The sequence below is a fragment of the Marmota monax genome, unplaced genomic scaffold, assembly GCF_021218885.2.
Source record: "Marmota monax isolate L192 unplaced genomic scaffold, Marmota_monax_Labrador192_F-V1.1 WCK01_AAM20220418_F8-fsc00344, whole genome shotgun sequence".
Classification (NCBI taxonomy): Eukaryota; Metazoa; Chordata; class Mammalia; order Rodentia; family Sciuridae; genus Marmota; species Marmota monax.
Genome location: NW_026692430.1, coordinates 577123 through 807478, shown reverse-complemented (window position 1 = coordinate 807478; position 230356 = coordinate 577123). Strand labels below are relative to the sequence as shown.

Sequence of the window (230356 nt, the reverse complement as noted above, 5' to 3'; positions counted from 1 at the left end):
AGGTTTTGTAAAATTCTGCTGTATACCCATCCGGTCCTGGGCTTTTCTTAGTTGGTAGTCTTTTTATGGTTTCTTCTATTTCCTCAATTGATATTGGTCTGTTTAGGTTGTCTATATCCTCCTGACTCAATCTGGGCAGATCATATGACTTAAGAAATTTATCTATGCCTTCACTATCTTCTAATTTATTGAAGTATAAGGATTCAAAATAATTTTTGATTATCTTCTGTATTTCTGAAGTGTCTGTTGTGATATTGCCTTTTTCATCCCGTATGCTAGTAATTTGAGTTCTCTCTCTTCTTCTCTTTGCTAGCATGGCTAAGGGTCTGTCGATTTTGTTTATTTTTTCAAAGAACCAACTTTTAGTTTTGTCAATTTTTTCAATTGTTTCTTTTGTTTCGATTTCATTAATTTCAGCTCTGATTTTAATTATTTCTTACCTTCTACTTCTTTTGCTGTTGTTTTGCTCTTCTTTTTCTAGGATTTTGAGATGAAGTATGAGATCATTTATTTGTTGGTTTTTTCTTTTTTTAAAGAATGAACTCCAAGCAATGAATTTTCCTCTTAGAACTACTTTCAATGTGTCCCATAGATTCCGATATGTTGTGTCTGTGTTTTCATTTATCTCTAAGAATTTATAAATTTCCTCCTTGATGTCTTCTATAACCCATTGATCATTCAGTAACCTATTGTTCATTCTCCAAGTGATGTATGCTTTTTCCTTCCTTCTTTTATCGTTGATTTTCAGTTTCATTCCATTATGATCAGATAAGATGCATGGTATTATCTCTACTCCTTTATATTGTCTAAGAGTTGCCCTGTGACATAATATATGATCTATTTTTGAGAAGGATCCATGTGCTGCTGAGAAAAAAGTGTAACTGCTTGATGTTGGGTGGTATATTCTATATATGTCAATTAAGTCTAGGTTATTAATTGTGTTATTGAGTTCTATAGTTTCCTTATTCAACTTTTGTTTGGAAGATCTGTCCAGTGGCGAGAGAGGTGTGTTGAAGTCTCCCATGATTATTGTATGGTGGTCTATTAGACTCTTGAACTTGAGAAGAGTTTGTTTGATGAACATAGCTGCACCATTGTTTGGGGCATATATATTTATGATTATTATGTCTTGTTGGTGTATGGTTCCCTTAAGCAGTATGTAGTGTCCCTCTTTATCCCTTTTGATTAACTTTGGCTTGAAATCTATTTTATTTGATATGAGTATGGACACTCCTGCTTGTTTCCGAAGTCCATATGAGTGATATGATTTTTCCCAACCTTTCACCTTCAGCCTATGTATGTCTTTTCCTATCAAATGCGTCTCCTGTAGGCAGCATGTTGTTGGGTCTTGTTTTGTGATCCATTCTACTAGCCTGTGTCTCTTAATTGGTGAGTTTAAGCCATTAACATTTAGGGTTATTATTGAGATATGGGTTGTTCTTCCAGCCATATTTGTTTATTTCTGTTACTAAACATGGTTTGTTTTCCTCTTTGATTATTTTCGCCCCCTTTACTGTCCTACCTCCCACTGTTGGTTTTCACTGTTATTTTCCATTTCCTCTTCCTGTAATGTTTTGCCGAGGATGTTTTGAAGAGATGGTTTTCTATCTGCGAATTCTTTTAACTTTTGTTTATCGTGGAAGGTTTTAATTTCATCTTCCATCCTGAAGCTTAATTTCGCTGGATACACAATTCTTGGTTGGAACCCATTTTCTTTCAGTGTTTGAAATATGTTATTCCAGGATCTTCTAGCTTTCAGAGTCTGTGTTGAAAGATCAGCTGTTATCCTGATTGGCTTACCCCTAAATGTAATCTGCTTCCTTTCTCTTGTAGCTTTTAAAATTCTCTCCTTATTCTGTATGTTGGGCATCTTCATTATAATGTGTCTAGGTGTGGATCTCTTATGATTTTGCACATTCGGCGTCCTGTAGGCTTCTAGGATTTGGGATTCTGTCTCATTCTTCAAGTCTGGGAAGTTTTCTCCTATTATTTCATTGAATAGATTGCTCATTCCTTTGGTTTGGAGTTCTGTACCTTCCTGTATCCCAATGACTCTTAAGTTTGGTCTCTTAATGTTATCCCATATTTCTTGGATGTTCTGCTCATGGTTTCTTAACAGTCTTGCTGAGCTGTCTATGTTCTTTTCAAGTTGAAATACTTTGTCTCCATTGTCTGATGTTCTATCTTCTAAGTGTTCTACTCTGCTGGTAGTATTCTCCATTGAGTTTTTAAGTTGGTTTATTGCTTCCTGCATTTCTAGGATTTCTGTTTGTTTGTTTTTTATAACCTCTATCTCCCTGTATAGTTGATCCTTTGCTTCCTGGATTTGTTTGTGTAATTCATTGTCGAAGTGATCTTTCATTGTCTGATTTTGCTGTCTAATGTCTTCCTTGATACTCCAGATCATCTGAAGCATGTATATCCTGAATTCTTTATCTGACATTCCATCTGCTGCAGCTGTTACCTCTTCTAAAGTTGAGTTGACCTGCATTGCTTGTGGTCCTTTCTTTCCTTGTCTTTTCATACTGCTTGCGTTTCTTTCTGCTTGGTGAAACTGTTGTGTTTTTGAAATGTTTTTTTTCTCCTGTATATTTATATTGCTCTTGTATAGTTGGAAAGTCTCCCTTGCAGGGTCAGGCGGCGGTCTGCCTACCTTGCAGGCGCGGGCGGCGGCTCTGCTCTCTCCTTACTCCAATTGGGGGTGTCGTGACTACCACGCCGGCAGGTCACTGGGCCTGTTCCGGGCGTGGGCGGCGGCTCTGTTCTGCCCCTACTCCAATTGGGGTGACGAGTGTACCACGCTGGCAGGCCACCGGGCCTTATCCGCCGGTCGGTTGCAGGTTTGCCTACCCTGCAGGCGCGGGCGGCGGCTCTGCTCTGCCCCTACTCCAAATGGGGTGACGTGTCTGTCGCACCGGCAGGCCACTGGGCCTGTCCCGCTGGTCGGTCGCAGGTCTGCCCACCTTTCGGGCACGGGTGGCGGCTCTGCTCTGCCCCTACTCCAATTGGGGTGTCGTGACTACCATGCCGGCAGGTCGCTGGGCCTGTTCCTGGCACGGGCGGCGACTCTGCTCTGCCCCTACTCCAATTGGGGTGACGTGTGTACCACGCCGGCAGGCTCCTGGGCCTGATCCGACGGTCTGTCGCAGGTCTGCCTACCTTGCAGGCGCGGGCGGTGGCTCTGCCCTGCCCCTCCTACCACTCCCGTGTACCACTGGGTCGCGGGTCTGCCCACCTTGTGGGCGCGGGTGGCGGCTCCGCTCCGCCCCCTCTCCAATTGGGGTCACGCGATCACCACGCTGGCGAGCCGCTGGGCCTGCTCCGGGCGCTGGCGGCGGCCCGGCTCCTCCCCTCTGGCTCGACGACAAATCGAGAGAGACTCGGGTGTCTGTGCCTCACCCCCCCTACCAGGAGACCAACTGTTTCTGTCGCCGCTGGTATTGATGAAGTTCTCTCCTCCGCCGCTTTCTGATGACATCAGATCTCTGCCATGTTGGTATCCTATGCGAATGGCAGCATTTCGTTCCCTTTGCCGGGTAACCAAAGCAACGGGTGATTCCTGACCGGTCCTCAGCAGGACCCGGACTGAGAAGCAGTTTCCGCAGGCTCCTTAGCCCTGGGCCAGGGCAGCTCCGGGAGCCGGAACTCAGCCGCTCCGTGCTCGGTGTATGCTCTGATAAGAGCAGGCTCCAAGCAGCACTCAGGCACTGAGCCTGAGTAATCTGTCTGCTAGCCGCAGGCGAATGGCAGCCTGAAATTACCTGTTCTATGGCTGAATGAGCTGCGGTCAGTCGAAAACAGGGATGGTGACATCAGCTCTCCAATATGGTGGCCGCTGGCCTCCTCTGTGGTCTGACCGGTGTGGAGAACCGAAATGGACCGCTTCCTTCCCCCGTCTCGAACCCAGAATTCAGCTGCACATTTTTCTTTGATTATATTTCCCTGCAGTGTTTAACACTGAGTGGATGGCCCCCCACTCAGCCAAAAATCAGCCTTTTCCCTTCCTACTATTACTGACAGTTGAGGCTTCTCAAGAGTTGCTTTTAGGGACTTGTGGGGGCCTTTTGGCTCCTTCAGTCTTTTCCCTCTATCAGTTGTGCCATCTTCTGGGATGGGTCAGGGTCTTGCTGATCTCGTGGCTTCCCTTGAAATCACTGGGGACATTCTCCTTCCAAATGACCCTCCTCTGCAGAATGTGCACTGGTTGGTTCCCAGTCTCTAGGGCCCTCCAATCCCCCTGATCAGGAAGTCACGTAACTCATTGGGGTTGCAGGGCCCTTTGTCAGGCCCATTGTCTCCCGGGTTCTGGCTCACCTTGGAGGGCAAAGGTCAAAATATTGGCTGTCCTCTTAGCCCTTGGTCCTCGAGTTCTCCCTGGCTTTGGCCTCCGAGTTGAACACCTGGAAGGCTGGGTCCACCAGTCTAGAGCCCCTGGTTAAGTTCAATCGTATCTGTCCTGTAGGCATCTCAAAACATTTGGACCACACGATTTTGTTAGGAGTTGTACTTCTGCAGAAATATGAGAGGCAGAAGTTAAATAAAACCATGAGTGTCAAGGGCTTAGAACTGTCATGTTAAGAATTTTGGAGAGAGCTTAACAATTGACAAAGAAATTCAGTGATTTCCATCGTATACAGCATTTCAAGAAAACAAGTATGACTGACAGCAATATGACAGGACCCTCAGATTTTATCAAGTTTCTAAAATCTAGAATATTTATAGAGCACATCACTATCATTGTGAAATAATAGTTGTTTACTTAACCAGAGTTATAACCACCATTTAAAAGACTTTAATGCAGGTGCTTAAACAGATCCTTACCCTTTGAAGACTTGATTTCCTTTTGTAATGAAAAAACCTAACAAAGACAGTCGAAAACACAGGAAATTATCTTGGTAAGATAGAACATCTTTGTTCCTTAAGTCTGTTCTTTGTACACTTTACTCAGAGCAGATGAATATTTTAAGAAAACCTATTGTTTAAAACATAAATAGCTAGGCACTGGCTTTACACCAGTGTGTTAAATTTTAATTCTAGAAAATCTCTTAACTGCACACAAGTTTCCTTTTATTCCAGGGTCCTTCCCAACCTCTGGCAAGTTGCTACCGCTCTCCGCCCGCAGACTGACTTACACTTTTAGCTTTTGTCCTATCTTTTTGTTTCCCTCTTGGAACAATCCAGACATTTACTTAAGATAAAAATCTTCTTTTACTGGGCATAATCCTTCCCATCCAAAAACATCTTCTTTCTTTTAACCTTTCTCACCCCAAATATATCCTCCCCCTCCTCACTTTCTTATCGCTGTATCTTGCCTGCTGTTTCTTCTTGTTTCTTTCTTAAATTTGTATTTTACATCAATCCTTGCTAGGTTTTGAATTTAGACAAACTAATCCTTTTCAAGTGAGAAAATCCTTTATGATTTTCTTGTTGGAACACAGCTTCCGATCCTTTTTGTGCTTTTTTCACATAGAATTTACATATGTTAATTAGAACGTTAATTCTTGGTAATCTCACTGTTTGGTAAATAGCCAGAGGAGAGCACTCTTAGGTTGTTTCTCTCCATGCCAACAATTTATGATAGTGACTTCAGTACGTCCACGTACACACTTACCAGTGACTCAGATGTTTTATCTTTACCGTTTACATTCATAAACATTTATCCCATTGCTCTTTGCCTCATGTATCCATTTTAAACAGTTCTTTCTACACTACCCATGAGAACTAAGATATCAGGCAAGCACAGGCACTACTTGAAATTGTTTTTCTGTCAAAGAAAACCTCAGAGAACTTGAAACGTAGACTGTGACCTGCCATGTCAAGGTTACCTGAGGCTCCGCTGACGTGATGGTGATGTTTCCCGGGTGCAGAAGCCTCAAGGATCCTCGGGTCTCTTCAGGGCACGTGCTGACTTCCCCTCTGGGCCCCATGTCTGGGCCTGCTGCTGGGCGGCCCTCTCTGCCACCGCTGGGCCCTCCTCCCGTGCCCTTCCTTTCAGCAGTCGGTACACTGGTGCTGACCGAGGCATCATGGGTCGATTTCCGGGGGCCTTGAGGGTTTCCCTGAAGAGGCAGTTGCTTCAGTGTCGCTGGGAGCCGCACCCTTTTCTCCAATCTCCTGTCCTTGTTGGCCTCCTCTGCCCGCTCTCTGCTGCTAGGTACCTTGAAGGCCTCGTTCACCAAGTGCGACACTGGGTTCTGGGGTTCTGCCCAAGCTTTGGTGATTCTCTTTGCATGTCTGGGGTCACCTGAGTCATAAAATGCATGTTCTTAAGGCCCTTCCTTCTGCCAACTCTGGGGTGGTGCTGGTGTGTTTTGGGGAGGCCTCTGGAAGTGCCTTAAGAACCCTGCAGGGTTTTCTGACTTTTCCTGGGTTACCTCCTTAACTAGTCACAACAGACAAGCTTACCTAGACATCTTTTCATGCCTTCAGAGACACGGGTTATAGGCTGCTCCTCCTTATCCCTAGGGATGGGTCCTGGTCAGTAAGCAGACCCCTGAGGGGGAAGCCTTTGGAATGCTGGGAGCATTTCCCGTACCTGTAGAGTCAAGGGCCAATCGCTGAAAGTCCTGGGAGAAGGGTAAGCCTCAAGAACGGGTGGCTGCTGCTTTTGCCTCTGTAGCCAGGCTTGTCCCCCACTTTCCTAAGCATGTGGGAGAAGGTGGCTGCTCACGGCTTCTGGGTTTACTTCTCCTCCGTTTGAATGGCCAACCCTGAGCGTTTTGCGTTTCTGAAGCCAATTGCAAATTCCCAGACAAAGATGAGGAGCAAGTGTCTGCACTCTTACAAAGTTGATAGGACAATAAGCCTTGTGTCAGACACCTCAGGGGTTCAGGTCCAGACCTGTGCACGTGCTCTTCACCCCCAGTGGGACACATCCCCACACCTCTCCATTGAGTTCTTCAGCATGCGTCACCTAAGATAAACAGTTTTCTCCCCAACCACTATATGTCCATCATATTTAAGAAAATTAGTCATAATCCAGCATTTAATATCCAGTGTTTTCAATTTTTCCTTTATAACTGTTTTTTTTTTAAATCAAGAATTCAATCAAAGCTGATATGTTGTATGTTTTGGGTCATTCATTTAATCATGTAAAATTTGGAATGGTCTCCCTGTCCTGTGTTTCTTGACACTAACTTTGGACACTTACTGGCCAGTTGCCTTAAGGAATGTGCGTCCTCCTGGATTTGCCTGGTAAAGCAATTCGGCAAGTGCTCTCGGTGCTTTGTGAGTCATCACATCATGAGGAACTGCTGGTGGTGTAAGGAGATATCACAACTGTTGGATCTTTCCCCTGAGACGATGGCGAATATTCTCTTTCCCCACACCTTTTGACCCAGTATTTTTTTGGCCTCTTTACCTGAATCAACAATTATGTTGTGAGTTGAAAGTGGTGATTTTCTACACTCCTTCCTAGTTTCTTATTGGCCTTAGTAAAGAAGAACTCTCCCTCACTTGCCTTCCCTTTGCCTCTTCCTCTCTGTAGGAGCACCGTAGGCACACAGATCTTAAAACAGTAGCTCTGTGGTATGGTGCTTGCCCAGCATGCTGGAGGCCCCGGGGTTCCACTGAACACTGGAGAAAAACAAGACCCAAACCCTTAGTGAGTCATAAACACTTACAGTAATCATCACTTTTTTGATGTTCAAATTGCCCCAGATTTGGCCAGTGGCTCCCGATCTGACCCTACTCGTCTTCAAACACTGTGTTTTCTGGCACAGTATTTTCCAGAATTATCTTGAACATTCCTCGCCCGAGATATAGAATCAACTGTAAAAGAGAATTTGAGTGACCCAATTTGAACTTGATCCCCTTCACTCTCTACCCCCAATGGCCACGGAGAAAGGTAAGTGTCCCACAGAACAAATATCCGCCCCCCACACTCACACACACGTATAGGAGGGGGGAGTCCCTTGGGTGCCAGAAAGATCTGGAAGGTCTAATGGCCCAGGACACCATGAGAGGGACCACGTGCCTAGCCCAGCACTGTCCCCTGTTATTCACTGTGACATCTCACCTTTCCACTTTGCCTCTGCTGTTCATCTGGGCCCAGGTCTACCTGTACGAACACGCTGGTGGGAGCACAGCAGTGTTGTTTATTTTGACCCCTGACCTCCCTAGAGATGTATACTCAGATAAGGTCTCATAAATTTGGCAAATTTGCTGATCTTCTACTACGTGCCAGGATAGGTGATTGCACAGATATTATTTAGGTTTCAAAGCAACTGTGCAAAATGGGTGCTATTACTCTCGATTTACACATGAAGAAAGGAGTTGCGGGTGAAGTGACATGCTCAGGGTCACACACTGGTAAGTAGCAGAGGCCTCAGTTAAATCCTATTCGTCAGACCCGAAATGTGGCACGCGCTCTCCCGTGTCTTACGAGTCTGTATGTGAAAACAACCTGGTACCCAGATAGAGTCAATCACCAGCTACGTCTCGAGTCCTGACTTCGTGTCCAGTTCATATCCCTGGGGAAGCGCTGACCGTGGGCAAGCACGGAGCTCATCACTGCAGCAAATGAATGAAAGACCCGATTCCCCTGGTCCGGCCTTCATGCTCTCTTTTGCCAGTGAGGGAAAACACGAGGAAAGACTCAAAGAAATAGGTAGAGTTCTCTTGAAGAAGGTAAAAAGATGTCACAAAAATATCAGGGAATGGATTCTGTTCTCTCATCTTGTTCAAAGAATTCTGCAAGAAAGGTATTGGCCTGGGTGTCAAGAGACGTTAATGGTAAATAGATGCTTTTAGATCGAGTGTCTGTGGTGTGCTAGGGACGTTATCTAAGGAATATGCTCTAATCCTCATAGGCCCCTCTCAAGACTGAATTCACACGTTGAAGCCCTAGCCCCTGTATTTGGGGACAGGACCCTAAAGAGGTGATTAAGGTAAGAAGAAGGCACACAGTGCACCCTACCACAATACGACTGGAGTCCTAATAAGAAGAGGAAAGGGCACATACAGAGGAGAGGCCATGAGAGGTCATGAAAGTGACGACCTGCAAGCCAAAAAGAGCTCGGAGAAACCAAACTTGGTGTCCTCTCAATGTTGGACGTTCACCCTCTAGAACCGTGAAGAAGTGAAAGTCCACTGTTGTAGTACCTGGGCCGCAGTGTTGTTATGGCACCCAAGCAAACTAATGCACGCCCCCCCCCCCCCAAGAAAGAAAACAGACCTCCATTTCTCAGAGGAAGAACACTCTTCAGAGAGCTGACGTTTTCCTTGGGTCCTGCAGATGGAAGAACTCATCAAACCCAGGTCTGTCCATACCAGCTCTGAGTCTTTTCATGGAGGCTTCCTGTGATCTGGTTCTGGCATGGCCATGACCCAGGTTCTGGATAAATGCCACCAGGGGAAGGGCGATGCCTATTGGCCTGCCATTGTGTCTCTATGACTGGTTACAGTCCCAGCCACAGCTTTCAGAGGTTTGTTGGACAAATATCTTTGCCCTAGAGATCTTTGTGATTTGGTTTAGGCAAGAGACCTAGCAAATACATAGCCTGCATTAAGTCATTGTTGTGGAGGTTCTTGGAAGAGTAACTCCGAGTGAGGGCAAGTTCCAGGTGGACTAGAACAGCAAGAGAAGGTTCTAGAAGGTAGACATGACTATCTGTACCTCATCTGAGCCCCAGGACACCAGGGCAAATGGTCAACACCATTAACCGTCAGGGTCCAATGGATTACTTATTTACGCTTATGTTTCAAGTTATTCTATAATATTTTATAGAAGTGAGGAAAGGGGATAGTGAAAAACAACTTTATTAGAAATTTTAATAAGAATTCAAATGTAGCAAAGTTCTTTGCATCAAGGGAATTCTGATGCATGAACATCATCCAAAATGAAATAATGCTGTCACATGGCCTTTTAACAAAGTGGGGTGCTCCAGGTTCCTGTCACAAATTATGGCATAATAAAGTCCTCCCTGCTGACTAACAGGATGAAAATCCTGTATTCCCTTTTTGTCCTTCAAGATGCATTGTTAGACACTGATCCTAGGTTTGAGAAAATTCACTCCAGCTAGTGCCATCTGAGGACTCAGTCTGAGATTTCACGTATTGGATACATTTTGCCATCATTAGAATCCTGAGAGCTGCTCTCATTTCATCTTCTGGTTGGTCTAATAGTTTGAGATGTCTTTCTTTGTTCATTTACTTTTCTTTGCCTTTAAGAGAGGAAAATGAATTGTCGATTGTGTTCCGTGAAGACTGAAATCGGACTATAGAAGTGGTATCTGTGCCTTCTTTCATACCTCCCTGAAACATGAGGCCATTCTTTGGCAATGAGAAAACAACACATGATGCTCGGCATTACCACTACCATATCCTTCTGGGTCATTCCGTTACTCTTCCATTTAAAAATTATTTTTGCCTCTGAGTGTGGCGGGGCACACCTGTAATTCTAGCAACTCAGGAGACTGAGGCAGGAGGATGGAAAGTTTGAGACCAACCTGAGAAACTCATTTAGACCTTGACTCAAAATACAATGAAAAGGGCTGGAGATGTATCTCAGGGGTGGAGTACTTCTGGGTTCAATTCCCAGTACGAAATTATGTATATCATATATTTCAGTACATATATATAAGACATATATATTTTGTCTTTTTTAGTATGGTTGGAAACAATTGATGAGTAATGGTGAGTAATAGCAATTCCTAAGATAATGAAATAGTGAACTATCTCACGATATAGGAAAGGGATGATCACCAGGGTCCTGCAGTGTGTCTTAGATACATTGTCCTTAGATAAAATGGGTCCCAATGGACTTTAAGGTAATGGCAAAATAGAATAAGTTTTAATATAAAAGATGTAAATTATTTCTTTGTTCTTTGAAAGAACTCTAAGAAGAAAAGTCATAGGTATCAATCTTATGAAGAGTTAGAACTCGAAACTAAGTAACTTGCCACAGTGGGAAGACAGACAGGCTGGTCTGGAGAAGACTGGCAATGGGTACCGCAGGTGCGGCCATAAGGGAGCCAGTGTATAATACACCTCAAAGTCGGTGTGTTATTGGGGAGCAGGGACAAGGGTCGGGGTCGGGTGGCCGCCTGTTCATCTGAGCAACGTGGCCTCTGCTTTTACTTCTGGCGGGATGGGGACAGGGGCATGACGCCCTGATGTGTACAGACATTTTCCTGGATGCTTCCTACTGTGATCGTGGAGTTTCATTTGCAAGGGAAAAATTTAGGTTTTAAAGAGTAATAATAATCATACTTTCAATTCAGAGCATTACGCATTTATTTTGAAGTACTTCAGTAGGCGCTAATTCATTAACACAAATTAAACCCCACGCTGCCTTCAAAGCCGATTAAAACCAGCCTCCTATTAGCAACCAGTTGTTTGGTTACCCCCGTTTCTCTGGGGTTTGCACTGATTGCGAGGGCCTTGGTGGTTTGAGGTGCCACCCTGGTTTGCCATAGGGGTGATGAAAAATAGATCCCGCTGGACGGGGAAGCTGGCAGCACCTGCCATCGGCCTTTAACCCACAGTGCGGTGTGCCTGGTGAGCGTGCAGCTGTTTTTTTCTTAGTGCAGAAGTTTATGGACCATTATCTCAAGAGGTGGTAGTGCCTGAAAAACTAATTTCAAAGATTAAGGTAAAGGTGGGGATGACAGTTATAATTGGCTATTAAAGAAAACCCAGTGCTGTGGGCGGCCGCCCCTGGGCTGCAGTCAGGGCCTTCAGCTCCAGCTGCTGGGCCTCCTGCCGCCCTTCCTGTGCTCTTGGGAGGCACTTGCTCCAGGAGGAGCCTCTTGCTTTCAGAACATATCCACACCCACTTTTCCCCTCCTCACAAGGCAGTCACTCACTGTTGACTGAGCTGGGGAGAAGCCCCTCCCTGGGGTCTCTCAGGAGGCTGCAAACAGATGGCAATGGGAGCTGCCGTCATCTTGAAGGCCGTGTGCTGATGTTGTTTGCTAGGACCATGCTTGGGGCTGGGGACCAGGACACCCACACTTGGCTTCTCCATTGACACATGGGCTTCCTCCCAGCATGGCGGCTAGGAAGAGAAAGACAGGCATCCCAGAGAGAGCAGCAGGCTAACCCTGCCTTGGAAGTCAGGGGCTGTGTCACTTGTGCTACATTCTATGTCACTTGTGCTATATTCTGTGTCACTTGTGCTACATTCTCATTAGAACCAGGTCCCTAATCCAGCCCATATTCAGAGGCAGGAGAATTATACTCTACATATTGATTTTTTAAAAAAAGAATACTGGTCGTTATAGCCACATATTGGTAATAATTACAGCGAACATCTTCCCATGTCATTCCTTTGATAAGTCATTCATTCATTCATTCAGCAAATATGTATTGTTAGGCTTCAGATCCTCACAATACATGACTTTCTCTGAGTAGGGCTTTCTAGTTTTCAGATCGCCTTCATAGCTATGCTTTATTGATATTCCCAACAACTCTGCATGAAAGACTGGCTATGTTTCCTCATTTCCATTCTTCAGAAAAAGCAATAAGGGGCTAAGAACCTTGTCCACACTTCCTGAGCTGGTGTCTGGCCTGGAGCTTATTCACACCCAGGCTGTCCTGGGACCGTGATCTTTCCACTTTTCCAGCTTGGTCCCCATGCATTTGGTGAAAAAGCTCAAGACACTTTGGTTTTGGGCCAGTTTGACTGTGTGTAGGCAGAGTGACCCATGTCAGATGTACCTGGAACAGTCCTGATGGGTGCCTGTCACCCCAGGTAACAACTAAGAATGCTGCCTTCCCTCTCAAGAGCCTTTGCTGTGGGCACCCAGGGCACAGGCCACCTTTCCTCAGAGCCACCCTGGCACTGGCTGTCCATCCTCCCTCTCCATCTTGCAGATGCTGAGAGCAGGGTGTTGCTCTGGGTGACACACCTCCTGTGCACCTAGGCTTTTGTAAAAGAAAATAGGAAGAGGGGCTGGGCTGTGGCTCAGCAGTAGAGCGCTCACCTAGCAAGTGCGAGGCCCTGGGTTCGATCCTTAGCACCACATAAAAATAAGTAAATAAAATAAAGGCACTGTGTCCCACTACACCTAAAAATAAGTATTAAAAAAAAAGAAAAGAAAAAAAAAATAGGAAGAAAATGAGGTGTGATATGCAATTTAAGAGACATTCAATCCCAGTGTGGATTCTGCTACTAATTCATAAGTGTGACTGTGGGCCTCTCTTTCCTGCCTCCCAGGACTCCCTGTTCTTATCTGCATAGGTGAGAAAACTGAGTTAGACTTGGAGCCAGCCTGGATCCTGGTGCCAGTCACAAAGTGACCTGGGCTGGGCAGACTTCTCTATCTGTGAGAGTAGGTTGACTGGAGCATTTCTGCTCTTAGTTGGGATATTTGCTGTGGGCTACTCAAAGTCAACTAGAATATCCCTGGGGAACAGTGTTTTCAATGGAACTGCAAAAAAAAAAAAATTAATTGTGACTGTTAAGTGGCTGAAGAACAGAGAATCCCTAAGGAGTGATCAGATGCCACTTGTCACTGTTGTTAAAGATGTAGCCTTTCCATTAATGGGAGACAGTGTGTACAGAGATGTGGTTGATCACTGTCTTGTACATACACAGCCTTTATGGAGACGGTATTGTGTCTTTTCTTTGGATTTTACTTCCTTCCTGAAAACTCTTCACTGGTCTCCTTTGTATTTTATAAGCATCAACTTACAATAGCACATCGGATGGACTGAGTTTTATTTATTTATTTTTTTGAAACTAAGGGATTATCTGTCGCTTTCCATTCCTCTTATCTCCTGTTGCCAAGGTCATTTAATGATGGCTCTGCCTCTGAGTAATCTCCAGCATTTCATCTAGTTATCTCCAGTAGTTATCTTTCTCTGAGCTGCCAATCATCCTATTCTCTTCTACTTGTTGAAATCTCAGAGGTTTACTCTTTCTGGCAGGTTGCTACACTAGGGGTAGAAGGTCACCTTGGGACCCATCTTCGAGTCCCCTGGGCAGTTGGGCTTTAATAAGGTTGAGGTAGGAGCCTTAGTGACAGGTGGGCATCTTAGGACCTTCCACCGGGCTTCTCAGAGGACAGTGGAGATAAGGGAACCAGGGACCTTGAAGGTGGTGTCTTCCTGTTTCTGGGGGTGACATCCAGGAGCCATGGCCCCACAGGTGGAGGACAGTGGAAGAGCTGGAGTGCACAGGAGCCCATGACAGGTTTGTGAAACTGTGGGAAAATGCATTTGGAGCCTTTAGGGAATGGCTCCCAGTGGGGAAAAGACTGGGTGGTCAGGGGCACTCAGAGGGAGACTTGGAGCCCAGGCACGAGAGGAGGGAAGGAGAGTGGTGTGGAAACTCTAAAGCCCTGTACGAATATGACTTTTCTCATTTAATGTCATCAACACCTTCCAGAAACCTGGACCTTTGACTGGGATATAACCTGGTAATGCCCAAACAGCTGCACATGCACCGTTTCCAGTTTCCCTGCCCGCCCCTAACTGATCCCAAATAATGTAACTCAGACTATCATAAGAGCTTCCTCTTGGGTTCCTGCCTCCGTCTCCTCTCCTGTTTCTAGCTCTTAGTTGCTTTTGGAACCACCTTACTAAACGCAGCCATGATCTTCTCTGGATGAAATGCCCCTCAGTCCCGATAAGTGAGGTGGAAATCACTTAGCAAGCACCAAGCCCGTCAGCTCACTTTTCCATTCGGATCTCCTGTACCCCCTCCCCCCCTACAGAAAGTCACTTTTAATTTTGCTGCTTCTGTGTCTTTATTTATAACTTGTCCTCCTGAGTAAAGTCTCCTCCTTTTCCTCCTTCCCCTGTGTCCTCATTGATGAAGTCTCACTCCGTGAAGGCCTGGACCAAATGCCACTCTTTTCAGAAAATCTACTAAGATTTCCAAGACCACACCCCATCTCTTCTTAGCATTATTATTGCATTTAACCCTTTTTGCTTTGTTTGTTGTTGTTGTTTCCCGTCTTTCCCATCGACTGCTGGTATTAGAAAGGTGGGGTGGTGTCTGATGGATCTACTTGGGCCACATGGTACCTGGACATCAGACACAAGTTGCTATACCCCTTGCCGCTGTCCCTCGAATCCTTGAGCATCTGTTACTTCTTCTTTCTACATACGATTCCTCTTGGTGACCACTGTTTCTTCCTCAGATGTCCTGGGTGTGATTCTCCTTGGGCCAATGCCACTCTGCCTCCACACGTCCCCCTAATGGTAGCAAGAACACTCAAGGTCCCCAGTCCTTCTGCAACCCAAGCTGGAACTGCACAAGGGCTGTTGCTGGCTCGGCAGGAGGCCCCCCAGTGTCAGCAGGGTGGAGCACTGGGTAAGTCCCGTAGCCCCATTTTGTAGATGCTAAAACTGGGGGTCCATAACTACTTTTCTGGGGTGTTAAGGATAAAAAACAAAACTGTTGGTGAGTGAGGACTTTGTAAAGTTTAAAGCTCAGGATGAAATGTTTAAATGATCCTTAGTTCATTATCTGAATTTTGGATGTTGTTGAAATACGAGTTCCCCTCCACTTATCATCAGTGATTAGAACCAGGGTCCTTAGACACGATCTAGCCCCTGGAGAGTGCAAGGGGTGAACTGAGTCACTGTCCCTAGGCCACACAGCTAGAAGTGCCACAGGGTACATCTGACCCACCCATAACCCAAATACAGAGAGAGGAGGAGGTTCTGCTGGAGCCCGGGGTGAGCAGGTTTCCTTCCTGAACAGACTTGGCATCTTCTCAGCACGTCACCTGGTGGCTTGCCAGGACCACGGCTATTGACTAAATTGGCCACCTGACTCCATCACCCATACCTCTTTCCAAATCAACGCAAGTGTCTCAGGCTCACCCTTTGCAATGTCATGCTGCAGCCAGCTGACAAGAACTGCCACTGTAGATCAGAGCAGTGGGGAAAGGCCTGGCCAGCTCTGACGCTCCTGTTGGGCCGACCAGAGGAGTGGGTGGGAGGATTGAAAGAGGTCATGGCTGTGGAGGGTACCTATGGCTCAGAGTAAGCACTGCATTGACAATTATCACTCAGAACTGTCATATAGACTCCTTCCATAGAATCTCAGAATTTGCAACTGCACAAAAGTGTAGAAGATCTTTTAGTCTAATCTCTTCAACAAAGACTTCCTATCAGGTGGTCTGGACGAGAGCCTTGCTACTCAAAGCTTTGCCCGGCAGGCTCGGCCCAATGTGTGTACCTGGGAGCCCTTCGCATGACCTAGATGCGGCTTAGGCGTCTCTGGGGAAGGGAGGGGTACTAACGACTGTCTCGTCCCCAGCTTTGTTTCTTCTTCCTTATGCCAGGTGAAGTCTTTCTGTCGTGATTTGCACCCTTGGTTGGGATTTGGCCTTTTGGTACAGTGCAGAACAAGTCTTGGCTGTTCCTTTAAGGCCGATCCTTCAGTCTTTTGAAGATAACCATCGTTTCTCCCCTGAGTCGTCTTTGCCGAAAGGAGGAAAGGAGCCAGACTCCTTCAGCCGACTCCTTCAGTGGAACCTCAGGACCCATGACTGCCTGAGCCTTCACGTCACCGTCTTGCATTCCTGTCTTTGAGCCTCCTCCTCAAAGGATTAGAGTTGGCTTCTGACAACAACAGCAAAAATGTGTTGGGGCTTGATTCCCGCTGGAAAGGGGAAACAGAGACTAAGAAAAACAAAGAAGTGCTCTTGGCAACCCTAAGGGTTAGTGGAATTGACATCATCCAGTGTAGAAGTTGGCTCTGAGCAAAAGGGACGGGTATCTCTTGCTAAAGAGAAGGATGCATATAGGACTCTCTTGGGAGATGTGTTTTTTCTTGACTTTAAGTTTTTCTTTCTCACATAAATTTTTTTGAAAATCAAATTTTTATGTTGGAATAATTTAGATTTATAGAAAAATTGCAAAGGTAATAGAGTTCCCCTATATTTCTCATCCAATTTCCCCTCATGTTAACATTTTATATTTGCTCAAACTAAGAATTTAACATGGGCACATATTAACAAACTAAACTCCAAACTTTATTTGGATTTCACCAGTTTTCCCACTACTACTCCTGTCTGTTCCAAGATTTAATCCAGGACAATCGTTGAATTTAATTTTCTGGACTCTCGAGACTTTTGTTTGTTGAGTATTATGGTTTGGATAGGTGGTGTGCCCCAAAAGCTCATGTGAGACAATGCAAGAATTTTCAGAGGTGAAATGATTGGGCTATGTGAGCCTTAACCTAGCCAGGGGATTAATCCATTGATATGGATTAACTAGGTGGTAACTGTAGACTGGTAGGGTGGGATTGGAGGAGGTCAGTCACTGGGGGCGTGACTTTGGGGTTTATATTTTGTCCCTTGGCGAATGGAGGGCTCTCTCTTCCTGGTTGCATGTCCTGAGCTGCTTCCTCCACCACGCACTTCTGCCTCGGTGTTCTAACTCACTTGGTCCCACAGCTATGGAGTTGACTCACCATGGACTGAACCCCTGAAACCCCAAATGAACTTTTCTTTTTCTAATTGTTCTTGTCCGATCTTTTGGTCACAGAGACAGTGAGTTTCTCATGCTTTCCTTCTCATTGAAATTTATTGTTGTTATCAGAACCATTTCCTTAATAATAAGATTTATAACAAAAGCAGAATCACATTTTGTATACCATCTTTTGTAATGATGCTCAATACAAGTTGATGTTAAACAACCCAGTGCCTGCCTCGGGGAGATTGGGACTGGGGGTCCCATGTGTGTAGCTCCAGGTGGTTCAACCTGCACAACAGTAGGAAGGAAGCTAGAAGGGGGGACTTTAGGCCTCGTTCTTGAACGTCACTTCTCTTAGCGAGGCTTTCTAAGAGCACGGAGCAGGTGGCTCAAAGTCATATTCTCTGACAATGGCCTGAAGTGGTGGCATCTATATGGACAAAGAGGTATCTCTTGAAGGCAAATCCTCATCTTTTAGGAAACTGTGTGATCTTGGAAGCTTTTGTATCATGTGAACGGAAAATCCATCCTCCTTGTCAAGTTTAAAAATCTGCTCTCTGTAGGCTTCCCACCCCTGCCATTTTCTCTCCTTTCCTGCAAACGTAAGAAATAGGTGTTCACTTCAAAAGATGTTGTTCTCTTTTTCCCAAGCTGTTTTCATCTGAGAACAGCGCACCATGAAAACGGCTGCCAAGTGGGTAGTGGCAATTACATGGTGGCGATGCGACAGTTATTAATCAGGCCAGCCATACAGGGGTTGGAAAGGAACACGTCGTAATGGACTGGAAACTGTGGATCACTCCTAGACAAACGGAGGCTGTGGTCTGGTTGGAGGAGTCCTTCTGGCACAGCAGAGTCTCCTGTAATAGTGCACGTTGACCCTCATCACATGGTTTGCTAAAGAACTTTGCAACCTTGAGGATCAACCTTAAGAACTCAGTCCAAATAGTTTTTCTGGCCTAGATGAACAAGGGTTTAAAATATTAGACAAACTGTATAGTATTGTTCGGGCAAAAATATTAATATGCAGAATCCCAAGGCCAGATAATAGTCTAACCTCAAATAACTCTTGAAATCTAATATTGCATTGTCAAATAATGGAAAGCTCTTGATCATGTATATGGCACATTAAACACTTGGGTTTAATTTATTAAGTGCTCATAGAAAATTTGTCCAAGGGGGGGGGACTGTAAAAAGAGTAGGAATTTCATTCAAGTTGGAAATTGTGACATGGGTTCAATTTAACTCAATAAATGGATTTGTTGTGGACATGCCAAGTGGCTGGTACTATGCTGGGCATGGGGTGGGGGTAGATAAATAAATAAGTCATAGCCCCCAGCCTTGAGGTGCTAATAGTTTAGAAGAAGACAGTACCACCTGGGGTAGATGTTACGTGAAGTGGGCTGTGGGGACAGTGATGAGGGACATTTAGCTCAACCTGGGGGTTTAGGGAGAGTTTGCTGGAGGAAGTGATACGTGAGCTAAGTCCTGAGTCAGAAGAACATTGGAAGCAAGATACCAAGGCAGCATGTAAGAGCATCCAGGTGTGCAAAGACAATGTCTATGCAGACATAAATCGTGTGTCTCTGAGGGCCACAGTGAATCCAGGGGACCTGCTGAGAGCTGGTACTTTTTCTTTGGCTGGTGGAGACTCACAAAAGGGTTCTCATCAGGTCATGCCAGTTTTGTGCTTTAGAGAAATCTCTCTGGGGACCACTTGAAGTGTGGATCCCATAGATGCCAGCCTGGATGCACTGTGGGGGTCCCCTGTCTCCTTCTCTTTGCCAGGATCATGACCAGTATGGCAGTATGGTCCCTGCAGGTTTGCTGGGGGGCAGAGGGTTGCGTTGGGACACCAGTTTCTGTGCTTCTGAGGGAGAGCCCAAGGATCTGGGAGGAAGCCAGGTTTTCTGGACAAGCTTAAATAAGAGCCTGCTGAGCCCCAGGGATGGGCTCCTGACTCCACTGATCCTGGCTCCGGCAAGGGAAGCCTCCCTGTTGGGTTGACCTGCTCTCTTTCCCTCTGGGTGTGGGGAGGGGTGGGGACTAGTCCTCCCGGAGTCTCTGGGAACCTGGATGACTTCATAGGAGCTCAACAGTCCCTGCTGCAGGGGCACACAGCCCAGGGCCTACACAAGTCCAGCATCCTGCCTGAATTGAGTGATGTGGGGAGGCAGAGGCCATCCCTAAGTCATTTGATGGGCTCAGTAGCTTGGAAGAAAACCTAACCAGACCCAGAATAGGGAGCTATGATTTAGATTTAGGGCAAAGCCAGATTATACAAATGATAGAAATCTTAACATAGTTACTAGACTCTGAATTCCAAGGGAATGGTCAAAGAGGGGGGAAAGTGGTTCTGGAAACTTAAAAAGTTGTTTTTAAATTAAAAAAATGAAAACAACTACTTGGAAAAAAATAGAACAAGCATTACTGATTTAGTAACCTGGAAGATCAAGAGTGAGCGGATTTCCAATTACTGTGGTCTCCACCCAGCCATCAAGTGATTCACAGGTATTTTCAAAAGAAAAAAAAAAAAACAACCAATGGGGCCATAGTATTCATATCCATTTTCTGTATTTGTAAGGCTGATTATTGATTTTTAACAGAGTTCCCCCTACATTGTTCTGTCTGCTTAAAGGTGGTTGCGTACAAACAGCATTGTCACAATGTCATCTTCTGTCACATTTCAGTGAACAGAATTCAGTCTTCCAGGTCAATGTATTTACATGTCATTTGCAGGTTGATGTTTATGTACCTGGATGTTTATTTCCATCCATCATAATCACGTTTGCATTGTAACATCTGGAAAAACCAGTGAAATGGAGACCAGGAGAACACTCAGCATCAAAGTCTACAGGGAACATGAAAGCACAGGAATCTCTCTAGCTTGAAACGTGTCACAGGGCTTTCCCAGTTTACAAAGAGGGGTCGGTGGCTTAAAAGAGGTTCAGTGAAGCACAAAAATAACTATGAAAACAATGATGTGAACTCTGCAACACAGAAATGTGGAATGTGCTTCCGTGTGCCAGAACAAGTAAAACTGCACCGATTGTCCAAAGAAGAGTGCAGGTAAGCATGAGAACAAATTAGAAATTGGATCTTATTGGGAACGGTTCATTTTTCCCTGGTGCCTGATACACTGCCTACTGTGCAGCCTTGTCAAGTAGTGCTGTGGTGCTCTTGAAGTTCTTGTTTGCTTCTTCGTGGAGCCCAGGAACCTACTTAGTAATCTTCCAACTGATTAATTTTGACAGTAAAGTTAGAGGAGCAATTAGAACTCTAGAAGTGTCATTTGGAGTTGCAGTCATAGCAAAAAAAGGTACTGGTTACACTGGTGGTGGGAAACTTGGAGAATCAGCCATCACTGATTATAAATACACTTGGAGAGAAAGCAAAAAAAAAATGTTATGGAAAGATTTCATTTTAAATATGATGCTGTTAAAAATGATGCTGGTGGATATCACAGGCAATATGAAGGGCAGCTGTCACTGTGTATGGTTTGATGAAACCACTTATGGGTACAGGATGAATTAGCTCATGGGATACATGTGATCCATATATGAGGGAGTGGAATTTAGAGACTTGTTTGTCACTTAAAAAGCACATGATGCAAAAGTACTTTTCTATTTAGTTGTTCATTAGTTCATGAACTGTGGGGTAGACAGCAAGAATGTTCTGGGAGCTTCTCTGAGCATACCTACACCTGTGTGTATAGGGTGAGTGTTGATTGACTGAGTTTGCTCTGCTAATATCAATCCACAAGCTGATGTATTGTCAAGGACAATTAATAGCCAATGTTATGCAGCCTGATTTTGGTTCCAGCTTGGTGGACATAGTGAAAATTGTGAATATATCCAAATCATATCCGCTGATGACACATTTTTTAAATAGGCTAAGTCAAGAAATGAGCACCTAATCAGCACAAGAGCATCTGCATTGAAGTACCCGAGCCAGAGAGCAAGAAGCTCTCAAGAATTTTTGAATCAGGAATGAAATGAAAACATTTCTGCATGACACTGGCAATGTCTACACTCAGTTTTTGAGACAGCAAGCGTTAATGCACAACTTATGTGTTCGACACTATGTTTATTGTCTCTGCAGCCTGAACCTACTGCCTCAGAGCCGAATGATCGTGAGTTTTAATATTGAGGACAAGTTGCCAAAATTCTTCAGGGCACAAAGAGCTCGGTTATAGCAAGTTGGTCTTTTCTCTAGCACTTGATGACTTTCTTCTCAGGGAGAAAGAAATCATGATGTATTATTGGGCATATTTTCAAATTAGCTCCAAGGGCTGCAGTGGAGCATGAAATGCTACTTTCCAAAGAGTAGATTATGAGTCCATTCAGCACTGATTTCTGAGCGGAGAGTCCTTCCTCCAGCTTTGGAGTGTGATACGCTTGTTGACTTCGTATCTGACGAATGGCTGGAAGAGCTTCAGGAGTCATGCCTGATGCTTCTTGTGTCCCGTTCCAACCACAAGCCTAGCACTATCAAACAGAGCCAACCCTAGCTGCTAGGAGCTCAGTGACTTACCAGTGGGACTTCAAGTTTTATACTTAGGTAGGAATAGAAGAAACTGACCAGATATAGGTGCAGTAACACAGCGGTTATCAACCCAAGGAATGGAAGAGTTCAAATTATCTTCTCTTCCATTTATATAAATAAACAGTATTGATTTTATATGTCATCATTAATATTATGATGAAATTTTTAAAAAATGACCTAAAATTTGTGCTCCAAATGCCCATTAAGTGTCCTGTGGGCATGACCTGGTCAAGGCAGGTCATTTGCCAGGCTTCTTTCTCCAAAGTTACATTTCCCCCTTTTCCACACTTTGTTCTTTGGAAGCGAGTCATAAATCCTGTGCATACTTGGTGATAAAATGGTAACTAGATTAAACTTCACCTCCTGGCTAAGGAAGGGTGGATCACCTGCATAAATGATTTGAAATTCTTTTTGTAAGAAAGATTTGTTTCTCCTTCCCCATTCATTTGCTTACTAAATACTTTACTTGGATAATGCTTCCGTCCTGTGTTATTTATTTTGTTGCTCCAGTTGTTCTAGCTTTAGGCATGTGGAGCTCTCTCAGCTTGGCTCCTGGGTTGCTTGGACATGTGTTGTGGTTTGGATATGAGGTGTCCCCCAGAAGCTCATGTGTGAGACAATGGAAGAAAGTTTAGAGGTGAGCCAGGTGCACCGGCACACACCTGTAATCCTAGCTACTTGGGAGGCAGAGGCAGGAGGATTGCAAGTTCAAGGCCAGCCTTAACAACTTAGGGAGACCCTGTCTCAAAATAAAAAAGTAAAAAGAACTGGGGATGTAACTTAACAGTAAAGCACCCCTGGGCTCAATCCCCAGTACCCAAACCAAACCCAAACAGAAAGCTCGGAGATGAAATGATCGATTTATGACACGCTTAACTAACCAGTGCATTTATCCACTTGAATGGATTAACTGGGTGGTACCTGTAGGCAGGTAAGGTATGGCTGGAGGAGGTGGGTCCCTGGGGGTGTACCTTTGGGGTGAGATCTCCTCTACTTCCTGATGGGCATGTCCTGAGCTGCTTTCCTCCACGTGCCTTTCTGCTGTGATGTTCTGCCTTATCTTGTGTCCAGAGCAATGGGTTTGGTATCTGTGAATGGAGACCCTGCAACCAGGAGCACCAGATAAACTTCTCCTCCACTAAAATTGTTCTTGTCAGATCTTTTGGTCACAGAGATGAAAAAGCTGTCTTAAACAGCTTGACTTCAGTCTCTTACTTTTTTTTTTTATCCTTTTACTTTTTGAGCATGTGTTTTCTGGCGCTGAGACATATTCCAGACTCATCTTGTATTTGCCTCAACCCTAGAACCAGCCATTTCTCCAGGGAGTCTTGGACTCTGGGGGAGCTTAGTGTCATTGCTCCTCTTAGCTGACAGAAAAAGGAACTATATGTATGTATACTAACCCATGTACCTACACCTGCACCTGTATCTATCCATCTATATTGGTACTGAGCTAAATAAGAGCTCATAATGAGGATGTTTCCAATTCCAATTCAGTGTCTCAGGATTCATTCTAGTCCTCTTGCCTATCTGTAACTTCCCTTTTTTAATATTGAGAAACCTGGCTTTCATCATTCACCTTTCATTTACTTTTTTCCCCCCTTCAGTTTATTTGGGGCTCATGGAGATTAAACCCAGGGGCACTGGAGCACTGAGCTACATCTCCAGCTTTTTAAGAACTTGAAAACAATTTTTTTGAGACAGGATCTTACTAATTTGCCTAGGCTGGCCTTGAACTTGTGATCCTCCTGCCTCCGCTTACTAAAGCTGGGATTACAGGCAAGCGTCACTTCACCGGGATTCACTTGCTTTTTAATTTGATCCCAGTATATATGTAAATCAGTTTCAGATTTGCTACATCATACCTGTAAGACACAACTTTATTAACTAAAGTACAGTTAATATCTGTTTATATATGGTTCCTTTTTTTTTTTTAGTCTTTGAATTTTGTCGAAACATTTTCCAAAGTTACTCATGAGCTTCTTCCCTTCCCACCATTTTCAGTGAGTGTATCTATATACATATGGAATGTGTTAGATTCTTTGGTCATAGTCTGTGTTCTACCCTTAGATCCTCAAAACTACTACTACTACCCTCCTCCTCCTCCTGTTTCTTCTTCTTTAAAATACATTAGAATTATTAGAACTGGCTCTTTACTTTTTTTTTGGTATAAAACTCTATGAATTTCGACAAATGCACAGAGTCATGGACCCACCATCCCAGTACCATTCAAAGTAGTTCTATCGCCCTAAGAATTCCTCTGTGTATTTCTTTTGTAATAAACCACTTCCTTTTTCCAATCCCTGGAAACTGTTGATATGCTTTTTGCCCCTATAGTTTTACTTTTTCCCAAAACGAATATGAATAAAGATATGCAATATGTGGTCTTTTGGATTGGCTTCTTTTACGTGTGTGTGTGTGTATGTGTGTGTGTGTGTGTTACTTGGGTTTGATAAAGCTGCCATAAACATTCATGTAGAAGTTTTGTGTGATTATCATCACACAGTTGAAATTCAGAAACTGTAATGGTCAATTTTCAAATTACTTGGAAACACAGACCCCTATGAGTTTGATTGCTAGATTATAAGGCAAGTCTATGTTTAACTTCTTAAGAAACTGCCAGACCATCTTCCACGTGTCTGCATTAGATTGCATTCCCACCATCAGGAAAAAAATAAAAGAGCTCCAGTTGCTCTGCATCTTTGCCAACATTTAATATTGTCAGCTTTGTGGATGTTAGCCATTCTAATAGATGGGTAGTGGCATGTAATTATTGTTTTAATTTTCATTTCCAAATGATAAACGATATCGAGTATCTTTTCACAGTTTTATTTGCTGTCCATATATCTTCTTCGGTGAAGTATCTTTTCACATATTTTGCTCTGGTATTTATTGAGGTGTTTGTTTCCGTGTTGTTGAGTATTGAGAGATGGTATGTTGTACATACTGTCCATTATTAGGCATGAGATCTGAAAACACTTTCTCCCGGTTTTGGGTTATCTTTTTTTGGTGGTGGTGCTGCGGATTGAACCCAGGGCCTTGTGTATGCAAGGCAAGCACTCTACCCACTGAGCTATATCACCAGCCCCTTTTGGCTTATCTTTTCATTCTCTTAACAGTAAGCTATGGACTGAATTGTGTCCTCTCAAAATTCAAGTTCTAACCCTCCATGGAAATGTATTGGAGATAAAGCCTTCAGGAAGGGAAATGAAATGAGTTCATAGAGGATAAGTGTGGGGCTCTGATCCAATAGGATTTGTATCCTTATGGGAAGAGCTACCTGATCACCATGTGAGGGCAAAACATGGAATGTTCTAGGTTGTGTGGACACCATTTTTGATTAGTGTTACTTGCATGTAGAATTGATCATAAGCAAATACATTGAAATCTTTTTAAAAAATGTTTAGTTGTAGATGGACACAATACCTTTATTTTATTTATATATTTTTATGTGGTGCTCAGGATCGAACCCAGGGCCTCACAAGTGCTAGGCAAGCACTCTACCACTGAGCCACAACTCCAGCACCCCCCAGTTTTTCTTACTGGCTTTATTGAGATTTGATTCATACATTTAAAAAGTACAATTCAAAGGATTTTAGGATGGGCTTCCAAGATAAAAAAAAATTGTTACTGTTGTAAAATATGCATAAAATTGATAGTTTAATCACTGTTAGGCATGCAGTTCATCGGCATTAACTCCATTCCTGCTGTTGTGCAAACATCAACACCATCTTTCCCCAGAATTTTCTCCCTGTCCTCAACGGAAACTCCAGGTCCACCGAGCACCAACTCCCCACTGGCCCCAACGCCCAGCACCTGGTAACCACTGCTCTAGGTTCTGTCTGTGTGATTTGGACTCTAGGTACCTCACACGGGTGGAATTATCTGGTATTTGTCCTCCTGTGGCTGCTAATTTCACTTGGCACCATGTCGCCAAGTCCGTGTGTGTTGTAGCTTGTGTGGGAATTTCCTTTCTTTTTCTGGCTCAGTTCTATTTCATTATATGTACCTACCACATTTTTAAAATTTACTTTTTATGGTGATGGACACTGAACTCAGTGCCTCAAGCATGCCAGGCAAGCACTGTACCACTAAGTCACATCTCCAGCCCACATTTTGTTATTCACTCTTCTGTAGGTGAACATTTGGGTTGTGCCTGTCTTTTTGCTTTGTGCATAATGCTGTTATAAACATTGACCTACCAAGTTTTTAATTTAAAAATGTTAAATAGTTAATATTTTCAGTTGGTTTAAATACAAAAGAATGGGGACTCGGTGGAAAGTCTGGCTCCTCTTCATGCCCACAGCTGCCTGGTTGCCTTCCTCCCCCACAGCCTTCCTTATCCGTTTCTTCTGTGTGTCCTTCCAGAGGCATGTGACTTCCCTTTCTTGATTTCTTTCTTTTTTTCAGGGTACTGAATCCAGAGGTGCTCGCCTAGCCACTGAGCCAATCCCAGCCCATTTTTATATTTTACTTTTAGAGACAGGATTTCACTGAGTTGCTTGCTTAGGGCCTCCCTAAGTTGCTGAGGCTGGCTTTGAACTCTTGATCCTCCTGCCTCAGCCTCCCAAACCACTGGGATTCAGGCATGCACCATGATGTCCAGCTTTTCTTTCTTTTTGGCACAGACAACACTTACTACAACACTTAGAATGCTGTACACGTGGCTATGCACCTGTTTTCCATCTTTTAATTTAACGCTGTTTCTTGGAGCATTCTTGTTCTTCTTCACAGCTTCCTCAATTACCACTGTATGCACGTACCACACTTTCTTTAACTCTCCTTGTGGGTTGTCATTTAGGAGGTTTCCATTCTTGTGCTTTAGAAATACTGCAAAAATGAATGAATAAACTTGTGGAAACATCATTTTTTTAATGTGAATCCATTTGTATGACACATCCCTATTTCCTAGAAGTGGAATTAGTTAAAGATATTGCATGAGTAATGTGTATGTATTTAGCCCAATGTATATAGATAGATATCTATATATATATCTCAGAATTACTCCTATATATGTGTGTATATATAGGAGTAATATATTTAGCCAAATTGCTCTCCATGGAAGCAACTCCAATTTCTACTTCCATCAGCAATTCATGAGAGTGGCTGCCGGGGCCACCTTGCTAACAACTACATTATCAAAGTTTTTCATCTTTTCTGATCTGAAAGATGAAAAGTATCTGGTATCCACACAAAGACTTAGCCAAGAATGTCCAAAAGCGCTTTATTCATAACAGCTCAAGACATTTGTACCAATTAAAAAATAGGCTGTGAAGGTCACGCAGTCCTCAGCCTGTCACCCTCCTGTCACCTCAGAGGATCCATGGAGGACAACAGGCCAGGGAGCTCCTCCGGGAGCCACATGAGGCATCCTGAGGCCAGAGGGCAGAGAGGGTCATTCCCAGAGCAGAGCCAGGGATGGCCTGTGTGGCAGTGAGACACTTCCCCTCGTCTTTAGTGGGACGTGGTGTATGTTGTTAGGGGCCCGAGGCTTCCTTGGGTTTTCTGTTCTCATTCCTGAAAGACACATTGATTCACTGATTTTATTCCTATGTTACCCTTGATGATCGGGGGAATTCGATAATGCATTTTTAAAAACTCACCAGATGCTGAGAAGGCACATTTGACCTGAGCTGGATGTGTGACTAGAACAGATATCAGGGTCCGGCCGGCTCTCATGGGCGGACAGAGGCGGGTGCTGTTGGATTCCTGATGAACATTCACCTCACTGTCGTTAGCCCATGCTCTCTTGATGGGGAGCCCTGATCTTATTGGGGTGGTTAGAATTTGTCCAGCTACCAGTTCTGAATCACAGTGGATTTACCCCAGTCCAGAGGCCTTCAGGGAAGTGTCTTGTTTTTCTTATATAAAGAGCCAATGCTGTCATTTCTCTCCTCCCCCTGGATTGTCAACGCCATCCGGTGACAATGAAGTGGTGGAGGAGGACGGTGGGCAGATCACGAAAGGAACCAGGGCCTTTGGTCTCACTGGGCCAAATCCTGCAATCCTTATTTCCAGTGTTCTTTTTATATGATATAATGAAAGTCTTTATTGTTCCAGCCACTCTTCACAGGACCGTTTCATTACTTAGGAGTGAAAGCATTCCTTATAAATACATTCAGGTTCTGGTCTTACTCTTACATACTAGTGTGACTCTTTACTGTCCTGGACTCTGAGTAGATCAGATAACCCATCCTAGGGCCCTCTCCCAGTTTTTTCCTGAGGTCAGTCACCTAAACCACCCTACTTTCTATGTCCATTGTTGAGAACAATGAAGGGTCAGAAATTTTGTTCCTCTTGCTAAGAAGTTAGCTCACCAGGGTTTCATGGATGCAGGTCAGAGACAAAGGACCTAATTGCTTATTGCAGTGACCATAGCCAGAACATGAACATGTGTGCCAGTTCTCTGAGCCCCGGGGTAACAAGAAGCCCAGATGATATCTGCATATACAGTAGGTGCATTTCAAGCAAGGACCTCAAGCTTAAGGACCCCAAGTCTTTTCTAGTGGGTGTCCACCTATGACTTTTGCCTTGGAAGATTTTGCTTTTATTCAGTTGGAGGAGAGCAAAGCTGCTGGCTTGCTGCTTCCAGGGAAGACCCTGTCTCTCTTTTCCAAGGTTGTCAACTCTATAAACATACTTTGAAAAGAAAGTCTAGGACAAAGAATCTCTGCTGTAAGATGTGCAGAGTGGTGGAGACCCAGGGAAATTGTCCCCAACATCACTTTGCACTCTTTGTTCCAAACCATAGAAATGGACTTTTGGCTGCTTTAAGCAGAAGAAGGAACTTGCTAAAATAAGATGAAATATAGCCATTTTTGAGAACAAAATGTATGACAGTATCTAATCAACTTGGAAAGGCTCATGGGGTAGGACCCAAAGCTCTACAACTAGGAATGTCCCTCCTAGAAGCCAGAGACATTTGTAATAGGGTCTACAGTAGTGTTACTATTGTCTTTGAAATAGCTCACCTCTGCCCACAGGGGAAGGTACAAATTGCAGCACATTCCTTCAGTAGTCTTCAATAGAGCCGCCACAGTAAAAATGCAATAAATGGATCATCCCATAATTACAATGTTGAATAAGCAAAAGTCAGAAAGACACATATTGTACACCACCGATGACGTGAGTTTAAGAATATATAAAATGATTACCATTCAGTGCTTAGGATTATATACCTACGTAGTAAAGCATTAAAAATACATGGAAATGAAACTATTTAATTCAGAGCAGTGTGGCCTCTCTGGGGAGATGAAAGTGGGAATTATCCAATTTATCAAAGTTTTGCCTTTAAGCTTTACTGTCTGGGTGCCCTCTCTGCCTTCCACCTTGCTCGCTAGCCAGGCATTGCGTAATGGTATGCGCTAGCCGACTGGAGTGGTAGAGGCATGCAGGCCTGACTCCAAGGACCAAGGACCAAGGTGTAGAATTCCAGTACAGAGCTGGCCTGCAGAGGACACCACTGCCTGCTGGGCCACAGAGGGCCCAGGACATGGGCTGCTGTCCCTAGCACTGGCCTTCCCTTCCCCTAGGGTCTCAGTCTTGAGAAACTTGCAGGCAGAATGACCTATGGACCCTGCCTCTCTGCCTCACTGGCTCCCATTTTTAAGCTGAGGACAGGTGTGCTGGCTGCAGAGCTCGGCTGCTTGGTGGTGCTGCACTGCCCGGGAGCTGGGAAGGTGATTCACTGGTATGTCCTGTCCCTTAATGGGAGTGGACTCTGCCTCTCACTACAATAACTAAGGCTGGAAGCACCCCAGACATTGGAAGGAGGTTCAGATTCTGTGTGATCCAGAAAATAAAAATGTGTATGATAAGCTGGCCCGGTGGCCAGGCAGAGTTAGTGAGGAAGGCATCGGAGGGGGAAAGCAGGTATGAAAACATGGAAGGGATGTGTTTTTAGAATACAGGAGAAAACTAGTAGGAGATAAAATAAAATGGGCCAAGCTTTCCCAGGTTATAAGGAGTACTGAAATCTCCATCTCTGCTCAGGATTATTACCTAATTAGTTATTATTATTTTTTTTATAGACACAACCCAAAGTCTTTATTTTCTTCTTTTTTATGTGGTGCTGAGGATCGAACCCGGGTCCTGCCCGTGCTAGGCGAGCACTCTACCGCTGAGCCACAATCCCAGCCCTAGTTATTATTTTTTTATTAAGCCCAAATCACCTCCTTTATTAGACTATAAGCTCCTCAAAGTTAAGGACCAGTCCCTCCTTGGAGAGATGCCGTGTTTGCTAAGAGAAGTCACGCGTGCACATTTGGGGACAGAGGAATGAGTGGAATGAGTGGAATCCTGGGTCTACTACTGATCAGCTCAGCAGAGTGGACACACCAGGTGCCTTTCTGAGAAATGGAGCTTGCACCCACCTCTCTTGGTGGTGAAGGTGATGTGTGACTTGAATATGATGACAGCACAGATGTTCAGCAAACATGTCCTTTCTTCCCGTTCCCAGCCCCAGTGCTGGGCTTCGAAAGCTCTCCGCTGGGGTTTGCTGACTGAATGGACTTGGCCTCAGCACGGTATTTGCAGACGGGCTTCTGCCCCTTCTGGTTTGCAGCGGCCACGTGAGCGGCTCTGTAGCCGTTTTGGCAGCTTGGTGTAATTCTTCTTTTCATAGACAGCCTCTGGGTGAATTTTACGTGCCAGTATGACTTCACGGTCACTACTTCTCCTAATTCATGAAAAAAATCCATTGAACAAATGGAGCAGCAGATACACGCTCACCTCCAGGGGTCATCGACCTGGCTCTTGGCATCATGGTGCTGGCTGTGGCAACAGGAGGGATGGGCTTCTGAACCCAACCATCCCGGAAAGGCAAGCGCTGCAGTGGAGATAAACAGTCAACGGGCAGCCCTTCTGCCATCTGTCCCAAGAGTTGAACATCTGCCATCTTCTCCCTTTGTTATGCCGTATAATTCCCAGCGTTTCTCAAAAAAATGAATGTTCAGGTAATGATCGTTTAATTGTCCTATCAGAATATTTTGAGAAACTGACATCCCTACATATATTCCCCAACATGCCTGGACTACAGCTTTCACTTACCTCTCTTTACCTAGCCTGAGTAGTCTTTCCAGTTAGGAATCAGTCAGATCCCATTTCAAATTTCCTGCTTCACATTGTTTTGAAAGCTCTGTTCCCACTTTCAACTCCCTTTCTTCCTACTGAGAAGGATCATGACTAAAACAACTTCTGCTGAGAACTAATTATGAAGATGGCAGTGAAATTACTATATCAACAGTCTCATTAATCCAATCACTCGGGATAAACCCTGATGGAAATCAGTGAAGGCTGTAAGTAGTAGGAGACAGGCTCTCCAGAGCACAGGAGGGACCGTGGAACCCAGCTGGCTGCTAATTCCCATCCCCATCCTGAGGAAGGATGGAGAGAAGGGAAGTGGACTCCTGGCAAGGCTTTGGCTGTTGAAAAGAGGTGAGACTGTGGCATATGACACAGTTCAAATGAGAGAAGTGGAGCTGATGTATGGACCATGCTCAATGCCGAGCTCAACGCCAGTGTGGAAAGACCCAGAAAAAATAAAAAAAGCAAGTTGAAGAATAATATGAAATATTTTGAAATCTGCAAAACAACCATGATATTTTTGTACATGTTTTAGTGCTAAAATTAGTAAATCCAAATGGGCAAGACAAATTCTGAATTCAGGACTGTGGTTATCCCTGGGGAGGGAGGAGAGATGGAGGAATCCAGCCAGGATTCAAGCATTGTAGTGTTTCAGTTATAGCAGATCTGAAGGAAAAGGAGGGGCAGTGTGTGGGACAGAAGCTTTGCTGTGCCCTGGATGCAGCATGCGTGTTACAGTGGAAAGTGAAGGGAACCGGAGGGAGGAGCCTGAATCTGCTACTGTCTATCTGAGGCTGGATTCTGAGGACCTTGGATGTCTCTTCAGGCAACTGGGCTTCCTTTCATTGAAAGGTGAAAATCATGCTTGGCCCTACCTTGCTTCAGGTGTTTCTGAGAAAATCCTTTCCTTGAGGGGTGTGAATGAATCACTATGACAGGTGTTCTCCAAACAAGGGATCCTTTAGCGCAAGTGTGGTTGAGCTAGGAAAAGAAGATGAGCTACCAGCAGGGGACCTCTGTATTCATACATGACAGAGTTTAGGCAGAGAAAACAAAAATTGTTTTAAAAATGTGCAGAAATGCCTGGCAAACCTCAAGAAAAACAACCCTAAAGCTTTTCCCGAGTTCCCTATTCCCCAGCTTTAAGGCATCTCCATCCCCAAGAGCTTTTGTTGGGTCCTTCCAGAGGGTGCCATGCACAGGCTCCCTGGGTACAAGGGGAAGAGGGTGGGAAGGAAACAGCATCTGTGGTCATCTGCTGTGAAGTGGTCCAACGTCACTTGAGGGCAGAAATAAGTGTGCAAGGTTCACTTGGCTGGGGGCTCTCTATCCAGACTTTCCCACTGGGCACAGCTTGCTGGGGATGCAGGGTGGATGGAATTGTACCTGGGGACTCCCATCTTCAGTCTTCCCTCCAGAATTATAATCTGGAGAGAGAGGGAGAGGGAGGGGGAGGGGAGGGGGAGGGGGAGGGGAGGGAATGGGATGGTTGCACACACTTAAATTAATATTTCTTCCCTATTTTTTGGAAGGAATAAATCACATCTGGAGTAGAGTGCTAGGAGAAAGTCAATATGGGTGGGCATTTACTTTCTTCTGCATGCATCTTAGTTCTTCCAATCTCTGCAAGACGCCAGAGAGAGAGAGAGAGAGAGAGAGAGAGAGAGAGAGAGGCCATTACTATTTACGCTGGGCCATGGTTGAGAGAGTTGCTTTGGGGGAAGTAAATCCAGAGATGGAGTTACTGGGTGAGCAACCTGGCCTTGCTGGTCAGATATGATTACATTTTGGGAATTCAGAGAGCAGCTCAGTCGAGAGAAAAATCCTCATTTCAGGCAGTCATCACTTTTCACTGTAGCATGTCCCTGCCGATGGTATCAAAAAGAAAAATAAACAACAGAAAAAAAATGGTTTATTTTTTTTCTCAAGGTCTGTGTGGTCATTTTTCCATCCTGGACTTGCCACACTGGGATTGCGAAATGAGGATTGGATTTATTTAAGCTAGTGGAACCAATTGGCACCCCCACGCTGATCAGGGCATAAGTCAAAGCATTGAAGAGTGAAATAGAGGTGTCTTGAGGCAGCTTTAGTGAGCAGAGCTGGGGTGGGGGAGGGAGTGGGGGCTCAAGGTAGCAAGGAAGAGCTCTGCCTCCTATCTGGGTCCCTGAGCCTTGTGCTCAGAGACAGCAAGCAATGTGGACTTGGAACACTGAAGCTCTAGCTGCTGGCCTACAACTGGATGGGGTTCTCTGTTAGGTATGAACACAGGGGCTGCGTCTAAGGCACACTAACCATTATGTTGAGAACACTGAGCCAGAATTCACACAGGTGTGCATGTGCATGCACACAGACGCACACACACACAATATGCGCATCACACAGACAGAAGCACAGCCACGTCCAAGAAGGAGTGCAGAAGATTCTCCCTGAACTTTGGACGTGGCCTTGCCCTCATCCCTTGTCCTGTGGATCTGATTCAGTTTGCAGCTTCTTGCCAACAGGCCTCCTGCTGCCAGGCCATGGGTCCCCACCTCTGGAGCTGCCCTTCTGGGGTGCTGTAGTCATGGAGACCACGCAGCCCAGTGGGTCAGAGCACAGGCTGAGGCCAGACCTCAAGCATGAGTCCTGGATCTACAGGAAAACCCTGCAGACTCTCTGTGCTTCTGCCGCTTCCTTCAGAAGGTGATAGTCTCACCCCTGAGGGCTGTAGCCAAGACAGAGAAAGCCCTCAGCGTAGGACTGGAAACTCAAGGAAGAGCAGCCGACACCAAAAAGGCCCAACACCACATTGCTCCTCTTTACCTTCTCTCCCTTGGCCTCAGGAATCTGACAGAGCCAGCCTGGAGCTGGGTGGGGGTAGCCGCCTGGGTCAAGGCAGAGGCTCGCTAGATGGGTCCCTGTCCTCTTGCATCCCCAGACCATGGTGGGGCCTGTTCTCAGCTCCTGGTTCAGGAGCCCCTCTGTGTGCCAGGATCAGGGCTATTTGCTTAATCCAGAAAGCACAGGGTTTGACAGTGATATGCCAAGTTCCATCTTAGATCAGAGTGAAGGCCCCAATGAGTTCTTCTTTGATTTATGGACCCAAGAAGTATAATCTGGAGAGGGAGAAAGGGGGTGGGTGGGGAGGGGGAGAGAGAAAGAGAGAGAGAGAGAGAGAGAGAGAGAGAGAGAGAGAGGGGGAGAGAGAGATTTCACCTGGTCAAAAAATAAATTTCCAACAGAGCCACCCAAAGATCGAATGGCCACACCTGGGAGAGGCTAACGTCGTCAATGGATGAACGTTTACTGGGAATGTTGCTGGACAGACTCCAGGAATGGGCAAGAAATAGGGCAGGGGGCTTTAGGGCTCTGGGAGTCTGTAAAAGCATGTGGCCCACATGGCTTTCATTCACTTGTTTTGTAAATATACCACGGTTCTCTTTCCCCATCTTAAGAGCACATTTGAGTTCCACGGCAGCAGAGCCTCGTCAGGACACTGATTCCTGTCCCTTCCTCCGGCCCCACCCTTGCCACCCTTAGCCGTTCAGCTTGTCTTCTGAGTGACCTGTCATTCACCCAGTGAGTGCTGATGGCCGGCTGTGAGCAGGGAAGAGTCAGACTTGGGACTGGAAACAAGTTGGAGGAAATGCGATTCCTCCCTTCAAGGAACTTTCCTTCTGGGATTGGTGGATGAACATATAGGACAGGAAGAAGATCATTTCTTTTCTAAGAGAGATAATTTTTTTTTGGTCTGAATATATTATTTTCTTAATTGGTAAGCACTTGGACAATATTAAAAGTACATGATAATGGAGAAATTGCCTGAAATATCTGCCACCTTCATGCATTAATTTTATGTACGAAAAATATGTGAGTATAAAATGATGCTATAAACATGGAAAGCAGAAAACGCCCATTGCATATGGGCAGCTCAGCAACAGAACCTCCTCCAAGAACAGCCTAATGTTACAGGGAGCTGCTGGGGATTTCTTCAGCCAGGCTGGGCTGGGTGTTCTTGGAGGAGGCCTAGGTCCCTTGGCCGCCCGCCCCCTGCCGCCCTGCCTGGGTGGCTTCCTGGTTCTCCTGGTTCCCTTACTGCTCTTTCTTTTGTTCCTACTTAGAAAACTGAATTTGCCTCTTCCCACTCAAATCAACCAACTTTATTGTTTCAAACAGATACAAAAAGAGAATACTCTAGCAGAAACCCACACAGCCATTAGCCAGCTTCATCAAATCTCAATATTAAGCCCCATTTGCCTTAACAGTCTTGAGAAAGAGACGACACATCCCAGGCAGGCTGCGGCCTCCCGTGCGCCTCCTCAATCTTTCCCTCTCCCTCTCCGTCTCCCCAGAGGGCATCATGCTCGGGAGTTCAGCTTTTGTCATTTCCATCCACGATTTTTAATTTTTTTGCCACATATGTTATGTATCCATAAAAATTACAAAGCATTGCTTTGTCTGTCTTAAAAGTTTACATAAATGGCATTTTGTCGTAAATGTCCCACTGCCTTTTCATTTTTTTGCTCAACATTATTCTTGGGATTTATTCAAAGTTGATAGATGTAGCTCTGGTGTTTTCGTTCTTAAATGCCATATGGCGTTCCCACGTCTGACTATGATACTATTTCCTTAGCCATTCTCCTCTGGATGGGCATTGGTGATTTCCATTGGGAAGGACTTGTTTTGTTTCTGTCACATGCCATCAGTGTCCTTGTACTTGCCTTTTTGTGCACATATACAAGAATTTCTCTAGGGCATTTATGGATTTTAAACTGGCCGACCAGAGGATGCTCACTGTCAGCTGCACTGGATGTCACCAGGGTGTTCTCTGGAGTCCCGGCCATGTGTACCCCTCTGTGCACGTGGGCTTCCCATTTCTCATCTCTGCCAACCTTCAGTCTTCTGCCAGTCACATGCATCTGAGTGCCGCCATGGCTGTGGATCCTTGCACTCCCCTCGTTGCTAGGGACATGGTGAATCTTCCCATGTGTCTGTTGGCTACATGGGTTTTCTCCCTGGGAGGTGCTCTGCACGTCTCTCCATTTTTCCTGTTGGATGTCACTAGCTGTGAGAGAGAGAGGAGCCACTCTGGCATCTGGGAACTGGCCTGGTACCATCAAGGAGGCCTGGCACTCTCCTGTTGATCATGCAAATTTCATAGAGCATCAGCCTCAGACAGGGCCCCTCTGTGGCTGTGAAGGATAGAGATTGAAACAAGACTTCTCCACAATTGTGTCTGAACACAGGCAACACGTGAACATCCCCCAAGCTACAGGATACCAGGCACCCTGATGTGGCAGGCACAGCATGGACACACCTACCCTCAGTTATTCAGCCAATTCCTCTACATACATGCACAAAGATTTCACAGATGTTCTTAAGGTCCTGTTCAGTTGACCATGGGGTAGGCAGATTACCCAGGTGAGCTTGACCTCATCACACAAAACCTTATAAAGCAGAAGAGGCAATCAGAGGGACACCCTCAGCTTCTCTGGAGGAATGTGAAGTCCACATTGGGAACCGTCCATGGGGATTGTTAACCACCACTTTAGGGAGCCGCTTGGAGCCGACAGGGATCGGTGGATGCAAGGAAATGAATTCTGTGAGTAGTTAGCGTGCTTGGAAGGGGACCCAGAGTCCCAGAAAGGACTGCAGCCCTCACCTGGAGAGATCCTGTGAGAATCTTCCAGGCCACATCTAGACTTCTGACCCACACAAATGGAGAGGTGAGAATGCATTTGTGTTGTTTTACAGTTAAGTTTGTGGTGATGTTACAGAGCTCAGGAGACAAACACAGCCTTCTTCAGTTGGCAGGCTTGCTGTTTCGGTACCATGCACAGAACTGGCCTTGGTCTGGTCAACTTCCCTACCTGGTGAGCTTTATTAAGAACCCCAGGAATTATCCCTGCCTCCTGACATCATCCATCCAGAGCCAAGCCATGCTGACTTACGCCTTCCCCCAAACCACCTAGCTCTAGGCGCATCCTACATGGCACCTCACACTGCCCACGGAGCACCCTCTCCCTGACTGCAAGCTGAGATAAAAACCAAGTTGTTCAGCGACAGGTGTACTCTGCTGTCCTCTGACCAGAGAGCACTGGCCCTGGGCAGGGCAGCCTCTGGGGGACAGCATTGAACTGGAGGTCTGAGTTTTGGAATCAGCTTGAGCATTCACTGGCCAGGTGACCTGACCGAATCACCTGCTTCTTGGGATCTTGGTGTCCTCAACGTAGACTGAGAAGATGGGGTGGCTTGATCCCTCTGGGGCAGCCACATGGAGGAGTGGAGACACCTCTGGAGTTAGACAGCCCTCAGTTTAATCTCCAGTCTGTTCTAACTAGCTGTGGCTTTGGGTCAACATGCATCTTTGTGAGCCCCTGTTGCTTCTTCTCTGAATTGAAACCAACAAACCAAACAGACTTGGTGTGAGGACTAAATGAAATGTCAATTTCTTGAACTACAGAGATTTGATACTATCTACATATGATTTAAAGGCACAGAGAATTTAAATCATTAAAAAATATCTGGAGCATAGAGTGTACTGATATAAACCAATGCTTGCCTTGATCACCTTAAGGTGCCGACTGTCGAAAATGTCTGCCAGAGGCTCTGTGCAGCCATGGGGTGGCCCAGCACTGACAAGCATCCTAACACCTGAAAGTCCACATGCATTCCCCATCAGGACCCTGTCAGAGATTCCCAGAGGCTTCTTCTCCTCCTTCATCCTGTCCCGAGGAGTCCAGCTTATGATTATTGCCGTCGCCTTTGCTGGAACGTCTGAAGCGCCTGTTAAGTTTCACCTCACTCACCTGCGTGTACAGAATCCCCCCTGTATCACATCCCCAGGGGATCTCATGAGCTTAATGTCGATACCTCATTATTTCCCACCACTCACCTTTTGCTGTGAAAGCCCCCTTCTGTTCAGGTCTTCCTGGGACTCCCAAAGAGCATGGAGGGGGCTCTCACAGTCACAGACAGAGGTCCCATCCATGCTGGGTTGCGACTCATGGAGCCTCATCTCCAGGCTGGACTTCTGCTCACGGCTGCTCAGAGCTCTGGAGACCTGAGCCAGAAGGGTCTCTCAGGCCTCAGATGTTCAAATGGCCGGGATTGTCTGTGAAGTGAGACTAATGAAGGGTCCCAGAATGATGTTGTGGCCCTCAAGGAGCCACAGTGAATGTGGCCACACCTTTAGCTCCCCCATAGACCTCCTGAGAGGAGGCAGACTGGCCATCAAGATGCCCAGGCTGCGGGAAAGTGACCACCTCTCCTCTCCACTCCTCAGGCTTCTATCTGTTCCAAGTTTATCTTGATTAAACCTGTATGGATTAAGTATCTCCAAAGGTATAAAAAAAACCCCAATAGGTGATTGATTGATCCTATTCCTGGTTGGAAATAGTGCACCTGGTTATGAAATCTGAGAAGTCCCCTGATGTGCCGGTAGCAAGATGGAGACAGGAGAGCCAATAGTTTAGCTCTAGTCTGGGTCTGAGGCCTGAGAACCAGGAGATCTGATGGGGTCAATCCCAAACTGAGGTCAAGAGAAGGCTGAAGTCCCAGTTCCAGGGGTCATGCAGAAGGGACAGAGAGAGAGAGAGAAAGGAGATGGGAGGATGGAGCGTGAATTCTCTTACCCTGCCTGGTGTTCTAGTCAGGCCCTCAGCGGGCGGCTTGATGCCCACCCACACCGGGGAGGACCATCTGTTTCAGTCCGTTTACCAATTCTAGTGGTAATGTCATTCAGAAAACCCCTGGTCTCAATCCATGCTGCTATAACAGAATACCTGAGCCTGGATGATTAATAAAAAACAAAAATTTATATTCTCAGTTTTAGAGGCTGAGAGGCTCAAGATGAAGGTACCAGCAGATTCAGCGTCTGGCCAGAGATGCAGTCTGTTTCCAAGATGGTGCCTTGTTGCTATGACCTCCCATGGTAGGAGACAGGAAGGCAAAAAGGGGGCTAGAGTGCTCCCTTCAACTTCTTCTATCAGAGCGTTAATCCACTCATGAGGGAGGAGCCCCCATGACTTCTCACTTCTCTAAAGTCCCCGCCTCTTAACACCATTGTCTTGGGGCTTAAGTTCCAGCATGCGAATTTTGGAGGGACACATACCTTTAAGCCACAGCAACCCTCACAGATACAGGATAATGTTTAACCAAGTATCTGGGCACCCTGTGGTGCAGATCACACAAAATGAACCACTGCAAACCTCTTTTTAGGGCGGACATTTGTGTCTGGCCCTGAAATCTCCCCACTTCTCTGAAAGTTGTCTTCCGTGGCACTATTCTAACTCTGTAGACATGTTTACGTATATCTGAATCTAAGTCATCCCTAATTCATTATCTTGAAACCTGAGCAATAGGCATGACATTATGTGCTGGGGATAAAATGGGAAAAAGACAACTTTGCTGCTCTCAAGAGGCCTGCACAGTGGGCAGAGGGGAGAGCCCATGAATGTGTCCAAGAAGAAAAATGTATGTACGGAATTTGACCAATGCCAAGAAAGAAATGCAAAGATGGGCAGGAGGGATGTAGGGAGAGAAATCACTGGAGGGCTGGTGGCCAGGTGAGAGTCCTGCGGAGGAGCAGAAAGGAGGTGAATGAGTACGGCAGGGCACCACGCCTGCAGCAGGAGGGGCCGGATCACCCAGTTCTCGCCTGAGTTGACAAAGGCTGCCAGAGCACAGGCCTCAGACCTGGTGGCTCACAGTTCTGGAGGTGTTTTGGTTTGAATCTGGAATGTTCTCCAAAGCCTCATGTGTTTGGAGGGGAGGCTTTTGGGAAGTGATTGGGTCACGATGACTCTGACCTTATCAGTGGATCCATTCACTGACATCTGAATGGACTGTGGGAGGGGGACCTGGCTGGAAGAAGCAGGTCACTGGGGATGTGTCCTTGGGGACTATGTCTTGTCCCTGTCCCCTTTCTGTCTCTTTTTCTCTGCTTCCCGGCTGCCATGGGCTGAGCAGCCTTCCTGTGCCACAGGTCTTGCCATGATGTTCTGCTTTACCTCAAGTCCAAAGCAACGGAGCCAGCAGACCATGAACTGCATCCTCTGCAACTGTGAGCCAGAGTGAATCTCTGCTCCTCTGAGCTGTTTATGTCAGGTTTGGTCACAGCCCTAAAAAGCTGACTAACACAGGAGGGTAGATATCCGAGGTCAAGGTTGGCAGGTTTGGTTTTTCCTGGACCTCTCTCCTTGGCTTGTGGATGGGCACCTTCTCCTGGGTCTATACTGCGTTCTGATCCTTTCTCTCTGTTCTGTCTCTGAGCACCTCTTTTTATGATGACACAACCATTTTGGATTAGGGCCCACCCTAAACAGCCTTGTTTTAAGGTAATCACCTCTTTCAAGCCCTCTGAGGTACTGAGGATTAGGTACTGAGGTTTAGGGCATCAACATGTGAATTTTGGAGGGACATGACTTAGGCCTTTACGGTGCTATAGGCTTTAAAGGGCAAGCAGGTGTTTGGATTTCATTCTAAGCCTGACTGATCTGAGGGAATTGAGTCATGTGCACTAACTGACGACGTGGAGCAAAGGCGGGGCTGATGTAACCAAGTGCCCGATGAGCCTTTAGTGGCTTTAAGAACAAGGAGTTGAGCATTCTTCTCTTGGGTTTCATTTGGAGTAGTAGGTGGCTTCTACCTCATGAGCTCACCCAGAAGCCCAGACTGGCAGGTGCCATTCTCACAAGTGACTGAGAGTTGCGATAATCACTTTTAACTATATCCCTCAGACTTGTGCTCATTCCCATGGGCCCATCGGGGAGAAACTGGAAGATTCTGTCTCTAGCTGTCCAACCATGTGTCCACAAGAGAGGGGAGGGAAAAAATCTGGCCTGGCAGAATCTCTACATTTTATTCCTCAGTGATGTTAGAGACGAGCACACCTTTGTTAAGTCTTAATACAATTCCTCCATTAATTTATTAAAATTTCCATTTTCTCCCAAGGGTCATCTGTGAAAGGAAAATGTACCCCATCCTTCAAATGAAATCTTGAGCTGAGATTTGGGGCCGTTGATGGGCAGGGGCTTGTCAGGAGATCTGAGCTCAGACTCCTGGCTCAGCTACCGAGGGCTGTGAGTTAATTGAGCGGAAACAATGAGTTAGTCAATTGTCATTCGAGTCAGACCATACGTCTGACACACTAGATCATCGAAGCCCAGGCATTCTGGGAAAGAATGATTATCCTCATTCATTATGCTCAGAGTCTCCAGACACTTGAAAAACGCTAGATTACAAAGTTGCTGGGGCAGAACCTGGAGAAGATAAAGTCATAATTGAAAGTTTCGTGATATATTTTCAATGAGTCCAACTTTCCGCTCCCAGGCATGTTAAGAAATTTCAAATAACTGTTTTTGGCCAGAGCTAAATTTAGAACCCCGGAGATGGATGGTTCTGTTCTGCTCTTGCCCAAGTTGTGTTAACGGCTTCCTGCTGTTACACAAGTGCCACCACTGAGTGCCTACTGTGTGCATGCCGCTTCAGGCCCTTGTGATCATTTTCTGGAGTTCTTGCAGTCCTCCTGGTTGTGGGTGCCAGGTTTAGTAGATAAAATACAGCATGCTCAGTTACATTTGAATTTTATATAAACAATAAAGCTTTTATGCTCTGAGTATGGTATTGGACGTGCTTATACTAAAAAAAAATTATTTATCTGAAATTCAAATGTAATTGGGCAGCCTGCATCCTCTGGCAACCCTACCTGGGAGGAAGGTGGTACTGTCCCTGTTTTTCAGAAGAGGAAATGGAGACTCATGGAGTCCTACTTGGGTCTTGCAGCCAGGAAGCCTGGAGCAGGGTTTATACATGGTATTCCAGGTTTAACAGTCCTTAGTCTTGCCAGCACCTTGTGCTTAGGACTGCATCTGGTGAGGGCCTTCTCACTATGTCATGAAGAGAGAGAACATGCCAGAGAGGGAAAGAGGCTGACCTCCCCTTTGAATAGCTCACCTACCTCACTGTAGCTAACCCACTCCTGCGATAATGGCTCGAAACCTTTCATGAGCGTGGACCTCATGACCCCAAACGCTTCCCATTAGGCGCTACCTCTTAATACTGTAACAATGGCAATTAAATCTCAACATGAATTCAGGAGCAGCAAACATCCAAACCCTGACAAGTACCAAGTGATAAGTGTGGGGACCAGTCAAGGATTTAATTTGTTCTGTCTGGGAGGCTAGAGAAGGCTTCACGGGGCAGGTGCCATCTGAGACAGACCAGGAAAAACAAGCAGACGTTAATGTCGAGGCAAGAGGGGCGTCCTGGGAAGACGATGCAAAGAGATGAGCTACGTTGGAGGCACGGTGAGTCGCCTGGGGACTGAGGAGACACAGCGCTCAGACTTTGTGGACCTGCACATCACTTCAGCAGCTCACAAGAGTCTGCACTTTCACCAGTAGCCAGCTGACTCTGGTGTGGCTTCTCCATCGACCACACGGAGAAACACAAGGCATAAAGGGCTCGCCGGACCAGGTAAAGGAATTTTGTGTTCCTTTGAGGAGTCCAGATCTTATCGGTTATTTTATTTATTATTTTTGCAGTGCTGGGGATTGAACCCAGGGCCTCGCTCACGCTGGGCCAGCACTTTTCCACTGAGCCACACCCCAAGATCTTATTTCAAACTACACACAACTTTAGACTCCCTTAAGAAAAGATCAAGATGAAGTCTCCTGTGATCAAAATAGAGGTGTTTCTGGAAGTTTAACTTTGAAAAGATTTTGAATAATGAAATTAAAGCCCTTTCGACAGTCCAGCTGGATAAGACGAGTTAGGAGAATTTCACCCATAAATTTCGGACCAAGATTAAATTGTAAGGATCAGCTTGGAGTCAGGGAAGCTGACTGGCTGGGCATGTGAGATTTTACTTTATTGATCTTTGGGTTGTGAGTGAGGTTTTAAATCCAGGGCCTTTGCATACTAGACAAGTGTTCTACCACTGAGCTACATCCCCAGCCCCAACGTGGCTTTTAGATGGTTGACTTCTGACTGTCAGAGCTGAACCAAATGTCAGTTTCTCTTTTTGGTGAAATACTTAGCTGATAGTATCAGGAAATTGGTGAATGATTCTTTTGGGCTAAAGAAACAGGCCTATCTGCCTTGATAATCCACTGGACATGTCATAACTGATGATGTGATTTTCGTTTCCTAATTTACTTGTTTAAAAGTTAATTTTTACTATAAATAAGCTCACATTTACTTATGAAAATTAGGAAAACCACTCCTATTCTTATTTCTAAACGAATTCTTTTTTTTTTGGTTTTAAATATAGAATTCTTTATTCTCTGATATTACTTCCAGTTAGGATTGGCTTAATATGCAAATATCCCTAGCTTATTTCAGGAAACGTGATTCTTTTTCCCCTGGAACAGACCTGAATTAATGACCTAGTTTAAATTACATTCAATATGACAAATATCTATCGAATGCCTGCCCCGTGCGTGGTACTGAGTTAGAGCCTGTGGCGGTTACAATGATTAATAAAACAGGGTCCTCGACCTGGGAACTAGTGAGGGGGCCAGACCTGTGTAGAACAAGATGGAAGGATACCAGAGAGGTCGGCACAGGTAGAAGCCAACTCCAGCTCATGTGTGGAGGGGGACGTGCCGAGCGGGGACTGAAGGACGCTGTGGCCTTGGACTGACATTCTGCAGAGAAGAAAGCAAAGGTGTGAAGCTGTGTGGAGTTGTCTTGGCCAGGGCGGCCCTGCGGCTCCAGTTAGAATGAAGTGGAGGAGCGGCTCCTGGGGATTCCAAGTACCTGCTCTCCACAAAAGGCGGGGAGCTGGAGAAGGAAGGGCCATGCTTCCTAGAGGCTTTGAAAAGCAGGGAGGTCACTGCCACCGAGATGGCAGCCAGAGCAGGAGGTGGAAAAGCAGGGAGCCTGATGGGGCGGGAGGAGAGAACTGTGTGAAGACAGACTTCGGCGGTTTCTGTTAATGAAAAACATTTGCTAAGGAAAGACGCTAAAGTGGATTCCGGGGGGCCTTCAGTTTGACACGCCTTCTAAAATCAGGAAACATCTCTTTCTCACCTCTGAGGTTATTCCTCAAGAATTTGGTGTTGTATTTTGCTTAATTTGGATGAGTTGATCTGAAGAGTCAGGTAGGGACCAGATAAAGTGTAACTTCCTGCATAATTTCTAATATTAGACCCTGGAAACTTTCAATTAATTGGGTCCCCTCCCCCACGAGGCAGCTGTTGTTATGAATTCTGTGTTTCTTATTCCTGGCTTTCGGAAAGCGAGTCCACTGCGTGTGGATGTGTCCCGGTCACCACTTCTTTAGCTGCTGTGAAGTCTGCCTTTTGAGGTTAGTTGAGCATGGGCAGTAGATCTGCCTGCCCTCACTCCAGGAGAGCTCACCTTCCTCACACTGGCCGATGTGCAAACCTGGCTTTGCTCTGGAGGGAGAGCTTCCATCTTCAAGCTTCTGCAACACCAAACACCTTTGGAAAGACGGTCCACAACTCCAGGTCAGCAGCACCTCCCTCCCAGGACATGTAGTAGTGTGAGCTAGACCTGGAATAGCACTTCCCTGCAGGAATCCATCAACCTACCAGACAGGACAGGCCCCTGCTCTCTGCAAGCTGACACCGTGGTAGGAGAGACAGGACAGAGGTAGATTGTCTCTAGTGGCTGAGGAGACACACAAGTGCACAAGTAGAGCTAACTCAGTAGGACGCTGGCCAGGTGAGGCTGCTCTAAGGAGAAGACTCCTAGGTTGGGAGGATACGGCTCCTGGGTGGGGAGGCACACCATAGTCAGAGGGAACAGCCTGACCGTAGGCTCAGAGGCAGGAAGGAACATGGTGCGCTGTGGGGGCTGAGAGGCCAGAGTGTCTGGAGAACACCAGCTGGGAGAAGAGGAGGAAGAAGAGGAAGGCCTTGAGCCATGGGGAGAGCTCATGTCTCCTTGAAAGTGCACACTGGGGGGTCTGGAGAGGTGTGAGCTGTCTGGCTTGCAGTTTGACCAGGCTCACTTGCGGCTGTTGCAGGCAGGATGGAGGGCTCCTTAGATCACTGACAAGCCTTGCTATTCGGGATTGCACTTTCCACTCATTTGCTCCGTCTGACATCCCACAGGCTTTGCCTTCCATATTCTCAAATTTAAAATCACTATTAAATTGTATCATGGACATTTCCTGCGGCTTCTGATAAGGAACACATCCCTTTGCCTTCTCTCTCTTCTGTTCTTCTCTCAGGTACTCACATGGGCCCATTCCATGTGCTCATTCCAGTCTGTCCAGAGAGGGCTGCAAACCAGGAGGAGAGGGGAGGGGAGGGGAGGGGAGGGGAGGGGAGGGGAGGGGAGGGGGGGCTCAGGCTCTCCCTGGCATGAAGCGCTTTAGCCCACCGACCTGTTGGAGGCCCTTGGAGCTGTGCTAGCAGGCCGCCTGTGGGAAGAGGCTTGAGATTTAGTTCTTTGAAACAAGCAGAGTGAAAGCCTGCACATTTGTCTGAGGGCTTGATTTGGATGTGGCTGTAGGATTTGTGGTGGACGAGGAGCCAGCTCTAAAACTGGAGACTCTGGGGGAGGGGGGTTGCGCTAAGTTCAAAGGAGACACAAGTTTTCACACACTGCGCCATGGCACCGCCGCGTTCTGTTTTACCATAGAAGTACTTTGGGTTAGGTCTCTGGGCACATAGACCCCGTGAGCCTTTGGCCTGGTTTCCCACTCTGTGAGGTGTCCACACCTCACAGGGAACTTCCTGCCCTCCTTCTTTCCTCAGGGACATCGTCCCTGTCCTTCCCATACGTTGGAATGCATCCCGCTCCCACACAGCCACCCACTCCAGGCCTCTTTCCTTCTCCACCAGGGGCCTTCATGTTTCCATCACCTGCCCACCACGAGCTCCACTGCTGCACTTCTCCCTCCTAAGGCAGGACGTGTCTGTGTTGGTTTAAAGTCTGTTTTCCTCCCTAGGCATTGGCTCCGTGAGGGAGGGGTGTTTTATCCACACTTGATCATTCCCTGAAAGTAACCTTTCACAAAATAAAATGGCGTTCCTGTTTGTCACTCTCTTTATCGCCTCGGGGACTGGTCTGTCTCCTGTATCATTGGACCCCAGCACCTACCCCAATCCCAGGGATGTCAGGAGGAAGAGTTAAGCCTGGGAGGATAGGCAGAGGGTTCCCTGGCCAACTTCCTGGGCAGCAGAGCACAAACGGCACCTGCAGACATTTGCTAAGAAACTTGCAAAAAGGCTATTCTTAAAGCAGGATCTACGTGACTGGGTGCATGCCTCTCTAAAGAAGGAAAATGCCTGATTGATATCTCGATGGGACTGAAGTTTGCATGAACGCCTTGTAGACACCATACACCTTGTAGACACTGAACGCCTTACCCAGGATTGGGCAGGGGGCTGAATTCCTTAAACCTATAGTTCTATATAAACCCCCAGACAATAGCCACTTCTTGGTATCCCTCTCTTGGGACCCCCTCCCTCTTTGGGAGTTCTGCTTTCTATTACTCTAATAAATCTTGTATCTTCACTCTTGTGCCTGTGGATTTTAGTCTTTAAATTCATGAGACAAAGACCAAAATCCCATGTCCTGTGCCACACCAGTGTGGAGGCGTCCCCTCTGATGGCGTGAGTGAGGCCAGGTGTGGTGGGGAGGGGCCGGTGGAGAACCACATGGGCCTGTGCTCAGCTCCCAGCTCCCCTGCAATGTGTGGGATCTTGGCCAAGTTCCAACATCTGGGAGCCTTGGTTTCCTTATGTGTAAAAGATGCTCTAACGATGCTCCGGAGGATCGCGGTGAGTCTCAAGGGGTAATAGATGTAAAGTGGTGGTGGTTGTTATTTTCTCACAGGCTGCTGAGTGCCCCCTTCTCTCCCCTTTTAGGGCCCCCGAGGTTCCTCATTTGGAGGGTGACACAGTGACAAACCTGTTCTCCTCTTGCTGAGATGCTTCACTCCCCAGAATCCACCTTCTCCTTCTGCAGGGGCCTCCCTGCTGGTCATCATGTCCCAGTGTTTGTCCCCCAGGGGGTCTAATCTTCATATCCTTTAAAGGTAGGACAATTGTCTCTTCTCAGTTTTGGGAGCCCCTGTTGTCACAGCTGAAGGGGACGGTCTTCCCTGTGTGAGGTAACCTGGAGTCATCTTGAAAGCAGGCTGAGTCACAGCTAGCCGTAGCTTTGGTTCCCAGCCACCTCTTGGCCCTGATGTGTGTGCCTACCTGGGCCTTCCCGTGGCCCGGGAGCCCGGAGCCAGAACTGTCTTCATTTCACAAAGGACGGCGCAGGTTTTCTCTTGTCCTTTGCCAAGGCCAGAAAAAGGGGCAGCTGGGTCCCTCTGTGGAGCCCTCCTTGACCTCCACAGGGTCAGGCCTGAAGCTGACCTGAGGGACTGTGAAAATCTCCCGAAGAGAGCCTGGCCTGACAGGATGTCCAGGTGAACTGCCGGGTTTCCCAGCAGACCTGACCCAAGCAAGCCCTTGGTTTTCCTCTGGGGCCCTGGGTGACGATGCTGGTGGTCTCCAGGGGAAGATTCTGAGGCTGGTCCCACTTATAGAAAGTGTGGTGTCCAGGACCATTGAACAAATTGTGAAGGCTCTTTTGTCTTTGGAAGAGTGACCTAGGGGCGGCCACAGTTCTCCTCATTTCTTGCAGCTTCTCTGCTGTCCAGGGCCCTCTGTGCATGGCTTGTTTTCATCTTGGGCCCACGGGTGCCAGAGGAGTACAGTGGTCAGGTCAGGGCTCCCCAGAGCGTGACTGGTAAATAGAAAGTTCTGGGGTTCATTTTCAGAATACAGTATTTAGCCTGAATTGGGATGTAAGATCCAACTGTATCCATTTTAACGACAGCCCTTCCCTTTGTCTGTGCCAATTTTGTGGACTCTAACCCCAAGCTCCTCCTCTCAGCTCTGTGTTAGGGAGAAAAGCAGGCAGTCTGCCTGGCCACGCGCTTGATTTCTTGAGGCACCTTGGGATTTCTACGAGGAATAAAGCCAGGAGGATAGACAGCTCTTTTCTCCCTCCTCTCTCTCTCTCTCTCTCATCATTATCCACCTTGCATCTATTTATCACCTTTCATTATCTATCCATCCATTTGTACATCATCTACCTGTTTACCTTCTTACCTCTCCATCCATCTATCTATATATCATCTATCACCTACCTACCTATTAACTATCCATCATCTATCTTTTGTCTATCTGTGTGTCATTTATTATCTATTATCTATCCATCCTCATTTATTTTAAAGAACTGGCTCCTGGTGTGTGTGTGTGCGGGGGGCGGGGGCTGGCAAGTTGAATCTGCAGGGCAGGCTGGTCAGCAGCAAATTCCAGGAAGAGCTGACATCGCAGTCTTGTGTCTGAATTCTGTGGGGCAGTGGGCTAGCGACTCGGGTGAGGTTTCCACATTGCAGTCTGAGCGGAATTCCTTCTTCTGGGGAAATCTCAGTCTTTGCTCTTAGAGTCTCTGACTGGCTGGAAAAGGCCCAGCCACATTAGGGAGTTATCCGTTTTCCTGAAGGTCTACTGATCTACTACAATCACAAACTCTAATAAACTCTAAATAAACATTTAGACTGGTGTTTGACCAAACAACTGGGCACCAGAGCCTCGCCAAGTGGACATGTACAAAGGAACATCACAAAGGCAGTGTGGGGTGCTGTCACACCAGAATACGTTGCTGCTGTCCTATTCCCCCCCCCTGCCCCTGCCTGTTCCCCAGAACTCCACTATAGTTTCAAAATAATTATTAGCAGGTCTTGAAGTGGCACCCACTTTCTCCACTGAAAAGTCTTAACTGGGCCTCTCCAGAAATGTTCACCATGGCTGATATTAAGACTGTCAGCAAAAGAGTCTCTGCAAAAGAGTTCAATGTAGCTAGATTTCTTCCTATTTTTGTGTCACCTTGTTTTATTTGGCCACTGGCCGAGGAGATACCAGCACTCCAGGTGCTGGACATCTCTTACTAGTTTTTTCTCGAACATATCACGTAGAGTACTTTGTAGAAATGTGCAAACAAAGCCTCTGGCCTTGAGCTGGGCTTCACAGAGATGTCTACATTTTTAAGATAAGTTACAAATGGGCTCCTTGGTAACAGCTGGCAGGGGGAGGAAGAAAGGGGAGAAGAAGCTCTCCCCTTCTCAGGGGTTGTCCTTGAAGGGTTAACTTGCCCAGAAGAGTGAAAGAAAAAAGCTGCTTTTGTGTGAACTTCTGCAGACTGTGAACCTCTGAGCCCCTCCCCTTACACGCTGGGTAGAAAACTCTGAAACCACCTGAACTCGGGGTTCAGGGGATTGATGGATTACAGCAAAAGCTGTGCCCTCTGAACCTGGCTGCAGCCAAATAAAACTGTTTCCTGCCATCTCCGGTGCCCTGCCTCGCCTGTCCCTACAACAGTCTCCGGCTTCCATGCTTTTCCCCTCACCTCAGCTGCGTGCTCGCCCCCTGGAGGCCCCACCTCCTCTGGAAGATGAACCATGTGATCCTGAATACTTCACTTGCTACAGCTGCTCAAACTCTCCCAATTAATTCTTTAGAAAACCTGGACCATGCCATCTTTGCAAAATATGCCCCAAACCCAACAAGGCCAGGAGAACTAGTATTCACTGAATATTTACAATCATGACTTAATATTTTGTAGATAAAGTTCCCTGTACAGAAGCATTGTATGTTCCTGTGTTTATGAGTGTACAATGGAAGCTTATAATTAGTATAATACTATATTTATAATAGATTTATGACAGTTCTTCTGTAAATTTTTTTTATAAATAATTTGAGAGCTATTTTAAAGATGGTATGTTTTTGTGATGCATGTGTTTATTAATTTTGAATTATAGCATTATTTCTACAAGTTACATTTGCTTCATAGAAATGTTCTCCAGAGCTCATTTTGGCCAGGGGCAGGTACCTAAGGACCTTTTACGATGACTTTGGAACCCCCTCCTGCCTGCTACTGTCTCTGAGGGTGCTGGCATGGCCAGAGGCCCCATTACTTCTGGTGTTTACAGAGAGAAGTCCAGATATTTCTTATTAAGTATTTATCCTGAGGACCAGGCAAAATCTATGAAATTGGAATGTCTGCCTTATAAGAAATTTATGTTTCTCTTGTTTTCAGAAGGAGCCTCCAGCTAACACCCCTGATCATTTTAAAATGAAAAAGAGTTTTCAAACAACCCTCTAATTCAGCTTCCAAGAACAAGCCCCCGATCTATGTTGACTAATTTATGAAAGCAGCTTTCCAGGCAGAGGCCTCCTGAAGAGCTTCCTGCCGGGCAGAGCTTTCTGGGTCTGGGAGGGGGCGTTGGCGGGTATGGGATCCTCATTTTGCATCTGAGAGCTTGGCTAGATCTGGGAGCGGAGATACAGTGGTCTCTCTCCGTGCCTGGCCTTGTCCCAGTTTGCTCTTCTTATAAAGACCCCAGTCCTGTTGAATTAGGACCCACTCTAATGACTTCATTTTACCTTAATCACCTCTGTAAAAACCCTATCTCCAGTTATTGTCACATTCTGAGGAACAAAGTTGGAAAGAAGACAGCTGCCGGCTTTTGAAACACAAAGTTGGAAAGAAGTCAGCTGCCGTGGACTTAAGGGGCAAAAAACTTGGCCTTCAACCTGGCTAAATCTGCCCGGGGCAAGGGAGGAGGAGGGTCAAGTGAGAGTGGAGTGGGCGGAGTGGGCCAGGCTAGAGTGAACCTGGAAGTGCAGCACCGTGGAGGCGGCAGGGAGGTGGGGTAGGAGGGAGAGGCTGATCCTGGGAGGTGGGGCAGGAACCCCGAGGCTGACCTTGGAGAGAGGTGCGAGTCAGATGGACGAACATGGACATGATTTCTTTACAAATTCTGAGGAGAGGAGACAAGAAGTTTCCAGATGGTGCAAAGGCTTAAGGAAGGTTGTATCTGGGAGGAGTGAGCCTGGCTGGATCTGGGAGCGGGGACACAGTTTGGCTGTTGGGATGATGACAGTTCAGTCTTCTTGATGGTGACCCTTCCCTTAAAGGGCCTATCCAGCCAGAACCTGGACTAGACTGGTGCCCTGGACTCCCGGTCTGGGTTCTCCATGCTGTCTTGATTGGGAAGGTTGGGAGAGGCAGAGCTGCTTCCCAGTCACCTCTAGGAGAGACTCCTCTGAGCAAGGTGTGTATGGATATCCTTGATTTAGGATATGGTTTCCCTCCAGTGGGGCTTCTAGAGAATTAAGGACAAGTTCCTGGTAGGTAGCCCATTCACTCCTGTGGTCTTCCTGCTAGGAATGTCCCAAATCCCAGATCAGGATTGTGGAGGAGAAGGGAAGGAGAGATGGGGCTGGGGCAGGATTCCCTTGTGGTCCTCCACGGTGCCAAATCCTTTGCAGGCTGGTCTTCCCACCATCTCACCAGGTCGACCATGGGATCCTCATTTTGCATGTGAAGAAACAGAAACTTACAGCTTGGTTTAGAGCCAACTTGGAAATCTTGACCATGGGCTGAACCAAGGCAACATTCAGACTCAGGATTAATTCAGATTCTTGTGGTCCATTGCCTCTCCACAAGGGGAAGAGAATCAGGAAAACTCTTGCTCTTAAAGTTAGCCATTCTATTTAAATTTCTTCCTTTCATATATATGTTTTTTGGGAGGAAGGGGCTTTGAAGTGAGGGAGAGACTCAGTAGAGAAGTTTAGGCTTTGGAGATCATGGTTGTATTGGCTCAGGGCTCCTAGAACAGGGCCCAAGGAGACCCAGGTGGGACGCTGAAACCCTCAAAAGGAAAAAACACAGAGCTTTGAGAATGGGGACATATTCCATGCGCCCTGCCCATGTTCTGCTTATATGAAAACTGGTCCATTTACCACACAGAAGATGGCACTCTACCCTGAAGGCCAAGGTGAAGAAGGAATCAAGAACTGGTTGTGACCTGCCCCTGTTGAGAGAATGTCTGCCTTTGCCTTTACAGTGGTCTCCCTCGGTGCCTGGCATTGTCCCAGTTTGCTCTTCTTATAAAGACCCCAGTCCTGTTGAATTAGGACCCACTCTAATGATTTCATTTTACCTTAATTATCTCTGTAAAGACCCTATCTCCAATTATAGTCACATTCTGAGGTACTTGCAGGGTAGGGGGTTGGGATTGGAATTTCAACATGTAAATTTGAGGGAGATACAACTCAGTCCATAACACTAGATACATTTAATTATTTCCTTTCTTCATTCAATTTTGGTTAATCAAATTCTGTACTTTGAATATCTAAAAGGGAGACTACTTTGTGATCACATGCTTCATGGATTGACAATGAATGTGCAGATTGGAGGCACCTTACCATTTTGACCCTCCTGTAACAACACTGAGGCAGAAAGTAGAGAGGTGATGTGTCTTACGAAGAAACTGTGGCTTAGAGATTTGACATGGCTAATTGATAGACAGATTCATTTGGGTGTACTTTTGCTACTCTTGCAATAAGAAATAAACCCTTGGGCTGGGGATGTGGCTCAAGCGGTAGCGCGCTCGCCTGGCATGCGTGCGGCCCTGGTTCGATCCTCAGCACCACTTAGAAACAAAGATGTTGTGTCTGCCAAAAACTAACTAACTAAATAAATAAATAAATTCTCTCTCTCTCTCTCTTAAAAAAAAAAAAGAAAGAAACCCTCATATTGGCACATGATGGTAAGTCATTCAGCATTCAGCACAATGATGTCCTAAATACCTTAGAAAAATTATTGAAGATATATGAAATAATAATAGTTTTTAATTTTACGAAAATAAATTCTATATTATCCCCAATACACATATTTTTGATTTTGCATATTCTTTCTGGTCTTTCCTTATATTTTCACATGGTTGTGTATTTTATCTTACATTCTGTGTTTCCATTGCAATTTTTTTCTCATTTTGATATAACTGTAGATTGACATGCAGTTGTAAACAATACAGAAAGATTCCATCTTCCCTTTTCTCAGTTTCCCCCAATGGTCTCATCTCATAAAACTACAGTACAACATCAACCAGGATATGGACATTGATGTCATCAAGGTGCAGAGCATTTCCATTCCTATAAGGATCCCTCATGTAGCCCTTTTCTAGCTATCCCTCTTCCCTTTATCTCTTTCATAATTTTGTCATTTCGAGAATGTTATATAAGTGGGAATCTTACAAGTCACCTGTGAGGTTAGCTTTTTTTCACTCAGCCTAATTCCCTGGGTTATGAATGGTTATCAATGGTTTGTTCTTTTTGCAGCTGAGCAGGAGTCTATCATACGGATGTAGCACAATGAGTTTAACCATGCACCTGCTGAAAGACATCTGAGTTGGTTGAAGTTTAGTGCTATTACCAGTAATGCTGCTACAATATTTATGCAAATTAAAAAAAAATAGTTTTTAGTTGTAAATGGATCTTTAATTTTATTTATTTATATGTGGTGCTGAGGATTGAACCCAGGGCCTCACTCATGCCAGGTAAGCATTAAAGTTCTGGAAATGTGGCTCAGAGCTAGAATGCTTACCTTATTTATTTTTTACAGGTTGAACCCAGGGATGCTCTGCCACTGAACTACAACTCCAGCCCCCCCCCCCCCCCCACATCCTTTTTTTTGAGACAGTCTTGCTAAATTACTGAGGCTGGTTCAGAACTTGAGATCCTCTTGACTCAGCCTCCCAAGTTGCTGGGATTACAGGCAGGCTCCACCATGCCTGGCTCCTTCTTTTGCATTTACTGGAAGAAGTGAAAAACTGGTGTTAAGTTTTCTTTAAATGTTTATTTCAGTGAAACATCTGGGCCTGGATATTTATTTGTTGGGAAGTTTTAAATTATGAGTTCATTTTCCCTTAGGCATCATAGAGCTCTTCAGACGATCTGTTTCACAGGGGGTGAGTTGTGCTAGTGTTCTGTCACTTCCCAGCAGTGCTATCCTGTGAACCAAGCCTTCGATTACAGTGGGTCCTTGGGGTGGGGGGGCACTTACGTGACACCCAATCCACTGCACTACCCGTCTCAGGATTTACTGCATTCCCTGCCCAGGTGGTGCCCCCAGATTCCTTCTTATCTATGCGTCTCTTTGACTTTGGGAAAACATGGCAGAGCTCCAGGGAAGGCCCTCAGGAGGACTACGGGTTTGGGTTCTAACCAGGGCTTCATATCTCACCGTAACCTCAAGTCCTTAACCTCTTGGAACCTCATTTGCCCCATCAGTAAACACTTGACCCTCAGGACTGTCCACAGGGTTGAATAATGTCATATAGTCCCTCCTGACGGCTCACTTTTAAGCTTTTGCACTAAATAATTTCCCAATACTTAGGAGATTTCTTGAAGGCTTTTTTTTTAAACTATTCTTTATTCATTCCTTTACTTCTGCCTCTACCTGCCCCACACTCCCCAGGGAGAAGATGCTGAGATTTGGGCTCCTGAGAGGTTTCTGAGCCTGGACAGATAAGGCTGAATCTTCCTGTATGTTCCCAGAAGGGAGAGAAAACAATAGGCTCAATGCACAATGTTCCTGTCAGAATGGTGGACTGTGGGATGAGTCTGCTCAGACGCTAGGGGAGAGGACAGGGTCTCTCCTTGACTTTCCTTTCAAGTGTTCTCTTCCTCATTCAGAGCTCTTTACCCATGTAAAGAGCAAAACAGGAACAAAGAGAAGACTTTTCATGCCTTGGAATAATAAATGGTTTACTTTATATATATACATTTCTTTTTTAACAGAGTGCCAGTAAGATCAATTCTTTGGATCTAAGACTGGCTGTTTGTGGGCTTTTATGCTGTTTGACCTTGAGCATAGCTCTGGCTGAAATAGGTTCGAGATGTAAAAATCTATGCACCGCCCCCTCCCGGCCCTCTCAGGAGAGGAGCTGTAATTCACGCCCACACGGATCAATGCTCCTGTGCCCACAGCTGCGGACAACGATTACGCAGCCATCGTCCCCCCAGCACTGACACACAGAAGTTCTGCAGTCCCCACTCTCTCCTTGGCCAGTTGAGGTGTGTAAAGCTGGGCGCTCTGGACTCAGGGATGCATTCTGCTGTGGCAGGTGGGAGGATGCGTTAGCGTCCTGGGGTTGGTGAAGCTAATCACTGCCAACTTGGTGACTTAAATAACAGAAGTGTATTCTTTGGTAGGTCTGGAGGCCAGTCATCTGAAATCCTGCCCTTGGAGGCTTTAGGGAGGATCCAGTCCCTGCCCTTCTGGCTTCTGCTGTCTGTGCTGGCACCACCCAGCCTCTGCCCCTGTTCCATAGCCTTCTCCTGGTGTGCCCACCTTCTCTCTTCTGAATGTCTCAATCCCCTCTCTGCCTGTCTCTGGCAAGGACACTGGCTATTGGATTTAGGGCCCTCGTGGATAAGTCTCCTCTCAATATCCTTAACTTAATCACATCTGCAAAAGCCTTTTTGCAAATAAGGCCACAGTCCAGGTTCCAGATATTTGATAAGAATATGCTTTTTTTTGGCAGGGAGCGAGGGCACTCTTTGTCCTACCCCAGAGGAATAAGAATCACTCTGTTGGATGACTTGGGTATTTTCTTTTCAGCTCTGCACCTGATGTTTGGAAATACAGAAGGTTTGTGTAAACTGGCATACTGGATAGTTCCTGGGAAGACAAAGGTGGCCAGATAAGTGCCATCATTCTGGTAATTTCTCTAATAGTGAAATTTCATTGATTCCAAATATTTCATAATGGGTATGATTGCTACGGCCAGAAATACAAAAGGGAAAACACTTGACCATTTACCTGTAATTTCTGTCTCAAGATTCATTTATTTAATAGGAAAAAAATCAAGTCACTTTGAAAACATCTCAAATCCTCCAATAATTTCTCTCAGTCTTTTTAGATTTAAAGTCTGTCAAGTATTTGCCCTCCTCACCCTTCTTGGGCTGATTCTGATTTCACTGGCTGGGCAGACTGGATGGCACTGTGGTTGTGACAGAGCCTGCAGGCCCAACCTGAGGAGCCAGCAGGGTCCATCTGCTTGTGGCCAGGGCTCTGTCCTGGGAACACTCCAGCCCCGCCTGGGGCAGCTGCAGGGCTTCTTTGCTGGTTCTCTCTCTCTCAGGGATCACAGTTCTTCACAGCCTAATGGCCTGTGGCTTGGAACCCACTGGCCATGGGTTTTGTCTGTTTTTTGGTGGCTTCAGCATGGAGGCTAAGCCTGGAAAAGCAGGATTTGGGGTTTTCAAAACCTAAAGGCGGAGAAATTTTTTCTTCTCTGGCGTCTCCATGACTCTTTCCGACATCAGCCTGGAATTTCTGAGCCTGAACAGCGAAGGCTACAGGTTGTCAGGAACATGAAAATCCCAAACGAGAACTGCTCTGTGCCACTATCTCCGCTGGCCACCGGGTGACTGGTACGGTTTCCTTCGCCTTGATCAGGTTCATCCTCTTCACTGAGGTGGAGTTAAGGCCCAAACTTGTTTATTCCTGCGTGTGTGTGTGTGTGTTTTTTTTTTTGGAGGGGTGGGTGTCTAAAATGCACACGAGTCCTCTGAGAAATATGATTGTCCAACTGTAGAAGTTTAAAAGCAGGGTAAGGAGAGCCCAGTGCTCCCCAGGGGCTGTCTCCCCTGGGTGTCTGAGATCTGAGGGCTCTCTGTCACCCACAGGTTCCATCTGCCTGCGTCTGGTGTCTCACGGAGAGCATCAATGTCTGCAGTGCCTCAGGTTCTTTGCCAAAGCACCTCAAAGCCCAGGGGACAGAGGTTCAGCCTGGCTCCTGGGCCCCCCATAAGTCCTGTAGGTTCCCTGGGAAATTGAAAACGGGAACTCTGGGCATTCGGGTCCCTTCAGGTCTGCTGTGTGTAACTGCTCTGTAGTGCTGGTGAGACTTGAGAAAAAAGTCCCAGCTGCTTTGAATGCCGTTGCAGGAGGACCATGCCCTGGCTGAGTGGACTTCACCAGGTAAGCTGATGTTCACCATGGCTGATCTCCAGATGGCCAGATGTTAACATTCAACATTCAAAGCTGAGGCCAAAGCCAATTACTACCACCACTGGGAGAACTTATGGGAGATGAGAATGGAACTGATGTGTTATTGGAAATTTAATTCTTCGCTCTCACGAAAGGTGGAAAACACGCACTTATTATATGCTGGGAGCCATTAGCCAAGTAGGTATGACAATTTCCTTGCCAGCGTACCCCATGTTGCAGTGACATTGAATGTACGTGACCTTGCTCAAGGACCAAGGCAGATTAGGGTGTTCCCGGTTTTAAGATAATCGTGTTTAGGGCGTTCCCAGTTTAGGTTCCAGGTTTAAGGTTTAAGATTATTCCTGCTGGGAATAGGGCGTATCCTGCTGCCTGAGTTCCCCTTGAGTTCTCACGGGATTTAGACAGTATATTTTGGAGATAGAAGCCCAGTGGAGGGGGATTTGGGCAGAGAACGTGGATTTGGGAAGAGAACGTGGATTTCCCCAGAACGTGATTGTAGATGGCTGGTGTGAGTTCGGGAATAAAGAGTTGCTGTTTGAATCTACAAGCTGTGTGGTGGCTCGTGATTGTGTGCCCAGCCAGACTGCGGCATTTGTGCCCAGCCAGACTGTGGCAATTATATATGCCTCCAACATGGTCATATAAAAGTCCTCAGCATCTCCTTTAAACATGTATATACTTCTTACATAGTTACAACAGTGTATAACATAATTTTGCGTTTAAGAATACATTTTTAAAAATTTAATAAGCACTGTGTTTAGGAGTCAGACTGCCCTGGATTCAGCAATATCTAATTTAGGTCTCATGTGTAATAGTAAAAAATGAGTAATTCAGCTTGCAATGAAATATATTTCCATCACAGCCTCTTTATATTATGGTAACTCAGACTTTTTATTTTTATTTTCTTTTGGGTGAAATTTTAAAGTAAGCTCACCCCAGTCCCCAGGTTACTGTATTTTATAATGTGAAGACCATAAAATTTAAAAATGTGATGAACACTATTTATTATGATCAATTGCTCAATTTATTAGTTGGTTCAAGAAAAGTAAGACTTTATGGTGAAAATAATGCACTAGGAATAGCTTTATAAAAGCTTTCTCTGACATGCTTACAAAGGGACAAATGTGGGTGAAGATGTCCTCAGTGTGAAACACAATGCCCAGGTTTCCTGCAGGTGGAGCCGAGTGCAGATGCAGGCTGGCTGCTGAGAGCCAGATTTGCTCCTTAATACCATGGACATTTGCTCCCGGACTGTCTCCCCTCGTTGATGCCCAGTCGTTCTCCCAGAGGGTCTTACCGTATCACCCACCCAACATCACACACTGCTTCTATCCGGGAATTGTCAGCAGGGGAGACCGTCACATATTCAGTTGCAATTTTACTTACCAGTGGAAGGCTCTTCCCTGGAACATTGGGAAAGCCACCATGTCCATTAAGACAGCCTGCGTTTAAGGTGAGTGAATCTGGAGGACCAAAATGTGCCCAAGTATCTGATCCCTTTAAGAACATAGAATGCTGAGCTGCAAAATGTCCAGAGATCAAGTGCAAACCTAGACCAGATAAGGATGTTGTCAATATATAAGCTAGAGATTTAATTCCCATAAGGTAATAAATTTAGGGCCATTGGTGATCTGTACCAAAGTACTGATAATTTCCAGATAAGAAATTGGTTTGGGGGCTGGGGATGTGGCTCAAGCGGTAGCGCGCTCGCCTGGCATGCGTGCGGCCCGGGTTCGATACTCAGCACCACATACCAACAAAGATGTTGTGTCCGCCGAGAACTAAAAATAAATAAATTAAAAAAAAAAAAAAGAAATTGGTTTGGGATTGATAAACAGATATCCACAGGAATAAAAGACAGAGTGAAGAATAATCCGTCCTGGGGTGGGGGCAACAACAGATTTATCATCATTCAGAGGAACAAGCCCTCAGAGTTGGCAGGAATGCCCACATGGATGCCATCAGTCCCAAGGTATTGATGATGATCCATGCAACACCTCTTAAAGGAAATCAAATATGGAACCCCAACAGGAAGATTAGCAAATTGGGCCAGAAATTCCATATAATTTTATAGTGGCCGAACTACTATTTGGGAAAACCTCATGAATTGCCAGAGTCACTGAGTGGTTAACATAGCTGTCAAAGGAGTAGGCCCTCAATGGGACCCATTTCCGCTTCAGAGCTTTGGCTGAGTGACATGTAGTCAACTGGGAGAGGACCATCATAATTAGAATCCATATAGAGTTGGGCATTTGATCCTTAGGTTTTTTGGCAGGATCTCCTGGTGCTGATGAGCAGGGCGGGTGGTTGTAGACACAGGCAGTCTTCCCGTGTAAGGTGGTTGGTTCCTAGGGGGGCCATGGCTCAGTGCTTTGGCTCACATATCCTTCAGAGATACCCTGAGTCCTGTTAAACACAAGCACTCATTTTCAAATCCAGTGCTTAAGTACCATTTCCCTGTGCTCAGCTAAGCTGGTGGTCCCTAGGTGTGCTTTAGCAAGCGCTATCAGCAGTATCGGGGCTGAAGTTCTGGATTCATGTGGACTTCCTGTCTTCCACTTTGATGACACCCACAGAGCACTTAAGGTACTGAAGTTGGGGGTGTAAAGGTCAGAGCATATTCATCTAGCTGCTGAATCAACTGTTAATACCACCAAAGTGTTACACGCCTCTTTTAAATGGTTAAGTACTCAAAATCTATGCCTACACAGCCTGTTCCTGCCTGGAGAAAGACATCTGCATAAGATATCTGTTTATCTTGGTAAGTGTCCTTAATTACTTTGTCTTCTCTCCCTGGTGACAATTTCAGGAAGTCCTGGGACAAGCAGTTTCTAATTTAATGACTCCAGGTGATTTTCTATCGTGGTGGGGGTTGTCGTAAGGCCATGGATGGTGGCAGCAGCATGGAGCTGTGCGTGGAACATATTTGTGTGGTCTGAGCTAGGTCTTGAGCACTTACAAACAGGTTTTGGCTACATTCCATCCCAGAGATTCGACTGATTGCACCTTTAAGTTACACTTGGTGGTGAAATACAGTGTACTTCTACAGCTCAACCCTTGAGCAACATAATCTTTCAACCATCTGATTAAACTATAGAATACTAATATCAAGTTATTTCTGTAAAAATACCTGAGGGGCGAAAGGAAGAATCAAGTGATATTCCTAAATAAACATTTTAAAGGGAAAGAAGTTGATCTGCCTCTGAAGGTCAAACAGAGTCGCTGCGCTGTAATCCTGCTCCCCGCCGGGTTATTACCGGGTTATTACCGGGTTCTCGTGGTTGGTTCTGCTGGAGTGTTCCTCACCGTCTAGAGGTTCATTGGGTTCTGATGGGTGCAGGATTCCCGCAGAGACCCAATGACTAGTGCCCTGGAGGGCTCGGGCTGCTGTCCCGGCTCCACAGACGGGGTGGGGCACAACAGACTCGTCATGGAACTATTTTGGAGGCCACATGTCCAAGATCAGGGTGTGGGCAGGGCTGGTTCCTCCTGAAGCTCTCTCTTTGGGCTGTGGATGGCGTCTTCTCCCTCTGTCTTCTCATGCTCTTCCCTCTGTGTGTGTCTGTGTCCTATCTCCTCATGAGGATGCCCGCCTGATGGATTAGAGCCAACTCCAGTGGCCTCATTTTACCTTAATTACCTCCTCAGCGGCCCTGTTTCCAAATACGATTACAGTCTGAGGTAGTGGGCTTGGGGTTTCAATTTGGGGATTATAATTCACCCCTTAATAACGGGGTTCTGACCCAAATAAAAGGTGCATGCAGATATGTTTGGAAACTTCATGACCACTCTTGTGTCAGATTCTGAATCTCTCTGAAAAGGACCGAGAGATTTTGTTTGTTTGTTTGTTTTTTGGTGCTGGGTATTGAATCCAGGGCCCTGTGCACAAGAGGCAAGCACTCTGCCAACTGAGCCGTATCCCCAGCCCAAGGATGCTGTTTTGTTTATAGATGGGACAGGTTATTCGGGAATTTGTTTAGCCAAGAGTCTACAACTACACACCTGTGGTGTCAGGCACGGGGTTGAGAAGGACGCTGAGCTAAAGCACCTTCACGTTCACCCGAGCAGGTGGCACACCCGTCGCACTCCTCTCCTTCCAGGATTCACGCAGGGAGGTCTCTGAAGATGGCCTTTGTGAGCTCGGTCTCTCCTAGCTTGGATATCTGCCCCTGGGAAATCATGTGAACACGAGAATAGCATCAAGATGATATGGTGCCCAGGGAGAAAGAGGGTCATATTCTGGTTCCTAATTCTGGAACAAGTCAATGAGATCCCTTTCTTTGAAAGGGAACTTTATTCAGTGATGCCATTTTTAAAACATCATATCAACTGGATCCCATTAGTTTATCAGAATCAATATTATGAACTTGGGTTGCTTTTTGTACCGCTCTCCATGCATTTAAAACCTTAATAGCAAAACTATAACTAATAGGGCTGGGGCAGAGAAAACAGGAGCGCTACAGTTTGGATATGGTTTGAGCATGAACCCAAGCATTCATGCATTTGCAGCGTAGACCTCAGACTGGTGATGTTGGGAAGGGTGGAAGCTTTAGATGAGTTTTTATAAAAGAGCAAGCCCGACCTCTCCCTGCTCTCTGCCTTCCTGTCTTGCCCTGTGATCGCCCTCACACATGTGCTCCCACCATGACATCGTGCTCCATGGGATGTAGCCAGGGGTCCTCACTACGGCTGAGCAGATGTTGGTACTATGCTTGTGAACCTCCATATCCATGAGCTAAATAAACCTCCTTTCTTTATACACACCCAACTTCAGGTATTTTGTTATAAAAATGGAAAACTGACTAGTATAATACTCAAGGCAGGGAAGTAAGGGGATGCTACTCTCTAAATAAACAAGGAAGGACAAGAGAGAGAGACAGACACACAACACAAAGGAATGGGAGCATGTCAAAGGGACAAAGAGCAAACTGAAAGAGCTTCCAGTGACCAAAGCTAGAAAATTTTGAGCCAAATAATGATAATAAAGGATTATATCCCAAAGAATAATGATGTGAGCCCATACTGACATAAGTGCAGTCCTTCCTTAAAGAGAATTCCACAAATTATATATGTGGACTCTCTCCCCACCTTTCCCCCTTGATTGTGGGCCAGATTTAGTGAAATAGTGTGGAAAAGGGACCAGCTTAACCCAGTGACCAGGGTGGACGTCGCCTGTGGTTCGTCATGTAGGTATCGCGAGTCTTTTGATGTGACGAGAAGGGCACTGTATATTTGTGGTGCTCTTCGTCAAAACCCTGTGATCCCAGCCTACAGTGAGAAGGCAACCGAACAGCCAACCCCAGGGATGTTTGTTCTATAATAAACCTGGTGACTCACTCTGCTTTAAAACTCACAAGGTCACGAAAACAAGGAAAGACTGAGACAGGGTGAACCAACTCGGAGCAGACTCTCGACTGAATCCTAGGGCTGAAATGGAAACTTACTGGAGAAACTAGTGAAATCGGCAGAGTGTGAAGTTTAATTAAAAGTGCCCTGCTAGTGTTAATTTCTTGGTTTTGACAAATGTACTGTGATTATGTATGATGCTGTCATTAGGAGGAGGTGGGTGGAGCTCATGTGAGAACTCTCTGAAGTATCTTTGCAGTCGTTTTGTAAATCAGAAATTATTCCCAAATGAAAATATTCATTGAAAAATCATAATAATTTTCCTAATCAACCCGATGACCACCTGAGATGACGTTTTTCAGTGGTGAGGGTGTGTCGAGTTCAGAGGCACTCTCTGGTTCTGGGTTACTCAGAAAACCCTGAAGCCTTGGTCTAAAGTCTGTAACCAAAATTTGCTGGAAGATCATCACATGTCTGAGGTGAATTTTCAAAGCCATTTAAAAATGGTCTCAAATATTCTGAAATGTCTCCATCTCTGGGCAATAATAGGTTTAAGACTGCAAAGGACTGATGGGTCCTAATGGTCTACACCTGAATGGGTCACGGTGTTCACTAGGCCCAGCCAGACATGACCAAGGTCACTTGTTGCGGCAGAAGGCACCCTTGCCAGGACTTCGGAACTAAATATCTGCACCAGAGCCTAGGACTGAAGCTACACGTGAACGTGACACTTTCTGTATTGAAAGTTTAGAACTCAAATTTTACAAGTATGATACTTTAGTCCAGGAATAATAATATCGAAACACTCAGCAGCTACCTTGTTTCGGTTATCGCTACACTGCCGGTTTATAATACCAAACAGGGGCTCACTTTTCATGGCACTTAAAGAAATACAATGGATCTTTTTGTGCATAGCAGAATAATAGCTTAGTATTTTAACTACCACGTATTCTAGATTGGATACCAAGATTTCAGAGCTTGGGCATATCTAAAAGTCCTTCATCTTGCTGAAAATAGCATTCTACAGCAAAGATTATTTATACATCTTTTGTTGAAAACGTTAGCTTCTATAAATTCAAAGCTATACTGAATTTATATTCTTAAAATATTCTTTAGTCTACAGTTTTGAATTTGACTAGTAAAAGCAAAATGTGTTTGGAGTACTTCTTTTTCTCTATCACGCTTTTAATTTCTTCATGTTTTATATGCAGGAAGTTTGAATCCAAGTTGATTTATCGTAGATATTCTAAGACATGAATTTTGGAATTTTACATTCTCACGAAATCCTGAGAATCCAGAATCAGAAAAGAGTGATTATGGATTTCTTGCTGCTGTACATTTGGGATCTTATTATACAGCTGTGGGCTCTTAAATTTAGGCCCCCCCTTTTCCCAAGTGGTAATTCAATTCCAAAAATATTATAATTTCAGTGAAAAGATAGTAGCCAATAGAAAATTATTATTGAGATAGTTTACATTTTTCATAGCAGGTCTTTGAGATCTCATGTCTGTGTCTGTCTTACTCTTTGTGTTCATGTCAGGGCTGCCAGTCCTGGTGCTCGGTCACTGCGTGACAGCATCCTTCTAGAAACACCCTCGATCCAGCCTGCCTGTTGCTTCCTCCCTGACCCACCAGGGTTTCTATTTCAACTTACTGAGAGCAGCCTTGTAGACGGCACTCCTGATCTGATCATTGCTGTAGTGCTGAGTCCCTCTGAGTAATTAAGAAACCCAGATGAACCATTTGAACTTTTACCCTTAATTTTTGTGCTTTGGCTATTTCCTTCACTGTTCTCAGACCAGACATTTTTGTCTGTGCTCAATTCTTTGTAATACTTGTCAAGTGCAGCAAGTAAAAACTGACACATGTAACACTCTGGTTAGTCCAATCATTTTTCTTAGAACTATGGGCTCAAATGAGCATATGAGCTACCTTCCAGTTACTGTAGGTGATAGTGTCACCAGATGATTCCAAATGCTGACTTAGCCTATGAAATCTGTTTTCTCCAAGCTATGGCCACATATTCTTGGTGTTTTGTGGCAGCACCCCATTTCAGAACAGCAATCTCTGATAAAAAATAATGCTAGCTGATGTAACAAATAGACCCCCAATTTCCACGGTTTTGCGTAATCAACCACAGTTTATTTCTTGCTCTGTAACAATCTAGTTGGTAGAGATCAGGTGCCTTCTGTCTTGTTGATCTATGGTCCCTTGGGGCCTTGCAGTCCCCTGCATTCAGCAGGTAGACCAGAAAGCATATGAAGAATGAGTGCTCATTAAGCACTTTGGCCTGAAATCACACACCTCACCTCTGTTCATCTTATGGGTTAGAATGCTGTTTCCTGGCCACATCCATAAGAGAGGCTGGGAAATAGAATCCATTTTGCAAGGAAGAAAAGTAAAATATGGCTTTGGTTGTGCAGCCGATGTTCTGACCACAGTGTTTGTGAGAGTGGGACTGGCCTGTAACTCTCCCCTTTTGTGCATTCCTTGTCTGCTGCTTGATAACCTGAAGTTAGACCAGTTCCGCTAACGAGCATGAAAGGCTATATATCCTTTATAAAAGGACACAAAAGGTGCTATTTCTCCTTTTCCTCTTTCTTGGAGAGGGGATTACAATCCCAAGCACCACAAAAAAAGGGGGGGGGATTACAGAATGGAGAGTTTGACTAAAGAGTTGGGGAATATAAAGTTAAATAAAGAGGGAGGATAGTTAAATAAAGAGGGAGGATAGTTAAATAAAGAGGGAAAGGAAATTAGAAGAGAAAAAACTTACCAGGCTATAGGTGACATCCAGTGTGGTCTAATTTTAAGGAGTCAATGGGGTGTAACAGTAGAGAATCTATTTGTTCTTCACAGTAACCATGTCCCCCTCCCTGTGGCTTGGTGTAGTGCAACTGAACATGAAAAAATAAAGGTGATTTTAATGCACTATGTATTCCAGGATAGGACAGGACTGGCCTAGTACAGTAATGAATTGCTTTTTTTTTTTTTTAACTTTCAGAATGAGTATATAGCTATAAACAGTTGAAGCACAGAGGTGAAATTTAATACACTTTGAAAAAACAAACAAGTGAAAATAAAGTTATCATCAGCATACATCTTTGTTCTTATGGCCATATTTCCTTAGTTAAATCCCCAGGCGCAGGGTGCCCGCCAATCTGGGCGTGCACATTTATAATTAATATGCTGCCAAATCACCCTGCAGAAGAAGGTCCCAGTTGAAACCCTCCTAATCTGTTTGCTGTTCCCATCTGCCTCACGTCTTCCAAAAAATCCTCAGAGCTCTCATGCACTTGGGGTATCCTTCTCCATTGTCTACTCTGGCTGCTGATGTTTCCCCTTTGACCCACTATTTATTGGCTCATTTCAAAAGAGTTTGCCATTGGTGGGGAGGTAGAGCATGTGCCTCAAATCATCATCTTGAAGCCAGGAGTCTCCTGATAGATATTTAAAATATGTTTTTTCCTTATTATCAAAGTGAAGTGTGCTCACTGTAGAATCGGCAGGGAGGCGCCTGCAGCCTGGCAGAGGCAGGGAGATCTGAGAATAGGGCCGTGCCCTGGCACCTCATCCACCAGGAACGAGGACGGGAAAAGACAAGCTCTTTCTCCAGCTACCCAAGGTCGAGGCGCAGCTGGTTTCCTTTGTAGTTTCCCCAATGCGGCAGCGGGGTTTTACTGGGGGCTTGTAGATTGTCACGGGTGGTCTTATCAGGTCGCTTCTTGACTGTCCTGCTCCTGCCTCACTCACGCTTCTGAACAGGCGACAGCCCGGAACCCCGAGGCGGGCTGTGCCTTCATGCAGTGAGATCTCGCAGCTGGTTAATTCAGCACTGAATGACTCCAAACTCATGAAACGTGTGACATCAGTTGGTGCCACTCGATTGCCCACGGCGTGAGGGGAAGAGGGAAGGAACCCTGCAACAGCCATTGAGATCCGGACTCGATTTCTAACACGGGACATGGTGGGGGCTCCCGCGCCACCAGAGAATTGGCCTGAACTTCCCCACCCTCCTCCACGGCCTGGGTGGCTGCTGCCTCCCGCTGGGCCCTGCTTTCCTGGGGCTGTCTTCAGCACAGGTGACCTCCATGGGCAGGGCTTGGGAGGTGCCCTCCAGGCTCCCGTGGGGTCCAGGCTGCCCAGCCCTGGCCTGCGGAGGTCCCAGTGAATGAAAATGTTCCCATGGTGGTGTTCTGCTTTGTTGCTGGAAATGAGACTCCCCTGTGTGATGGCGTGTTGTACTTGTCAGGGGAATCCAGGGCCTCTGCATGCTGGGCAAGCGTCCTACCACTGAGCTACATCCCTGGCCCTGAGTTCTTAACACTGACTTAGTAAAGGAGATTAGCATTGGTGATGGTGGGCCTTGTCCAATCAGCTGAAGGCTGTAAGAGAGAAACTCAAGTTCCCCAGAGAAGAAATTCTGCTTCAAGACTGAAGGTCCCACCCCTACCTGAGTTACCAGGATGCTGACCTTTTTTTTTTTTTAATACAGATTTTAGCTTTGTCAGCTACACAAGCATGTGAGCCAGTTCCTTACAATGAACAGCATCACACATGTACACACATGCACACTTGTGTGTGTATAACCCATTCTGTCTGTTCTTTTGTATGTCCTCTTGGTACTATACACATGTGTGCAAATACACACATATACATCTCCTTCTGCTCTGTGTGTTGTATGTACAGTGTTCATGTGTGTATGTCTCTTATCGGATCTGTTTCTCTGGATAACTTGGACTGACATGCCCTGTGAATTTATTTTAATTACACAAATATGGAGAGTCTATTATAGAAAATTAGAAATGACAAATAAACCAAAAAAATTATGGTAGCAGTTTCACTACCACAAAATGATCACTGTTCACTTTTCAAAAGGCATATGTAGCTATACCTATTTCAGAAAGGTATATTTTATACATTTTTGTAGATTTTACTTTTATGTTACGAATAGCTCTGTCAGTAGGTTCAAATTGGCATAATTACCGCCAACCATTATGCTTTGGGGGTTATACAATAGTTAATTTAATCCTTCCCTTCCTGTTGGGAGATCATATCATTTTTGTGTTTTTGCTATTATAAACAGTGCTGTAAGGAACTTCTCTTTGTGATTTTGTCTATTGCCCCTTGAGGACATGTTCTCCTGGCCTTCCTCTTATATTCCCACACTCTCATGCACACAAAATAAGGTTTGTTTTTTTTCTCAAAATAATAATTTCTATGGACGGCTCACCCCTTTGAGTGGGGTTCATGGATCGCTAACGGTGGGAAGACCTTCAGGATCTAGTTGAATTTCATCGTTTTACAGATGAACGGAGGCTGACAGGGAGGGAGTGCTTTTGCCAACACAGCACAGCCAACGTGCAGCCGGGGCAGGCCCAGGACCTCACTTTCAGGGCCCTCTTCCAGATGACCAGATCCCACTCCCCTCAGCTGCTGGGTTTTTCTCTGGGAATCTTTATCCCCCGCCCGGGTGATATCCTACAGTTCAGGGAAAGTCCAGAGAGCCCTGTCAACACCCGCCCATCGCATCTGCCCCTCTGAAGCCAGCGGGTGATGGATGAAAGAGAAAACTGCAAGTCCTCAATTTGTTTTTGCTCGACTTTTTGATCAGGGGAACTATCTGGCAGGCAAGATAGATGGCTGCTACTTCACCAATGTTTAGAGACTGAACTGAGAAGAGGCAGTAATTAATCACAGCAATAAAATGTCTCTTATTAGGAAAAAGGTTTTGTGTTATAAAAGTAATATATGGTCTGTAAAGCTGGGCTTGTTGAATAGGAGGAAGAAAACCAACTACGTGTAGGTGTAGATATGTTGCCCAAAGAGGCCATGGTTAGTGCTTTGGTGGTGGATTTACTTGCAGGTTTTGGGATTTTCAGTTCTTTTAATATAAAGTTATGATCACATCTCTGCATGTGTTTTCCCTAACACCTCATTTTAAACACCGTCTGTGTCAGTTTTGACAGCTGTGCAGTACGCCACACATGAGGGTGCCGGTTGAGCACCTTCACTGTGGAATGGCCGGAGCCTGGCACACTTCCTGCAGGTCACGTTGGGGGGAAAGTTTCATATGTTCTATGGTCACTGGGATGGTCGGCTCCCCTGGAATATAGGCAGGGACAAAAAAGACTTCCCTCAACTAGATACAGGATAGAAATTCTGGAAAGAGTTATTTCAAGTTTAATGTTCATGGGTAGGTCTAGGCTTCCCTCAAGTTAAGTAGCTGATAATGAGAAATAAGATAATCGAGATGCTCTAACCTGACAATGCTCTCAAAAGTCTCAAGTGCTACTCGAGGGAAGCACTCTTAACATACCTGTGTTTGCTTTATCAAGTACTTTGAAAACGGTCCTTCTTTCTGTGCGTTGAATTTGCACGATCCCTTATCAGGGCCACCCTGACCCATTTTGTCAAACTGAGACACCTAGAGAATGTGTCAATCCCCCGAGCCCAGCAGCAGATGAACCTGGGATGTGCATTCTTCACCAACAGCCCAGCGCGTCTGATGCAAGAGGCACATTAGCTCTCCCCAAGGGACACACGACGCTGGGTAATGGGGCATGTGGGTGGGTGCAGACCCACAGTTCAGTTCTATTCATCAGGGAACATCTCCCCCGCTGTCTTAGCCACTGGCGGTGAATCAATCTGACATTTTCCCCATATAAACTGAACTCATACTTTTTGGAGTCCACATTTTATATTAAGATTAGGTTGCAAATGATACCAAAGATTACTGGCCACCTCCTCTGTGGTAGGTATAAGTTTTGAAATTTTAAAATAATTTTACTTCATTGAAAGGGGAGGTTTAGACCTTCCATTTCACAAAATGAATGATAATTTTCCTTGCATCAAACTCTATTCAAGCGTGATTATGGTCTGACTAGATGTGGCTCACCACGGGGCACAGGCTGAATATTAGTCTTTCCTCTGTTTCCCAGATGACAAGGGCAACAGAGCTGGCAGTTAGGAATAGCAGGTTAGCCTGGTGCATCTGACTCAGGGAGCAGAGGAGACGAGGAGCTTCACCTGTATGTCTGGGCCAACAGCTATGGACCACTGGACTAAACACAGCAATCATTAAGGAAAGAGAGGACCCAACAGCAGAGACCAACAGCCCATGAGAACACGCAACAGACATGAAAAAACACCTTTCCACAGAAGCCAGTGAGCCTATGAAAAGATGCCCAGCATCTTACTTTAGAGAAATAGGGGCCGAAACCAAGATCAGATGCCATTTTACACCCACTGATAAGGCTATAATAATCACCATCACAAGAAAAGAAATTAACATCCGTTGGTGAGGATGTGGAGAAATTGGAACCCACTTCTGGGGGAAATAAGTCACTGTGGTTTGGTGGTTCTTCAAAAAGCAAAGTATAGAATGACCACAGAACCCAGCAAGTCCCCCTCTCGGTGCATACCCAAAGGAACCGAAAACATACTTTCAAACAGATGCTTGTACGCCGATGTTCATTTCAGTGTTCTTTACGACAGCCAAAAGGTGAAACAGACCAAATGTCCATGGAGAGGTAAGTGGGTAAACAATATGATTCACATGTACAATGGAGTATTACTCAACCTGAAAAAGAAGTGTTGTACTGACGCATAGTACAATGTAGACGATCCTCAGAAACACGAGCTAAGGGAAAGTGACCAAAGTCTACATGTCCTGCATTCCATTGGCAGGAAAAGTTGGGACCAATCAATGCTACAGAAGGTAGACGGTGATGCTTGGGGCTGGAAGAAATGGGGAAATAAGACAAGTGCTAAAGGACATGGGGATTCCGCTTGTGGAAATGAAAACATTCCCCAACGGACTGTGGCCAGGGTTGCGTGACTCTGTGAACACACTGAACCCACTGGATTCTGTGCTTCAAAGGGGTGAATTGAATTTTTGAGAATTATATCCCATTAAGACCGTTTTTTACAAAAAAAAAATTAGTTAAATATATTTATAGTTTATATTTCCAAAGCAAGGGGATGGAACAAATTCAGGATAATTATCCACATGGAATTCTGATAATTTTGCAAGAGAAAGTAACAATGGACTACTTCAAGAAAACAGAAAAACACAAAGCTACGTATTAGTGCGCAGCCTGTCATCCAAGAGCCACCAGCTGGCTCTGCGTTGCAATCACTTTGCCCATTAATATTAATAGGATGATAATGATGAAGAAAATGGAAAATATTCCTTTTGCATATTGGCTGAAGGTACATATCTGGAGAAATTTTTCTGTATACATAGGTGTCTGCGAGTGTGTCTATGTGTATTCTGTGTGCATAACCCGAAAGGCACACTGATGTGTGCAAACACACTTGAACCTGCATGTTTAGTTATTCACACACATAGATCCGCTGGTCAGAGGCTTTTTGTTCCTTGGTGGCCCTTGTTCTCGTCACTTGCCCTTGGAGTGAGCAATCAGCGTCTGCCCTTGATGAGACGTGCTGCTCTCTAGCCTGCAGCTGGGGCCAGAGCTGCTGGTTCTGCGAGTGTGGACAGGTAGGGAGGCCTCTTCTGCCCAGCGCTGGATTCCTTCTGGATTTCATTTTCTGTTTCTCTAACGTCTTTCACAATGTGGGCAAATTCAACCAAAAACCTTTTTCCTTGTATTTTTCCCTCTTCTTCCCCTGTTCGTAGGGATTGGAAGAAGAGGGGAAAATACAAGGAAAAAGCCAAATTTTCAAAAACAGGGCTGGGATAGAGCTCAGTTGGTAGCACACTTGCCCTGCAGGCACAGTGTCCTGGGTTCAATTCCCAGCACCACACAGAACCCAAAAGCACAATTTTCAAAAACAATGACTATGTCACTTGTTGATGGTTTGACTTAGAAGGCCAGGGCAGAACACCTGCACCTTCCAACAGGCCCAAAGACAGAGTCAAGACAGACCCTAATCTGTGGGGAGAATCGCTGCCCCGTCCCCCAGCCTGAGGGGTTTGTTGGGACACGCAGGGGTTTTGTTGGGAATGCCAGGTCCTCTCAGGAGCACTGGTTCTTATAAACCTGGCACTTTCACTCTTCCTCTAAGCCTGGGAAAGCACGTGGTGGTCTTTATTAGCCCTGGCCGGACAAGTGAGGTCCAACCCTGTCCCACTCCCTTATACACTGAGTACCTTTTTACGTGACCTTGAGAATCAACTTATTCCTAGAATCTTTCCTCCTAGGTTTAACTTTAGGTTCACAGCAAAATCAGTGTCAAGTACGAAGAATCCCCATATGCTCTCCACGCCCTCAGCCTCCCTGTTATTCACATCTCCCACGAGGGTGGTGTGATCGCTACAATCTAGGAACCTCTGTTGAGACATCGTATCAGACAGAATCCACGGTTCACCCAGGGCCCATGCTGGATATTGTACATTCTGTGGGTTTGGACCCCTACAATGACATGCATGCACCGTGGCAGTACCCAGAAGCCCTCTTGCTCTCCCTATCCATTCCTCCCACCCTAACCCCTGACAACCACTGGTCCTTTCTGTCTCCATAGATCTGCCGTCTCTGGAGTGTCGTGTAGCTGGAATCATACACTCACTATGCGTCCTTTTCAGGCTTATGTCTCGCTTTCTAATTAACTGCCGCTGTCTTCCCTGATGGCTACACCACTTTGCATTCCCGCCCGCGACGGATGGAGGATGAGAGCGCCTGATGTTTCTCATCCTCATCCGCGTTAGGTGTTGTCCGTGTTTCAGGTTTTGGTTGTGGAGTGGTATTTCATGGTCGGTTAGATTTGCAACTCCCTAAGGACATAGGCTGTTCAGCATCTTCCTGTGTGCTTATTTGCCATTTATCTTCTTTGGTGAGATGTCTGTTCAGGACTTTTGCCCATTTTTAAAAGGAGGTTGTTTATTTTCTTATTATAGAGTTGTAAGCATTCTTCGTGTGCTTTGGATATGAGTCCTTTTGCAAAATACTTTCTTTCCGGCTTGAGGCTCGTCTTTCTGTTCTCTTGACATTATCTTTTGCCAAGTAGAAGTTTTCAATTTAGCAAAGTCCAGCTTATCAATTATTTCTTTTGTGGCTTGTGCTCTTCGTGTTTTGTCTGAAAAGTCACTTCCACACTCAAAGTCATCTAGGGTTCACCTGTTTTATATTCTGGATGTCTTATAGTTTTGTGCTTTACATTTAGGTCAGTGATCCATTTTAACTTTTGGGAAGGGCATCTGACCCGAGTCTAGTCTTGTTTGTTTTGCATGTGGATCACTGACCATTTCTTAGGGAAAAACTTCATGACTTCAAGAAGTGCTTCATTTCCCCTTTGTGTAGGCCTTTTCAAAGTTAAGTCATTCAAAATAATTCTTAACCAGTTTTCAAACACAGTTAGAGAACGCTTTCCTCACAGCGTCTCTGTCGGGGGCATGAACTTCTTGCTTATCATGTAGAAACAGCGTGGGCCCCAGCACAGCGCAGATCTGCTCTCTCCTTGATCTGATTTTCTTTCTTTCTCACCTTGGTTAGTATGGCATTTATCAGTGACAGCCAGTTTCAGGTAAACAATGAGCTGGGGAAAAGGTTACTGCTGATTTCGGTGTAGCCAGCAGGCAGCCGTTGTATGGGGCCAAGATCACAGAAACAGATCCTAAATTGTCTCTGGAAGGGGTAACACAAAGCAGAAGCCCCTGAGCAGGTGGAGGGGGTGATGGTGATTCAGTTTTACGGCTCCTTCCCTGTGAGTCATCGCAGAAGCAATTTTCTCTAAGGGACCGGGAAAGCTGTTTACAGCACAGGGCCTGATGGGTCGAGCTGAGCCTAACTCTGCAGAGTGGATGAACCTCTGGGAGGGTGGACCAGGCTGCAGCCCCCTGCCCACCTTGGATGAGAGGGACCCCCAGCAGGAAGCCCAGGTTCTTTCCCAAGGTGGGGCTGTCCTTGGCTCCCTGAGGCTCTGTTGGACAGGGGAGCTGACTGAAGGCAAGCACCCAGTGACTTTTGTACAGTGCTTGTTCCGGGGCTATTCCTCCATCTTTTCCCTCTCCTTGACCTTCTCCTCCCAGTCCACCCCTCACTCAGTCCTCTCCGTTGCTCGGGATTGGGGTTCTGAGGAAACTCCCCTTCACACCAGATTATCGAGTGTGTGCTCTGGGCCCAGACCCTGGACTAGCCCTGGACACCGGGTGGGGAGAGGGAACACAGAAATATATAAGACACAGTTCCTTTTCCAAGGGGCCAGGGGGGCGTGCGTGGTATTAGACTGAGGAGAATTCTTAATATCTGTGTCTTGATCATCACAGTGTCAGAAAACACAGTTGAATTTTCATCTTTAAAATAATCAAAGTGTGTGTGTGTGTGTGGGTGTGTGTGTGTCTATACACACACATGTACTCAGTATTTCTGAAAAGATGAGTGGTTTTCCTTGGGAAGGGAGGGGTGGGTGGGGACACGATACCAGGGAAATATTTCATGATATGTCCTTTGAACCTTTGGACTAAGAGTATGCATAGCTTAGTCAATGTAGTTAAGGAAATAAAGACTTCGCCTCCTATGAGCCACAGACCTTCCTACTCTGTCCCTGAGCCTCAGCCAGCTCAGAGACAGGTGAAGGGACAAGATGGTGTGTGGGCGGAGGATGCCTCTTATGAATATTTCTTGGCCATTAAGATAAAAACCAAAACCAATAGTGCAACCGATAATGCATTTGTGTTGATATGCCTGCATCGTGCTTCCTCAAAATGCCTTCATTGCCATAATGACCCCATCCCATCAGTTGAGCCAGAATGTCACACCCTCCTTGACCACATGCGCCTCAGAGAGAAGGTACCACTTGGGAGCACGGTGGCATTGATGATGGGCATCCATTTGTCTCTCATATGTATTTAGCTGAAGAATCAGTCCCTGGGTATTGGTAGGAAAACACAGTAGAAGCAAAAGTCAAACCTCTTCTCAGTTAACCGAGAGGGTTCTGCATCGTTCCAAAGTGAGCGTGCCCCGTGAACTCGGCCGAATCTGAGTCCAAGCCATCTTGACAACCTCCCTCCGTGGTCTGGAGCTTGCTTTCCATCTGTTCCAACAGGTCTTGATGCGTTGGGTTGCCAAGAGGTGATGCCAGACGGAAGCTGGGATCACTACGGTTAAACCACGAGAGCTGGCAACCAGGGAGGCTGGAGGTTGGACCTGTAGCCCACGGATCAGGGCGAAGGGTCGAACCAGGCTGAACTATGTGCTGCCAAGGAGGCAGCAAAGTTGGCAGAGCGGAGGACCACGATTTCCAGACAGCCAGTGGGTGGTGCCTAGGATGCCCAAACCCAGGTTTGCTTCTCGGGAATTTGACACACAGAGCAGGAAAAAAACAAATTACTCAATGGATCCACAGCACTAGCACAGCCCAGAGCCAGCAGAGACTCTGGGAGCCGAGAGGCCTCCAGTAGGGCTGGATGGGTTGGCTGAGTTGTGTTTGGAGAACAGGAGGCAAAGAGGGTGGGGCGGACGTGGGAGCACAGCAGGGGAAGCGTGTGGCACATGGGGCCAGGGAAAGGCACCAGTCTTCGGAGGTCAGTGCAGCTGTGCAGAGAGAGAGAGGTCGGGCACTCAACGGAGGAAGGAGTTTCATCTACCTTCCATAGGACATGGGAACCCCGATGTCCTCCTTCACATCCTTAGCTGTGTATTTTTGGGCAAGCTACTTAACCTCTCTGTGCCTTAAGTTTTCTCATCTGTAAAATGAGAAAAACAAAATGAAGGTTGCTGTGAGCACCAAATATATGCATACATAAGGGTCTTAGAGCAGAGCCTGGCATGCACTAAGTGTTTAATAAATGCTGGCTATTGTTGCTGTCATTACTGTTACAAGAAGGTCAATCTGATAGGTTAAATTTAAGGATAGAGAAAATGGAGGCAGATGGATCAGTTACGAGGAGCAGAGTAAAGTAATATAAACCCAGAAGGTGGTCCACGCGGTGGAAACTCAGAGGAATCCTAGAGAACTGGCCACCTCCACGGGGAGGACAGGGAAGACCCCAGTGACCACAGACTGGAGTCGGGTGGTGGGAGAAGCTGAAGCCATTAAGAGCTGTGGACGTCACAGGCAGGGGTTTGGGGCATGGAGGGAATGGAGTCTAATTTTAGCAACTTTGAGGTGACAATGGGACATCACTGCGAAATGTCAAGTGTACAATTGGAGATGGATGACTGGCGCTCCTGGGAGGGGACGCGGTTGTCACTGTGGGATTCAGGATGCTTCTGGGCATCCGAGAGGTGCCCTGGGGGTGGGGGAGGAGAGGCTGCAGGACACTGACTGTCCACTGTCACCTCAGGGAGCAGACGGAGGGGGAAGGGGCTGGCACATGCTGGGCAGAGGCTCAGGAGAACATCCAGGTAACAGACCCTGGAGCATCAAGCAACGATTGACGCTGAATTTTAAAGCACAGACAACTTGCAGTGGGTAACATTTAAAGTAAAATACTTTATAAAATATGAAGCAGTTTTGCTGTGTTTTTCCTGTTGGGTAGGACAAATGCATAGAGAGAAGCAGCACAGAAGAACAAGCTTGGTTCACAGCTGGGGCACGTGGCTTCTGGTTTCTTTCTGGAACTCCCAGCTTCTCTTCTGGAATTCTGCAGCAGGAGACGTGACATTCCCTTCAGGTCACAGCACACATCCTCAGAGCGCCTGCTGGGCGTCGGGGCCTGGGAACACCAAGGGGCACAAGGTGAGTCCCAGCCTGGAGCCGCTCCCAGGGAGACCTGGGCCCCCTCACCTGTGCCCTGGGTGGCCAGGTGTGACAACACACCTGCAGTGGCCCCAGCAAGTCAAGCTCCAGGGCTCTGCTTCCTGCTGTGGGACCCCACCCACGTGTCCATGTGCTGCTGGGCTTTGGACCTCCACACTGAGTTCTCAGACAGCCTCTCAGGCCCCTCTGGCCCATTTCTTTCTGAAATTGTTCTGAGCCGCCGCCCTCCCGCCAAGCTCTGGCTGTTCTCACTGCTCGGCACGCGCCTCGGGACAGCCTCTCAGCTCAGGATTCTCTCTCCTGCCAACTCCGCGTCCCTCGTGACTGTCTTAGTGCATTTCCTGCTGCTATGACAAAACACCTGCTTTACAAAAAGAGGCTTATTTAGTGCACTGTCCAAGATGGGGTGGCTCCATCCGTGTGACGTCCGGTGAGGACCTCGTGGAGATGGCATCACAATGGTGGGAACATGAAGAAGAGATCAACGAGACAGGAGGCAAGAGGGATTCAGAGGCCAGCCCCTCTAAAACAGCCTGCTCTGTGGCAGCTACCCAGGGTCCTAAGAGAACTGCATTAACACCTGCTGAGGCAGAGCCCCTGGGGACCTATCTTCCTCTCACAAGGCCCCACCTCTCTAAGGCCTGGCACCTCACATATCATCACCCTGGGGCCACACTACACACGAAGTTTTGGGGGACACTCAACCACAACCAAGACATACCAATGGCGCCCTGCATGGAGGTCCACGAGCGTTCTGTCCACCTCCTCACTGAAGTCTGCTCCAGGTAGGGCATCGATGAGCTGCCATTGGTCAGTCACGGTGTGGACTCTCTGCAGGTGGCCCCACTTGCTGTCTGAGTGCAGAGCCTGTGTGCGAGCAGCACAGGATTGGCAGAGTTTACACAGTGTGCTGTGGTCCCCTGCGTCTCTTTGGGATTGGCATAAATTTAAAGCCTGAATTCAAAATCTGTCCTGTTTTCTACTCAACAACATTCCCTTGAATGGTTTAAACCACATTAATAATTCATGAAAATTCAATATGCTTGATTTTCTCTTATGCTCTTCAAATGCCTGACAGGGCAATTATTTTTTATTTTATTTTATTTTATTCTTGTGATGGGGTCTTGCTGTGTTGCTCAGGCTGGTCTTGAGCTCCCAGCCTCAAGTGATCCTCCAGCTTCAGCCTCCTGAGTAGCTGGGACCACAGGCCTCCACTCCCACATTTTAACAAAGAAAACCCTTCCAAGTAACTTTTAAAAAGTCTTATAAATCCAACACTGATAATCCAACAGTCTCAAGTTTTCTAAAACACGCCAGCATTGTTTATAAATTCAGCTCAATCAAATCTCTTAGATCTTTCAACTTAAAATCCTAAGTCTGAAAATCAACTGCGTTTTAAAAATTGGAATTGTAGCCAATCTGTCAATGTTGGGGATTAGGATACCCTAAAGTGTGGTGGCCCTCAAGTAGGGCACCCTGGCAGGCCAAGTACTTTGAAGTAGAGGGGATTGAAAGGGCTCAGAGGAGGCTCAGAAGCAAGCTCCCTCTGGCCTTCTCCTGCCCCCTGTCTCCACTCCCTCTTGCTCCCCAAAAGCAAGTCACAGAAACCAGAGTTCCCCTTGCCCAAGGTGGGGCATAAAACTAGAAGCCCTCTCCCCAAGAGCCAGCCCCAAGACCTGGAAAGGTCACTTCCCCTTTCTCTTGAAAACCCAATCCACAAAGGACCTGCCCCCTACACACACAGAGGCCAAGAAGACTGAGCAGGTGGGCCCTGCTGGGCTCACCCAAGCTGTTCCCCTTGGATCAGGCCCTTCTGTCCAATGGCGACAGTCCAGGCTTCGTGAAACCTAAGCAAAGAAAAACAGAGTTCTCACTGAGTCTTTGGGTGTTCATTTCTGACGTCTCCTATATTGGATAAAACTTTGATCAAATAAAATTTTATGCTTTTCTCTTGCTAACTTGTCTTTTGTTGTATTGGCTGTGACCCTTATGATAGGGCGAGGGATCGTATCAAAACTCCCCACCCTACACCAATAAACTAGCCCACCAAATTCTCTGAAAACACCTTAAACACTAAAACCCCAGATAATATCTAATTTTAACCCCAAAGTGTCGATATTGTGAATTTCATCTCATTCTAAACTTCCCCAAGACTGAAAATGGCCTCATCTACTAAGTAATCCCAGGTGAGGGATTCAAGGCTGAGAACCCTTGAGTCCCAGAGAAACATCAAATTCAACTCATGGGACTCAGTAACGAACAGCGTCTGTCTTCAAAGGGGGTTACAATTATCAAAACAGAAATGATGCTGAATATGTGTCATCCCGGCTAAGTGGACAGCTGAGCAGTGGGACACACATGGCACACCATGATGGGAACGGGCCCTGTGGATGCCAGGGTCGCGGGGTGGCTGCGTTTGGCCTCTCCTGACTTTCATGGCTTCTCTTAGGAGTGACTTGTCCTTCCTTCTCTTTGAGCCCCCACCATAACCTCAGTTGCACAATCAGGACATCCCATCCCACAGACAGCCACACTCCCAAGGCCTGGTTGCCCTCTCTCAGGTGACAGCCTGCTTCACCCCGACAGAGGAAGGGACGGGGCGCTGGGGACAGAGGTGGGAAGAGCCTTCTGAGGTCAGGCCCCACCTAAGCAACCTTCACTCTCAGGGCCCAGCACAGGGTTAATGGGGCAGAAGGCCCTGCACCCCTACTCTGCTCGGCCCCCGACTCCTCGGCGGCCTTAAGAGTTGTGCGTCTGCGGGGCACTTTCCGTTTCTCCCTGTGACGACCTCTTGCCCTTCAGGGAGACCCTTTGGACCCCCACTGCTTCTTCTCCTGTGTGGCTGACCTCTGGTCCCCGGGGGCACTCAGGCACCTGTCCAGACGGACCCGGGGAACGCTGCCCTCCATCCTCTCCCCTCTTCCTGAGTCTCTTAGAGGGACACAGAAGCATCCGGGCCCCATGTTCTCAGAGGGTCCCTGAAGTCTGTACAGGGGAGGGTCCTGAAGTCTGTCCCCATCTCTCCTCTTCAGCATATCAAAACTCTCTAAAACATCCTCTTCCAGAATCTTCTCTGGATGTCGGCCTGGCTTTCTGCACTCTTGGTCTGGGTGAGAGGCTGAGGGTCTGAGCTCCAGGGTCTCTGGGAAGGGGCTGGGGGCTTCCTGAGCCTTCTGTGATGTGGGCCACCGGCTTAGCCGCCAGCAGGGAACAGCGGCGTTTGTTCGGTTATCTGTTCACTGCCCACCTTTGTGTGACCCCATACTGTCCCTTTCTGCTTGCTGTGACATCTTGGGCAGATCTGACTCCCTGCTGGAGGTGTGGGAGCAGAATTGGTTCTGGACATTTACAAGTCCATGGGGTGCCCCTCACCCCTTCTCCCCGCCTCTCTCCCCACCCTTGTGCTGTGGGCTCAGGTGGACGAGGGTGAAGGAAGGGCTGCTGAGAGAGCCCCGGCCCCTCTCCTGGAGGTGCGCTTCTGGGTCCAGGCTCTCATTGCTCCTCACTCTGCTGACGGTCCTGCACCCCCACCCCCCTGCGTCTCAGGGTCCTTCTGTGGAGGCCGTGGCCCCTGCAGTGCCCCTTGCCCCAGGCAGGCTGTGTTCTCGGTCCTCAGCTTCATGGGAACACGTGTATCCTGCTGCTGGTCCTCCCACTCCTCCTGGCCCTCGGATCTCTTGGTCCCCACCTCTGGTCGGCCTCTGGTTGCGGATCCTCCTGCAGAGGCCCAGGCACCCAGACTCCAGTTCTCCCCAGCCTCTCTGCTTGGCCTGCGCCCTGGTCCTTCACTGACAGGCCTGTGTGTGTCTGGGGTGGAGGGGAGCCATGAGGTCTGCTTCCCGGGGCACTGGTCATCCTAGTGGTCCTCATGGAGACCCCACCGTTGGCTGGAGGGGAGGGACTTCCCATTTCAGCCTTTTCTCTGTAGGTGTGTGTGGGGGGGCAGTCACTGGCTCCCCGTCACTGTCGACCCCAGTGGGGAGGACTCCAGCCCAAATCCTGAGGCAACGGAAGGCACTGTTGTCACCTGAGGCGTGTCACCTATTTATATTTATAGCACACTCTCCTTTCCTGCTGATGTCTTTCTGAACCTACTTCACTCACTTCTGTTAACACTCGGCCCTAGTGGACATTGGAATTGTGACCTGTCCTATATTTCCACTCGTCCTTTCTAAGCCGTCTGATCTTCCCAGAGGGCGGACGGCCTCCCGTGGTGTCGGATTTTGTCTGTTTCCCTTCACATTCGCTTCTTTTTGTGCTTTTCCGAGAAAATGATCTAGGACTTGGAATCGGACAGAAGGGTTTCCAGGAGTTCTTTCCGTGCAGTGCGGGGCTCGGCTCTGCTTTGTAGGGGTTCACGTTGGCGGGGGGAGGTTGACTTGGAGGCTGTTGTCAGGTACAGGTGTCTGTCAAAGTTGATGGCCCCGCTGGATATTAACCAGTTTTGTTTTGAACCCCTGATCTATTAATTAACTGCATATACACACCCGGCTTCTCGAATGCTCTCTTGACTGGCACTAACACCCTTTTGGTTCCCTCATTAGTTAATAGTTAAATGAACACTTTGACACTGTGGGTTGTTTTTTTTTTTATTTGCCTGAGGATTTTTATATTTTTTAAAATTATTCTTTAAGGGTCTTTACAGTTTGGTACATACTGACTGTAACAGGATAGTTTCTCTTATGTGTTGATATTTTTGATTAAATTCGGTTTTGTCTAATTTTTTAAAATACATTTTTTTAAGTTGGAGATGGACACAATATCTTCACTTATCCACTGTTATGTGGATCGAACCCAGTACCTCACAAGTGTGAGGCAAGTGCTCTACCACTGAGCCACAACCCCAGCCCAGTGCTGTCTAATATTAATGTGATAAGTCTAGTTTTGCCTTTAGTTGATACTTAATAGAACAGATAGATGTGTTATGTTCAGTCTTTCATCTTAAATGTCTCATATTTAACAATCATTAGATTTATTATTTGGCTTAGTAAGGGTGTGTTCCACTTATATTTAGTAAAATCACAAGCATATTGTCATAGTTGGAATCTGGAATGTCCCTTGAAGGCCCACGTGTTAAAGGTATGGTCCTGAGCTTAGTGCTGTTGGAAGGTGGCGGAAACTTTTAAGAGATGGGGCCTATCTGGTCACTGAGGTCACTGAGGATGTGCCACCAAAGAGATTGTGGGAGCTGGTCCCTTCTTCTCTCTCTCTTTTGTGTCTGGTTGTAAGATGAATGGTTTCACCACTGGTTCTTGTCATGATGTGCTGCTTCACCACAGGACCAGAGTGACAGGGTCACTAACAGACTGAAACCAGGAGCCAAAACTAACCTTTCCTCTTTTTAAGTTTTTTAAAAAATATATTTATATTTTAGTTGGAGTTGGACATGATATCTTTATTTCATTTTTATGTGGTGCTGAGGATTGAACCCAGGGCCTCACGTGTGCTTGGGGAGCGCTCAACCGCTGAGCCACAATCCCAGCCCCTCCTCTTTTTAAGTTTTTTATCTCAGGTATTTTGTTACAGTAAAAGACAGCTAAAACATATGTTTCATCTTAATGCTATTTACTTTTTGTTTTTTTTTCTTTAATACTTCCAAGCTATTTCTTCTTCATATTAAAGATTAGCGTATATAGTAGGTATCTTATTCTGATCTGTGCCATGACCAGTATTACATACTGGTGGAACATTAACAGCAGAAATTAATTTCCTTATAGTGATGGAGATTGGAAGTCCAAGAGCAAGGTGCCGCAGGTTTAGTTTTTAGAGAGGGCTCTCTTCCTGGCTTTGGATGGCTATTTTTCTTGCTGTGTCCTCATTGTAAAAAAAGGGGGGAGAGAAGAGGAGGGCTGGGGGAGAGAGGTACATGCATGAGTGAGCCTGAGTTCCCCGATGTCTTTTCTTCTAAGAACACTGCTCCTGTCAGGTCAGGTCTCTGATTTCCTCACGTAACCTCAATCACCTCCACAAAGCTCTGTTTCCCAGTCACATTGAAGTTGGGGCTTCAACATGAATTTTGGAGGACACAGACATTCAGACCATAGAGGTAGGCTTCCTGACTGTGAGTTTTGCTGTGGCATGGCCCTTCTGGCTTGTTTTTTGAGGAAATCTATATGCAGTATCTTTAGGTCCTTCTTCTAGGGCTGGTCAGATTCTCCAGAAGAGCCTTTCAGTTTCCTGCCTGACCAGGACACAGTGGGAAGATGGCCTGAGCCCAGGTGTTTGAGACCAGCCTTGGTCAGATAGCGAGACACCATGTTCAAAACGTAAATAGACAGGTAAACAATAAAACAAACTTCCTGCCTGTAGAGATGGGGTCTAGCTGCCAGCACTCTGAATCTGAGTTAGGAAGAGGGTTGAAATCCAGTTTGAACATCCGGTATAGGGAGGATCACTTAATCCTGGGTTCCGTTACCCACTCCCCTGGCCTTGACTCACCCAAATCCTGTTTGGGCCTTGCTGGAGAACAAGCCTAGCCTGCAGCAGTCACCCCCACCCCCCGCCTGCGGTGTTCACTGCCGGGGGGACTAATTCCTCCCGTGGGGCTCCCCGCAGCCTCTCTGCTGCCTGGTTCTCCTCGGGTGGGCAGACTGTCAGCTCTTGGGCTGCACTGGCTGGGGCCTCCTCTGCTGCCCACTCTCAGTGCTAAGTGGCTGTCCCGCGCTCCTCTGCTCTGCCATTCTCTCTCTCCTGTCTTCGTGGGTTCGATGCGTGTTTTTCCACACTCATGCACAGTCCGGTCTTGTTGCTCTGGGAAGGAGCGTAACCCCAGGTGAGTACTCAATCCTCCTTTTAACTCAGAAAGTTCCGTGATTTTCTGCAACGGTGACTTCCAGCGCCACTTCGTTTCAGCCTGTTTGGGCAGGCTGGTCACTGCCACGGCTCCTTGCACATGGTGCCCACTCCCACGCTCTCTGTTTGGGTGCAGCTCTGGGTTCATTTCTCCATGGAGCGTTTTTCAAAGTGTGTATTGGCAGCTGTGGTGCCAAGGAGGGCTCAGGCAGGCGGGAGGGGCACACGGGGTCTGCAGGGCAAACGTAGCTTCCAGACCAGTCCTTTCGCCAGCCCCTCGCCCTGCTCTTGGAAGTTCCAGAGCCCCCACTGCTGGCGGGCAGGAGTCCTTGACTGCACATCTACCAACGTCAGCTGGCTGCCTTGGCACCCGGCTCTGCACCCACGCACTCTGTGGGCTCCTTTGAACTGTGATTCTTCTTTGCAAAGGGAGACCCCGGTTCCTACTTCTGAGGACTGTCATGAGGGTGTTCCAGGAATGGCCACTGGACACACACGACTTCCCTTGGTTCCTGTCTCCTGTCTTTTCTTCCTCCAGGTAGACACAGGTGGCCCTGTGGCTGCTGCCCCAGCATCCCAGACACTCAGTGACCCAGATCTGTCTGCAGGGTTGGACCGAGGCGGAAGCAAGCCTGGAACCCCCAGAACCCTGGTGGCTGGACACCAGGCCACTTCCTGGGGACAGCAGGTCCCAGTACTGGGAGCCCATCCCCTGCCTGCCCTGATGTCACAGCCAGGTGATGTCAAGTCTTCCTGGAGCTCACAAGTTCTAACCTCACAAACAGGAAGGACCCTGAGACCACAGGATGGCTCCTCTGCAGGGCTGTGGCAGTGCAGGAGCCAGCCTCCACAGCAGGGGAGAGAGGACAAGGAACGGCCACCTCTGACCTCAGTAAGAGATGCTCACGCTCCAGCGCCTCGCAGCCAGCAGGCGGGCTGACATTTTGTGTGATGGGGTTGTTCTGCGGCTACCATCTGAATGAAAAAGGCCAAGCGCCAGAGAGCCCACCCGCCCTCACCTCCACAGGGGTGTTAGGAGGGAAGCTGGAAAGCGAGGGGGTAGAACATCTCAAGGGGGGACACGGGGACACCGGCTTGGGTGCGTGAATGCTCGTAGATAACAACTGGAGGGAGCACGTCTTAGGATGGACTCCACACACCTGCGCCACCTCCATGCTGACATGTGACAGGAAACGAAAGGGTCTGTGACACTGAAGACCTGCCTAAACAGATGGTGGCACTGTCCTATCTGCTGTGTGCTACTGTTGTGCCCTGAGACGGGGCAATTCATAAGGAAGAAGTTGGTTTCTCCCAGCTCTGGAGGCTGGAAGTCCAAGGTCCAGGGGCCGGCGCCTGAAAGGCCTTCTGGCTGCGTCCTCTCAGGGTGGAAAGTACCAGGTGAGAAGCATGAGCGCGGGAGAGAAGGACGGGCTGAACATCCTCAGATTGGGAACCCACTCCCAGGACCACCAGCCCGCGGCCCACCTGGGGGCAGAGCCCAGTCTCCTCTGAGTCTCCAACGCTATTGCATCGGGGGTTGTTTTTCCATGGCATGGACTTTGGGGGACACATTTGAGACATGGCAAGCCTGCAGACAGTGGATGGCAAGTGGTCACCTCTGAGGATGAAGTAGACCCGTTTGACACCCAAAGACACTCTCTTGACTGCTGGCTGTGTGAAAGGCCGAGCAGCCCGCACAGTGTGTCCCTTGTGAAACTCGAGTGTCCACCTGGAGCGAGGGGCGGCCGGAAGGACCTCATCTGTGTTGACCACAGTGTCTCTGACGTGGGTTTCCAGTGACCGTCTCGTATGCATTGGTTATAATGAACATACGAATTTTTAGAAGCCGATCAAGCTATTTTGATTTTTTTTTAAGAGAGAGAGAGAAAGAATTTTTTTTTTGAGAGAATTTTTAATATTTATTTTTTAGTTTTCGGCGGACACAACATCTTTGTTGGTATGTGGTGCTGAGGATCGAACCCCGGCCGCACACATGCCAGGCGAGCGCGCTACCGCTTGAGCCACATCCCCAGCCCCTATTTTGATTTTTTTGAAGAGCAGACTCTTCTTTCCTTTGCCTTCTCTCGAGGAGGCCACTTGCTCTCCACTTCAACTGTGGAAACTGTGAGGATGGCGGCAGCTCGTTCCTCACAGGCTGCTGTGCGGGTGGACGACCTGAAAACAGGAAGGGCAGACTTGCTGCCCACTTCCTGCTAGCACCCTCTTCAGCAGAGCTGACTGGAAGCTTTTTTCCCCTGAGAAAGGAAAAATGGTGCACAGTGGGCGGGGAACGGCCGAGTCACTGACCCGTGTTTGGATCCTTGGTCTTACCAGCATCTCAGTGGCTGAGACCGGGGCTGGTGTGCAGGGCCACTCGGGGACCTGCTCATGCCGCAGCACAGAGCCTACCACTGCAGGAATGGTGCTGACCGCCACCGGCAACACGGTGGCCGTCTGCCACCTCAGGCTTGGACATCAGGACACCAGCCTGTGCCCTCATCTGATAAGTGTAAGACACTATCCTTCACTTTGAGGATGGCCCTAAGGATTCCTTGAGATCGGAAGTCACCTTCAGGACCCGTGGCAGAGTCCAGGACACGGTGGGGCTCCAACCAATGCTTGTTCCTCTGAATGATGGTAAGAACATTTCCAGGCAGACAGCAGGGCATTCTAGGGCCACAGCGGGGCAGGAGCAGGAGATATGGCTGCCTGTAAGGGTAACAGGGACGAGAGGAGGACATAGAAAAGCAGCTGACCTGTTGCTTGATTTGGGTCTGGGTGTGATGATTTGTGTGTTAAAATCAATTTCCTTAAAACATTCGTCAATCTGCTTGTTGGATTGACGCTGCTGGTGCACACAACTCCAGAAACAGGCCTGCCCCTTGCAGTGGAAGGCAGCCCTGCTCCCTCGGCTCACACAGCAGGGGAGCAGGGCACACCGACATTGGACAAGCTCCCAGAGTTACAGTGGCATTTAAAGATGGTTTTGCCGCTGTAATCCCAGATAGTATCTTGTCCCCTAAGGCAAGGCTCTGACAGTCTGCAACCACACACACTATGTGAACGAAGAGAAAGATCAACCAGCGGATGGAGGAGACAGACACACTGTCTTTTTGACACTGGCTTCCAAGAAATTTAGGTTCCAGCAAAAAAAAAAAAAAAAATGGAGATTCTGTTTTGAGCAGATTTAAAACTCCCTCACTGAAGACACTGTGCCCAACATCACGCTTGTTAGATGGTAGCAATTAATGTCACGCGGGCCCTGCTTGAAAAGCAGGAAACGAGCCCAGTTTATCCTCTCAAGTACCGAGGGCGGGAGGCACTGTTACCATTTTCATCCCACAGATGAGGAAACTTGCAGTTGATCTGCCCAAGGCCACACATCTATGGAGAAACTGCTCATCAGACAGCAACAGCTTTCATATAACTCTGGGGTTTATGTGCTGCCTTCAGACAGGACCACGTTTGACCCTCTCACCTGCCCAGGGAAATGGCTATTTTTAATTAGGAATGGGGGGACCGAAGCTCAAAAAGGTGAGGGACTCACCCAAAGCATCTCAGTTAGTGAGCCCAGGTCTCCAGCTCTGTCCGTAAGCTCAGGGTTCTTTTTTATAAAACTCCCTGGCCTCCCACCCTCTGCTCCCCAAAGTGGGGGAAAAACCCAGGGGTGTTCTATCACTAAGCTATGTTCCCAGTCCTTTTTTTTTTTTTTTTTGAGAAGTTGTTGAGGCTGGCCTCAAACTTGCCATCCTCCTGACTCAAACTCAAGTTGCTAGGATTACAGGTGTGTGGTTTGTGAGTTCCTTAAGACCAAAATTTAATGTCTACTAGATGATAATCTTTAAATATATCCCCAAACACCTTTGGCTATGAAAATTTGGAATTAGAAGGATGTTTACATAGAAAGGCTTTGGTTTTTAAGTTACATTTTTTAGTACCCTTTCAGATCAATAGAGTTGGAAAATGAGTCCATTTGTTCCTAAATCTGAGAAACAAAATTTATCAGGTCTTTTGTTTGGAAGTAAAATAGAATCTAATATTTCATTTTCTTTTTTTAAATTTATTTTTTAGTTTTCGGCAGACACAACATCTTTGTTTGTATGTGGTGCTGAGGATCGAACCCGGGCCGCACGCATGCCAAGAGTTTCATGTTCTATCTAAACCTATCTGACTGTTTTTGATATGGCTTGATTTTTTTGAAACAAGTCTTCGGTGACTTAGCTCAAACTTGCACTGAAAGCACAACTTCCCGACTTGCTGTGGGTGGCTGCTGGGATGTCATCACTGCACATCAGAAACAAGCTGCAGCTTTGCTGCTTTGCCCAAGGATCAGGCCCATCAGATGAGTGTCATGGGCTGCCTGAGGCTGAACAGCACAGGGCTCGGGAGGGTAGTCCCGGGAAGCTGGAGCTTCTCTGCTGCCGCTGTGCACAGCCTAGAAGACTCCTGCCAAGGAGGGCGGAGGCCACCTGGGAAGTGTCCTCTGAGCCCAGAGGGGAAAATCAGGGTTCACCAGGGCCCAGCGCCACCACAAAGGAGTGGGCTCTTCAGCAATTTGGTTTTAAGATCTTGTTCCAAGTTGTCATCTTTTAAAATGAGCACAACACGGGCTGGGCTTGCCTTTGCCAGTTTCAAAAAGGGCTTTCTGGTACACTGTACATTTAGGTCCATTTGGGAAAACAGGGGATGAGAAGTGGAGGCCCAGAGATTCTTGTGTTCTTTGGGGCCCGCTGCAAGGGGCAGGCCTTGGCCCTGCCTGCTGGCCCAGCATGTTCCAGGCTCCTGAAATGTGTGTGTGACAGTCAGCGTGGGCTACGCTTTATTAGTTTAATAGTTTTATTTTTATAGGGGAAAAAACCCATCACTGAGAAGTAGCTAAATTCCCTCAACTACACTCACGGAAAGCCGCAGAGCCTCAGAAGACCCGCAGGAAAGCCACTGCCACTCATCTCGGAGCAGCTTAATGAAATGGCAAACAGCACCCAGGAGGAAACGAACAATGTCACAGGCTGGAAACTGAAACCTGTAAATTCATGACAAATGTCACTGCATTTAAAGGGAGAGGAAAAAGACCCCACAGGATTTCTTTGTATGTTAAAGACTTTATTTTCAGACCTTTTAGAGGAATCAATTCCATTAAACAAACCTTTGCAAGTGGCACAGGAGCCACAGGGTCTTGGGGAGCCATGCTCTCAATTAGGAGCTGACCTGCTGAGTCGGGCCTCCTTCACAGATTACCTGGAAGTTTAGAGGCAGCTTTATAAGACAAACCTTTGAAAAAATCCAATCTTTTCCCCATTTTTTGCTAAAGACCTATTTTCAGGTTTTTTTTTTTTTTTTTTCTTTCTTTCTCTACTTAACACAAGCCAACATCCTTCTTAGAGAACTGACAGGTTTCTGAGATTGCAGGCAGGTCCTGATTTAGAGCCACACAGCCTCTGACCATGCAGGATGGATTGTCCATCAGGACAGACAATTGGACAGGCCAACACTTTCTGGAACCACACCTGGGGCTGCCCCCACTGTCTGCAGCCGTCATGGGTATGGGAAGAACACAGACAATCACGACTGTGAAAAAGAGGCTCTGTGACAACAGGCTCAGGGTCGTCTGAGAATGTGAATATCATCACAAGCCACAGTCTCATTTCAAAACTCGGCACAGTGACCAGAATGATTTCCATGAAAACAAAAGCTCATTTTCTTAACTTGTGGGCAAATGCATATGTAGCTAAAGGCCAGAGGTTTAAGTCTGACAGTTTTCATATGTCCAACCTGACTTTTGTCCCTGGAGTATATAAATAACTACTCTGGAGGCTGCTCTTCAAATGACAGTCACGAGTCTTATTTCACAAGTTATGCTGTTCAAATGAGTTGATATACTTTTGTCACTGTGTCTGAGCCAAACAGGTCACTTGCAGGCCTCATGCAGAATGCAGAAATTGGATAAATGATTTAAGCCTCAAAAACTGAAGTGACTTCTTGGGGACACACAAGAGATGACTGCTGCAGGGCTCGGTCAGCAGACATCTGGCCCCGGCTCTGAAAGCAGTTTCCAGTCTCTGCAGCCATAGGATGAGGGTGAAGCTCCTTGCCAGGGGACAGTGTAGGTCCATGGGCTTTGTTCAGCCTCTCTGCTGAATTTTCAAGAACTCCTGCTTCTCTGTCTTCTGCCAGGGAGCAGACGGCATCAAGGTGGACTGGTGCAGCCATTATTTGAGCATCTTTACCATATATGGTCCTTGTAATCTGTAGCCAATCTTTCTATAGTAATTCCTGGTGCCAACCCCTGCAGAAAAACCGAAGTAAACAGCGTGAAATCAGCACAACTTTAGTAACACTTGAAAGTCAGCAACTGTGTCCTCAGCCTCCCCTCCCACTCCATTCACAGACCAAACTACTCCAGGCAGACCTCGGTTTTAACAAGCTCGGAACATTTTTATTACACTGAATTCAAGCTGTATGCAAATAGAGAAACTGCTGCCCACAGAGCAGCCAGCCTTCTCCCTGACTGCTAACACATGCTGGGGTCTGGGGCTGCACGTGCGCGCTGGCAGCACTGCTTTAGGTGCTCTGGTAAATAAGGAGGGAGATGTGGTGTGTGAGGAAGCCTGAGGATGCCACAGTTTCCCGGAAGTGAAGAGAGGTGGGAAAATGGGGTCTCCATGTAGGAGACCACATAGGTGGCAATGGTGCGCCTGCTCACCTAGGCTGGTGTCAGAACTGCAAAGAGGAGAGAGGCGGTCATAAGAGAGTGGGCTGCTGGGATGCGCTGGTGCACGGAAATGTGGCTTGTGGGGAGGAAGTGGGTTCCCACACCAAGTGATTCCTGATTCTCCGTGGACACCAGCTGGGCGTCCTACAAGTTGACTCAACTCCAGTGCTGACATGCTGAGCACGGATCCCGTGGTTAAGAGCTCAGCTCCACAAGACTGCCCCCAGGCACAGACCTCCCTTGTGAATAGTGGGTCTAGCAGGTGAGTTCTGTTCAACCTGGCTACAAACTGGGGTTTCCACAACCCCATCTGATGAGAGGCTTTGCTATAATAGCTCAGAGAACTTGGGAAGCATTTACTTGATGTTTACTGGTTAAAGGATGTGACAAAGGATACAGAAGAACAGGTGGATGAGGTGCATGGGGCGAGGTCTGAAAGGGTCCTGGAGCTTCTGTCTCTGTGAAGTCAGCAGGTGCCACCTTCCCGGCACATGGATGTGTTTGTCCCAGTCTTGGGGATTTTATGGAGGCTTTGTCTTGTAGGCAGGATCAATTATTAACTCAATTTCCAGCCTCTCTCGCCTCCCCCTTGCTGAAGGTTCCAAGCTTTTAAGCCCAGTTTGATCTTTCTGGTGACCACCCATCAAGGAGCCCACTAAGAGCTGCCCCATTAGAACAACGGAAATTCCAAGGGCTTTAGAAGTTCTGCGTCAGGAGGGGGACAGAGGCCAGTTACAGGTTTCCTACTATGCCCGGGTATTTAAGGAACATTAACTGGTTTAAGCCAATACCACAGTCCCCGGAATTTGTTTTCCTTTAAAAGGGATCTGTATATGAGCCATGTTTGAGTAATACTACCTTAAACAGTGCTTCTAAAACAAAAACGGGACTGCACCTGAGAAGCTGAACTTGCAGGGCAGAGCTGGCTTCCACGCCGGGCACAGGGGCTTACGAGAAGGTGCTTGCTGACACGGACCCTGGTCTGAGACCCAGACCTGCCACTTTGGAGACGTGGTTACTCCCCTCCCTGAGCCTCCACCTCTTCCCTGGTGAGCTGGTACCTGTGTCTCTGGTGCTCTGAGGAGGAAACTGAGAGGAACCAGCCCTAGTCCAGAGCCAGTGAGCGCTGGCTGCTTGCTGTTATCCCAGAGTGCTCTGGGCACCACCTCCCGCCCCTGCGCCTTCCCCACTGTGCTCCAGTCGAGCTGGAGTTCAGTCTCCAACCCCCCTCTGCGCGAGCCAGGCTTTCTCCAGCTTCCAGTCTCTGCTCACGCTCTCCTCAGCTCCCTGTGGACCACGTTCCTGACACTGCTGCCCACCCCCGCCCCAGCCCACTGTGCCGCTAGAGCCAGTCTGTGGCTCTGGAGCACAGGTGCCCTCCCGTACCGGGCTGCAGGGATCTGCTCGTCACTGTGCTCCCAGCGATCAGTGTTGTGCCCAGTAAACATTTACCCAACAGATCAAATGGAAGGCAGAGGGTTTCGCAGGAAACCAGTCCCAGGTCAGCTTTCTCAAGTCTATCGGAATCTTGAATCCAAACAGTCCGTATTCAGGAGTCCGATTTCCCACCACATTTTGCTTTACACCAACTTCAAAATTTAAATTTCAGGAAAATTTGAAGAAAGGTAAAGAAAGTGGGCCTGAAGCCGACATGATGGAGGCAACAGAACGGCACCAGGGACAGCAGGGAACGGCCTTTCAGCCAAGATCACTCCGCTCCACCTGCACACTTCCACCTTCTGTGTCACCATCAGTGCTGCTCGCACGTGGCTGGGTGCAGACCAAGGGAGAGAATACGGACCGCGGTGGGCATGGGACAGCCCAGGCTCAGTGAATAATCGGGAAGACCCAGAGTCCCGGGACTGGCGCACCGTGCGTCCTCCTTTGCAGTATCTCCCAGGCACACCCTCCCCCCAGCAAGCACACTCTCCAGCGAAAAGAGAAATGCTGTGTCCCAACAGAAGACATGCGCCGACAAGAAGTGACCCTCCTCCATGGGAAGTAGAGGGGTCACCTGGTAGATTCACTCAGGGAACCTGAAGGAGTGACGGAAGAGGAGCTACTGCTCTATGCAATGAATATAGAACTAACTGTGGGTGAAAGAAACCAGACAACAAACACTCTGCTTGCTGGGCACGGTGGCACACACCTGTAATCCCAGCAGCTGGGGAGGCAGGAGGATCACAAGTTCAAAGCAAGCCTCAGCAAAAGCGAGGTGTTAAGCAACTCAGTGAGACCCTGTGTCTAAATAAAATACAAAATAGGGCTGGGGGTGGGCTCAGTGGTTGAGTGCCCCTAAATTCAATCCCTGGTACAAAACAAACAAACAAACAAACAAAAAACAACAAGCCACTTTGCACAAAGTTCAGACCCAGACAAAACTGATTTTATAGTGACAGAAGTCTCTCCAGAGAGTGGTCACATTTAAAAGTTGGCACAGGCTAGTTCAGGAGAGCCTTTCAAGGTGTTGACAACGTGATATTGACCTGAGTAGTGGTGACATGCACACATGGTATTGATCAAGCGGTCGATTTCAAATTTCACACTCATTCCATGTGTGTTACATTTCAATCAAGAATTCCTCTGGAGGGGGCACGCCCTCTTAATAGGCATTTCAGTCAATATGTTCGGAGAGCTCACTCTATCCAGAGAACTGGCAAAAAGAGGCAGGAAGGAGCAGATTGAGAGGTGGCACTTAAGACGCTGTCACCAGAACAGTGGTGGTGCGGTTCACAGTGCCCGAGTCATGGTGCTCCCATGTCTGGAATCCCACCAGCCAGAAACTGAAGTTGGGTGGTTCCAAGCTGACTTTAGTTTCTTCTAAATCATGAGAATTGCAAGTTCTATGCTTGACTAAGTACAAAAAGGATCAACGGAGCTACCTGATGGACTTCCATTGGAAAGGGGTCCCTGTAACTGCAGCTTAGAGAACAGAGGAGAAGCTCCTGGTGGGGAGGATTTTACTTTGACTTTGTTGAATGCAGAACTGCTGGTGCCTGGGCAAAACCCAGCACATGGTAGGCACAACACAAGCAATCAAGGACAGAAACAGGAAGGCCAGTTAGGAGGTGACCGTGATAATCCACGTGAGAGGGGACAGTGGCCCAGGCATTGTGACAGTGGTGAAAGGGAGCTGGAGTCAGAGAGACGTTTTAAAGGCACAGGTAAAAGAACTTGTGGATGCATGTAGGGGTCTAAGAGGACTCCAAGGGGTTTAGCCCAAGTAAAGGAAGCGGCTGGAGAGAGAGGAGTTGCCATCTGTTGAACTGGGAAGACTGGGAAGAAGAAGGGGAGGGAAACCAGGAGCTGGGTTTTGGTCATGGGACATGTGAAATGGCTGGAAGCCACCCAAGTGCAGATGCCAAGTACTGCGTGGCTCTGGAATCCTGCTTAGCTCTCAGTAACAGACACAGGGACCGACGGTCTCTTCTCCTGGACGCTCCCTTGGCAGTTCTGTAATTTCTGGTTGGGACAGCTGTCTTAACAGGGGACAAAGGGGATATGCAGAGGTGGCAGAGAGAACATGGAAGCAGTTTGGCTTTTTGACACTGTTGAACCCTGAATTAACCAATCCCAAAGCTGCTCTACCTGCAGGTTTGTCATGAAATAATGTTTTTCCATTTGGTAGAAGGCCTATTTTGTGGTGTTTTTTATTGTGATAAAATATACATAAAATTATCATTTTAACTACTTAAAAGTACAATCCAGTGGCATTACATACATTCACACTGCACAACCATGGCCACTCCCCAGTTCTGGAACTTTGTCATCCTAGAAACCTGAAACTGCATCCATGAAATAACCCCCCAGCCCTTGGCCATCACCATTCTACTTCCTGTCTCTTTGAATGACTCCAGGGGCGTAAGGAGTGGAATGGTGCAGTGCTCTCCCTTTGGTGACTGGCTTATTTCACTCAGCACAATGTCTTCAACATTCAATCATGTTGAGTTTAAACCAGGTTATTTTTCATCATCATAATGAAATAGCAGAGGCAGGCTAACTTTATAAAGAAAAGAGGTTTATTTTGCTCACTGTTTTAGAGGTTCGAGGGCACTAGCTCAGTTCTGGTGAGGACCTTCTTGGCTGTGTCACACTATGGTGGATGTCAGTGCAGAGGCAGAAGCTTATGTCAGAGCAGAGGCAGAAGCTTATGTCAGAATGGGCAATCTCATCACCAGACAAGGTGCCGGGGGAAAACTGGATGGGGCCCAGCTTGCTCTTTTTATAACAACTTTTTTCTCAAGATCTAACTTGGGGGTCCCCCTTCAGAACCACACTAATCCTTTCCAAAGGCAGAGCACCCAATGACCCGAGGCCTCTCCTCTCACAGGTTCCATGTTCCCACATCAACATCTTGGGGACCACACTTCCAACACAGGAGCCTTTGAGGGGCACATGTAAAACAGCCAAACCCTAGCAGTCATTTTGAGAAGAATCTTTTCTTTGTAACTGACATAAACTTGAGGACAGGAAAGGGAGGCTCAGGAGGGGAGGGAAACCAGGAGCTGGGTTTTGGTCATGGGCTAAGTCACGAGGTCACGAGGCTAAGTCACCAATAAAATAGAAATCGGCATCAAGGGTGAAAATTCTGACTGCACTATTTTCCAGTTTAGAATTGCTAAAGGCCTGTCCCAAGAAAAAGCTCCAATTCCTTAGTCTGAAACACGAGGTCTTTCATGGACCGACTTTTCAGCTTTGGTGCCTGCCAAAATGGACCTTCACTACATTTTAGTCCACTGCTAGAAAACCAGGCACAACGTCACAAAGCTGCTATCCCAGTGTGGCTGCTGCTCGTTCAGCGCTGCCCCGGCACACTCCACTTGTCCTCCGATCCCCACCGTGGACACTACCAGACAGCCCTAGACAACCCCCAGCCACCGTAAGCTCGGTTCTGTTGCCCAGTCACCTCGCCCTGCTCCACCTGCCTGTGCACCTCTCTTCACAGAAGGTCAGCTCTTCAGTCGATGGCTTCTATCATCAGACTTACTGCAGCGCCTGGCACACAACCAAGACGCGGGAACTGTCTGCAGACCCATTACATGCTAGTTATTTTTATGTTGTGGACACACAGAGAAACGTGCTCCTGGAGGACATATTAAAAAAGTCTCACCTTAGGTGCTAGGTCGTCGTGGGAAGGAGTCCATACCTAAGGCACAAAGGGTGGGGCTCCCTAACCTGACAAACTCCTACCTTGTTAGCCAAGAGACTTAAAAGCAGTTTTCTGATTTAGCACTATTATCTCTATCTAATAAAAACCACCCCAGGGCTGGGGACGCAGCTCAGTGGCAGAGCGCTTGCTGAGGATGTGTGAGGACCTGGTTCAATCCCCAGTGAAGCAAAAGAAAAAAACAAAACAAAACTGTACCCAAATCTTTCAGAAATCTCTCTGGCTTTTAATATTTTTATTCTAACTTCACAAAACAGATGCCATTTTTTCTGTGGATTTAAAAAAAAAAACTTATTCTGGAGTCTCAAACATACAAGAGTAGAGGACAAGAGTATACTGGGGCCCCTGCCTGCACCCAGCCTCAGCCCTGGCCACTGCATCCTAAGTGGTGTCACAGAACATATCTGAAGCTTCCTTTGGTCCTGATCAGCTCAGTCCCTGGAGATCTGTTTAATTTGGCTCTTTTAATCCGTCTTTTGTCAAATCAAGATGATATTTTCAGAATGAACATGTGCAGTTGGGCAGAGAGCCTTCCTTTCAGAACCATGCCACCCCTGTGCTGCCCACCACAGACAGCTGCCGAGACGAGGGGAGCAGTTCTTACCGCTAACACATGACCAGACAGCCCTGGACAACCCCAACCACCAAGAGGGCCCTGACTGCAGCATGTGGTTCCAAGAACTGCTTTACCGGGGCACATCCAAACACTTCTCTGTAACATCCAGCTGAGCCTCAAGGCTCCCTGGACCTCTGCTTTTGCCTAGGAAATGTTACGAACCCAGGGAGAGGCACCCAGGCCTTGCCATGGACGTTTCTCAAAGAAAAGTGCCTGCATCTGCCGAGCTCGTCTTTGTTTTCAGTAAACGCAGTGGCCTGAGATGAAAAGCCACCTTGGGGCCTCTGAGAAGCTGATGTGTTCTGGGGAGGAAGCTTGACCTCTAGCCACTCTGGGCCCTGACCTCTTCTCACCTAAACATCGAACCAAAAATAATCCCCACGTCTGTTTCTTTGTGCTGCTGGTGTGACACCAGCTTAGAAGGGAACATGCCATCACCTGGTGGGCGATGCCTCGCTCTGCTCCCATCTCCCCTCCGTGCTTTGGAGGCTCCTAGAAAGTCCTCCGTCACGGTAACTTTCCTTTTGTTAGTCAGCCAAGGAAAAGCAATTACCCTTCAGAGCTGACGTCAGCCAACCTCCTGGACTGACGTGCGCGGGCTGTCTCTGTCTCCCAGCCCTCAGCCTGGCTGCTGCCGCCTCCCCTGAGAAGAGGAACAGGCAGAGGGTGGTGGCCGCGCTCCACCCGTCCATGGCCTGCGTGGGATGCTACCACATCCTGGGCTGCGAATGAGCAGGAACCAACCGTGTGGTAGACCTCGGGGAGCCCTGCTGCAGAGCCTTCAGTTGTCACCAGAGCATTAAGGGTGGGACGAAGGCACAGTCCACACACTTGCTGTGGGAGAACAAGGAGACCTGGGGGTCCTGGAGGATAGGTGGTCCACCCTGTGCTGGGGGCTTCTTCCTGTTCTTAGGCAGGAGATACGTTTTTATCTTCACCGCTTTACCAGCTATGACGATGACAAAACAAGTGGAAAAAGAACACCCTGGAAGTGTCCAGAGTGATATTCTGAGATTTGGCTGTAGTAACCAGCCTCTCAGGTCACCTCTCTGACATCTGCCTCTGCCCAGGACTCACACCTCTTTTGGGAGAAGAGAATAAATGCTTTCGTGTGAACAGACTTTCCTGTATATAATGCAAATTAAGCTAATAAAACAGCTCCAGCAGTGTCCCCCAACCTGGACTGAATGCAGACCCAGGGAAGGAGTAAATTAAAGGCAGAGGACACGGCTTGCTGCTGGATGGGATGAAGCACTGCTTAGCTTGGGGAGGGTCCCTTCCCACTGCTGATCTGTGAGACTGGCTGCCAAGATCTGCTGGCCTCTCAGGAGCTCCAGCCTGAAGGAGACCAGAGGGGCAGAATCCCTTTTCTGAAATGAATGTCCTTGAGACTCAAGCCCCTCACAGGGAAAGAACACCTCTGCTTTCCGATTCCCTCTCCCTACAAGCAAGCACTCAGCTCAGGACACAGGCTTCCTGACTGTAAGAAAGGAAGAACAAAGGAAATCGGGAAAGATGCCTCCGCCAACAGCCTCAGGCCCCGCTGAGGAAGCAGGCTGTGGATTCCAGGTTGCTCAGAGCTTTTTAAGTGTGTGGGTGGGGGGTGAGGGGCGGAGGGTTCATGAAGCTTACAAAGGTGAACCAAAGGCAGAATGGAGTGAATCCAGTGTTTGCTCAAGTTCTGCTCTGATTCTGTTTTAGAAAGAAAATGTCAAGGAAGGGAGCGAGCAAACAACCAACGAATGGGTGGAAGTGGACTGCTCCTCTAAGTTACCACAGCTTTTATTATTAAGGGGATAAATTCAACACTAAAGTCTCAGAACACTGAAGGTGAACACTTTTCCTTCAAAAGAGAAAATAATCAAGAGTAGGAAATGAACCTAAATGCTACTAAGCTTGTGATTCTGACTCCATTTAAAAAAAAGGTGGGGGGCTGGGATTGTGGCTCAGTGGTACAGCGCTCGCCTCACATGTGCGAGACCCTGGGTTTGATCCTCAGCACCACATAAAAATAAATAAGTGAAATAAAAGTATTGTGTTGAACTACAACTAAAAAAAAAAAGAAAAGAAAAGAAAAAAGAACGTAATAGCTGAGTGACTGTAAGGTATAAAGCTAGGAGGGAAAGACAACCCTTCTGAGCACGTAAATGCGCACCAGGCACAGCAGAGTAGAGCAGGCACTCTACACATACCACCTTATTTAAAACCTAGAGAGGCTGGGATCCCCGTCCAGCAGGAGTGAGAACTTCAGTGCGCACTGCCAGGAAGCCGAAGAACTGCAGTTCAGGACCAGCCTTTGTGGCCTGCCCATCGGACCTCCCCCATGCTGCTCTCCAAGTGGAGTCTGCCACGGGTAAAGCACTCTCCTGGTGCAGTACGGGAAGCACTTCAGCTTGCCTTGATCACCTTAACTTTCTGTGTCTGTGTCTGGTTTTTCAATGTCCTTTGACAAATCACTAGAGAAACAGACAGTGACCTTACTTTGATTTCAATAACAGGGATCAGTAAGAAACAGAAGAATAAATCATAAGAAGGGTCAGATAACACACACAGGCAATAAGAAACCTTACCAACAGACGCGGCTTACAAACGACAACTGCTGGGAAGGGGCGTCCTTTCCAGGAACATGTGGATAAACTGAGGTAACCATTTTAAAAATCATAAGAACTACAATTTAGGTTTAGGGGGAATGTCTTTGTAACAAAGACGGTGAAATGATAGAAACTAGATACTAGAGAAAGGGCAGAAAAGCTGGAGGATTTAAGCTTATAGAAAAGATGACTTGGGCTTGACTGGGGAGACTAAATGGTTAGCGGGTTAACCAGCCCTCCAGCTGCTGACAATGAAAGTATGTGGGCAGAATTTACAATGTGCCCACTAAAAATCATCAAAGATTCAACATTTATTAATTATCAGGCTGAGAAAGGAGAGAATGTGAGCTTCCAGCAGGGAGTGGAGGCTCTTCTGCCTCAGCAGCTTTGCCAATCCAGGAAGGGCGGGGAGACCCATGCAGGCTGGATGGGGACAAGTGGCCTGGCCAGGAGTAATGTGGCCACCAGAGCAGAGAACCAACTGCAACACCATGCCCTGGGAGGCAGAGAGGCACTGAGGGGCAGAGTTGCTTTAGAGGCTCAAGAGGTGAAAGAACGGAGGTCTGAATTCTGAGCGGGGACAGACCAAGACCTTCCAGGTGTACTCTGAAGAGCTCCACTTGAAGCTGGGGAGGGACTGCTGTGGGGTCATCCCGATGACCCACAGAGACCAAAAGCCTTGGTCCTGGCCAAACAGCATGCTTAGGGGTGTAGTAAAGAAAGAAGAGTCCCTCCCTAGGGAGGACTAACACATCTAGGTCCCAAAGTATCCCTGCAGCAAATTCTCATGTAAAATGCTCAGAAAATTGTACAACAAGATGAGGTACTTTGAGATAAGACATGGCAAGAAACCACAGAGTGTGGACAACAGATAGAAACCGTTGGACACAGACTGCAAAAGGGCAGTGCTCGCTATGTTCATAGGAGGCTGAATTTAAGTACGTTAAAAACAATGAGACCATCAAACAAGACATGGCAGAGTTGGAAAAGACAGCCCAAACCAGGGAGTTTAAAGATAAGTAGGACAGAGGCACTGGCAGATCAGACATAGCTGAACCAGCACACGGAAGGTGAGTCTGGGCAGTCACGGCACAGCATGGAGAACACCACAGAGGGGAGGGGACGGGACATAGAGGACGGCACAGCTGGAGCCCCGGAAGAGTGGAGGAGAGGAGCCTGTGTGTTATGAACTAGAGGCTGAAAACTACCCAAAACTGCTTAAGAAGAAGAAGAAAAAAAAAAAAAAAATCAACCCACTGATTAAAGAAGGCTAAAGGCTCAAGAAGGGAGGTCCACACCTAGGCCACAGGGGGCTTAACCAGCGTGAACAAGGACAGTCTGAAATGAAAGTCATTGCAACATCCTGAGGAGTGTCCTCAAAGACAGGGCTTCGTAACTGTGACCTGCATTATTAAAAGCCAGAAAACAGGATATAGATTCAAGGTGTGAAATAAAAACAACTGTAATTCCAGAATTCCCTACAGAAAACTTCCTTTAAGAATGAAGCCAAATAATGACATTTTTATTCAATCAAAACGGGAATAATTTGCTACCAGCAGAATATGACTAAATTAGTACTTGTGGACTTTAGGAAAACTGTCACAGCCACACTCACACAAGGGGGAACTTGAGAGGCCACCTAATGGCCCATGAAAACATGAGGAGGCAGTCCTCACGGGCAAATTAGAACCGCAAAGGAACGCCCCTAATACTCACCAGACTGCTCTAGCTGAAGCCATACAGCCCCGGTGAGACAGAAACTGCTTGGCAGAACCTTCCAGCTGAACAATGTGCTCCCTAAACCCCAGCAATCCTATTTCTGGACACATATTCCACAGAAATGCATGTCTATATGTCCCAAATATATACACAAGAATATTCATAAGCTTAAACCAGGAACTACCCAAATATCCAATAAGAGTAGGACAAATTCTGGGACATGTGCATAACGGGATCCTCCATATCAGTGAAAATGAATGAACTAAGCATACAGAGGGACTCAGTTTTACAACGGCGCTGAGAAAACGTAGCAGAAATAAAAACTGCACTACAATGATTCTGCTTATCTAAAATTAAAAACTTTAACTACATATCTAAGGGATACATGATTACATAGTGAAAATAAAGGCAAAAGAAAATACCAAAGAAGTTAGAGGAGTCTGGAGGAAAGGAAGGCAAAAGGGGGGAGAATCATGATTGGAAGGGCCACAGGATGCTGCTGGGATGCCGGTTGCTCCAATTACTGGGCGTAAGGTCATCATTACAGTGGCCTGGTGGCCTAAACACAGGTGTGGCCAAACAATTCATCTGTTTAATGTTTATAGATTTTCCTGTCTTATGTAGTTTATAGGAAAACAATGAAAAAAAAAAAGGGCAAGATTAAGTAACTTCAGCTATGTGAGTCCTTGTTTAAATGGGAAATAAATCACTCTTTCATACCTATATAAAAACAAACAAAAGAGATTTGGGTTGTGATTCCAAATGGACAAAGAAGGAACACAGAATTGTAAATGTAATAACACAGGAAGAAATAACAAAGAAAGTTTGATCAAGTATTTACTGGAAACTGAGAAGTTTTACCTCCTGGAATTCCTCAAGAAAAGAAAAACTTGGGCCTCACAATTCAGACATTCTTGTGCTGACTCAGGAAAGGGAGTGAGACAGCAGGAGGTATGCTCCTGTTCTTGACAATTTCTTTGCTAGGACACCAGACCGCCCTTTATCACTAGTCAGGTGTTAGTGGACCAAATTCAAACTCAGCCCACATTATACTCCCACTGCCTAACTTGAAAAGAGAGAGAAAAAACGTGCTAAATCTATCCTTTGAAACGTAAATCTGATTTTTTATTAGACACAAAAGATTTAAATGATGATTCATGATTGTTTTATAAAAACAAATTATAGAAACTATTTTAATTACTTTTGATTCAATTAATCAACTATTTATTGAGTGATATATGCCTCGCAGCATTAATACAAGGAAATATATTCATTAGTTTCATTTATTTGCTATTGAATCGAGAGTTTATTACATCTCATTGATCTTCTGGAAGGACGGCAATATTTTATTGTTCAACAACGCACACTGATATAAAAGTTGGGGAAAGGTTTTGTTCTGAATGTTTAAAAATGAACCAATTAACTCAGAGACCCTAAATCTTTTTTTCTATTCTGTTAAAAAAAACCCCACAAACTTACAAGGATGATAAAGATTATCCACAGGAATCTTGGCTCTTCAAAGCTACTGGTTATGCAAGTCACCAACAGATCATTCTCTACCACCTTGGATATGTACAGTGCATCTCAAAGAAGTCTGCTACCCAGCGGCCTAAAGATTCCCCTGTGCATTTTGAAAAGGCTATATCAAGACAACAGCAGAGTAAAAATGAACAACAACAATGAAAAGGCAGATAACTTATAAAGGAGCTATAGGGGATCTAACAGAAGCCATGGCAGTGACTTGCAGGCAGGTGATGCAGTGGGTCATCTGACAGCGCTCGTTTCCTCTTATCAGGGAGTCTAAGGTGGAGGTCCACTGTCCTCTGTCTCACAAGAGGAGTGGCCCTGTTGTCACCAGTGCAGGATGTGTGCTGTGGCACAGATCATTCTCACTACTGTGTTCATGGCCCAAATACCTAGGGTGTCTCCAAGAAGTTAAAGTCTGTGCTATCTTACAGCCTGGTAGGAAGAGAGATCCTTTCTACTGATCATCCCTTTAAATACAGACTTTAAGAGGAAAAATGGGGCAGGTAGAAATGGCACTCTCCTATAATCCCAATGACTTGGGAGACTGAGGTAGGAGGATCAAGTTTGAGACCAGTGTTGGGAATTCAATGAGATCCTTTCTTAAAATAAAAAACAAAAAGGGCTGGGCAAATAGCTCAGTGGCAAAGGGCCCCTCGTTCAACCCTCAGGAACCACACCCTAAAAAAGAGGAAAAAATGGCAAAGTAGGAGTTTTCTGAGGTGAGTTCCTCCACTGAATCAACCAGTCAGTAGAGAAACAACTATTCTGGAATGCTGGAGCCCGTTGAAACATGTATAACTACTAGAGGTGTGGTTGGAGAAGAGAGAGGCTGCTGAAATGGGGTCAGAGAGCAGAGTGCACAACCACCTACCATCCCATTCCTTGGCCCCATCATAGCCGCAGGGATTGCAGCCTGTGCTCCTTGGGCAGCTGCCTGGGACAAGGGTGGGCAGAAATCCCCCAGGCTGTGCATTTTGTTCAGTTTGGAGGGACCAGTGAAAAAATTTTTGTTTTGGATCCCTCTGGCTGCACTGGCTTCCCTGGTAAGGTCTACTGGAAGATCTGAATAGACACATACCGTTATTGTTGGATACAGATATTTAAGGAAATCCCTCTTAGGTCACAGGCTGATCACAGAGATAAGAAAAGACATTTCAGTGACCACGCATACAAAGAATATAGGCACTGCAAAAATAGTTTGGAAAAGGCACTAGACAAATGGATGAATGCAAAAAAAAATCTGATTTCCAGAATTAGCATATTATATACTAAAATGTCCAGTTCTCAACAATAAATTATAAAGCATACAAAGAACTTGACTCATTCACAAGAGAAAAGAATTTGACTATTCCTCGGACTTTGAAATTACCAAACACATTAAGTCAACTATATTAATGCTCCAGGAGCTAAAGGAAACCATGGACAAAGAACTAAATGATAATAGGGAAACACTGTATGAACAAAGAGAGAATGTCAATAAAGGGATTATAACAAGAAACCAAACAGAAATTCTAGAGTAGAAAGTTAAAATAGCTAAAAAAAAAATTCACTAGAGGGCTTTTGACAGCAGTTATGAGTAGCCAGAAGGCAGAATCATTACACCTAAGGATAATGCAATTGAACTGATCTACTCTGAGAAGCAGAAAGCAAAAAGAATTTAGAAAAATGTGAGCAGAACCCCAGGGACCAGTGGGTCACCATCAAGGATACAAACATATGCATCATTGGAGTATCGGGGAAGATGAGGCATAAGATGTAGGAAAAAACAGTAAAGAAATGATTGAAAACATAAAAGACATAAATCTATATGTTCAAGAAGCTTAGCAAATCCCAAGCAGGATAAACTCAAAGAGATTATAAATCTATGTTAATGGACACGTAGGTATATAATCTGTGACAATAACAAAGGGAGAGGGACAGAGATGTACTGGAGCAGAGTGCTTGCCTACTATGCACAGCATGCCACCATCAACAGCAGAACACACATCTTTCATAAGTGCACAGAGGGCGTTCGTTCTCCAGGACAGATCATAGGTCAGTCCATAAAAAGAGTTTCAACAAATTTAAAAAGACTGAAACCAGACAAAGTACCTTTTCCAATCACAATGGAATGAAACTAGAAATCAACAGATGGAAAGGTGAAAAACTCATAAACATGTGAAAATTAAATACACTCTTAAATAGCCAAAGAAGACATCATGAGGAAAACATTTTGAACAAATGAAGAGAAAAACACAACATTCCAAAACTTAAGAAAAGAAGCAAAAGCAGTGCTCAGGGAGAAATTTATAGCTATAAATGCTTATGTTGAAAGAAAAAAGTCTCAAATCAGTAACCTACCCTATACCTTAAGGAACTAGAAAAATAATAAACTAAACCAAAGCTAGCAGAAGGAAGGCATTAATACAGGTTAGTTATAAACATAGAGTAGAAGAACAACAGAGAAAGTAAAAAAAATAAAGAGTTCCTTCTTAATGAAACTGGCAAGCCCTTACCTTAGGTTGGCCTCCCAAAACCAAAAGAGGAACTTATTGCTAAAATAGAAATCAAAGAGAGGGCTGTACTATTGACTTTACAGAAATAAAAAGAATCCTAAGAGACTATTACGAACTCTGTAAACTAACACATTGGATTACCTAGTGTTATGAACAAATTCCCAGAAACCAACTATAAAAACTGACTCTAGAAGAAACAGAATGTCTAAATAGACTATAAAAAGTAGAGACTAAATCAGCAAACAAAACTTTTCCAACCAAAAAAGGGGCCATGATCAAATGGCTTTACTGGTAAATTCTATTAAACAATTACAAAAGAATTAATATCAATTCTTCCAAAGAGGAAGGATACTTTTTCTTTGGTATTAGAGTAGAGAAGACAAGTCAAAAAGAATCAAGGTGTTTTTCCTAAGCCACCCCAGCTGAGACCCTCAACATCATGGGACACAGAGGAACCATCTCTTTCACGCCTTGCTGAATTTCTCTATAAGAGTTATTAAGTATGCAAGCACACACACACAAATAGGTTGCTATTTGAAGGCTCTAAATTTTGGGGTGGTGCATTATACACCAATACATAACTAAAATAACCAGTAATTGGTATAATATGCAATAAAAAGCAATGGACTACACAGGGTACAGATGTGTGGCTTCTTGAGCTGTCATACTGAATATTTCTTTTTTTTTTTTAATATTTATTTTTCAGTTTTCGGCAGACACAACATCTTTGTTTGTATGTGGTGCTGAGGATCGAACCCGGGTGGCACGCATGCCAGGCGAGCGCGCTACCGCTTGAGCCACATCCCCAGCCCCATACTGAATATTTCTAAGGGACGGACAATCTAGATAACCAGCTGCTCAGAGAAGCTCAGGTGGGATGCATAAGGAAATTATCCAATGGCCACAATCTAAAATCCTAAATCCAACAGTTTAAGCCAGAATGCCTGAGTTAAAAATTCCCTTGTATGACCTGTTGATATTGGAATCTCTAAACTTAAAGGCTCTATAAAGTCACCATCTTGAAGGCTGCTATGGAAGTAGCACCAATATTTTAAGCATGATTTAATATCACCTGCTCACCTAAAGGGGAAGAATCTGTCAAATTCCTGCTTCTACAGGATCTAATATAAAATGCCTTTATGAAACTAAATGGGTTAAGACAATGTCAAGTGTTTAGAGAATAGGACAGTACTATTCCTAGGAGAGTTATGCAGCCGTGAGGAGCATGGCAGCAAGCCATTAAAACAAACTTCCTGATGGACAGGTATGCAGGAAAGGCCACCTTTGAAGAGGGGCTTCCTTACTCAGAGAAGTCTATGAAGTGTCCAACTTCATAAAAGTGGCAATCATTTATCTTTAAGCTCCCAGACTTTGCAGGAATGTTATCAGAGACCACGTGATGTGCCCTGTTTCTCCTAGGCTAAAGCTCAAAACCATCATTCCAATATTCATAAGCAAAGAGGAACAAGAATAGGGAAGAGAAAGTCTAAGCTAGCCTTTGAGACTTTCAGGTACATATTTCTGAAACAGATGAAGGCTAGACTGCATGGATTGGGAATCAGCAACAGCACTTGTCAAAGGCTGTTCTTCAGGTTCTGACAGGCCACTACAAATTGATATCACTAGCTTTTGCCAAGGAAGTGTCATGAAAAATTCAGATGCCTACAAGATCAAGTAGCAAAAACTCACTGGTGGCCTATTCAGGAATATTCAAAATGTGTGCTAATGAATAGTGTCATGTGATGCCAAGTGAGGAATGGTTTAATGCATTTGACATGCAAAGTACTACAAACTGGTACCTGATTCACCTATAAATGAATAAGTGTCAACCAGGGAATAAGGATTCCTGAGAGGAGACATGCAACAATGTCTCCATGTGGAGCCACAACACAGACATCAATTAGCAAATATCTAGCTAACTCGTTATCTAGCAAAGTCGCATTCTCCACTATCAATGCCAGTCTGATTAATAATGATGCTGAAATTAATACAGATCTTGTAGTATCATCTTTATGTTGTATCTATTGTTTTTAAAAAGAAAGATACTAATAATGATTTTAAAAAGTCTTATTGGAACATGTGTTGAGAAAGAAATATGTATGACCATTTTGAGAATACAAAATGAAAGGAAGGAATGAACAAAATCCAGAAAATGTACATTTAATTAGGGGCCATTTAGGGGATAATTTATAAAAAGACAAATTATGTAAAGAGCTAAAGGAGAGAGAACAAAAGAGGAAACAATCTTTTCCTGTCCTTTCTGATAAGTCCCACATTAACACAAGACGCCTGTGGCACACACTGGTTTGCATTTGGCAGGTTTCCTGTGTCCATTAGCAAAGAGCTACGCCATAATGAAGAAAAGCTTTTCTAGGCACTTTGGTAAGGATTATGAGTCCATTATCAGACAGACCTAGCTACAAATGTACCCTTCCTTTCAACTAGACTATAATGCAAAGAATAAAACAACCTTCACCTGAAACTGAGGGAGATGTGTAGTGGCCTGGAATACAGGAGAAGTCTCTGGGGTCCAGCAAGTAAGTCTAAGACACTTGTAGTGTAAAGCAACAAAACAACTGCTATGTTCTGTTCACAATAATTTTATTAATTAGTGGCTATGGGGAATAAGATCATTAAGTTCGGTCCTAGGAAGCCATACTGGATTATATAAGGCATAAGCACATCGATTTTTTGACTACTGGGAATTGTAGGCACAGCTTTAGGGTCATATGACTGTGCATCATGATTAAGAATGATCTCATCTCCATAGTGACTTGTTTAATCACCCTATATTTAAATTCTTCCCCCCTCCCTTGTTCTTGGGCTTTTTAATAGATTTAAACAAAATGGCTATCAGCTTCTGACTTCAGTGATTTCTGTCACTAACCATTCAGACATTTCCCTCCTTTCTCACCATTACTGTGTGATCTATCAACCTTGTACAATTCTTGGCCAATGGCCATATTAATTTTCTACTTGAAAGAACACAAATAGAATCCTGCTTATGACGAAGGCACGGGGAGCTTGGGGAATAGCTGTTCATCTTACTGCATAGCAATTAGCTCGGCAAATGAAACAGTGACATGACTCTGATACCTAGCCAAAATTGCCAGAACAAAAAACTCATTCTGTAGGGGGCGTTAAACGGCTTTTTGAATAGTGGCTATTGACAGTTACATTTGCTCTTTTAGAAATGGTATGGGGAGTATGACATAAGAGATCTCCAGTTTCCATGGTGATTATTAGTGATGGCATTTTAAATGTTATGGCTAGCTTCTACAGTATAATTCTTGCACCTCACACTATACATGAGGGAAGAAAAAAACTGCCTCATCTTGACAGGTCTGAAGGAAAGAATGAGATCATCCAAGCAGATAAACGACATGGTTTTTAAGTAAATACGAATTGTTAATCTTAAATAGATGTGTGTTGAATGAAGACACATGGGTAAAGGAGATATTAAAGCATTGGACCGAATTGGGAAGAATTACTTAGACACTCAGCAGTAATTTATGGTTATTTCCTGCTTATACATTATTCTACAAATTGGTCGTTCTTATGACACTGATTTACCCATTTCTACAAATAGGAAGAGATTATCTTCTTAGTCTGAAGCAAATTAATCCCATGTGGAGAAGTCATCTGGAGAAGTAGGGAGAAACTGGTCTTCCTCTGAAGGTGAAGACCCAGCCAGCCAGAGCCCCTGGGTGCTCCTGAGAGGCAGCAGGGCACCTCACACCTTCGTTCCTCTGCTTGCCCCTCAACACCTGCAGCAATATTGATGCCATTTTTGTTTTATTTAACAATATTCACATTTAAAAATTATGGTCAACTTTAAAACACACTTTATTAAGACCATTATATGTAGAATGAATATACCTAAAAAACTCCTCTAAAGAAGTACTTCATTTGACTTTGATAAATGCAGAAGTTTTCAATTTTCTCATACAGATTAAAGGTAGTACTATTAGGTCTTTTTTTTTTTTTTTTTTTTTAAAGATGATCAGCTATAAAACATTGAGTGTATACCTATAAATAAATAAAATATACTGAGTTATATTTATTACACACTATAAATAAAATATCCTGAGGTAATACAGATAAAAAGCAATTTTGTTTCTTAACAGGGAAAGCAAGAATATAGTCACTCTGACTAGAGATTCAAATGAGATCTACTGTGCAGTTAATATTGTTTAGAGTTAGAACCAAAGGTCATAAATCTAAACTAAGAAAATCTTCTGGCAAGATGAAGGGAAATTAAAATGAATCTGAACACAATTTAAAAAAATTGTACATAGTGCAGTACTTTTACAGAGAGGTAACCAAAATGATAAATGATTCTGTCTCTTCTTTACTCAAGTTATCAGTTATGCCAAGAGAGAACATCTAGGTCACCACTGTGTATGACCTACAGGAAAGCTGGCAGACCCAGAACAAGGATGGATTTGCACATTAAGGCCAAGGTCAGAGAAAAATGTAGGCCAAATAGTTCACAAAGTGTCACCAGCTGTGACCAACATTAATATATGTCCATGAATTGCAAACAGGATTAACTACCCATGGGAGACTTCAGCATCATCATTGTCATCATCAAATGCCCAACCTACAATGGGACTCAGATTCATTACTGATGAAATTCAGGTCCTCTAACATGCTCTCAGAAAAATAATCTACTTAAACTATAATCAGGAAAACTTAAGTGGTCATGTTGAGGAGTAAAGAAGTGAAGATTCTAAGGGACAGAATTCTAGATAGGTAGAAATGTACAAGATATCCTGATTCATTTGCTTTTAATAAGAAAATAAAGGCCCATGGAGATCTAGTAAAATTATCCTAGGTCACAAGGAGGGCCACTGGCAAAGCAGGAATGGAATCCTGGCCCCCTGCTCCTCCCAACCCCCATCACTGTCTCTTTTTGAATGCTAGCTATTATCTAATGGGGCACTGTGAATATAATGTAGCCCATAAACACCAGTACTATCATAAAGAGGTTTTCATTATAAGGACTGACATACAGAGACTAATTGCTTGACTTTTTACACAAATTAACACACACACACTCACTTCTCATAATTATTCTTAAATCAGAAGAACCAAAATCAAAGTAAAGAAACATGTAAAGAAAAAGAACACTGTACATAATAAACACTCCTTCCGGTTCTGAATAGACATCTCAGGTGTCTGAGGAGAAACCTGAACAGAACAGTAATATATTGCTAAACTGGAGAAATTAAACCCAACATCCACAAAGCAGAAGTTCTAGGTGTTTTCACTAGAAGGATAACCAGAGCTTGAGTCAAACAGAAGAGTCAAGGCCTATGTGGTTCTCTACAGGGATCAATGGTGGGACTCCCAGGCCAGAGTGACACCCGCTTTGTCCTTTTTTGGGAAGAACTAGAGTTCCAAGTGGGCATTCCAGGGCTCTTCACCTAGAATCCCACCGGCCAAAAGAAACCCCCTGAGCCGCACGCAGCAGAGCTGCTGTGCTAGCTGACAAGGGGAGGCTCTTCCCTGCTACCACGGAAGCCTCTTGTTATTTTACAAAGTCTCCATGAGAGTGATTTAAAACTGAGCTATCATTTAGATTTGGATAAAAAGCTGGAAAGAGGACAGATGCTGATTTCCACTAGGAAAGACACCCTACTCGGAAAAGCAGAAACCGATCTGAGGCTCTTATGAGCCACTGGATGTGACCTCAGGCAAGTCAGGGGCCTGAAACATTTCAAAGAGAGACAGATGTCATGAAGACAGATAAAATAATGTCCAGCAATGATGGAACATGGACACTCTTCAGCTTTAAAACTGATTAGGTTCCCACAGACACTAGAAAATCATGCAACTGCGTATCAGTCGCTCCCTATCAGTAGTGCAGTGCTGCCAGGGTCACAGAGTCACCCCCACCGTGATGACTGGGGAAGGACATGTGGAAGCGAACACTAAAATCTTGCTACTCAAAAGTATTCTGAAGACAATGACCAGAGGTATCACTCAGGAGTGCTCAGAAACGTAGGTCCTCACTAAGGAGTCTGGATCTGCATTTCAATAAGCTTTCCAGGTGATTGCTAAGCACAGTCAAGTCCCAGAGTTCTTTAATGAAAACACTGACGGTGCTCTGGCAAAAAGACTAATGGAAATTTCAGGTATTATCAACCCTACAGAGATGCACATGCAGAATGGGTTCAGTCAGTGTGGCCCTATCCTGGTATTATCCACAGGTAAAATGGCTGAGAGGTAAGCACTTTTTACTACAGGTATCAGTATCAGGTGAGCCTCAATTAGACATCTTCTTTGTGTAATTAAGGTAACAGAGAAACATGTATATAGCTAGAAATGGCAAGAAATGCTCTATTAACCTGGATAATACCAAAAGTCACAGCCAGACTAAATGACCAAGTGTACCTGTATGATTACATTTTCATAATTATAATCATTAAGACCTGGGAAAGGGTATTGATTTAATGATTGGCAAAAACATTGATTTTTTTTTTTAAACCTCATTTCAAATTTCATTTTCAGAAAGACTGTTTTCTCCAAAAGTGTGGTTAGCTTTTGGAATGTGGTAGTCTGATGGGAAAACAAAATACCACTGAGGAAAAATAATCTATATTGATCCTGGCTTTCACTATTTTGGCTCCTACTACGAATCAGCCACTTTCTGTAGGGATACAATCCTAAAGAGTAGAAATGAAAGAGTGTGCATTCACATCAGAATTTCCTTTTCACGCCCCTTTCCCCAGTACTTGATGTCCTGGTTAAGGAACAGGGAAGTTCCTGATGAGGTTCAGAATGCACTACCCCCCGACAGGTGATTTGGCACTGAAAATTTTAAGCTGAAAAAAAGATAAGAAAATAGCAGGTACAGGAAGGCCTCTCTGACCTTCCCCTACCCTTCTCCCCTGAAGCAGAGGTAAGGCCCTCCCTGAATTGGGGAATAGGAGCATCCTTACCTCTGAATGAACAGGGCTTGCTAAGTGCCCCTGCCCCGGTTTCTTACCTTTAGCTCATTCTCCCTTGTCCAATCATTTCCCCATGACTTTCCAATTTAAATCAAGTACCTAGTATCAAAACACTATATCAAGTAGCTAGTATAAAAACTCAGGCTTAATAATTTTTTTGGATCTTCATTTCCTTATGAAGGCTCCTGTGTTCTGCAAAATTTATACTATATAAATCTGTATGTTCTTTCCCTATTAATTTGTCTTTGCTGGTTGAATTTCAGATCCAGTCAGGGAACCGAAGACAGTTGAGGAAAAGTTTGTCCTCCCCTGTCCAGGAATGAATCACTGAGGACAGTACTGAAGGAGCAAGAACACTGCTTTTACCCATCTTACACTGACAACTGAGGCTCCATTTTAATTTTCTGAACAACACTGATAATCTCCACACTGATTTAAATTTTTCTTGAATCCATATCATCAAATTCCATTTCCCCAGACAAAGTAACTGGGCACAAAGCACAAGAGAGATGCTGACCACAATGACCAGTGTGACAGATGGCGAAGAAGAGAGGACGCTGATAATTGGCTCCGCACTCTCAGAGACGGAGCATTTCTGATAGTTCCAGTTCACCAAACTGCTTCCATGATTTTTCTGAGTGTTTAGGCACAAGTCTTTCATTGTCAGTCCTAATTTTAAACATAGTAATCATAAATGGGGCAAGAGAGCACTGAGGTAGACTTCATAGTATTACCAAATTTAAAATGTGGATGAGTCACGAATTTCTCCTTCCCCAAGTTACCTGAAATAACAGCTATTTTCCCAGATCCGTGTTCTTCTCGAGCTATTCTTTCTGCCTCCTCCATCAGCAGCATGCCAAATCCCTAGAAGGAGCAATAAAGAGGTTGGGGGATTAAGAAGGGAGGAAGTCCATCAAAAGAAGTCCACAAAACAAGAAGGTTACAATTTTTTAGTTGCTAAAAAATCTACTTACGTGAGTAAGAAAGAAGAAACCATTCAATTATACCAATACTTGACAGCTGACAGGTGGAAAAGGTTTAACTTTCCAACCAGAACTACCAAATGGTATTCTGTGGAGGATATAATCTAGTCACAGCAAGGGGACAATGCCTCACAAGAGCCACATCTTTTTAGGTAAGTTCTAGGCAGTCTCCAGATGACGGAAGTCTGGGGCTGTAAGTCTGATTTGTCATCCCTCCACTTTCTAAAGTGGTTTAGAAATCAGGCAAGGTCCTTTACTTTGCCAATTGTGGGGCTTACCCTAAATCCACTATTGGCACTTTTAACACATTTTTCTGAATTTTAAAGAGTGAGTTACTAATTTTAGGTTGGGGTCAGAACAGGGGTCCACTGAATAAACTACAGCTTGCCATTTTTGAAGGGCTTCACTGTTCCTTATATGCTTTCACGTCATCCTCTCACTTGAGTGCACAGTTGACTCATAAAATTGCCAGTATTATGAGTTCTGACTTCCATAAGCAGAAATTTCACATGGTTCAATCTGATATATTCAATTAGCTGAATCTGTTTGTCCTTCCTTTTGCCCCATCACTCACCAGAGGGAGCAGTGTGGAGGGAAAACATGGTGGAACAACTGAAATGCTGATTCTTTTGTTCTTACTACTCCCCTTTCCCCTTTCCTCTGCCTCCAACACCATTCCTTTTCTCTTTTCCTACCTTGGGCAATTTCTTTTCTTTTTTAATATATATTGTTTGAGTTGTTGATGAACTTTTATTTTATTCATTTATTTATATATGGTGCTGAGGATTGAACCCAGTGTCTCACACATGCCAGGCAAGTGTTCTACCACTGAGCCACGACCCCAGCCCTTGGGCAATTTCTGAATTATAAGCCAAACAAAACCAGAATACAGGATACCTGATGCTGAAATTTAGTAGGATCCCGGCTGCTCACAGGGACTACACTTCCATACACATGCAGTTCCCGGACTATGGACACACCTCCACCCAACTCAAAACGGAAAGTTTCCTCTGAGCACTTTCGTAATCGCAGGAGGCCAATCAGAATGTCTTGATCAGGATCTTCATATGACAAGAATGTTTCCCAGCCTCCATTTGCAACATAATCTCTCCTTACCAATTCAACCTATTGATCAGAAAGTGCACAAAAATATTTTTCAAAATTAAAAACCAAGTTCATTTTTATAATCCTATGTATTTATTTAGGCTAATATTCAGTTAGGAAAAAAGAATGAATCATTGCTAATTATGTTCTTTTTACTGGTCTCCTCTCAAACAGTACCAATAAATAAGAGTTCATGCCTTGATCATGAACTGTTATAAATGGAAAACCATTTAACAAATATTTGAAGTTAATTAACCTGAGATTCTTCCAGAAACCCAGCTCAGTTAATGCTTCTATGTATTTAAATCTTTGATCTTCCATGAACAGTCTCTAAGGTAAAATTACAAATCATGTCTTAGGAGCACTTGTTTAGTTCCAAATTCTCAGATGTTCAGTGGTTTCCTTTTCTTTTTCTTTATGGTACTGGGGATTTAACCCAGTGGCACTTAACCAATGAGTTACATCACAAGCCCCCTCCCCCTTTTTTAAAAATATTTTTTTACTTGTCAATGGATCTTTATTTTATTTATTTATGTGGTGCTGAGAATCAAACCCAGTGCCTCACGCATGCCAGGCAAGCGTTCCACCACTGAGCCACAACCCCAGCCCCATCATGAGCCCTTTTTGAGACAGAGTCTTGCTAAGTTGCTGAGGCTGGCTTTGAACTCAAAATCCTCCTGTCAGCCTCCCAGCTGCTGGGATTACAGGTGTGCACCAACACTCCTGGCAGCGGTTTAATTTTCTAGATCTTACTTCCTCCACTAGAACCTGTTGCAGGGGATGGGGGTGATCCCTTGTATTGTGATGAGGTTTAAGAAAGTATGACATCTCACAGAGCTCTTAAATCGTACCTAGTTATGGAACAATTATATTAAAGAAAGTTCAATCACTGGGCAGAAGCTTTTACGGCAAGTGTTGTGGTGGGAATCTATAAAGAGTTATGACTCTTCAACTCATTGTACAAATGGCTCTGGTACTTTGCATAAAAATGAGCAATATGTAATGATATGCATATACCCAGAAATCTACACGTTTGGATATAGGTACAGCATCTATTCATTTGCTTATTCCCCAATGGGCAAGAGTTGATAAGCTCTACCAGAAGGTAGCCACTACAGATGTGTGGCTATCTACATTTGAATTAATTCAATAAAACTAAACCTTCAGTTCCTTATTTGTACTAACTGCATTTCAAGTGCTCAAAAGTCACATTTGACTAGTGGCTACCATATTGGACAACTCAGATCACAGAACATTCCCTGTACTGCAAGTAAATTCTGATAGACAGTAGTGATCTAGAATAAGATGCAGTCTTGTTTTTCCTAACCTGGCTCTTCTATAATTCAGTTACCTTCATATTTGGCTTTCCTAGCTTGACATCTGTATCTAATCTTCAGTTATTTTCTGCTCTGAGTTATTCATTGACTTTTAGGACTTGGTACTCTCTGTAAGACGGTGGGGGTCCAGGTTCGGCAAAGACATAAACTGACCTGATAGGGCCGTACTTTGTGATGAATTTCTTGGATTCCAACCTCTCTGGTTCTCACATCTCGACACTGCAAAAACAAAAACAAAAATAAAAAAAATCAGGCAGAGATTGGAGGAGAAATTAGAGAAATTAAATTCACAACTAATTCATTGTTTATTTAAACTTCTCTTATTTAAGCCAAACCCTGGGCTGAAAATTAAGTTTGGATACAATTTACACTGAGATAAAGTAACTGAACTTAAAAAGGCCCATCTTTAATAAATTTGAGAATGGAGGAAACCGGAATGACAAATTTATGAATTTGTATTGTTTTACTTTTAAACTAAATTTAGACTTTAATTTTGCTCAAGGGATATAACTATTATGTTCCTCTGACTTCAGAACCAACTACAACCTATTGTATTAATATATTTCTGAAGGACTGTGACGTGTGAAATTCCATGAAGAAATAAGAGTTCATTATTTAGTTTTCAAAAAACAAAGCTCCTTCCAGTTAGGAAGGAAACCCCAGGAAACAGCCAAGATAATATTCTGTTGATGCAGACTGCACAGCAAACAGGTTATCACTCCCTGTAATTACTGATCTACTCAATATGTACTCCTGTACAGCAGCTTGTATGTGGATGTGTTATAGTTACATGTTCTCGATGAACACTGCTATTGCTTTCTTGCATGCTTTTTTTTAAAGGCAGAGATAGTCTGTGCTTACTTTCTGGGAAAGTCGTTGCCTATGGGTACTAGGCATCTTTGACTCTGATTGAATACTAGTCTTCAGACTCAATCTCAGTCTACTTAATGAGCTAGCGAGGCAGGAAGGGTTAAAGAAGAGGAACGGACAAGGACATTGTCAGTCACCAGGCCCTGCAGTGCCCTCAGCAGCGGTACTCTTAGAAGCCAGAGATGTAGAACAAGGACGGCTGAAGAACAAGAGTAGGCACACAATCTTGTTTAATCACTCTAAATGCATTTACTTCTTTTCTAGAACTTAAAATTATTATTATTATTATTTTTTGTAGAATAAGCCAATGTTGTTTACAGACTTTCTTTGGGCAAAAAAATCTTCGGAAAAATTTTCTTTTCTTTTTTTTAAAGAATTTTAATATTTATTTTTTAGTTTTCGGGGGACACAACATCTTTGTTTGTATGTGGTGCTGAGGATCGAACCTGGGCCGCACGCATGCCAGGTGAGCGCGCTACCGCTTGAGCCACATCCCCAGCCCCGGAAAAATTTTCTTAATAATTATTTGAGAGAAAATACAAACTATCTTAGGCAAGTCCACAATGTGAAATTCTTGGAACAGAGTTTCTCAAAGCATGGTCTAGGCTTGAACTGTGCATGAGAGCCAGGTACATAGTGCAGTGGATGCCTGTGCCACATCCCCACCCACTGAATCCAAATCTCTGAAGACAGAACCAGCCACCAGTGCCTTGGGTAGACCCACTCCTGTCCTCTCTTCAGCAGCTCTAAGAAGTATCTAGGGCACTGAATTTCAAACCTTCCTCTGACTTAAGAACCAACTACAAGGAGAGAGACTGTTAAGTTACAAATTCCTCTGTTCTGCCCTCGCCAGCAGAGAGGAGGTGATTAGTAAACATTTGTAAAATAATAAGTGACTTAAATAAACATGGATGGGGTGAAGGAGCAGGTTATGTGGGGCAACAGCACTGTTTGGTAATTATTTCCTACACATAATCCTTGTTTCTTCAAATTTCTTTTGGGGAACCACATCTTATTCTTCTACAGCCTGAACACCTAATACTTTAGAAGAAAAATGTTTTTGAAAGCAGGAGTTGAACACATAGTTGGCAATCAAAGCAGGTAGGAAAAACAACCATTCAACTGAAAAGCCTACAGAGGAAGGCAGAGGAGATGATGGACAGAGTGCAGCCTTCACTGCTGTGTGCTTCCGCTCCCAGGTTACACAGAACACCTTCAGTGCATGCAGGTGTCCTAACCTGCCTGGTAGGAGCAGTCTGTAAGAGGACTGTCACAGAGCGTTTGCCTGTGAGGTTCCTTTTTCCCCAACAGTGATGGACTGACAGCCAAATCACTCTCACCTGTATTCCAAGGTCCTTCATTCTCGCAAACGCCAGCTCCCTCAGGTTGCCATGCTCCACTCCTGAGCTGACCAAGGGCATGGGAATATCTCTGCAGGAGAAAAACATCAGCTGTAGCAAAATATGAATCCTTTTCCATCACAGTAAGACAGGGGTATTAAAAAAAACAAAAAGCAAAGAAAAGAAGCAAAAACCCTATTTGCTTATTCTTCAATTTGTTTTGTTTTAAAATATTTTATTAGTTTTTAATGGACCTTTATTTATTTATATATGGTATTATATTATAAGCACTCTACCACTGACCCACAACCCCAGCCCCTCGGTTTTTTTGCTTTTTTAAAATCTTAGACACTGTATCTTTTATATACTGATTTTTTTTTTTTTTTTCTCCAGGAGGGTGTTGGGGCGACTAAAATGGAACTCACAATTTCAGTTTTTGATTGACATCTCCTTGATGCCTGGCACTTTATACCAATGCTAGGAATTAAATTTTATCTCTTCTCATCTTTAGGCAATATGCTGTTCTTCTAATGAGTCACTTCTAATTTCAAATGAAATTAGAAACAGACAAGAAAACAGGCTGAATATCAAAATCAAGAAGTAGAATCAGAGCTGCCCTGTACCTCAGTTTTCCATCCATAAAACCAGTTTTCATCAACTTCTTGGTTTTCTGTGAGAGACATCTGATAGAAATCATTTTATAATATCACAAAGTACAAAACCAAGCCCAAAAGCCTAATAACCATTAGTACAGATTTTTGGCTGAAGAGACATTTGTACTAAATAAAACAAGAAATATTTTTTTAAAAAAATAAACTTCAATTTGTTTAATGAGGAGAAATAGCAACTTCTATTAATGCACTGCTTTATAGCTTACACTTTCCCACATAGTAACTGAATGACAAAAGTAACCAGGAAGCTCAAAAGCCCAGTAATAATTGGTCTCAAAGAATATTTTTTCACCTCATTTCACAAAAATCGAAATTAGAAGTGATGCATTAGAAGAATATCATATTGCCTAAAGATGAGAAGAGATAAAATTTAATTCCTGGCATTGGTATAAAATGCCAGGTATTAAGGAGATGTCAATCAAAAACTGAAATCATGAGTTTCATTTTAGTCATCCCAATACACCCCTGGAGAAAACAAAAACAATAAACAACAACAACAACAACAAAAAATCAGTATATAAAGATACAGTATCTAAGATTTTTTAAAAATAAAAATAAACAAAAAAACCCAAATTGAAGAATATGCTTAGCACATCTGCTTTCTATTCAAAGACAAACCTCAAATTTGTTTTGTCTAATATTTGGTTGATCAGAAGAAAGATGAAAGAATAGTCAATTATCTTCTATTCTCATGTTGCTTTTGAATAGTCTCAATTTTCACCTGTCTTCGTATGTTAAATACAATTAGCTAATTTATCTACTTGATTCTAATAAGATATTCCTTACTCACAAGTATCAAAAGCCAATCAATTTGCACAATGAGCTATACACAATTAAGTTTATTAGGCTCTGGAAGCCAGCAGAGTTTTCATAAAACACTATAAAGACAAAGAGGAACGGGGGTTCAAAGTGAGAGTGATATTACACACACACACACACACACACACGCATGCACACACACGAGTGATCAAGTTTTATAGTAGAGTGATATAATAGTATATGTGGTTGACATATAGGTTTTAGTGAAATAACTTTCTATTTTCGGAAATATAATTCCTTAAAATCAAATATATTTTAAAGTTAGTAATCAGATGAAACTGAATGAAAGCTATTAAGGTAAAAAGTATGTTTTAGCAAGGAATATATATATATATATGTTTATATATATAAGTAAATATATATTGCTTTAAATATTTTGCTGTTTCATATTATATATGCCAAAGGTAAAGTCCTCTACATGTCCTTTTTCACCCTTAAATAGTTTATATGAATATATTAAACATAGAAACTATACATCATGTAAATAAACACAGAACACAAGAAACATCTGTAGCCTGGAGTAAATTTTCAAATGTTTGTTATTATAGTGGTGTGAAATTAACCTGATAAATCAATGGCAACTACACATTTGTGTCTTGGTATTCATGGTAGTGAGGTGTTAAACCTGCTATGAACACTGACTAGATAACCCTGAAGCACTGCTCCTGGGGAATGCAAGGGCTGGGTTCCTGTGTGCCCCTCAATGCTGTCTTCAACTGACCAGGACTTAACTTTGTTTTACGTGTGCCTCTGTTAAAGGCACCTATCTGGCACACAGCTGACTCAATAACATGAACTTGTTATCATAGCACTATAACTCATGCCTCAAAGAAGCCCACTTAACACACATTTTTTTCTTGAAGGCACATGAAGATGGCATGTTAAGAACAGGGGAATGTAAGTAGAAAGATGGAAATCCAAATAAAGAACTAAAAATAAAATGTTAAGAGATCCAAAATACTGTAACAAATGAAGAATACATTTCATGGGATTATGAGTAGTGGATAGGGTTGAGGGAAAAAAAAAATCTTTGAGCCAAAGAATATATCAACAGAAACTTCAAAAACTGAAAAGAAAGAAAGAAAGAAAGAAAGAAAGAAAGAAAGAAAGAAAGAAAGAAAGAAAGAAAATCCAAAGACTGTGAAACAACTACAAAAGATGTACTTATGTGCACTGTGAGAATAGAGAAAAGAACAGGGGAAATATTTGAACAATAATAAAATAATTTCTCCAAATTAATGTCAGACATTGAACTACAGATCCAGGAAGCTCAGAGAACACTAAACAGGACAAATTCTCCAAAACCTACATGTAGGCTTGCCACTTTCAACCTACAGAAAATTGAATTTAATGAAAATGTCCTGAAAGAAGCCAGAGGGGAAAAACACTACCTACCAAGGAACAAGAATTATATCTAACTTCTCTTTAGAAACCATGCAATCAAGTATAGAGTGGAGCAAAATATTTAAAAACCATCAACTTAGAATCCTGTTTTGCATGACATCATCCTTCAAAAGGATAAAAGTGGGGCTGGGGATATAGCTCAGTTGGTAGAGTGCTTGCCTCACATGCACAAGGCCTGGGTTAAATCCCCAACACCACAGGTGGGGAAAAAGGGGGTAAAAGAGAAGTAAAGACTTCCTCAAACAAAAATTGAGGGAATTCATTGCTAATTGATCTGTTTCACAAGACATATTCTAACGCAACTACTAAATAAAGTAAAAAAAAAAAGAAGTACAACTGATATAGTAAGAAAGAAGAAATGATGAAATTGCATAAAAAGATCAATTAAAACCATAAAAGGCAGAAAAGGAATGGAAAACAAAAATAGGAGCAAAGAATAAGGGCAATAAAATCAGTGTTTAGAGGAAAAATTTAAGCATTGAAAAGAAGGGAAAAAAAAATCTGTTTCCACCTTAGGAAATGAGATAAAGAGCACATTAAATTCAAAGTAAGCATAGGAACAGAAATAACTAAAATTAGAGCAGAAATCAATGAAATTCCAACAGGAAATCAATAGAGAAAACAAACAAAACTGAAAGCTGGCTCTTTGAGAAGATCAATCAAATAAATCAACATCTAGCTAGAGTAACTGATGGGAAAAGAGGAGGGCAGAAACGACTATCAGAATGAAAGAGGGGGCATCACTAACAGATCCTGTAGACATTGAAAGTATAAGGGAATTCTCCATGCGCTGTGGTTTGGATACGGCTTGAATGTGCCACAAGTTTCCACTGTGATTGGAGGCTAGGTCTGGGGAGTGGAACTGGGAAGTGGCAGAACCTTAAAGAGGTGGGGCCTTGTGGAAGTTAAGGTCATTGGGGTGTGCCCTTGGATGGTAGTTCTCCCAGGAGGAATATCAGAATGAGCAAACCTGACCCCATCTGGTTCCAGATGTTCCCACACATACTCCTGCCATTGCTCTCTACACCACGAGGTGATGCAACCAAGGATGGCCTTATAATGAGCCAGTGTTCTGCCACTGCCTCTAGATCCTGTCGCTATACAAACTAAGACATTTGTGTATGTGTATCCACATTTATATGCACACACATAAATATATATGTAACTACTACATATATATATAAATTTGAAAATCTGCAGGATCATACTGATAATTCCAATGCTAAATTAGCACCTCAGGGATCTTTTCAGTCTTCCACTTTTAATGTTCAGAAATCCCTTCAGATAGTGAGAAAGAAGTCTCTCATTATCTTCAGCACATTTACTGATATGATAAATCAAGTAACTTATCTGTTCAATGTAACCAATCTTCCAAGACCTCCAGCTTCATCTCTGCACTTTTGCTTTACCTCTGGCTGTGTCAGAAGCCAGGAACACAGTGTCAGCCACCTCTGTGGCACTGCTTCCACAGGCAATGGGAAGGCAAGAGAAAATGGACTTGACAAATATATATATATTTATATTTTTTTTCCTTTTTTTATTTATATATGACAGCAGAATGCATTACAATTCTTATTACACAGAGCACAATTTTTCATATCTCTGGTTGTATACAAAGTCAAATATATTTTAACAACAAACTAGTGTTTTTTAAAAAGACATTAGGGCTGGGATGTAGCTCACTGGTAGAGCACTTGCTTAGCATGTATGAGACCCTGGGTTTGATTCCCAGTATCACATTAATAAATGGCACAAAAAAATTCAAGATAAGTAAACTCTCTTTATAAGAGAGTGTTGGTACCCAGCAGACTGCTACATAACTTGTGGGACAGTACAAAATGAGAATACATGGCCCCTGATTAATTCCAAGATGGTGATGGTACAGCATTAAGCCAAGTGCAAGACCCACAAAACTGCACAGGGCACATGTTCTTGAGGCTGGCCCTGATGACCATAGAGGACCTGGTGACAGAGGGATTTACAATGATGCTGACAGTTCATTTATGTCCTTAAATTTATGCTTGTCACTACAAAAATGAAAAATGTCTTTAATGGTCTTTGGCAGTGACATGCCTAGAGTATACCAGATGGAAGTTTTCCTTATTAAGAACAGAAATGTGGCAATTGCCATTTTAGTGAAAAAGTCTTTTTTCATTGAAACCAAGGGAAAACAATTCTACATAGGCTGAGCATCTTCTACATGCAAAATACCACGTGAAGCAATCCAGACCATATACTCAGACACTGTTACAATCATCCAGGAATTCAAACCCAACGCGAGATTACTCACCATTTGAAATTACTATACCCATCTAGGTAGGAGTTAAAATTAGTTTTGGGTTTCTCGATTTAATTCAATCTAGTTTTGCTTTCTTGGCTTTGAGAGATTACATATGAGAATATTCTTTTTCTAATCCTATGGGTAACATCTCCAGCTTGGAAGTGCTGATATTTGCAATTTGCTTATCACAAACCCTTCAAAGTGATGTCTAGAGCTGTTTTTGTCTGAAGTTTCTCACTTTTCTGGCATGTTTTGGTTGCAAATTGGTATTCCTATTCTAATGCCTCACAGTGATTTAAATATCATATCAAGGCAGACAGCTGTCGAACAGCCTGTGGGCAGCAGCAGTTTAATGTGGCTCCATCATGTGCCTGGACGAATTTTTACACTTAATCACTGAATGCACCCTTGGGAGCTAGAATATAGAATCTCCTATAAGGATGCTGCTTCATAAAAATACCCAGAAAGATGTCATTGACTCACTTGTCACGAAATTAAAAAGTGAGAGGAAGGAGAGACAGGCATGCTGTGGAAAATAACCAATTAAAAGCATCAAGTAATCTATTAGAAAATACAGTAAACAAATGAGAGAAATAACATTACATTCTCACTTGATCATCTTCCTGTCCTTGGTTCCTTTAGACACTGCCTGAAAAACAATTCCCCTCCCCAGTCAGAAGGACCTGACTCTGCTGATCTCAGCCTCCACCACTCCTCTGCATGTTAGCTTTCAGTGTCCATTAACTCTTTCCTTGTTACTAGTATTTCAAAATTCACCCTCCAGATCTTGGTACAAGTTTCTTTCTAGATGTTCAGACACAACAAATTCTCACTATGTCCAAGTGCAAATTTTAAAAAATTTGAAATGAAATAGAAGGTTTTTAAACAGATATGACACTGTTTCACTAGAACACAGACATCCAATTGTTCTTAAGTGCTAATAGTACTATATAAATGTGGATGTGGCCTTTTGATTTCCCAGTTTCCAGGTGAGAGGAGAGAATTCAAAATGAGGGGCAGCATTATGAACTTTTATGAGCTATCTCCATAAAAAACACCATTTTTATGATCCAAACTCTACGACTGGCAAATTCAATAGAATCAACTGGTAGAAGAAGCAATACAACTTTTACAAGGTAAAAAAAAGTTAATCCTTGCTCATACTAGGAAAATACATTAACACCATTAATTAAATAAAATTAAAAATATAGGAATCCGTTGTAGAGGATGTGATAAAACCATTAACTATTTACTCTAAATTGGTATAAACTCTTTGGAAAATCTTACCAATTTTGTCAATACACATAGCAAAAATTCATATTTACTTATACTTTGCTTGTATTAGAAAATTATTATTTTTTTTTAAGAGAGAGGGAGAGAGAGAGGGGGGAGAGAGAGAGGGGAGAGAGAGAGAGGGGAGAGAGAGACAGACAGACAGACAGAGGGGATTTTTTTTAATACTTATTTTTCAGTTTTCGGCAGACACAACATCTTTATTTTCTTTTAGGTGGTGCTGAGGATCGAACCCAGCGCCCCACGCATGCCAAGAGAGCGTGTTACCGCTTGAGCCACATCCCCAGCCGCAGAAAATTATTTAAAAAGAAAAAAGATGCTTAGATCCTTTCCCAGTAGGAATTCTCATAGATGATAGTATTGTAAGTACAGCAGTAAAAAGTTGCATGCACATAAATTTTAGTGGAAGCTAGGATAATAACTTTTGCAAAAGTAAAGAAACAGATATTGAGGGGGAAAAAAAAAACCTAACTAAACCCTCTAGCTTCATTTGCTCTTAATGGACTTTAAAAAAATCTCTACTTCTGGAGGCCACATAGCTGGAGGGTGCATTATTAGTCTCCCACTAGCTCTACTCTCTCTCTCACCTCTGATGGGTGGATTAAGATGACTAACAGTTGCCTAGGTTACTCTTTGGGATCCTGAAAACCGCTTTTGAGGAAAACACTGACTCTTCACTTGGGCCTCCAGGTTTTCCACGGGTGACTAAAAGGGAGGGAAAGGTGTGGATCTTGGCCTCCATGTTGAGTCTGTTTCCTTTATTGCCTTAACTTTTGTCTACTCAGGACTGCACATAGACACATTGATCATTTAAGATGTGTCATGTCCAAAACTATAATATATGGTTAACTAGACCTAGGTTTGCCTGGTCTTCCCTGGTCCCCTTGAGACCAAAGACACCTATACTATCATGAGCAGAAACACCAGACCACGAAAGGAACAACAAGAGCCAAGTTCCTGGGGGATCTTCACTTGCTCCCAGTAAATACATGAGTACCCCTTCCCTTTACTGGCCTGTCCCTCTCCTTCCTTATTCTTATCCTCCGTTGTAGCCCCTCAACCCCATGGAATTGAGAAGATGATTTGTGAGCAAAGCTCCCTCTTCTCCATTCTCTGGCCACTGAATAAAGGAATAAAGCCTTTCTTTCTCCCTAACATTGTCTCTCAAATGGGCATTAGTTTTGCTATCAGATCAGTCTCTGAACCTGGGTTAGGTAACAAAACCCAGAAGAAACCTAAATGTCTAACAATGGGAATATTTACTGGATGAGAAAAATGTAAATGACAGACTATTATGCTGTCTTTAAAATTATAACCATGAAAATTATTCTAAATCTTTTTTTGCATTTCAGAATATTTTAATTGATAAAAACTGTACATATACATGGGGTACAATGTAATGTTTTGATACATGCATACATCATGAAAAGATCAAATCAGGGTAATTTAGCATATCCACCCCCTCAAACATTTATTATTTCTTTGTGATGAAAACATTCAAAAACCTCTCTTCCTATAATCTTAAAATAGTTTTTTTAAAAACTATTATTTCCCACTGTGCAATAAAACACCAGAACTTATTCCTCCTAATTTTGTACCAATTTCTTTCTATTCCTTGCCCCCAAACTCCCCAGATTCTGGAAGCCACTGTTCTATTCTGTGTTTCTGTAATGTTAGCTATTTTAGATCTCAAAAATGAGGGATATCATGCAGTATCTGCCTTTCTGTACCTGGTTTATATCACTTAACATATCTTTAATAAGAACTAGAATGCAAAAACACAAATAGCATATTTGCCAGCATATAAAATGTACTGCCATGTAAATAAGATGCATCCTAATCATACAAGAAAATTTTTGGAAAAATAACATGAGCTTGTCGTTAACACATATATTGAAGTAGTTTTTTAGAATAAATATATATATATATATATATATTTATCCATATGACCAGAAGGGAGGAAGAAAATATAAATTCTGGATATTAGTAGTATATTATAAACTGTTGGAAATAAAGTATAAGAGGACACGATTAAATAAGAAATGTATGGAGGTCACCTGACAGTAGTACACAGCAGAAACACTTGGCTCTAGGCATTCACTAGTAAATGAGATCTTCAGGCTACCTTGGCACTGCACAAGCCTAGTCTAAAATTTCAGTGATTACTGAGCAAAAAGCAAGTCAGAGTATAAGTTAAACGTGAATCATTTTTTAATGTAGTGTAGTCATCCCTCATTTTCTGTGAGGGACTGGTTTCAGGATTCCCCATAGATAGTCCAATTTGCAGATGCTCAAGTCCCTCATATCAAATGCTGTGATATACAGATGTATAACCTCATGTAGACTTTGAATCATCTCCAGATGGTTCTGATGCCTAATATAATGTCTATGTAGATAGCTGTTATTCAGTATCATTTGGGGAAAATGTCAAGAAAAAAATTCTATACGTGTTCATTACAGATAATTTTTTCCCCATATGAAAGGCCAACTATATATACAAAGTAAATTATATATATATATATCTCAGAATATAATAAATATGAATTCCTAGATAGCACCTTTAACAGTTCAGCAATATCCAATGCAAAACATCAAATAATATATTTGAAGGAATTCTTCTCATGCTGCCAAAAAGCAAATGCTCTATTGAATAACAGTCTACAGTAAACTACACTAAAAAAAAAAAAAAACCAACCCAATGAATTCTAATGTAAACTTGTGTAACAATAAATATAAGTTATATTAAGAGCATCAAAAATATAAAAAATAAATTGGACAGCACTATAAAGATTTTTTTGTCTTTGTACTAAACATTCTAGCAAAGGGTCACCTTTAAAGTTAAGTCACTGGTCAGCCCAAAGTGTGAAAATCCAACCCTCACAGCTGGACTGCAGGACTGGCCAGCACACTTGCTGTTAGTCATCACTCTCTTCAAACCAGACCCGCCCAGGACATTACTAACTTCACACTTTTAAAAAGACTTCACACTACCTCTTGCTGCACCACCCTCCTTCAGGTACACCACCTCCTTCAGCTCACCCCTGTATCTGTGGATCAACCTCACGTCTGGGTACACCTGGCAGCACCTCCCTCAGATGTTTTAGCTGAGATCTGCTGCCTTTGTTCCTCTGAATCCTTGTTTTCTCAATCATGGGTGGGCCAGGATAATGACTAGTAATATTTCACAGTGTCTGTAAAAATAAGCTTTTATGTCTCTGTTACTCTTGACTTGCTGGTTGTAGCAGTGAGAAATTTCAAGCTGAAAACTTTAGAGGGAAAGAGCACACTCTCTCCTGTGATCCACGCCAGCCACACTGGGAAAGACTGGTTCTCTGGATGTCTATTCTGTGAAAGCTGCTGTCACGAAGTGTTCTCACTCTTCTCTGGTAATACACGTCAGTTAAACATCAATGACCTTTTTCTTTTGTCTCTACTAATGCTATTTATTGCATCTTTGTTTCCTTCTGCGGAAACAACTTTTTTGAAAAAGAAAATTTCAAAGTCACAGAAAAAAATGCAAGTAACTATTTTCCTGAACTATTTGAAAGTAAGTGGTGAATGACATGTACCAACACTCTCAGAATACTTTAAGCATTTCCTACAAGGATATTCTATTACAAAGCGACAAAACAACCATCTCAATCAGGACATTAACATTGATTCTTCCCTACTGTCTAATCTTTGACTCCATTTGAGTTTCTTCAGGATTTCAAAAAAGTTCTTTACAGCAAAAGCACCCAGTTCAGAAGACTGTATTGTATTGCTGTATTGTAACTGTCAAGTTTCTTTAGTCTCCAAAATGGAACCAAATGCCCTGATTGTAATACTTTCAAAATGACAGGCCAGTTATTTTTTAGAATATTCCTCCATTTGGGTTGTCAGTGCTGCCTCCTGATTAAATGCAGGGATGGACTTCTGACTGAAGAACACAGAGGTGACACTGTGTTCTCCACCTGTCCTAGCAGGTGGCACATGACTGTGCTTTACACAATTTCTGATAATGTTCACTGTGATCAGCTGTCAAGTTATTCTTTCCACTTTGTTTTTAATATATTGTGTGTACACTCAATTCTCATCAGGTTAGTAGGCAGAAAGTAATTGGTAGGTAATTATGTTCTTCAAAGTTACCACCAACACCAAAGAAGAAAACCCTGAGTCACTGATGCTATGGAAAATAGATGGTTGGATTCCTGTGAGCCTTTGGCCACAATATGTCTGTCATTCGTTAATACATAATCTTGCTCTATGTCTTTCAAGGCACTTTATTTAAATGTATACTGTGACTGAATATCATATATTGTGGCTTTATATTTACTGAACTCATGGCCAGCAGCTCTGGACCAAGTTTTCCTCTCCATAAGGCAGAGCACCGTCTTTCTGCATTCAGGAGCAATAGACAGGACTTTAACTCTGTTTGGGGGCTGTTTTAAAGAGCAAATCCCTAATAAACTGGACGAAATTTTTAAAAATGTAGCACTAAGTAAAACTATAAAAGGAACACCAGATCACAGTGTGAGAACTAGAAAAGGAAGACAGAGCATTGCCTTGTTTGACCTTGGCTGAGAACATGTTTGGGGGTGACTCAATTTTTTCACTGCTCTTCATGTCTGAGAATAATTTGTGGCCAAAGAACTGCAAGTATTGATTTTGAGTCACAGATTTTATCACCAAGTAGGCAAATATGCAAATATGGAATCTGCTTATACTTAAGATTGACTGTTGATATTATGTTCTTGATTCACACTTAGAAATCATTGATTTCATTAGGTACATCACTATGGACTCGTGAATTCTTATTTTATTTAGTTGGTTGTAATCTGTTAATATCAATGCTTATTTTGCTGTTCAAATTTGGCCAATGGGAGCCCTCAAGTTGGCTTCCTCATCACTCTTTGAACACTTCTTTACTTCCTGGCGTAAAAGGTTCTAGGTTCATCTTGTACTTTCCTTGCCCAAGGGCTGCAATCAGCCATTTCTCCAAGGAGCTCTAGCTCCTTTTAACTGAGCAGGATATTTATAAACCAAGATCTGGAAACTGGCATGCTCACTGCTGTAAACCCACCTTGGACACACACTGTATTTATTGTTATTTGTTACATTTGTATCTACTTATATGTTGAGAACCATGAGTTCACACCTGTAGCTTCTTTCCAAAATCACAACATTCACTTGAATTTTCTTCTTTTTCACATGTGTAACTGCTTTCTCAGATAAAAAAAATTGAACATCTATCTAGGCTGGGTGTGGTAGTGCACTCCTGTAATCCCAATAGCTTGGGAGGCCGAGGCAGGAGGATTGTGAGTTCAAAGCCAGCTTCAGCAATTTAGCAAGGTGCTAAGAAATTCAGTGAGACCCTGGCTCTAAATAAAATACAAAATAGGGCTGGGGATATGGCTAGGTGGTGCCCCTCGAGTTCAATCACTGGTATCCGCCCCTACCCCCCTCAAAAAATTGAGCACCTATCATCCTTAATATATCTACTCATTTGATCAACTCCCCTAAGTAACCAATCTTTTGTGGCTATCCCCTCTTCTTTGTACTGCTCTCCCCACCAGAGACATCCCCCATACCCTGCTCCAGTATGACATTGTACCGACTGGCTCTCTGGGGAGTGAAAGCCCCGTGCACCATACACACTCCATTAGCTTGCTCCACGCCACTGCCTGCTCTGCTTGAGGCACCACACCCCCCCCTCAAAGATCCCCCCAACATGTGGACGCCTACGTTGCTTGGGCCCATCTAATGTCTTTCTTACTGAATTTTTTCAGAAGGGCTAAAAAGAAAGGAAAAGACAATATAGGTGATCTTAATAGCCAACTTTTCTATGTACTATCTCCTGAATATTTTCCTGTTATATTTCTAAAAATAAGAGATCATACAGGCAATTTAGAACCTAGAATTAGGCTACTGATTTACAAATTTTGAGAAATCAATATGCTGTACCAAAAGTACAGTGTAAATATACTTTGACCCATTAAGAGAATCCATTATTTTATTTGTACTCTTAATAATTTTCCTTAAGTAGCTGATAACTTTTCTTTCCTTAAGTAGCCTGTTCTTAGCTTTCACAGTTCCACGTTACCCATGACATGATTTGGTGCTCAGGGGCTGGCTGTGCTCCCATTTACCTGTCACCTTTGGCCTTAAACGTATTATAGGGGAACATGGGCAGTTTTTGGCAGGGTGGGGGGAATGTATCATAATGACTAAAAAAGTTCAGGAATAACTTTGTTAGGTACACAGGTAACTTTACAGTGTCAAAACTTTTTTCAATGTTATAATCCTAGTTTTTAAACAATTATTAAAGGTATACAACTGTAAATGGTTTACTTTTTCTCTCCTCGGAAGAAACAAATCATCTTACTTTCTTCCTGCCATCAAGAATTGCCATCTGTTCTCCACGTACACATGAACTATCTATACAGAACGACACAGCTTCCTTTTCTTGAGGCTCCAGACATGGCTACGCTCCTTCTCGCATTCCCGTTACATCATCCACTAAAGCAGTCCTGCCAGAGGAAACCTGCACGCCGACCATAAGCTCCTTAGATGCAAATACCACGCCTACTGGCCTTCATGACACCATCTCCGGGCTCATGAACAAATGGATAGATGAATAAATAGGTACCAACAGTGTGGCTGGGCATGTTGTGATTTGGCTTCCCTTCCTCTCTACTTACACAGAGCATTCCAGATATTTCAATTAAAAAAATCACCCTCAATATGAAATCAGACTATTTCTATTAGAAATTATTAAGATAGTCACCAATTATTTTGGGAATAAAAGACAACACCCTACCTCTGCACTCGGTACACTCGAGTCCATGGAGGCACAAGGGCTAGGATTCGAGCCACCAGTTCAATCAGGTCACTAGGAGAATAACTCTTGTATCTTCCCGATTTCCAAAGCTCGTATAGCCCAGTTCCACGAATGACCAGGGTAGGGTAGAGCTTCAAACCATCAGGACGAAAAGCAGGGTTCTCAAAAAACTCCTGTGAATACAGAACACAACTGATTCTTCCATTTCTTATACAAGCATCACCCAGGGTGCAGTCTCAATCCTGGACCAGCTTCTCGCACACTCCAGCAGGCCCCGAGGCTGCTCTTCATTTCTGTACATGGACAGGACAGGAACTCATTGTTCCCTCAGCCCCCCTGGAGCAGAACACATGTGTGCTGGACCAGAGGTCTACTCATCCATCCACATCTATGGCTGCCATCTAATCTCAGGCCCTTTACCTTTGCAAAGGCAATTCCCTCTGACTGCAAAGTTCACTGTTCTTTTCATCCAGCTAACTTCACGTCTCAGCCTGGCGGCTACTCATCAGAGGCCTTCCTGACCTTCAAACACTAGCTGCCCCACTTAAAAAAAAAAATAATAATGAACTCTGTTTGTATTATGTCTTTTGTAACAGCATCATCCTGACAATTTATTTCATGTCTTTTACTTCCAGACTAGAGCCTTCTTTAATAATGCAATATATTTAATTATTTAAACTTTAAAAAAGTTTTCACAAAAACAAAGGATACAACAAAAAAGGAAAAAAAGGGAAGAAACAAAATTGTGACAAAGGCCATCTGGCTTATAAAAACCTACCATGTTTGTTACACAGCCCTTTGTAGAAAAGTTGGCTGATCTCTAGATTAACTATTTCATCCTGTTTTTCAGGCCAATTAGCATCATCCTTAATTTGGGCTGCACACTGTCCATTTGTTTTCTGGACACTGAGTAATACATCTAATTCATCTGCTTTTGACATGGTCATGTTTTATACTACAACGTCCCCACTGGCTGCCTTATTTCTTTACTTGGATGCAGCAAGAAACATGAGGCATTCTCCTTGACATGACTTTGCTCCAATCTTGATTTTGCATGTTTTTAAAAAATCTTTTGTAACATTGTTCTTGCAAAACATTCCATTGTTTAATTTGCTTTTAAAAGAAATGCAAGTAGAATTTTTGATATTTCTCATTGATTTGGCACTCAAAAATATTCTATTCTTTATGCACCACATGGTCTTATAGATATTCTTCTGTAATTTTCTCTATAACATATATTTTAAAGATTCATTAGGTGTTTAATATATAGTCTAGCCACCTAAAAACAGCACATAAGAAAGCAATCTCCACTTAGACAGAATCCACCTTTGAACATCAGGCTTCAGAAAACTACTTCAGGTTCCTGGAGACATGTAAACTGATAACACTCCTTTTGTAAAAATGAAGACAGATTCAATTGATTCTGGGATTTTGGTTAAACATAGAAAATGTTAAACATATAAAATGTGTTTCTCTCCCTCCAAAACCATAATAAAATAACACCAAAGATCTTAAAGATGTATAAAGTTACAAGAATAAAGAGAGCAAAGGAGACAAGAGTGGGGAAAAATGATGGCAGCATATTTGTTGAAAACGGAATATGAATGGAAAACTCTAAACGGCTTTGCAAGTGAAGAAAACTACTAAGGAGATACTAGTGAAAGGCTACTCAGTCACACGAGAGTCCCAGAAAGGCTTAAAGATCAGAAGTACCAGGAACTGAGCAGGATGAAAGGAAGACATGGAAATAGAAAAGGGGCACCGGATCAGAGTCTGCAGAGAGGGATTTATCCCTTACTCCTGTACAGGCAGAAGAGAAGGTTCATTCCCTGGAGAGTTAGAGAGCCTCTGTACTCCAACATTCCAGGCCCAAAGAAAGGCCTGGGTGAGTGCCAAGGCTGACAATGGGAGGGAAGCCAACATATTTACTGGTGAAGCCTCTTCCCTGCTCTGTGGATGCCAGCAGCCAATTTCCTGTGACTTATCCATACCACCCACCAGTCAATTAAGAACTGGAAAGTTCATCTCTGGATTTATCAAATGGTCCTACATAAGGGTTCCAGATACTGACATTAGGAATCGGAGTTTTATTCAGCCATAAAAAAGAATGAAACCATGCCATTTGTTGGAAAATGGATGGAAGTAGAGACCATAATGTTAAGTGAAATAAGTCAAAACTCAGAAGGCCAGGGTTGTATGATTTTGTTTACATGGGGAAGCTAGAGAGGAAAAGGAAAAGAAAGGTGGGAGTGGATTTCATGAAAATCAAAGAGAGATCAGTAAAGGAAAGGGACCAGAAGGTGAGGGGTGGAAAGTGAGGGGGGAAGTGCTGAGGAGTGATACTGGCCATACCATATTATTATATTGTGTGCATGTGTGTATATGTAACAACAAATCCCATCCTATGTACAATCATAATGTACCAATAAAAATAAGGGAAAAAATCTGAGTTACTGGAAAATATAAGCAGCTGTTATTATAACATATAGCTATAATCACTGTACTTACCATTATCTAAGAATGTGAAAAAAATAATTTCTGGGGTTCTACTACACAGTAGGGAGACCAAAGATAATGATAGTATATTATATAGTCCACAAAAGCTAGAAGAAAGGATTTTGAATATTTTTACCACAAAGAAATGATAAATATTTGAGGAGACACATAATATTTACCCTGATTTGGACATAATACAATGTATACTTATACTGAAACATGACATGTTATCTTAGAAATAAATGCAATTTTTAGGTGTCAATTTTTTTTAAAATGTGAATTTACAAGAAACTGTTGCAAATGAATATGATTACACTCTTAGTGATACAGAACTGACCTACACAATAAGGTGTGAGACATAAGCCACTTTTTAACTAACACATGCAGCTTAACTACATCTTAGTGGGCTGGGCAGTGGTTGGATGGACCCATACCAGGCAAAGTGATTCATCCTCTGCAGAGATAAAATGTTGCAGACTTGTGCAATTACACAAGCAGACGCTTGACTTAGCAACCCTTCCTGTGGAACAAAACACATTAAAGGAAATACATCTGTGGTTGTTAATAAGGAATTCTGGGCAAATGTGACAAAGCAGGGGAAAAACATTTTTTTAAAATGCAAAAATCAGGGGCTGGGGTTGTGGCTCAGTGGCAGAGTGCTCGCCTAGCATATGTGAGGCCCTGGGTTCAATCCTCAGCACCATATAAAATAAATAAAACAAAGGTATTGTGTCCTTGTACAACTAAAAAATTTTTTTTAAAAGGCAAAAATCAGTGCCTATTAGGTCAGGATAAGTTGTGAATTTCAAATAGGCCAAACAAGATTTTCTAAGCAAAAAACCCACAGTTTTGAAACTTTTCATGTAGTCTTTCTATTGGGTTTTCACAGAAAAATATACAAATCATAAGTGCACATCTTGACAATTTTTACAAAGCTTATAACTAGCACCTAGTCACTCAATTCAAGAAAAAGAACATTATCAGAATCTCACAACTCCACCTTATACCTATTTCCAGTTACCAAACAGGAAACAGTTACCAAACTTCACCCAAAGTTTCTGAGTTCACACGAATGGCTTTGTGTGCTAGGTAGTCTTCTGAATTTGACTTCCCGTGCTCAATCTTATGTTGAATAGAACTGGCCATGTTGTTGCATGAAGTTGTAATTAGTTCATTCTTATTTCCTCACATGATTACATCAATATTTATGGACTGTACTGTATGTTAAAATATGTTAATTTAATGGACAAAAGTGCCACTTAAACTTACAATCTTAAATTGCATTTTTGGATTGTATTTACTAATTACATGTCTTTCATGTTTATATATAGAAAATAAACACAAGAGGATTATCTGGGGAAAAAGGAAGTCCTACTGAAAATGATGCAAAACTGTTAGAAACCTCTGAAAAGCAACTGAGTAATACAGTGAGATTCTTAAAATGTTCGTACCTTCATTAGATAATTGTACTCCAATGAATTTATCATAAAGAAATAAACCTAGCCGGGCACAGTAGTGCACGCTTGTAATCCCAGCAGCTCGGGAGGCTGAGACAGGAGGATCATGAGTTTAAAGCCAGCCTCAGCCAAAGTGAGGCACTAAACAACTCAGTGAGACCCTATCTCTAAATAAAATACAAAACAGGGCTGGGATGTGGCTCAGTGGTCAAGTGCCTCTAAGTTCAATCCCTGAAACAAAAGAAATAAACCTAAATGCTATAAAAAGTTATAAAGTTGTTTATCTGCATGGTTATTCATAATATCGAAAACTGGTAAAAATGTCCTAAATTTTGAGAGCTTTGGAAGTAGTGAAGCAAAGCATGACAGATTACATTAAAAGACATTTAATATGTAAACATCTTAACAGAAATCAGGATGCAACTGGATAAATTCTTCTTACAACGTTAAATGAAAAAGCTATGAAAGAATTACCATCTCTACACAACTAAGCATAAGGGTGCAGGTGTCACATGTGCATAAACAACCTCAGCCCTAAGAAAGCCTAAGCATTAAAAGATCCTGGGAAGAACATACAAAACAGAGTGTGTCTGGGCTCTGGGGACTTCTCTTTTGTGTTTCTACTGTTCTATGGTGAGGAGGAGGTGCTGCCTCATTACACAAAGAGGGTATGAGGAGCACGCAGACGCATCCTGCATTGGCCTGGGCGAAGGGTACACTTACTGTAAACTGCTGAATGTCTCTTTCTAGTCCCACGTTTGGCAGATCAGGCATCATATGAGCCACAACTTTGAATCCGGAATCTTTGGCCAGGTGGAACGACTCACATACTGCCTTCACAGTGTGGCCCCTGAGGGAAGAAAATTTACTACCTGTTACACAAATAAACGGACATCAAAGTTTACAGGGGAGCACAGGAAAACAATATATAAGCTCAAGAATCACATGATTGAGGACACAGAATCTTTTTATAAAGCCATTTTCTTTACATCTCTATCTCTGAAGGGGTCTAGAAATAAATCATTTTACTTCTGAGATATTTCTCAAAAATTTCTTTATGCACCTATTCAAAGTTCTGGAAGTAAATACTAGACTAACAAGAATTAACATATAATAAAGCTATCTGACTTAGTATCATCGATCAAAACAAGCTTACTAATGTAAATACCTATATTAAAACAAGAACAATGAGCTCAGAACCATGCAGAAGCTGCAGCTTGCTAAACATCCCTTCCTTTAAGACTTGTGAAATTATTGGTAGAGAGACGAAAAGTGAAACCTACAATACAAAATAGATTTAACTGATCTGTTTGGAGAGTCCTTAAAGAAAAAATAGAAGAGAGAATGGTCTAGGACAAGGTGGAATCATTTGGGGCCACGTGGGTGAATCCTCTTAGCATCTGAGTATCATACCCACAAAGGAAGTGTGCCTCAGTAACCATTAGGGGGCAACTGAAGACTGAAGCCTGCCAATCCCTTCTACCCCAGGACATTCCCACTCGCCACACAAAGACCCTAGAAGCCTGGACTCCATTTCACACCCTCTGGATACTCCCATCTATTTCCATGGCTTCAATTTCTCATCTCCTTTTGTTAATGACTTCCAAAGTTCTCTGACAAAGTTAGACCTCTCTTAAGACTTCTACACCCAAACCCAACACTTCAAAGTTGCACTGTGCAATACGGCAGCCACTAGGTACATGTTGTTTTACAAATTATTTAAATGGATTGAAAGGAAATATTGAAAGGAAAGTTCCTGGGTTGCATTATCCTACTGAAGAGTGCAGATATAGAACATTTTGATCCATGCAGTATGTTCTGCTGGCTAGCTCTGTTCTAAAGCAAAAACCTTCAACTGTTTGTTCCACAAAAACCTACGATTTAGCATATCCAAAATGAAACTCATCTTCTTTCTGTGCCTCTGTGACTTCCTATTCCCTCCTACTCTCATTTCAAATCAGTCACCAAGCACTGCCCCTCACTTTTTTCCAGGACATCAGTATTTCCTGCTTAAATTACTCCAACAGCCTCCTAAACAGTCTGTCTCCCTTCAGCTTGCTTTTTGCTAATCTACCTCCCATACTGGAACTAAAGTGAGCTTTCTGAAATGCAGACCCGTTCCTATCTTAGCTCACAGCCTGCCTGCTGATTAGGGCCTGGCTCCGGAGGCCATCTCTCAGGGCCCCTCCTAATTAGTCCTCTGCTTGCCATGCAGTTCCATCCTCAGGAGTCTGATGGTATTTTCTTTCTGCCTAAAATAACCTTCCTCTTCTACACGGAACTCCTCTCCTCCCTTTAAGTCCTAGTTTAGATATAATTTTCTTCAGAAAGTGTCCCTGACCTTGGAGAAACTCTCTTTGCCTCTCCACAGAGACTTCTCTAGCACAGCCTGGGAAGAGGGCAGTTCTTCAATAGTTTTTCTCTTCAGTTCAATGATGCATTTCTAGGGGAAGAGAACTTTATTGGACTCTACCAACTCTTAAGTCTTTCTTTTTTTTACACTTTCTAATTCATACCCATTGTCTCAAACTTTTTTCTACTTCCCTAACAAATGAAATCATTTTCACAAAAACTAATGTTTTAAACGTCATCCAACTGCCTTCTTATCTAAACCCTTTTCTTTCTGCCAATTTTGCTGGCTTTCTCTCCTACTACAGACCTACTGCTACTACTGACCTTGCATCCCATGTCCTGCTCCTCCACAGGAAAGGGCAGGGAGTGGTACCAGCATGTGTATAGGCTACTGGAAGAGGGTCCCCAGAGAAAGAATGAAAACAAAGGGAAGAGAGGATGGACTAAAGAGCGTGGACAGAAGGAAAGACTTGGAAAGGAGGAACCCAAACTTCTTTCTGAGCTAGCCAGAGAGAAGAGAGGACTAGTATGCATGCAGAGAGAACCAGTGGGAGAGGAAGGCTTGTGAAAGATCATTTGGCCGCCTTACCTGTTGGTATCCCTGGCCACATCTTCATAGACACTCTGCACCCCAATCTCCAGCCTTGTGCAGCCATAGGTCAACATGTCACTTAGATGCCGCTTCATGCAATAATCTGGTCTAGTCTCAATAGTAATTCCAATACACTTTGTGAGGCTTCTCTCAGAATACCTGTAGAGCAAATGTAAAAACAACAAACCTGCTGCAGCTTTGGGTCATTTACTCCCACTCAGATGACTGCCTTCTCTCAGTTCTATCAGTGTGAGACAATGGTTAAGAACATGGACTTGAGCCAGACTGCCTAGGTTCAAATCCTGGCCCTGCTATTCCTAACTACACAAATGGAATGCTATTAACCTCTCTGTGCTTTGGATCTTTATCTACAAAGTGCAGATAATAACGGAACCTGCACCTCACAGGACTGACATAAGTGACTAGCGCATCGTAATGTTATCTTCATTATCATTACTCTCCTCGTGCAGCATGCTGAAACAATCATCTCCTGGAAAACAGTGGTTTCAACTATGAAAGCCTATTTTTCAATTCCTAGCAACCATTTTTCACATAAGTTAAAACCATCTGCGTTATTTATTTCCCATTCTGTATTTTAGAGTAATCTTAAGGAAACAAAAGGGAAAAGGGAGTTATGTGCAATGATCATAGCAATAATTTAGATTAAATGTCTTCTATATACACAGAAGTCTTTTTACCAAGTCTGTTTAATCTTAGCAATAACTTATAAAATTGGTAAACATTTTTAGTACTCATTAAAATTAGGCAACAGATTAGTATACCACTTTAGATTTAAGTTTTTTGAGTTAACAACTTTTGTGCTGGCACACAGAAGTCAGATCACTAGCTCAGTGGGTAGGTGAGGTGAGGGACAGGAGCTCACTTGGACCGAGGCCACCATCAGTATGGAGTCTCCCACTAACTCTCTGTGGCGTGCCCTGTCATCTCCATTCTACAGACAGACACTGAAGTTCAAAGAGAATAAACAGCTTGTCCAACCAAGGGTCTAGAGCTAATAAAATCCACACCAGGATCTGAAGCTGGGCCACCTCCTTTAAAACATCCTTGCCACGTGTCCCTTAACACATTGCTCAGACAATGCAGCTGGGGATGCAGACCTTTCTTCCCCAACATCTCTGACCTCCTTCCTCTCGGTGCCCACTGTTACAACTTTCTCAATTCTTTGAAGAGGGTGAGAGAGACTTTCTTTTTTTTTAAATTTTATTTATTCATTCATTTATTTATTTCTGCCTTTATTTTCCTTCTTTCTAAAGAAGTTTGTAGCTCTTTGTGGAAAAAGTAAAAATCACAAAATTTCCCCAATTTTATAACTACTCAGGCTCATTTCTTCATCTTAATTGTTAGTAAAAACGAACTTATTTGAATATGAATAATAATTATTAAGACAGTTAAGAATCAGTGAATTGGAAGACTAACTCTAAAGTCTTTCATTTTAGACATTCAAACTCTTTGGCTTTTTATTTCTGTGTTATATAAGGTTTTACTCAGAGGCAACATGTCAAAAGGTAAACAATGAGTAGAGTTATTAAAAGATGAATTACTAGTCAAAAATGGGCTCACGTCTTATCAAATCTTGCCTAAGACAGGACACTTAGGCGTTGACTTCTCTGAAACAAGAGAATGAGAAAGTTCCATGCCTCCCAAACAGGCAGGTACCACGACATCAGTAAGGAGGAGTACACAGTGCCACAGGATAAATGAAACGCACCTTCCTCCAGCAGCAATTACTGGGCTTGAGGGAAACTTTTTGAAAAAAAATCAAAATAAATATGTACATATCATGGAGAAAGCAAACTACATGATGCTTGACGAAAACAGAGGGCAGAAAACTCTAAATGAGCATATTTTTTAAAGTAAATGAGAAATGTCATAAAATAGGCATTCTGAAATTATATCATAACCTCCCCTATTAACTGATATTTTTTAAAAAGCCTGCAGTATTTCTTATTTTCTTAAGTGATGCCCTTAAGTTAGTGAGCCAGGTGGCACAATACTAGTTTGTACCACTGGGACAAACTAGAGGGTAGGCAATTACACCAGCGGGAATTTGTCTAGAAGAAAGGGGAAACTTCCCAGCTAATCTTCCTGTTGCACAGGTCACCAAAGGCCCAGGAGAGGACACGTGGGGAAAGCTGCTGCAGAGATGATAAGGTCTCTTCACAAGTCAGAACACAGAACAGGCAGAAGCAAACCTCATTCTCAAATATTTAACACCATTTCAAAAATATCTTTACTCTGGGGAGGACATTATCTCCTGCAGGAAGCAGAAATGGAGGCAGAAACAAATAATTAAAGTTGCTAAAAGTCAAAATTTTAGGTTTCTTTTCAGAATTGTATTTTCATCTAAAAAGCAACTAAGTAGAAATTCTTATCAAATCTGAACAACAAAAGTAATGCTTTATATAGTCTAATAATTCATTAATTCTGCCAATTCCTCTATTTTCCCTAGGCCATAGACTTCTTAGGTTCTTGGGCATACAGGAAATATATTAACTTCTAAGAGATGAAGCCAGGACTTTACCTTCGTTAGTCATAATCTACAAACTTTTCAGTATCTATAGTCCCAAAGGACTTGTACTGGGGTGTTCTGATTCCAATTTCACTGTTCTTTCTGTGATACCACATGGTCATTTTAATACACCTCCTATTGATGTGGGGTTATGCTGAATCCTATGCTATTTTTTTTTTTTTTTTGTATGCCACAGGAGTGATGGTGACTATAACAATGCTTATGTTCTCTGGCAAGCATAACTTAAGTCAATAACTAATGGTAACAGAATTTTTGAATAAATAGAAGGTAGGAAGTAGGGGTGGAGAGAAATAGGACAATAACCTGGGAATTTAAAAGCAAACAAGACCATGTTATCCAGTCTTCAAAACACAGATTAAATACACCTTTCCTATCCTGCCGTTTTCCTAGAACCCAGGGTAAGAACTCTGTGCTTCCACTCCCAAAGCTCCCTGTCATACTACAATAGCTTGCCTTATTATTTATTTGTAAACATGTCTTTCTCTCCACCTAGACAGGAAGCTCCTAATGGGCTCGAAGTCTAAAGAATGAATACCCAAATTAGGTGAAACTGGGGACAGAGGAGGTCTCTCCTCATTCCCACAGCAGCCTCTCTCAATCTTTCCTTTTATCCACCCTTAGAAAGGGACCCTCCCTAGGTCAGTGATACTGCAAACTAAAAATACACTAGTTTTTAATCCCAGAAATGCTTGAAAAATCTAGCTGCAGGGATAAGACACAGAGAAAACTCTAAAAACCACTACAAAACAAAAAGCCAGAGTGGTGGAAATATAAATAGATATAGATGACTTCTTGGGAAGAGTGCTTCTATTTCTGGAAAGAGGCAAGCGGCCTGTAAAAGTAGCATCTATTATCACTTACTGTCTCCTGCATTAAAGGCCTCAAGCAGGGCACTGTTGGGAGACAGCACACTGCTTTTAAAATCCCTTTATCTTCTGGAAACCTCCTTTAGATTCTTTACAAGAAGGCTGTGGCATCAAAGAGAACCTCTCATTACTACCAATCTGCTGCAGTTCTTTCAAAACTTGGTCATTTCTGCTACTGGATGTGCCTTAGTCTAGGACTACCTGAAAGCTTAAGGAGCTCTAGGCCCAGGGTCCCAAAAGGCCAACAGGATGTTACCTACACAGACAACCCAAGCCCTCAAACTTAACTGCTCAAAGCAAACTGCGAAGTAAATAAATGGCACACAGAAGAAATATTTACCTTCTTTAGTCATAATCTACAAACTTTTCAGCATCTACAGTCCCAAAGTGAGTCAGTAGAATTTATAACTTCTGTGCAGAGCCAAAGTTGTCTGGATTGCAAAAAACACTTGTTTTTGTTATAATCCCTCAGTTGTAGCAAATTCCTTTTTTTGCTATGATTATATCTGGAAAATTCCTCAATAAACTGTGGTGTTTCACCCAATGCTGCATTAGTGATATATGTAATTTAAGAACTGGGTATTTGATATGTTCAAGGAATTTAAGAATAACTCCCCACCCCTATTTTTTTGAGATATTGGTCAATTGGTCTTGCCCTACACAAGGTGAGGAAAAGAGGAACAGAATCTTGGTTTTTAAATGAGTATTACCTATGAAAAACCAACGTGACAACACCGTAGCTTAGAGTCTAAACTCATTATGCCTTACCCACGCTAGTCAACAAGGCTTATTATACAAAAACATCCCATGACATTTTTTATTCTCTTTCTACAGGACACACACACCACTTTATAGTCCCAATCAACATGCTGATTAGAAAAGAAAAAACATCAGATGTTACATTCTTTATTATAACCACCTTGAAATTTGAAGATTATACACATAAAAGCATTACAGAAAACTTGTCATTGTTAGAAAGTAACTGCTAAATGAAAAACAACTTGTAAACACATCTTTTAGATAAAAATTCTCATTTCAACAGAAATGTCTGAATCACAGATGTCAGAGACAGAATAATATCAGAGACAATTTAGTCCCACCTCATTTTTATGGATGAAGAAATACAGAGCAAATAAGTGATTTATACCAGGTAATAATGATAAGTAATAACAGAAATAAGCATGGCCAGGTGTAGTGATGGGCACTATAATCCCAGCTACTTAGAAGTCTGAGGCAGGAGGATGGCTTGAGCCCAGGAGTTTGAGACCAGCCTGGGCAACATAGTGAGACTCCATCTCAAGGGGGAAAAAAAAAAATCTAAAAACTTGAGTCTCCTAATTCTTTTTTTTTAAAATATTTCTTTTTATAGTTGTATATGGACAGAACACCTTTATTTTGTTTATTTTTACGTGGTGCTGAGGATGGAACTCAGTGCCTCACACATGCTAGGCAAGCGCTCTACCACTGAGCCACAACCCTGGCCCTCCTAATTCTTAATAAAAAGCTCTTTCCATTGCATTCAATTAACATTCACTAAGTGTCTTCTATTCTTAAGACATAAGAGATCCTCTCTCTTAAGAAGACAGACCCTATTAAAGGATATTGGAAAAAATACATGATATGGAATTAGACAATAATGGTATTCATTAAAACATTATTCTTCCTACTGAAAACCAAAGTAAGAGTAAAATTAAACTAGTAGATATAAATTCAACCATCAATATAAACTGATTTATCAATAATTACATCAACTGTTAACAGACTAACCATTCCAATAAAAAGACAACATCAAAATTTTGGACAAAATCCCCCACAAGACCCAAGTACTACAGACTACAGTCTGTAAGAAACCCATTGTCAGTATAAAGGTACATGTGTGTGGAAAGTAAATGAACAGAACAAGATAACACAGGACAACAGAAAGCACACAAGACTACAATGGCTGAATTAATATAAAATAAAGAAAACTTCAAGTCTAGGGTTACAAAAGGACATTTTGAAATTATAAAGTGTTAACTTTTATCCATAAATTAGAAACTCATAACAGTAATGTGTATTTACCTTAATAACAAGCCTTCAAAATACATGAAGTAAAAACTAAAATAACTAAAAGGAGAAATAAACAATTCTTGAATCAGGGTTGGAGATTTTGAAATCCCTCTTTCTTAGCAATTGATAAAACTAGACAAGAGTAAAAAAAAATAAGACAAAATTCCAAAGACCAGGACAATCTGCTACCACCCAACATTCCCCAAAGGCCCAAGTGAGAGGCCTGCTCCCCAGCTTGGCCCTGTTTGAAGCACGGCCCAGTGGAAGGCCTTCAGGTCACGGAGGGCTGCTCTCCAAGAACACTGTGGGATTGAGGACCTTTCTTCCTCTTTCTCTCTCTCTCTCTCTTTTTTTTTTTTAGTTATAGTTGGACACAATACCTTTATTTTATTCTATTTTATGTGGTGCCAGGGATTGAGCCCAGTGCCTCATGCATGCTAGGCAAGTGCTCTACCACTGAGCCATAACCCTGGCCCCTTCTTCCTGTCTTTTATGTCCTGACCAGAAGGCAGCAGCTTTGCTTAGCCACACTGTGTGCCAGGATGTGCTTCTTTGCCACAGTCCCAAAAGCAATGGGGCCAACTGACCAAGGCCTAAAACCTCCAAAACTCTTGAGCAAGCCCAAATCAACCTTTTCTCTTTGTGAGTGGATTACCCCAGGTGTTTGTTACAGTGATGGGAAGGCAACATATCGTCTGAATAACACCAAAAACCACCTTGACTGAACTGATCCTTACAGAACTTAACACCTAAACCGTTGAATGCACATTCTTTTCAAATACACATGCCATATTCACCTAGAGAGACAATATATACTGTGCTACAAGATAAATCTTAAAAAATTTTAAGAATGGAAATACTGAGTAGGCTTCAATTCATGGATATACAATTCATGGATCAAATAAGAAATATAGAGTATCAAATATATTTAGAAATGAATAATAATTAAAACACAAAGTATCAAAATGCAGGTATTCAGGTAAAGCAGTGCTTAGAGGGAAAAATAGCATTGTAAATATTTATAAGAAAAAAGGTCGAAAACAATGGCCAGGCTTCTATACCCAACTTGTCACTAGAAAAGGAAGAGCACTGAAAACCCAAAGGTAGTGAATAAAAATAAAAACAGAAATAAATGGAGAAGAAATAAACAACATCCAAAGAACAACAATCAAGAAAAAAAAGAGAAGGTAATTGAATCAACACCAGGGCTGAAAGAGGGGTGATCACTAAGTTCCTACAGAGAGTAAGAACATTCTGAGAGATAATATAAACATAATCCCCAAGTCTGACAACTTGGATGAAATAAACAAATTCCTTGAAAAACTTACTAAAAAGGACAGGGATGAAACAAAATCTGAGTAGCCCTGTATCTGTTAAAGGAATTAGTGAATCACCTAAATCTCCCATAAGGAGAATTCCAGCCCAGACAGTTTCACTGGGGAATTCCAGCAAACACTTGTGGAAGAAATAACATTGGTCTCACATGAGCTCCTCTAGAAGACAGAGGAGGAAACAATTTCTTACTTGCTTTGTTGAGGCTGCACAACACCGATACCAAAACCTGACCAAGTCTGTATCCTGGCTGGCCAGACAATGCTAAGGACCCTTGTTGCCGTCTATGAAGACCGAAGTAGTGATGGAAGGAAGTAATCAACACATCAGTGAGGGGGAGGGAGTACGGGAGGTTCTGAGGCCTGCCTGAAGAGGGCCAGTGCAGGGCCAGTCCCAACTCTTTCAAGCCTGCGTGGGTTGTTTGTGCTTCCTTCATAGCTGTGCAAGTCTATGAATCTGTCTTTGGGGCCTGGAACCCAGTATTCCCTAGCACTCTAGCTTTTCTAAGACATATAAGGACACAGTTGGAGGATTTAAAGTCATCGATGGGGGAAAAAAAAAAAAGAGTTAAGGAACGGAAATCAATTAAAAATTCCAATGGAGAATGTGTGACTCACCCACTTCTTAATGGGTAACTACCCTTTTAAATTGCATCTTGTGAAAAAAGCCAAGGAGCATTAAAGATGGAATGTAAAACTGCTTCTGGGCAGAGCTGATTAAAAAAGAATAAAACTCTTCTAAAAGGCTGTTTTAAGTTATTTGGCAACATATGCACTCTGGTGAATGGGTGATTCAGAGCCCACTGATGGTCCTTTTCCAGAGCTATGATTTTTAGGGGATGGTGGTCACCAGTGAAGGATGCTCTCCAGAGCCTACAGGGGAGTCTCAGAGTAGCTGACAGCCATGAGTGGTCAGCACTGTGTTGATGCAGTGAATTCTCCCTGTCTGCTGTGTCCTTGAACAGACCTCTGGCACTAAGCTTTCCAATTTCTCCATCCACAGGGATATTGTGCACTGCTTGGTACTAACTTGCACAAATGATAACCAGACTCACCTTGTTGAGGCTTTCCCTGCCCTGACTTCTCTTGCATTAAGAAGTAGACCTTTACTCAGGTTAGACACAGGAAAACAGGAACACCTGAGCTAATAATGAAGCTGGGCCCTGTTTTGAATAAAAACTCTTAACCTTAAAAACTGTTGATTAGCTAGGGGCAGTGATCACACCTGTAATCCCGGTGACATGAGTGGCTGAGGCAGGAGGATCGTGAGTTCAAAGCCAGCCTCAGCAGCTTAGTGAGACCCTGTCTCAATATAAAAAATTAAGAGAAGAGCTGGGTATGTGGCCCACTGGTTAAGTACCCCTGGGTTCAATCCCCAGTACCAAATAAAACAACAAAATTAAAAACAAACAAGAAAACTGTTTACTCATCTGCCACAATATGTAATTTTAACCGAGTTTAAAATGAATCTTTAAAAACACCCTTCTAGGCTTGTGAAAGTCAGTGTTACACCAGTGTGGTTAGTAAGCAAAAACAACTAATGTCAATTAGCAATAAAATGAACCTGAAATTTATTACCTACATCCTTGAGGAAGGGGGCTATCCTAGTAAACCAACCGGCTTTCCTGAACACCGTCTATGCAAGACAGCAACAGCAAGGTTAAATCCAAAGAATCTGAACAAAGCATAGTATTTCAAAGACAGTTTTTTTCTGGGCTGTTCCTTATTTCCCAATGATGCTAAGATTTGAAAATAATTTTCTTTTTCCTGTTCTCTAGTGCTAATCAGACTACTATTTCTACAAATAACACAATTGTTTCTCTAAGAATGAATAACAACCCTATTACAGCAAAAACCCTATTAAAACAAAGCAACAAAGAGTCCAAAAATTGGCTTTTCCACATTGTCTCAGTGTATGGAGACCAGAACAAAATATGGAGTGTGGGCTGGCAGACTCAGTATGACATTATGAAGGGTTTTATGGCTCCTGGATTGCACTTTTATTATTTCCTAAGAGTCATTCATGAGATCTGTCGCAATGAGGGCTCAAATCAATACAAATTTTTATCTGAAAGTAAAGTGTGTGTTGCCCTCTTGAGGTAAACTCAAGAACAGAAATAACAATGCTGGGTTTGCCTCACTTGCCACTGAAAGAGGCTTTGTTCTCCAAGGGCTTTTTGGACAAACACACTGCCATCCAGAGTTAGCTAGCCATCACACAAAACCCCATTTTTACCCTAGTGACATATAACTTACACTCCAACACCATCTGAAACTAGAACATTTCTGCACATATAAAACTTCCCAAGAATAAAGCAAAATTGTTGAAGAGTTTCAAATGATGAAAGTGTCAACTAGCTGCATCCTAGAGATCAAATTAGTTGGCTGCTTCAGATGATCAAGGGACCAAACTGCAGACTGTGGAAAGCTGTGTGTGGCAGACTTTTTGGAGGGGGCAGGCAAACATTTACTCAATTTTACTCAATATGCAAGATCATCGACTCAAGAAATCTACACTGAGAAAGGAGTATATATAAGCTCAGGAAGAAAAATTAAATGGTCTTGACAGATCACACCCCCAGAGAATTTTCAGAGCTGAATGAATTTCCGTCAGTCACCTTCTGAGGTAATTGTTCCCTCAAGTCACATTTTTTTCTAAGCTATAGTTTGATCTTTCAGTATTAAGAGGAATGAGCTGGATTACATCATTACTCCTTAAAAGTTTGAAGACTTCAGCGTTTTACTAAGCATGACTCATATCCATGAATGATCAGGTTTTGAATGAGCAGTAAAAATAGTCATCATCTCATCCTGCTTCCAAGCCCCTGGGGAACAGATCACATGACTGAGGTCACAGAATTCACCTGTCATATTACCTAGGGTCAGCCGAATGAAAGGTTGCTCACCATGCACTGTCCAGCGGCAAGTTCCTCACACAGGCCCTGGAGCTACCCAAGATAGTAAATTTAAGAAAAAGCCCCTCTATTCTTTTTCTTTTACAAACTCGAGGACAGCTATAGGGGAAAGAGGGACAGTACACAAAGATATCTATTATGGTTTGGATGTGAGGTGTCCCCCAAAAGCTCGCATGTAAGACAATGCAAGAAGGTTCAGAGGAGGAATGATCAGGTTGTATGAATCTTAACCCATCAGTGATTTAATCCCCTGATAGGGATTAACTGAGTGGTAACTGAAGGGGTAGGGTGTGGCTGGAAGAGGTGAGAATTGGGGCATGGCTTTGGCATATATTTGTGTCTGGAGAGTGGAGTTTCTCTCTCTGCTTCCTGATCACTGTGATGGGAGCTGCTTCCCTCTGCCACCCTGCCATGATGTTAGCCTCACTTTGAGGCCTGGGGAATGGAGCCAGCTTTCTACTGACCAAGTCCTCTGAAACCATGAGCCCTCAAATAAACTCTTCCTCCTCTATATTTTGTGCTGGTTGGGTCCTTTAGCTACAGCAGCAAAAAAGCTGACTAAAACAATATCCCTATCCCCATTTCCAAGAGGCAAACCTACCAAGGTCATTTGATCATTCCTTCAAAAGCCTCTCACAAGTTTACCTAAGCCTACTATGTGCCAAGAATTGCTTTCATATGGGTAATAAGGCTACCCTTAGGTCCACTTAAAATCTGGTCCTACTTATCATCACAAAAAAGTCTAGGAGGGGCACTATTTGAACAACCATGTAATTAGCTATATAATACCCCCTAACCTTTTATAAAAGAGAAGCCAGAAAAAATCCTGAGGTGGTGGATACATCAGAAAAACCGAGCATTTCCTTCCAATAGTTTCAAGCCCTGATGATGCACATGTGTGCGCGCACATGCAAAGCTACTCATTTCGATTTTTCCACCTAGCAGATTCTACCACTGCAGTAAGTTCAGGATCTGAAGCACAGCTGCCTACAGTGTAGTCCCCAATCCTCCACCAATGAACTTGTGCAACTCTGGGCAAGGTGCCTTAGTTTCTTCATCTGAAGAACAGAGATAATCTGAATACTTAACTCAAGGCTTATTATTAGTATTAAATAAGTGAATCAAACACCTATCACAATGCCTGTGCACAGAGCAAATGGAAATATCTTCCCTTATTCCATTCCTCATGTCCCTTCCTCCTCAGCTTTGATATAGACCCATGATGACCATGGTGGTGACATGGCAAGAAGGTCTTTTCCAGATGCTGGCACCTTTATACTAGACATCCTAGTCCCCAGAGCAATGAAACAATAAACTTCTGTTCATCATAAAGTACTTAGTGTCAGGTATTGTTATAGCAGCATGAAACAAAGCCCATTCATAAACAGAAATTACTAATAGTAACAGTCACTGATAACTTAAGTTTTTAAATGTCAGTCATTAGATTTTATAACAGCTAAATGTCTCTGATAGTAAGTACCCAGTCCTCTTATTAGGTGGGCTGAAAAGTCCAGTTCAATCAAAAGAAGTCTTATTTGAGACCCCATAGTTTTAGATCAGCCTAAGTCTGAAAAGATCTTCTAGAGACCACATTCTGTGACTCTATTTGAGAACACTACTACATCAATGGGCCGTATTCAATTTTTTTTTAAGATTATTTCAATGAAAATAATCCTTTCACACAAAACAGGAGAGAGTACAGGAAACAAGACCATGGATGAAGACTAAAAGGCGTTCTCAGAGGCTGCTGCTAGGAGGACAAAATGACAATTACTTTGGACAGGGTAAAAAAAAATAAGGATTTCTTACTTGACAGCCTCATAAATATTGTTGGAGGTATGTCCCGATAAGGCATCATGTAAATTTCGAATAAAATAATCTCTGTATTCTTCTGGAAGGGCCATAAATGTTCCTCCCATCACAATAAACTCCACTTTATCCACACTGTGACCAAGTTGTTTTAACTGAAAGAGAAATAAATTTATCATCAACATTAGAAAGATTTAGGCAACTACTCTAAGGGGCTATTGCAAAATTTCTAATTTTATCTGGCAATGTTTCACAATTATAGTTCAAAAATGAGATGCAATTAAACACACTTAACTAATTCTGTGTATAAGAAAACAGACTCAAGTCTGGAAAAAAAAATTACTGATCAAATGAGTGAAGGTGAGAGTTAAGTAAGAGGCTGAATTCCAATACCTTCAGAGTTAAATGGAAATTAAAAACACCAGAAATATCATCTAGAAAGCAGTAAAGGTGATAAAATACAACACAAATATTCACTGATCATGTATTTTATGCCAGACTCTGGTATTCCTTGGGGACTACGGAAGATGTGTTTATGACTATTAAACAATTATGCTTGTATGATTATACAACCTCATCAGGATATCAAGTAACAGAAGAAACAAAAACACTAGATTAGAAGGAAAATCAAGAAAGCAGTTTAAAATTGAAGATTATGGGCACAGGTGGCCTCTCAAGCCTGTTTTCTGGAGGAAAAAAATTTAAAGTGAATGTCTGATTGATGAAAAAAAAAAATACTATGTCTCTTCTTACTAAGGGACAGCATAATCTTTCATTTTGTCAATTACAATAAGTCAAGATTCTTTTTTTAAAAACAGGTATTTAAGTTTCTTGTTCTATCTCAGGCTTGAGGAAACCAGAGTCAAAGAATCAAATTATGAACTAAACTTACCAAATAAAAAATGACTATAGTAACTGTAGACAAAGGCACCTTTAAAAATATTTGTTTCTGAAATGGCAAACAACAATCTATAAAAAACAACAACTGGATATGTATACATCTAGACTTTGACACTAAAAGAATACTCTACTTCTGAATCTATGGTTGTTTACAAGGGATATACATCAAAATCCCCTGGCAGCTTTTGCAAAATTTCTTGCCAGGAGGACCCTAAGCCAGATGTAAGCAAAATCTCCAGCGGTAAAGATCTGCCCCATGTCTTAGAAGTTACTCAGTTGATTCTAGTGCACCAACAGCTACAAGAATTGTTCTGTTAGTTTCCAGATCTCTAGAACCCATGCTCCTCCCTCGGTTAGATCCTTAGCACCCAAATAAATGAATAAGATGCAAAAAACAACAATAATAACACAAAACCCATGCTCTTTTTTGGTGAACACAAACATTCACATTCTATTGAAACAGAATTGTACATTTTACAAGTTAAGTACCATGGCTTAAAAAAAAAAAAAAAAGGAAGCCAAAGTCACTTCAGAACATACTTTTCCCAACTACTAGGCTCACCCAGGTGAGGCCCTTTCCTACTGCTGACAATACTGTCCCACATATGCTTACAGGACAGTGACATGAAATGAGACCTGCAGGGTATTCACTAATAGAGTTAAATAAACCTGGAAACAACTTATCGACTGAGGTATGTACTTTCCATTTTAGAGTTTAAGTTTGCCCTACCATATATAACTATGACAACTGTGGTATTCATATTTTTAAAAATGGACAAGTTTAAAGTAAACTTATAAACAACCAAAAAAATCCATTAATGTTCAGATTTCTTGAACAGCGCAGACATATACAATACTTGTTTTTAATCAGCAACACTGAGATAATTATTTACAATAAAATCCACTAACCTCAAGTACACAATGAATGAATTCTGTTGTATATCTGAGTTGTACAACCACTGCCATGACCATGACATAAAACAATTTCATACCCCAAAAGTTTCTCACACCGCTTTGCAGTAATTCTCTGTCCTCACCCAGCAAACCAATCATAATACTTCTTGACCAGGCTTATCGAAGCTAAAATTAACTCATTCACCAATTGTCTAAAAGCTTTCAAACACTTCATAAATGACTTTTTACAAACTGAAAGAAATTTAGAGAATATACAACCCTTAAAGAATATAATACTGTCTCTCAATAAAATAGATATTTGACCAGGCTGTGCAACACTAAACAATCTCCCTCCCTCAAACAAATATTAAAAATTTCAAAGGGGGAAAACATAATTTTTATTTCATGCCAAACCCAAATAAAGCAACAATAACTTATTTTTTTAAATATTACTTTTAGTGATGAACGCAACATCTTGATTTATTTATTTTTATGTGGTGCTGAGGATCAAACCAGTGCCTCACATGTGTGAGGAAAGCGCTCCACCACTGAGCCACAACCCCAGCCCAAGCAACAATACCTTATTAAGGACAAAAATCTAATTTAAAAGAATGCTTTTTAAAAATTTACCTGTTCTATCCGGTGTCTTGTCTGTAGATAAGGGTCATATCTAGCACGGATAGCTCGCATGGAGGTTGGCTAAGACGAAAAACGAAAAACATTCAATTATATCCACATCAAATTAAAAAACAAAAAGTAGTTCTGAAGGGTTGTATTAAAATTAAAATTAAAATTCTCTATGGTTTGTATCTCATTTTTGCCTTCTTAGTCTTGTTAGGGTTCCAAATAATAACCTGAGAAGGATCTTGCTAGCCTTGTCCCCACCCAGTCTCCGGGACCTCAAAGGCAGGATGTCTCCTTGGATAACACTTGCCTTTTGTGGAAAGGCTTATGGCATCCCCAGGGTTATCAAAGGCTATACACTCATACACATGTGTAACACACTCAAAATTTAGGTGGCAAAATAATCTTTGAACAAAGTTCTTAAATACACGTGGTTTTCAATGCCTCTACAAATAGCCTTGATGCTATCTGCTCACAATGGAATACTCTAGAGCCATCAAACAATGTAAAACGTTCTGAGACATGTTCTGAAATGAAAAGGGCAGGGTTCAGAACTATGTTTTGATATGCTACTTTATATATAAAGAAGTAAGGTAAAAACATCCATATTCGCAAACCCATAAGATGTTTTTGCAGGATGTAGAGGAAACAGGTACCTCTGACTGACTGTTGTGGGGAAGAGCAGTAAAGGATGGTTAGGAGAGAGGAGTGAGGGGACTTTGCACTGAATGACAGACTTGGTATTTTTAAAAATTTGAATCATGGCTGGATGTAGTGGCACATACCGTAATAACAGTGATTAGGGAGGCTAAGGCAAGAGGATTTCCAGTTTGAAGCCTGCCTCAGCAATTTAGCAATATCTTGTCTCAAAATAAAAAATAAAAAAGGCCTGGAGATATAGCTTGGTGGCAAAGTGGCCCAGAGTTCAATCCCCACAACCCAACAAAAAATTGAACCATGGAAAATACCTTGTCTGAATGAACAGCTTTTAGAATTAGGGGAAAAAAATTAATTTAAAAAATATTTAAATAAAGTGAGTACTTATAAGACCATGTTATTGGTGAAAAATAATGTAACACTTGATCAGGAGAACCTCAAATTACTTTACCTCATATCCAGTGTAAGACTGTGTTGAATACTCAAAATCTGAATCAGGTCCACCAGGACAGTATCTGCCAATACCATGAAAGGACATGGAGGTCAGACACAAAACTATTTTAATAGTCCAGTTCAAGTACCTATAGTATCCATAAAATCCTGGCATGAAACAAGTTTCATTTTCAATCCTAATGGAACAGTCTTTGCAGTTTTCTACTGATAAGTGAGATTACTAGGTAAAGGAGCACTATTACATTCATCTACAAAATACCATAGTCACTATTATTTTAGAGGTTTATTTAACTTTTAGGTGAACATAACAAATTTTTCCATGTTGGACCAACCCGGTGCTTTCTTGGCAATCATGTCCACGAAAAATCTCCCTCCTATCTTCACACCTGGAGTCACACATACACGCTGTTCATTCTTACAAATATCTAAGTAAAGTATTCATATGATAAATTTTTATTTTGATAATTTTCTGATCAGAATTCATTTTAAATTTCTGCAATTCATATTTCCATGGTTTGCTTAATCAGTTATGAGAGGGTCTACTGTTCTGAGTTTCATAACCTATGTATTTTCTGTAGAGTGTAAAAAATTAAAATCTTTATATATTCCACTTTTAAAGTACTGAAATATCCTATTAACAGTTGCTGCTTCAGAGAACCTATAAATCTATTAAATAAACATTTCAAATATTACCAGCATATACTAATCAAGGGTTTTGGGAATTTACTAGTTCAATTAAAAAATACCCATGCAACTTTTTAAAATTCTACTTACACACATATATTTCCTGTAAAACTGATGTGTGGACATCTGTGGGGTTTGCACATCACAGCCACAACTGCAATCTATAAAAGGAAGATTAATACAAACTATTAAGGAAAAATTAACAAAAAATTCTGGAGAGTGGTCATCCCTCAGAAGAAACAAGAGGCATGTCCAAGTAGTGCGCAAAGAGCCTCAGTGGTATTAGTAATGCTGTACTCTCAAGGGGGTCTAAGGGTGATCTCTCATTTCAATATCAATAACTTTTAAAATGAATGTTTGAATTGTATACGAGTTTTATACTACATTTCAAAGTAGCCACAGTGATTCTGATTTTCTCTCTGATTACTGTTATACTAAAATAACCTATAAGAAAATAATCACTTTATGCGATGTTCTAAAATTATAAAAAACTTAACTTTTATAATCCAAATTCCTCATGGACACACTAGATCTCAGTATTCAGAGCAGAGACTATGAAGATAGGGTCTCGACTTACTCATAGACTGTGTACAAAATATTCTGAAGGTCTGACTAAGCCAGACTGTGTGAGGAAAGTATCAGCCTGAGAAAGGAGCAGGTGGCAGAGATGCAGGACTGGACATCTGAGGTGGTGGCCAGGTAAGGATATTCATTGAAGCTGATGAAAGCCAGGTATCTTACTGGCAGACAAGGAGGGAAGCAGAGTGAACCCTGCGGCAGGATGAAATTAAAGGAATTTTTCTGAACTCAGCATTTTCAATATATACAGATTAAGACACCAATAAACATAGATGGAAATAAGTTATGTACAACAGTGCACATGTATGTATGTAGATTCACAGTTAAAACTCCTGTGATATTTCTGCCAAAGATGAATATCTGAGTCTAATTATGAAGAAATATTTGATTAATTCAAATTGAGGGACATGATAGAAGATAGCCCAAAATTTTCAGAAGGGTTAAGGTAAAGAAGTCAAGGAAAGACAGAGGAAGTGTCCAGATTCAAGAGATACTACAACTAAATGCCAGCTGGGTCCTGCCAGACATTATTGAATCCACCACGCGGCCTGCGCATTGGTTCCATTAATGAGGTTCTTGGCATAAAAGTTAGCTAGTGAGATCGAAATAAAACACACAGACTCAGTTACCTTTTTCTATGACCAGGTCCGAGACGGCTCCCCTCTCTGGCTCCAACCTCGAACCACCCGTAGGGCAGCAAGGATTACTCAGGGTTAGCAGGAGAGAGAGAGAGAGCGAGCACGCCAGGGAGTAGCCTTTTATTGGGGAACAAGAAATTCAGGGGAGAATTCCATCCAATGAAGGTTGTGGGGGGCGCACTCCAAGGTCAGGGTCAGTGATTGGGCCCCCGGGGTCAGTGGTCAGTCACACCCCCACACGGACGGCTTCTCTCATCAGGAGAGGGCCGGGAAAGTTCCGACACAGCCAGAACGCCTCAGACCCAAACTGGGAGTCGCCCAGTCACGTGTGAGAATGGCTCTCCACAATTGAAATAGCTGGTGAAACCTGAATGAGGTCTGACAGCAAGGTTTTGATGGCTACATTATGGTGATATGAGAAAACATTCTTGTTTGCAGAAAATATACACTGAAGTATCAGCTTTGTAATTTACTCTCAAATGGTTCAGGGGGGAAAGTTCCATGTATTGTACTTTTCAATTTTTTGAAAGTTTGTGATTATTTCTCACAATAAAACTTATTATAATTTAAATCATTAAATACTGATGTAAGGAAATCCCCAATAAGTAATTCTGCAAGAAACTCTTAAAAATTGGGAACCAAAAACTTGGGAATTTCTCTTTTGTTGTTGTTGCTGTCATAGGGACTTTATTTAAATAGATACTGGCAACATTTTAGCTTACTGCAAAGGCAATAGGAAGTGGTTACATAATTACAATGGTAAATACAGTATCTACTACTGTTAATTGTTGCAGTTATAAATTAATACTATACCTTTGTTTACATTTCTCTTGACTGCAAATGATGCTATAAAAACTTGGGATTTTCAAGCAAATTTTTTAATTTAAAATGAGACAACCATATACCTCATTGGTGAAGTCAATAATCCAACAATCTTTTATTGAGGGGCTGCCTCATGGGCCAGTTCCAGGTTACACAGAGCTCTGTGGACCCAAAAACTATAGAAGTGATAATGCACTGCCTGGGCCTTCTGAAATCATACTTCTCGGCAGGGGAGAAGGACACAGATAGGCCATTTCAAAACAACAGGGTAAGAAGCTTGTAGAAAATGAGGACCATGCCCAAGGAAGGTCACAGGCTCTGGCCAGCAGGGTCAGGCAGCCTTTCTGAGGATAGAACATTCATACTGAGAAAGTAAGCTGAGCCAAGAGGGCAAGGAAAGGGGGGCCGGGAAAGCAAGTCAGTGTTTCTCAAGTATTTTTAAAGTAATCTCACTCTCCTTCAAGTAACATTTTACTTCGATATTATTTCAATACACAAAAGAAATAAGAGCAACTGGACTGGGTGAGGGAGAGATGAGACCTGCTCCCACAGCTCCCCTGTCATTTTCCATCGTACTTCCTAAAACACTTCAAAGAAACCCTGTAGTTTCACAGAACACTGTTTAGAAATTACTGACAAAATGGAAAAGCAATGACTTTGGAGTCGAGGAAAGATCTAGGTTTAAATATTTTTTTCTGTCCTTGCTATGTATTTTCCCATTTTGTAAAATGAAGACAGTACTATCTAACCCTCAAGACTGCTATGAGGATCAAATTAGAAAACATACATTAAGTACGTGGCAGAGTGGCTGATACATAAAGTAACTATTGTTATTATTATTACTAATATTGATACTATTAAGAATAACAACAATCAGAGTGTTCCACACAGAAGAAGCAAACACTCAAAGAATACAAACTCCAACTGGATCATACACTGAAATATAAAATGCAAATCTATAAAACTTTCAGAAGGTAGAAAGATCTAGGTGACCTTGGGTCTCATAACAATAATACCCAAAATGTAATCCATTAAAGAAAATAAACTGGGAAGCTGCATTTCATTAAAACTTAAAAGTTGTGTTCTAAGAAAGTCACTGTTAAGATTATTAAAGGACAAGCGTCAGAATGGAATATTTGTACAACATACACACAAAGAATTCTTAAAACTTAATAAGAAAACAACACCCAATTAGAAATAGTACAAAAGATTTGAGCAGACACCTCCCCAAAGAAGATCTATAGATGGTAAATAAATCCATGTGAAAATGCTCAAAATCCTATGTCATTAGGGAACTTTAAATTAAAACAATTAAGAAGTATCACTACATAACTATCATTACGACTAAAATCCAAAATAATGATAACACTAAATGGTAAAAAGGCTACGGAACAACAACAATGCTCATTTGTTGCTGGCGGGAATACAGAATTAAACAGCTTCTTTGGGAAAATAATTTGGCAGTTTCTTACAAAGCTAAACATACTTATACCATACAACTCAACAATCATACTCCCTGATATTTACTCAAATGAACTGAAATGTACATATATACAAAAATCTTCTCTTGAGTGTTTACAGCAGCTATGTTCATAACTGCCAAGAACTAAAAGCAAACAAGATGCCCTTCAATAGGTAAATGGACAAAGCGTACATCCACATGATGGAACATCATTCAGCAATAAAAAGCAATGCGCTACCAAGCCATGAAGACAAGGAGGAAACTTTTTTTTTTAATTCTAATTTGTTATATGAGACAACAGAATGCATTACAATTCATATTTTACACATAGAGCCCATTTTTTCCTATCTCTGGTTGTATACAAAATAGAATCACACCACCATGTCTTCATATACGTACTTAGGGTAATGATGTCCATCACATTCCACGGTCATTCCTACCCCCAGCCCCCCAACTCCCTCCCTCCCCTTTGCCCTATCTAGAATTCATCTATTCCTCCTACACTCCCCTCCCCCAACTCCATTATGAATCAGCATCCTTATATCAGAGAAAACATTCAGCATTTGGTTTTTTGGGATTGGCTTACTTCACTTAGCATTATATTCTCCAACTCCATCCATTTACCTGAAAAATGCCATGATTTTATTCTCTTTAAATGCTGAATAATATTCCATTGTGCATATATGCCACATTTTCTTTATCCATTCATCTACTGAAGGGCATCTAGATTGGTTCCACAGTTTAGTTATTGAACTGTGCTGCTATAAACATTGATGTGGCTGTTGTCCCTGCCATATGCTGTTTTTAAGTCCTTGGGTATAGACTGAGGAGTGGGATAGCTATGTCAAATGGTAGCTCCATTCCCAGTTTTCCAAGGAATCTCCATACTGCTTTCCATATTGGCTGCAGCAATTTGCAGTCCTGCCAGCAATGTATGAGTGTGCCTTTTTCCCCACACCCTCACCAACAATTATTGTTGTTTGTATTCTTAATAGCTGCCATTCTAACAGGATTGAGATGAAATCTTAGTTTCGATTTGCATTTCTGAAATTGCTAGAGATGTTGAACATTTTTTCATATATTTGTTGACTGATTGTATATAATCTTCTTGAAGTGTCTGTTCAGTTCCTTGGCCCATTTATTGATTGGGTTATTTGTTTTTTTGGTGTTAAGGTTTTTGAGTGCTTTACATATCCTAGAGATTAGTGCTCTATCTGATATGCTTGTGGTAAAGATTTGCTCCCATTCTGTAGGCTCTCTATTCACCTCACTGATTGTTTCTTTTGCTGAGAAGCAGCTTTTAGTTTGAATCCATCCCATTCATTGATTCCTGGTTTAATTCTTGCGCTATAGGAGTCTTATTAAGAAAGTTGGGGCCTAATCCGACATGATGGAGATTTGGGCCTATTTTTTCTTCCATTCGGCGCAAGGTCTCTGGTTTAATTCCTAGGTCCCTGATCCACTTTGATTTGAGTTTTGTGCATGGTGAGAGATAGAGGTTTAATTTCATTTTGTTACATGTGGATTTCCAGTTTTCCCAGCACCATTTGTTGAAGAGACTATCTTTTCTCTTACGTACGTTTCTGGCACCTTTGTCTAATACAAGATAACTGTAGTTATGTGGGTTTGTCTCTGTGTCCCCTATTCTGTACCACAGGTCTACAATCTATTTTGGTGCCAATACCATGCATGCAGTTTTGTTACTATTGCTCTGTAGTGTAGTTTAAGGTCTGGTATAGTGATGCCACAGGCTTCACTCTTTTTGCTAAAGATTGCTTTAGTTATTCTGGGTCTCTTATTTTTCCAGATGAATTTCATGACTGCTTTTTCTATTCCTATGAAGAATGTCACTGGTATTTTGATTGGAACTGCACTGAATCTGTACAGTGCTTTTGGTTGTATGGTCATTTTGACAATATTAATTCTGCTTATCCAGGAACAAGATAGACCTTTCTGTCTTCTAAGGTCTTCTTTAATTTCTTTCTTTAGTGTTCTGTAGTTTTTGTTGTAGAGGTCTTTCACCTCTTTTGTTAAGTTGATTCCCAAGTATTTTATTTTTTTGAGGTTATTGTAAATGGGCAGTTTTCCTCGTTTCCCTTTCAGAGGGTTTGTCACTGATATACAGAAATGCCTTTGATTTATGGGTGTTGATTTTTATATTCCGCCACTTTGCTGAATTCATTTGTTAGTTCTAGAAGTTTTCTGGTGGAATTTTTTTTGGGTCTTCTAGGTATAGAATCATATCATTGACAAATGGTGCTAATTTGAGTTCTTCTTTTCACAAGGAGGAAACTTAAAAGCACATTGCTAAGTCAAAATAGCCAATCTGAAAAGGCTCTACACTGTATTGTATGACTCCAATTATATGACATTTTGGAAAAAGCAAAACTATGGAAGAACTAAATAGATCAGTGATTGTCAGATTAGATTTGGATCATCAGGAGGGAGGAATGAAAAGAGTTTAAGGGCAGTGAAACTAGTTCATACAGTACTATATGGCTATGTGACATTATGCACTTGGTAAAACCCAACCAATGCAACAGAGAGTGAACACTAATGCAAACAATAGGTTTTAATTAATAATAACCTAGCAAAATTGATTCATCAATTGTAACAAATGTATCAAACCAACACAGGGAAACCAGGGTGGGGAGGAAGGCATATATGGGAATTCTACTTTCTGCTCAGTTTTCCTATAAACCTATAACTGCTCTACCAAAAAAAAAAAAAAAAAAAAAGAACCAAGTGCCTCTAGAGTAACAGCAAGAATAAATCACAAAGGTGAGAATGGTGGCACATAAGTATAACTGTGTGCTTCTGGTATTTTTTTGATCAATTGCTCCAGTGATGTCAAAGATGGATTTGATGCACATAAGACAAAGTAGAACAGTTGGGAAATGACTGTAATAATCTAAAAAAGAAATAATAAAGGCCAAAACATTTCTACCAGTGGTGGGAGTAACAGATGATGCATTTCACATTTTTTTTGGAAACTGAGTGGATGGTAGCAAAGACCAATGGGCAAGTCCAAGATTAGTTTTGGCTAAGCTATACTTGAGGCAATGGACAAATGTCTATCAGGTAAGGCATGGTCTGAGGTTGGGGAAAGTTTGCAGCAGAGGGTCAGCACACAGCCATACTTAAAACATCAAATGAGCCAGACATGGTAGCACATGCCTGTAATCTCACAACAGGGGAGGCTTAGGCAGGAGGATTCCAAATTCAAGGTCAGTCTGAGCAACTCAGTGAGATCCTGTCTCATAATAAAAAATAAAACGGCCTAGGGATATAGCTCAGTGGTAAAGCCCTTGCCTAGCATGTTGAGACCCTAGGTTTAATCCCTGTACCAAAAAAGGAGAAATAAACAATTGAATCAGATTACCAAGGAAAGCATGTACAGTCCTAAATACAATGCACCCAGGACTACAAGCAAAAACAAGAGTAGCCCTCCAAGAAAGAGACAGAAATGGTCAGACAGAAAGAGAATTAGGCAGGCTGTTACCATGGAAGCCGGCTGTACAGGTTGTATTGAAAGGTTACTAAACCTTTGTCTTCCATAGTAGTAAGCTCATATGTAATGCTCAGACCTAAAATTCAAGCCATGTCTATAAATCAAGTGAAGAATTAAATGCTAAAACAATCTCTAAGATTTCTACACTTCACATAGAACTCAGACCAAAGTCTCCAAACAAGTCCTTCTGTTTCTAAACTATCCTGCATGCTGTATCCAGATTATTTTTCTGAAATCTACTGTTTATCATTCCTCTTCTCAGAATCCTTTTAAACTTCTGATTATCTAGCTTCTTTGCCAGATATTTAAGATCTTTCACAGCTGAACCCAAATTCATGTCCTGCTGCTTTTCCAAAAGAACCTTTGGCTCCCGTCAGTCTGGTGTCCTCAGTGTCCCTGCACATACCAGGCCCTCTGCATTACCCCACCTCTGCACATTGGTTCCCGGTACCCTTGCTCTCCTTACCGTTGGAGCCTGCTCTTCCCCACTTACCTGAGGATCACGTACAGGTCAAGCAAACACCATGCTTTCTAGTAAGCCTCCCTTTAGTTCCACTTGCAGCACGGACACCATTCTCCTCTCGATTCCCACAGCGCTCTCTATTGTGTTATCGTTTCACAGTTACTATATACAAAACTACTATGCCCCAGTAACTTCCTTTTAAAAGTGCTTTTATAAGTATCAATTATATTGAAAGCTATCAGTTTTAGCGGGCCAACATTTATCACAGTGATTATCACCAAGCCTCAATCTTTATTTTTAAAGACATCAAAACATCATCTATTCATTTAAGCACAACTAACTGGTTTCCTCTCTCTGCTCCTAGCATTCTGCACATCTCCACTCTATCACATAACAGACTTTCTGAGTCTGAATCACCCACCGCCATTTCACTCCCTGTATCAATATTTCATGAGTTGAATCACTCACCCCACTGGCAGTCCTGATGGGTTTTGCCTTTAACTTGGGGACCAAGACCTTCCGATACTGAGGAGGGACTGCAGCGATGATGTCCACTAGGCGGGGCTGAGCTGAAAGGCCATATTTGGCAGCTGTTTTGGTTTTCACCCTGAAATTTAGGTAAAGCATCTAGCGTTATCAAGATCATGATATTTCAGGCACAAGCTACCGAAAGGATAATGTTTAAGTAACATCACTAACTCCTGTCACTTGCCTACCCTTCACCATGTGACCACAGAGGCTTTAAGATCTGTGAATATCAGGGAAACAAAAGAACAAAATTCATGAGTAAGCGACTTCTTCTTACCCTCAAACACCAGAAAGAAAACCACAAGACTATGGTGGAGAGGCCCAAGATGAGGCACAATGCAGGTCTACTTCCAAACACTGCTCCGGCTTCTATTCTAGCGGGTACTCTAACTACCTTTTCTCAACCTCAGCACTTGGACCTTTGGGACAAGACGCTCTTTGGGTGGGAGTCTGCCTAGTGCACTGTAGGATGTTCAGCAGCTTCTTTGACCTCCACTCACTAGCCTCCCTCTTGGCAGGTCTCTAGACACTGCCAAACATTTCTGGTTGAGAACAACTTTCTTAGACAAAATATTATATACTCATAAAATAGAGCATAAAACATAAATATACTTTATTAAATAATTATAAAGTAACCACTTCTGCAGGCTGTTCCCTGATTGTAACCCTAACCCTAGCTCCCAGATGTAACCTTCATCATAAATAATGATCCTTTTGCTTTTCTCTAAAATTTTACCAGCTTTTCTTTTAATTGTGACTGCTAAGAAACCCTGACAGTCATCCTATCTTCCAATTTTAATCCATTTAGAGACATCTGTGGGGTGCTCACATCATTTTCAACTAATATTAACCAAGTATGCAAAGTATGCACAGAGACTACCTAAGTGCCTGGTACATCAGAAGGTGCAAGGCACAAGGCATGGTCCTTTCAAGTACACTGTGATAAAATACATTCACCTGCCCCACACCAAGCACCAGTAAATGCTTCTAGAATTCAGACAGGATTTAATGTGTGTGGAGAGATGGTCATGGAAAATGAACCCAAAGAAAAAGTGGGCTGCAGATATGCAATGCAGACAGAGATGAAGCTGAGAACAGACAGGCCACCTGTGTGAAGATATAAACACAGGATGCATGTAATTTGAGAACTATGGGTAGACCAACTCAGTAGGAAGATGGAAACTTTCCCTGTAAAGGTACAGAAGTTTACAAAGTTGGAAAAACAGGTTAAAGCCAGGCTGAAAGTCCATACATAATAGGCTAGGGACATCTGAGTAAAGGACAGTTTTAAGGAAAATGGCAAATTTAACTTTAGAAGTGCTCGATTAAGTGAAGGACAAAAATAGATAGCTTTCAATATAATTGATATTTATAAAAAGTACTTTTAAAAGGAAGTTACTGGGGCATAGTAATTTTGTATACAGTAACTGTGAAATGATAACACAATAGAGAGCACTGTGGGAATCGAGAGGAGAATGGTGTTCGTGCTGCAAATGGAACTAAAGGGAGGCTTACTAGAAAGCATGGTGCTTGCTTGACAAAAATAGAATGTTCACTAGAAATTAACAATTATATAATTAGGGGCATAACCAACTAAAAGAGAAGTAAAACTACTAAAGTTACGAAAGGAAAATGAGTATAATATAATGAGTTCATACTCAAAAGGCGATAATTATTTACTTATTTATTTAGCAAATGTTTACTGAACATGATGTTTCAGGGAAGGGGCCAAGTATTACAGAAGCTTAAGTAAGAAGAGAACAGGATATAAGAATAGGTCATGCGTGTGGTGATTAGGTGACCTGAGTTGGAGTAGAACTCTTTCTTTAGGGCTGATCTATACAGCAAATATACAATTTAAAAAAAAAATGCAGAGATGAAAGACCATCCTCATTCGAGGGTGGCAAAGACCAACATGAATGTGACTATGGAAAGGAAGTGGATGCATGTGTCAATGAGGATCTAAAGAGGAGGGGGCTGGATTACATCATGGGCCCAAAGGAAGTATTGTCCCCAAAGAACAGATGCTTTCACTGAGGCAGTAGGAAAGAGAAGTAGGATATAAAATGATGTAGCCCAGAAGATAAGAGCATGGACTCTGGAGACAGATGACCTAATTCCAAATCCCAGCTCTGCCAATTATTAGTTATTTACCTCTGGACAAATTATTTAACTTCTCTATGTCTCAGCTTACCCATCTGTCAAATAAGGATGACACCAGTACTCGGCCAATATTTTGAGAGGATTAACTGAGCTATTACATACAATGCACTAATAACAGTACCTGAAATATAGAAAGTGCCCAATAAACATGAGAAACTATGAGTATTATTATACTACGAGACAATTTTGCCATAGACAAACAAGTGACAGAGCAAAGTAGAAAACTATAGCTCTCAACTAAAATATGAAATAGGAAACAAGTAGTAATAGCTGAGCTCAGATGCACATTCCTGTAATCTCAGCAACTGGGGAGGTTGAGGCAGAAGGATTGCAAGTTCAAGGCCAGCCTCAGCAACTTAATGAGACCCTGCACAATTAAGCAAGACCCTTAGCCAAAAAAAAAAAAAAAAAAAAAAACAGAGGGGGAAAAAAAAGAACTGGAGAGGCTGGGGTTGTAGCTTAGCAGTAGAACGCTCACCTAGCATGTGCAGGGCTCTGGGTTCGATCCTCAGTACCAGATAAAAATAAAATAAAGGCATTATGTCCAACTACAACTAAAAAACAAAATATTAAAAAAAGAAAAGAAAAAAAAAGGACTGGAGATTTAGCTCAGTAGTAAAGCACTCCTGGGTTCAATTGCCAGTACCAAACAAACAAAAAACAAGTAGTATTATAATTCTATCAAAATGTGAACTACTACTTAGGAACAAAACTACCTCTTTTTGCACTTACTTATTAAGATCAATGTCTTTCCCCTGTTCATGGGCTTCGATCAGTTGTTTAATAACATCTCCTATAGTCAGCATCATCAGCTCAGCAGGGCTGAGATCTCCTGAAAAGATAAGATTCAATAGTAGTTTTAAAAAAATACATTATTTAGTAAAGATTTTAAAATCTTATTAGTAGGAGTTTTTCTTCAAAATCAATCCAACTATGAGAGAGTAGCTCAAGTTTAGAAGACACTAAATATCTGTTGTTTACAATGTGATCATATCTTTTGTATCTTTATTTTGAAACAAACCTGGCTTTACCTTCACATGGGAAAAGGTCCCATTATACGCATATAACATTATGAGAATATTACAGTTAGATACAGGAAAAAATAAGCTAGAAAAAGGCCCCAATTCCCTACTTGTACAGTAACTAAATATCTTGTTTTTAGCTCCAGATTAGTAATTACTAATTTTGCATACTTTACAGTTCATAGAGAACATTTAAATGCATTAATTCAACTGATACCTAGAACAGAGTGTGGCAGACAGAACAATTGCCCATAAAGATATCACAAAGGGTGAAGCTGAAACTCAAATCTATCTTCTATTTGTAGTAGCAGCATTGTAAAGCAGGGCTGTAGGTTTTACACCATTAAGGATCTTAACATGTTTCTAAGATCCAGTCTGCCCACCATCATTACCCTCTCCTGACAACTTGGGTTCCCCTTGTCATCCAAAGACAGAGCAGAAGCTATCATGTTCTTATATGACCCCATCCTCAATCCCAGTTTACTGGTTCAAGGCCAATCTGAGTTCTTTTCCTAAGGAAAAAGATGCCACTCTTTTTCAGCTTGGGGCTGTCGGTAAGCATGCTTCTGCCTGCACAGAAAGCTGGTATGCAGTGATAATGAAGTCATCACAGAAGGATGGATGAGAAAGCCCTGAAGCCCTTTCATTTACTTTGATTTACTTTCATTTACTTGAAACACTGTAACATAAGTACTGTTGTCCCCTTTTACAGATAAAATCAGCAAAGGTAAGTTACAACATCTTTGTAAATGCACAGCTAAGACTCAAATCCAGTCTTTTTACTATCATTTCCATGGTTCCCCCCTCCCCTGCCACACTGTGCTACACACCTCTATTTAAGGAGACAAAACTCACACACAAAAACAATTTGAGAGAAAAAGTCTGCCTACAGTCAGGGGCTAAATGCTTTCCAACTCACATAGTTCAGCACTTCAGAGTTTTACAAAGGTGCTTAAGGGGCCATGTAACAGGAAGGGCTGGTGGTGGTGTCAGAGGAAGAAGCGAAGGGAAGGGAAGGGTCTCTCTCCATTACACCACAGCAGCTCTGTTCTCATCTCCTTATATACTGAGGTTCTGCAGAAAACTTTATTTGGAGGGTAAAAGGAGGCTGGGCTGATAAAAAATACATTAAGATCTGAAAACCACTTGAATTAAATAGAGCAGTAAATTAGAGAAAGCTTCATAGAAGAAATGGCACGGGGTCTTTTTTCTGAACAGGGCAGGATCTGGACACAGAAAGCAATCTAGAAGGACTAATGTCATGCATAAGAGTGACCTATTTGTGTGTGAAGGAGCACTGCCTAACTACAGCACAAGCTACCAGACAGGGCTCAGGGTTCAGCAAAGGTCAGATAGCTGAAAGTACAATGGCACAAGACAAAGGCATTTAAATAGAATGCAATACACAACAGAGAGTTTCATATTCTCAACTTTGGAAACAAAAAGGTAAAAGTAGTGTTTAAAAAAACTGAGAATGTCATACAAAGAATGATTTCAAAGGGGAAAAGCATACATATAAACTGGACACTAAGCAAAAGGCTCTTGAAAGGCAATAGTTAAAAGTCCACAAGATCTGAAATTAAAAACAAACAAACAAAAACCTTTAAAAAGACAGATTCCAATCCCAACCTCTGTTGACTATGTGATAAAGGGAGGATCAAAGCCTTCTGAGTATCTATGTCCTTGTCTGTAAAAATGGTATAATACGCACAAATCTCACAAGATCACATATATGTGATAACATATATGAAAGCCAAAGTATTATTCAAATATTAGTTATTGGTGAAAGCAGATTAGGATGACAGTGACCAAAATGAGAAGGGGTAAACTATTTTAAGTGTGACTTCTAAGTAACAGGTATCAGGGTTTGATGTCAGATCAAGCTAAAATAATTAAGTTGTCTGGCCTGGCTGACTGAGAGGAGCAAGTTAGAGATAAGGACAAATTTAATTTGGGGCATGTTTGATGTGACAAGATAATAGACAACACTCAGGAGACTGGGAGCTGCTACTTGGGAAGATAAATAGTAATTAATGCCAAGAGGCATAGTGATTAAGGACACACATTTACTTTTCATTTATGTTTTTGGGGTCACAGACACAGCCTGACCAACCAGCTCCCCATCTCCTATGTATAATTTTGAGCTGGGAAAGTTACTTAACTGAATCTCTTTATGCGTAAAATGGAGATGATAGTGACTTCAGAATGACTAGTAAAGACTCATTAAAAGTAGTTCTTATTCTGATAACCATTAGCATTATTAGACCAGTGAGCACATGGCGATAAGAACAGAACCTGGGAGGACGTCTAAAATTTCACTCCTTTCTGTTGAGAAACTAAAGAAAAATGCTCTGAGCTAGCTCAGGAAATAGAAATGGGAGTCAACGCATGCACAACTGTTCCACAGACTTCAAGGATAATCCATGGCTTTTCATATTTAAGGCTTAAAAAGAAAATCTCAGACACGTCAAATGACTCGTAAAATAAACCTTAACGTGAGAGTCCGAGAAGGCGTTAAACGCACTAACCACGTTAACTCCCTGAAGAGCACACTTTGCTATAAAGCTCACCCTGCGACTTATGCAAAAGACACCAAGTGCCTGCCCGAGAGGCAGACGGAGAGTCAGCGTAGGCTGGTTTAAACAGCATCCCGAGGAAATGAGAAGGCGGGGGCTGGAATCCACCCACCACCGACCCGGGCGGCGAGGAGACTGGGTCGGGTAGCAGATTTCCCGCGGGGAAAGCTGGGTTTTCCACCTGACCGCCGGGGCGACCACCCCTCCTTCCCCCTCGCCCTCCCGGTTGGCACCTTTCCGCTTCTGCCTCATTTCTGCGCTGTCGGAGCTGATGCCACCACGACACTGTAGCTCAGACCACGGAGAAAGTTAACAGCCACAAAGCAACCCCGCCAGTCGTAAAAGGACAGCTACCACACCGTAAAGCTCTTCCCAGAAGTCTGCGCGCACACAGCAGCGCAGTGTCCCCAGGGCGGGGCGGGAAGAAGGGGCGGAGCGAGAGGGGCGGGCGCTAGGGGCGGGGCTCTGGAGGGGCGGGGCTCGGCCGCGGCCCCGCAGGGTCTGTGGGCCCAGGCACGAACTGAGTAGCAGCCTGGGCAGTGCAGCGATGAGGCAGAGCTTCTGCCCCAGGAAGCCTAAGTGAGAGCGAGGGTGGTCCCTGAATGGCGTATGGGAGCTCATGTGGGAACGCGTGGGGAGACCGCAGGCCCATGTGGTGGAAGCCAGTTCAGAGCCTGGAAGACACCAGGCAGGAATCCAGTAATAACTGTCTGACCTGCAGGCTGTGAGGCCAAGTCGTTCACTGTGGTCCCAGAAGAATGGCACATACCCTTCCATTGGTAACCATCGTGAAAGCTGTGGCTGTCTCTCCAGAAAAACACACATGTACATTTTGCAGAGTTTGGAGGCAGGACTTGGGATAGTTTTTCCAAAATCCCATCCAAGATCTCCTTTGTCCGCGGACTACAGGTTAAGAACCCTTTCATTAATAGAGGCGGGGATATGACACGACCTGTCCTGTCAATGGTATCCGTACTTTTTGTCATCTTAAGACCGATGAAAATATTTTCCAAGAGACCAGGCATTTGGGTCTCCAATAGCAGGTTCCAAGGTCTATCCTAAAGAATTCAGGCATCTTTAAAAACACTCAAAACTAGTTTAGTTCTTAAGTCATTTGGGAGCACTTGTGGTTAGGAATAGCACTTGTGGTTAGGAATAACTGTTGAAGCAAAGAAATCGCCGGCAGAGGGAGAGCTGAGCGCGTGTGATATGAATGTCAGCCTGAAAGTGATTTTGCCCAGAGTGGTAAGAAGATCCCACACCAACGATGGCATTCATATGGATTTTCTTTGTTTTGAACTTTATATTGGCCCTTCTATGGTTTTCTTATGGAGGGGGTACATCATCTTGCTAAAAGTTCAAAGCAGACTCACCCTTCAGTAATCCCAGCAGCTCTGAAGGCTGAGACAGGAGGACAGAATTCAAAACCAGCTTCAGCAATTTAGCGAGGCACTTAGCAACTCAGTGAGACCCTGTCTCTAAATAAAATGTTTAAAAAATGGCTGGGGGTATGGCTCAGTGGTTAAGCACCTCTGGGTTCAATCCTCAGTACCAAAAAAAAAAAAAAAAGACTCACCTTCAGTTCTGTCCTCATTTTGATCTATTTACTTTCTACATCCCCACTTTGGACTAAATACACATCTAGGGTCCCTGAGTCCCAGAGAGGTGTCCTGGTGAGGAGCCAGTCAGCTTTTGGAGGTAACACACAACCTGAAACTGAAGGTTAAAGTCTTTTCCCTGTAGTCAGAGTCATTGTTTGGTTCCCAGGCACAGCACAGTGGAATAGGTTTTCTTTTCCTCTCTTCTGTATTGGACAGTACTTTAAAAATATCTGTCCTTAAAAATATGGATTTAAAACTGAAAGAGTTATTTAAAGTGGCTTGCCATTCATTTCTCTAATCAAACAATCAAGTGTTATTTTATTTTTTATGGATTATTATTTTGGGTGAACTTCAGGACTTTGTGTCAAGAATTGGTTTATTTTTACTGTCGCATATTCTTCATCTCTCCCAGCCATGTCTCTTATTTTGGTGTCCAGAAACCAGCTCTTTATCTCTCTCGCAACTGGGACATTTTTCCATTCTGCTTAAGTGAGCCAGATCCACCTGAATAGCGTTCACCCTCCAAGAAAGAATGTTGCAGAGTGGATACTGCAATCAGGAGAATGTCAGCCTGAAAGTGATTTTGATACTACTGAACAGGAGAAGGACTAAGATCTTCCTGTTTATAGGAAGAGGGCAGAAAAGGGTGCATGAGCCTTCACATACAATTTAAGTTTAAATGAAAGTAGAAAATAGCATGTGTCCTGTGAGGGAGGAGACTGTGGTGAATAGCCTCCGGATGGCAAGTTAGTTTCACTTCTGCTGTGTAACGTGACTTTGTGACGGGCTGCAAGGTCCACGTACCCCTTATATAGCTGGTTCCAAATGTCTGTACCAAGACAGAGCAGCTGCCCTAATCTTTTTTTGTGGACTTCTAGAACCAAAGCAGAATTTTTTTTTCTATTCAGAAACATCTGGTAAGTTGTTTCTCTTATATAACTTACACTGTAACTTGTTGATGTTTTTTAAAAAGATTCTTTTCAGAGAATAGTTTTAGACTTACAGAAAAATTGAGAAAATAGAGTGTTTACATATAATCTACTCCTAAGTTCCCTTATTATATTAGGGAAATGTGGTACATTTGTTAGAAGTAATGAGCCAATATTGATGCATTATTGTTATCCAAAGTCCATTTTATTCATGTTTCTTTGTTTGTATGTAATGCTATTTTTCTACTCTAGGATCCCCCCTCCCAAGATTCCACATTGCATTTAGTTGTCATTTCTTCTTAGGCTTTGCTTGGCTGTACCATTTTCTCAGACTTTGCTTATTTTTTATGACCTTGACAATTTTGAGGAGAGCTGGTCAGGCACTGTGTAGGATTCTCCTCTGTGGGCATTTATCTGATCATTTTCTCATGATTACCCTGGAGTTATGATCTGGGGAGGAAGATCACAGAGTTAGCATGCTGTTTTGATCACATCAAATCAAGGGTGCTTACCATCACCGTGATCTATGACTGTTAGTGTTGACCTTCATCACCTGACTGAATAGTGCTGGTCAAGTTTCTCCACTGTTGAGTTACTCTTTTACCCTATTTCTTTACTGTGATCTTTGGAAGGAAGTTCTATGCAAATCATACACTTGAATAAAATGGACTTCGGTTAACAATAATGCATCAATATTGGCTTATTACTTATTACATTGATTTTCTTAAAGTAAATCAATTATTTCTTGGGGGAAAGATAAATGTACCTTTCTGTTTGCATATGTGAGTTTTAAGGCTAGGTAAAGGCCAATGGACTAGAAATGGGGAGAATCTGGTTTGAGTTAGAGTTTTGTTTAACAGTACCATCTTAGGTAAGTCATTAATCATTTCTTCCAAAAGAAAACAGCTAGTGTTGACATTGAGTATATGAGTGTATGAGTTCCTGATGAGGAGGGAAATGTTATCTTATACCTCATTAGCTTTGACAAGCCTGGGAGAGCAATAAGATTAAAATTTATTTCCTTAGAAACTGCTAAAGCACATTATGAAAATAACTGCTTATTTATTCACCAATTCACATAAAAGAGAAGGCTGAGAAAAACCTGCCATCCATCCACCCCACTGCCTCTCCTGCTTCTCTGACTGCCTCTGGTGGCTACACTGCTAATGGCCAACAAGTTACCTGATGTGTTGATGCCAAAACACATCCCTTTTCAAATAGGGGTGCGAAGGCTTTCATTTCATCTTTTGCTTTTGACCTAACATGTTTAAATTGCTCTGTTGGGACATCCCCAGTTTGGAAGAACAATGTAATGTCCAATAAGGTGGTTAGGAAATGTTGCTTATCCTCCCAGGGCTGCAGACATCCGAGCACATTGTTTACTGATCCCAAAGAAAGAATTTGGAGGACTCGACTGAGAGGTTTTGGACATTTTCTTACGTGCTTCTGGGTGGCAGCAGGCCGGGTTACCAGGAGAGCACTCTGTGCCTACAAGCAGGGGCAACACCTAGGACAGACTGCTTGCCCACTGTGCAGTGGAGTCCTTCAGATTTTGGAATACATTCCTTAAACTTTACAACCTGGGTCACTCTGCTATGGTCCTTACCTCTAGGTTGGAGACAAGGGAAGTGGCCAGCTTCCTCTCTCCATTTCCTTCCTATCACATTCTTTAGCGTCCTTATGCGAACTTTCCTAGTTACTGATTAGTGTTTCCCCAACAACAGTTGCCCACACCAACCGTACTTAAATCCAAACCTGAAACTTAAAAATAAAGAAAATAAGTCCTTAATTTTATCAATGTTCCATCATTTTGTGACCAATCTCCTGTTCTCTACTTCATTCTTTAGCCTACCTCCTTGTTGGAGGGGGATGAAACTTAACCAAAGACCCACCGAGGAACATGGTATAGCCTCCTCTAAGTGACTGAGCAGTGGAGACAAGAAGGGGAGTCAGTTTACCAGTGAAAGTGGCGTTTTGCCCCTACCAAACTAAATAGACCCGCCCCCATGAATACTAGGTCTGATTTCTAGTTTCTCTGCCTTTACAGCATATTCTAGAAATAACACTTGTACGTATGTTTAAATGCCCACAGAGCATTGTTACGTTCATTTTCACAAGAAATTCCTGATAGGGCTGTTTTAACCATTCCTATTCCACAGGTGGAGAAACTGGGGTTCAGAAAAATCAGGCAGTTTGTTCAGTGTCATATTGAAATATGCAATCTAAATATCCTGACTCAAAATCCTGGGCAGTGTCCAGTGTATCATTCAGACTGAGCTTGTGGGCTGCTCACCTTGCCCCTGCTGATCTGCTGTACCACCAGGACCATTACCACCCAACTAATATTTGTTGAAAGAATGAACAAATGAATAAAATAAATATAACCACCACCATTATTGATCTTACCACCTAAGATATAGTTAAAAGATGACCTTTGTTCAACAAACACTTATCCAGTACTTACTATGTACCGTGAACTTACATGTTTGTTAAAAGAAGGGAATAAGACAGTGTTAAAAACCAAAATGCCCCCCAAAGAGACTTTGCTAATTTAAGCATTTAAAATTTTTCCTATTAATGCCACTTTGAGGAGAGTAATAGAAATGAAAAGAAAAAGAGATTAATGTTGGGAAGGGTGGATCATGGGAGCAAGGTAGGGTAAGAGGAGATTCTGACCAAAGGAGAACTAGGGTAAAAAAACAGGATGCTTATAATTTGCAATAAACACATTCAGTTCTGCATCAAATAGAACAAATGCAGTAGAAGTATACTGCCCTGACATTTTCTCTCTTTTTCTCTGTCTCTCTCTCTCTTTTTTCTGCCTTGTTTTACTCTGAGGACATCTTAGAATTTGCAGGCAGCAGTTTGAGTCCCTATATATAATTATTTTCAAGTTTCCATGTTTCCTCCTCCTCCTCAACAGCCTTTGTCCCCAAGAGATGCCTTTGTCATGCATTTGAGAGAACCCTCATTCATGGGCACTATTCCCTCTGTTCCCCTGTGCCCAAACTTCAGAAGTTTTAAGTAGTACCTACTACAGACTATGTAGTGTAATGAAAAGAACTTTGCCCTTGCCTTCAGGAACCCCACATCTGAGTCCTCATTGCCATTACCTTAATACATGCCCTGGGCCCCAATCCTTCCCCTCCCTGGGCCTCATTGTCCGTATCCCTAAGAAAAGGGGCCCTAACCTTTATTCAATCCCAGTGTTTACAGCTGTTCTAGCATAGGGATGACTTGCATTTGTATCACCTCTGTTACTTTCCTGTTTGGAAAAAGATGGTAAGCAAACAAATAGAAGAAAGTGAGATGAGAGAAGCAAGAGTAACTGCCCAAAGTCACAATTACCTAACAGGAAGCCAGTTCTGAACAACCTCCCCATATCTAGCTAAACCTGCAGGGTCATAAAAGATGTTATTTTGGGGTTCAGTGCACATGAATGTAAATAAGTACTAAAAGCAAAACTTAGGTGCTAACCAAATAGTTGAAATACACATAGAATAAACCACACGTGCAGAACCTTGCCTGCCCGAGCAATAAGTCTAAATTATTTTCTATTGCTTCTCAACACAAACCAAATTTTCATGATATGCACTACCATCACTACCTCCCTCTGCAGGGAAGTGGACTCCAGCATTAGCTTAGGAGGGATGATGCACCTGCAGGTCATTTTCTCTTTAATACAACGAACTTACCATTATAGTCTTCTCAGTTGTGCTACCTAGAAGACCCTAATCATTGGTACATTATTGGTTTCCATGACAAATGATATTTTAAAATGAGAATTTTCATTCTTTTAGCACCTATTTAAATCTAAAAACACTACAGTTCTTTTCATTGGTGGCAAAACCAGAAATAGAACATACCACATCTGGTTTCCAGTCTAATACTCTTCCCACCACATTGTTTTCAACCCAGTGACTCCATTCTGAGCAACTGTACTAAACTACCACCTCTATTTGTTTACTGGTTATTTTCCTTTTTAAATGTCTGGTGTTTATTTCTTTCTACCTCCTTTCCCTTTTTGTAAATGATAACCTTTCCATTTTCCAGTGTCATGGTTTGTCAGATGAACTCTTCCTGCCAGTCTTCAAACACTGGCAGAAGGAATTTGAAGCCCAGTTCTCTACAACCACATCTCAGATAATTTCCACGTTCTCAGATTTCAGTTAGGGGTTACAAGGACTGGTACTGTGGGTGCTGCTTTGGTTTGGTTGGTGCTTATGATTTGTTGTCTCCACTAGATGCAGCTAAACCTAATCCCACTCCAGATAGCTACAAGCTATGCTGATGACCTTTGCTTCCCTTTGTATTCTGTTGACTTAGTAACTGAAGTCAGAGAATTGAAGTTCTTGCATCCCTGAAAGGAGCCAAACCACTACCCACATCCCAGAATTCAGTGAGCACATCTGATTCTCCTCTCAACTCTTGGTGCTTTTTATGCACTTTGATCTGCATTGCTTTCAGATTGAAGGGTTTTAGTCTCAAGATCACATTTTATTCAATTCTCAAGATTCTGCGTTCACACTTGAAATATTTATTTAACCCAGTGGTGGTCTGGTGGTAATGCTTATCACTTCGGTTAATTAGTTCATTTGGACTTCATCTGGCCCCAATGTCTCTTCCTGAAATATAAATTCCAGGATAGAATTTATTAGTTTTGTCCACTAATAAGACTATATATATATATATATATATATATATATATATATACATATATATACATATATATATATCATCAGCATCCACCATGATGATATAATGCCTCATATTTTATGTGACAGTGGCTTTGAGCTGATGTCTTCAGGAAACAACAGATCTCTTTGTCAATTTCTAGTTCTGTGGCTGAAGTTATGGGCAGGCATGACTGCATTCTTGCCCATCTAACAGTTCTTCCATCATTTTTATCTCCTCACTCATCTAGGCTTTGATATAGTTCAGCATTTCTGAGTGTTTCAAACAAGAAATTGCTGTGTCTCTTATGAAATTTAGTGATCTTGCAGAGTACTTCCATTACTAGCTTTTCTGGGGAACATTTCAAAAACTCAGAATCTTGAGAGTCAACGAAGCCCTAAGATTCATCTAGTCCGATCCCATTACCAGATGGTCATAGGGTTCCTGTTCAGACTCGTTTAGTGTCAGGAAATGCATTACTTCCTAAGGGATCTCATTCCATTTTGGACAACTTAGATTATAGTAATTCTGCCTTATCCTTGGAGAATTCATTCCAAGACTGCCACTGGAAACCTAAAACCACAGAGAGCACTGAATTCTACATTTACTGTTTTTTTCCCCTACAAATACATATTTATGATGAAGTTTAATTTATAAATTAGACACAGAGTTTTGCAACAATAACATAATAAAAATAGCACTGTCATCAAAGTTATGTGAATGTGGTCTCTGTTTCTCAAAATACCATATTTTATTTTTACTTTTTCGCCAAAGGAAGCACTTTGTGGCTTTTTTTGGTCATATCCAAATTGCCAATATCACTACTCTCACAATTTGGGGTCACTACTAAGTAAAACAAAAATTACTCGAACACAAGCATTGAGATACCACAACGGTTGATCTGATAACCAAGAAGACTGCTAAGTGACTAGTGGGCAGGTGTCATATACAGTATGGGTATGCTGGACAAAGGGACAATTCATGTCCTGGGCAGAATGGAGCTGGACAGTGTGAGATTTCATCACGCAACTCAAATGTTGTGTAATTTAAAACTTATGCATTGCTTATTTCTGGAATTTTTCATTTAATATTTTTGGGGCCATAATTAACTGTGGGTAACTGAGACCTTGGAAAACAAAACCACAGAGAAGGGGGAAATACTAAACTCAAGAATGTTAGGCCAAAATGCTTTCTGTTACTTTCCACCTAGTGGGTCTAGTTCTACCCTTTTGGAACCATAAAATTGATTCTTCACCTCTCTTACCTGCCACTCTGGGTCATGCATTTGAAACCACTGTGAAGTCCCCTCCCGTCTTCTGCCTCTGCCTACGTCTTCCCTTCCTCAGTTCAAGCATTCCCAGTTCTTGAATGGTCTTCACCATTAATGCTGCTCCATTTGCTTACCTGCTGCTTTATACTCTTTAAGGCAGAACTCTAATCGCGTCAAAAACGTTTGGCTTTTAAACATCCTTTGGTGTGGAATCTGATCCATTAGTTTTTCATTCATTCAGCCATTCAGCTTTTACTGACAGTCATTGTACTTCTTGAAAGAAATGCAGTATTTTTTAAAAAATGCAGTATTTAAAAAAGTGCAGTCCTCTGAATTCAAATAGCTGGTGGCTCAATAAAGAGAAGAAATATAGAAAGCATGGTCAACATTATAACAGTGGTGTCTGTGGGGCAGTGGGGACTTAGAAGGGGAAAGTCGAGAATCCAGGCACCATGTCACAGAGGAAATGCCAAAACAGGATCTTGAAGAATAGAAATTCATTGAGAAGAAGGGGCAAGGGCACCTGACAGGTGCTAAGAGGTTTGGGAGTTCGGTGGAATGCTCTGCACTGGAGAACTATCAGGGGTGTGGGGTGGCCTGAGGGTAGACTACAGGAGAGAATAGAGAAGTAAAGAGCTCTACCTCCTCAGGACTTTGCACATAGTAGGGGTTTGGACCACATTCCATCAACACACTAAGTGCTACTTAGCCAGTTCTAATCAGCAAGCCAAACTAAGAATAAGAGACTGTTTCAAATGATGGGTTGTGATTTAAATTTGGGGTTAATGTGCAAATGAGACAGTCTCCCTAAAGCCTTTTTTGACGAGTATAAGTTGTCATGTCGGGAGGAATTTTGCATAGTTTAGAAGGGCTAGTGATTCTGGTTTTAAAATACACGGCTGAGTGCTCCCAACAGAAACAGCAGATATGGAAAGCACTCTGGGTGCTTCCTGCTTGTGTTCTCTCTGGATGGGGACCAAGAAGCTTCAGCATAGTGTATTCCCACCCACTTGCTGCTGTGCCCTCTGTTCTGAGCTTCTAGGGGTCCATGGCTCTCCCTCTATGCTGGTGCCCTGTCTGCCAATGGGCTGGGTGCTTCCTCTGGAGATGCCTCCTTCTCTCTCCCCTGCAGACACTCCATGCCTTTGTGCTGCATGTAGCCTCCAAGTGGGGCTGTCCCGTGGTAGAGGTGGGATGGGGTGATGAAGAATGAAAGGAAAGTGACCATGACACTTGGAGCAACCAAGAGATCTTTATTGATTAACAGGGAAGGAAGAGAAAAAGAGAGAGAGAAAGAGAGACCAGGGAAAGAGAGAAGGGAGAGAGGGGGGGGGGGAGTGAGAGGAGAGTTTTTATAGCCAAAATCTAATGAGATCTCTAGGTCTGCAAGCTGCCTTGTTGGCATATAGTGATTGGATCATACAATAGTTGCTAAGGGTCTCATCTTCTGCCCTCAGTGAGACCGGGCAGGGGCTAGATGAGGGTTTCCTTTGCACCAGATGGATGGGGATCAAGTGTTCAGCCTTGAGTGGGATTGAATGTTCAGACTTGAGGCAAACAAGCGTTAAGGAACCAGACGGGTGAGGGTGAGGGCCAAGAGTTCCGCCCACCCTGCAGCTAACATTTGTTCAGCCTGCTCTGCAACCAACAAAGAAGGTTCATAGAATCTAGTTACTGCAACTCTCTCCTCCCCACTCAGTAACCTCCAGAGAAACTCCACAGGAGTGTCCACTGTTCAGCCACCTCCCTCCCAGATTCTTGCTGAGGCTCTCTGGGACTGAACAGCCCTGGCCCAAGGGGTCAGGGCACACCTGACTGGAGCCCGGAGCACAAAGCCAGGGAACTTCACCTGCACATTTCCAGCCTCCAGAGGTTCATTCTTGATTCAGAGTGGGCTGTCTTAAAGATCACAGCTTAAACTTCCAAAGATACAAGTATGAAGGAAAACTAACGATCCCATATCAACCTTTGTCATATTTAAGACAAAAGTCATTTGCACTAGGTGTCATGAGGTATTCAAAGATAGAATGGACACTGCTTTTTCAGAGCTTGGAATCCAGTGAGGAAAACAAAGCATAGACAGATCTATATATTCTTAGTTTCTGCTTTTTGTATTTTTAATGTCTGCTGCTTTTCCCCTTGTACTTTGTACGTCCTTTTAGATTGGTTCTTCCAAGTGACAAAAGCAGGATTTCACGTAATAAGAGATGGCAGAAACAGAGCCCAGGCCACACCCAGGTAATACACCTGCAGTGGTGTCCCCGGATGAAGCCACAGGAACAGACTGCTGTTGTCTGGTTAAAGGTAACGGATGAGACTGCATCTAATCGTCTCTAATTGCTCTTCAGTCAGATGCTGCTTTCTCATGTCAAGTTTTAATAGTGAATGAATGCCCATTATTTCAACAATAACTAAAATAGCCTATTCATGATGAAGTGAACTGTTTGGCTGGCAATTCAGTTGTGGGGTTTTCTACCTTTTTTTAAAAAAAGGTTACAGAACCTTCTTTTAGGACCCTCTGAAGATAGCCTCTCTTGCAGCAGAAAAGGTAGGGCCCTTGGAATGATGTTGGTAGCTATCCTTAGAAGCAGAGATGTAGCCTATAAGGTCACTTTGGAGGGTGAATCCTGTCACCTTTCTCATGCAGAGGACTGATGAAGGGCCCCTAGGAAGAGCTTTTCCTAGAAGATGGCAGGGAAGTAACCTCCATGCGCAGAAAATGGGGACTATAGTCCTTTGTGTTTTGAGATGTATGGAGAAATGCTTTTTCCTTCCTGTGGAAAGAATTAGCTTAGGGGAAAGGAAAGCAAAGCCTCGGGGTCAGCAGGGTAGTGGCCAGCCCTGAAGCATGGCTGAGCCTGAAACAGAACCAACTCGGGGATCCGCTTGGTTGAGCTTAGTATTGAGGAGTGGGATCATTTTGCTTGGAAGATCCTGAAGGCCTCTGGCAATGGTTTGGAGCAACAATGAATCCTCATCTCGCATTGGACTGTTGGGGATCACTTTTCAAATGTGACACCTTGTGGCAGACAGAAGCAACAGCAGCAGTAGGTTTTTTTGTTTGTTTTTGTTTTTTCCTGGTCCTGTCTCCCTCCCCTTCTACTATCTTTTCTAGGATAACTCTATATAGAATGTTGGAAAACACAAATGCGTGCCTGAGTAATTAAAGGGAATAATAAGAGCTGTGATATAAGTTCAGGCCCATACATTTCAAGTTATAATTCAATATGGAAATACTATCCATGCAAATACTATGAGTCCAAGATGCAATACTTTCTCCTTCCTAGGCAGTTTTTCACTTTGGAAATAAAAAAAAAAAAAAGAGTTTTAAACTATGCTATTTTATCTACTTCTTAACCTTGCTTTAGTTGATAAATAAGCTTCCGGTCTGTTATCAGATCAATTGCCAGTCACTACAGAGTTGAAATAAGAGCCCTGAATATATGGGCTTATCACTTGTCACATGTGGATAAGAGACTAGGAAACATTGCTAACACAAAAGAGTCCCCAAGTTACAAATTGGATATCATTTTACATTCTTTCCCACAAAGGTGGAGGAGACTTTCTGGCACTGTGCTGTTCAGCCTGCAGCTGGCCCAGGTGCCTGAACAGCATGCTCTTTTCTTCTCTGCCTCTTCCTCTCCAGCCTCCAAGCCAGCAACCACTTGGTATTTAGTTCTAATGCAGTCCTTAACCTGAGCCAGGGCGAATTCTTCCCGTTAAGCTCTTGAAGTGAGATGTCTGAGGTACAAGGTCTAAACTACAAGCTCTTTCAACAGTCCCTTCCTGAGCAGGAGATGGCAGAGGGACAGTATTTGGGATGTGGCTCTGTGCTAGAATACTCTGTGGGGTGTGAGCAGAATGGGTGCTGGAATTTGCAAGGTTGAACAGTGGAAGCTGCCTGAGCTGTCCAGGAGACCTACATCTGGAACCTAGGACAGAGGCTGGGCCTTCTGATGTGGCTGCCAATCCTGGGTCCCCAGTGGAATTCTTTAGGGAAAATGGCCTTTGTACGTGACATTCAGTTTTGGAGCCTCAGCCCTCTTTATATAAAGTCTTCCAGTTCTTCCCATAGCTTTTTTCTAAGGCACAAGCCAGCCCCAGAAGCACTGGTCTAGGATAATTACAAACAACTCTATCCCCTTTCTAACCAGGTGAACACCACCACCGAGGTGTTTTTTAACCCTCCCCGCCACACTCACACATACACACAACTTTTTGATTAAACTTTCTTTTGGGTTATGGGCCCTACCAACCTCGCACCTGTAACCAAGGGGAAAACCTTGAGTGAGCGAGTCTGCAGAATGAAAAAGATTTAACTACAAAGCTTTGCCTCTTGTGATGTGTGTTCTTGACTGTGGAAGGAGGCAGCTGCTAATGTCTCCAGGTGAAGAAGGGGAAAATGTTCCCTCTCAAAAGGCACCCATGTTGGAGAGCACCATCCAAAGCTCCTCTAACACATTTTTATCAGTTCTCTCATTTTACAGATTAAGAAGCTGCTGCTCAGGGGATTATTTATCCTGGATACATGGCCCATGATCCCGCCCCCCCCCCACCCCGCATTCTGCTTCTGATCAATTTCTTTCTTAGTCTGAAAAGGCTTCACCCACACTTAGCCCTGCCTTAGGATTTTCTCTCCACAGTGGGTTGATTTCCTAAAACTTGATATTTGGTAAAGAATGTCTAGCCACTTTGGTTTCTGAAAACCTCCAAATTGATGTTTTTCATGCGGGGAGATAATGTTGGATGATACATTTTGGAATCAAATAAAAATAATAATAATAGTAATAATAATAAAACCCTGCGACAGAAGTAGGAACCACATGGGGTGAGCCACAGTGTCCTGTTCCGAATGAGCTTATGGGCAGACGGAGCTGCTGGTAGAGGTCCTCTCTTAGCCCTCAGAGCCTGTGCAGTGAGTGAGGTGAGGCAAAGAGGCCGCGCCCTGTACCTATAACTGCATAACCTCTGCTCCTCTCTAGCTGAAGACGATGTATTTAAAGAGCCAATGAAGAAAAGACGCCGGGCGGGCCCAGGCCAGCGATTCCGAGCCCTTCAGTCAGCAGAACAGTGCGCTCTTAAGGAATGTGAGTTTATAAAACTGCGGTGTACCTTGTTTTAACCCGGCTCTGTCCTTCCCAGCTGTGTTCAAATGCTCAGAGGAGAAGGATGAAAGGTCTTCAAATGAAGATGTGTCATCTGAAAGCTTGTCTCCAGATTGCTCTGGAAGACGGGGTGATAGTATAAAAATAACCTCTTTCTGATTAGAACAAAGGCCGTGAAAATGGTTAATCTGGTGCTTTAGTGGGGGTTTGGATGGTGTTCTTACATTTTGGTCTCTTTATGACCACAGGAGAAAAGAGTCTAGGAGGTGCTAAAGCCCGTGGCAAAGTCTGAGATGGCTTCTGATTAGGAGTTGCAGAGAGGCTGGCCCTCTGGAGTTGTCGGAATTGGCGCTGCCATCTCCATCAAGTGATAATCTCCCACGGTCGCTCTCTTGCTCTCTAGTTTAAATGGCTTTTCATTTCATTTCTTTCCCTTTCTCTGCAATATTCAGCAGATTCCTCCTTTGGAGACCTAATACTCGATCCCTGCCAGGCGCATCCCAGGTAATTCATTTCTATTGATTCCAGATGAGAAATTGGAGTCACGGACCAGAAGGGTTTTGAGCAACACTTACCAGAAACTTCTGCAGTGTGTCTTCTTGGATGACAGCATTCCTAACGGAGTCAAGTATCTCATGTGAGTTGAAACCCATACCCTTGTCTCAGGCGCTGATGCCTTTCCCTAGGAGGCTGGGGTGCTTTCTCCCCCTCAACAGAAAGAAGTTTTCAGGTAGAAACTAAGCAGAGAAGCCTGGGAGTTTCTGAAGCTGGGGGCCATTATCATTACTACTGATAGTTGCCATTCAGTGTGTTGTCCCTGTTGTCAGTGATTTGTTAAGTATCTTACATATGTTAAAGCTCACACCCTATAAAGAGGAGAGCTATTTTGATCTTCCCATTTTACTGAAATTGAGGCTTAGAGAGGTTGATGCACTGAGTAAACTGAGTAAACTCAAACTGTAGGTAAGAAAAAGGGCCTGAATCCGCCCCAGGCTATGTGACTCTGAGCCTGTGCCCCACACTATACTCGGGGAACTGACGTGAGGTGCTTGAGAGGTGCCTAAGCTACAATCTCTCCTGCTCAGTTGTTGCAGAGAACAGATGAGGCAAGACACCAAAAAAGGAACAGGCATCAGGTTTATTTGGCTATAGCCAGGTTCAGAGGGCACAGCTTTTGCTGTCATCAGTCAATCCCCCGAACCCTGAGTTCAGGTAGTTTCAGAACTTTATACCCAGCATGTAAAGGGAGGGGCTCAGAAGTTCACCATCTGCAGAAGATCACATAAAAGCAGCTTTTTCTTTCACTGTTCTGGGCAAGTTGACCCTTCAAGAACAACCCCTGAGAAGGGGAGAGCTTCTTCTCCCCTTTCTTCCCTCCCCTGCCAGCTGTTACCTTGGAACCCAGTTGGTAACTTCTCTTATCTTAGAAATGTAAACATCTCTGTGAGGCTCCAGCTCAAGGCCAGAGGCTTTATTAAAGGATCTGTCTTTTTTAAATTTAATTTTATTTTTTTATCACACTTTGCATTTGCAAACACACTTCTACAAACTAGAGAAGCTTATTAAAGGATCTATCTTTTTATTTTATTTTTTTATCACACTTTGCATTTGCAAACACACTTCTACAAACTGGAGAAGCTTAGTTAAGATTTTCTGTGGAGAAGGGGGTGCCACTACACAGTAAGACTCTGGGTTGCTCCTAATACTGCTTTGCCTCTGCGTAAGTTTTATTAGGGACAAGAATGTGTAATTTCTATTGAACACAAACAAGGTGCCTCACATCTGTATAGAATTATATTTACCAAGTATTTTTGCATAGTTTCATGCCCCCCCCCCAGGCCAACTCTGTGTAGCGAATGGCGAATAACATTTTCCTTTGACCAAGGAGAGAGTAGAGATTTTGAGGATGCAGTGACTTGCCCAGGATTAGAACTCAGTTCCTTGCATTCTGTTCTGATGGTCTCCCCACTACACCTGGATGATCATAAAAATGTGCATTTTATAATTAATACAGAAACAGGCTTCTTGCCTTGATTGAAAAGCCATCATTGGATCCGATCTACATTGGCTTATTTGGAAGCACTGGGGCTGGGAAGAGCTCCCTGATCAATGCCATCATCCAGCAGGCAATGTTTCTGCCCGTGTCTGGAGAAAGCATTTGCACTTCTTGTATCGTCCAAGTGCGCTCGGGCTGCTGTGAGCAGTATGAGGCCAAAATCCACCTTCTCTCTGGCCAGGCAAGTGTGTCCCCCGTCCTCTTACCTCCCATCCTTCCTCCCCCCTCCCTGCCTTCCTTCCCTCTTCCTCCTCTCTGTTCCTTCTTTCTCCCTTCTCACTGTCTCACATCCCTTGCATACACAGCTCATGCTTTTGTTGAGTGGAAAGACCGTATTGTGGAATGAGAAAGCTCAGTGGAGTGAGATGGGTTCTGGCCAGGTCCTGTAAAGCTCCCTGTGGCACTTGGGACCAGCCATTTCTCCTTGGGGCCCTGTTTCCTCATCCACACAGCCAGGGGGCATGGTAGCTGATCTGAGATGTCCTGATGATGCAGCCCGGGCCCTGCACGGGGTAGCATGGTTCCTCCTGTTCCTGTGTCACCAAGGGTGTGTCCCTGCTCTGCCTTGGCAGGAGTGGAAAGAGGAGCTGAAGAACTTGACTAAACTCCTGCACAGTGCAGAGGAGCCAGGCGGGGAAGAGGTGGACCCCTGGGATGGGGACGGCGCAGTGGAGGAGGCCATCTGGAAGCTAAGGATGGTTTATGGAACTGGGGCAGAAAGAAAGAACTATGAGGAGCTACTGAGGGCAAAGCCCAAAGGGAAGATTCCCACCTCCAGAGTCATCACTCTCAAGGCAGAAGAGGTAGGTAGCTTCAGGATTTGCTTTCTTCATTTTATCACGGGTCTTAAATAAAACAGTGAGTCCATTTAGAGGACTTACCTGAGATACAGTGTTTTTATTAGAAATAAATTGATGCCTGATTCAGAGTTATTCATGACCCAAGTTATCTTTCATTCTGGCTGTTGAATAGAAATTTTTAGCATCTGAATGGAGGAGGTTTTACGCAGAGAAAATACCGTTTATAGTTAGTTAAGGATTAACTAAGGATACTATTTAGCTGCAAATGATAAAAATAAAGATATAGGATAGCTTAAACATATAGGGGTTTATTCATCTTCTCATGTAAGCAGTCTGGGGGCAGCAGGGTCCTGGGTTGATGGAGAGGCTCAGCAGTGTCAGGTCAGCTTCTCTGCAGAGTTCTTGGCCTTCATCACACTCACTGCCTTGTTGTCCCAAGGTCGCTACTGAAGTCAGTGCTAGACTTCACAGCTAGCCTCGTGGAAAGAAGTTGGAAAAGCTGGCACCTACCGTATCTCCCCTTTCATCAGGAAATAAAATCTTCCCCAGAAACACCGTCAACAAATTTGTGTGTTGATTTCATTATGTAGAAGGGAGCCACGTGATCTTTCCTAGCTGAAGGGCGATCAACAGGAGGCAAGAAGCAGGATTGTCCTGGTTGGCTTAGACCCATCACTCTCCACTGCCTCCCCAGGCAGACAGACGAAAACTCAGGGTGGTGCTATGTGAACTTTTTAAAATTTAATTTCCATATTAAAACAAAATATTTGTGGGAGCAACACTTAGTTTATTCAAGTTGTGCATTTAAAAACCTAGTTTTTCTTGTTTTTTAAAATTCATCCTTAAAGTATTGTTATTCTATTTAGAAATCTGGTGATTTTTGCACAAAATAAGAATAGTTGCTTATGTACGTCCTAACATCTTATGTCCAATTGTCCCCTGATTAACAAAGCAAATCCTTAAATATTTAATGCTACTTAGATATTTACAAATTTAAATTTCCTTAGATTTTTTTTTGTATTATAATTAAAGTGTAATGTGTATGAGTCTGTCAGAATATTTTAAGCAGTTGATGGGCACATTGGAAGTCAAATGAATGAAACCTTTCAAAGCCCTTGCAGAGCAGACGACGGGCCTCCTGACATCCATTGGCCAGGCCTTCAACAGACCTGTGTCCAGTTGACCCAGGAGAAAAGAGCTGGGAGCACGCTGGTGTGTGACTGTGACCTTCCTTCTCAGGCAGGAGAACTGTCCGTCAAGCTGGACCCCTACATCCGGACTCAGAGGAGAGACGGGGACGGAGAATCAGCTGAAACCCGAATCTGGCCCTTGATCAAACACGTGGAAGTGACTCTCCCCAAATCCTCGCTAATTCCGGAAGGGGTGGTGCTGGTGGACATTCCAGGCACAGGCGACTTCAACAGCAAGAGGGATGAGATGTGGAAAAAGGTGATTCTCTTTCACTGAGCTTCTTTCCTCTTCCCTCACCTCCTCCATCCTTTCTAAGCCAAAAAAAAAAAAAAAAAATTCTACTTCCAACTCAGAGAATTTTATGAGTTCACTGGGATTAAATTCTACTTTATATGGTCTGTGGACAGTCAGCTATAGAGAGACCTCAGAGTAAGCAGAGTAATCCAAGACAGAGTGGGGTGGGGAGAGAGTGCAGCGGGTGCAGGGCCCAACAGCTGCTCATTGAAGACCTAGAGGCTGCGGCCACGTTGATGAGGGACAGAAACCAGCTAAAGCAATACCACATCAAGAGGGGTCATGGAAAGGACATCAGAGGACCTCAGGAGATATGGTCAGGCCTCAGGAACACCCATCAGGGTTGAAGTACCTGTTCTCTGTCATTCTCTGCCTGGCCTCCTCTGACTGCCTCCCTTCCCATGGCTCTTCACAAAGACCCGCTTCTCTCTTAGTTTTCTTAGCCATTAGGATCCACATTGTCAAAAATGACCACCCTACCCCTGTCTCTAAATGACCTTGAAGTTTATGGGCTTAGCACTGTCTTTATGTCTTTTTGCTCAAATTTCTTAGAGGAAAAATTTGACAGGTTACTGCCCAGCTAATGGATTAATTCTCTCCAGATTAGGTGTCCATCCCCAGTGCAGCCAGCTGTGGTGGAAGGCGGTGGTCTGGATGGAGGTCCATTCCTTCCACCAAAGGCTTGGGTTGGAGCTCGGTTCCCAGCAATGGAATGCTCAGTCACCTCCAGATGTGAGAACCAACAGAGAGTCAGCCTTAAGGGCAATTAGCAACTCACACCTAGTGACCAGAGGTTGAGGTGTTCTGAGGTATCTCATTGTTCATTTATTATCACACACATGCAATACACTAAGCCAGAGGAGGCAAAGATCATAGCTAATAATGACAGCGGACATTTACTGAACATTTATTCTGTGCCAGGCACTGTTCTAAGTGAAGTAAATTGCACCCATAACAGAGATTTTAGCCCTGGGGGGCTTCTGCTCTTAACTCTTACTCTATTCTACAGTTCTCTCTGTGAATGAGAACTCAGAGAATGACCTATTACATTAAGAATCGCATACGCTCATCCCTCAGTGTCCATGGGGGTTGGTTCCAGGATGTCCTGTGGACACCAGACTCCTCAGATGCTCCAAGTTCCTCATATCAGATGGTGTAATACTTTCACATAATCTACGCACATCTGTCCATATACTTTAAATCATCTCCAGATGACTTATAGTACTATACAATGTTAATACAAATAGTTGTATTGTTTTAGGGAATAATGACAAGAAAATGACACATTCAGTAAAGATGAATATATTTTTTTTGGTATTAGGGATTAAAACTAGGAGTGATCTACCCATGAGCTACACCCCCAGCCCTTTTTTTTTTTGGGGGGGGGGGAGACTAGACCTCCTTAAGTTGTTTAGGCTGGCCTCAAACTGTCTGGTCTCAAATCCTCCTACCTCTGTCTCCACATCTGTTGTGCACCACCATACCTGCCACAGTTTTTTAGAATATTTTCCCTCCATAGGTGTTTGAGTCCTTGGTTGGGGAACTCATGGACATGCAGGGCTGTCTATATGTGTGTGTGTGTAATGTTTAAAATGCACAGCAGACAGTAGGGCCTGCCCTTCTGGGAGGATGCACCCCTCCAGCTACAGACAGTTTCTGTGTTTACTGTCACTCTTTACTCATACTCCTGTATTGCTTGTGTATTTTGCACAAACATGTATGGTGTTTACAACTAACACATTGAAAGCAAAATATAACGAGATTGAAGGAGAAGCAGAGCCTTCCCACAAGGGCCTTGGAGTCTCTTAGAAGAGGTAAAGCACACAGCAGGCAGATGACAAGTGAACTGGAGGCCATGAGGCCCTTTCCCTGGATGGGGTGTGGTCAGATACGCTGGCCACTCATCACAGCCCACAGATCTGGCTGGAGAGGCGCTCTGAGGAGGTTGGTTGGAGTGGGAGATAGTTCCCAGGGTGCTCTGCTTGGCCGGGGCTCCCCTGCATTCCTGCGGTTTCATGATTGCTTCTTGTAAGGAATTTCTGAAGATTTCCCTGTTCAGGGAGAGCAGAGCACAGGGACACATCTCTCTGGCTACCAGCTTTGCCTTCCCTAAAAACCATCACCAATTCAGACATCCTTGGTCTGCCATCTACAAACTGGGTGCTTTCAACACGTCACCTAACCCCTCCGAGGCCCATTCATCATGGGGAGATGGAAGTGGGGGTGGCAGGTACCATCGCACCCACTCCTGAGTCCTGTTGGTCTTGTTCTATAGATAAGATTTGTGTGTGTGTGTGTGTGTGTGTGTATGTCTCCCATGGCTCTGACTTTATCAATCCTGGCAGTTGGGAGCTTGGTGTAAGCCGCCCAGTTAATGTGCTCTCCTTTTCAAATTCTCCACTTCAAATTCTGTCACAGATCATAGCCTTTCATGTGAACGTACATTTAGTAAGCAACTGTGGTTTATCAGAACCATAGGGAATGCGAGGGTCAAGAGGGCCTGCTTCCAAGGAGCTCCCATCTGGTGTCCTTCATCTTCCTCACCTGATTGGATGGTTGCTGCCCTCCATGGACGCTGAGCTCAAAACTCTCTAAATTGACTATAATTTGTGAAGTGGGAGGGGGGCAGTTATTGATTTTTTTCTCTTGTTTAAATGAAAGACAATTCACAAATAGGTAAGGGCTGGAATCCATAGTCACAGGGTCCTAAGTAGTCTTTATCTCGCAGGCTCTGTCTTCTTCTCCCTAGTTCAAGGGTTTGTCTAACTCATAAAACCTAAGCTTTTAAAGCAGCAATCTGTAGAGCCAAGAGGGTGTGGACACAGGGTAGGGTGTATTAAGCAGATGGGGTTTCCAAGTCCCCCACTCTGAATTCCACCAGAGAAGTTGTTTTTAAAACAAGTTCATGTGTTGGGATTATTTCCAACCCACTGACTCTGAGCTGGCTACCGACCCAAGGGAAGGATGCTGGAACTGCTTGGTGTTAAAGGAAGTGGATAGAGGGGACGTCCTGCGAGGAGAGGGTGGCAGGTTGTGCCCCAGCCAGAAGTTAGGAAACATGCTCTCCACTTTAAATTCTACCACTCACTAGCTGTGTGGTCATGGGCAAGATGAATTTGAAACTCCCTGCTGTAGGTTAATGTATCTCAATTTTGTGTCTTTTGGAGCTAGATAACTCTTTGTCACAGGGTGCTGTCGTGGGCATGCAGGACATTTAGCCTTTACCCACTATTACCCCATGTTGTCACAATTAAAAATGTCTCCAGGGCTGGGGTTGTGGTTCACTTGTAGAGTGCTTGCCCAGCATATGTAATGCCCACATTGCCAGATATCCTGTAGGGCACAAAATCTCCACTAGTTTAAAACCACTACCATAAAGCAAAATAATGATTTAATTATCAGATCACAAACTTATCATAGCTTTATGTGCAAAGTACTGTCTTGTCTTGATCCCTGAGTTGGCTAAACTTTTCATTTATATGGAGATAAGAGAAGCAATATGATAAGAGAAGCATCAGAGGCAACCCACATTGGCTTGTCAGTGAGAGTTGCACATTTAATAAAGTAGCATTTATGCTATTATGATGTGGTATTATGTGTTCCTTTCCTTTGCAATTTATAATCCTAAAGTGCCTGGTTTCCTGCTGCCACATGGTGGCCATATGCTAGACATGCAGAGACCATCAAACCTCACACTGAAGCTGCAGGTGACAGACAGGTTTGGGGTAGATGCATAGATGCACTGAATTTTCCTTAGAGGACAATTGAGATGAAGCAAGTGAGTGACAGATTTGGGATGAGAGGACTTATTTCTTGAATTCTGTCACTCAACCATACCACAGACATCTGCAAAGTTCTGGTAATGGCCAAACGGAGCTTGGGGTGATGTGGATTCCAAGATGAAGGGTACAGAGAGCTCCTTTCCTTCTTGGGGCAGAGCTGGCCCTGCACAGTAACTGTCTGAGAGGAACTATGGCAGGCAAGTCCAGGTGGTCTAGGATGCTGAGGAGAGGCAGCCAGCCCATCTGCCGTGGTCCCGAGTGGCCCTGAAGGATGAATGGAGGCTAAGCAGAGGCTGTGGCAAGTGCAGAGGCCCCAAGAGCTAAAGAGCAGGGACCTGCATGCAGCTCTGGCTGGCTGGTGCAGAGGGAGGAGGGAGGTGTGCGTGAGAGACAGGACAGGAGGCAGGGTGTCTGGGGAGTGGACACAGGTGATCCCCAAGGAATCATCCTCCAGAACCAAGCCACCATTCATGCTCTGACCCCTGCTGTGGGCATGTTCCTCAGACCATTGATAAGTGCTCAGCGATCTGGGTGATCAGCGACATAGAAAGAGTTTCCGGAGGGAGAGCCCATGAAGACCTTCTGAATGAGAGCATCAAAGCCTGCCAGCGAGGCTTCTGCAGGGACGTTGCCCTAGTGGTCACCAAGACAGACAAGCTCCACCTGCCGGAATATCTAAGGTATAGTGCTGGGCTTGTGGGGAGGTGGGTCCCAGCTGGGGATCCCCTACACAGCTCCAGGGTGTAGGCTTAGTGCTAAGCCAGCTGTCCCCTACACAGCTCCAGCGCTGTGGCGCACACCAGTCAGTATGCAAACGGCATCCCTGGGTCGTGCAGCATTGGCCCTTGCCCCACAGAAATGGAACTTGTAGATGCCCCACAACTAGGAGTCCATTCTGTAAAACTGTCTGGCCTGATACAGCTTTGAAGGATCAGGTTCTGTTTCAGATTTTTCTCCTCCTGAGATTTTTTAACTCATCTGCAAAAGGCCCTTAAAGTTTTAGAACATTGGCCCAAAGGGAAAGTGTTCTCTGAGAGTTACAGTCTAACAGTGAAGAATGAAAGGTGAGCAGCATGGAGCCTGGTGGGGATTAACAGAGGTGGGCTTGCATGCAGATCTCTGATCCCCCAGTGACTGCAGAGACTGCACCTTATCTTCCATACTGAGACACTTTGAGTAAAAGGTGGACCAACAGAGGATGGGTGGTGTGCACTGCAACGCCCTGGGCACACTGACATGTGGTCACCATGGAGCCTTGTGGGTGCTTCGCTGCTCTCACAAGAGCTTCTTCGCCTGCCCCCTCCACCATCTCCCCCAGGCCCTCTGAAACTCAAGTCTGCCGCTCCAGGAAGTCACTTGGTCTCGTTGGAATTTCAGCTTCATTTTTCTTCTCTGCAGTTCCCCCCCACCCTCCTCTCATCCACGAGTAGCTCCCCCTTCCCAATGCCAACACTAAACCTAAACAGAATTTAATCAGATTCAGTAACTGTTTATTGAATGCCGTGGTGGGCTGCGGATTGCCTCATCTCTGAGCTCACAGTCTCAAAGAGAGTTGAAGGTTGTATGAGAAGGACAAGCAGAGCTCTGTGACCCTAGCCTGAGAGGACTGCCTTGTGACTGGGACCGGGAGGGAGGTCACAGGAAATTTCGCAAAGGGCATTGATAAATAAAGGCACTTTTTTCCAAATGGACACTGGAGGTAGATCAGAAGAGGGGGCTTTGCTAGGCGCGGTGGCGCACACCAGTCATCCCAGCAGCTCAGAAGGCTGAGGCAGGAGGATTGGGAGTTCCAAGCCAGCCTCAGCACCTTAGCAAGGCACTAAGCAACTCAGCGAGACCCTCTCTCTAAATAAAATAGAAAAAAAAGAAAAAAGGGATGTGGATGTGGCTCAGTGGTTAAGTAACCCTGGGCTCAATTCCCAGTATCAAACAAAACAAAACAAAGAAAAAAAAAAAAAGAGGGGCCTTTGGACCAAGGAACTTATACAAAGCCACCAAGGTGGCAGACCATACTGCTTTCAGGGAAAGTTAGAGGACTGCTGGGTCACGTGATGGAAGTTCAGTAATTGTGCATTTTTCTGATTTTATTTCAGGGAAAGAAAGCTGGGAAATGTAAGTATGGACCAGTTGTTTTTAAATAATACTTTTTTATGCCTGATACTACATAATATTAATATATACGGATGTGACTGGGCCAAATGAAGATGGCCCCATTAATGTGCAACCTGTCCCTCCATCACGATTGGAAATGCTGGCTTCTTTGCATGCTTTTATTTCTTTTTACTATCTAGCAAGCTGTTCAAAGTCAGCGAGAGGCTGTTTTGGAAAGAAATGAAATGATAAAGCAACAGAGGAGTAGAAATCTCAAGGAAAAACTGAAGGTGAGTTTACCAATTTTCCTATGTATTTTTGTGCTTCACCAGATTTTGAGAAACAGAAGTATATTTGGTCCTGCATGGTAGCAGGGTCATAACTTTGGAGTGGACAATTTGAACTTCAACTCAGTCCTACTCCTCAATGTCTCTGTGACCTGAGGCAATGACATTACCTCTTCTGCTTCTGCTTTCTCATCTATAAAATGGGGATCTAATCATATCTGTCTCTATGACTCTTGGAAAAATTGCATGAGGACATTGTCTATTGAGAAAGATGTCCCAGGTAAGTCAGGGATCCCCATCCAGTTTGAGGTGCTCAAGGAGAAATTATGGAGCATTGTGGGAACTCGGGAAAGATATCCACTCACATGGACAGTAGGTAGGGGTGGTCCTGGGAAAATGTCTCAGCCTCTTGAGCAGAATTTTAAAGAACCAATAGTCTTTAGTCAGGATAAGACATAGCGGAAGGTGTGCTCAGGGAACAGGTAAGAACATGTGGACATTGGTCGCTGTGTTTGGCTTCATGCAGGTAGTTTTGAACAGCTCAGTAAAGGGAGTCCTGGGAGATGAGGCCACACTGTTTCCCCAGCTTGAAAAATCATTCTGTGGACTCTTTGTGTTCTCTTAAATTATTTCTGCTATTTTGTCACTAAAATTATGTAAACATAAAACTTCTTATTATGCAGTCTCAGCTATAAAACTGAAACCAATTTTAAGATGAAATGTACAAAAAACAAAACAAAACACCATAAACTATGTCAGATGATATGGATTTGCCAGAACCAAATCTTCAGTTCTAGGCTCAGTGGTAATGTTAAGGTGAGATTGCAATAAATCACCAAGTCCATCTTAAAGCAGGAGAAGGAAACTTTATTCACCAGTTGGTGGTCCGGATCCACCAGCTGGCAGGCCAAGGGATAGGCTGCAAGTCTATACACTTCGACCCCCTTCCAGGGTTTGAGTACACCTTTTATTTTCGCTATGTTGTCACTAAAATGCTGTAAACAGAAAACTTCTTATTATAGCAGTCTCAGACAGCTATAAAACTTAAACCAATTTTAAGATGAAATGTACAAAAAAAACACAGTAAACCTGCCAGAATAGGTCCAAAATCATATTAAAGCATAAGTGGCTGTTGCTAGAATTCAAAACCATAAACAAACATCATGAGATCTAAAATCATAAGCAGAAAAGATAGTGGACCAAAACATCCCTAGTTGTGTACAAGTTAAAAAAAATGGTTACTAACATCTAGACAATCAATCTTTGACAGGGTACATTGTTCAAGAAAAACCAGAACCAAAGAGAGAACACTTTTACATTGTATAAGAATAGTCATTTTGTGTTGCCAAACATGCTATGCTTAGCAACTGTTGATGGATACAGAGGTGGGGCTTTTCCTGGGAGAAGCATTTCTTACATGATGTGGAGTTTCAGGGTAAAACGGAATCTGTTTGGTCATTGCCCATATGGCCTGGCCATAACAGTAAAATATTTGACCGCTGTCAATATCTCTGTATTCAATAGCTTTCTGCATTGTGACTTCAATGTCATTGAGGCAGGAAATGTTGCCTGTACTACATGGACTTAAGAAACTCAGAGCTTTTGTTTCTGGTTCAGGATGATAAGGCCACATATTTGAGCCAAAGCCTTCTGCCAAGCAATCAAATGCCAGTCTTCATGAGGTGATAATTCAGCAAAGCTGTTCTTAATCTTCTGGTCTTGTTGGCATTAAAGAAATACCCATTTTATGGGGATCTAATCATATTATTTCTGGAACTGGAAATAAAATACTTCAAGGCACAGTTCCTAACAGTTCTTTGCTAATAAATGTGGCCACTCAGTGTGCAAGAGTGAAGGTCTGTGCAGCAGTGCCTTGGCTCCTGCGGCAGCTACATTTCTTGTTGAGGGATGTAAGTTCAGGTGTGCAACCCACGTCTTGGGTGGCCAGGTAAAGCCTGAATTTTCCAACCACCGTTCCTTTTTTTTTTTTTCTTTTTTTCATTACTAGGGATTGAACCCAGGGCCTTATACATACTAGGCAAGTGCTCTACCACTGAGCTACACCTCCAGTCCTTTTTATTTTACTTTGAGAGAAGGTCCTGTTAAGTTGCCCAAGCTGGCCTTGAACTTGAGATTCTCCTGCCTCAGCCTCCCTTTGCTGGGATCACAGGTGTGCACCACTGCGCCTGACTCCAGACACGATGTTTGTTTGAACAATTGTGAAGCTTTTGCTTGTACTGCATGCCTTCACTTGGAGCAAATTTAATCTTAATCATAGAAAATATGAGGAAGAAAATATGAGGAAGAAGTGGGCTGACTACAAGGCAGTCATTCATGTAGCTATAGGTCAATGTTTTTAAATTATAAAAAGAAAATTATAAACAGTAAGGACAGAGCTTGTAGATCAAATGGGGACTCTGAAGGCATCAGAAGAGGGCCAGTGAGGTGAGGAGGGGGAAGAAGAGAGTGAGGAAGGGAAGGGCTCAAGTTTCCATGCTGCAGAGAAGTCTTAGAGGAGGGACTAAAAATCCCTCACTGGCTGCAAGTTACAAGGTCATGAGCATTCCTCATGCTCGGATCTGAAGCTGGATTGCTGTGGGCTGTGCCAGCTCCTTGTTCCAGAAGCTGGGCGGCTAAGAGAAAAGGAGAGGGAAATTCTCTCTCTCTCTCTCTCTCTCTCTCTCTCTCTCTCTCTCTCTCTCTCTCTCACACACACACACACACACACACAATGTTCTACACACATTTCCCCTCCTGCTATTCAGAGTGGTACTCGCTCTGGTGCTAGATGGAAGGAGTTGAAAGGGACTCCCTGAAGGTGATCTGCTCTCATACCCTTTCTCCAAACCTTTTGAGACTCACATATTCCTTAGTCTCTTTGGACCGCTCTGACAGAACACCATGGAGTAGATGATTTACAAACCACAGATACGCATTTCTCACAGCTTCGGAGACTGGGAAGTCCAAGATCAAGGGGCTGGCACATTTGGTGTCTGGCGAATACCCGTAGAATGAAGGGCATCTTCTGGCTGTGTCCTCTCACAGTGGAAAGCATGCAGAGGCCCCCTGGGGCCTCTTTTATGAGGGCACTAATCCCATTCCTGAGGGCTCCACCCCACAACCTAATCACTTCACAAAGGCCTCCTCTGAAACCATCCCCTTGGGACTAGGATTTGATGTATGGATTTTAGCAAATACAAATGTTCAGTCCAAAGCATCCAAAATGATTTGCTTCATTTTATCAAGAAAGTCTGTTCTCTAGTAAACATTTGAAATAGAAAATTAAATTTACTAGGAAAAAAATACTACTAGCATTTAAAAAAAATATAGGATTTAACACTGTCTTTTCACCAGATAAACCTAGGAAAACTTTCCCTTATCCCCCCACAGTGGACGTATGGACGTATCATTAGATTTGACATTTGAAAGTTTTAGAGATCTAAGCAAAGTCCAGAAGACGGCCTTTCCTAATGTGTGCGATGAGGAGTGTGTGGAGGCCAGTCCTGATGGCCTCACAGCATGTGCCCTGTGCCTCACTGGCCTGTGGCTGGCTCTGAGAGGACCCTGTGCACACAGAGACTTCCTGAGCACACTCAGAACAGTCGTGGACCAGGGATCTCCATTAGGCAAGTGCAGCACATACTACCTGCCAGAATAGCTCACTGTGGAGGAAACACTGTGCTAGGGAGAGCAGAAAGGTGCCCCCTTGCCTGTAAGAGGGCATTTCAGGTCCCAGCATCACAAGCCACTCCTGCAGTTACTCCTGCAATGCGAACAAAATTGGTCATTCCCCGGTTCATTCAGCTCATTGGATGTTGTGCATAAATGACAGGTTGCCTGATTGAAATCATTTGCATTAAACAGTCAAAATAATCAGGAGCCTTTAAGCTCACCTTACAAATCTTACTTGATTTTTTTGTGCTAAAATTCTTACTTTGATTAATGCTCTATTAGCATATAGAGGTGGATAGATTTGAATTCTTTATAAAATTATACCATGTTTATATCAAACTATGTTTCTGTAAACACTGTAAACTGTAATCACAAGCTTTTGTCCTTCAAATACCTATAAAAGCAGGTGCAATATACACATATCATTGTATTTGCAAAGCATTTCTAAAACTCAACATAAAATAACTTATACAACGGGTTTGACTCACTTCATTATCACCTTTATAATTATTTTTACACCTTCTCAGACTGCAAGCTTCCTCATAGCCTCCTGGGAAGCAAATATTCATGTTCCAAAAAAAATTCTAAGACATCATCAGTTTTAAGGCATACCGTTGTTTTATATTTTTAGAAAAGAAAAAAATGCAATGAAATTATGATATAATGCTTTGTTATTAGATTTTTATTTTTATGTCATCAAAAGAGCAGTATTAATTCTTCAACATGATTTTTAAAGATCATTTATACTCTTGTGCACTAAATATAATGAAAACAGCCAGGTGCAGGGACACACACTTGTAATCCCACTGACTCCAGCGGCTGAGATAGGAGGATGGCAAGCCAAGACTAGCCTTGGAAACTTAGCGAGGCCCTAAGTAACATAGTGAGACTCTGTCTCAGAGTAAAAAATTTTAAAAAGCCGGGTACTAGCTCACTAGTCACCCAACACAAAACAAAAAACAGTAAAATATATTGGTTAAGGTATTTTTTTTCACCACTTTTTCATTCAGAGTCCAACTCATCTAGGTCAAGTCTTAACTCTAAGTTCTTTCCCCCTCTAAACCCTTCTCCTCATCCTTTATACCCTCAGGAGCACTAGGGATGCTGCATTTCTTTTAAGAACACTCTACCGTGGTCTCTGGGATTTTTTCTCAGGCCATTGTCCTGCCTCCTGCTAATTTTGATCTTGAAAATTTCTTGGCTGGGTGTGTGACAGGCAGTCGTCACTTTTCACCTATCTCAGTACCAAAACATAACCTGGCTTCATTCACATGAGGTGTCTCCCTTTCCTAGGTCTTAGGAGGTGCTAGTGTTGCCTGCAAGAAAACTTGGAATCAAGGTGCAGTTCACGAACCAGCAGTGTGTTTTTCACTAGTATCAAGTGTACTCTTCACTTTTCTGTTCCCAGGCCTTCGTTGTAAATACATTTCAATGCTGAATTCTAATATAATCTCCTTGAAGAGATTTTAAATAGCATATAAATAGAGTCGCACCAACAACATGCCCAGCTCATTTGAGGGAGGGCAGTAGGTATAGCTGTGACCAAGTGTAGTGACCCGTGTGTAGTGTGTCAGTTGCTAGGGCTGCAATAACAAAGTACCATAAAATGTGTGACTTGGGACAACAGGAGTTTGTTCTCTCACAGTTCTGGAAGTCAGAAATCCAAAATCAAGGGGTTGGCAGGGCTGTGCTCCCCCTGAAGGCCCAAGGGTGAGTCTGTGCCAGGCCTGTCTCCCAGCTTCTGGTGGTTCCTTGCCTTGGGGTGGCACAACTTCAGCTGTCACATGGCACTCCCCATGTGTGACTGATGTACATCTGCAGCCAGATTTCCTCTTCTTGTAAGGACACCAGTTATATTGGGTTAGGAGCTCACCCCACTCCAGTGTGACCGCATCTCCATTAATTTCATCTGCAATGACCCGGTTTCCTTAAAAGGTGACATTTCAAGGTACTGGTATGTAGGACCTTAACATATAAATTTGGGGAGGCCACGATTCAACCCACAACACGGGGGTTTTTGGCGAAACGTGTTACCAGTGTGTTTACAAGTTGCTGGAGGTTTGGCTTCTCACCAGTCCCAGAGGACCACAGTACCTCCACTCAGCGCTGTCATACCTTTATATCATAAAGAGACCGACAGCTGTCCCATCCTCCACCTCTCCCATCCTCCACCTCTCTCAAGTACCCATGCACAACTTCTACTTTTTTCTTTTAAGTAAGAAGAATGGAAGATTATGGAACAAAATTTACGTGTGATTCTAGTGTGACTTCTGGTTATGATATTTTGCTAATGATAATTTTTTTTCTCACATAATTCTTAATTCCTTGACATTTAAAACCATCATGTATACTTAAACATTACTCTATATTAAAATGATTATTTTATATGATTATCGTATATGATTTCACTAACCACCTGGATAAGAAACTTTTACTTTTTAGTGTTGTACTGGGAAATGTTTAAAAATCAGCTCTGTGTTCAAACAACAGCTAGCAAAACATCCAAAAACTCTGATTTGTTCCATTTGCCAATTTCTATGGTGTAAAGCCTCTTGCCATTGCCAATACCAAGCTACCAATGTGCTATTGCTGAAGCAGAGTTGGGAATCCACGTGCCAGTTGGCCGTTGCCAGTGGTGGGCTTTTTACTCACTTATTGACTGATGGATGGATGGACTGATGGCTGGGAATGGAACCCAGGGCTTCTTGCAGTTTTAGCACATGCTCCACCACTGAGCCATATCCCCAGCCCTGTGTTCCTCAGGCTTCTTTTTCCAAAAAGGATCCTAGTATTTCCCCCCTCTGAACACTCACATACACTTTTGAACCATTTTCTCTGTACATCTCCTTTGAGAATTAATTTTTTAAAACAATGTTTAGTTGTGGTGGACACAATACCTTTATTTAATTAATGTATTTTTTATGTGGTGCTGAGGATCGAACCCAGTGCCTCACACATGCTAGGCAAGTACTTTCCCGGCCCACGAGAGTTGATATTTTTAACTCCCAAGGAGTTAGCTCCAATGCAGTGAATTCCTCACAACCTCTGACCTGAGGAGTGGACGCTGGCAACACAGGACATTTAGAATAGTGCCTGTCCCTTCCAGGGCTCTGACAGAACTGAAGGTGGGTGAGCTGAAACTTGCCAAAGGCTCCTGTGAGGGCTGTGCTGCATTTCCTTTGCCACGGTGACTTACGCTGTTTCCTGTGTGCCTTTCACTTCAGAGAAAACTGCCGGCGGACTCCAAGGCTCTGGAAACCTCGGATCTGGTGTACACAGTCAGTGCCCAGGAATACTGGCAGAAGATCCTCCTCACCGAAGAGGAAACTGGTAATGTATATTTCTTATCCCATCACTAAAATTCTTAAGACTAAGTTTGGCACTCTGAATAACCTGCTCTAGAAATTTCTGTGCCACAGGAAAAATTTTCTTCAGCTTTCCAGTTCTATATCTATTAATACACACACACACACGCACACACACACACTCACACACACCACACCCTATCAGAGAGTTAGGACAAAGACATGTTCTGCCTAAAATCCCACACGTCAGAGGTTCTTGTTGCTTGCTACAGCAAGCTTGGGTGTTCTGATGTTAAGGGTCACCTGGCTTAGGTAGAAAAACCTAGGGGAACCACAGAGTTAAGCGCCCTTGCTTCAACTCTGCAATGAATGCCAACCCAAAGAAAAATGCCCATTCTTTTTATAGCCAGTCTGTACTTTCCTATGAATTTTATTTCAAATAGCTAAACCAAATTAATATTCACTATTGCTGAGTTACCTTTCACTGTTGTTGATCCCAGACGTGAAAAAATGTCCTTCAGAAAGCTGGTTGAGGAGGCAGCCAGCTGCAAGGGCCAACTGATCTTTCAACGTGTGTGAATTCTGTTCCATGCAAACTTGACCTTTTAAAATTGTCTGTGCCGCCTGTGAATTCCAGAAATCCCCAAGTTAAGAGAATACATCAGGAAAAGGCTCTTGGACGAGAAGAGGAGGATGGTGACCAAGTATGTTACTGAAGCCTTTGGCCTACTGCTCCTCACAGACAGCTTCAACTCCACAGAAAACCTGCCGGTATGGAAGTCGCCTGGGCCATCTGTTCTCTCCCTCCCACCTGGGCAGAACATTCCCTTTGCCTATTAGAAAACTATGATAAGGAAGAGACAAAGCCCAGAGAATCTCAGGGGACTAAAAGATAATGAAAGGGTTCTAACTGTAACATTTGGATAAAATGGACAGATGGGCCGAGAGGAAAATGTAAAAGCAGTCTGTGGTAGCTCTCACCTCTCCCGAGACTCGAGCAGGACGGAGTCTGTGCAGGATGGGGAAGGAGACTTCCATGGAACGCAGATGACTCTTGGCTGTCTTGGAGAGCCACGTCTGTACACACAACCCAAACACGACACATCTGTCCATGGGTTTCAGCAAAGTTCAGGCATTTATCTTCCCCGTCTAGAATGCAAGCCCTTTGAATGACCAGAGAAAAGTTACATTTCTCATGGCAACAAATTTATCTCTCTGATGGATGACTTTTTAAAAATCCTAACATGAGAGGGATAAGCTACTAAATTAGAAAAACAACCCCTTCCTTTAATCAATCAAAGCAACCACTTTGTTTCTTTATAAGAGACTGAATCTACAGACAACAGAAAACCATATATAAAAATGACTGCACCCCATACCCTGCAGAAACTGCCCAGCCGGCCACCCCCTTACTATAATAACCAGGCCAGGAAGCCGGTCTTGTGCACTAAGTCAGACTTACAGGAGGTCACACTGCCAGCTCTAGCAGTGAGCCAGGAAGCCACACAATAACTCCTGTCACAGTCAGTGCCTAAAGGCCACTACTTGATCAAAAGCTCCTCTAATCCTTACCCCTGCTTGCAACTTAGGGCCAGCTAGAGAAAGCCAGTGAGACCCTAAGCAATCACATGGATGTCAGGCCTCCCGCCTCCCAGGCCAACAGCCTCCACTGAGGGCACACCCGCAGCCTTCCCTCTCCTCCACCATCAAGCTCTCCCTCCCCTTGGCCTGCCTTGGAGTCTCTGCCAAATCCAAGGCCTGGAGCCGCCCCCTCCCTCAACCAGGGGAGTAAGCAGCCATGGCCTTTCCCACTTGGTTGATCCTTGTTTATTCCACCCTGCTTTCACCCGTCAGGTCTGCATAATCAAGTTGTCTGACTTCTTGCTGTGCCCGAACTGGGAAGGGCCAAGAAAGGTCCTGTGAGAAGTCAAGGGGCTGGTCCTGGAGCCGGCAAAGCCAGCCTGGGATGAGCTGCGGCTGCCAGGAGGGGTGGGTCCTGGAGACCCACTTCTGTGGGATATAAGCGATGCCCGCTGGAGAGCTTCGCAGTCTGGCCACAGGCCTGCACTTGAAAAGAGCTGGATAAACAGCGGCACACGGGGCAGCATTCGCTGTCTCTTTCATCAAACATGGTGTGCTTTGTTTTGGCCTAGCTGTGTGAGACAAAAGCACAACTCCCGAAATCTGAGATTTTCTAATTTGACGTTTATGCTCTGAAATAGTTGAGGAAGGGTTTTCCTTCCATCTTTCTGGAAAGTTCTTCAGGGTGACAGCGGCCTCTCTGCCCAGCACAAGATTGCTCTTGGAAGTGCTGATGGAAAACAAATCAGCTATGGTGCTGTGTGTGGTTGGTTTATTTGTAAATGCAGGACAGGGCATTTTACAGTCAAACCTGGAAGTGCCCTGCCCATGTGTTCTCTGCTAACTCAGGTGCAGCTGCCTAGGGGCTCACGCCCATCTCTATGGCCAGAGCCAGGCCATGGAAGACACAGAGGAGGCGGGGCTGCTTGGCCTCTGTGATGGCCTCCTCAAGGAGAGGCTGGCAGCTTTCCTCAAAATTCCTGGGCCTCTGACGTTGGTCTTGGTGTTATTTCTTTGATGGAAAGTTGGAAGGCAAGAGCTTTGTCAGTGCCTTTGACTTCTGAAAAGTCAAATCTAAAAATGTACGCAATTGATGATTTCTAAAAGTTTGTGATCCAAACCCAAAGTTTAGAGTTGGGTAGTTAGTGCTTTTAAATGAGCCATCATTGCTTCTAAAAATCAATAAGAAGTTTATTATGAGGCCTCAGTGTCTCATGAGCCCTGAATTTATTCACACCAAATGCCAGGCTTCCCCCTTGGTGCTGTTCTCTCACACCCAGCTCTTCCCTCCCTTGCCCTTCTTACGTTTAATCTTACGTTTAATAGTGAGACGCGAGGCTTTCTTTTCATGACCTCTTACTTCATTTTGATCACCAGCAACCCCACAAATTCTTAAGAATATAAAGGATATCCAGGAAAAAAAAAGTTATGGCTTACCGAATCCTCACTAGTTAAGTCTAGGAGAATACCCAGGTGCACCGGGAGGTCTACAGCCTGTGCCCTCAGAGCTGTGGAGTTGGAGGCTGTTTCCACCATCAGCCAGCTTGGTTCACTTGCTTTGAAGATGATGCTGTTGACAGGCAGGGGAGTCAGTCATCTGTGTGAGGTCGCACATCTACCCCACAGCTATTTCCATCTGTTTGGAATAGAATTTAAATCCTGCATTATCTAGCATCTTCTCCATATCTCTGGTTGACTGTTCACACGTTCATGGATCATGCCCCCCATGCCATGCCCTGGATTAAACAAACACGAATGAGAGTCTGTCCCTTCAGCAAGTGCCTGGTCCAGGAAGGAGTCAGGAGGGGTGAGGGAGACATGTCATAACACAGCAGTGTACCAAACATGAGGGCAGCTCAGAAGGGGGCCCAACCCTGATGGCGGGTGGGCAGTCAAAGCATCACTAAGGAGGAGACACTAGAGCCTTGTCTTGAAGAATGAGAAAGGGGAATTTGTTGTAAAAGGGCACAGGGCTAAGAGGGACAGTGTGTGGGGGGAATGGTAGCAAGCCAGGGGCAGGGACCTGGGAACCTGGGGAGATGTGTCAGGCAAACAGAGACAGTGGTGCTGGAGGGGTTTGTTGAGTGCCCACTGTGCAAAAGTGCCAAGCCAGGGAGTGGGGCTTCCACCTGCTGCAGGCACTGTGGGGTGCACCAAGGTTCTCAACAGGACGAGTTGAGAAAAATCAAGGTTGACCTTTGTGGTCACACCTTTGTGGGCATTACTTACTGATAGGGATACTCTCTGAGACAGGTATCCTTAGCCAATGTCATCATTGTGTGAATGTATAGGGGTACTCACCTAGATGGTACAGACCCTGCACACGTGGGCTGTCATAGAATCTTAGGCCACTGTCATGTATGCCCTCCATCATTGACCAAACCATTGTCAAGCATGTGTGGCGACATATTTTTGTCCCTGACTAGACTGTACTCTTCTGTGAAGAAGGAACCATGACTTTATTTCTGTAGTCCTGTAGCTTTGCTGTTCAAAGTGTCATCAAGGGCCCAGAAGATCAGCTCATCTGAGAGCTGGCTAGAATGCAGAATCCCAGACCCTTGGATTTTTTATGATTCCCCAATGATTGTATACACATTAACACTAGAGAAACACTCTTCTCAAAACTGCTTTGTGAAAGCCCATTCAAAGTTTGTTAAGTCAGATGTCATTGGAAAAATCTGTTTTAGTAACAGTTGGATTGCTATTTGGATAATTACTTCCCCAAATAGCCTGGTGAATTTTACACCCAAAATAAGCTTCAGTGGGCATCTGTTGTTCTGCTCTCCAATCCCACAGAGCCTAAGGAGGTCTGTGCACTGAGGGGTGCCCTCTGGGGACAGCAAGGGGAAGTCACCTCCAGGCAATGATCTCAAACTTAATCTTTTTTTTTTTTTTTCCAATCCGTTTTAATGGGATATTTAATCCATTCACAGTGTAATTATTGATGGCTGCTAGCAATAAATCTGTCTTTATTTGGGGAAAAAAAAGATAAAGGAGCAGAGATTCTGAATTTAAACCCCTGCCTGTTGATAACTTATAGTAATCTGAGAAAAAAAAAATCACCTACCATGTGCATGCTTGTCTTGTCATTTCCCACAGGTGCACTTTGAAATTATCACATCTTTTCTGCTACTAACAGAATTTCTGAAAAACTAATGAAAAAAAAATATGTGAAAGGACTTTAAAGTTTAAAAAGACCTAACAAATATTGATATTTTAAAATTATTTTGTTGTTTTTACAATAAAAATAATTATTGGTAATACCTGAGTAAATCATTTACATGGTTTGTTTAGTGTCAAACTTAATCTTGTGTTGGTGGCTGGCCTGATGCTCCTTATGACCTCGCCCCTAGAATGAACATTTGCACTTGAGCGGCCTGCGGAGATTTGTGGAAGAGAGGACGGAGCTGCTGGAGAAGGCCATGGAGCAGTGCTTTGCCCACATAGAGCGGCCTCTGCAAGAAGGGGTCCGGGTGGCCAGGACTTCCTACCGACGCATCCTCGGGGCATGCCTGGTGGTGAGTGACCCTTTCCACGGAAAACCTGTACTACCTGGTGAGATCAACCTGATCCCCAAGCTCTTTTCACATCACCCCCTTGCTTTTAAAAGAAACAAGGAGATAGAAGAGAGTCAGAGAGATTGAAAATTGCAGATACACCAGCACAGAGCGGGTCTGCTCGCCTGGGCATGTGGGCACTAGGGCAAGTTTGCGGTTCAGCAGGGGCAGGGTTGGAATTTAGGGTCTGAGGATCTTGCTTTGAGTGCCACCTCCACCAAACATCTACTACCCAGACCTGGGCAAGGTGCCCAACCACTTAAGACCTTACGTTCATAAAAAGCCTCTCACTCGTTTCTTCTGTAGAACTGGATGCTAAGAGCTTGCCCTACTTATCTTGAGCTATTGATGTCAGTGTCAATTACATTACACAAGAAGAAAGCATCTTGTAACCTCTTACCTGTGTGCAAATTGTGGTTTTCTTTCGTAATTAGCAGTTTGCGGTTCCTAAGGGAAAATACAAGCCTAAGGTAGTGTTGTAAGACTAGGAGGTGAAAGAGGCCCATTGTGTAGTCTGCTTGGGCTGCCATAACAAAACACCACAGACTGCACGGCGGCTTCAACAACAGACTTCCTTAGAGCAAGAGGCTGGAAGTCCAAGATCCAGGTGTTGGCTGGGTTTGTTTCTCCCAGGGCCTCTCCTTGCTCCTAGACGGCCACTTTCTCACTGTGTCCTTGCCTGGTCTTTCCTCTCTGCGCACCCTGCTGGTGTTTCTCTTCCTATGAGGACACCAGTCCTAGTGAATGGGGGCCCTACCCCTTATGACCTCGCTTATTTTTAGCCTCTACCTGAAAGGCCCTGTCTCCAAATACAGTCACATTAGAGGCTAGGACTGCAATACGTGAACTTTCAGAGGAGCAATTCAGTCCACAGCACCCACTAAGAGTAAGGGGTAATGAATGACACTGCCCATGTGGCAAGAATCACAAGGATGGCTCTGGGGCCAGGAGCAGGGCACAGATGGCATGTTGTAGCTGGTCTTAATGAGATGGAAAGTGGGAACGTCAGCAGTGAGAAATACCTGAAAAGGTGTGTGAGGGGCTCTTCCATTTCAGTAAGCCTTTTCGCACTCTTGGTGATACTTGCTCTCCACGTGTTATTTTATGTGTGTTTCATGTAAAAGTTTGTTTTGATATCTAGATTAGTAAGAATGTGTGCTACAAGGGGGATGCAAGAAAGCAGGAGATGCTTTTAGTGTGAAACAAAGAATGAACGCTAATAAAAGTGGAGAGAGTGAATACAATCGGATGATCCTGGGGCCAGCGGGGAGGACTCTAGGGCTTGGATGGTGGAAAATGAGGGCGGGGTGCCTCCCACCTGGCTGGGGGTGTAGTGTGTGTGTGTGTGGTCATTCATTCAGCAAACATGAGAAAAAGGCTCACTCTGGACCAGACACTGCACACTATCCTAGTAAACCCTCACAACAACTCCTGTGGCCTACATCCTCATGAATATATTGGTTTTACAACCTTAGACTGAAATATTGCTGAAAGATCAGTGGTACTTCCATAGACAGAGCAATGGAGGGGAAGGGTGGACGTTCAGGGGAGGACACATTTGGGAGCCTTCAGATGAATCAATCTAACTGTAACTTAAATTTCTCATTTTCCAATAAGAAAAGCAAGGTAGAAAAGCTTGTTAAGAAGGAAATCAGATATTCCTCAGGGATCAAGGAAAATTATGATGAAGAAAGGTCACTGGATTGGACCACTGAGGGTATTCAGTGTTGACCATGGAGTAGGCAGCCTCCAAGTTGGCACCCAAAGGTCCTCACTTCCTGCTGTCCCCCTTGTGGATTTTCCTCACACACCTTGATGTAGGCTGGTCTCTGTGACCAGGAGAATGCTGCAGAGATGCCAGTGTGTGACTTCTGAGCTAGATTATCAATGGCCACTGAAGCTTCTTTGAAGACCTCTGGGATCACTTGCTCGGGGGAGGCCAGCCTCCATGTGCCAAAGTCAAGCCACTGTGTGGAGGGGCCCAGGAAGCAATGTGCTGAGGCCTTCTACCCAGGGCTGAGAGCCAGCACTGACTTGCCAGCTGTGATCCTTAGAAGCAAATCCTCCAGCCCCGATGACTTTAACCCCAGTCATAGCTGACTGACCCTCAAGGGAAGCCCTAGCCAGGAGTGGCCAGCCCAGGCATCCCAAATCCTGACCCATAGAATCACACTAAACATTTACTATTATTTTAAGCTTCTCTTTGAGGTAATTTTTGTTCTGCAGCAATAGATAGCTAAGTTACAGGGAGAGAAGTGGTTCTATCTGATGATGGAAGAATCCAGATCTCAGAGTGGATGATCAAGAGTGTGCCCAGAAGATGAGGCACAAAGGAGAGGCACTCTGAGAAAGAGAGGGGCACCAGCCATCTTCAGGCCTCCCAGGGACCATCCCCTGTGTCACTGCTGCTTTCCCTGACCCCTGCATGCCCAAGGGGCTCCTCTTTGATAAACAGTGTGCTTTTGTGCCCAGAAATTTGAGCAGTCATCTATATACTAATGTGATATTTTACTTAGCATAGCCTGAATGTCTAAAAATAAGAGAACCATAAAGTGAATTATTCTTTGCCTACATGATAGTATATGGTTTAATAAAATGATTTTGGAATGCATTTAAAATAATTCTGGAGTGTGCTCATGTTTTAGTTATTAAGTAGAGAGAGAATATTATACAATTGTATCATGCTATACAGCCTTTCACTTAAAACATATTCCCTCCAAACACATATCATCGATTAAAGATGATAAAGCCCTCCACCAAAATTTTAGCAAACATTTCTTTTCTCCTTATTATTTATCACTATCTGGCTAAACTTGATTAGCTCATAGCTCTAACTATTATAATTTTTCTCTCATTTGTAAATTTGTTTCCCTGGGGAAAATATCACCAAGTTATACAAATCAAATAGTGTTTAATTAACTATTTAATAAAAAATATACCAACTTTGGACTATCCCCAGGAAATCCAAGACATATACTCACTCTCAGGTCACAACACGTTTTTTTCATTCATTTAACAAATACTTATTAAGTACCAGCTAAGTCAGTGCAGGCTTGGAGGACATAAAGATGGGCGAGACACTGTTCCTGACACTCACAAGCAGATGGTCTAGGAGCCCAGCCATGAGGCTTGCCAGATAAAGAGCTGTATGGGAGGGTTGTGGTCTCAGTGTGGCCAGGGCACATTGCTGGAGGTGTGACCTGGGTCCTCCCGGTTGTGTTTCTACTCCTTCCTGTGGTTCTTGGTAATGACCGTTAGCCAAAGGCAATGCAGTTCTGATTCTGTGACTTTCTAGTTCATGCCAACTAACTCTGCTAATTCATCTTTTAATTTTCTAGAGGAGTAAAGGGAACCAAGGTTTTCACCAGACCCTGAAAGCTGTTTGCCTGAAGAATGGCATCTATGCCTCCAGGACTCTGGCAAGAATCGACCTGAACCAAGCCGTCACTCAGCCCATCTATGACCAGATTGACCCTGTTTTTGGAGGCATTTTTAGGTAAAGTGGTCTTTCATCTTGCCTCTGCATGAACAAACATCTGAAGAACGTCAAGCCAGAGTCTCAGTTTTAAGAATTGAGACTCTGGATCTGGAAGAGTAAAGAGTAGACTGTGACTTGAGGGCCACTCTGCTCCGTCTTTGGCAAAACACAAAAGCGATCTTGGTTTGGTTGACTTAACCATCTCCCCTGGTGACCTGGGGTGGAGTGAGATGTTGCTTTCAGACTAATATTATGTTTCCCATTATTTTTCAAGTCTCTCCTACATGCAGCGGGGATGGTTTTCTTAGGGATCTGAGCCCAGGACAGGGTATTTTGATTGGAGAGCGTGGAATTAAGCAAACACATGGCCTTCAAACTTCCCTGAATGCAAAAAGAAAAAGTGGCTCATGGAGTCTCAGACATGTCGTGTGCTCACAGACATGGCATGAGCTTCGGCCGGGGGAGGATCTCCTTGTGCCCCTCCTGCAGTTCTGACATCTAGCTCTTTCTTCTGCCAACAGACAAAGGTTCTCCTAGCCCCCAGGGAAGCAGTCTCCCTCGTTCTTCTCCTAATTGTACCTGGTTCACCACCTGATGCTGCAGTGGCCATTCTCCTACCTTTTCTGTCCTCCTCTGTGTCCATGTCTCTGCCCCTACCTTTCTGTAAACACTTCTTGGATCATGCCAGTCCACGTTCCCCATCCTGCCCCTGGTGACAGCTCTGTAGGAGTCTCCAAATTCCTTAGGATGGCATTGAGCCATTGAGCCTTCAACTTGCCCTTCTGACCTAGCACTGCCCTGCTGCCTGGTGCCAGCCCTCTGCTGGAGCCAACGTGGGGGAAGCTGAGAGCCACCGAGAGGTCCCAGGCACGGTGCCAAGCATTCGCATGCATTATCTCATCAAATGTGCTCGATAACACCACCAAGGGGCTTCTGCCTGTTTACATAGGAACACAGGGAGATTCAGAAGAACTAACTGCAGTGGGCCCCCATTCATGAGTAGAGAGCGAGGGTTTAAAGCCCATGCTGTCTGAGTGCTCTATAATCCGCTGCTTCTTACACCTGGAATATTCTGAGATATTGTCCCCTGGGAAATAATTCCCTTTCATTTTCTTCCCCAAATCCTACCTGTCTTTGAAAGTGTAGTCCAAGTCCGATTCTTTCAAGTGAAAGCACTTCGTCATCAGGAGGACAGTGAGTTTTGAGGTTAAAGCGGTGTTCAAAGCCTGGCTCTGTCTTCTACTCTCTGTGTGACCTTAGACACGTCAGCCATCTTCTCTGAGCCCCGATTTTCTCATCAGTAAACGGGCACCCTCACACTGCCTTCTGGGTTTTTAGGCCAATGACTTGGCCCAGGACAGCACCTGGCATGTCACAGCAATTTGGTCATTGTCAGATTTTCTCTCTCTTCTCTTTAAAGTGAATAAAAGGACACCAGCCAGTTTCACACTTGTCTTGCTTTCTTGAAGGGCTGGGAAGCCTGCCGACTCGGCGCTGATGCCTCACATTGACGCTTTCAAGCATTCTCTGCAGGAGAAAATGGCAGAAATTGGGATAAGAAGTGGCTGGAAGTGTGAAAGCTACAAAAAACGTTTCCTGATCCAGGAGGTAAGTTCCTCATAAAGTGAAGAGCACAGTGAGTTTGGGTAGTGGCTTTCTTCCCAGGCAGGAGCTGAAGGCTGCCGGTCTCTCCCCACTTGGACCCCTGGAGTGTCCAGGGTCTGGATGTGCCTCCTAGGAGGTGCATGGACTAGGAAACATAAGGGCTCCTGGGACCTCCAGGGAGGTGTAAGACACCAGGCACGCTTTGTCCCACAGTGTGGCATCTGAGGTGTAGGCTGAGGTGGTAGGGTTGACTCAGCTTCCAGGAAGAACCTTCAAAGCATCCTTAGAGGTACAAGAATGTGCCTCACCTTGTAATATTGTCACTAATTCTATCGTTTTTGCCAGTACCATGAAGTAGCGTCCAAAGCAGCAAAGCTTAAAGACTCGGTCACGTTTTTGCAGGTCGCTTGTTAGTTTTGAGAACTCTCGTCTGTGACTCACTTTCTTCCAGGGCCAGTCCAGATCACATGGCGAGAGTAGGGAGATAGCTGATACCTCTGGCCCTCTAAAGATGGCCCCTGCTAGAACCCTGTCCATCCTTGGGTCAAACTCAGCACCTACTTACTGAGTAGTTTGTAGGGACTGGGCACTGTGGAAGCACTCTGGGGCGTTCAGAGGCTTAAGCCAGAGTTCTGTGTAGAGGAGCTCACAGCCAACCAGAACAGAGGCAGAGGAAAGTGTGGCCACACCTGGGCACACCTGACCTGCCTCTGCCAGAGAAATGTCACAGAAGGCCTGTGTCAACGTGGCTTCTCAGATAAGCGCCATCCTGGGAGGCCTGGAAGGCTACATCCTCAGAAGGAAGAGGAGGATCTACGAGTCTGTCACCAACTCCATTCAGAACGACCTGAAGCCCTATTATGAAGGTGGGGCTCCAGAGGCAGTGCTTCCTCTTCCTTTGGGGTCTTCCTGTCACTCCTTTGGCATCCTATCCCGGGGCTCCCTGTCCTGGAGCAGTCTTCCTGCATCCCAAGTCCTGTAACACTTTCCAACTACACATGGAGATCAGATAACTGCAGGGAGCAGGGGGAGGTGATCGGGGACCTTTGTCCCCGTGGATCCCAGTTCCTCTGTCCTCCCCTTGTCTGGAACCCCCCCTCTCCTCTCCACGCTGCTTCTTGGTATCCGGCTCTTGTTCTTAACTTCCTTTAAATGTTTGTGGGCCCGCTTTCAGGATCCTTCTTGGTTTTGTTTTGTGGGGCGTAAGTTAGTAAGCTTCTGCTCAATTCATTTATTACATATTCCAAATGATTGTTATCTAAATAGTGAGTGATGTTATTTTTTAATGTTATGCATTTTATATACATATGTATGTGTGTTTGCACATGTGTACATATCTATATATGCATGTACATATACCTATATACAAAAGCGTGCACACACACACACACTTTGTTTTCTTGCTTACTTATTTTTCTGATGCCAGAGAGTTCTGACAAGTCCTTGCTGTGGTGTGACTGTGGCTAACATCTTTTACAGAGGCAGCTCAGATCACTGGCAAAAAAGCATGTGAGAGGATGAAGGATGTCATCAGAAGAGGAGTGGAGCGGCAGGTGGCCGAGGGCATGTTTGAAAGGGCTCAAGAAAGAATGCAGCACCAGTTTCAGCAGCTGAAGGTATCTACGTCCGCAGTTGGAGTCCTAGCCCATGGGAAGTTGAGGGAGCCGGTGCAGAAGGTAGAAGAAATAGTAGGCATTGGGCCCAGGTGCCGCTGGGTGCCTTCTGCCTGGTGTGCCCAGCTGGGGGTTTCAGTGCGGGGAGAAGAAGCCCCTGGCGCTCAGTGTTCCCTCCTCCCTGCCACCGAGTGCTGGCAAAGCACCTCCAGCTCTCCCCTGAGCCCTCTCCCTCCTGGGTCATCCATAGAACAACAGCCTTGATAGCTAGATGAGAGCTAAATTCTACACAGACACTAGCTAATTTACACCCACACCCCACCAGTCTCTGAGTGAGCACTACCATTGTTCTCAATTTAAATGTAAGCAAGCTCAGAGAGGTGAATCAAGAGGCCACACACTAATGAGATACAGAGCTGGACTTCGGGACCAGGTATCTGCTCCAGCATCTCCAACAATAGTACAATCTCAAGACAGATTTTTTAAACAAGGGAAATGACCCATCTACATAAAATGCCAATAAGTGAATGTCAGTATGCGGCTGCAGGTCAGCCAATCACAGTACCCAGCATAGATTTAGGTTGAGCCCATCCTCATTGCAAGATGTTTCCTAACAGTCTTTTGGAGCCTAAGTGCTGCTGTCAAGCACACTTGGACCACCCAGCTCTGGGTCTCCTGACTCTGCCCCTTCCCCTGAGTGATAGAATGCCTTTGTCTTAGTTCAAGCCCCTCACTGTCCACATGAGGTTCCAAGTTCTTCTGTCTCAGTCCAGGCTTGGCTGATCCTCTCTCCTGATCACCTGAGGAAGCCAGGCAGGTAAAGCATTCCCACCAGTGTCTGTCCCATTCAATTCTGGAGGTGACTGTCTCCACAGTAAAAAGCAGGGAATCTCCTTTGGAGAAGGACAAGAGCGTCTCATTTCCCAGCAGCAGTTTGATTTCAGGCATATTAGAATATCCTCACAGTCTACACATACATGCAGGAGATTGACAGAACTCCATAGAGCCGATTTCCATTCATCAGATCCAGAGGTGCTTAAGAAAACAGTGCTCATAAAAAATGATCAGTATATTACCCAGGTACACAGTTATTTTAAATCATGGAAACATAGGTTGTTAAAAATAGGTAAGGCCAAAGGAGGTTCTCATCCTTGATCCTTTTTCTAAAATTAAGAATATCATTGAACTTTTTTTTGGGGGGAATACCCAGAATTGAACCCAGGTGAACCACTGAGACACATCCCCAGCCCTTTTTATTTTTTATTTTGAGACAAGACCTCACTAAGTTGCTGAGGCTGGCTTTGAACTTGTGATTCCCCTTCGTCAGACTCCTGAGTTGCTGGGATTATAGGTGTGCGCCACCACCTCATCCAGCAAGAATATCAGTTAGCTTTCAATTGTTTAAAATATTTTAATTCTAAATAAGGATGGAATTTCCTTTTACATATATTTTATGTTTGAAGATTTATTGTCTTTTTTAACAAATTACCTCTTCCCAATGTTCTTATGACTTGGAGAATGGAGTAACGATCTGCTGAATGTGCCCAGCAGCCTCCGATGTGTTAGGTGTGTGGTTGCTGACTTGTTTTCACTCTGCAGTGAGGCGGCTACTTTGGTTTAAGGAGCTGTGGATCTCCGTCTCCCTCATCTTAAAGACAACGAAGCTGAGGCCAGAAGGGCTTATGTCACCAGCTCAAGGCTGAGCTCCTGGCCTGGCATTGAAGAAAAATATGAGTCAGGAGATCCAGGCTCAAACCTGGAATCCACCAAATTAGAGAAAGGATTCTGGTGTTTTCCAAAAGGAGGCAAGAGACAAAAGAGAATGCTTTTAGTTGATAAAAGGATTGAGAGTAGCAAGACATGACATTCCTCAGGCTGTGGGAGAGAAGAATCAGACCTGTCCCTGCACAGAGCAGGTGCCCAGTTTACAGTTATCAGTGAATAAATGCAGGAGGGGACAGTGGGGTAGTGACCAGTGTGCTCCCTCCTTTACATCCCTGTGGCTCCTCTTCTCCCAACCCCCTTGCCTCATTAGCTCCTCATTCAGTTGCTCAGCACCAGAGGGACCCTCCCTGTGACTCTTGATAGGCAGGGAGGGACATGCAGAGACTGGAGGGAGCCCAAGGACGTGCGTCCCCGGCCCTCCAAAGTCCTTCGCCCTTGGGCCTGACTTTGGCAACCCCAGTCTGGACCTTCTCCAGCTGGAGGATGGGGTGAGGTTCCCTGTCTAGGATTCTCTTTCCCTTGGAGCACGGCCATCTAACAGACTGAATGTCCTTGTCCTGTAGAATGGGATCACGGAGAAGGTGAAGGGCAGCATTGCCACCATGCTGACTCTCGTGTCGTCCCAGGGGGATGGTCTCTACAAGGAGCTTGCAGGTAAATATGTGAAACCTCTGGCTGTGGTTGCTCCTTCCTGAGTTTAAAGAAATCTCCAGAGCAAGGAATGGAGATGATGATGCTGGTAATGGCCGGCCCTTTGCCACTCACCCCATCGAGACTTCTTGGGTGCTGTCCGTGGAATTCTCCCATTAGCCCTCAGGGATAGACGTTATTGCTCCATTTTGCAGATGCAGAACTAGAGACTTGGATCAGATAGTGTGCCCAAGGTTTCACAGCTTGCAAGTGGCGAGTTCCCATCCACAAAGTCGCCCTGCTCTCTCCGTAAAGCCTTTCTTTTAAGTTGATGCCTCCTTAGGAAAAACCCCATTGTCTGGTGGTAGTGGAGAAAGTTTCCTTTAAATCCCCTGGGACCTGGGGAAAGCAGTGCCAGCCATGCGTGCCCATGGCTGGCAACCACCTCCTTTGCCTCCCAGGTGTGCCACCTGGCTACCCCATATACACTGGAGACCACAGTAAGCTGGAGAGAAAAGCACCTGTGATATTTCTAGAAAAATTAAAAATGTACCTATGCTTTGGTCCAGCAATCCTTCTTCTAGGAATTCATCCTGTCAATATCCTCCTGCATGGGCAATTTGGCATATGTTCAAGTTTATTCAGGGTGCCATTGTTTATAATAACACAGATTGGAACAACTCAAATATCTATTAATAGGACACTGGTTAAATTAGATACAAGACCAGTAAAGGAACATGCAACTGTTATAAAGAATAAAGCAGCTTTATGTGGTGTTCAGCAACATGAAATGATCTCCAAATGTATTTTAAAGAGAGAGAAAAAAATTTTAAAAATGTGTGTGGTTTGTGACAATTTGTGAAAGAAGCAAAGGAAATACATATGTATATGTCTGTATAGGCATAAAAATCTCTTGGGACACACAAGAAATTGATGACATTGGTGGCCTCTTAGAAGGAAGGAAGACAGGGGATGGTAGAGATTTTTGCCTTTTACATTTTAAAACATGTGCACAGCTGTTTGCTAGGAAAAAAAAAATACATAGACCTGATACTATTGATGAGTAACCGGGGTGGAAGTAGGCAGAATTATCTCCACAAGAGAAGCTAAACTGCTGCTTCTAAACCTCTGACGTGTGCTTACCTACCTTCCTGGACAACACTGTCCCCATCCCAGCTGGGTGGATGAGCCTGGATTTCACAGCCCCCAGGGAAGGAGGAACAGCACTCTCACACTGACCCACCTAGGACCTTCTGCCCAGGTCTGTTTTAAGGTCATAGTCACCTAAGTGTGTTTCCTACTTGCAGAAGGTCTTCCAACTGTCCGGTCTTGCAGACAGTTTGATGTAAATCGTGCCTGCTTAGTTGGACTCTGCTCCATTCTCTTCACCATCCACAACAAAGATGCATAGCATAGGGAGACTGTGCAGGCACCAGGGCTCTGAAGATACCCAGACAGCTCTCAGGACTCGCCTGACTGGTGAGAATGGAGATCCGCAGATGGGACAGCCTGCATTCACCAAGTGATGCCAGTTCGCACCAAGGTGCTGAGGATACAGCAGTGACCTTGACAGGACCTTCAAGGAGCTCTAGCCCAGTGGGCCGGAGGCAGGCGATACACAAGCTAACAAGAGAAATACATGGCAGGGGAATCAGGCGGGAGAAAGGGAGGAATGCTGAGAGCAGGGGACAGGGGTCAAGAAAGGTCTCCCCAGGAACGGGACCCCTAAGTAAAGGCCCATGGGCAGGGACCCACTGGGGTGCCAGGTCTAGGTTCATCTGTTCTGGTGGCTCAGAAGACAGCAGTGGTTCAGGCTGGACACTGGGGAGCCTGCAATGAGCTGGGCCCTGGGGTAGACCTGAAGGTGGGTAGCAGGACTGGAGAGCAGCCAGCAGGAGGGAGGCCTCCAGTCAAGGCTCAGAGAGCGCCTTGGGTTCTGACTCCCCTCCTGGTCCTGGTCCCACAGCAGGTCAGCCTCAGGGTGGCTTGTCCAGGTTGCCACTGGGGTGTGGAGAACTGAGCGGGACTAGGAAGGCATTCAGGAGCAGAGGCGGAGCCAACTCCAAGGTCGGTCTGAAGCATCTCTTCAGAGGGGACTGTGTGGGTCAGTGTCCTCCAGAAAACCCAAACCCACAGGCCGCGTGTAGGGGTAGAAAGAGGCTTATTTTAAGGAGTTGGCTCACAAAATCCTGGAGGCTCCGTGGTGGGGAGGCTGACAGGCTGACGACTGGAAAGAGCTGCAGTGGAGTCCAGAGGCCATCTCTGGAGAACAGGCAGGCAGATCGGAGGTGGAGGTGGAGGCCAGGAGGTCTGCTGGGGAGCGCCTCCAGCAGGGCTGTGGGGTCTTCTGTTCTCTTGGGCCTTCTGCTGATTGGTCAAGGCCCACACGCACTGGGAGAGGTGACTGCTTTACTCAGGGTCCGCAGACTTACAAGTCAATCTCATCCCAAACAGTCTGCAGAGACTGAGATTTGACCTCTGGACACTGTGGCCTAGGCTAGTTGACGTGAGATTCTAGGGGAGGAGAGGGAATGGATGGGGAGAGAGCACAGGCCTCACACAACAGGCCTCCCAGCAGGTGCCTGGAGACAGGGGAGGGGAGGGTTTATTGTGTCTCCTTCCAGCTGGCACTTGGCGCCCTGGACAGGCTTAGCCAGGACCCTCTGGGACCCCCAGGGGTGGGGGGCATTATTTGGTGGTAAGGCTCTTGATTCCTCTCGGGGTGACTCACGCTGACACAGGCCTCCAGAGGGAGAATACCCGGTTTGATTCGGGTTGTTTATACCAGGAGACTGGACTGTCTGATTTCCCAGTGTCCTTCCAGATCTGCCATTCTGGGACAAGGACGGGATTCTTGGGGGATCTGTTCTCTGGAGGCACTAACCCGCCATGTGTGCCCTCTGCTCTTCCCTAGATGTCAGCAGTGAACACAGGGAGATGGAAAAGCTCCACAGGAGCCTGAGGGAGGTGGCGGAGAACACGCAGCTGCGGAGGGGCATGCAGGACTTCCTGAGAATGTCCCCCAGCAAAACCTCCCCCAGAACCTGACTGCTTCCTGGGCTCAGCATGGAAACCAAGTCCAGGGTAACCAGAATGACTTCTGTTTCCTTGAAATCCAATAAAGAACATTTCCCAACTGTTTGGGCTTTTTATACACAATAGAAACCCAATACATTGTTGCTTCTCACATAATTTTATTTTATAGCTAAAAAAAAAGTCACCATATTGAAGCCCCAATGGAGTTCTAGAGCTTTAAGAAAAAGAGAATTTTGCTTCACTAAACATTGAAAAACTTAAGTATTATGAAAAAATTGCAACATACAACTTTAGGGACTCGATTCTATTTCCCATTTTAATAGTGGCAAGACTTTTGGGTAAGCAGGTAACATTATCCCATGGAAACAACGTGGTCTGGGAGAGAGAGGGACCCAAGACCTGGACTTCTCACTTGCACGGTGTTGTGTTCCGGGCATGTGCGTCTCAAACATTTTGTTACTCTTCAGAGGACCCCGAAAAGCTTTTGTTTATTTGGGTTGTACATATTGATAGTAACTGCATGAAATTAAAACTAAAATAAATTTAAATATCTATACATTCAAATTTAAATGTGAATTAATTTAAAAGGACAATAATAAATCCATTACAGGTTAACATAAATAACATATTTTTGTGAAAAAAAAAAGATATTTTCCAAAACATTGACTGAGAAGAGTGACATTGTTAGGCACTTTTCAAATCCTTCATCTCTGGCTTCTTGGTGACGGCCAGAGCCTCCTGACTGTTCCCGCATCCCGTCTGTTGTAGTATGTGTTTTGGGTTGATGGATATGAAAACTGTCTCACATAGTTGGAATGCAAAAAAACTGTTTTTAGTTGCCCTTTTATCAAATTACTGAATATTCTTCTTTGATACTATAATCCTGCAAAATGGTTGTTTTTCTAAAGGTCAGTTTTAGTATACAGTCTGAAACTCCATCAGTCAACTTAAAAAAAAAAACAAAACACAAAACTCTGTTGCAATAAAACCCAGGGGTTTATCTTGAACTTTTTTGGATTTTTTTAACCAAAGCATGCTTTTATGGCATCAGACATTGATCATTTCGAAAATATTTGTTCATGGAGTTAAACAGGTATTTGAAATGCTGGCATGTTTCATTGTACAATACAATTTATTAATATCCCCACCAGTCTTATCAGGAGACTCTGGAGGTTTTGGGAAGCTTTCAAGCTCATAGTAGAGAATTCAAGTTTTATAAAACTTTGTGGGTTTTCCCCTAAAAGCTCATCCTATCATTGGCAACAAGTACTATTGGTTGTTTCCCTGAAGCGATAGGTTGATTTTGTTCATTTTCAAGAAAATACTGAGCACATGCCCATGTGTCATTAACCACAGTCTGTGAGTCGCTCTTTCAGGTGAAAATGATGTTCATGAAGACAGGGTCAAGTCCAGCTCGCAGCTCAGTCCACAGGGGATTTTCGTTTGAGGTGGTGGAAGTGCTCTTGTGTGCTTCCCATTTTGTCACACAGAGTAATAAAATGGCATCAGTGGAGGGTTGACAGTTAGTACAGTCAATAAGTTAATATGCTCTTTTCACTGTTGGTGCAATGTCAAAAGAGCCAAATAATTCCCTCTGTCATGTTGTAAGTATAGTTATGTAATGGTATATGCACTTACATAATATTACCTGAAGGTAGAATGTGACAAGTTAAGGATATGTAGTATAAGCCCTAGAGCAACCACTAAAGAACAAGAGGGACATATCTAGTGAGCCACTAGGAGATACAATAAAATGTTAAAAATGTTCAAATAATCCAGAAAGAAGCAAAGAGAGTGGGGAAAAGGAATAAACATCAGAAGGCACAAATAGAAAAAAAAAATAGCCAGACAGTAGACTTAAATCCAATCATATGAATAATCACATTAAATGTAACGGGTCTAAAACACTAATTCAGAAGGCAGGGATTATCAGGTTAGATTATTATATTTTAAAGTAAGCCCCAACTATTAGTTGTCTACAAGAAATCCACTTTAAATGGAAAAACACAAATAGGTTAAAAATAAAAGTATGGAAAATCTGTATTTTCAAAAACTGAAGAGTTTATATATTAATATCAGACAAAGCAAATTTCAGAGAAAGGACTATTATGAAGGATAAAGAGGGCTATTGCATAATGATAAAGTAGTTAATTCATCAAGAGTCATAATAATCCTAGTTGTGCAGCTAATAAAATTTCAAAACATGAGAAGCAAAAGCCGACAGAACTTAAAAGAGAAATAGCCAAATCCACAATTATAGTTGGAAATTTCAGCACCTCCTCTTGATAATTGATAGAACAATAGAGAAACTCAGTAAGAATAGAGAAGACTTGGAGCAGAATATCAACTAACTACCTGACTGAGTTTTCAGAACATTCCACTCTACTGGGCATCAGAATTCACATTCATTTCTAGAGGACTTAGAACATTTACCAAAATAGACCGTATCCTGAGCCATAAAATAAGTCTCAATAAATTTGAAAAGATGGAAATCATACAGAGTATGTTCTCTGACCGCAATGGAATTATATCAGTAATCAATAACAGAAATATGGAAAATCTTCAAATACTTGGAAACTAAAGACACTTCTAAATAACTATATAACTACATGTTATACAAATATATCTAAAACATGTAGAACTAAAATGTATGACAAGAGAGGAATATGGACTGTTCTTATTGGATTTATATCTCTCTCCTCCAAATTTTAGTTTGTCCAATTAGAATTTCCTCGTTGGTATCAGGAGTCAAGGAGCTAATCCAGCCAACGCTTAGAGAATTTGGGCTGGCGCTGGCAGTGGGGTTGACGTTAACTGCCTGAAGAACACAATGAAGAGCTGCCCGTTGGGAAGACCCCTCCACAGGAGAGTGGAACTGACATAACTCCCAGAGAGAAGTTCAGACTGATCTGATCAGAGAAGGGAAAAGGTAATTCCACGGGCAGAGTCAAGAGGATTCACAAACAGGAGACTCAGGAACAAGGGCCGCTGGTTCTGGAAGTCAGTGTCTTGGTGCTGCTCAGTCTAGATGAAAGGCTCCATCAGGGGTGCTAAGTCATAGCAGTCCCTGACCCCACTCTGGAAAGCAGGCAGTGGCTAGGAGAGGCAGGAAGCACGCTGGGGTCCACTTCAGTAGTAGAGGAGACCAGGAGAGAAGGTGTTATGAAGAATGTGAGGTGGGAGGGGTGCACCAGGAAAAAACAATGTCTTTAAAAATAAGACTCCACAGAGGGCTTCTCCTCAGTGTGAAGCTGTTCCCACTCAATGTTGGTGTAGGTGCTCAGTTCAGAGCATCTAACCCTGAATTCTGTTCTGTATCTATCCTCCTAACTGTTGATTGTAGTGTTGGTTCTTTTGATTATCTTGTTGAGGACTCATTCGTACTTTTCAAGTTGATATAAAGAAAGTTTTTTTGTGCTAAAAAACCCCCCACAAAAACAAGACTCTAAGTGACTACACAGTATTTTCACATATAGATGTATATCCATTTAACCATTATCCTGATTTTGAACATTCAGCTGATGCTGTTTACCTCCATGGTAAACAACATAGGAGAGAACATTCTTATATGTAAAACTCTGTCCCATCTCTGATGTTTTACTCTAGGGTAAAATTTGAAGAATTCTGTTACACTGTGTGTTAGCTTTCCATCAATAACAAATAACTGAGAGAATCAACTTAAGGGAGAAGGATTATTTTGGCTCACAATTTTGGAGGTTCCAGCGTGTGATCAGGCAGACCCATTGCTTTTACCCTCAGTGGGGGCGGCAAGCACATCAAGGCAGGAAGGGGGGGTACATGGTAGAGCAAGCTGCTCACCCCATAGCCAGGGAAGGGTGGGGGAGGAAGAGATGGGGATCCTTCAGTCCCTTTCAAGGGCACACCCCCAATGACCTAAAAGCCTCCCACTAAACTCCACCTCTTAAAGGTCTACCATCTCCCAACAGCACCAAGCTGGAGACCCAGCCTTCAACAAACATTCCAAAACCAAACTCAGCACAAGGTCTAAGTGTAAGAGCGTTTCAGTCTTAAATTGCTTTTCAGAAACACCACTTACTAGTTAGGGAGGAGAGTTCCACGTCACTGCTCCTTTTCTGCAATAGGTTAATGGGAAGAGTGTTAAAAGCACCATCTTTCACTGCTTGGGTTACTGATGTTGAATATTTTTCATGTTATTTGAATTTTTTTCTCTATTTAATTGTTCCTTCCATAGTCTTTCTCTGTCACTTTCCTTTTTACTTTTAAAAAAATCCAGATTTACAGAAAAAGTTGCAATTGTAGTAAAAAGAACTCCCGTGTCCACTGACTTGGCTGTTTAGCACCTCACACTTGCTTTGCTCTGCCATTCCTCTGGAGTATGTGCTGGGTGTGTTTGTACAAATTTTTCTGAACAATTTCCAAGGATGTTGCCTATTCAATGACCCTTTTCCCCCCTAACATTTCAGCATATTCCATGAAAAAAGTATGTTCCCCTCACCTAACTCTAGTCCAACCATCAAATTCAGGAAATTCAACATCAATGCAACATCATCATCTTTATCTAAAATCCATATTCAAATGTCATCATTGATAGCCAGTTGCAGTCCATATATCCAGCCCGGAATCATAAATTGCATTTATCTGTCCCATCTCAATGATTCCTTGAATCTGGAACACATCCTCAGCCTTGATTTGTCATAACATTTTTGACATGCACAAATTTTAATAAAACATCTCTTATTGACATTTTTGAGAAATACAGACAGGCGTTTTCTAAAATTTAGATCTGTCGGATGTCTCTTCATGGTTGGGTTTAGAACACACATCTTTGGTGGAAGCAACCATGTAAATGCTTTGGTTCCCTTTTTAATCAAAAAGTGATTAAAAAGAATTTACCGCTGCTAGCTTGACAAGGAGGGAGAAGACCAGCTGTGAGAAGGGGTGCAGTCTAATGTGGTGTGGGGGCAGGTCCACTCTGCAGGGTGGCCCTCTCCAGTCAACCAGGGGAGAATGTGCAGGGCAGGAGGTTGAAGGACGTCAGGAGCAAGTCTCCCAGTCTTTCAGGCCTGAACTGTCACCTGCCCATGGCTGCCAGCGTCCAGGGGTAGCATGTCTGAAGATAATTTTAAAGTGCGGTAGAGGAGGGGAGAGATAATTGATAGAACAATAGAGAAACTCAGTAAGAATAGAGAAGACTTGGGGGCAGAATATCAACTAACTACCTGACTGAGTAGTCTCCTAGCTCCATTTCTGGAGACAAATACCCTCCTGCCTCCACTTTGCCCTTCCCTACCAGAGAGGCTGAACTGCAGAGAGGCCAATAAGGCCTTTGGAGGCCCCTTCTCCCTGATAGCTCTGTCTCTCCCCACAACCTCCCTCCTCCTAACAGCTCCTTGGGTCCCATGCCCACGCTCTACCTTTGGGAGATTGGAAAACTCCAGAGCTGAGGCTTCAACCAGAAGTGAATGGAGACCCTCCTCTGCCCAAATCCGTCAACTCTGATGCAGAGCGTCGGCCTCCCCCAGCTCACAGGTAATTTGCAAGCACATCTCTGCAAAGCAAGGGTCATTATTATTTAGAAGAAAGGCTATCCCATCTCACACAGGGAAAGTTTACTCTCAGGACATGGTTTCTTGGCACAGTAGTGTCAGGAGGCCAAGTCCACCCTGCTCTGGGCAGCCATCCCTAAAGGCACCCCTTGAACAGAGTTGGACTGTCTTATCCATCAGACCCAGCAGTGCCAACCTCAAGTGTCTGGCTCCTCCCTTGGGAGATGTCATCTTTACGGTTTCACCACGTTACAATGATCACGAAGGTGGCTCTACTTCACACGCAGAGCTGATTTGTAACCAATGCACTCTGCTTAAGAAAGCAGGGAAATGATCGTTTCAGAAGGTGCACCATCCAAGCTGGAATGATAAGAAACTCCTCAGTGCTGAGTGACATCAGGGTGTGTGCTATTTGTGGAGTGTCTGCTGAGGCCACCCTCCGCTCCCATGAGATGCTATTATCTTATAACATGCACCAGCATCGCCAGGCCAACAGGATGATTCAAAAAGGGGCTCACGTTCCACTTCTCTGAAAGCATTTCCGCACGAGCAGTGTTAGTGCTGACCTTTGTTCTTCTGTTTCTCTTCCATTTCTTCCCATCCCCTCGAATTACTCAGAATAGCATAAGTTTGTGTCTGTTTATTCTCTTCTGTCTAAATCCCATCTCAACCCTGTACATCGCCTGGCTCCCAACAGCACAGCTTAATCTAATTAGGGATCAAGAGAAAATTGATAATGACCCGTGAAACCCGGAGAGGACTCTGTTTTAGATATTGTCTATCACCAAGGCCACTTGGAATCGCTGTTTTAAAAACACCCTGCCTAGTGTCTATAAAAGCTCCCCCAACTATGCTTTCTCCTGGAAGAAGCCCGTGAACCCTTGCTTTGGGAAGGGGACGAGTTATGGGAGCACGATCTTTCTTTTCAGGCGCCACTGTGGAGGAATTGGCAGCATCTGCCTCAAACCGGAAGACGAGAGCCCGTACTTAGCTGGTTGGAGAGAGTTGGTGACTGTTGACCAAGCCAGGGCAATCAGACCTCTCTTCTCTTCCCCTCGCTCCCTCTCCCACCCTCTTCCTCTGCCCTCTTTTTCTCTCAGAAAAATCACTGTCTGTGATAGAAGAAAGTTTATAAAATCTTGACAGAGCAGTTGAAACTCTGGGACCACCAGTGTCCTAGAAAGAGTCATCAATGCTAATTAAGGATCTATTTAGCCATGTATTTCTTTACATCTTACTGAAACTATCTGATTTTTGTCCTTTTTTTTTTTTTTTTGTACTGGGGATTGAACTCAGGGGCCCTCGACCACTTAATATTTCCCCTTAACATTTCAGCATATTCCACATCCCCAGCTCTATTTTGTATTTTATTTAGAGACAGGGTCTCACTGAGTTGCTTAGGGCCTCGTTTTTACTGAGGCTGGCTTTGAACTCACGATCCTGCTGCCTCCTGAGTCTCCTGAGCTGCTGGAAATACAGGCGTGCGCCAGTACCTGATTTTTGTCCATTTGAGAATGGCACTCATTTACACAATTTGGGTGGACTTCAGAGCATATTTCTCATCTGTGGTTGCACTATTGAATTGTCCTGGGGAGCCCAAGTGGATCCTGCCCCACATACCAATTGGGTCAGAGTCTCTGGGAGTAGAACTTGGACATTAAGTGTTCCAAAAATCACTGCCTGATGGTGGTGTAAATAAGAGTTCTGGAATCACATGGGTGGCATGTTTTGGGGACCCCGCAATGAAGCACCCTAGACTACAGCATACCAGCAGTGTGTGAAGGGGCCGAGGAAGCGTGGCTGGGTAAGTCAGGTGAGAGCAGGGGGGTGGTGAGCACCTCCACCACCGGGCAGCCTTCCTCGGGGGAAGAGGGCAGTGCATGGGGAGGGCAGGGAGGCCAGGAAGATGGCCACAAGGAGGACAGCCCAGATGGACACTTCCTTCAGGCTCCCTTCACCTGGCAGTCACATTCCCTGGCTCAAGATCTATTCTCCAAAGTCAGTGTTGGAACTGTTCCACCAGGGGACGGAGAGAGAAGCCGTGAGCTTTCTCAGAGAGCAGATCAGAGAGGGGAAACAGGCCGTTTGTCCCGTAGACATGACAAGAAGCGGGTTCCCCAGCTGCCCCCAACTCCTGCTCCTTCCCCATGGGCCCTGGATGAGCAGGTCTTCCTGGGACCAAGTTCTCAAATTCACAGCTAGACAGCAAATCTTTATTTTCAATTCCCTTGGTTTAAGGAACTGCTGTGGTTAATGGCTCTTAGGGATGCTGACTGATTCTGAGGGTATCTAGGGCATGGGCTCAGGCCCAGCCCCCATGGACGGCCAGCAAGACACCCTATTTGGCTGAGGGTTGTACCTCCAACAACAGGTGTCTTCCCAGGGCTAGGAGTGCTTGTCTTTCCCCCACTAAAAGAGCCAGTGCCGGGAGTCTGGGCCTGCTCTGTTTGGGGACACTGGAAGGAGAAAGAGGTAATCTTGGCCTCTCTGATCTGGAAAGAAACTAGAGGCAAGCCTATTGTGTTAGAATCACACCTGGTTTTCAAAAGCTATGGTTAAGGAGAGGCCATGAATAGCTCACCAGCAGCTCCAGGGGTGCAGGAACAGACTCTCTGGCTAACATGGGCTGCGGGAGTCTAAATATGATTCGTGTCCTCTGAATACTCCAGGTGTACTCACAGTCCCTTTTGAAACTTCACCTGACTCTGGTATTTAGAGGTGGTGCCCTTGAGAGGCGGTGGGGATTGGAGAAGGTCCCCATGCTGGGGCTCCCTGGTTGAATCGTGGCACCCCTTAAGAAGATGGAGAGACCAGGGCACGTACACATGCTTCCTATGACTACCATCCCTGGGGTGCCAGACGAGCCTTCCCATCTCGGTTCGCTTCTTCCACTCCAGAGACTGCAGAATTTCATTTCCTTGTATGGTAAGCTGGCAATTCCAAAGAGAACTGCTGTATCCTTGAAGGATTTGGTATTTCTCCAGCTTCTCACTAGTGACAGGTCCCCTGAGCCCCTGAGAAGAGCCCTCCCCTCTTCATCGGAGAAGATTAGGCATTAAAAAAGCCCCGTGCCTGCCAGGGACGCTTGGAGCCACTGTGCAGCCTGTGAGCCTGGGCCAAGCTATTCTAGTAACCTGAGACTGTGCTTGAATGTGCTGAACTGGATACTGGAATGTTAGCACGCGGGGCCTGGGAAGGATGCAGGGATCCAGAGGCCGGCCGTGTGGGCGTGGCGTGTCGGCACCTGGATACTTGGGCTGCGACCTTCCATGACGTGTAACATGCCTGTGGCCTCCTGAGATACTGTCACCAGCCTGAAGATCAGCTGTGCAGTGGAACCGGCTCTGTGTGTCCTACTCTAGGAGAGAGGACAACCCAGAGAAGAAGACAGGCTAATAGGCCTTGCTCCAGGGAGGGTGGTTTCCAAAGGAGGATCCTGCAGTCAACCACCTGTGGTCAGAGAACAGGTCAGAAGGGACAGTGACACCCCTCTGGATGCCTATGACCCAGGATATGCGTGCTAGTCAAGCCAAGCTTGCTTTTCAAATGGGGACATGTGGAGGGGGATGAGGCAGGAGGATTTTCTCTCTGTATCTTCTGTTGCTGTGGACAGCCCAAGGAATGTGACCCACTGAGGGGTCAACTCTGCTCACGCAGATAGGGCACCTGCTGAGCACCAGCTTCCTGGTGACATGTGGGGACATAGAGATACCAGGGCTGATGGTGGTTATTGCTCAAGAGCAGTTTCCCTGGCTCAGCCCCAGCCTCCGGCTGAGCTCTGGTTGTCTGCCTTTAGCCTGGGTCCTTGGCAACTACCCTCTGCTCATTAAAGGGACTGGAGCAGTTTTCAGAAAAGGCAATGAGATACATGAGCCCGTTCCTCATGAGTGTTAAAATCCTGGTGGACACAGTCCAGTGTGTAGACCATGAGGGCTATGTTGGCATGTGAGTGGCATAGGGCCAGCACGCGCTGGACAGGTGACCAATGCACCCACCTGGAGAAAGGGAAACCGGCTTGTGGCAGATTGCTCACTGACCCTTACCAGCAGCCCAGTTTCACCAACTCAGTGACTCTTAGGGGACAGACATTTAATCCCAGTAGGGGACAGACACTTAATCCAAAGGGCTCCCTTAAACTTTGGTTTGAGGTTTCCATGCACAGTAAGTGTCAATAGGAATTGGGGAATTGAGGGCATGATTGATCTGGGAATAAATCCACCCTGACGTACATGCACATGGGCATACACGTTCCAAGGAGTGTTCAGGGGACACAGGGACACACATACTTTAATACTGGCCACTCCCTGTATGCTGAACCTCTGCTGCCTCCCTGAAGAGCCTCCATCCTCATGAGCAGGGAGAAGGGTTCTTGGAGGTAGTGGCCACGTTTTACTTTCTTCTCTTCTCCTTTCAATAAGAGAGAGCTCAGACCTGCAGGGTCATGGATCCCAAGGCAGGACCCCCTGGCACTGCCCAGACTCAGCTTCATCAACAGAAGCCCGAGGGATAAACGCACTGCATTTTGTGTTGTCTTTGTCTTCCATTTCATATGTTCTGATGCTTTGACATCCGGGGCCTGACTGACCCCTGAGGAACTGCCCCTCCCTGGGTGGCCAATTCCTAGAAGCAGTAAATTACCTTCTCTCAAGCCAAGCTGGCTTTTCAAATGCCAATAACTGACCCAGGACCACAGTCCCAGCCACGTTCTTTATGAAGTGCTCTTACCCCAGGCCATTTTCTATCTGCCACAATCACCCCAGGGCCACTTACCCTAGTTAACGAGGGACGGCCCACGCCCAGGCGCTGCTGACGTTATCTGTGCCAGCTAAGCCAAAGCCTACCCTGCCTCACCTGTCCTTTCTGGCTCTTGCCCTAGTTGCCTCCTCTCCCTCTGCTTCCTGACCAAATCTGGCGCTTCCTGGTTGGCCCCCCGTGGCATGACAGGCCACTCTTTTTGGGAACTGTGAGAAAAACATTATCTTTTCATTGGCTGTTGTCTCCTGACCTGTTGGCCTTAACATACCTCAAATACCTTATAATGTCTTCTAAAATAATTTTCGAGACACGCCATTCTGGTGCTCGTGATGGATAAACTGCATGCACACGGGCATACATAGACCAAATGCCAAGTAGACCCCAGGTGAAGTATAGGACTCTATTCAGTTTGTCCAGTGGATACACAGAGTCCTTGGAGGAAGAGAGTCAGTGGAGTCACCCAGCTCTTCAGCCCCTTGTCAAGGGCTTGGTTGGAGCTGATGTCAAGCTGAATAGTGCTGACACTAGGAAGCAGAATCCACACTCAGAAAATTTCAACAGGTAGAGTCATGAGCTGAAGCTCAGATGAACCATAACTGGGGATAAATTTGGGATTTCTCACTCAGAGTCCGCAAGTCAATCACACAGGTGCAAGATGGGAACCCAAACCTGGCTTTCTAGTAGCCTGTGGGTAAAGGTGGACTGGTCATTAGGCTCTGTGGGATTCCACAGTGTAGACTAGCAGTTGAGAAGTGCCATCTGGTCTCAGGCTGCAACGGGGAAGAATTCCATTCAGAACAAGGAGACAATTGTCTCACCATGCCATGTAGCTGCAGACCTGGCTTCAATAGTGGACTCTATTTCAACAGGCTTTTTGAAAAAAAAATAGGCTATCCAGAGGAGGATGGCCAGCATGGTGAAGGTCTAGATGCAACCATGTGCAGAAGGATTTAAAAAAAAAAAAAGACTAAAAACCATTGCGGACATTAATGCATTGGGATAAAATTATGCATGCAAATGATTTTTAAAATAAAATAAAATAAACAATTTCTGCTTAAATACAACAGATTGAATATGAACTGTGCATAATATATTTTATGAATGTCATTATATATGAATGTCAGCAGAAGATAAATTCAAGGAAATATCCCCCAAAGTAGAATATCTTCCAAGAAGGATAAGAAGATGGAAGAGCTTGGAGAGAAAAATCAAGAAAAACTAGAGAAGTTGTCCAAGAACATCAATATTTAAATAACAATAGTTAAGGTAAAGGTGAAGAGAAATAAAAACAAGAAAAGAAACTGGATTGCGGCTCAGTGGTAGAGCGTTCACCTAGCAAGGGCGGGGCCTGGGTTCGATCCTCAGCATCACATAAAAAAAATAAAGATATTGTGTTAAAAAAAGGAATAATTTAATAGAAATTCCCTGAAAGAAAGAACTTGAGGTTTCAGATTGAAAATTCATTCTAAATGCCTGGAATGAGGGATGAAAACTAGCCCACACTAAGACTAGTCTTTATAAAGTTTCAAAATACTGGACACAAAGAAGATCCTAAAAAGAAAAAAGGTCGTGTGAAAAGGGTCAATCATCAAGGTGTCTTGGGGTTTGTTGGAAGCTTCTAACAATGTAAGAATGCCATTAAAATTTGGAGGGGGGAAAAAAACCTGAACCCAGAATTTTATACTTGCATGAACTAACTATCTATCACTCAAGGTCAAGGATAAAAATAATGATATTTTCAGATAGGTAAGATATCCATAGATGTATTTCCTCATAAATGTGCTTTACCCGAACAAGGAAATAAATAGAGACCAGGAAAAGCAGGCTATTAAGAAAGCTGAGTCTCCAACCAAGAGAGACTCAAAGAGAAGCTTCAGATTGACATGTAGGCAATTCTTTGGATAATAGCCATGAGCTAGAGTTGAGAGCCATTGGTCCAGAATCAAGCAAATTGGAAAGTTTCAGGACACTTCCATAGAATGATAAATAAGAGAAAGCCTATTGAGAGGACACTGAATCAAATGTAGGGAAATAAAACATTTAACATTTCACTCTGGAAAACATTCTGCATGATCTGGCTGTGAACCACATTTATAAAGTAATGATAAAACAAACTGAAAAACAATCTAGACAAAAAGTATGATATACTGTTCTAGGAGGATGGGGACGTGTAGGATGGAAGGTACAGTAAAAAGGAGCTGTTTCCCCCAGAGTGGGAATGAATGATGCATAAAATTGGGGAAAAAAAGTAGTATAACCATGTTATTAGAAACGTGGAAATAAATACAGAAAGTAACAGTTGCAGGGTTGGAAATGAGTGACCATGGAAGCAGGATATGATGTAAGAGGTCAGGGAGCTGCTGTTTTCGTAAAAAACCTTGCACAACTATTATTTAAAAGCATCATTAAAAATACAAGCATGCATATCTTTGAAAATTATACAGTCTAAACTACAAGGGAAGGAAACCTACATTTTTCACTAGTCATGAGGAGACTGGTGCTTCAAGAAAGGGGGGAAAGAAAAAACCTGCATCCCTTTATATCCTGAGTCCTGCCTCTTCCTCCATCTCCTCTCTCCGCCATGCCTCCTTTTTTCCCCACTCATTTGCATTATTTTTCTGTCTTTTATCTCGATTGTCCTTTCTCAACTTCCTTTTTTTTTGCTTTTCTCTCTTCCTGGCATAATACGTAGCTGAAATATCTTCGTTATTCTTACTTATTATGGTCATTGGCTATAATATTTCCTGTTCTTAGTTCTTACTATTAAAAGCATTCATGGAATGTTCTTTCTCTGCCCCAACCAGAGCAAGTTAGGTAGTAGAATCAGTTCTAAGTTGCTTCTTATCACTGTGGAACAAGTTTCTTGCAGAAGATATACATATACATGTATGTGTCTTGCAGGGGCCCACTCAGACTTGGAGAGACATCAGAGAGTGCGGGTCCAGCCAGTCACCCAATGCGGGAGACCTCTGTGAGGTGCTTCCTCCACTGAGGAGTCCCAGGCTCTGGTAAGAAGGATGGCAGTGGGGGAATTCCCCAGTCATCAGCCAGGCACCCAGGTCTGGAGGCTCAGTGGTGATCAGAGCTTCTACCCATGGAGGGCATTCTGCCTCTTCTTCCATGATGGTGCAGAAGACACCTAACACCTTCACATGCCTGCAAACTCAGACCACAAACCCTGAATACAGCCCTTTCCTGCCCATTTCTAGACCTTTCACCACCCTAGTCAACCTCTGACTTATGACTAAATCCTTTGACCAGCTGCCCCTAGAGCTGAATACTCTACATATCAAGTGCAATATCATCAATGCAAAATTCAGGGGGGATTCATAACCTCCATTTTTCTGCTCATCATGTTTCTATGAATGCTGCCTAAGTTTTAAAATTGCTATTTCCTCGGCTCTTGCTGACTTACATCAACTTCAAAGTCATATAACATGTGAGGCTTTTTCTTATGTCCTCTGAGCAGCCTGGCATCCTACATCCTGTATATGGGAAGATGCACTGTTCCAACATTGGTGTCTGTTTTACATTTATCCCACTAAAATATCTTCTGAAGAGTTTTGGCCCAAAGTTTCACCCTATTTTGAGAAGTTCCTTATGATTCACTTGAATGAACTTGTTTGGCTACCAACTACAAATTGCTCACTTTAAAATAATTTCATCATCTAATTCCCAAGCAAAATTTAGAGCATCTCAGCTCCAAGACAGATCTCCTTTGAGGGTACCCTGGGTCACTGAGTTTGACAATATAAGGAGCTCTGGCCAGGTCCTGCTCTTGGGTCTCTGGTCCATGCACATGTCAGGGAGGAGGCTCATCTGTTTTACTGCCTATGACCCTGAGCCAGTGTCAGAAATCCTGGGCTGTCTCATATAATTCATCATCCCCACACCTTCTGGGAAATGAATTAAAACTAGCCGAGCACAGGGAGACGGAGCAGATGGTTGGGCAGATTCCACGATGGGTGAGGAGCAGGGAACTCTACAAGGCGGGGAGGCTCTTGCCTCCCCTCGTTGGACTCAGCGCCAGCTGTCAGCAGCTGGCCCCTGGAGAGACCTACATAGCGACTAACATCCTATTTGTCAGGGCTGTCAACTCTGAAAAATAATAGCAATGGCTGAAGAGCATTGGTGTCTCAAAGCTCCTGTGACCCTGGGAAGCACCCTTGAGGTAGGAAGGCCGGGAAGTCGGAACCTGGCTGTCCAGAGGAGGAAGCTCAGGTTCAGGGAGGTCCTGTGACTTCCCCCATCCCCTGAGCTGGGAGTCAGGAGTGGGCTCCTTGGCTTGGAATCTGGGCTTCTCTCCATAAGCACCTCTGAGGACCACTGTCCGCACACCCTGCTAGAAAGTGGTGGCTTACCATGGGCTGTGAGCTCACTGCAGGGCTGGACACAGGAGGTGACAGGGGCACACTCAGGGGTGGTACAGTTAAAGAAAGCAGGAAACACCTGGGTACATGCGCTATGCTCTGATGTGGTCCCTGCGCTTCCGTGTCCCACGTGGATCACAGGACAGATGTGGGCACTGGGGAGAGCTCTTGGTTATGCCAAGTGTGGTTTCTCCATGTTAAGTGCTCAGATTCTGTTGCCTGCATTTTCAAGGATACAGCTCCTTCAGAAGTCTAGTCACCCCTCCATCAATGCTGTCACATTTCCTAACACCTTCTGAGGGACAGTGTCAAGGACAGATGCCATCTGTGATCAAAATGAAGCAAACCACTCTTAGACCATTCTGATTTTAGGTGCAATGACAGCATAGTATGAGCTAAGAGTTGTCCAAAGGCCTCTCACCCCTGGGATGTCTGTCCTCTGGGGCACACTGTCCTGCACTATCGTCAAACGTCCCCTTTCTCTTTCCCCCACTTCATTCTAGACAAAGACTGGAAACAGCCCAGATGCCTATCAACAGGAGAGGGCATACATAAGTGTGGTATTTGCAGATAAACAGACATTAATGCTCAGCCAAAAGAAAGAAATAAAGGAGGAACTAGTTGCAAGCATCAATATGGACACACCTTATCCTTACGAGGAGTGAAATAAACCTGAAACAAGGGAGGGAAAAGGCGCCCCACAGTCCCTGGATTTAAAGTACAGATTTCACCCCTCCTGCAGTGCAGTTTAATGGTTCTATGCCTATTTCTGGATCTTATGCAGGAAACTAGACCCTTTCCCAGTCGGATCATCAATTATCCATGGTGACAGAGGTTCAGCCAATAGCTTGGGCTGTGTTGGGGTCTCTGTTCTCTCCTCCTCCTCCTCCTTCCCCAACTGGTGAAGGGCACACCAGTGTGGCCATGTGGGAAAACAGTCTGTTTTAGGTAAAGTGAGTTTTGAGCAGGGTCTCTCTAACTGTCTTAGTCCATTTACGCTACAAACCAGAAATGCCCTAGACTGTATAACACAGAAGTTTTCTTCCTCCCAGTTTGGAGCTGGGAAGTCCACCATCAAGGTGCCAGCATCTAGTGTGTTGCTCCCTCTGCGTGCTCACATGGCAGAGTGAGAACCACCGTCACTAGCCCCTTTGATGGTGGCGTCTTCTATGGCTGCTCTTAGCTTATATCACACCACCTTCTTGTGAGGCCCCCATCTCCCAGCACTGCTGCTCTGGGGACCAAGTTTCCGACACATGAATTAAGGGGGACAAATTGAAGCCACAGCACCAAGCCAGTGCATCTCTTTCTAGTGCCTGCTTCTCTGCCGGGAAGAGCTCTGGGATCACGTTCTAAGCACACTCCTGGCTGTTTCTAAGATTCCATTCATTCCTGGGAATGTTGTGAATTGACAGGTGGCAGAAGCATTCCTTTGGTGAGAGATGGTACAGGGCGTGGTTACAGGCTCTGGAGTCCAACTGCCCAAGGCTTGGTTTTAGCTCTGCCACTACAGGCTGTGTGATCTGGGACAAGTTACTTGATTTGTCTGTGTAAAGTGGTCACAACAGTAGCACCTACCTCACAGGACTGCCGTGCTGATGGCCCTCCAGTGGATTCAAACCACCCGCAGATCAACAGTATTTTTTAAAAAGCCCCGTGTCTCTACTGAACTTGTACAGACTTTTTTTTCTTG

The 230356-nt window shown here is 43.9% G+C and overlaps 2 protein-coding genes across 3 annotated transcripts; one reads left to right on the top strand and one right to left on the bottom strand.

Moving 5' to 3' along the window:
* Positions 1-87711: 87711 nt before the first annotated feature.
* Elp3 (elongator acetyltransferase complex subunit 3) lies at positions 87712-166096 on the bottom strand. The gene is made up of 15 exons (XM_046442957.2): positions 165962-166096; positions 162863-162962; positions 159908-160046; positions 152055-152125; positions 151279-151342; positions 150177-150245; positions 147753-147907; positions 136229-136390; positions 134011-134137; positions 129314-129507; positions 116047-116137; positions 113990-114055; positions 112293-112520; positions 111195-111276; positions 87712-88915 (listed from the first exon to the last, which is right to left on the bottom strand). Exons 1-15 carry the CDS (start codon positions 165978-165980, stop codon positions 88839-88841), a joined length of 1644 nt encoding a protein of 547 aa, XP_046298913.1. The 5' UTR covers positions 165981-166096; the 3' UTR covers positions 87712-88838.
* A 1971-nt stretch (positions 166097-168067) lies between these two features.
* Positions 168068-214111, top strand: Nuggc (nuclear GTPase, germinal center associated). Of its 2 annotated transcripts, XM_046442956.2 has the most exons (19): positions 168070-168246; positions 176365-176506; positions 179185-179289; positions 179836-179944; positions 181322-181544; positions 181936-182166; positions 183403-183612; positions 187935-188110; positions 189524-189542; positions 189722-189811; positions 196705-196810; positions 197423-197556; positions 201720-201884; positions 205262-205419; positions 206871-207009; positions 207764-207872; positions 208486-208622; positions 210908-210998; positions 213889-214111. In XM_046442956.2, the coding sequence occupies exons 2-19, from the start codon at positions 176410-176412 to the stop codon at positions 214020-214022; spliced, it is 2433 nt and encodes an 810-aa protein (XP_046298912.1). In that variant the 5' UTR covers positions 168070-168246; positions 176365-176409; the 3' UTR covers positions 214023-214111. The 2 variants fall into 2 exon arrangements, 1 of the variants encoding a protein (XP_046298912.1); XR_006851425.2 differs by lacking the exons at positions 207764-207872; positions 213889-214111 and having other exon boundaries at positions 168068-168246.
* The last annotated feature ends 16245 nt before the right edge of the window (positions 214112-230356 follow it).

What these genes read in the sequence shown, in the direction of transcription:
- Elp3 (XM_046442957.2), bottom strand. An exon ending in AAAGACATTGATCTTAATAA is followed by an intron (nt 160,047 to 162,862) that starts GTAAGTGCAAAA and finishes CCTAAATTTCAG; the next exon opens with GGTGAAAACCAAAACAGCTG. An exon ending in GAAAATAGCTGTTATTTCAG is followed by an intron (nt 88,916 to 111,194) that starts GTAACTTGGGGA and finishes GTTTTTCTGCAG; the next exon opens with GGGTTGGCACCAGGAATTAC.
- Nuggc (XM_046442956.2), top strand. Translation starts at nt 176,410, where the DNA reads ATGGCAGAAACAGAGCCCAGGCCACACCCAGGTAATACACCTGCAGTG. An exon ending in GGGATGAGATGTGGAAAAAG is followed by an intron (nt 183,613 to 187,934) that starts GTGATTCTCTTT and finishes CATGTTCCTCAG; the next exon opens with ACCATTGATAAGTGCTCAGC. An exon ending in TCTCTACAAGGAGCTTGCAG is followed by an intron (nt 210,999 to 213,888) that starts GTAAATATGTGA and finishes GCTCTTCCCTAG; the next exon opens with ATGTCAGCAGTGAACACAGG.